This window comes from Catharus ustulatus, chromosome 15, assembly GCF_009819885.2.
Source record: "Catharus ustulatus isolate bCatUst1 chromosome 15, bCatUst1.pri.v2, whole genome shotgun sequence".
Taxonomy (NCBI): domain Eukaryota; kingdom Metazoa; phylum Chordata; class Aves; order Passeriformes; family Turdidae; genus Catharus; species Catharus ustulatus.
Genome location: NC_046235.1, coordinates 11,743,872 through 12,032,229, shown reverse-complemented (window position 1 = coordinate 12,032,229; position 288,358 = coordinate 11,743,872). Strand labels below are relative to the sequence as shown.

At 41.9% G+C, this 288,358-nt stretch overlaps 2 protein-coding genes and 2 long non-coding RNA genes across 7 annotated transcripts; 2 read left to right on the top strand and 2 right to left on the bottom strand.

Moving 5' to 3' along the window:
- The first annotated feature begins 1,677 nt into the window (after nt 1–1,677).
- Nucleotides 1,678–9,279, top strand: LOC117003408. Its single transcript, XR_004419509.1, has 5 exons — nt 1,678–1,783; nt 4,095–4,251; nt 6,446–6,499; nt 7,804–7,890; nt 9,070–9,279. It is a non-coding gene; the product is annotated as an uncharacterized LOC117003408 (long non-coding RNA).
- Nucleotides 9,280–57,715: 48,436 nt separating this feature from the next.
- ADAMTS2 (ADAM metallopeptidase with thrombospondin type 1 motif 2) lies at nt 57,716–230,500 on the top strand. The gene is made up of 22 exons (XM_033073023.2): nt 57,716–57,803; nt 58,756–59,117; nt 120,473–120,632; nt 173,807–174,009; nt 184,844–184,927; nt 195,489–195,645; nt 196,435–196,540; nt 198,566–198,709; nt 200,450–200,582; nt 202,044–202,157; nt 209,057–209,202; nt 210,889–211,064; nt 214,878–215,011; nt 215,812–215,935; nt 216,560–216,640; nt 218,142–218,305; nt 219,468–219,627; nt 220,761–220,893; nt 223,077–223,284; nt 224,154–224,283; nt 225,321–225,410; nt 229,667–230,500. The coding sequence occupies exons 1-22, from the start codon at nt 57,716–57,718 to the stop codon at nt 230,125–230,127; spliced, it is 3,558 nt and encodes a 1,185-aa protein (XP_032928914.1). The 3' UTR covers nt 230,128–230,500.
- Nucleotides 230,501–235,362: 4,862 nt separating this feature from the next.
- Nucleotides 235,363–239,516, bottom strand: LOC117003246. 2 transcript variants are annotated; one of them, XR_004419490.1, is made up of 4 exons: nt 238,721–239,516; nt 237,065–238,567; nt 236,409–236,598; nt 235,363–236,186 (listed from the first exon to the last, which is right to left on the bottom strand). It is a non-coding gene; the product is annotated as an uncharacterized LOC117003246 (long non-coding RNA). The 2 variants fall into 2 exon arrangements; XR_004419491.1 differs by lacking the exon at nt 236,409–236,598.
- A 16,573-nt stretch (nt 239,517–256,089) lies between these two features.
- On the bottom strand, nt 256,090–288,154 carry CNOT6 (CCR4-NOT transcription complex subunit 6). 3 transcript variants are annotated; one of them, XM_033072976.1, is made up of 13 exons: nt 287,974–288,154; nt 285,746–286,122; nt 273,581–273,694; nt 270,983–271,169; nt 267,488–267,573; nt 266,435–266,539; nt 266,275–266,343; nt 264,746–264,903; nt 264,088–264,242; nt 263,519–263,673; nt 262,323–262,553; nt 260,837–261,039; nt 256,090–260,189 (listed from the first exon to the last, which is right to left on the bottom strand). In XM_033072976.1, the coding sequence occupies exons 3-13, from the start codon at nt 273,690–273,692 to the stop codon at nt 259,977–259,979; spliced, it is 1,674 nt and encodes a 557-aa protein (XP_032928867.1). In that variant the 5' UTR covers nt 273,693–273,694; nt 285,746–286,122; nt 287,974–288,154; the 3' UTR covers nt 256,090–259,976. The 3 variants fall into 3 exon arrangements, with proteins under 3 accessions (XP_032928867.1, XP_032928866.1, XP_032928868.1); XM_033072975.1 differs by lacking the exon at nt 285,746–286,122; XM_033072977.1 differs by lacking the exon at nt 285,746–286,122 and having other exon boundaries at nt 266,450–266,539.
- Nucleotides 288,155–288,358: the final 204 nt, after the last annotated feature.

Below are 288,358 nucleotides of genomic sequence, written 5' to 3'. Positions count from 1 at the left end.
ACTTCTAGAGCTGCTCTGAGATGCACTGAGCACAGAGTCCAAAGGGAAATATTTGCTTTGTGCCTGAAGTATCTCTGAAATCTATTAAAACCAGTTATGCAATAGTTTGGAGGTAGTGGCTAGATCTGAACTTTTGGCCTTAATCCTCAATTCTGCTGTTTGTATTTACCTTCCTCCTGTATGGTCCCTAAGTGGGCAGAGGTGATGGTGTCATGATCACATTGCTGTCTTACTGAAATTTGTGTTGCTTTATGAAGAGGAACTTTGCTGGCATTAATTAAAGATATGACCCCTGCTTGTTGAGAAGGAAAAAAAACCCAGTGATTTTAGATCTTGCTAATCAAAATTTCAATCTCTGCAGTGAATAATTGACATGAGATCTAAATCTCTTTAAAGTAACTTTAATTTATATTCATGAATGGCACAGAAGCCACAGGAAGGTAGTAAGAATTTGCTTTTAGAAGTTTCCTCAGGTTAGGGCTTCTTCATGATGATAGTTGTGAGGTTTATTTTACTGAATTTAAAATTCCAGAAAGCCTTTATATATCAGGACAAATCAAATGTAGCATGTCTTGTGCTTAAGGACCATAGGAAGAAGAGATTGAATTGGGGCTTATAACAAATGGTAAGAAACAAAAAAACCTCAGGTGTTTTTCTGCACAGGTTAATAGATGTTCATCTTTGGTGTTAAGTCTTGCATTATGTCTGAGCCAGAGCAGGAGCTCACAACCTCCAAAAGAATATCTTACTTCCTTTTTCTGCTTGTTTGTCATCAGCATGTTCCTTCCTTCATCTTCTTCCCTTGGCTCAGGGACTCATCTGACACTTGCCATGAGCTGATTCAGCTAAATCTGACTAAATGAGCAGAAAACTACAGCCCTCCAAAAAAACCCCAACACAAACAACCCCAACCAACCAACCAACCAACCAACCAACCAACCAACCAACCAACCAACCAACCAACCACAACAAACACTGCCCCTCTCTGCAAACCTTCAGTATTTTTCTGCTTAGCTGGAGAGTTGAATGAACTCACTAAAAATCGAGTGAGTGGCAGAGACAGTGCAAGGATGAAAGCATATAATTGGAAGAGGGACCTATTCTCTCCATGGGAAATTATATTTCACTTCAGTTACAGGGCAGGAAGTTCCGTCATTACATTGAAAATCTAGGAGTAATCGTTTTTATTTTCTAGTAGTCTTTCCCTCTTGCAATTTAAAAACTTTTAAAATGTTACAATATGCATTTTAAAAAATCCATATAAAATATTAATTTGGAATGTTACATTTTTTTCTCTTCTTAAAAGACCATCAATACAAAAATCTAATCTTTGTGAATCATGCAAGCTGACAAGGACATCTTTGGTATCTGCTGCAGTCTTAGAAATCTTTTCTATAGGTGGCACTTAACAATCTACTTTTTTTTAGTATACACCTATTTTTTCTGATTTGAGTGATCTTGCTTAGGAATAAAATAGTCAGACTTTGAGCCCTGCCAACAGAGAAAATTAGGCATCTTAGGAAATGTTCCTGCCATGTTCCCATTTTTTTGGATTAGTTCTCCTTCTACTCGTTTGACCTGTGAATGACCAGTTATAGTCATAGTTAGACCAGTCTGATTTCCAAATCACTGTCTGCACTTACTTACTTTTTCCTTTGACTGTGATAGTTTCCTAGCTGCTGTACTGCAGAGTCTGATGAAAATTCAGCTGCTGTGAGAAACATGTGGCACCAACACTCTGTGATGACTCAAGAGCTGGCAGGGAGCCCCACAGTTTTGCTGAGTAAGTTGTTATTCCTGAGTTTACAATTTAATGGCTTGTATTTTTGCTGTAAAAATTTATACTATGATGGGAGACTTATTATGGTTTGTCTTTAATTTTCACATTCTCCTACCTATGATGTTTTCTGTTGTTTTATGTTATTAGTTTAAAATAAGAGTTTAAAAACAGTAGTCTCCTTTTCAGAATCTGAGAACCTTTCACACACTTCTTTCTCTATTTCTGACTAATACATTGAATTGTAAAGCATAAGAGAAAGAACCTTATGTTATGTGATTTTTATGATGATAATAGAAAATATTATGAAACAAGAGCTATGCCTTGATATAAGTAGCAACTTTTGCTGGACTGAATTTCTGTCTCAAAATTCCCAGACCTTTCAGTCTTAAAAAAGGCCTTTTTTTTTTTTTTTTTTCTTGTAGAAACACTGCCATGTACAATAGGAAATAAAAACCAGATTTCACAAGGTTTTACATTTTTCTTTACAGAGATACACTCAAGTTTTATCTCAATTGTGAAATATTGTAACAGGTCATGGGATTAGCTTAAAAAGACCTCAGTGTACTGCTACCTCCACATTTGCAAACGAATCTTAGGAAACCCAACCTGGGAAACCTTTTTATAAATGTAGTTCTGAGTATAGAGTTCATTACTGTCACTAAAACACTCAGATTTAGCTTGACTTAAATGTCAGAAAATATTATTCAGGTGTAGAAGACACCAAAGATCACATCTTACTGTTATATTGAATCTTAATTAGAAGGGAGACCATATAAACCTCAGAAGCTTCTATGAACTAAGAAAACAACCCTGACATTCTCTGTTCAGTTCTGGATATTTGTTACTGACTTTGATCTCCAGTGATAATCTCCAAAGACCCAGGATTCTGGCTCACTTAAAAATTGGGTTTACTTTCAAACTTTGCTGTTAAGTCATTATTACCAAATAACTGGAAGGACTAGAACCTCACAAAAAGCATTTTATTTCTCATTACAAGAGTTCGAGTTCAGGCAACAACATTACATAAAGCAAAGCTTGTTTCTTCTCTGCAGCTCAGTTTACTTAGTGTTAAATATAGTCTGTGCATTGACACTGTGTCCTGCTTGGGTTTTATAACAATCAGCAGGTTTTGTGCAAGTCCCATTATGTTTAGAAAATATCACAATATTTTCAAAAGATATGATAACCAAATAGTTGTGAAATCTTTGCTTGAGATGAGACCACAGTCCACATCATGGTTAATGGACTCATCTGGCAAATAGGGAAAAAAAAAGTTTTTTCTTGTAGATTTTCTTACTTGATATTTGTTCTTGGCAGGATTATTTCTAATTAGATTGTTCTTTTCCCCAGTCTCAGAAGGGACACATACAGTGAGTGAACAAGCAGATTTTATAGCTCATGCATCTGAACTGCAGCTAATAAAGTGCACTGACACTGCAGCTAAATTTGCATTTTTAAGAAGTCCATTGTCACGACTAATTACATAATTACCCTTTGTTATATGAGAATGTTATGGGAGCAATCTGTGAAAGACTATGCATCAAACTTCAGATTATTTTGACTTTTTTTGTGGTTAAGTTTATGAATTTGCAGTGTGATCTTGAAAAATACTTCAGGTGCTCAAAAGCCTGAGGTGAGTTTTATTTGAGGGTCACATTTAAATGTTCTTCTGGTACTTCTATTAATTGGCATTGTATCACTGGTATTATAAAATTGTATGGGTATCAGAATCTGTTTGTTTCTTCCTGACATTTCCATTGTTATGAAAAGCGAACTTGAAATCTCATGTCAAAGAAGTTGGAAAATAAGGTTGTGTTCATATTTAAACACAAGCAAAGTAACTCTAAGCCTGTTTTCTCATTTCTGCCTTGAATAAGTAAAAACCATTCTTGGTATTTTCTGGGCAAGGTATCTATCAAAATCAATAAACTTATGCACAAGTTTGAATGAAGTCCTGCAAAATTAAGTTCCCCAGGAAACCTTTCAGAATATTTATGCAATGCCCCTGTCGCTTTGCATTCTGTGGGAATGTTATGTGTGAGGACAAATGGGATTGAGACTTGGATGCTGAAAGTGAAGCTTGGAGAGGATGAGACCAATTTACCATTATGTGGTTGGGTTGGAAACCTTTTGGTTGGCTGCAGCACACAAACCCTGGTTGCTCTGTGTTACTGAGGCTTATGTTTATCACAGTGTTGTGAGCAGGTTGCAGTCAGTGCTCAACTGGCATTTTTTATGCAGAATGGAACTGATACAAACTTAGAATTTTCAGTTTGTGGGACATTCTGAATTCCACATTTTGTTTTCATCTCAGGATATAAATCAATGCACTTTCCAAAACAATTCTCAATGCAGCTTTGTTTGAACTGACACATTGCTGACAAAAATGGTCTGTGATAGCCCAACATGATTTTTCCTGTGGCTGCTCTTCTGTGTAAAACTTCATTCTGGTGTATTTGGGGAAACTTCAGGTATGTAACTATGTGTCTTGTGTCCTTTGGGAAACAGAGTGATACCACTGTCACAAAACATACAGGACACTACAAACACTACAAGTTTTACTTCTGAAGCTTGTTGCCAATTTTACCTTTTGCTTTGGATTATTTATGTTTTCCTACATTTTGGATTGCAAACTCCATTTAATGGCCAAATTCCTTTATTTTCGTAGCCATTTTATCAACGTTTTCAGGAAAAACATGTTGAGGTGTAAATTTTAGATCATGACCTCACTCTGATGGGTCTTCTTAAAAAGGGAAAGAAAAGAGATCTTGACCCAGAGCTCACCATCTCTGCGAAGTTGTTCTGTGGCTCTGTTTGACAGAGAATGGTCAGTCACACTGATTATGTTAGATCTTACCTGGTTATCAGTTTATAGGTTATCAGTTGCTGTGTGGACAAACCTTTCTGCAAAACCTGCTGAAAACTGCTGCCCCCAGCACTTCTGTTACAGTGTCAGCTGCAGCTCTTCAGTGACGTGGATGTGTCCTGAAGCCCAAACTTCACAAACTTACTTAGATGAAAATGATTTTATATTTTTTTAAATAAAAGAATGATTTTCTTTAATGCTTTCTGTATAATTGGATAATTTGATTTATTTTAATGTTGGGAAATAGAAATAAGAAAAAAAACCCAAATAAGCTAGGTGTGTTGACTTCTATGAAATTTGTGTTCCTAAGGCAATGATTCAAAGTAACTTATAATATTGTTACTGGTTTTTATCAGTGAACATAATGTAAAAAAATTAATATCTGTTTCTGTGGCACTACACAACATAGACTTTAATTCCTCTGGCAATCACTGTTAATGCAACTGTACAATAATTCAGCCATTTTCCACAAGTGTTGATGAGAGCAGTGTTGTGTGCATGGCGATTTTCCCAACCCTGTTGGCACATCCACTCCCTGATCTGTGCCTCAGCCTCTCACAGGTGCCATAGGAGTAAATGTCCAGGAAATGTTGGGGGATGCTCCTCAGTTGTCACCATGATCATGGAAACAGACAATTATCTGTGTTGTGGGCTTCATTTTTAGTACTCATCACTGATTATCACACTCAGATGTTAGAGCTGAAGAGCCATTATATCTCTGCCACCTGTTTGGGCTAGTTTAAACTTGGAAAATAAGAGCAGTGAGAAACTTTTCAATGACCATTTTTAGTGGCAGGGTGGGTTTTCAATAAATTGTTTTTTTTGAACTATTGATAGTCTTCTGGTTCTCATTGATAAATACTAAGGGAAAGGAAATGGTGTTTGTTCATCTGGTGTACAGGAAGTATGGCTTGACACAACCAAGTGGATTTTAGGTGGTAGATCCTTATAAATAATTACATAGGAGTTACTTTAACTTTATTTTATTTAAGAAACAATGCAAAATGTAGGTACTTAGTCAATTGGCTTCCAAGAAAGAGGAAATGTAGGGCATATAATAATATGTTACATTTAGAAATCCGCAGAAACATGACTTTTCATTGCGTTCACTGTTTTACTGCCATTAGATGAAGTCACTCTCTTGTAGTCTGTGACTGTCAGTTCTTCCCTTCAAGAACAGATTATTGGCCATTTTTTGAGTTTACTGTTGGTGAAGAAGCCATTTATATTTTAAATTTTAGTAGGATTGGCTAAAGTCCAGAAGTCACATGCTATTTGAGCTCTTTTTCTTATTGAATCCAGGAGCTGAAAGTGACATAGTAATGAAAAGTCAGAAGGGGGAGAAGTGGATCAATATATTGCTAAATTCTTATTGAAATTCTCATGCTTAGACTATTCTAGGTGGTTTTATTTCTGCTTAACATTTGCTGAGTAAAAGTCATTGCCCTAGAGATGCAAGATTTATTGACACACTGAGATGAAAATGATTAGCTAAAAGGTTTCTGCACAAAGAGAATCAGAATCAGCTGAAGCACTACAGGGTGGCTCATATACAGAAGGCTGAGCTATTTCAAATAAGTTATTAATGTCCAAAGCTGAAAGCTGAGGTTGTTAATATTATACCAATTGTTTATTCTTTGCTTCCTTTGTAGAGACCATAAAATTCTGAAAAAATTCAGCTATATATATATAGGCTTATATATTCAATACACACACATTTTGCTTTTAGAGTTCATAAAGGCTGTATTATTTTTCCATAGATTTATTTTCTAATTAAGCCCATGGCTGTCTATTTATAGATACCAGCTTTTGAAGAACTGACTTTATGGAATGTTCCTGCAGCCCTGACAAAGGTAAAGCACTATGACAATATATTCTGGTTCATTAGGAATCATGCACACTCATTTTTTATTTGATTTCATATGCCACATACTCAGCATCTTGGTACACCCTGTTTAGCTTTTCAAACATCTGAAAGATGTCAGCATGATTTGGCTTACAGTGCACATGAGCCTGCCAGGAACACAAGGCAGAACCTCTGCTTTTTGGCCTAATGAAGAGCAGGTTTTGTCCTCAGACTTGACTTTCTCTTGACTTTGTACAGGCAGAGTACAGTAAAACCTGGAAAGTTTAATTGTCACAGAGATCAAATTGAATTGCAGTGTGGTTCAGCGCTTTCAGGAGTCAAATATGGAGAAAAATTCATCTTCTAACTAGGTGGCATTCCAAAGAGTTTACTATTCTTACAAAAGCTACTTAAAATCCCAGTGTCACCACATTTCTAGTGGGCCACATTTTGCTTCCTTCATCCAGTTGCTGAATGGACAGTCAGCCACAGGAAATTTGTGGTACTCTGTAAAAACCTGCTGTGTCCTGCTCTGGGTGCCAGCACAGGATGGTGCTGCCAGACACAGGCCCTGGGATAGCAGAGAAGGTGCTGGAAGCTGTGCCCTGGTGCCCTGAGGTGAGTTTGAGGGAGGAGACATCTCACTGTCGAGCCTTGACCAAAGGACAGGGCTTTATCCATCTTGCTGTTTCTCCTTATTAAAGCTGGAACATTCTAAGCAAAAAGTACTAAATAAAAAAGATTAAATACAACTCACAATTCAGAGAAAATGAGATGAGAGATTACTGAACACCAGACAAACCTGGAAGTATTGAATAATTATATATACTGTTGCAGGCAATGTTGTATGAAATTTAATTCTAGGTTTCTCACAGGTTTTAAAGCTCTGAGCAGGTTTTATTTGAAATAAAAATGATTAAATGTAATTTTTCAGTAGTTTTACATGATTAATGTAATACGCTGATTTTGCTTTGAGTACATCATAAATACCATTCACATTGGTGTGCTATATATGGAAAGTTTTATTGCTGCAGCACTTTATGAAATTATTCTTTGGGAAATTATAGATATTCAATGAATAATTCAAGGGAAAGAATAAAACAAAATGTAATAAACTCCTCGTATGACTGAACTTTGACATTATTACAGTAAATGTGTATACACAAACCTCGCTGTTATTGTGGAAAAATGATCCAAGTAGAGACTGTCTTGTAAGAAGAGATTATTCCACTTTAATTGTCAGAGTAGAACAGTGACAATTATTAACTAATTAATAACCTGAACTCCAATAATGCTTTCTTCTCTTTCCAGAGAAGTGAAGAGCAAAAGATACAAAAGATAAACTGTTGAGGAAATACTGGAATTTTGCCTGGGGTTCCAAGCATTATAACATTTTCTGTAAGTCTAAAATACTCTTGTAAATCAGAAAATAAAAACCTTGCAGAAAATCACATCTTAGAGGATTATACCAAGAAGTGCCTGTACTCTTTTCTCCCCTCACCACTTTGGGGAAACTGCAGGGGTGAGGCAGAGGTGCTTACAACAGGTAGGGAATGGAAATGAGAAGACTGGGGCAAGTAATGAGAGAAACTGAACAGGTATCATCTTGGTGCTTTTTTAATGTTTACTGCTGCAACCCAATTTCCTCCTTATACTTAATTACTCAGCTATGGAAAATAGTTCCTAAGGTCTTTAACGTGTGCTTTGGTGTGAAGTGCCCTTGTTTAACTCCTTACAGGAGCCTTGGGTGCTCCTAGAAAGTGCACTGAAGGATACACCCAAAAGGTTCTCATGTTTTTACACTCTCACCATCCTAAAAGACAATGGAGCAGGGCAAGAGAGGGGCATTTTCTTCTCAAAAGGGTTAAAGCTGATTTAGCACCATACTCCTGCTCTTATCTGCCCTGAGGATTTTGTGCTCTCTCCCTCCTCACTGCTCAGGTGTCCTATAGAGCCTGACCTCCTGGCCCAGCATAGAGGGGATACGAATGCCTGAGGTAGCTTCATGTTATGCACTGAATTTAGAGACAGTTTTAGGCAAAAAACCCCCATCACTTCTATGGTCCTTGAGCCTGGGAAAAGCACAGAGTCAAAATCAAGCCCACCCTGTGTTTCAAACAGATGCAGCAGTTTCAGACATTTGTTAAAAAAATACAGTCCTGTAGCTCCTCTTCCAGAAGTTTCCTACAAATATGTCCAATTTTCATATTTTATTTGGTATATAACATGGCAGCACTTCTTTAGTGACTGTAAATCAAAGTAATACCATGGATTTTAAGAGTATTATATGAATTTATTCCCAACCAGTGGGCTCGTGAGTAACTTCAGTGTCCCAGGGAGATTTATGTTAACTGGAGGATTTAATCCACTGATTTCAGTGGAGCTGTCCAACTCACTCCAGGTGGAGAGCTGCCTACATCCTGCCACTATTTCTTTCAAATTTGTTAAACTAAAAAAAGTAATCACAAGACACAGAAAAAATTTACAAGTTTGACATGCTGCTGACTGTCATGGAGTTTCCTTAAGCTGAATGGATTTTTAGGTATGGAACTGAGTTTTGCTTTCTCCCTACCATAGATCCCCAGCTCTTCACTTTGTCCCTAACTTGGATCAAATGAACAATGTGACTGCAGCTGAACCAGACATATGCCATGGGACTGTGATGCCACTGAAGTCCCTGCACTGGAAACAACTGACAAAGTTCTCTAAAACTAATGTAAATGAGAGTAGGATCAAGACTTTTTCTGGAAGTATTTGCTTGCATTAGAAAAGGGAAAAAAAGAGGGAATGGTGGAAAAACAGGTAACAAGTGTTCTTATTTGCCTGAAAAAGACACTGGTGTTTTTTTGGAATTGCCTCCTGATTTGTTATGAAACTCGAAAATTTTTATTTTTAGTTCAGTTTCATGACTAATCACAGTTTGACAAATATGGAAATTTGTAAGTGTGGGGGAATTGATGTGCAGCAGTTTTTGTTCTTTCCCCTGTTCAGTTTGAGGATCTGCATGTTGATGTATTTATTTTGAATTAATGTTTATTTCAGTAAGCTGAGGGATTTGTTATGATTATTATGAAAGGGCCTGGTATATATGTAAATTAAATGCAGAGAAGTAGGAGAAAGGAACTAATTTGCTCTCAGAATTGGAGGATAAGTTAGCTTGGTCAAAGCTTCTAGATAAATATTATTCCACATAGCAAACCTGTTTCCTCCTTGTCTTAATGAATTCTTGTATTGTAAATTTGAGTAAGGGAATTGATTTTGAATACCAACATTAGTTTAGTCAGTCATTTTATATGTTACTGGAATATTTGCAGTTACAAGCAGGGTAACTTATGTCCACCTTATTTTTAAGGAATTTAGGGAAACAATATTCTTGTCAATGTGTGATGACTGGGTAAAGATCTGGGTTTTAAAGTGCAACTAATTTTTATTTCAATTAATTTTGCTTGCAAGGATTTTACTTAGCTAAATTGCATGGAAATGTGATTTTAGGAGACCTGGTTCTTTAGATTTAAGACAGGGAAAATGCTTTTTTTTTTTGTTTGAAGAAAACTTTTTTTCATGTTAATTACTTTGATACTTGCAGGGTAAACAACACACAGTGGGATCAGTTATCAAAAAGGTGACTTTCTAATGCAAGTTAAAGGCTGAAATGATGAATTTCACATCTGTTAAATAGACTTAATTTCTGGTGACATTATAAACTGAAAAGGGCAACAAGCTCCTTCTTCATCACATGCAGATCTCTCCAAACAGATTACAATTTAGAATGTGTTCAGAATTGAAGGTAGAACTGCTGAATGGTTTGAAGAATGTTAGGGGAATATTTGCTGACTTTTAAGGATTTTGGCTCACTTTCTTGACAGATGGATGCAGTTTGACAGTTACAGGGATGGGCTCTTGGAGCAGATACTTGGCATCAGTAAATATCTACAGTAACTTGCATTATGTGACACCTGGCTAGAGTCAGTCTCATGTTCTGTTAATCCACTGAGTGGTTGAAGGATATGAGCATGAGAAACATACATGAATCATAGTTTAGGATTAATATGTCCTATGAAGGACATAGTCACATTTCTTACATCAGGATGGCCTATGGAATTATTTCTGGTGTACACTCTGAAGAAAGCACTGACAAGTTATAGCTGAATCCATTACATTTGTACCTCTGTGACCAAGGTGCAAGAAAAAAATTGCAGAATCCAGTTGGTAATGCAGCTTTTCTGAGGATATTGCACAATGAAATAGCTGCAGGTTTGATGCATTCTGTAACAATTACTTTGCAACAGGACTTCCTATTGCTGTATGATTTCTTTTCATGGTAATCTGTCCCATCTGATTCACAGATACATTTTTAGTCCATTTCCCTCCAAACCCCTTTTTTCTCTTCAAGGCAGTTATCATGTATCTATTGTTTGATAAGTTATAGTACTCATCTAATCATTTCCCTTTTGTTTTAATGCTTGTGAATGAGATATAGTCTAGCTTTACAGCTAAAATTAATTTGGAAGATTTTTTTATAGCTGATTATTTTTATATACAATTCTGAACTATAATTCATGTGCTACTAGTTAAAATACTTTGTCATGGATACATTTCCAAGTCTTTCATTTAGTGATATTTTCAAAGACATTTCAATTGTTCCAAAGCTTTCCAGCAGAAAAATACACTTATGGAATAGGCCTAGGCCGTTTGTTTAATTTGTGGTTTTCATAATCTGTACCAGCTCTGGTCTGCATTTTCAGAGAAGTTTTTTCTCTTCTCTCTTCCTCTTCTCTCTTCTCTTCTCTTCTCTTCTCTTCTCTTCTCTTCTCTTCTCTTCTCTTCTCTTCTCTTCTCTTCTCTTCTCTTCTCTTCTCTTCTCTTCTCTTCTCTTCTCTTCTCTTCTCTTCTCTTCTCTTCTCTTCTCTTCTCTTCTCTTCTCTTCTCTTCTCTTCTCTTCTCTTCTCTTCTCTTCTCTTCTCTTCTCTTCTCTCCTCTCCTCTCCTCTCCTCTCCTCTCCTCTCCTCTCCTCTCCTCTCCTCTCCTCTCCTCTCCTCTCCTCTCCTCTCCTCTCCTCTCCTCTCCTCTCCTCTCCTCTCCTCTCCTCTCCTCTCCTCTCCTCTCCTCTCCTCTCCTCTCCTCTCCTCTCCTCTCCTCTCCTCTCCTCTCCTCTCCTCTCCTCTCCTCTCCTCTCCTCTCCTCTCCTCTCCTCTCCTCTCCTCTCCTCTCCTCTCCTCTCCTCTCCTCTCCTCTCCTCTCCTCTCCTCTCCTCTCCTCTCCTCTCCTCTCCTCTCCTCTCCTCTCCTCTCCTCTCCTCTCCTCTCCTCTCCTCTCCTCTCCTCTCCTCTCCTCTCCTCTCCTCTCCTCTCCTCTCCTCTCCTCTCCTCTCCTCTCCTCTCCTCTCCTCTCCTCTCCTCTCCTCTCCTCTCCTCTCCTCTCCTCTCCTCTCCTCTCCTCTCCTCTCCTCTCCTCTCCTCTCCTCTCCTCTTCTCGCCAGCTCTAGACTCTGAACCATGCAAATTAGCAAGGTGGCATCTGTGGAACAAGCACACATCCTCCTCAGTGCATTTGTCTCAACTGTTACCATTTCTCTGAACCTGAGGAAACAGAGGTCAGGAAAACATGGCTATAAAGGCACCACACCTTGACCCTTCCAGAACTGCATACCTGAGAAGCATAAAAAGAATTTATAGAATGAATGTTCTTTTAAAACATTTCTACTAAATAAAAATACATGTCACAGCTAAGATAAGGAGAGAAAGAAGTGCTCAACTTACGGTGGCTGACTTCTTGTCCAGCATTGCTATTTTGTAGTCCTCCCACTTCATCCCCACAATTTTCTTCTGAGTTATACATAACTCCCCATCTTCACAATCCTTTTTGTAGATACTGTAATTAACTACCATTCAGAAAAATGTGATTTCTTCTTGACTTGTGTACTAAAGGGCTCAATCATGGGCCTTGCTCTGATACAAAACGGGCTTCAAGCTGCTTTGAAGATCTCAGCACAATCCCAACACATCACATCCCAACATTTTGAAAACGAGGATTCAACAATATTCTAGTATCACTTACAGGAATGTGCTGAGATCTTCGTACCTTTTGAGAGAGGGAATGTGTGCAACTGGAAAATCTGAGGGGTCAAATATTTAGCATGATAATACTTTGATAATTTCTTCCTCCCTTTTTTTTTCTTCTCCTGAGGATATTAGTTCTGTCTTTTACCTTACACTTGTGCCCTGTACATTTTAATTAAAATCCTTTTCCCAGAATAGAAGGGAAATGATAAGTACGAAATTTTAATGAAATGCTTATTTTTATGAAATATTTATACTTTTTCATTCTAGTAAACATTTTTCATTGCCATTTTGGGACAGCAGGTGCTTGAAGGGCTTTTGTTTTGTATTTTCAATGAAAGTTTGATGTTTTTTGATGTAAATATCTTCTGACAAGCTAAGAGTATCGCTGGGTCATAGCAAAGGTAGTCACCCAGAGGACAGATGCACTGAGGTGTGCTGTCAGACTCATTTTCCATGCAGCCAGTCATTTAATAGGCAAGATGGTTTCACTCCTGTTTAATATAATGAGTTTTACATTGGAGAACCAACAAAGAACCTTGCAGAGTTTGACATTTACTGTTAGACAGAGAGAAGAGTGATGCAGTTGCTAATGACTGTGTTGTCACCAGGTGTCTAGGAATCAAACATTATAGCAACAGGTTTTTTGCTCAGGTCTAATGATTCTGTTTCAACAGTGAATCGATGAGCAAAACAGAAGCTAATGTCCTGTTCAGGTGTACCTTTAGTCCTACAGAGCTTATTTCTGAGAAAATCTGTTTTCTGAGTACTTTAGAACCTGTTTTAAGTATCCACTTATAAGTCTAGGAGGAGCAAGAGGGTTTTAATGTAGAATGCAATGTGACAAATGAGTACAGATGGCCAGCTGATGGGAAGACTGAGGTCTAGTAGCCAGTCCCACACCTTGAATTCCATCCTCATGGTTTATGAGTAGAAGAACCTTCACACTGTTTGTCCTGTATATTACCATAGAAAAAAAATTAATGTTAAAATTGACCAAGGCAGAGAATTTCTGTCCACACTGGATTGCAAGCAGTATGTTTTATGTTTTGAGTTGGTGCCATCCATGGAGTTGCATTGGAGTCTGCAGCATGTGTTTGTAGTAACAGACCCTCAGAGCTGCTGAGACAGAACCTGTTTTGTACAAGCAGCCCTGCTAGTGAGGTCTAGCATGTGGCTCTCTCTCCTCCAGACAGGTCTGGCTGCTCAGTTCCCTAAGCACTAAGTGTGATTCTATCATTTAGCTGTCTTTGCTGGCTCTTAGACACTGCCATTGCCTTCTACCATCTCAGCAGCCTCAGCCTCCCTTGCAGTTGTTTGCAATAGCACCCAACAGCAATAGAAGGGATGGCTGAATAAAGGCAAACAGAAAATTTATTTTCTGTGGGATTTTTTTATGTTCAGTAAGAAAGAACACTATAGAACATTGAGACAGTGTGGCTTCAAAACAGAAAGTCACAGAGTACTGTGACCAAAAGGTGGGTTGCTACTTTGATCAGGAATAAATAAATGGGGGAGATGTTTCTGTGGGACCAAAGCAGAGGTGAGACCTGTATCATCTAAGACATTCTCTCCTTGAAAGCCTTGGATTTCTTCTGATGCAGGACAATGTGTGAAGTTCTGTGCTCTTACTCAGTCCTCACTTTAGTAAGCACTCATTCAAGCTAGTGCCAGAACTGAAGTTTTCAGCCTTGAGATTGCTCTCAATTTCTCATAAAATGCATTACTTTTTCTTCCTCATCATATCATGTCATATCATATCAAGACAGTGCAAACATCAATGCCATTTAATGAACTGTAATGGCAGCTCATTGGTTCCAGGCAATAACTTTTTATTTAGCTCTATTATGCAAAGATTAATATTAGAATGATAACTTCATCTCATTATTATTTTTAAGCTGTCCCAATTTTATGGACGTTGTATGACTAAATTGTATTTGTTCTTCTTCTTTCCCATGCAAGCACAGTTTCCCTAATATTAAATCTTCCAACATCCTGCATCCTTTCTATCAGGGTGTGCTGTTGCTGAGCAACACCAGATTTGCTCTTTAAAATTATCCAGGTTTCTTTAGCCAGCTTTGTGAGTTGGTGCAGCAGGGAAGCAGTAATATGTCTAAATGCTTTAAAAATATACATACTTTTTATTCAAACTATTTATTAACATTTTTTGTCTTTGGGCCATCATACATGGGTATGTGGCTATACATTTAAAAATAATACAGTCTCACATAGTTTTTAAATTCTGTTATGAGTATTTTTGTAATTATATAACTGTACTTGTATAACATACATTAACTCTTTATACATAGGTGCGAGAAGAGAGAAAAAATAAAACATACATGTACTTGGGAAAGTTCTTATCAGACACACAATTAACTGATTTTTTCCCCTAAGGCATATATATTACAGCTTAACTGTCTATGGTTAGATGGCCATAAAAAATGACAAAATCTTTATTTTGACCATATGATTAAGTGTTGTCATATTCCTGTAGATTAAGTGATATTAAATATTTCAATGCAGACCCGGATATAGGACCATGTATGTTCCAAATGTTTTATTCTTTAGTGTCAGTTTTTAATAACAATAGCAAAAACTTTCATTGCTTACTTTATTGAACTGTGAATGTGAATGTGGTCATTATCAGCAAGGTTATAAAACATGTCTGTTATATTTGGCCAACATCTGATTAGTGGAGTTGCAAAGCAGGAGAGAGACTGAGGTCTTGCTTACCTGGTGGAAGCTCAGACTCCTAAGAACCCTTGTGAAAATTGGAAAGTTCAGCAGAGGATTGTCAGTGCCTTTGTGCTGCTGTGCCATAGCACAGGAATGCTTTGGGAGACAGGAGCCTTGAGCATCTGAGCTGTACACCAGGAGCTGAGTCTGTTTGAAGCAGACTGCCTGCCTTCAGCAGAAACCAATGTTAGCATGAGTTCAGACTGTTAGAACAAGGCACTGAGAGAACAAACCAGTGGCAATAAGTTTGGAAATGAAGCTGCACTTTCAGGCACAGAAAGGAAGAGACTGGGCTGCAGCTTCACACCTGCTTTCAGTTGATTTTCAGCTTGCTGTTACTAAACAGAGCAATATCTTCAGTCCCTGCCCTTCATCCTCAGCAGCATATGTTCACTGCTCTCCAGAGCTGGTGCTTGCAGAGTTTTGCAATGAGTTATATCAGGGAGCTTATTTGACTAAAAATGAAAAATTTCAAGGGGGTCTTGCTGGTTTGATTTGCGTTGCATCAGACTCACTGTGCAACCATGGGAGTGCTAAAGCCAGGGTTAGTGAGGGAATGAGGAGGAGCAGTTTCATAGAGAGGGGAATTTAGAAGTCCCCCATTTCCCTGGCAGACTGGGTTTATGTTGGATTAAAGCAGCTGTGTAACCATGGCCACAGATCTCCTAGGATAGCTAAAGGGTTTTACAGGTGCTCTCTCTGCTTTTCTGTGAAGCTTGTAAATACCTGCTTTGCAGAGGAATAGTGCTGCAAGAACCTTGTGTGTGAACCACGAAGGTTTATGGGACTTCTTTGCTGTTTGTGTGATATAAGAAGAGGGAGTTCTGGGAAGCCACTTTTGCATAAACCAACAGTGTAGCCAACAGCTGAATGTCTAAGTGGAAGAATCTTGCCTATTCTCCATCGTAGCTTCCTTCTTATTGACTCTCTTCTTGTGTGCTCAAGTCAATTTAATGATTAGAGATTGATTTTAAATTAAAAGCAGAGAATATCCAACCCCTGAAAGATGAAAAGAAGTAGGCAGTTGAATACACATGCAGAACACAGACAGCTAGAACAAATCCTTTGGCAGCCATTGCAGAGGAGGCAAGGAAAAAAAAAAGCACAGCAAATAACGATCTGAAAATGTTGATTACCACATTTTTAAAGCTGTGAGAGCTCCTTGAAAATGTTGACCCAAGCAATGATTGCACCTAAGAGAAACAAAAGGTAATTACTTAGGAGATAATAAATCCAAGAAGGAAGGCAAAAATAGTATCAGGGGAAAGTGTTAAAATGTTGTGCAAAGGATGAAAGGATATTTTAAGTCCAGATGTTCCTTTATGAATTTATGGGAAATGAGCCTGCATTTGAATAGTACTTTGAAAGCTCTCCAAGGAGAGAAAAAAAGGGCATTTTAAAATTCTGTAATTCTAATATAGCTGGGAGAAGTCTTTTTATTAATCAGCTCTCAGAAGGATGTTCTCAGATACAACTTTGTATTTCTCTTTAAGAATCTCATTTCTAGCAATATTTGTAGAAAGAATTGGCTGCACTTAGGTTCTTGATGTACTTGCACCACAATTTATGACACTAATGGGCAATATCTGGATGTGTTTGTTCCATTGTGCTCTGCATGTGGCTACTCACCTGTCTCCCACCTCTCTGCATGGATGAGAAGCTCTCTCTGGACAGAGATAATTGTTGATCCTGTGTTGCTACACACGTTGTGTGTCTGGGTTCCAGCCCTTGGCTATGAATCCTGCACTGTGTCAGAACAAGGAAAATGCCATTCAAATACCACTAAACTTTGCCATGTTTCAGTCTTCTGGCCTCTAACCTGTGCTCATAACAGTGAATTTCTGCTGCCATTTCTGAAGTAAGTTTGGCTGCTTTGGACTCCTGACCCTCCCTGACCCAATTTATCAAACCGAGTGACAGTAATTCCATTAAGTTGAACAGCTAGTTGGAGAAGAGAAATAGAATAAGAAGTGAACCACATGGGCTCAAGAAGTATTAAAACAAAGAAAATAGCTCAATGTTTGTCACTAAAAAACACCCCCAAACCCTAAGATTTTTTAGTTAATCTCTTTATAAGGTATTAAACAAGCAGATGCTATGTGCTTTGCTGAATCATAGCAGCATGAAAGGAAAATAGTTTAAAAAAAGACATAAATCCTTGCAGTGGACATGAGAAGTGACATTGGGCATGTTCCTCAGGATGAAAGTTAAGTATACTATCCAAGTTCAAAATTTGCAAGCCACCTTGGATTTAGTTTCCTTCTTATTGTGCACAGAGGGTATTTGCATGTGACCAAAGTCTGGCAGAACCTTTCAAAAGCTGACCATTTCCTTGCTGCCATTGGTTTACATTTTCACATTACCAGCATACTAAGTCCTGAAGAAAGACTATGGCCAGTTAATTAACTGGAAGAGTTAGCTGAAGGTGGAGGAAAAGTGGGTTTGATAAATGAGGCTGTTATTTACTCAGTAGTTGAAGGGATTTGAAGCTACTGGCACCCTGATGCACAGCCCTCTGCAGGTCAGAAGAGCAGCTCACCAGTTTGGTGTTGTGTACTTCAGTTCTTATGAAATCAAATTATATTCACTCAAGTAAGTGAACTTATGCTTAACTTAAATCACATTGCAAAGCATTCAAGAAAACATTTCTTCCAATTACATGAAAATGAAGCTAGCAAAAGTCTTGAGCAATGAAGAATATTTTAATGATATGCTTGATATTTCAAGATCCTTAATTCCAGTTTTTCAAAGTCACAAGTAGCCATGCATGCTGCACATCATTATCTAAAACAAACACTTCATGATTTCCCTAAGCACATCCTGGAAATAATGATCAGTATCCGCCTACAGAAGATAACAAACAACAAATACTGCACTGTAAAAAGAATGAAATTTTGCATTGAAGCGCTTACCCTATGCCTCTTTTTATTTGCACATTATTCAGATGGTATCTAACAGAGTATTTATTTATACACCAGAAGTTAAACTCATTAAAAAGTGCCACCACACAGGCAACTCAAGATGTATATTTATTTTCCAAAATCTCATTAAGCTCAGGTAGTTCTTGTACAGTTCCTTTCATAATAATGAAGCACATACAGCGTTTCTGCTAACACTGAACAAGGAATTTTTAAAAATAAGGTGTACAATTCTTGGAGACAAATCTGTTAGGACAAATGTATTCTGCCTCCCTTTCTACTTTTGATTTAGTGATCTGCCAAGGATTTCTTTCAACACCTTGCCTGGTTCCCTTCTTAGGTACACTTTACTACTACTACTTAACTTCAAACCCTTATCTGTAATAAAACGGCACATTATTAGTAATTGGAAGGGAGCATGAGACAATAACAAAAGCTTCACAGTATGGAGTTTCCTCTTAATATGGAGTGTTTTGGGGGTTTATATAATTAAAACCAGCACTAGATCACAGAAAGGCAGTTTGGAATTTGTCACTCAAGTTATTCCCCCAGCAACATCATCATTTTATTGTCCTGCCAGGAATGTGTGTATTTGTCCACATGTGTCAGTAACTCCTAGGTAGTAAAGCTGTACTCACAGGTATATTTATAGAATAAATATAAAAAAATAGATAACATTTACAATAAATAAATATATAATATGAATATTAAAACCCCAGACAAACACCCCACTATCTATTAGCAATTGAAAAAATGTATGAACTTTACATAACTGACTTATCTAAATGCTTTGGCCTATCCTCAAAAGTTTCACGTTTTTCAAAGTTGTTTTCAACTGTAATGACATTTTGAAATCCTCCTAGTATGAATAATTGGACTAAAGCCTGGCAAGTATTTGTTACAGTGGAAAAAAGATTAAAAAAAGGTGCAACTTCCAGTGATTTCTTCCCCCCCCCGCTTTTCCTGAAAGGTTCTGTAATTTAATCCAAAGAACAACATCAAAAGAAAAAAGTTAAATCTATCCTCTCTCCTTGTTAATGTGACAGTGATATTTATTTTTGGCTTTTTCAATTCTCTGCAGATTCACCTTATGTTCATTTATGAAATAGTCTTTTGAAGAGATGTTCAGAATTGAGATGTTTAATGGAAATGTGTGATTAACACCCAAGCCTACCTGAAATGTCCTGGGGAAAAAGTCTATTGTCTGTAACTGTGATTAAAGTATCTCTGTAAGTTCTCTATAGCCAAGTTTGCCAACTTCTTTATAGCTCAGCCTCCATTGCAGGGGGAAAGCAGGGAATTAAGGAGTGGGAGTTACACTTCTTTGTTTTTATTATTGTAATAAAAGATAAGTATTGTTTAATAAGTATGTGAGGATGAATTCAGCAGTAGGGCTTGAAGACTAATGAAAACATTAACTTCATAATCTTCCTAGAATTACCATTTCCATAATCTAAGAATATTCCACTTAATCAGAACCGTTATAGCAGTTCCTGACTCTCTTTTCCCAGGAGTAGTACCACAACCTGACATCACTTCCTGAAAAGTCATGGAAGAATTTGTCATTGTGGACCATGGATGTCCCTTCTCGTGCCCAGCCCAGCATCTGTGCAGGTGTGATGAAAGTGAATTATACAGAACATCATGAGGCATCATCATAGTAACTGAAGAGGTGCCTGTTGCAGCCAGAGATGTCTCTGCTCCTTGAGATTTTACTCTGTGCGAGAGTAAGGGTGACTTAATTTTACAAAGATCATCAGCCTGTGGTAAGAACTTGGTGTGCAGTGCTGTAATCTTTGTTTAAAACCTGTTATTGAGTTTCTTTCTAGTGATGAAGTATTCACTGCTGAGAAACAATCCTGAGCACGATGATAAAACATTGCAGATGCCTAGCTGGGGATGTTCATCTGTAAAGGTGGTGTTTTTTACAGCTGAAATATGTTATGCTAAAATACTCCCAGTAGGCCTAATTAAAACTGGGAAGCAAGTGAACACCATCTTTATGTTCTGATGCTCTTAACCTATAGCACATACATTTATGCTTCAATAAAATTCATTAAGAGCAACATAACTCAGAGATAAATGGCAGAAATTGTAATAATTGGATTATAAACCCATGACAGTATTTTACAGTAGTTGTAAGGAATTTCAGAAAACTCCTTCCAGTAACTTTGGGTTTAATCTAAAGTGTATCATAAAACACTAAATGGTCCTTTAAACAAGCAAATATTGAATTTTCTTCATGTTGTTGTACATGTGAGCTACTGGCATACAAACCACAGTAACTGGAGCATCCTTTTCTCAAAGCATTAGGGTGAGCTAAAAAGAATTTCCAGAAGAGAACTGTCCTTCTCTCTCTGCCTTCAGTGTGAATGACTGAATGCAGTAACCATTGCTCTCCTGTTTGGTTTGATATTGCCTTTCAGATTTCCAGTTTCACATCAGATCTTGCTGGATAGGGACAAAACTTTAAGTCATCATCTTTGTTTCTGCTGTATTCTCTGTACTCATTCGAGGCATTGCATTCAGATTCAGATCTCTTGCTGAAAGTACATAATAATTAATAATTACTCAAGAATTAAAACTCCATGTTAAAAAAAAGAGCATTTTAAAGACAGTATTTCTTTGATAATTATTAACTAATTATTGTAAGACTGACTACACAATACCTCATTGACCTTTAAGCATATATAATTGTCATGTTCTAATATGCAGTCTTTATTTTTCTTGATTGTTTTTCAGTTTTCTACAGGACTTTTATACCAAAAAGCTCTTTTTAATGTTGATTGACATAGTAGTTTGTGTCTTTAGTGTTTATTAGGCTTTCAAATGCCTCCACGTGTCCACATGACCCAGAGCTAGTGCCTGGGTCCTAGGCAGGACAGTGACCTCTAATGGTAAATGAGCAGCTCACAGAATGAATTGCTGCTGTTTTTCTTATCATACTTGTAATGAGACTGTCTTTTCTCTGCCTTTCTCCAGGGCCACAGGAGGCACAGGCGGAGCAGTGGTGTCCCAAGGCAGCAATGAAATTAGGGGCAGCAACCAAGAGCCCTGAGCCACTGCCAGAGCACTGGCAGGTCCTTGCTGCAGCCTCAGGAGAAGCTGGTGTGTGTAACACAGTCACTGCAGGTGTGACAGCACAAAGCCCTTTGCAGAGCCTGTCACCTCATTTTATATCATCTCATCCCTTTGAACAGTGCCAGAAGTAGCCAAGTTTTGCTTCTTTTCCAGATCTCTGCCTGGTTTCCCCCCCTTTTTACCCCTTCCTGGGAAAGGTGTGCCCTGGTCACTCTCCTAGGAGATCCCAGTGTTTCTTGATTGTACTGAAGTGTTGAGAAACCTTGGGCCAGTTTTGCTGCTTCTAAAAAGGCACTAGAAGCTTTTATAGGTGAAGGTACAATCTAGAACACAGCTGGAAATTGTGGGACAGACAGAGATCCGCTTGAACCCAGAGAGGTGAGCTGGAGGTAATGTGATAATATTTTTTTTCTTCTGTAGCAAAACTTTTACCATTCTGTATGCAAAAATCACGACACACAAATTCGACTCTGTATCTAATATATAGAAATCATAACTTTGTGATTATTTAGAACTTTTTAATAGCATTTCCTTTTTTCTTCATAGTACCAGATCCCATAACAAAATTACCTATCTCTATTGGAACTGGATGATGCTGTGTTGCTAGGTCACACACAGATGTGCTCCACCTGGATCTTTCAGCACTAATCCCACCCTGCTGCCAGTAACCAGCAGTGCCAGCACGGACACAGTGCTTGCTTTGCTTTTGTGGGTGTAGTCATCAGGTCAAGATGAGAAACATTTGTCAAGGTGGAATCTGATAAAAGTAAATGAGCACATTTCTTCCCCATGAAATCCTGAGCTTCCTGGGCTGCAGAGTTTGATTTGTTCACTTTTAGCTGTGTGGGAAACTGGAGAAGGTTTAGCCAGGAAATGTCCCAGAACCTCGAACAGGAACTGCTCTTCAACTGCTTTGGCTGAACTTACCCTGCATCTCAGGAATGTCTTCTTTTAGTTTTTGCTAAAATTCATATCTTGATTTTTCTAACAGTTGGCAGAGATTTTATTTTGCCACTTGGTGTATTACACAGATATAGGCTGCAGATACAGGCTGCAGTTCCCAGGAACTCAAGATTTTTTCACACTTATTTCTAATATTACTGTAATTTTCTGTGTTTCGGGTTCTGGTTTTCTTTTTCTTTCCCCCACAGCATTATGATCTGGGTTGCTTTTAGCAGTTGTAACAAGAATAACAGTGTTGACACCTTCTGGTTTCATCAGTGAGATTGTCAAAAATTATCTGAAATCTCAAATCTGTGCCTAACTGATTGGTTCTGCGCTGATATCAGAAGAGGTTTATTATTCCAATTTTTTTTGCAATACTTGATCTTGTGTATTTCTAGCATTCTGGGTAAAAATTTTGTGGAAAAATCTGTGATTTGAGCCTTAATTTCAAAATGGCTTTCAAAGAACAGACTGTTCCTGTACTCATCACTGGATAGATACACCACTGAGAACATATCAAATGCTTGTACTAACATTTAAGGCTCCTATTTTAAATATAAATAAATAATTGAGATTCATTGGGAACAGGTAATCAGTAGACTGAAGAACTTTACCAAAATAGCCTAACCCTAACCCTAAACCTAATCCTAACCCTTTCTGTAGTAAGAACAGCAGTGTTGCAGAGACTTATTAGAACAGCCAAAGGAGAGGGTAACAGAGTTTGTAACTTCCAAAAATTTATTTCTTGGTGAGGGCAGAAAGTCTAACATTTTAAGACTTGTGTGATGGCAGAGAGTAGATTGAAAGTGTGCAGAGAGATCATGAAAAATTTATTTTATTATTCTTTCCTGGCAGAGTATTCCTTTTTGTCAAAATTGCAAACTTCAGGTTAATGTTATAAACAGAACTTTAAGTTAAGGAAGCACAAGCAGTGCTATATGGACCTTCCTCATCCTCAGTATAACCATATTAACCTAGAGTGATTATCTTGGAGTTCTCTGGTCTACACTAACTGGATCATTTGGGGATAGACTTAAAATTATTTGATATAATAATTAGCTCTCCCAAGTATATTTTTTCTGAGAACTATTGGAAGATTTAATTTAACAAATAAATGCTTTGTGACAATTCCCCAATATATTAAAAAATCCAATTACTGTTTCATAATCCTATTAAAAAATTGCAAGAGGTTAGGTTGTCAGGAAATTTTAGTGCAGTTTCAACTTTAATGTGGGCAATTACATTGAGTGCTCTTGTACAGTCAGTAAAAAAAAAAATAAATATTTACTGTTGCTCAGTTGTTGTAAAGCAGTTCCTTATAATTTACTATTCTTTTTTTGCCTGCATGTTTCCATCTTTTTATATAGCATTTGTGTGTATTAGATACAAATAAAATGTAATAGGATATAGAGGATATAGGTAATACAAGTATTTCTGTGGTGCTGTTTTCAGCAGTTCATAAGTAGTATTTTCTGTTTACTGGTCAATACACTGTGAACTTCAGAAGTACTTGCTGGAATGAACTGTTTATACTTTGCCTTTAAAATCCAATGTGATACATGGTGATATGGAGAATAATAACTCAGTTTAATTAAAAAAAAATTGGTTCATAGTCTTTTGTAGATGTGACAAATAAGATATATATGCACTCCAGATTTGTGTATTCATGTCTCTGCAACTTAGGAGTGATTATGTTTTAACAAGACACAAACAACTAATCGTATAATAACAACACATTTCATTTGTGTTCTGAAATTACAACCAGTAAACAATCTGAAGCTAATAACTGTGTAATGTATTTGGAACTTCCTAATGATTTGGGCTTCTCTGCAGTCTTTCTGGGGACACCTGTGTGTGTGTTCAGCAGTGGCAGAAAGAAAAGATAAAAAATGCTAGGGATCAACCTCTACCAACTAATATACAGGAATAATAAAAATATTGTAAGTGACCTGACCTTTGGGGTGTAATTATACACTAACAGGGATGGATTATTAAAATTTCCTGCATGGTTCTATCCATCCAGCTTAAAAATGGGCACTGGGAAGAGCAAATAGAAAAACATTGCCATGCCTGGATGTAGGTACAGGTGTACCAGTGTTTGAAAGGCACACAGAAATAAACAGCTGCCTGTTTGAATTCTGCCTCTGTGGTGCCACAAGCCTTGTTCTGTGGGAGCTCAGAACGTGAAAAACAAAAATCTCACCCAGTTAACAATAAATACTTTTCCAAAGCCATTTTCAGGAGCTGCCACCCATTACAATGAGGTGGAAACAGAGTCCATGTGACGACTGCAGTGGCCTGTCCAGGAATCCAGGTAAAACCCTGGTGCACTCCAGGACCCAGCTGAATCCCTGTGCCAGGTGTGGAGTGCTGTGCAGAATGCTGGAGCACAGCCTCAGGGTTAAGAATATCTCCTGTATCTGTTCTTTAAATCCTAGAAGAACTTCTACATGTACCCCTGATTTTATGATAGTTTATGATCTCCTGTTAAGATTTTGTAATGTGGAACTTGAATTTTCACAGAACACATCTTCTAAAAGAAAGCTTTAAAAATCACTAAGAAATGTTGTGACTTGAAAAGTGTGTGTGCAGTCATTGAGTTATACAGCACTCAGAGACACAAATCAGTCACACAAGATTATTTAGGCAACATAAGTTCTTAAATTCTTGAATTTGGAAGTCTATATTGCAAGCACGAATATGCACTATTTAAAAGACAGAGAAAATCTGTGATGTAATTTTTTTGTGACTTGTACCTTGAACCACAGATTTTGTGGAGAGAACATACTTTTTGTATGAAAGGAAACAGTTCAAATTTAGGACAATAACCACTTGAAGCCTTAAAGAGTCTAGATACAGTGAAATTCTACAATTAACCTTAAAATCTACCTCTGTTGAAGTGCAGATTAATCTTATATCTCAATCAACCATGAACAACCAGTAGAGTGCATTGAACAAAAGAATAACATATTTCAGCATAGCAATAAGTTGGATTCTTAATGTATCTGTAATAGGAAATTTAATCCTGTAGTTCTTCTGTGTCACTAACTTTAGGTTATGGTAAATGATATCCAAAAATTTCTTAATCTTTTCAAAACCCATATCAGATAAGATGGACATACATGTCTTGTTTGACAAGTGTGTGTTATTTAGAAACACCTTTTACTTAACTGTAAACACCAAAATAGCTGATAATAGAATCATAAATCATTTGTCAAAAGCCCTCTGAGACAGATTTTTAAATTTAATTTGTACCCCCTTCAGAGTTTCAGCTGGAACTGGAAAAGGAGCCTGATTTGCTGTATTGTGAGAACACTTAGTAATCCAAGTAGACTAAAATCTGCAATGACAAAACAGGGAAAGGACTTTTAAAAAAAAGTAATTTCTAGGAAAATATCAAGGATGTGAAGTTTAAAATACATGCAGTCAATAATTACATTTTATAGAACTGTATATAGCTGTGAAATTTTATTGAATTTGGATGAGACACTTTTAAGGGTTAACACTGTTCAGGTGTCCACTGTGGCTCTGAAGTCAGTCAAGTGTGAATCTGTGTCTCATGCTGAAGGAGAAGTGCGATGTGATGTGACGGTTTCTCTGCCTTTCTTCTTGAAACAACCAGATTTATTTGAAATGGGTGAGCTGTTGTACTCAATCTGTTCACAGTAGCTCCTTTCCTATATTCATACTTAGCTGCCATTAACATTAACTGCAGGTATGCACAGAGAAAGGAAATTAAATGTCTTAATTTTCTTGCATCTGCTAGACAGCTGTACTTTAAAAGCACAGCATAGAGGAGAGTGAGGAGAGAATAGCACTTCCTTTTATCTGCTGATCCCTGCTGTAATAAATACAGGGTAGGGAATGAAGTATTACAATATCCAACTACAGCTGAAGATTTTACAACTAAACCCCTGGGCAGCATGTTTGAAAGGAATTAACAAATTACTGTTCAAAACTCACTGTGGACAAATTCAAGTAGTACATGGCAGCTTGGGAACATTCCAACCATACAATTGGACAGAGTTAATGTGGGAAAAGGTGTTCTTTTTCCAGTCAATGCATATTTGTGGTGAATCCAAGACATTCCTTTTTTTTCTCTGAAAGTGAGACAGCAGCATCATTTTCCTCAACCACCTCTGTACCCAAGAATCTAAAATTAGCTCGGTGTTATTAAGCATTGCCTGTGACAGGATCAGGCTCACAGCACCAGAGATCAGGGCTGCTGGCTCGCAGAGAAAACCAGATTAAGGAGGGAGTTGTTGATATTATGAACTGTGACTGAGCTGCCCACAGCTGGCTCAGACACCCTCTGTGTGTGTAGCCACACAAACACATATTCAGTGCCCAAACACTTGATACAGATCACAGTACAAGGAGCTATCAGGGCATTCTAGGACCCACTCAGGTTAGTGTTTACTGCTCTGTTGTGGATGCAATGTTTTACTTTGGATACTTTTTTGTGATCAGACTGAGGTGATCTATGATGAATGGCCACTGATCTCCCATTCTTCAGCCTGCCCAGGGCAGAAGGTGGGACAGCCCATTTTGGTGACAGTGCAGTTTTAGATTGGATTAAACTGATTATGAAACCACATCCTTACACAGCAATGTCAGTGTAGTAGGAATGTAGAAAACAATTGCATTGTCATATGAATGAGCAAATTATTTTCTTCAATAAAAATATTAAATTTTTTATCCTAACACGTCTTTCTATGTCCTGCAATTTGCCATTCACCATAATGCAATATTCCTAGTATCCTAACATCCATTAGACATGGATATATAACAAAACTTGTCTTTTACCCAAAAGACCTCACTATCTGATCAGGAAAAAATAAGCTCCAACCTCAACTAATCCTTTTCTTTCAACTCCTCATTCAGATTAATATGTGCAAATTCCCTCACAGAATCCCTAATTGCTTTTAAAATTTTCCATCTATGGATACAATTTTCTTTTATTTTTGTTTGCAGTGGAGAGCTCATGTTGGTGTATGCATTTTCAGCATGTCTGAATAATCATCTTAGTTTTTCAGTTTCTGTATAGTTTTGAAGAATTGCCAATTTACAAGTGGTCAGTCAGACAGCTCTCAGTGTGTGCTCTCTAGTAGACTGTGATAAATGTTTGCAAATTTTACTATGTGAAGATTATTCTAAAAGGGAAAGTGGGCACTGACAATTCCTCAGAGTGGTATGTGGTTATTTTTTCTTTGGACTCAAATAGGCCGGTCCCTAGCCACAGTGGCAGATATATCATCCGAGTTATGTAATAAATTTGTCACTTTTAATTCTATTTGGGAAGATTTAAAGAATTTAGGGCTTTATGATTTGGGACTCAGTCAGTACATAGTGTTCTTTCTGCACTGAGGGAGGAATAAAAGGTCTTGTTTTATGACTTGGCTGATTGTCCTGCCTGTGATAGTTTTCTCCAGTGTGTGTATTTTTTTGGGGTAGAATTATGGATGACAAAAGAGAACCAGAAGTAGCAAATTGCCAAATGACAACTTGACTTTAAAGACTTGAACTGACCATGAATGAAGTGAAAACTCTTTCAACAAGTGTAAACACCTAATTCTTTTCTCATGTGAGTGTCAATGAGAATAACTCCTGTGACCTGCAGTGATTCAGCTCAAAATAAAAGATGTGCAGCAGCATCATTGTCACTGTTTCCAATATGATGCTGTGTTTGATGGGACATGGTAAGTGATATCAAAATTAAGACATTCAAAGTAACATCAGGGGGTAATCTCAAGAACTAAATTTAAACAGAAGTACAGCCCAGACATGTCTTGTTCCATTTGAAAGATGCGATTCTTCGTGCATTTAAGTTGGTTGTGCAAAATCCAATTACTATTAAATAAATGTTTAAGGTAGCAATTTTGCTGAGGCCAGTTAAAGCATCTTTGAAGCAGATCTCAGCTAACTTCTCTTGCTTTTCCTTGTTTGCATTTAATTGTCCCATCTTGTGCTCTGCATAGCTTGAGAATCACAGTCAGCTGACAAAAATTCCTGCTATAAACAGAAAACCTTTTTTCACTCAGCTTCCAGAGAGTGTAGTGCTTCACTGAAGCAAGGGAGACCTTCCCAAAGAACAGGGCACTGCAGAGATCAGCAGTATAATTGCTTGGCTGCTGAGCACCTGAAAGTTTCTACAGGGCTTTTGAATGCCTTGGTGTAAGGTGGGGTAAAACATGGGTCATGTTTACAGGGTGTTATTATTCCTCTGTAATGATGCCAGTGTGTCTCTGCTTTCCTGTGGGAATGCTCTGTTCCAGAATAATCCTTTAAATCTTTTATTTGAAAATAGAATGCCTGCGGAAAGGAGAAACATGACAATACTTCAGGTCTGCAGTTCTCCTGGGTCAATATAGCCATGCAGGTAAGATTTTATCATAGTGTGGAAAAAACAGAAGGGTTTCTCTATTTTGAGCTGGTATATCTGAATCTTACAAAGATTTCCTCCCCATGTTAGACTATGTGATGCAGTAGGCAATACTCTTTTAAAAGCATTCTCTCACATGCCTAATATTATTTTAAAGAAAAAAATCTCATGTACAAAACAAAGATACACCCTTACAGCTACTATCTTATCCCCTTTATAGCTCTCAGATATTCTTTTCAGCCTTAATGCATCTTCTGGGTATCCAGATCCAGCTGGTGAGCTTTGACTGTCCTATTCATTCTTGGCCTTCTTTTACCTCATATGATCACCTAATTCTCAGTGCCAGCTATTTGTAATCCATCCTTTAAAAGAAACAAAGCCTAACAGAACAAGAAGCATCTTCTAACAAACATATCCAACTTCTCATGCTGTTCACTTGCCTGTTTGCAGGGGAGAGCTCCTCTTTCTGATCACCTTGTACCTGTTTCTCTCTTCACACCTTGCTTGACACTAAAACCTTCTGAGGCAAAACTGGGATTTGCCAGGGGTGGTTTTACCTCGTCCTCCAACTACTGCTAACATATTTATTTTCACAATAGTAATGAAGAAAGGTTCTAATACTCCAGAGAATAAAGAAAGAAGAAAAAATATAGTTAAAAGGAATGGTGGTAGAGATGCAGGATTCAGACAGAATGAAATTTAGAAAGATGGAAGAGTATGTTGGACTTCCCAAAACTCTACAGTTATAAAACTTCATATAGATTTCAGAGGAGTGTGAATTTATGTCCATATCATTATCAGATCATTCTACTTTATTATTCACTTTTAATTAAAAAAAAAAAATCTCCTAAAGAGTGTGCTTATCCCTGCAGAGTTCTTTCAATAAAATAAAAAGAAAGGCAACAGCTAAGTCAATATTCTGCATCTCTCAGGTCTACACCGGTTAGAAAAAGAAAAGGAAAAAAGTGATGTAGTAAACCTGTCTGATTTCATTTTACACTCAGACCTGATTAAGGTTTTACATAAGATGGTCAATCACAGTAACCCTACACAAATATAATAAAGACTTTTAGAAGGCATAATAAATGGAATTCTCAATTTATATTTGTCTAATAGCAACTTTCACTTACTAAAAACACTCCCCTGACTGAGATTTTTGAAGACCAGATTAAAATCTGAGCTAAAGCAAGTGGAAACTAAAATAGAAATACTGAGACAAAACAGTTCTTTGAAACAGATCAAAGCTGCTATAGGTTAGAGATTTGCTCTGGTCAGGAAGAGGTGAGCAATTTTAATTTTCCTTTGGCTTTACAAAACACATTGGGCAGATCATTTAAATCAGATTAATTCATCTGATCCCAGCACTCTTTGCTATCCCACATGAAATCAGTAAAAGACAGGAAAGAATAATGCCCTGAAATGAAACATTTTCAGTATGTTTGCCTTTGTGATTGATGCCCTCTCCAGGAGGGAAGTACCAGAGAAATCAGGAAGCTCTTCTGCTGATCCTATCACACTTTGGAGGCTGGAGGTAAAAGTCACTGACCATGGTCCAGATTCCCAGAAACTTCACTGATTAATCGATAGGGTTTGAGAAGAAAAAAAGAGGATACAACTAATTCCTTAAGAATTCTGTCACCATTCACTAAACTAAGCAAGTAATAGCAGTCTTTCATTTGAGTTCCATTAAATATTGGATGTGGCCTTAATAAAACACAGTGCTTCATGGGACCATCACAAAGCACTTAACTAGATCTGTGTTTGGGAGGATGTTTATATTGCTTAAATACACTACTGATAGAAATACTGACTGAATTATAGCTGGCTTAAATAAAGCATTTTCTGCTTCTTATCTCTCCCCTTAAGGAATCATTTTACAACCCAAAGGGAAAAACGAATCTCTCTATGATTTTGAAGCTTCTTATAAATTTTAGTGAGGAATTATATCCCTATCGAATTCCATTGAGCATTTGAAAGGCCCATCATAAATGTGGAATTCTCTGGCAAAAATCAGTAGTTCTCCAAATGCATTCTACAGAGTCCAATGATATCTCAGTAAAACCTTGTTGTTTCATTCTGCTTGGAAATCTTTGATTACTCAATTAACAAAGCAAAAGTGTCTTTCAACACTCATTATCTCTCTCTGGTAGCTACAACCCATGACAGAAACCACTGAGCTCCAAGGCAGGAATAATAGCATGAAATTCCATTGAATTCCATGAAATTCTCTCATGTTGGTTCTCCAGCCACAGGCCTCAGGTAGCTTTGAAAGCCACAATGGTCTTTAAAGTTCTTTCTTCCATAGGAGCCATGTCCTACACCCGGCAAATCTAATTTAAGTTTTTTACACATTCCTCTGAAATATTTCACTGGCCATTTCAGGTCAGTTCTTCTGGATGCAAGGTTCTGAATCAGCTACTTAAATCCTTATATTTTTCCTATGGAAAATTTATTTCTTTTTATGTAATTTTCCATTGTTATGGCTGTAGATATCAGCAGGGAAGTAGAATTTTGCAACAGTTCTTCACATTTCACAGATGTTGATTTGCCCAGAATTGAGGCAATGAAAAGTGTCTCCAGAACAAGGTGTCCTAGCTGAAAAGGAATATAATAGAACATAAAATATAGAAAACTCAGCTGTGTTATACTGCATCTTGGAAAAGCACGCAGTAAAAACCTATTCTAAGAGACATTTAGAAAATGTGATTAAAAGTTATTTAATTTATTTAATTTTCATCCAAGAGCAAAATACAGTTACACCTGAGTGTGACTGCCTCTGCTGCAATACTTTCTGTAAAAAATAGTAATGGATCAACTTGATCCCTGGTATAATTTTATGGTGTTAAACTGTCAAATATGCTTAGCAGACAGACACAAAGACAGGAGGTCATTTGTGACAGCAAAGCTTGAGAACATGGAGTCTTCTGCAAGTGGTTGTTGTTTTGTAAGTGATAGTTGTCACTTCAATAGCTCTTCTGTTGTCAAGACTTTTGGTTGAAGCATGTGAAGCAATTCCTCGCTGGGCTCAGTGCTGTTATTGACTGGGGGATGGAGTGAACGTGCTGTTGCTGGGAAACTGAGAAGGAGAGGCAGAAGGAAAACATGGCAGGTGGGAGCAGCATGTGGAAATGGTGGTGCTCCCTTTCAGTCTGAACAAGATGTCCTTGGTCTTTTATTAATGTGTACCTGTTGTAGCTGTCTATGCACAGGTTGAGGAAGGAGGTGCTCGGCTGTGTTGGGAAGTTATGGTGTGGTCAAAGCACAATGAGGTGTGATTTCAAGTAAAATGTTACATTACTGGCAGGATGTTAGGGGGGAAAATGTTATACATGTTTCGAGAGCAAGAGAGCTATCTAAACAGTGATTTTGTATTTTCTCTGCTTATTTTGGGTAAAGATGTACCCATTTAGTGGACTGTGGGGTAACGAAGAACCAAAAAACCCCAAACAAGCCAAAAAAGAACAGAATAACTTGGGGTGAAGTATCTCAGTGTTTAATCAGAGAATTGTCAAGAAAATGCCTTGACTACCATTTCAGGCAGAGGTCTGCAGATGCTACTAATGCATAAATTAAAAAAATACTGGAAAGATAAACAAGAGGGACAGAAAGCATATTGGAAACTATTTTTGTTTTGAAGAGCAGGGCATAGTGTTGGTGCATCATGTTCATCCTGATGGAGCAAACATTTTTAAAAAGGACATGGTAGGAGATAAAAATGACAAGAATTTTTACTTAGAATAAATGTGTATATGATGGCTGGCATCTTGGTGTGAACTAGATCACGTTGTCCAGAATGCAAAAATTTAGATAAATTTGCCTAAGAGATGAAAAGACCCCAAATGAGGTTGTAGGATTTAAGCTCTACAAGCTGCACACCAAGGGAAACCTTTAACCCATAATCCTCAATGGCAGAACTCAACAAAATGACAAATAATATTTTTGGATTAGAGCCAGCTGAGTTTTCCTCTCATGCCCCCAACTAATGTAGGATCTACAGGGAGTATGTTAAACCTAGAAGTCAATAAATTTCTTACTTGATTTGGAATAAAACCGGCAGGGAACCGTAGGAAGTATGAACTTTAATTTTAGACATCCATTCCAAAGATAAAAAGCTTTTTGTCTTCCAGGGGACAAACTGACCTAGGATGTTACAGTAATCTGAGGTTTTTTTAGTAATCACATAATGGGAAATGAAAAGTTCCTTTTTTCAGTAGTGGAGATTACAGGAAAAGAGCTAAGGACCTTCTCATGGGAAGGAATATGTTAGAGCAATTTAAATATAGAACGACTTCCTTCATGTGCTGTCAAGGAGGCAGGCTGTTGTTTTTTGTCTTCTGAGAATGAAGAGGTAGTAGGGGGTAATCTGGCTACTGTAACTCACAGGTACAGTCAGATGATCTGAGACAATATTTATGCCAACATGTAAAAGTATAGTAATACATAAGGGCTATACATTGAACTGCACAATTAATACTGGAAATCAAAGACATGACACTGAAACTGCTGTAAAATAGTTTCCCAAATTAATATGTGCTTCAGATAACAAAGAGTATACTTCTAGGTACAGTCTTAGGTAATATTGGAGGTACAATTTGCTACATAATAAAGCAAGGATCATAGCCTAAATAGACTTGGGATTGAAACAAAAATGAAAGTGAGGAGAGTGCTGCCAAGAAGTTAAACATGGAAAAGGAGAAATATGCCCTGGAAACATGCTGTGTTTTATACTGCAGAACTTTTTAAGAAGGAAATATTTCATTAATCAAGTCTGGGGCAGAGAAATAGTGAAATATGCCAAAGATGACTATAATAGGTAATAATACCCAGAGAATAAGGGCAAAACCCTGCCTCATGGAAACCAAGGAACTTTTGCCATTGATTGAGTAGGATCAACATCTTCCAAAGAAGTCACATGTGGGAAATCATTATGAGAAATGTCCAGATTAAATGCACTGAGGACATTTGCATTTGGATACTGAAACTTCTTAAAAAAATTAATTGTTAAATTTGACCCACTGAATATAAATTAAGAAAGGAATCACTGTCCATCCAAAGTTGCTCAGTCCTCATTCTGCCAACCTTACTCTGAAGTAAAATCAATAGGACACTTCAAAGGGCAAAGTACTGCTCACTGTAATGCAGTGACTTGCTAAAATACATTACGAACCATTTCTGGGGACTGTTTAATTTGTGCAAATGTTGATGACAAATAACTTAGTGAATAAAGTGTTATTTTACATACGTTTACTTGAAGTCATTCTAGTTTCCAAGCTTTGCTTTGATGTAGAGTTTCTATGATCCCTTGGCACATCACAGCTCTGACTACAGCTTAGACAGTGTAGGTACTCTCATTCCAACCTTCCATACACTAAGAATAACTGCAAAACCAGTCAATGTCCAAAATTCATGAAATATTTTGAGGTCATATGTATTTGGAGTCATGCCCAGCATATGTATTGCAAGATTTCAGCATGTTGGAAATGCTAATACATTTTAAATATATTCCATCAGATTTAGCCAAGACATGCCTATGAGCACAGAATGATGCAAAAGGAAGGATGTGCCAATTAAAGCTAGTAGCAAGTCACTTCAGTGTAGGCAGAGTGCTACTTTCTTCCAGGTGAAAATCCAGCTGAATGACATATCCACAAGTCATCTGCTTGTTAGAGAGTATGGCAGGAGGAAATTTGGCTTGTGTTACGCTTTATTGGCGAAATGCATGCAGAAAGTGAATCAAAGCAGCATAGGCAAGAATTAATGGAAAACCTCTGAGCTTCCTTTGCTTTGGCTTCTGGAACAGGCCAGCCTTGAGCCATGTCAAGGGAAGCACAGAAATTTTTGTGACACATGAGGGAGTGTAATGCTGGGGTACAACCTTTTGGTGCCATCCAGCACCAAAAGGAGAAAGAAATTTAAAGAAATTTTTCCAGCAGGAGCTGCAGTGCCAGGTTCATGCCTTTGTGGTGCTGGACACAAACGTGGCTGGCAGATAAAGGATACATGGGAGCAGAGAGTGGGAGGGATGGAGGCAGTAGTGCTGGAGCTTGGAGTTTCCCTAGCTGAGGGAGAATCCTGATGTGAGGCTCACACTCAGGTTAGGTTAGCTGCCAGGTCTTGAAGGCTGAATTTTAAATTTAAATTGACAGGTATTAGAATTGCAGATATTGACACTCTGTTTTGGGAATTGAAACAATTAGTATATAACTTTATCTGACTGCTTTAGTGATGGCTGTTGTCCTTTTGTTGTCCTTTTCAGATGGAGACAGGAAACACTTGTGAAGAACATTACAGTATTCAGCTACAGGGAATCAGAAAAATTGTCCCCAGAACCTAAAAAATAAATAAAAAATTTCTAGTCTTTTAGAGTGTTTATGTAAGCAGTGGAATTTTTTACCATGGTGCAGAGTCTCTCACCCTTACATTATTCTTTTAGCAGAGAATTCCACCTGGAAGCTGTTGTAGGTAGAAGGTGAAAGAGGAAATAACACTGTCTACAGTTTGCAAAAGGAAAATTAAAGAATAGTGCTCAATGGCTAGATTTGCAAAGTTAGTTATTTAAAATCCCCTGGAGTCGGATGTCCAGATGCCCATAAAAACCTTGCCCTGAGCGATGTGCCTAAGGTCACAGGGGAAGTCTGTGGCAGAACAGGAATTTAAATCAGCTCTCCTTACTCTCTTAAACAACATCATATTTCCTTTGAATTAAGCCGTACTTTTCCAGCCACAGGTTTCTGAGCTTTTCTGGTTTTATGAAGACCCCAATTCCACAATAAAATCCATGTCTCCCTCAGCTTCCTTTATGGCAAAAGCAAGACACTAAAATTAACCTACTCATACCAGCCAAATGTAGATATTTAATTCAGCTGTCTGCAACAGGACCTCTGAGTCTGCACATAATCAGGAAAGTATACTGAGAATGGAGTTAGGTAATGAGGATGCTCTGAATTGCTCTCTCCAGACTCCATTGACTATATTGGGTGTCCATTCTACTACAGTTTATTGTTAGATAGTTGCTAAAATGAAGAACCATTGGAAATAGGGAAGTTCTTACCTGTATCTAAAGGAAAGTGAGGCAGAAAGGAATAGATACAAACTCCTTAAACAGATTTTTACTCAACATGTTTTGGAGGACCTGCCTTATCTGCCACACTCACTATTCAAACAGAAAAGAGTGAATGATTATTAATAACTAAATGTCACTTTGTGAAGTCAGTGTAAAAATCAATTAAATGTAAGGGCCTTGTTTATTAAATAACTGTTCTTTTATACTGTTCTTAATGCTGATTAGAGAATGATTAATTTTGAAGCAAATGTAATTACCATAGTTAATTGATGAAGAGTAATGATAGGAGGAACCTCAGGGAATGCCCTTTAGTACTACAAAGGTATTTATTCTAATATATAAGTATATACAGTAATTTCACGAATACAAGCCGCACCAATTTGACCAAAATTTTGGTGGAAACCCGGAAGTGCGGCTAATATTCCGGGGCGGCTAATCTATTAACAAAATTCTAAAAGCTACCAACACGGAAGTGAGAGCCCGCGGCAGCCCCAAGCCAAGCTGGAGCCCGGCCGACCCCGGCAGAGGTGGGAAAGCCTGGCAGAGGCGGGGCCAGCAGTGTGGGGGGCGGGCGGCAGAGCCTGAGCCAGCAGGGCGGGGCAGGGAGGGCGGCAGAGCCTGAGCCAGCAGGGCGGGGGAGCCCGGGAGAACTGGGGCTAGCAGTGCAGGGGAGCATGGCAGAAGCAGGAAGGCCGACGGGTGGGGCTGCCTGGCAGCGGGGGAAGCCCAGCAGAATTGGGGCCAGCAGCGTGGGGGAGCCTGGCGGTGCGGGGGCCTGCAGTGCCGGCCAGGGCGAGGAAACGCGGCGGTGGTGCAGACGGGAGGGGGCGGCCGGCGACCCCGCCGGCGGGGCTAGGGAAGGCGGCGCGCCGCGGCCGGCGAGCCCGCCGGCGGGGCTAGGGAACGCGGCGCGCCGCGGCCGGCGAGCCCGCCGGCGGGGCTAGGGAAGGCGGCGGGGCTAGGGAAGGCGGCGCGCCGCGGCCGGCGAGCCCGCCGGCGGGGCTAGGGAACGCGCCGCGGCCGGCGAGCCCGCCGGCGGGGCTAGGGAAGGCGGCGCGCCGCGGCCGGCGAGCCCGCCGGCGGGGCTAGGGAACGCGCCGCGGCCGGCGAACCCGGCGGCGGGGCTAGGGAAGGCGGCGCGCCGCGGCCGGCGAGCCCGCCGGCGGGGCTAGGGAACGCGCCGCGGCCAGCGAACCCGGCGGCGGGGCTAGGGAACGCGGCGCGCCGCGGCCGGCGAGCCCGCCGGCGGGGCTAGGGAAGGCGGCGCGCCGCGGCCGGCGAGCCCGCCGGCGGGGCTAGGGAACGCGGCAGCGGGGCGGTGCTGACGGGAGAGGGGGGCCAGCGAGCCCGGCGGCGGCGGCAGTACCACCCGGCCAGCCCCGCCGAGCCGTGGCGCTGAGCTGGGCCACCCGGCCCCGTCGGCAACCATGAGCGGGCCGAGCCTGCCTGGCCCCGCCCCGAGCCAGTAAAGCCCGCTATGCCGCGATCCTGTTACTAATTGGCCAATTTGTGAAAGCTGCGCACGGATTCTCGCTACGAACGAAAGTGCGGCTAATATTCGGGGTGCGGCTTATCTATTGACAAAGACAGCAACATTGTCGAGGCACCGGGGGTGCGGCTTATAATCCGTGCGGCTTGTATTCGTGAAACTACTGTACATTTATGACAGATGGATCATTTTAGGAATTGAGCTCTATTCATCACCTTTATGTACAGAATAGTATTCTGCACCATGTACTGTACTCTAGTTAGGGTAGGTGATTCAGTTCAGTGATCAGTCAGATAATTTATTTATAAAGCTGTTATCCAAACTGTGAAAAAACTAAGACATGAACAATTAGAGCTTTTTTTTGAGCTATTCCTTAAATGCTCTCTTTTTGAATGAGGACTCTGTCAAGGGAATGGTATAATTTCCTCTATTTTGTTATTGAAAGAGGCATTTTACACATAGTCCTTAGTTTTTAATAGACTGATTCTAAGCTTATTGTTGTCAATACATTGACATCTTTGACAGTTTTCTCAGCCTGACAGTGTGAAGAACAAGGGAGCAGCCCTGAGTGCTCCTTGCAGGGCAGAAGGAGGGCAGGGCACAGGCTTGTCCCTCACAGTCACATTTCCAAAAATATTTTTAAGATTTTTAAAATGTTAAAATGTTTTTAGGAAGAACTCCCAGCAAATTCCTACACTGAAGTTTGCTTTTTATAAATCTGAGGTTTTACTACTGAAGAGATAGCAGAAGGAATTACAATTGATTCAGAAACTGATTCAGTAACTCATATTTCTGTGGGATTAGTAATACACAGAAAAGTAGCAAAACCCCCTGAATGATCTTTCTCAGAATAAAAAGGATAAAAGTAAATTTCAGAGAAAACTAATGTCCCTGTTTTAAACTGTCTGACTTTCCTCAAGGGTAAGAAGCGTCCCTGCCCAGGTGGGCTGTGCTCACAACTGGTTAGATAAAGTACCAGTTAGTCACACCTATCGAAATCCAGTGCTCCCTGGAGGTGGCTGTCAGTGTTATAATCACCCTGGGATCTGCCTTGGGAAATAATAAGACATGAGGAGAATAGTTAATTCTATGGAAAATGTCACAGAAGAACCGAACATCAGGCTCCAGATAAAAATTCACGAAACAAAAGGAATGTCTGTATTCCATGTGAACAAAATCTCCCAAATTTTTAAGCCCTGTGCTTCCATTTCAGAGTTAAATAATACTGAAATTCTTAATATTAGTACCAAACTTACAGACTGTTCCATTTTTTAGTCTTAAATATCCCCAAATACATGTTTTAATGTCTACAGTGCAGGAAAAAAATTGAGTTATGCCTGAATTATGACTTCAAGCAACTGTCTCGTACTTCCTCACAGAGGAATCAGTGGGAGGACGCAGAGGCACAGCTCTGTGATGGGCATATGCCAATGCCTGGAAGATGCATTCCCTGGGTCATGAGAGCCTTTGGATCCTTCTTGCCCAGGTAAAACCACACTCAGCCAGCAGCAGCCACTTCAGATAAAATGATGGTAACAGACTCTGCTGTTCCAAAGCAGCATCGTGTGCCCTGCATCTGCAGGCACATTGTTTTAGGCACCTGTTCCTGATGTTTCCTCTCTGCCTGGGTAAATTTCCAAAAGTTAAGACCCAATATTGCTTGGAGTTTCCCTGGGGCTTTGCTCTGCAGCTGCCCTGCTTTCTAATGGTACAATCATAGTGTAAACTGACAGGTGTTGCAAGTGTAAGGGAGCAAGGAGAAATAATAAAAAGGGATCTAAAGAGCTCAGAAATATGTGCAGGAAGCAAAATGAGATTCAGGCTGGAGAACTGCAAGCTGATATATCTGGAGGAATTGATAAATTCAGTTCTGCCCAGCTCAATAGCAGAAACGTGAAAGGAATTTAGAGACAACCAACAAAAAATATTTTGAGGCAGGACAGTGTAACTTCTGCAGATCAAGAGTAGCACAAACTGGGCAGTCCTTACTCAGCACATGGAAAGTGATCCTGGCCTTCCAGAATCCAGTCCTATTCTCAGCCCCATAAATGACAAAATTCATGTTCAGATGAAAGGTAATGAGGACAATCCAAAGGGAGAGAAGTTTGAGGGATAGGGACTGAACAAACTAAAGTGCAGGAAGCCATGGGAGGCACAATGTTTTCTATGGGTCAAATCTGCATCAACATCACGACAGGCCTGAAAGAAAACCACAATATTTTATCTCTGATTTCTTACTCCATAGGCTTTTGGGTTGCTTGTGTGCTTATTACCTAGGTGTGACTTTGTTTCTAGTGGCTGGAAGAGATAAAGGATGATAAGCACTCAAGTGAAAATGTGAGGGAAATGTTTTGAAACAGAAGCTAGAAGGTTTTCTTGCACGTTCAAAATGGTATATTTTTGTTTGGCTTTGATTCTAAGGTATTACTTGTCTGTAAAATGGTCAAAAGAGATTATAGTTGAACTTGATCTCAGATTAAAATTTACAACAATTAATTTCAATTTCTCATATTATAGTTAGACTATATTTTAAAATTGTTTCATAAAATTGAGCACAATAGACAATTCTGAAATATTGTATATATTATGAAATACTTTAAAATTGTATATGGACAGTAAAAAAGTTCAGCTGCCATAGTCACTGTGTAATTTAAAACAAAACCTTGGTGAATTGAAAGATAATGTTTTCCAGGACACCTGAGCCTCACAAGGTATTGCACTTTGAAAATTCATTTATAGCTGGTACTTTCAGTGTATATTTTTGCATCAAGTGCACTTATTTCAGAATAATTTTTTTTTCACTGTTCCCATAAACTTTATTCTTGACATTTGTTTTTGTTCCTTATCATTAAAAACCTCAGCTATTCAATATACTTTCCAACAATTCCTTTTCCAAGCACAGTAATAACAAAAGAAACAATTGCTGTCTTGTGTGTTGTGAACTATTTGAGTATGTTCATGATTCCACTGCACATAGCCAATGTTTTAGACACAGGCAGCTCGATACAAATCATGTACTCCTGGAGGATGATTTTAGGTGACTAGGAAGCTGAACATCTGTTCTGTAGGTGAACAGAATGGCAGCTAATCTCATATTGTCAGTGTGTTGATTCCCAGCCTTTTTTTGTTTGATGCTTGGCTGTGCCTCAGTGTGGATGATGCAAATGGCATCTTTTGAGAAGTAAGAGCACACAAGTATTGGAAACACGGGCAGGGCTGATTTAAAATCTTTTGCCACAAGTTGATCATGCCAGCTGTTGGGAAGTGCTCACCAGCAACCATATGTTGTGAACGAGATAAGCAATTACTGTGCACCACCCAGGCTTTACACTGACCAGGAAAGCTTGAGCTTTTAAGGTAGAACTCCTCAGGAAAAGTACCTCCCCTCTGTCTGTAACCACCTATTAGAGGGCATTGTTGCTAATAAATACCAGCAGTAATACCTAGTGAGAGATCACTGAGCCAAATAATAAAGTCACTCCATACCCTAGGGTTGCAATTCCATGTCTCTGCAGGAATAATTCACCCCAGCAAGAACTGGATGGGGCTGTGTTTGTGTTGTTGTTATTTCCGCCTCACAATTGTTGTTTTCATTGTGACTGAGCCCTCAACCATTTGTTAACGATTTAGGTTTTTGTCAGAGGTGTGGCAGAGAATGTGAGTTGTTTTGGAAAAAAACCAGTTGGAACGAGTTACTTTGACTGGTCTATAGAATTAATAAAGATGACAAAAAAACCAGGAATGCAGCTCCAGGCTGTTCCCACAAGCGAGAGATAGAACCAGAGGGTCTTGGTGGAAGTTCTCTCCATGTTATTCCAGGAAGATGGTGAGAGCTGTTCCCCCAGCTGCTGTTTCCCCAGCCTGCAGCAACACAGACTTGCTGAACAGCTTTTTCCTGCTGTTTGTGTCCCTGAGTAGACACTTGCAGGTGAAAAAATATGGGGAAATGAATACTCTGTTTGCTTTTGCTAAGGATTTGAGATTATAATGTGGGATGTTCTGTATTAGAGGATATCTAGCAACCAACCCAGTATCATCATTTTTACAATAGATTTCAATGATGTAGAGATTCTAAGGACATTTTTTCTGTTAATATTGCAGTAGGGCCAATACAGAGACTGAAAAATCAGTAGTCAGCTGAATGCCACTGCTAACAGTTGCTGGTGACATTGCCTTTTTCTGTTCTTCACCCATGTTTGTGTCTCCCTTGAGCCACAGGAGAACTTTCTCTAGTTAATATGTAAAAGCAGATGCTCTGCTGAGTTGCCTTTAATTTGTCTCATGCAAGGCCATGCATCCTGAAGAGGATCACTGCAGTCATACCGTGCCTTCAAAGAGCTGACTGAGCATAGGATACAGTTTCAGGTACTAAATTATTCTCAGAAAATGTATAGAAGGTCTTTTTGTTTGTGTGTGTTTCTGAAAGGGATGTGCTAAATTATCTGACGTGGAATAATAGATATTGATGTGGCCTTGCAGTTCATGAAACCTCATGCCTTTTTATTTTCATAAGTGGAGAATTCTCCCTGCTTCAATAACTATTCTTTTCATTTGGTGTAAGTTTGGGACTTGTTTAATAAACAGCTCATAGAGCTGTTGAATTTTGTATTTTGCATTTGTAGCATTTCTGCCTAATTTGGGGGTAATCACCTTGGATATTCAAATGGATTAGTGAGGAAATGGCTTTTCATACAATCAAATCCTTTGAATGGGTATTTTTACTGGAAGGGGCTGTTTTGGGGGCTGTAGTCAGACAGTAAAGCCTGGATTTGTCATGTTTTGATGAGAAGGAATTGGGTTACGAAGCAGCTTGCCATTGCCTTGGAGAGGCTGAGAACATTGCAGTGCTGGACTCTCAGGAAACGTGGCTTTTGTCCTGAGACCCTGAAACAGCAGCTGAGCAAAGCTGGAAATCAACTTCCCCATGTAGGTGCTCTGCACTTCTAGAAACCAGTGCCAAAAAAGTCCCCAGAAAGGGACACATCTAATGACAACACACTGAACCCCAACCATGAGCAAATAACGTCCTTTGGAACTGTTATGTGCCATCCTGTGCTGCTCCATCTCATTACATTTTATTTTGAGGCTTCACATACACAGATGCAGAACAGTTCAGAATAAGAAGCTAAAAAGGCTTGTATTAGGGATAGCTCAAGAATTTTTTATATAGTTACAGAAGAAATTCCTCTCCCACCCTCCTGAAATGTGATCATTGCAATAACATATATTCCAAAAGAAAGCATCTGTATCAACACCTCCTGACATAAATGAATGGAAATACTGACTTTGCCTGTTATTATTATAAAGGTTGTTAGTTCTGCTAATAAAATGTTTCTTAAGCTCCACAGCTAGATGGGTTTCCTGTGGAATTGTCTAAACCCTTCCAATGCTAACTGTTTGCAATATTCAGAAAAGTATTTGCAGAAGTGCTGTACCAGAATAAGGCCACCTTTCCCAGGAAATACAGCTCCAGTTACAGTTGTATTGAAAAGAGGCCAAAGAGGCCAGAGCAGAGCACTTATAGACACATTTCCTTGTCACACATGGAATGCTGAATTATTGCTGCCATGCAGGGCTTCGGTTTAGAACTGAATTTGCAAGGGGAAGCTGACTGCAGCAGGACCAAAGGGCATGGAGACAGAGTCCTGCACACTTTTACCACTCCAAACCTTTCTGTCCCACACATACAGTGCACTTTAACTGCTCATGGTTCTTGTCTCTTTTCCAAAGCCCACAGGCTGCCTCGCCCTTCATCTTCCTGAATTCTTTACCATTTTCTGGCAGCCATCTGCTGTGTCTCAGTCGGAAATGTCTGCTCCTCTGTCTTAATTTAAAAAAAAAACAAACCCACAACATTTTCTTCCAGTTCTTTTGGAGAGCAGTGCACACCCTGGGCTGCTGCTCACAGTGAGCTCTATCTTTGTCTCCATAGCTGTAACTTTGTGCAGAGAGAAAATGGGCAGATGTAAGATCAGCTTGCAGAGTAAAAAGTGGATGAGCCTCCAAACAATCTTGTATTCAAACCCGAATTGATTGCTGAACTTCCAGCTCAATTTTAATTTCCCTTGATGCCTTATTTTTGAAATAAATTTGCAGAGCTTTTTTTCCACTGGTATTATCCAGCCTCCTATGGCAGCTGTTGCCAGGATGTTCCAAGCAGCCACACGGGGTAGATGTGAGAGGTCTCAGTATCTGCAGATTGGTTACAATAACAATCTGCCTTGTCCCTCAGTTCAAACAATTTAAAATGTCATGTCAGGAATGGAAAGATATTAATCACTGCACAGCTAGAGAGAGTTCCTAGGCAGAAGACTGAAACTGTGGATTCAGAAGCCTGTTGAACGAGATGAGGAGAACCTTTGCCCTGGAAACTCAGTTCAGCAGATGTGAGACTCCATGGAGCTCAGCTTCTCTCCTGTTTCAAAGAGAAACACCAGGTTATATGCAGGAGCATTGGCACATGAAGGGTAATATTTAGTTATTTTAAGATAATTGAAATGTAAAACTAGGCAAAATAGTTTCTTTTCATTGTGACATAAGTAGCATTTTGTTTAAGCAGGATTTAATGATTATAACAGCAGGGACCAATGATTTTCTTTCGTAATTAGCCCTATTAGAGTGAAGACATGCACATGGTTGACCTTGAAACAAGAATCAATATGTTTTTTTTTCTTTTGTGTACGTTTTCCCTTTTTCATTTCTTTAATCATTTAACATGCTCTCCGATCAATATCTGATGTGATGTAATATCCAAGAAAGGATTAAATACAGATGTTTAACGTAAGTTACATGTTCTTTCACTGTTCTGATGAATCAAATTACGAAACCTTGTAAGAGTGAACAAATGTTTATCCAAGTGTAATGCAGATTCATTATGGTGATGTTAGATTATGTTCTGAGGTAATGATTACATGGTCCATTGAGATGTGTTTATTTTTGATTTTTTTAGCTGACCTATTGCATGATTTTAGGCAAGTTATACCCTTACTCCCTGCCAGTCATTTTCTTACCATGTTTATCCTGTCTTGTTTATGTAAATAGTAAGATATGCCACAAAAGAGTGAGTCATTGACTGTATTTAATAGGATTTACCACAATATGTTCTGGTCTTGTTTGAATCTGCTTTGCATTAAATAATTGCTTATAATCATGGCTCTTAATCCACTGCAGTCACCAATGGCACATTTTCTTTAGGGAATCTGTACATTAATCCTCTCTTATAGTGATATTGTTGTAATGATATTAAAGTTGTAAGAGGTTAAACTCTAAAATTCAAATCTAATAATTTAATAACCTCAGAGAGCTTTGAGAATTATTTGGTTTAGTAAAAATTGGAGTAATGGGAATATAATTTTGTGTAGGAACACTGGTCACCAGTTGCTCAGGTTGTCCTTCACTTTGAGGGCAGAAGTCTTAAGAATTTGCCAGATATTGCCCATCCTTTTGTTTCCATAAGAATGAATTCTGTTTTGCAGATTATTTCCCTTTTGCTCTCCTGCCTGCAACATTCAGTTAAATATAGGAGAGTACCAACTTCATGAGAAGCTTCAAGTTTTTATGATATCATAGGAATGGCTGAGCTAAAATTGCAATTAAAGACTGAAGCCAGATGGAACACCGTCAGTAAGACGGGGTAACGTTGGAATAGGGAAATTTCTAAAGAAACTCAGAAATGAATAGAACAACTCTTTGTCTTAGAAACTTGGATAACCTTGGAAAAAACTGCATTTTAGAAATACTTAGTCTGGTCATAAAAACATTTTCTTTTCTTTCTTCTCTCATGGAACATGATAGGTTCTAGTTAAAATACAAGGCCAGCTGGAGGAAGAGTACAGCAGATTTCTTGAAGGCATTAAAAAAACCCAACTGTTTTCCCCTTGTCCCTCAAAACCGGAATTGCTCATATTTTGATATGTAAATATTCAGTAGCAAATCATGTTTGAATAATCACTTAGAGTTAAGGGGTGAAGAAGTCATGGAAGTGGTATTTGAAACTCTCTAGGAAGAGATTTCTTTTCCATGTGGACAAGGATTTTTCTAGATTTGTTTACCAATTGTGGTCCAGCTGCATTTCCCCTTTTGCACTTGATGTGACTTATTTCATAATCAGCATAATTTACAGTCAGAACTATGTCTTGAGAGATCCTTTAGTACACTTTAGTACTCTATATGTATATGAGAAACCCCATGATTACCATCACAATAAATTACAGTAGTTTCACGAATACAAGCCGCACGGATTATAAGCCGCACCCCCGGTGCCTCGACAATGTTGCTGTCTTTGTCAATAGATAAGCCGCACCCCGAATATTAGCCGCACTTTCGTTCGTCGCGAGAATCCGTGCGCAGCTTTCACAAATTGGCCAATTAGTAAGAGGATCGCGGCATAGCGGGCTTTACTGGCTCGGGGCGGGGCCAGGCAGGCTCGGCCCGCTCATGGTTGCCGACGGGGCCGGGTGGCCCAGCTCAGCGCCACGGCTCGGCGGGGCTGGCCGGGTGGTGCTGCCACCGCCGCCGGGCTCGCTGGCCCCCCTCTCCCGTCAGCACCGCCCCGCTGCCGCGTTCGCTCGCCCGGCTGGCAGGGCTGCCGCCGCCGGGCTCGCCGTCCGCCCCGCTGCCGCTTTCGCTCGCCCCGCGCCGCGCCTCGCGAGCGCCGCGCCCGCCCCGCGCCGCGCCCGCCCCGCGGCGCTTTCGTGGCTCGCGGTTCGCGGCTCGCGGCGGCGCTTTCGCGGCTCGCGGTTCGCGGCTCGTGGCTCGCGGCTCGCGGCTCGCGGTTCGCGGCTCGCGGCTCGCGGCTCGCGGCTCGCGGTTCGCGGCTCGCGGCAGCGCTTTCGCGGCTCGCGGCTCGCGGCTCGCGGCTCGCGGCTCGCGGCTCGCGGTTCGCGGCTCGCGGCTCGCGGCTCGCGGCTCGCGGTTCGCGGCTCGCGGCAGCGCTTTCGCGAGCGCCGCTTTCGCTCGCCCCGCCGGCAGGGCTGCCGCCGCCGCCACCACGCTCGCCGGCCGCCCCCTCCCGTCTGCACCGCCGCCGCGTTTCCTCGCCCTGGCCGGCACTGCAGGCCCCCGCACCGCCGGGCTCCCCCACGCTGCTGGCCCCGATTATGCTGGGCTTCCCCCGCTGCCAGGCAGCCCCACCCGCCGGCCTTCCTGCTTCTGCCATGCTCCCCTGCACTGCTAGCCCCAGTTCTCCCGGGCTCCCCCGCCCTGCTGGCTCAGGCTCTGCCGCCCGCCCCCGACACTGCTGGCCCCGCCTCTGCCAGGCTTTCCCACCTCTGCCGGGGCCGGCCGGGCTCCAGCTTGGCTTGGGGCTGCCGCGGGCTCTCACTTCCGTGTTGGCAGCTTTTAGAATTTTGTTAATAGATTAGCCGCCCCGGAATATTAGCCGCACTTCCGGGTTTCCACCAAAATTTTGGTCAAATTGGTGCGGCTTGTATTCGTGAAATTACTGTATTAATTTAACTACTGACATGGTAAGTATGACATTTCTATAGAATATTTCAAGCACATTTCTAAGAGACGATACCATTCAGAAGAAAATTTGGCTCTTGTTAAAATATTTAACTGGAGTCACTTTTAGAACCAAAGTAGTTGATGTCTGTTCCTTAGTTTGTGCATCTGTATTTGTGTGTACACAGCCACAGGGAAGGTAGGTTTTACAAAGGGAAGGTACAGAGATTAAAAACTGATTAGTTTTAAGACTCTCCCCCAGAATCATGCATATCGGTACATGCATATTGTACTTCTTGCAAAACCTGCCAGGCACAGAATGAAATCCCTTTTATGAGGACAGCTGGAGAGTTATGCAACTTCAGGAGGATTATGCAGATGTGTATACTCTGTGAAGTTGCCTGATGGATTACGAGTCTGTGTAGGTTTGATTTAAAAAGAAAAACTACTTAATTCTCTTCTGTAGTGAATGGAATGTTTCCAGAGAGGGCCAGAAGCCTGGAATCTTCAGAACTGAGAGAGTCTCATGAATGCACAGGCCTATACTGGTGCCTTCAGTCTGACCAGAAATGAGAATTGACCAAGTTTAGGCAGGACCTGTGTTACTCTGTACCTCCCTATAATGGAAATTATGTTCTCAGTCTCTACAGAACATATCCAAAGCTCACTGTAGACAAACTAATTGTGTATTAGCCCTATTGAAATCCTTTTGTAATATGCCACCTAATGAAGATGGGTATTTTACACAGTTTTATTTAACTGTAAAACATTAAGTAGACCTGTTCTATCAAGAATTGCATCCGTTGTAATTAGGAGGCAAATGTAATTTTACCTACTGTTTCACTGGAAGAGTTTGATCCTGTTTGTACTCAGGCATTGCCCTGGCAGAACTGAGTGCCACAATTTTCAACATTTGCAAACAGGAATGCTGGAAGCAAATATGCAAAGGCAAAGGCACAGCTATTTCTGGTGGCTGAGGGCTCTGTCCACCCAACCACAACACTCCTTCGAGATGGAGAAGCTGCAGGGAGTCCTGCAGGTCCATCATGCTGTTTCCACAAATGCTTTGGAGGAATGAAAGGCCTTGCACTCATGAACATAGATCAGAAACTAGAGTTGTTTCTGCTTTTAAAGAACTCATCTTTGACATAGACAAGGTGCACGGACCACTTTTGAAGTTCAGCAATCCATGCACAGCAGTGCCTAAAGAAGACAGAATCCAGAAGTTATTTCAGGTGGAAAAAGTTGTCAGGGAATGCAAAACACATGCACTTTGATTATTGATGCAGTATCCCTCATGTAGTATCACATAATTATTGTGAGCATAAAACCAGATTGATAAAATACTCCACTGCAGTTGGTTAACTATTCTGAAACTCAAGCAGCCCAAAACCCCCCAAACTGGCCCAGGATGCCTGAGGAAATAAATGGTAGGGCATCACATTTAGTAGATACACTTCATATATTTCTCCTGCTTCTGTGTTTAGGGATTCTTTGCTGTCTGAATATGAAATGCACCTTAAATAATTGCCCAAAACTACAAGTTAGAGGCAGGGATGCTGTAAGCACAGCAGGCTGAAATGATTCAAAACCACGATGTCAGTAGGTGAGTGCTGATTGTATTAACATCCATTTCACATGAGGGTCACAGCTTTTAGTTCAGTGAATTTACTCTTGATTTATATGTCTGTAAAGGACAGGAACAATCATAAGATACTCCCTGTGATACTCTGAAATCAATACAAAGGACCAAAGAACAAGGAAGGCTGCTAACAAGCTTTCAGGTCATGGACTGAGGCCTGCAGTCTACTTGTCAACCATTGGTTGAAAGTGGAGCAAAAGTCAGTTATAAATTTTCTAAACATAAGATGTCCATTTGAAAGTGATTTTATTATATTTGTGAAATGAAGAAGGTCATTAGAAACATCAAGATTTTCCCTTTGTTGCCTTCGGGCACTGGAAGGCCTGATGTGTGATTTGCACTTACTGCAACAAGCAAGCTTTCTGCAGCTTTGAATTTTCAGGTGAAAATTATTTCTTATTATGCTTTCTGAATGTGTTTCCTTAGATTTCCATTTCTGTGAGCTTGCTCTATTATTACTTCCACTAAACTGGACATTCTGAAGCTGCAACAATTCTTTTTGTGTAACAGAGCAGGCTTACCCAAGTTAAAGCTCTTCATACTAGGCTAGACCCTGACATGTCATTTGAAGAATAAGTTGAAGAACAGCCAGAAACATTGTGCTGTTTTACTGCATGTATTTCAATAATAGCCTTGGGCTTACTAGAGATTTTCCATGCTATTTTCCTTTGATGCTAGTGTGACACAATTTATAGTTCACTCTTAGGAGTACCAGTTCACACTCAAGCAAGCACTTTTTGGGGATTAAATAGAAGGCAGGGGTAGGATTCAATTGCTGCATGATAAAAGTGAATAGAAATTATTCTATTCTTAGTCCTCGTCTCAAATTTTTCTTACTGACAAATGATGCAAGTGGCTTGCTTTTAAATGTTCCTAAAGAATTCCTGCCCTCATTTCCTCATGTGAATGAGTGAAGGATTGGGCAGAGCTTCCATGTGCAGTGCCACATCATTTGGCAGGCTTGGAGACTGGAGCTAGAGGAAGTGCAAAATTCATGATCTTAACATAACTCTCTTTTTCTAAGGTAGAAAATGCACATTCCCAAAAGCTTCCTTTTCCCCAACAGCCTGAGAATTGTTTTCCTTTATCCTTCAGGCACTGTGATTGTGACCTTCCCCCTGAGTTGGCAGTTCTCACTGAGTTGAATTCCATGAACCTTCTGAGCTTGTTTGACTTGAGGCTGCAGATATTCCATATTGGATAAGATCCCAGTAATCTGCTGCGCTTTTCCTTCTATATTACTTATATACTGAAACAGCAGCTACAGAAATTCTATCATTTCTGTGACTGATGAAAAACCTCTTAAAATACGGGGTCCTGGGTAGTAGTAAGTTTTGCTCACTCGAATTCGTAAGGCCTTCTCTGATGGAGCGTGGTGGAGCATATGAATTCAGTGTTTCTGCCACTGCTGAAAGCTTAAACTCATCTCTGAAGATGCAATTATTTACAGTTTTCACCCTTTCAGCTTTATGGCTCCCAGCAAGCATGATTAGAGGGGAAAAAAATAAAAAAGGCTAAGTTGGAAACGCGCGGCATCTCTCGAGGAGATGGAGTAGGCGGTGAGAAGGGAATTAGCTTAAGACTTCTGTTGTTAAAGGATAAAATTATTCAGATAAACTGTTTGTAAATGTAAAGAATAAATACTATTTGAAAAGTGTGCCTACGAGTAATAGATAAGGACTGCAGAGATGATTTTTTAAAATATGATCCAACCTGTTGGGATTTTGGGATGGAAATCCTTATTTTTGTACTTGTTTCACTGAACTGGTCTATTGAATTTTATACTTAGGGAGGTCACTTTCTTCACTGTCTTACTAACTCAATAGACCTCAGTCTCAGCTGGGCCTTCTAGGCATTACTTCAATACAAATATACAAATAATGATTCTGAAACTGGAAAATCTCCCAGTCTATTTTAAATGGGTATTTGTTTTTAGTGAAGATATAAATTACTAAGATGTCCTATTATCAGAGCTGCAGCTGTGAAACAGGCAATAGGAAAGCAAAATTTGTTTTAATTGAAGAGAGAATTGAATCTGAACATTTTGATAAGTTTTAATTTTCAAAATTTCTCTGTTTTAGGAATAATCTTGCTTTTTTGTTGTACTCAGATTTATTAATAAATATTTGAGGCATTTGATACTAGTTACTAGGAATACTTTTGCTTCGTTTCTAAATAGATACCCTTTATGTGCATCTTTACTCATTAAAACAATGCTTAAACTGAACAAATGACCGATTAATATCAGCAGTGGGTGAATCAGTGAGAATGAGTGGTGTGGTTTTTCTGGAGAGTGAAGAAATCGGCATGGCTGAAATGCTTCTGAAATGATTTCTTTCTAGCAGAAAAATTTGAAGTATGGTTGGTTGAAACTGCTCCATTGAAATTGTTTCTCAACAATAAGTTAGTATGTTGACTAGAAATATGTTTTTCCTCCAGAAATGTTTCCTCTGGAAGATGTTGATCCTTCTCTTTTTAAAAAGTCATGGTGCACAAAGCCAATATATTTTGGCTAAAGCTGCTAAATATTTTTTCAGGGAAAATTTTATATATATATATATATGGCTATATATATATGTATACATGGCCTGTATATATACGTATATGGAAAAAATCTCAAACCCTTGTTTGGGGCCTAAACTCCCTTTAGAGGTAAAGCTGACAGGGAAAGTGAAAGATGTGAGGGCCATCAAACTTTATTATATTTCCCAGATCTTGCACAAATCTGAACTTGTGACTTGTCCCAATTTGTGGCATAATAAGATATTTAATAAGGCCTGTCTTTCTGTAAGGCTGGAAGCATGTTGATGGGCAGGGGAGGAATGCTTTATTGTCTGTGTACTCAATGTTTTTGAGATTTCTGACCTAGGAGAGTTATGTTGGCATCAGATTGACATGAGTGATATGAAGAAGGGTAGAACAGTATTGAAAAAGTGTTTGGTTCATTTAGTGGCTCTGTTCTCTCCCCTCAAAATAGGTGTCTCTTATACTGGGAAGGAACTGGTTAGTAGCAAATGAGAATTCTTCAAGAGGGAAATCAAATGTCCCAGTACTAATTAGTTGAAATTAGGATCATTCAAATATTTATATAGAGAAGGCAAGTATTCTGGGAACATGCTGGGATAAATCACATGGCTGGAATATTAATAGTGAGGCAGTAAATCTGAACAGAAAGAATCAAGGTGAAAACATAGGAGAGAGATTGTACTATTTATCAAAAGACAATTACACTGGCTGGTAAATACAAATGGTTAGTGGAAGAAGTGGTAAACAATGACATTTTGCTTTTTCTCTGTCAGTGTAATACATAAAGGGGAATTAAGATGGAACATCTACCACAAGCCACAAAATCAGGACAAAGTGACTGAACTAAATACTGAAGGTGCTGAAGGAAACTTGGATCCATCCCTGCAGTTCTGTTACTTCCTTCCCTGGATCTGGGTGCCAGCCTGTGTGTGTGGACAGTGCAGGTGCAAGGCTGTGCTCAGGCAGGGGCTCTGGATGAGCACAGAAGGAATTTGAACCTGAGTTATCAATGAGCACGGACCTGAGGAGGTGCCCCCAGCTGGTCCCTGTGTGAGCAGCACCTTACAGGTGGATCTCTTGGCCTGAGTGAATTGCAGGCAGCGTGACCTTTTTACTGTCCCAGGCTGCTGCAGGCTGCTCTGTTCTGTCTTGGAAGAATGGACACTTGAATCTTCGACAGCTGAAGTGAGAGCTAAGTCCCATGGTCCAACAGTGACAGGCTTCAAAATGTAAAACTGCCCAAGTTTTTCTAAGTAAAGCCCCTGAAATTCTGGGGTATGTCCCATGCTGCTCCTGGCTCAGCAGAATCACCAAGTCTCCTGAGGAGCCTGGGCACAATGAGCATGCCTGGGAAGGGCTTAGGAGCTGGTTCTCAGAAATCCCAGGATAAACAGGCAGAGGGGATGTCCTGTTTTTATACCTTCAGTCAATAGTTTTCTGTTGAAGGCAGGATTTTAATAGTTATGTTAATATCTTTTGTAATATTACCTGATTTCTTGCTCCAATAATCTAAGCCATTGGTCTGGGTATTACTGCTTTAATTTGGTTAATTTTTACTTCTTTTATCTTAGAATATTTTTTGGCACTTTCTTAAATAAGAAGTGGAAGTGGAATTATTAGCAAGTGCTGAATAATTTGATAATTTATTAATAGTTCCATTGGTCTATTTTTTGTGTGATGGATTGTTTTGTTACCCTGCTAAAGTAAAAGGAGGGGAAGGTAGGACTGTTCCAATTTTAATTACTGCTCTTCAGCTTGCAATGCTTCAAAATCAGTATTAAATACAGTAGTTTCACGAATACAAGCCGCACGGATTATAAGCCGCACCCCCGGTGCCTCGACAATGTTGCTGTCTTTGTCAATAGATAAGCCGCACCCCGAATATTAGCCGCACTTTCGTTCGTCGCGAGAATCCGTGCGCAGCTTTCACAAATTGGCCAATTAGTAAGAGGATCGCGGCATAGCGGGCTTTACTGGCTCGGGGCGGGGCCAGGCAGGCTCGGCCCGCTCATGGTTGCCGACGGGGCCGGGTGGCCCAGCTCAGCGCCACGGCTCGGCGGGGCTGGCCGGGTGGTGCTGCCGCCGCCGCCGGGCTCGCTGGCCCCCCTCTCCCGTCAGCACCGCCCCGCTGCCGCGTTCGCTCGCCCGGCTGGCAGGGCTGCCGCCGCCGGGCTCGCCGTCCGCCCCGCTGCCGCTTTCGCTCGCCCCGCGCCGCGCCTCGCGAGCGCCGCGCCCGCCCCGCGCCGCGCCCGCCCCGCGGCGCTTTCGTGGCTCGCGGTTCGCGGCTCGCGGCGGCGCTTTCGCGGCTCGCGGCTCGCGGCTCGCGGCTCGCGGCTCGCGGCTCGCGGCTCGCGGCAGCGCTTTCGCGGCTCGCGGCTCGCGGTTCGCGGCTCGCGGCTCGCGGCTCGCGGCTCGCGGTTCGCGGCTCGCGGCTCGCGGCTCGCGGCTCGCGGTTCGCGGCTCGCGGCAGCGCTTTCGCGGCTCGCGGCTCGCGGCTCGCGGCTCGCGGTTCGCGGCTCGCGGCTCGCGGCTCGCGGTTCGCGGCTCGCGGTTCGCGGCTCGCGGTTCGCGGCTCGCGGCTCGCGGCTCGCGGTTCGCGGCTCGCGGTTCGCGGCTCGCGGTTCGCGGCTCGCGGTTCGCGGCTCGCGGCGGCGCTTTCGCGAGCGCCGCTTTCGCTCGCCCCGCCGGCAGGGCTGCCGCCGCCGCCACCACGCTCGCCGGCCGCCCCCTCCCGTCTGCACCGCCGCCGCGTTTCCTCGCCCTGGCCGGCACTGCAGGCCCCCGCACCGCCGGGCTCCCCCACGCTGCTGGCCCCGATTATGCTGGGCTTCCCCCGCTGCCAGGCAGCCCCACCCGCCGGCCTTCCTGCTTCTGCCATGCTCCCCTGCACTGCTAGCCCCAGTTCTCCCGGGCTCCCCCGCCCTGCTGGCTCAGGCTCTGCCGCCCGCCCCCGACACTGCTGGCCCCGCCTCTGCCAGGCTTTCCCACCTCTGCCGGGGCCGGCCGGGCTCCAGCTTGGCTTGGGGCTGCCGCGGGCTCTCACTTCCGTGTTGGCAGCTTTTAGAATTTTGTTAATAGATTAGCCGCCCCGGAATATTAGCCGCACTTCCGGGTTTCCACCAAAATTTTGGTCAAATTGGTGCGGCTTGTATTCGTGAAATTACTGTACATGCTTTTTTCCTTAGGTAGTACATCATAGTGCTACATAACGGCAAAAGGGTCCAAACAATATGAAGCTTGGAAATGTCAAGTGTGAAGGAAATGAACTGGCACTCTGTTTTAATTTTTCTTCCTTTTTATTAAGCTTTTAACGTTGCATAGCCACAAAGTGAGCATGGCAGTCAAGGGTGGGAGCAAAGACAATCATCTGCATGAGAAACACAGGCAAAACACAGTCCTTGTGCAGAGAGGCACTGTCCTCCCCATCAGGAGGTCAGGAATGAGAATTCCCCTTTTGGGGAACCTCTCACCTGAGAGCTTGGACTGCTCTGAGCCACAGGCAGACTCAAAATTACCTGCTTAGGTGTCAGTGTGCCCTTTGCAGAAGGCACAGTGCTGCAGTCCTCCATCTCCCCTCCCAGCCCCACTAATAAAAGGAAATGAGTGATTTTCCCTTGAAAACAGTAAGAGATCTTAGAAATTCTAGATACAGTAAATTTCTCATTACAATGAGCAATGTTTAAAACACCTTCAGAGCAGTATTGGTTATTAAGCTTAGGATCTCTATTCATTTTCCTAAGCAAAATTAAATGTTGTGAGAACATCTCCAAGGGAAGGTCTGGCTGCAGTTTATGCAGATGTACCCTGGAACAGGAACAGATAGCACAAACTTGGTGTGTATTAGAAAATCTGTAAATCCAATAAATACTCCACAATCTATGCTGAGCCTCGTATCAGTTCAGTTACAGGGCCGTTCATACCTCTGGCTTGTTTAAAACTAATTCAGGTATTTCAGCTGCTTGAACACCTTTCCTTCTGTCTGGGCATTGGCATTCATTCAGGACACACAGAGCATCATTTTCTCCTTTCTGTATGCCTGTATCCAGTGAAGGCAAACATCTGTGTGACTATAGTCATGGCTGGCAGCAGCACAGCCGTACTCTCAGATCGAATTATCCAAGCACAGTTGCAGTATCTAGTCCTTCTCCCTTCATTCCAGTGAAATGAATATGGTGGGACTTCATTCCCACCAATTAATTTAGAGGGCTGTGGACTATAATTCATGTAGCAGTCCATACACTCCACACTGACTTTTTTCTAGTTGATTCTGAAATGTATGGAAGTATCATTCTGGAGACAGCCATTGCAATGCCCCACTAAGGAAACCCAAGGCACACCCTCATCTGTCTGTGACAAGAATCCCAGTTTAAGAAATGGAGAGCTAGTTTTGAGCAGGATATTTCCCTGAATTTCTCTGCTACAGTGGTGTAATGGCAGGGATGTGAGGACTCTTCTTGAATTTCACTCCTCTGGCTCTGTGGTGGTTGGCATGCTTTGGACCACCTTCTTGGGGTCAAACTCGTATCCATTTTTCCTGTGGAAGGATAATGGGCCCATTGCTGTGCCATGTGGCACATCCTCAGTTGGTCTAAATCTCACTGAGAATTTATTGCAGAAAATCTTGGCTCTGCTGAAGTCAATGGCAAAACTCCCACTTCAGTGGGCATCAGGATTTATTCCAGCGAGTGCAGTGGAAGCACAGTTTTCACCAACTGTAGATCTGGCTCCACTGTTTGACACTGGTTCTTAGTTTGGTTTTGTCTAAAATTTTTAGGGAGGTTGTAAAACAGTCCCCCCAAGCCCTGGAGCCCATGGAGCTCTTATCTCCATGTGATAAGGTAACAACATGTGCACATAGAACTTGGTTTTTGCATAGAAATAAACTGCATGAAGGCAGACACTGATTCTTTGTTTATATCATTACTCTGCAGTACAGCTGTTATCCATATTAAAGCACATTTTCTAACCTCCAGTATTTTTAAGAGTAAAAATCCATCTTAATTAGTAGAACTAATGGCTGGGTTGTTTTGTATTTGTATAATCTACTCTGTCTCTTTTTTTGTTGGATGAATCATATACAAATAAAAACTTTGATTTCAAATGTAGAGGGCCAACCCCTCTCCCTTTTAAGTTTATGTGCAGAAGTTATTTCAATTTGAGCAGGATGGGATGGATGAAACATAAAAAAGCCACATCATCAGCTCAAAATACAAGTCCAATAAAAATGAAGTTGGAACTTTACCAGCTGTGTACTGATGAAAGCATATGAGATTTTAAGTAAGAGAAGCTGCTCAATATGGACCCAAATCCAAACCAAAACAAAAAAACCCCAAAAAACCCAAAAAGAGCCAAACCAAAAGAAGAACTGGGAGAAGCCTGGTGCAGACAGCAATTCCAAATAGGGGTCATTTGAAAACATAAGGAAAGGGATGTTTGAATGCAATGTACAAGCTGATCTACCTCATAATTTGGAATAATCTTTCCCTTTATATCCTTAGCCTAAAAAATGGGAAAGCCAAACCAGAACATCAAACCAAGCAAGCAGAAATCGTATACTGCCAAAACTGATCAGGGCTGGGGTCCACAAAACATCTTCTTGGGCAGGGAGCAGGACTGGCTTGCTATTATTTTTTTTCTGTACCTTTCATTTGTATCCATAATAATAGGTGTGGAAGGTAATAGCTGGACCCTTAGTAATAAAGGAGCAAGAATAGTCAAGGATACCCAGGAAAATTCCTTGGCAGAAGACCAGCTTCCTGCAGGAAGCCATTGCCTGCAGCTTTCCAGAGAGGTCTAACACATGCAGTTAGAGTCTAACAGTGAGAATCAGCCTGGGGTAGGAAGGGCTGTGAGCTGGCACGACAAGGGCCAATAGGATTCTGCAAGGTTAAAGAGTAAAGTGGTGAAAACAGCAGATGATCCCAGTAATGTAAAAGCTGAGTAAATATATACATTATTTGAAGGGAATAAGCAGTATGGCATATATCCTGGCCATATGGAAACAAATATAACTTGTTTTTTACCATAAAGGCCACTCTTGATTATTTAATTATTTAAAAATCCTTCTTCTATATTGTATTTATAGTATTCCTGAAGACTTTCAGGGTCTATCTCTTCGATTGCAGACATTTAATAGAAGATTGCAAGAAGCAATTTCAGTCTTTTTAGCAAATAGTCCAAACAACTTTTCCTGTGAAATGGCTGCTTAGAGTAATTTATTGGATCAGATGAAGATCTCTGACCGTGATTTGCCTCCGCCGGTGGCACTTTTTCCATTTGGGTCCCTGCTGTCAACTGGAAACCAAGACTGCAACACACACAACTCATGCCGAGGTGCCTTAAGTTTGTCAGCCTCGCCTGTCTCCGTTTCCTCACGGATGCACGGCCGGGACGGCGCTGCCCGCGGGCCCCGCTCTCGGGACGCTGCCCCAGCGCCGGGGGCTGCCCAGCGGACTCGGGGCGTTTCTTTCCGCCTGCACACGCGTTCTGCCAGCTCCCGTCCCGGCGGCGGGCCCGTCCCGGAGCGGGGCGGGCGCGGGGCGGGCGCTGCCGGCCGGGGCTGCCCGGAGCGCGGCGGGGGCGGCGCGGGGGCTCCCGGCGGGGCGGGCGGTCCCGTCCCCGCTGCCCGCGGCCCGTCCCCGCTCCCCGCGGCCCGGCTGCGCCGTGTGGCAGCGCCTCTGTCAATCAGCCTGACTTCACTCCGCACGCCCTGTGCTTCCAGTACTATACCCCCGCCGCCTCCTGGTGTCTCTGCTTCGCTGCGAGCCGGGAGCGCGGCCGCCACTGCCGCTGCGGCTGCGGCTGGGCGAATGCGCGGGCGGCGGGGCGCGGGGCAGCGCTGAGCGGCGCGGAGCAGCGCGGAGCGGGGCTGCCGCCTGGCCCGCCCCGGCTGCGGGCAGCCCGGGCGCCGGCCCCCGCGTCGGGCCAGGACCGCCGCGATGGACCCTCCCGCGGGCATCGCCTGCGTCCTGCTCTGCTGCGCGCTCGCCCTGCCCGCCGGCGCCCTGCGGCGCCCCGGGGACAGAGGTAAGGTCTCCGCCGGGACGCCTCCGGGGCTGCTCGCCCTGCCCCGACGCCGCCGGCCGGTGTCCGCAGCCCGCCCGTCCCAAGTAGCGGCTCGTCGCCCCGCGGCTTTCGGCTCCCCTTGAACTTCTTCTGCGTCTACTTTTGCCGGGTTTCCAGTTGTTTCCTGCGAGCGGCAGGCGGGGACGGGGACGGGGCAGCCGAGCGGCCGGCGGGGAAGGGACGCGGGAGCGCTCGGCGGTGACAGCGCTGCGCCGCTGCCCGCAGCCCCGCGGAGCGGGCGAGCCCCGGCGGGCAGGGAGCGGTGCCTGGGCTTCCCCGTGCGGGCTGAAACACATGGCACCCCGTCTGCCTCCTCCTCCTTCTCCTGCCCGGGCCATCACCTCCGTCCAAAACTCCCGGGCTCCCCACTGAGACCGCTCCCGATCGCTGCCCGCGGCGTCCCCATCACCGCCCCACTCAGACCCGCCGCACCGGGGGTACTTTGAGGGACGCGCCTTTGCCTTGCGGGCTTACCACCTGCAAACCCAGCCTCTACCCCTGCCCCTGCCAGCAGTCCCGAAGCGAATCAACGCCCTCTCTTCAATGCTGGCCGCCCGGGAAGCCCCCAGAGTCCCCGAGAGCGTGTGACCCGGTCGCTGAGTGGCTGGGCAGGGGTGCGGGGTCCCGGCTGGGTGGGCAGAGGGGAGCGGGACCTCGCTGCAGGGACAGGAGTGCGGGGTTCTGCCAGGGGGGAAGGATCACGCTGCCGTCTGGTATTTTGGGGAAGAAAAGGCAAGTTTGAGTGAACTCTGCACACTTCATGCAGGTGAACCAAGTGCCTGCAAAGAGTGCAGTGTCCATCTGCCTTATATAAGTGTCTGCTGTGCTAATGAATAATGGAATAAAAATCCCGCGGCATCAGGATATGTTTAGTTCTAGTATCTCTGTCCTCTCTTGCTTTCTCCCTGTAAAGATTCAATCCTGAGGAATATAGAGGAGTACAGCCTTGTGATCCCCACAAGCACCGATTCCGAGGGCAGGTTCCTATCCCACCTGGTGTCTGGACCGCCAAAAGCACGCTTCAGGAGAGCTGTGGAGGACTTGCAACATGAAGCAGCAAATGAGCAGATATTTTACAATGTCACTGTTTTTGGAAGAGAGTTTCACTTCAGGTTACGGCCAAACTCGAGGCTCGTGGCCCCTGGAGCAACAGTTGAGTGGCAGGAGGACTCTGAGGAGACTCACATTGAACCTCTCTATGGGAATTGCCTCTATGTTGGGGATATCACTGATCTGCCAAACGCTTCAGTCGCTATCAGCAATTGCGATGGGCTGGTAAGTTACTTTTGTTACTGTATCAAAGATAATGGTATTAATTTCCTACAGTCTTCAAATATAAAATGTGTGGACTGCCAGAAACTCACACCTCATATGGTAACTGTGAATGCAAATTAACTAATGTTCCCTTGTGTGGGAATAGCTGCGCTGCACCAGGAGCTGCTTTACAGACAGCGGCACTAGAAGTTTGAGTACATGCTCTGAGGTAGCTGCTCTGGAACAGCTGAAACCAATGTTTATGTTGATTTGTGGTGAAGTTACTTGAGGGATCTGATGCTCTAAACCAGAAGGTTAAATGGCAGGTTCTCAGCATCTTCTTCCACCTCTCACTTCCAGCCTCCAAGGGTAAATGTTAGAAAGGGTTAATCCCAAATAATGGGCTGGACTACCCTGGAAACAAATTTGATAGGTAAAATATGGTTTTGTCCTGGAAAATTTTAATTTATTCAGAGTCTGTTTTCTTGGATATTTCACTTGATGAGTTTCATTGCCTAATCAAGTGATTGATGAGAAGTTGCAGAAGACTTTGAGCAAAAGGAGACTTTATGAGCAAAACAGCCCCCTGTGATACATTTGTCAAAGCTGTGTGTTTTAAAACTGGCTGCAGCTTTCTGTTCTGGAGTGCATGTTCAGCACTCAGATTATCACTGTTTGTCCCTGACATCCTAAACTGTCACACTGCCATTTGAGCAGTAATTACTGCACAGCAATTTGTTTAGTGAGAAAAGGGCTATATTTTTTATCATAATGACCAGTTTATCCAGCCTGTATTTCCTTGCTATAGCCTTTAGAGTTTGTAACTTTGAGATTGCTTAATTGTAATGCACTCTGCCTCTGCATAAAGAGCCAGTAGGAGTCAGTTGTATTTCTATTTATTTAGTCATAGGAAGTTGTTCATTTGCTGTGCCAGGAAGATGACATGTATGGAGATAGTATGTTGGCTGTCTGAGAATGGAAAGGAATCAAATTCTTTTCCCCTTAGTCTTTCCTTTCCTGTGGTTTCTTCTAGCCATGTGCATTCCTGTTTTGAGAAGCAGGTTTTAATGTTGCAGTTGTTTGATGTGGACAGCTGGCTGAGAGTAAGAGAAGCACCAGGACTGAGCAAGAAGAGCAGAGTGTGAGCCTGCAGTTCTGCCTCGGGGGGGAAGCAAAAGTTCTGTGCTCTCCCTGTGTCTAGCACAGATAATTTTGTGTAAGGCAAATTTACTTGCTTAAGATTTACTTGCTCTTTACTTTTAGAACTGGGGCAGAGCCAATCTCTTCTTTGTTGTTCATCTGTGCTGAAAGGTGGAGGAAGATCCTGTTCATGGCTACTCCTTGCCTTGTGCTCTTCTCAGCACAGGTGTTGACTGTAAGGGCAGGGGGGAGCTTGTTCCTGCTTCCTTCCAGTGTTTGGCTGAGTGTGGGCTCCTAATATTTAGAAAAAAAGAGTTATGATGAAATAGAACAGGAGTTAAATCCAAACTTTGGATGAGACTGTAAAGGTCCAAGGCCTCATGTTGCATGTAAACATGACAAAGAATGAGAATGGTTTATAAAATGAAGTAAAATATGAATGAAAAGGCTTTAGAAATTTCTGCTTTTTTCACATTTATAAATGCACTCATAAATGGCTGGAATCCAGAAAGCCACCAAAGGAATTGCAGTTTTCAACCTGTGTGTCCAACCCATGTGCCTGCCTTTTCCAGTGTTCTTGTTTTCATTAGAAGAAGTTGGAGACTTGGTCTGGGCTGGGAGGTGCCACATTCTAATCTGGGTGATTTTCGCATGGAGTTACAATTTCTGTGGTTCTGCTAATACATTTGGAAATGGCTTACTGCTTCCTCCAGGGTGTATCTACATGGTAGATGTTGCAGGGCAGAGATGTATTTTTTTGCCCAGGTCACTGAAGCCTTCCTGCAGGAAGCATTGTCTCAATGCCTTTAGGCTGTAAAGATTTCCCTGAGATTGTGCAGTAAATCTGTTTTGGAACAACAAATTGAACTCCAGTCCCTTGGGTACCATGTTCCATCTCTACCCTTTCCCTCCATCTCAGTTTCTTTCTTCTTGTGGGGTGAATGTATAAAACAGATTATCAATAGAATTACACAAACTCAAAGGAATTATACCAATTTTTCTTCAAAAGCCAATGCTCTGTGGACAGAAATAAGCAAGTATAACAGAAGTTAATACTACTTGTAATTGTCTCTCCCTTTACCTTTTATTTCTTGTTTTTTGCAAGGAGTATTGAAGAGTCCTTGGAGCAATGTGTTGCCAGCAAGACAGAGATCAGTGGGATGTTTACTTTTCTTGGGTTTACTGACATTTGGATGTGAATAAAGACATGGACAAGGCTATTCTCAACTGTTTTTCTATGTCTGTTTTTTACTTCACACCTAGTTTTCTTCAGTGGACCCAAGTATTTCCACCTTTTCTAGGTTATTCTGGAGACAGGGATAATGGACCTCTCTTACAGAAGTGTTAGAACTTTACATTATAAACTTGATTAATTTAACTCCTAGTGTTTACTTTTGAAGTGCTTGCTTTTGAAGGTGGTTTGACATCTGTCTATCCTTCTCATGGTCTCCTGTCTTTTGCATCAACCATCAGGGCTGAAACAATACTGGGCTTGAATTGTCCTACTTTGATTTTTACATTGCAAACTTTTGTTGATTGAATCTGGTTTAAGTCAGCAAATGCATCTGCCACCTTGCCAGCTTCTGGTGTTATTTCCTTTGAACATCCCTTTTGGTTTGCACTACACTTCCAACTATTTCTTATTTTCCAGTTTTTGTCTTAGATGAGTCTGGCTGGTGGATTTGGTATTGCCAAATGAGAAGTTGTTGGAAGGAATTTACATGAATATAGTAGACTTGTGAAGGGACTTTTGAGCTATAAATGATGAAGATCTGCTGCCCTGACTGGGGAGTTAGGATACTCATGGTTTTCTGTATCAGAAGTCAACAAAATATTTATTGACCTAAAAATGAAATCTGAGGCAAATGAAGAGAACCTGTGAATTATGCAATCCAGGTGTGTTGTCACCTGATTGCATGGAGTGGGTAATTAAAAATTGTGGGTGAAGAATCAAAGTTAAAGCTAATCAATACATTTTTAACAGCTTTCTGAATTATGTATGTGATTTTTACCATATTGAAAAAAAAGTACTGTGAAAGCTTTCCCACTTAAGATAAAACCACTTTGGACAACTTGTTATCATCTTGGTCGGCCTGATACATTCAAACTAATCCTCCAGTGAGTGGGCAGAACAAGCATGGTCAGTTCTCCATGGCCTGCAGGCTGAGGTGGAAGGTGTGCTTTGGGTATGTTCTTGGTCCTTGGCCAGATTCTTACTTGTGGATGCAGCTGGAGGATGAGGGAGCTGGCTGTCCTCTCCAAGGGTTGTGAAGGAGAAGTGGTTGGAGGCTGTAAAAAATGCTATAAAAAATAACAAAAAATTAGGATTATAGTAATCCTTCCAGATTATTGCCTAACTATGGGAACTGTCCTTCTTCACCTCAGCAGATAAACTTGCCATTGTAGAAGAACTCTTTACACATCTAGATTTTTGATAAATAGTTCTGCAGTGCTTGAGGTACATATGCCAAAAATGTCTTCTTCAGGTTGACAGGATGGCACTATTTTGTTGTGGAGATTCAGAGGCATAAACCCCCTCCTCATGACATTTGTAGTTTGTGTACTCAGACAGGAAAAACACAATATGAACGCCACATCTGAAGTGGATAATGAACAAATGATTGACTTAGGCTGAAGTGCAGAGTCAGATTTACTGACAGGACTGAGGAGACTGAGGATCACTATTCCATGATGAACAATCAATGGGATCTGATTGCACCCACTGAAGCAAAGGAAGGAGCATCAGTTTCACTAACACACCACAATGTCCTAGTTTGGCTCCATTAGTATAATCCTCTTCCTTTTTTAAAGCTAGAAGATCAGCTGTCCAAAAATTTCACAGTATTGTCATTAAAATGGAAAGTTATTAGAAGACATGTAGAAACTGAGCTTTTCACGCCATCTCTGGCTGGTTGTTTACTAAATGAGCTGTAAGCATTATGTGGCTGGGGGCACCAAGACAGACACCTTACAAGTGCAGTGGTCCTGTTTCTTCTTGTGATGAACCAGGCAGGGTTTGCTCTACAAGACTTCATTCTTCCCTGTGCTCTGTGCTACCCTCCCAAACTGTTAGAGCAGCCTGCTGGCTGGCTGGCTGCTTGCCCAGACTCTGTTTCTTCTAGAAATGCTTGGAACACCAGCAGTGCTTTTTTGACTCATGCCCAATGTGACATTATCTGTAGCCCTGGGCTCACCTGGGTGGGTTTGTGGTGATCCATTTCCTAGCCAGTACTGGATCCTCTGAAGCTGGCTGGTGCTTTGGCTGCTGTCAATACAAGTGCATATCTGTCAGCTGTCCCAAGATGTTGTTAGGTATTTATGAATATTTTCTTTCCTGTTTTAAATGAGAGAACAAAACTTTTTTTCCTCAGTTTTTATTTTCCAGGGTTGTATTAATATAATCTAATTTCTAAAGTGTAAATGTAGACTCTCATGTTCAGATCCATTCAATGGTGTTTCCTAAGAGCAATTCTAGCTACCCATGTGAAATGCCCACCTTTCTCCTCTTCCTCCTGCTACCTTCCCTGCATTCCTAAAGACATTTAGACTCCTAGTGAAGTCTTGCCTTGTTTAGTATAGTTCTTTTTCACTTTGAGCATGACTTTGATCTCTGTGAGATCAGTGAATTTTAAGGTTATATTGTGATATACCATCCTGACAGAGGTGCTTTCTTGGACCCTCCCACAGAGTTGAAGGTGAATCTAACTCACCTTAGGTGGAACATGTAATTTACCTGGAAATGAGGGTGAAGGAGCTGCTCACAATGAATATACCAGGAGAAGACAGACATGCTTATGTAACCATGTTATTTTTCCTTTTAGACATCCACCTTCTGCTTTCATATGGATTTACAATTTAGTCGTGTTTCTTTTTGATCTGGTTTTTGGATTACGCTGGTTTGTGATGTAGCAAAAAAGCAGAGTTCAAGGTAGCACAATATTATCTTCAAAGTCTGGTCAGGTCTAGTGCCTGACAGTTAAAACAGATGCCTGCTACAAATAATTCCAGTAATTCCTTTTCTGTATGCTAAATTCTTAGCATTTACATTATGGTGGGGTTGCTTCCATTTTAAGGAGATAAAAATGTGGCATATATAATCTTTTAATTTGGGAGCATTTTTCTCATTAAATTAAACCAAAATCATACCAAAGTTGCCATGTGTTTTTTTTTTTCCTTTCCTTTCTCTGTTTTTTAGTGTAATGGCAAAAGTCACTGTGGGCTTTTTTGGTAAGTAGAACTGTAATACAGTGGCAGAAGAAGTGCAAATTTCTGTGACACAGTATAGAACAAAATGTAAAAGCCATTCTCATTAAGGAAACAGCAGCCTTCCTTTGCAGCTGATCAATGGGATCACCATTAACCCTTTATCAAGGGCATTTTGAATTCAGCTGGGGTTTCCACATGGGTAAGCCAAGCATGTATGTGAATTCTAGCACAGTCAGAGCCTGACTGCACATCCCCATCTACACACATCATTTAAAAGACCTGTATTGCCTGGCAAAGCAATGGTGCTGTTTTGATGCCTAGCACTGCAGCATGTCCATGTTTTCACAGGACTTTGCTTTGTAGCCCATTCTCTGGGTTTCTGCTGTTCATTTCCTTGGCCAACACAAGCCTAGTTGGACTGTCCCTTCTGCTGTGTGAATTGCACAGGCTTTCCCTTTTAAAAGTTATGGTGTGAAAGACAGAGTGTAAACACTATGATTCAGCCTCCAACTGGAGTAAATTATCCTCTGCTGTCCTTAAAAGATATTCTGTCATCAGTAAATACTATTTTTTTTTCTTTGCATCTTCTGTGCATGGATCATGTCACCTACATTTTATCTGAGAGCAGAGCAAGTAATTTCCGACATCGTACAGGTGGACACCATCTGGACAGAGTATCCTCAGGCAGTCACAACTGGTATCTTTGTGGTATGTTGTAGGCCTTTGGATAAAATATAAGTATTTCTTTATGTCCTATTTGACCTTGTATTGCATTGTCCTCATTGTAGTAGTGTCTCAGTTGTACTGTACCCTTTGATCACACAAAAACTAATTTTCCAACCAGAATATTAAACTCCATACATCCAAGGAAAGGTGCCTGGTGTCTCTTGCTTCACATCTTGAAAGACCCATATAAAGGAACTAATTTTAAAAAGGTCATAATTAATTTCTGGGCTAAGCAGAACATCTATTTTGAGAAGTCTGTCCCTCCTTAGCTTCCAAAGGTGTGTCCCTCAGAAAGTGCTCTTAGCTCACCTGCTGGCTCACTGCTCCTTCATGGTGTGGCGAATTCAAGACTCCTGCAAATGGCAATTGCCACATTTGAGGTTAGTTGCATGCTTACTTTTTGCTACAGAAGATTAAAAAAGATTTTTTTTGATCAACCAGAATTCCAGCTCTGGAATGGAGCAGGACCTTTTCTCCAGAGATCACACCAGTGTTTTATTCGACCTAGTTCTGAGTGCTTTTTATTTATGGTGGCTGTTGCTTTGTAAGCAGGTCATGCCATGTCTTAATGGCACACTAGGACATTTCTCATACCAGGTCTGATTAAAACAGAACCAGGGAGCAGGTCTTGACTGTCTTGCAGGGGGTTGCACAACCTTGCTCTGATGTGCACACCCTCCTTTTTGGATCACCTTGTCCCTTTATCGCTTTCTTTCTTGCAAAGAAAGTTTCAGTAAGTTCTCTAACACATCACATCTGGTTCCTTTAGCCCCTTTATCTGAGTGTGTTTTAAATTCATCTTTGTTTGCAGAGTCTTGACACAGCGGGTTCCCAGTTTTAATAGTCTGCAAATGAAAGGCCCACATTTCACACGCTATTTTCAGCACTGTTCTATTAAACTGTAACATTGAAAAGAAGAGTGTCCTCTTCAAGTGCACAAGAGCACATTGCTTCCTCGTATCTAAATCCCAGCTTCTGTTATAGATCTTCTCAGTTATTCCCAGGTCTCAAAATGTCTGGTACTTTCTTCAGATGTGGAGTTCTTGGAGTTGTAAGTGTGAATCTCAGCATTAATGTTTCTGCTTTTTCTTCTAAGTAACTGTTTTTTGTTTCAAGAAGGAGTTTTAAAGTAAATGTTTCCCTCAAGGAAAAGAGAGAGATGCCATTTCTCCTTCTTGAAGTCTCAAAAACCACCAGGCCAGTGAAAATCATCCCAAGTATGTTGTTTTGAAGGTGTCATTTTACAGTACAGATGAGTTTCTCTTTACACCTTGTTTTGTCCTGTGTGTGCTTCTGAGAGGCTTTGTGCACTGGTGTGGGTTCTGTGGGCTGGCTGCCCCCCAGGTCAGGGAGGTTCATTTACTGAATGTGGTCACCTCAGAATCATTTTATCTTCTCTAATGCCACAGAGGACCTGCCCTCACCACTAGTTCATATACTTGCTTTTTCCCCCTGTTTCATGCCCCTTGTAGGACTGCATCTACTGATCTATTTGTTTTCCAAATCTTTGCCTTGCTGAAATGGAAGTCCCATTTGTACAACTTGCTGTTACTTTTTGGTCTTGGCATCTCAAGTGCGTTGAAGTTTTTCAGTGTTAACCATCAAGTTTATATTTTTAAAATTCTTTTTAAATTGGTTTATGTAAAATTTAATATTTTGCCCCTTTATTGCTGCATTTGTGGCCCTTATTTTCAAAATAAAGACGCTACTAGTTTTTCACTTATGCAGCTCTGTGGAGAATTCAGACCTTGGATTTGCCCAGTGTCCCTGGTACTTTCTGACTCTTCCACCTGCATGCACAATTTTATCATTTTGCTTTTGATGTGGTGAGCTAAAAATACAGCAACTTTAACTTCTTTCCTACTGTCATTCCCTTTAACTTTTCCTGTAGTTGCCACCTCTGTGTTTGAATTTCATTATATGGTCAGACTTCTTTTTCCCAGCATTTAACCTCTAACCCTGTGGACCTCAGGGGACAAATTACAATCTATTTTCCTCTGGAATTAAGTGTGAAGCCTACTAATGCTGTAATGAGAAAGTCAGTGGACATTACTGGTATCTGTGGATAGGAAGAGCTTCTTCTACCTGTAACTGGATACAGCTAATTTGTGCATTTAAGTTATTTCTCTTCACTAAGTGTGTGGACTATAGGTTGCTGTTACTGTCCTGTAATGAAGGTGAAAGATTTTTGGAGTTTTTTGAGGCAAGAAAACTGGAAAGGAATATGGTGAACATTTAAGCTGTTCATTGAAAAACATGAAATCAAAATATCTACCTGAGTTTAGGGTAGCACAGAGCCACACCTTGATGTAGGCTCTGAGTCTTTAAGCCTTTATTGTGTTTTCTGCTTTACTGTCACTGAAAGAATAATGAAGTGGATGTGTGGAGAAGAACCTGCCTGGCTAATGAGCAGGCTGGCTAATGAGCAGGCTGGCCAGCAGCTCTTTTCTTTTACCCCATCACTTACAATCCTGACAAGAAGCAGTCCATGAAATGGCAGGGGGCATGGAATTTTGTGAATGATACAGCAAATTTCTCCAGGAGCCCTGAGTGCAGCTCTCTCATCCTGCTGCTGTGCCTGCTTCCCAAGGTTGTGGGCAGCCCCTCTTCACCCCTCTGTGCCCTGGGGAGCCCTGGACATGCACCAGCCCCCTCAGGCAAACCCATCCAAAGGCACCTTCACACCACACTCCCAGGATGGGCACTGCAGACTCGGGGCTACTCTTGCACAGTTTGGTCCGTGGGAGGGATTTCTCTTTCAAGTTTTGTTTCTGAACATGTGCTTTTTTGGCATGGTTTAATGAGTATTGTAGAGTGTAGAATGGAGAAAGTCAAAATAATACATTGAGTCCAACAGGAAAGAAAGGCTTACTTTCTTGGGAGTAAAGCTATTTCGAGAGCTAAGCATAGTAATGCACCATTTACATTTTAATTCAAATACAATAAAATAATACAATTTAGAAAGGAAGAGCAGAAAGCACAGATTTTACTCCAAGCACTTGCTGAATTTTTTTATTAGATGTTAGGAAGAACTTCTTCACCAAAAGGGCTGTCAAACCTTGAACAGGCTGCTCAGGGAAGTTCAGATCTGGCACCTGGGGCCATGGTTTAGCGTGGACTTGACAGTCCTGTGTTAACAGCTGGGCTTAAAGATCTTTCAAGTCTCTTCCAACCTAAATGATTCCTTGGTTCTGTGATTCTCATTTCTCTGCTCTTTCCCCCACATGCAAAAGGCAGAACTAACATCCAGTATCTGCCTTAAGCAGCTGTATCTTGCATTTCTCCCATGGTAAAGTGTGACTCCCAAGGCTGATACAAGCACTGGTGCCCATGGCCATCAATCACCTGCAGGGCATTCCCATTCCCAGGACAGAGCCCATGCTTTGGAAAAAGAGCCTACAGAAAACAGAGAGATTAACCAAGGGTAGGTGGCAGCACAGGCTGTGGTTACTGTTTTAATAGTGGGTTTATTTGTTTTAAATCATGGTTTTTTTTGGTAAATCATGTTCATCCAACTCATATGCAGAAGAATATACTTCTTCATTTTTCAGAGGGCTAAAATAACAAGGCTTTTCTCTTTCTCCAAGCAGAGGAACTGTGGAAGGAATGTGAGAGATGTTGCTCAGAAAGCATTCTGCAAACCAGAATGTATTTAAGAAACAGTCTTTGAGAAATAAATCACTACCTGCTGATGAAGACAGCTGAGCTGGGCCAAGAGTCTTTCACATGCCAGCACTCTCACGTGACAGGAGTTATATTGGAGGATGACAGGCTCTGAAGCTTGCAAGGCTAAAAATGTCTACAAATTTTTATATACCTAAAGTGATAGCTGGATAAAATGGTGTCTTTCAGACTTCAAAACACTCTCTGTAGAGCACTGTGAACATACATAAGGTCACAATCTTTTACCTATTGAACAACAAAGAAAACCCAACCCTAAAACCCAGAAGCAGAAATTTTATGCCACTTCTGTTCAATACCACTAAGGACCTCAGGGATAAAGAAGTTTTAGAGGCAAATTTGGATTGATTTCAGAGTTATAACCAAGCTTGAAATCAGAGGTTTCTAATAGTTTTAGGTTTCATTGTAAAAATGGTAAATCCACCATTCATCAGTAAACCAAAATATTTAATTCCCAAATAAGTGCTAAGAGGTGTCTGTCAATATTAAATTTGTTTGCAAAGTTACAGCACATTAAGGCTGACATAAGCAGCAAGTGTAAAAATGGGATTAATCAAAGGATGATTTAGTACTCTGAAAGAAGAATATGAAACTGGATAAGTAATAGACAAGCAAAGAAAGACAAGACCATTTACAAGATGTTTTGAATTAATCTAAGCTCCTCAGTAGGAGAGTGTAATGAATTTCTGTGAAAATAAAATGCTTAGTTCCCCGCAGTCAAATTAAACCCAACAATAATCATACACATCTTATAAAATAGAATGAAGATGCTGGACCTATGAAAATACAGTCTAATCTTGCATTTATCTAAACAGAAAATCACACATGAAAAAGCCCAGATCTCTGTCAGTGTTTGTGTCATGATCCATCATCATTTTACATAGGGGCCAGGGAGGTCCCATGGTGAGTAGCTGATTCTTGGGTCTGTTCCAAAGCTGCTGAAGTGAATGTGTTCAGTTTCACTGGCTCGGTTTGGCTTTGTGTGGACAGGTTGATTAGCAGAGTATTTGGGACAAAAAGCAGGCCATGGAGTATTCCACATCATAACCTTGTTTTTCACCTTGTTCTCCGTTCCCTGGTGCACTGGTGGTGGGGAGGGAGGCGAGAATGAGAAGCTCAAGTGCAGCTTTTCCCATGGCTGTTTATATCCCGTGTGCTGGATGGAACAGGACAGAACTGTGTGCCTCTAAACCTGAAATAGCTCTGCTAAACCTTCTTCCCCTTCTGCCTCACACCACATCCCTACCACAGAAGAGGTGATGCATTAAGTGAGGGGGAGGGACCAGGAGAAACCCTCCAGTCCATGCCAGGAGGATGAGGCAATTCCAGCTGCCTTGAATTTGCAGGCTCATTCTGTCATCTTTTCTGTCTCCATCTTCCTATGAAGATGAGGCCAGAAAGGAGAAAGATTTTCCTGCTGAGATTGCCTTTCTTTGCTTCTGCACTGCTGAAGGCGTGGTGGTGGGAAGAGCTTTCTCTGCCCATCTATGATGTTAGCTTTGACCTCAATAAAACTAGCATCACTTGCAAAGAACCCCACCCAAACGCCAAATACAATCCCCCAACAAAAAACCCCAAGTCACAAGAGAGAACAACATGAGCAAAACTCTAATTGCACATCTGTTCAACAGACTTTTGTGATAACTCAGCAACAGCTAATTGAAACTAGTGGATCATAAATAAGCTTTCAGCCAAACTGGAGTTTACTTTCCCTGATGCTGTCTCCTTTCAACTCCCCATTGCACTCTGAGGTTCTGGTGGTCAGGATTCCAACAATCTGTCACTAGATGGGAAAATTAGAAGTTGGGTCCATTGAATTATAATGAGCCAAACCTCTGTTAATCTATATCATCATGTCTCCATGGATTTCTGGGAGCTCTGTCACTTTGCATTAGCTGAGGACCTGGCCTTATGTAATTAGATGTTTTCACACTTGTATGGAGATATGCTCTCATCCAACAGTCTGGATTACAGGCTCCCATGGCTTGGAAAGAGATACACTCCTTCTTGGGAGGCAGCAGGACACACCAGATCTGTGTATATGTTTTAAAGAGATTTCACTAAGTAACATATTTAGGGTTTGCAGTTTGGAAATGGCAAAGCGCATTGGAAAGGGAGACCAGAAATCCCAGGATCTTTGAATGGTTCTTGGTCTCGAATGGGCAGATGGGTTAAAGACAGAGCTCCAGGCACTGCTTCTTGTCACACAAAGCTCACTGAGGGCCTTGTGGCTCCCTGCCTCTGGATTGCCATTCTGATGTGATTTTTGTGACATTTTCATGTTATTATGCAAGCCTGTAGAAATCATGACAAGACTAGGGAAACTGTTTAATAAACGTGATGCTAGTAATGTGAAATTCATCTTTGATGGATATACTTGGGTCTTTGAAGGATTTAGTTTTGTGTTCCTTTTGGAAGGAACAGTTTTGTGTTCCTTTTGGGTGATTTGAAGAGGTGTTTGCTTTCACTTGTGTGTTTCAGAAATATTTGTGCTTTTATAGTGCACTTCCAGAATGAACTCCATGCAGTCTTTAACCCAAGGATATAATTTTTGGAGTAATGAATCACTGCTTGCAAGTCCTACAGTACATTTTAGCTACCCCACTGTGGGAAAGCATTTTTTTTCTCTTTTCATTTAATATTTGTTTATATTAATACCACTTTTCACTGACGTCAGAGACCTATTGGGTCAAATCTAATCCTGTATCTCACGGTGTGCTGGCTAGATTAGCCCTAATACTTGTGTTATCTAGTCTGTGTGGAGGCAGCTTTCATGATGTCCTCCCTGGAGCTGGTTCTAGGGGATGGCTGAGCCTGGAGATTCTCACTCCTCACCTCCACAGAGCCAGGGACCTTGCCAGCATCCCTCCTTTGCTGAGGAGTGTGGAGCAAATGTCCATCTTTGAAATTGCTGCCAAGAGCTGGTGAATTTGCTCCACCACGCTGAACAGGTTTGGATTCCAAAGCTGCACAGGTTGTGTGGAAGTCTACCTCCCTCCCCTCTGGCTGCTGCTGGGCAGTCCTGCTCTCCTTTTCACAAGCTGTAAAGACTTCATTCACTGGGGAAAAATGCACTGTGGTACCTGTGGAGAAGCGTGCTCAGAGCAGTGATATGACTCTCTCTATGGGATTTGGAGGAGAGGAAGGCAGGTGTGAGAAAGAAGCCAAAAGTTGGAGACATCTGATCAGTGTTAGCAGGGCAAGATGCTGAGCACTGGCCCTGGAGTGCTGAGGTGGTGAGAACAGCTTGCAAGTGGCCCATGCAGCAGGAAGGAACAGAAAACACTGTGTTTCCTGGCAATCCACAAGAGAATCCTTGCTCAGTGAATACTCTCTTTAATGAGTAGCTCTAGAAGGGAGAATGAAGCAAGAAGTGATGTCTCACTAATCCTCAGGACAAGTTTGCAGGGCAGAGCTGGAGTCTCTCCATGGGAGAGTGAACAGAGGCTCCTGCACCTCCCAACCCTGCACCTGACAGGGTGGGTCAGGGCTGCCCAGAGGCACTGGGCAGATGGAGCAGGGAGCTGGAGACACATCCCCACATCACCAGTGTGTCCTGGTGTGCTGTAGATGGAGAAGGGAGCTGGAGACACATCCCCACATCACCAGTGTGTCCTGGTGTGCTGCAGGTGCTCCAGAGCTTCTGTGATTGATTCCATGGGAAGGGTCACAGCTCCAGCCCAGAAGGGACTGAAGAACCTCCCATCCTCGCCCTGAATTTTCTTCTTTCTCTGTTAACATTTTGCCAAAGTTGTTTTCAAGGAAATTTATCCTCCAGCTTACAGTGCTGCCAGGATTGAGTAGTGTGAAATGAAAAAAAACCACATTGAAACCAACAGCACAAGTTTGGATTTTTTGTTTGGGCTTTTGAGAATTTAAAAAATGGATCCTGTGGCTGTGCTGCTGAGTCAGCACGGGTTGGATGTGATTTCTGAACGTGATTTCTGTGGTCAAACTTTACACAGATCTTTGATGTTTAATGTGCCAGTCAATTAAAGCATGCTGCTATGCTAGAAATGATGTGATGGCTTTGTGTGGCTTGCTTGGTATTGCCAAAATGGGTCAAAAGTATCAGGAGAAGGTTTAATCTCCCTGTTTACATAGTGTCATTTTGCTTGCTTTGTGGTTCATTGCTTTCTGCAGCGACTGGGGCATAGTCTAAGAGCAGGAAGCCTCCTCTCTCTGTGTGACAAAAATAGCTGGTGCTCTCTCCTGCTGGTTTGATTAAAGTGGTTATGGATGTTCAGCTGTGCTGCACTGGAACTGACTGCTCTGCAGAGCAGAGCTGGGCACTGCCTGTCCTGTGCCACCTGCTCAGGTGTGGATGTCTCAGCCCAAGCAGCCTCAGTGGGTGAATCCCACTGAAGTTTTCTGCAGAGCAGCCCAGCAGACCCAGTGCTGGCACAGCTGTGGTGGTGCCAGAGGGAGAACAAATGTTTGGGGCAGGACCTGTTCAACAGTTGTGTTGCCAGCTCTGTCCTCCCAGGGTGAACCCTCCTGTCCTTGCACAGCACAGGAGCCCCAGGAAAAGCTTCAGGAAGGCGTCACCTTCTGCTCTGGGAAGGTTTTTCACAGCAAAGCTCTGCACACATTTAGATGCCTTCTCACACTTTAACCAGACTGGCAAAAAAAGAGCTGTCCAGCTGTTTTTGTAAGGTGTTCAATAATGAGATTTACTTTAAAGCTTAGGAAGGTTTTAAGATTGTACTTTAAAGTGTAAGCTTGGTATATCTGTTCTTTTCCTAGGAGTGTTTTATTTGATTCTGGTTTTAAACCAGGAGTTGGTCCAAAGACCGTTAATATAAATGAAAAGAGTTTTATTGACTTTGATGGGATTTGGATCATGCTGCACTAATTAAATAGTAAAGTATCCATTAGTAGTGAAGAAAACAGAAGAGAGGAGAGCCAAATACTGTTGTGATGAGCCCTGTGAAGTTGAGTGAACTGCAGCCAAAGTCTCAGCATCTTTACAGATGAGCTTTTCCATATTTCTCTGCCTCCGTCCTTCTGACACAGATACATGGTGGATTTTTAAGAGAACTGGATTTATAAAGATCCTTACATTTATCCTGCCTGTTTGAAACTTTTCATAGACACATTTAGTCAATAAACATTACCTTTTTCAAGAAAAAAATGGGAAGTGAGGTGTGGCAGGAGAAAAGGTTATGCTTTAAACAGCATTGAAATTGGCTACTAGTAATTTGCACTTTGCTTGAGTATTCTTGTAAGATTCTTAGGAACACAGATTTACTAGATTCCAAATAAAAGAGAAACAGATTTTCACTGTTATTGATGTTGTAAGTAGAAGATAAAGTAAAATTTAATATCTTATGTGTCTGGAAGATCTGCATAAAAAGTGGGTTTTATTTAAAAAATAAAATTAAAAAAGGCTGTTCTGGAACTGGCCAAAACCCAACCATGTACAGACAGCTTAAAAATACAGTAAAAAATGAATTTATGTGGGCTGCTGGATGGATGTTAAAAGGATCTGGCATTTAAATCTCAGAAATTCAGTTCCTCATTCCTCTTGCTGTGACCCAGCCTGGGTGGCAGCAGTGGCCCTTGAATTCAGTAGCCTCCAGCCCTGCTGAGACAGGAGGTCTGCACTCACAAAAAGCATTTATGGGAGTTTCCCTGTGACAGTGGGATGCTTGGAAAGCACCCTCGTTTGAAACGAGTTGGGATTCAGCTGTAACCACGGGAGCTGAGGTTCTGAGGACATGAGGAGCCCGTCTGTGTTTGGCTGTCAGTTCTCCTTAGGCATCTTTGACAGCACAACCCTAAATGAGATGTTTTCTAAAAACAACTTGCTGGCATTGTTTGCCTGCTGCTGCTGCATTTACTGAAGGACAGCTCTCATGCCAGTTCACAAAGGTTTTTTCCATTTCAGATGTTGTCATCAGGTTTCCTAGCACCCTCTCTCTTAAACTTAGCAAAAAAGAGGTTTTCCCACCTTCACTGCTCAGGTATTTATGAGGAAATGAAATCTACAATTTGGTTTAGATTTTTACTGAAGTTATCAGGCAAAAACGTTGATCATGCCATACCCATACCATGACCCCATCTTCTGTGTTTATAAGTGTACCTTGGCCTTCTACTGGCAAAAATCATGAGGTCTTGTCAGCAGCAGCTGCAGAATGGAGAGTAATTTAAGTTGAATTGTAGATTAGTACATTTTTCAATTCTGTGATGGCACAAACTCCCAAACAAATAAATGTTCTAGTAGACTGAAAATTTCTAGAATACTCAAAATAGGAAAAGATTAAAGGAAAGAGTCAGTCTGAGGCCCAGCAGCTCAAATGCTCTTTTGTGCTTCCAAAAATAAAGTCAGAAGTAGAACCCTGTGTCCCCTTTTTATAAATCTTCGCTTTCAAATCCAGTGATAACTAATAGAAAGTTTTCAGAAGAAAAAACAAGAGGCTTTATGCTTTATGTAAGAAAGATTAAGTGGAGAGAGTTTTTTCCCCCCCCCGCCTTGAGTATATGGGTGTGTAGAAATTGTGTTTTAGAATCAGGCTTTTCATGAGACCTGCAGAGTAAAACTGTTATTTGGGGAATTCAGAATTGTTCTTGTGCTTGTTGGGAGGGCAGGGAATGAAGCAGAGGAGATTGGCATTGAAAGATGCCACTGCACAGCAATATCCAAGAAGGGCAGGTGTCACCTCACAGTGGTGACAGGTTGCAAACAGGGTTATAAAACAGGGCTTAGGAAGCAACTGAGAGCTGCCAGACTGCCCAAGAGTGTAATTCTGCTCTTTTCTGATCAGTTCTACTCCTGTATTTGTTCTATTGGCCACTGTGGGTACACAGGCAAGTAAGGTTATAGAAAAGTTAAAGGTTTAACCCTTCAAAAATAGAACCACTCATTAAAGTAGTTTCATTAATAAATTATAAAAATAAAATTAGATAGAGACTCCAGCACATGGGAATATAGAGATGGATTTGCTTCAAAAGAAACTCTTTCAATATAAAACTACTTTTTGCTCTGAGACAAGGAAAATAATCCAAAATATGAGGGAGATGCTTTTGTTACATTTAGCTTTATTGTTTCTAAACAAAAATATTTCTGTCTGAGAACAAATGACAAACTAATTTTTCCCCATCCTAAACCTAATTTGGCAACCAACTAATTTGTTGGTCCAAGGTTGGTTTTTTAAAAAATTCCTCCTGTAAAATGTTGCCTTATGTTCCAGGCAATACTGCATGTGTTTCCATAGCAACCTCTTCTCATGTCTTGAACTTGTCAGCATCAACATACGACATTTTAAACTATAAAGCATTTGCATGTACTGCTGCCTCTTTGGACATGAGTGAGATTTGCCAAAAACTGGGCTCTTGCAGACAGTTGAAGTTAGGGAAAGGTGATGGACTCAGATATTCTTTGTCCCTCCTGCTTGTTTACAAAGAGTGAGGAAGTTCTTTGGGTTTCTCACTGAGCTCAGGTAGTGGGACACAGATTCCTGCTCCCAGCTCCAAGGTCAACAACGAACTCAAAGTCTGGTTTTTCCCCCAGGACTGTTTGTCAGTGAGTTCTGTGTCTGATTCTCTGCACTGTGTGTTTTTGGGCTGTCTGACTTTTCTCAGGTGCACCTGCTTCTCTGTTCTGTGTTCAGCAGAGTTGCTCTTGACCCTGGACACGCACAGGCTTTGGACAGTGATGTACACCAGATCTCTCTCTGTTGCTCTGATGCTTTTCATTTTAAACCCAGGGAATAGTGAACCCTTTTCAGGTTAAGTACAGCCTAATCCAAGTGACAGTGTATTTGCTAAACATTTGTGAAATAAAAGAACTGAAGAAAGGGAAGAGAACAGCCCTAGTCAGCTTGGAGGAAAGAGAAGAGATGGTTCCAGGGAGCAGTAAAGAGAAATTAGTTTGACTAGCCAGACATAATTGTAAAACATTCTCTAGGAGGGAGCACTAATATAATTATATGATATATGCTTTTACTGTCTTCCTTTCTCTGTCTTTAGCATGGGTTGGCTGCTGATTTGATCTTCTAAAATATGTATCTGCAGATATGGACAAGCTGCCAAAAATGTGACTAATACAAAAATGCCCATTGATCTCATTTTAAAGCCTGTATTAACACTGCTCTCTGGAAGATAAGAATCACATCTCAGTCTTTGTAGTACTTACACAGACACCTTCCTAAAGGATAGCTCTACTTTTCCAAACAGAGAGGAACATTTGTATCAGGTTTGTGAGGCAGGTTTTGATATTGTGTGCGGGGGGACTAGAGGGGTGGCTTCTGTGAGCAGCTGCTAAAATCTCCCCCCGTGTCCTCCAGTGCCACTGGCTCCCAAAGGGACTTGCTGCTGGCCAAGGCTGAGCCCATCAGTGATGGTGATGGTGCCTCTGGGATAACATTTTAGAAGAAGGGGAAGATGGTCAGAAGAGTGAGAATATGTGAGAGCAGCTCTCAGCTGGCCCCAAGGTCAGGGCAGATGAAAGGGAGGAGGTGCTGCAGGTGCTGGAGCAGAGATTGCCAATGGTGAGGCTGTGTCCCCAGGCTGTCCAAGGAGGAGCAGAGATCCACCTGCAGCCCCAGGAGGAGCAGAGATCCACCTGCAGCCCCAGGAGGAGCATGGAGGAGCAGAGATCCACTGCAGCCCAAGGAGGAGCAGAGATCCACCTGCAGCCCAGGGAGGGACATGGAGGAGCAGAGATCCACCTGCAGCCCAAGGAGGAGCATGGATGGAGGAACAGAGATCCACCTGCAGCCCAAGGAGGAGCAGAGATCCACCTGCAGCCCCAGGAGGAGCAGAGATCCACCTGCAGCCCAAGGAGGGACATGGAGGAGCAGAGATCCACCTGCAGCCCAAGGAGGAGCAGAGATCCACCTGCAGCCCAGGAGGGCCCCACACTGGAGATGAGCAGAGTAAGGATCCTCCCCTGAGGAGGAAGGAGCAGCACAGACAGTGTGTGATGAGCTGACCACAGCCCCCAGTCCCCATCCCACTGCACCATCGTGGGGAAGGGGGAGTGAATCCAGGAGTGAAATTGAACTTGGGAAGAACAGAGGGATGAGGTGAAAGGTGTTTTTAAGATTTGGTTTATTTCTCATTACTGTACTGTGATTTGGTTGGTAATAAATTAAATTAATTTCCCCCAAGCTGAGTTTTGCAGGTGGCAGTAATTGGTGAGTGATCTCTCCCTGTCCTTATCTCAAACTAGAGTATTTTGTTATATTTTATCTCCTCTGTCCATCTGAGGAGGAGAGTGATGGGCTGGCTCTGGTGGGCATCTGGCATCCAGCCAGTGGCCCCCCACCACAATACCAGTCTCCTGCTTTGGCTGTCAGTGTGTATTTGGATTTATCCTTCCCACCATTACATAGGAGAGAGCTGATTTATGCAGCAGGACTTGTCATGGCCTTAAACCCTCACTGCATCTCCACATAAGAATGCAAACAGGTCAACAACTTGTTTTCCCTTGATTTATGACTTTATAGCTTGGAGCAGGAGACTCCTTTTATTGATGACTCTGTGCATTCAAAAGATGTGGGTGTAGATTTTTCCTCTGTCTTCACTGAAAATAGATGCCACAGTGATGTTTAACTCCTAGGAACCGTGCTAGCATCCCCCCATGCACTGCTCCTCACAGGGTGTCCCTGGGCCATTCACTGGCACTCACAATTCCTGGGGGAGCTGTGGCCCTCTGGTATTCATCAGAAGGGATGGTTTTTCCAGGTAAGGAATAAATCTTTCTCTGTGAGACCTGGCAAGAGAAGTGATGGTGGAATAAACTTTAGTGATTTGTCTAGGACTGGGCATGAACTCTGCTCCCAAAGCAGAGCACATACTGTTTGTGCTGAAGTGATAAATGCAACAAAAACCAGTTAGAAAACCCTCTGGGCATGTATCTGTCAGTACAGGGCATGAAGAACCCATGTTTGTATTCTGGGTGATAACTTTATCAGGAGAGATGAGAAGTAGATGCTTGAATTTCTTGTGGACTTTCTTCATAACTAATCTGGTACAGTATGTTCTTGGGTCAGTGCTTTGATCTATCTGGGATTTAGCCAGAGGGAAAACAATTTCATACTTTCAGTTTGCTAATCAGGAAATGAGATAATTAATATTTAAAAAATCTCTTTTTTGAAAAAAAAATTGAAGTTTTCTGGTCACTTTGCAGGCATTAATTTTCAGATAAAGAATTTGCTTCTGAACCCACCAAATCTTTAATACACATAACATAAAGCTCAGTGTTTTCTGTGTTCCTTAAATCCAGTTTCAGAGAAGAAGGTGACCTTTATTTCCTTTCAAAATGCAGCTGCTCCTCTTGAAAATCTAGCTGTGTAAATACACTTGTTGCTCTCTTCTGTTAGTTTTCCGCATCTTTTGCTCACTGAAGTATAAAACAATAAATGCCATCTTCAAATCCTCTTTGGAAGACTGGGAAAGTTCTGTTCTGTTGCTGCTGAAGGAATTACTGAGTTTCAGTATTGCCTTTTTTTGCCCCTGGTTTGTAGGGAATGGACCATTGTCCAGAATTGTTCTTACTTGAACAGCTCTAACGAGTTTGTCCCTTCCTTGATACATCCTCTGATTTCATTCTCTTCTGCATGTTGAGGCCCAGATTGAATACAGCATCAGCCACTGGTGATGGAAATCCAGGACTGCAGTGTCCCAACATTTGTGCTGTTGCCCTTCTCCCTTGCTGGGACTGTCACCCTCGAGCTGCTGCTGAGCTGCAGTTCCCTGGGTTCCTCCTGCCTGGCAGCTCCTTGAAGGGTGCTGGTTCAGCCTCCCCAAATTAGAGAGGGTAAAGTTGGGAGTGGCTGGAGAACACAATTTTTGAATCATAGAGAGAACCAAACGTGGCAGATGCAGCCTCCTGCCTCAGTGGCTGTTTGATTTCCCTCTTTTAATCTTCCCCAGGCCATAGACATGAGCCCTGTGAGGAAGAGGTAGTAAAGCATCCTCCCTTTCCCATTTGTAGGAAATCAATGGAAGTGGCAATGCTGGGATGGTTTGAGAGAGGTCAGCTTGGTTGAGTCCAGCAAAAAGTAACTGTAGTATTACTTCACTTTCACACTGAAGTGATTGCACCAATTTTGAAATTATTCAGTTATTTGGGCCAGTAAAGTTAAAAGACAACAGTGAAAGTTTAATGAGGCATGGGATCATGTTTTGATTTTTATATAACCTTTATTTTAATCTTTTGCATAGACCTTCCCACATACATATTGCTCTTTCCTTTAGAAAAAAAAAAAATCTCAGTTTCTGGGTTAAGATTTATGGAAAATACTGGAAAAAGTAGGTTTCTTGGAGTAGTCTGTGTATATCATTATATTTCAGTGTGCTTGAAGCATTGTACTGTATATTGGTCCAACTACCACCTTTTGCAAAAGAGAATTGACTCTTTTTGTGGAACTTGCAGAAAATGAACATAAAACACTGATGAAATGAAATTTGGGCTGAATAGTTTAGACTATTGTACATTCAAAATCCCTTAAATACTTATAAAATGGAATAAATTGGCAAATGATGCTAGTGCTCCTCTAGAACATATGGGAAAAATGGGTAAAAGAAGTAAATCTCTGTTACTTTCAGTACTTACAGGGAGCATAATGTCATTAAGAAAGGAAAATGCAAAACATGTGATAGCAGATGCCAGACAAACCACAGTGCTCCAGCTCTCACAAGAAGCCCCCTTTTCAAGCTGTTCGTGGCCCTGGCCAAAGCATTCTTTTTGGACTGACTTTTCCATTCCTGGTTTTAGGCCAAAGGTAAATTCTCCTCTGTGTGGAAACTTTGAATAAAACCAATTCAATAATTTTTCAGATTCTGCCTCTCATCGGGGTTCCTGCCCCTTTCCCATTGCTGTGCCAATGCTGCAGCAGCTGTGAGGGCTCTGCCTTAGCTTCTTTTGGAGTGTTTTTGCACATGTTCACAAAAATATTGCTATGGTCCTTTGCCTTTTATTTCTAATATCACCAAGAATGTTTATGATGCTGCTGATTGATCTCTTGAACAATAAACCACAAAATTGCCTGAAGTTGTGCTGCAGCCAGCCTAAGAAAGTAGCTGACGCCCAAATCAACCCTCTCAGAAAAGCATGAGCTTGAAATTTCCACTGATACCATAGGTTAGGGTGGATTTTGAGTTTTTGTAGTTATGTAGGGAACTAAAACAGATACGTGGTACCTAGGGACACTTCCACATTCACCTGAGCTGTGCTCTTAATTCTCTTCACCTCAAGGGGTGTAAGCATCTAACTCACTGAGGCTGGGGCTTTGCAGATCCCACCTGCCTCTTTGGAGGCTGAATACCTTTGGCTATGTAACCCCACCCAGCTGAGTTTCTGAACTGCTGGCTTTTGCTGGATCTCCTTCTTGGGCTCCAGAGGAAGTGAAGTCATGAGCTGGGCTTCACTGTCCTCTTCTGAATATGGCCCCAACTCCTTTCAAAATGGTTTGTTTAGGGCTTGTTTTTAGTGCTTTAAAATATGGATATATATATATTTTAAAATTATCTCAATCTGTCCTTTGCAATAACAGTGGTGAACATCATTTTACTTAGCAAAGAAGGAAAAGAGGAACCAAGGACTTTGAAGCTGCTAAAGCGCTTGGATGAGGCAATGTGAACAGGTCAAGCAAGAGAAAGAGGAGCTAAAGCACATTTCTGCTGTTACTTGAAGTTAATTTTCAGTTCCATTTGGTCTAGCTGGTGTAAAGACATCCACTCATGAGGTTGCTTGATTTTAGAGATTTCATTTATTTCCATTTGGATGACTTCATACCTTGGTGTCATCATTCTGTTACATGGACCTGCCCCTGCCCACCTCTGGCTTCATGCACTTGGATTTTTCTAGTCAGGCAAGAATGGTGGATGCAGAATGGGTCAGTTTGGGATCCGTGATAGGCTTAAGTGTGTATGAAGCTGAATCTAAATAGCCAATTACTTACTGTGGCTTATTTAATTTCACTCAGTTTTTTTTCTTGATGATTTATAAAGTATTCATACCACGTTTTCCCTAATTGACTTAAGTTAGCTCTTCCTTTTCCAAAAGGAAATATGCCAAACTAAAAGGTTTCAAATGAAGACTGTGGTCACATTGTCATTTTTTCGTCATCTTGACTACAATATTTAGTAGTGGAAAAAACTGCTGATAAAATTATATGGTAAAGTGCTATCAGGCATTTAAGGAAGGCAAAAGCCAGGAGACAGATCTGGCCACTACAGCAGTTGTATCTCAAGCAAGTCTCAGCTGTCATCTGAGTTTCCATTCATTGAATAGCAGATAAGGAATAATCTCTTCTTAATGTAATAATGCAGATATTTGTATTTTTTTGAGAATTAAGACTCATGTTCTGAAGAAACAAATGCTTTATTTCAATTTGGCTGGATATTTTGAGGCTTTTAATTAAGAAAAAAGGAGAGCCTTTTAATCTAAAGAAATAACTGTTGAGTTTCTACTTGAATGCAGAGAGAGAAATTTACTGTTGCTTTTACTTTGTTTAGTTTAAGTTTGGGGTTTTTTTAAGTGCTTGTGCGTTGAGGGCTGTAATTGGCTCTGAAGAAGGCCTTTTACTTGTGTTTCCCAGTCATGGATGTCTGCACTTATCTCATTCTTGGCATCCTCCCATTTCAAAGTAAGACGTGGCAGTAAAGAATTCTGAGGCAGTGCCAAAGAGCAGATTGTTGTAGGGAAAAAAATTGTTCCTTATATGTTATGCTGAACTCTTAAGCTTTTAAGGAATTGAACTTACCCATTTTCCCTATAGCATTACAGGAGAGGTTAGTTGCCACCCAAATAACAAGTTTCTCATGGTGCTTTAGTGTACAGCTCATACATTTGGGTGAGGAATGACTTTGGGCTGTGTCCCTTTACCTGTTCCACTCCTGGGACGTGGCTGGGCTGAGCTGGCAGCAGTGGCTGCAGGAAGCAGGAGGTGTCTGGCATCGCCCTCCTGGGGTCTGCTCTGCTCAGGCTCCCAGCAGCTGCTGGGCTGAGGAAGGTGGTCATGGTGTAATAAACCCCGTGCAAGTCATATTTGCTTTGTTTTTATTAATCTGGTATTTTGGGGGGTTTTTGCAAGTGATTTTTATGAGGTGGAAGTGAAAATGAATGAGGGTTAACAAAGGAGGAAAAGCTGCTGATTTTAAACATGTGGTAAGTGTAGATCAGCCTTCCTTATTGCAGGGTTTTGCAGAAAATAAATCCTCTGCTAGTTTCCTGTGGGATGGATTAAGGCATTAATTAATGATTTTGGATATAACTCTATTGCAGTGTAGGTCATGTACCTGAGAATATGGAGTGTGGTTACAGAAAGGGAGGAACTTCTCACATGAAACCTCCCATGTGCTGATTCATAAATCCATGTGTACTAATCTGTGGGAATTTACTTTGGAAATGGAAGGGACCACACCATATTTTGGGGAAGTGTTGAACTGGGGTTGGGACAGGAGAAAGTGGTGGAAAGTCTGTGGCTGGGAAGAGGAGATTGCTTCAGTGTCAGGGGAAATGGTGCAAGAGAGCAAACTGGGACTGTCTACAAAGAATTAAAACAGGAGATGAAGAACAGTATTTTTAATTATGTTTCATCTGAGGCACATGTTCATTGTCTCAAGGCAGATTTTGAGATTTTGTCCATATTTGAACTGGAACAAGAGAACAGTTTTTTTCCAGTTTTGCATCTGACTTGCATCCAAAGTAGATTTGGATGGGTGCCCCACCTGAATTGTTAAGGACTTGGAAGAAATCTTTTAGTCTTGGCCTATTTCTGGTTAAAATACATTCTTCTGCAATGGAACAAAAGTATTTTTTAAAATAAATGAAACAGACAGGAGGCGGATATAATCTCAAGAGATGAGGTTAAGCTTTCAGACATCTTTTAAACTGATCTATTTTTGATAGGCAGATTACTAAGACTTGACTGTTGGGCAGGTTTATTTAAACTCTCAGTAGTGTGTGGTTTTGAGAAAACTGCACCATCAAAGCAGGGAAATGTGAGTTTGGGCACAGCATTTGCCTTATTTACTTGAAAAATCTCACAGTGCACCCACTACACAAAATCGTTCTCCTGCTGATTATGTGTTTCCTGTTCTGTTAATTAGGATGTCACTGCTCTTCCATATCTCATTTCTTACAGTAATTTCTTAATGAGTCATTTGAAGTTTTTTGAGCATGGGAAATCTGGTGAACTGGCTAACGTTTTCCCCTGATATCTGTTTTGATATCAATTATGCTTCAGCTTCCAATTAAGCAGGTCAGGGTGCATTAGCAAGTCTCCAGTTCATGGCAAAATACTGCATAGAGAGATGGCATAAGACTAAATTCAAGATTATCCAAAGTAATTGGGACAGAAAATTACTTAGTTTGCCTTGCTGGAATTAGTCTGACTTATTGTTGAAATGCTGCCTGCCTTAGTTCGGTTCTCTCTGTAGTTCCAGGCAGAAGAAAACCATTTGCAGCAGACTGTAATCTTTAATAAGGTTGTATTATGCAACTAAGTAAAGCAGGGTGAGGAAAGACTGGAGCTGAACTCCCTGAAAAAGTATGGACTGAAAATGCAAAAGAGATGCACTTGCAATTAAAAGGCAAAATTTACACATGATCTGTTGGACAATAGGCTCTGATATGAAAGAATGGTGACTGAGAACATAATTTGGTAGAAGAAAAATAGACAAGTCCTATACCACTGAGGTATTCATGTCCATGTTTTGTACCTTCTTTTCTAAATATTTCTAATAGCATCATAGGCAATGTTCATCCTTGTCATATTGACTTACAGGACAAGTGAAAATAATATCTGCTAAGCTTTATTAGAATATTTCAATTTGGCCAGGCTGTGTAGGATGTGCTTGGAATGCAGCAATTTGTACACTAAGGAAAACGAGAATTTTTTCAAATTAAAGGATAAAATTTGGCAGCATTTCTTAACACAAAATATATGTTGAATTGTATCTAGAATGAAAACATGACTTTTAATTTGAAAAAAAAATGCTTTGCACTTATCAGAGATTCTTCATACATCTGGTCATGATCAGAAATGATAAAGGAAAAAAGTCTGAAAAACAGTATATACCTTATACAGCAAAGTTCCAGCACTGTTTGTTTTTTTTCGTTTTTTACTTATTTCTTGTGATGACTAGAATTCTGCAGGATCAATCAAGTGCATTAGTATAACTCTTAATAATAGTATATATCTTTGGCTCATGTTCTTCCAAAGTGAGAGAGCTCTTCTCCCTCCTCCCATATGAGAAATGAGATTTAAATCTATGTATATGCAAGATTGTTCTACACAGAGTTCCTGTTCATCTCTCTCTACAGTGCAGCTCTTCAGACCTCGGTCACTGATGTTGAGTGAGGCATTCCACAGTTGTCTCCAGGCCATGGACTGGATCCAAGAACAAGACAGTGAATTTTTTAACTGCTTATTAAGAAGTTTCATATGTATTGATATCTTTTTTTGTGCGTTTTTGAAACCTGCCTTTTAAAACCTTATTATGCCCTAGGAAATTACTGGATGCTGTTCTACCAGATGTGCATGCACCAATTTCTCCTCTTTAGGATTCTGCCTTCCTGCACATCTGACAAAAAAATCTCTGGACCACAGCTGTCATTTAGCACTTTGAAATCGAGCTGTCTTTCATCACAATTTGTATTTCTGACCTTCAAGACTGAAATTCTGAATGTGCCCCCTTGCTGGCATTGGGTTTTATGCTGTGCTCTAGGCAGTAATTTGCTGAACCACTCCTGTGCCTTCCAAAAGCCATTTTGTAATTAAAAAACTCTTCAACAGAGATAGCTGCAAGGAAAGTAGAGTATACAGAAGACTCCTAAGGCTTCTGGCTTTTTTTCTGTATCAGGGAAAGTTTTTGGAAAAACTTTGATTCCTAAAGGCTTAAACAACAGCAATAAAAAGTGATGAAATTTGATGAAAAACTGATGTAACTCCTGAGAGGCAAGGAGTTAACTTCCATAAAGGGAGGACTTCCTATGGATAGCACAACTTAATGCTGTGTGTAAAGTCCTGTTTTCATTACATATGTGTCACAGCTCTGCTTAATTTTCTTAAATGATGTTCCTGCTTAGCAGATAGACTCATGCATGGCATTCTGATAACTGGTTTTGCTTGGTGTATCCTTTCTGTGTGAGACAGGGTGGTGTTATTTTACTAAAGGATAAAATACCTAAGGTGTTCTTAACCCCTTCTTTAATGGTCTTCAAATTAGAAGTGCTGCCTCAGATGTAATATCAGGGCTGTAGTTTCCTTGGGTTGATGATACAGGCAGCTGCAGTCAATATGATGGCCAGTCCAGCAATTTAAATGGAATGAAAGGAAGTTGAGTGTTTGAAATTAGGTCATTTTTAAGTGTTTAGTTAAGGATTTGAAGAGCTAAACTTACACAGCTCAGAGTTTCAGTTTTAGTTTAACTAGTGGTAGTGGTGTTTGTTTTGTTTTCCTCACAAGATGCAAGAGGATTTTAAACTATTTTTACTTTTGTGAAGAGAGGAAAAAGTTGTCATCAGCATGCACGCAAAAAAAGAGAGCAGGGATGTGTACAAGACTAAAAGATGTTCTTTTCTTTAAGGATGAGCCCTTCTGAACTTAAAAAGCTTCTTTTCATTTCTTAAGGCAGACCTGTGCTCAGATGGCCATGTTAAATTTCTTGTGCTGATCTAAATCTTCTATGTGGTTTCTTTTCCCTGGACTTTTTATGGCCTATTAACTAAAAGGAGAAATTAAAAAGCATCTACTTGTTTACTCTGGTCCTGTCAGCTGAAATAAATGTCCCAATTTATCCCAAGCCCTGCTTACACTAAGGAAGTTCAGTTAGCTGATGGTAAATGGACCTGGGTCATTGTTCATTAGTCTCTGTAGCTGGACAGAGTGTTCTGTGTTCTGCTCTGCCTTTTTCTCCCCTCATACTTTTATATTTAAATGCGCTTGTTCAGGATGGGTGTTTTTACTCTGTCCCCTGAGGCCCCTTATGAAAATGAGATGATGCATCTTAGCTTATTCTGTTAAGCAAAACTGCCTGAATAAAATACAGATCCATGTCTTAAGACAATAGCTGAGTGCCATGGTGGGGAACACAGGTCCCTCAGGACTCACACGCTCCTTTGCATTCTCCTTTGATCTTGATGAAACAGATGAAAACTCCCTTTTATTTTTAATTACCCTCGCTCTGCCGTAGTTTGGAAGGAGAGTTCAGAAAGGCTTTAAGTGATATTATAAAGACCACCATGAGGCACTGGCAAATCCCTGTGTCCCTCACCTTGCCAGGGGCCACGTGGAGCATCTGTGGCAGCAGCAGAAGGAGCTGGAGAGTCCCAGCTCGGAGACCTGCGGAGGCTCCAGCAGCAGAGCATCGCTGGAGAGCAGTGCTGGAATCTCTTCTCCTCTCTCCTCTTGGCATATTTTGCTGTTTAGCTCCCAGAGGCAAGGTCTACCTCTTCTGTGATGATGATGCTTCCCATTATGTTAAGACTAATTTATGGCCAAGGCAGGGAGTTGTGGTAGCAGGCTTAGGCAGTGGGCTTGCTAATGCATTTATGCCTACAGCTGTTTTAATATATTCCCTTGCTTCCATTGTGATTACAAATGTCCCATCTCTTTTTTTCCACTGTTCCTAGCCTACAATTTAAGAGAAATTCTGCCTGAAACTTCAGAGAAGATGATGAAAGAGGGAGGGATTCTTTTCTCTCCAGTTATCCATTTGTTTCTTGGCTTTGTGTGAAGTTTTTCTTCTTTCTTTCTTCCCTGTTGTACTGAGATTTGCAGGCAGTTTCTCATCCTGGTCCTCCTCCTTTGATCCTCCCCCAAAATGAAAAAATAATAACCCCCCTTCCCCTCAAAGACATGCCTTTAAAAATGATTGTTTGTAATCCAGTTGTAAGAACTTAATCTATTAGTAAGATTCACGAACTGAGGTTTTGCAATCTATTTTATTTATCTATTTTATTGTACCTGTCAAGATTTTAATCTCAAGATATTTTCCTTTGCTCCTGAATTTTGAACTAACTGCTGTCATGGCCAAATCACATATCCCAATGCAGACATCCACTTTGTCCTGATTACTTGCCCTGCACAGAATGTACTCTCATGTTTGGTGTCATCCTCCAGCGTGACATTGCTCTGTGCAATGGAAGTTTCCTTGTAAACTGCAACAGCTTCTGGAACTGGATTGACCAAAGCTGGAGATGAGCCTGGCTTTTATAAGTGAGCAGCTGAAGGATAATATTTACCACTTTCCTTAAATTGTAACTTCTCTGTGTAGCTCAGCTTACTGTGATGGAATTTCAGTGGAAGCTGCTGATGTTGGGAAAGGCTTGTGAAAGTTTGGAAGTGGTATCTGGATTAATGGTAAACTGCAGATATGGATAGATCCATCTTGGATTTGGAGTTTGATTTGTTTTTAGAAGCTAAGTTACAGTTTCTTTTATATGCCTACGCTTTACCACTACAGTAGAATACATCTTCTATTGGTCTGCTTTGAACAAGGTAAATCTGGATAAGGTTAAAACAGTAAGAATGTTGGTTAAATTATATTCCTAGCATTTCCAAAAATTATTTCCTTCCCTTTTATGCCTCATAGGGAATTGATGCAAAGTGCCCTATGAAAAGAGCCTCAATTATTTAAGGATCTCAAAGAACTTTATGTAAATTAAAGATTTTTAAGAGCATGGAGTGGAAGAAACCTCCTGAGCTGCTGTGTGCCTTCTGCCGCTGGTGCGGGTGCCGCGCACGTGCGAGGTTGTCCCTTTCTCATCTCCATTTCACAAACCAGCAATCTGTGGCAATTACACAGATGGGTCAGTGGCAGGGCTAGGACAAAGCCAGGGTTTTGTCTTGCAGTTACACTACGCTGCCCTCTAAACAGAATACTCACCAAGTGTAGAAGTCCCCACAGCAGTTCTGCCAGTTTCTACGATCACTCTGTGTTACGACTGTGAAGATTACAAATAGCATGGGACAATGCCAGTAACTTTTTTTACTGTAGATTTCTGAAGCAAATGGAATAATTCAACTGAAATTCATTCTGTGATACATATATTAAACAATTTTATTCTGAAAATGGTCTTTGGTGTTTTATGATGGAGGTATTGGAAGGTACCACTCCCTGCCATGAACTGATGGGGACAGGCACCAACTCTGTTGTGATCAGTGAAATTGTTACATGAACACAAGGAGCCCAAGGGCCCATTTTATAATCTGGTGTCTGTTTAGGAAGCTGGTTGAGCTAGAGTTCTGTCTCACAGATGTGTAGCCACAAGTCATTATGAGCTTCCTGCTAATTCAGAAACTGCAGAAACTCAATTGTGCTGCTCCCAGTGCTGTGTTGGTTTTGCAGCCACTGTGCATTGCAGGAGTCTAAGAGAAAGAGAAGCTTCCCTACATGTAGCTCATTGTTGGGAAAATAGCAAAGAACAAATATCCAAAGGCAAAGGAATCACTGATGAACATCATGGAAAGTTGCAGATAATGAAAGTGAACATGCAGTAGTAGTTACTGGCCTTTCCAGCCAAGAGGATATTTCTTAGTTAGAGGCTGCTTCATGGGCTGAGAGTAATTAGTAAGTTTAAGTGCAAAAGAAGGAGGAGATGAGAATCTTTTGTTCATTACTAATGCTTTTGGAAAACAGCTGAAAATGGTAATAAATTTTTGCAAAGCATTTAGTAAGTAATTTTTCTGATCAACTTTTTTTGCAGCCAGTTTATCAGCAAATGCTCTTTTAATACCAATTCAAACTATTTTTAGAGTTCCTGAAGGGTTCTCACCCTAATTTGTGGCTTCAAGTGGATTGCTAACCTCTCAGCACAACACTGGAGTAGCATGGATCAGGCCACAGAAATTTCCTTAGTCTCCAAAGGTATGAATGTTGACATTGGACATGATTTTAGGAAGTGTGAAGCACTCCAAAATCCCAAAGACGTTAATAGAAAAAATATGGAAAAAAATTCTCTTTCTGCTAGATGTGTGTGGAACTGATTGGCAATGGGACTGGGAAGCAGAGGGCAGGATTTTCAGCTCAGATCTTAGAACACCTTTGAATAAGATGGAAGTGGTACTGAGGAATGAAAAGACCTGGTGTAGTCAGCAGGTAGAAAGATATGAGGAGAATTTAAAACTCCGTGGGTTGTCTGCTCTTTTCTTTGTGGAAGGGTTATGAAGCTAATTTTACAGAGTGGTTTGAAAATGTTTTGATTTCATTCATCTGTATGAGAGATGAATGGGGAAAAGGAGTCAAAATTGTTGGCCCTTAAAAAGACAGGAAAAAATGTTTTCTCAATATAAAGATGTTTATTGATATAGAAGTGTTTGTGAAGTGCATGTATCAGCATCATGATGTGTAGTGTAGCTGCTAATGCATGTATATAAATACTGTAGTGAGAAGTGGCATTATAAATTCTAGGGCACATAACAATGAATTATCCCAGTGACCTAAATAATTTTCTGTCAGAATGTTTTTTCCCTTTTACATTTTCAAATTGTCTGTAGTAAATCTTCCATGTGTTTCACTGAGATTTATTCTTAAATCCTCACACTATTTACCCCTTAAGGTTGAAAGCTTGAATTTCAGATAAGCAGCTGTAGAAAAATGCATGTTTCTCTTCCAGACAAGCAAACCACTTCTAACACTCACCTGACTTACAGGGAAGGATGTGGGAGAGGTGAGACTTTGCCATTTAGGCTCCATTACACACATACACTTAGTGCTAAAACCAGGATGTTTGATACTGTTCTCTCTGCTTGCAGTTGTTGTGGCTTGGCAGGTGTATTTGATGGAGTCCTTGGAGCTGCAGCCTTGTCAGCGAGCATGTGTGAAAAATAACTGATTGCAACTGAAATACAAATGGGGATTGTGAAATAAACTCATTGTGGTATGCTGGAATTACTGGCCTATAATTAAATATTCTATTAAAATATGCACTTTATGTGCAGTAGCAGGGGTCACAGACAGGGACAAATTTCATGTGCATAAAATATTCCATTACTCAAGCAAAGCATAAAGGAATAAGAACTATTCTTAAGCAGTCATTATTTGGTTGCAAAACAAAGAGGAATATTAAGATTTATCTGCTTTTCTGGCAAGTGTGAAATTCACTAATCCCTTTGAAGAACTCAAAACCTGCCATATCACTGCCTTGTGAGCACAGTTTGTGGATATCATTACTGCTAGCAGTTATTTTGCAGAGAATTTGGGCAGAATCTGCTCTAGGAGAGGTCCTACATGTCAAAGTACAAATGCTTATGTGGTTTTATGATTTCTTCTGTAACCTTTGATCCAGACAGCTCCTGGGCTGAACACCAAGGCTTCTGCTCTAATTTTCTGGTTTCCATCCTCCTGGGGATGTGTTGCAGTAAAGCCAATTTAAAGCATTTCCGCTCAATCCTGCTGTTCTACCTCCAAGTACAGAATAATGTAAAAAAATAATAAAAGAGATTTTTTTTTTTTTTTTTTTTTTAGTTATTCACATTCTCTTTTTGCCTCTTGATGCCGAACATACCTTTTTGGTTGTACTAAGTTGTTCACAAGTTGTGATTGCTTATTTATTTATTTGTTTTTAAAAGCCCACTGTATGAATACAAGCATGTAAGTTTAAAGACAGGGACTAAAACTTGATCCTGTGGGGCTTTGGATGAAACCAGGAGAGTGAATTTACAGTTGCTTACAATTAAAAAGGCAACAGATTAAAAAAACTTCAGTAATTGATTTTAGGTCTGGGAGTCTATTAGATTCCTTCTGTACCATATCCTGCTCCCACTGGGAACTGGAGGAGCAAGCACTGGTTGATTCTCAGTGCCTCAAAGTGCTGCTGTAATTTGAATAATCAGTAAGGGCTGTAGAAGCCCTTCAGTGTGATCTGCAGGGTCTGCTCCCACCATGGCTCTGTGCTCCACCCTGCAGAGTCCTTCCTCTGGGAGTTTCTCCTTGACACAGTGATCGGCCAAATGTCCCAGAGCTCTGCTTTTTCAAGAGCCCATCAAGGGACAGTGGCACTTCTCAGCCTGCCAGCAAATATTTAGGAAGTGTCAGGATTTTCCCCTGAGTTCTCATTTGTTTGCTGTGGATGGACAAGGCACACAATATCCCACCATAATATGTGGTTTAAATATTTAATGAGGTAGAGAAAACCATCTGCTTTTGAGTAAGTGTTTCAGTTCCCATTGTGAACTTGAGGTGAGAATCCAGTCTGTCAGGGTTTTGGTTGCTTTCAGGATCTGGAGTTTGGGGATTTGTGATTCTGGTCTGTCCTGTTTTAAGCCTAAGATTTCTCTGTAAAATTTTGAGAAATAGTGGTGTGCTAACCAGCAAAACCTGACTTAAGAGTGAGAGAGTGGAATGGCTTCATGCTTGGATATATCTCATAAAAGACCACTAAGTTAGGCTCAGTGTCTAAGCTTGTGTGGTTTTGTGAATGCACTGGAAGTGTCTTTTTCTTTCTGCAGTCCATCATCCATTGGGATCTGCAATATATTTTGAAGAGGGTAACAATAGCACTAAACCCACCAAAGCTGTAAGTGGAAAGGTAATTTCTGCCTCATCTGATGCCCTGTTTTCATGGAAATTGTTAGATATATGTACTGGAAAATATATTGATAACAATGGCAAAACAAAAATTAATAACCACCCCAGCTTTCATCAAATACTAAAATAAGTATTCTGTGCTTTCCAGAGTCTTTGCTTGTTGGAATTGATTTTCTGCTGGAGTGTGCCTGTTGTGCAGCACTGGAATGAATTCCTGTAGTTTTACAAATTGACTAGATTAGAAGGTCCAGCTTTACATGTCAGGAGTGGTTGTCAGATTCTCCAGATAAATGGGGTACTGCTTGTCTCAGGATTTTGGCTGATTCTTAAGGCATGAGTGTATGGGGTTTGGGGGCTTTTTTCTTCCTTTCTTTTACTTTCAGACTTTCAGGGATCACAAGTGGTAGCTGGACACTCAGAGGCCTGGCCTGCTTTGGCTGCAGTTTGTGCAGCTACCAAGACCAAAGGAACTCACAGGAGTGTCAGTGCTGACTTTTCTGGAAGATGGATGGGAGAACTCTTCCTCTTGTACCATCAGAAGCATACAAGGTCTAATGAAACAGCATTCCTGTCCTTATCCTCTCCTACCCAGTAACCCCATGAAAATGACAGTCACCTTCAGAAGGACCAGACAAGCTTAAAAATGGTAAAATTGTAGAGTAGACTTTGCTTTCCAAATACCAATTTCCCCTTGCCATCGCATGGAAACACTTCCATGTGAAGTCTGGGCTCTGGGAATGGATGGAGATGGTTTGTAGCCTGTGGTTCCCTTCAGTTCTGGAGCTTGAGCTGCCTGGTCATTGAGAGGGCACTGATGTGTGTTCAAACACACAATGTTTAAAGTGAGGGGGGAAAAACACCTTTGTTTTTAGAGGAATATCTGGAATACAAAAGCCTGATGTGAGAATAGGAGCTGAATAGGAGTTATCCTCTTCCAGTTCAGTGTAGCTACAAAAGGGAGACTACTAAAATAAGCAATGTGGGAGCAACTTTATGTGGTCTGTATTAAAAAAAGAAAGGGCAAAATAGAAAATAAATGATTTGCTATCTCACAGCTGGAATATTTCCTCAGAGAGCTACCTGGAAACTTGTGAGGGGATTTCCCAGTGGTGCTTGGGGGTATGTTCAAACAAGGTTGGAAACAAGAGACTTGAATGTAGCGCTGAGGGAAGCGCATCAGTGCTCAGAGTTGACCAAAGCCACAAAAAATTAAAGGGGATGGGTAGGATCAGTTCCCAGAGCTGGGCACAAAATGTAGCTGGTAAGCCTCTACTGATCGTGCCTGGAACAATTGTAGAGCAGTTTTATAATGTTCAGTGTTTGAAGCTCTCTATCTTCAAACTCCCCATTTTTCTCATTTACTGTAAATAAGTTTTGTACATGCCAAGATTGTCAAATAAATGCCTGCTTGTTTCAGCCAAACATGTATTTAGCTGACTTCTAAGCCATTTTGTTCAAATCAGGACACATTCATGGAATGAATCATAGAATGGTTTGGGTTGGAAGGGATCTCAGAGATCATCTAGTTCCAACCCCCTGCCATGGCAAGGACAATTGCCATTTATATTTATACTTATAAACATTGCCATTTATATTTGCAAATTGAGAAGACAATTGTGACTCCAGTTTAACTCAGTTCATGATTATGTTTTCAGGACAGAGAACATTCTTCCTATTATGTATAAAATGATATGTATGTTTTCAGTGTTGTATAAAAGCTGCTAATAATAATTCAGAGAAAAGAAATTCTGAATCAAGTGTAAACAAACTGTAAGTGAATACCAATTTCCTGGAGCAGCTCTTGCCATTTTTAGGTTCCCATCTTATGTAAAGACTTAAAATATGCAATGATTACATATAAACAGACGTAAATACATGGAAGTTGGATACAAACTACAACATGAATTTGCAGTATGTGAGTATTATTTTGTAACTTAGTGTGTAGTGCAGAATGAAAAAGATGTTTCACTTGTACTCTGAGCTGTGGAAAGCAGCAGAGTGAAGCTCTGAGCTGTTAAATCCAACCTGGAGTCCTTCTGAACTCAGTTTAGGTCTGTGGCCCTCAGGTCAAGGGTGACTGCAGCTTGTGTAGACCACATGCAGTTCCTGAGACACCCAGGCTTGAAGGAGAGGCTACAGCCCCTCCAAAACACCTGTAACTGCACCTCCCTCATGCCAAAAGGACTGATGAGCCTGAGCTGAACTTCGTGGTGAAATGAATACCCAAGGAACCTGTTTTAAACTTGAGGAGCTGCAGGCATGGCGCTAGGAAACAGATAATCCGTGGAGTGCAGAGGGAGGTTCATGCGCTAAATCCAATTGCTCAGAAAATGAGATTTGGTGAAAAATCCTCAGATTTGTTGTTTAATTTCTCATCATGTTTGGGTTTATATCTGCTGCCTCCCCTGAGCTTTTAAGATTGTGTTAAAGTTCAAACGTTTCTTTGCAAGCACAACAGCCTGGGCTGTTTTGTTTTAAATGCAGGGAGAGAATCGCAGGGAGGTATGCTCCTGCCAGAGCAGGCTTTAAAAGAAACCCCTGCTGGTATCATAACAACAGTGATAAAATTGTGAAATGAGTTCTTTCCTCTAAGCATGAATTACTTGAACTTTACAGTGGTAGAAAACAGACTTCACTGGGATAGCAGAAGCTGTGGTCGTGTAAGGATAAACCACTAATTTTGCTGTCTGTCACTTTTCATCAACAGCAGTGTTCTGTCACCTTGAATTATAACTTGCAAATCTTATATTCAGATTGGAGCTTAACCTTGAATTGAGACTAAACCTTTAGATAGGAGCTCTGTGACCAGTTTGCAGGAAGTATGATGTGATACCAAAATATAAAGTATAAAACAGAACTATGGAATATGGTATTATTATAGAACTGAGGATGTAGAGAAGAGCAGCCAGTGAATTGCAGTGGTAATATGCGGCATTTCCACAAAACTCTGCCTCATCTCTCTGGAAGACCAGAGTGTTTGTATGGCAGAGTGGGAACCAAACAAAACTGTTCTTGGACCTTGAGAGTGGAATGGGGACTGTGATGGACCTGTCTCCAAGGGCAGTTTAAAGAGTGTTGCAAACGACAGAACAGTTCCAGGGGAGGGGAGATGGAAAGTGATACTGAGATCAAGATCTATGAAATCATGAGTGATCAGGAGAAGGTCCCATGTCTCTTCCTATATAACAACTAAGAGACATCAAGTAAAACTTAGAGAAAGCAGTTTCAGACAACTACAAGGAAGCCAGCCCAGCACAATAAAGCCATGGAACTATTAGCTAAGTGATACTGTGGATGGTGAAGTGCTGCAAGAGTTCAAAAAATCATCACAGATTCGCAGAAGGAAAATTGGTTAAAGGCTGGGGAGTATCCATTCACCAGCACTGCTGCAGGAAATCCCAGACTAGCATTTTGTTGGAGGTAGGAGAATATTCTGGAGAACATCACTGCTTGCTTGCAAGTTTGCAGGAGGTATGATGTTTAATACCACTTAGTCTTACATAAGTTCTTAGGAAGGAGTTACAGGACATCTTTGGAAACAGGATATTGAACTTTTATTTGGGAGTCTCAAAGTACTGAGAATATTTGTTCTTATTGCAACTGGGGACCCTTGGGGCTTCACAGGCAATCAGTAGGCTCACAAATGCTGCTGTCATATCTTTCTCTATCATCCTCTATTTACACAGAAAAAGCTCTGTGTCTGTCTTGGCCCAGTGATGACAGACATTTGCTATTATGAATTATATATTATGAAAAAAACCCTCGTATTTCTCCACAATCCCATCAGCACATCTCATTATTGCAGTTAGGAGTGGCTTGGAGCTTTGCTGTTAATGCAGTTCTCACAGCTTTCCTATATAATATTGTCCAAATATCCCATCACTCTCCATGTAATAAAATCTCCATTCCTTATTATGATACTTCTCCCATCTTCTGTTAGTTGGCATCAAAACTTTTCAGACACTGGAGAAAATGTTTTCTTTTTCTAACTCACCATTTACTTTAGCAGTATGGGGTTTGTGTTCGCTGTGATATTTTTAAGATATTTTCTTGGCATAATGACTGATTTGCAAGAAGTTGAGAAGATTCAAAAAAGCCCAAGATGGGAAATTAAATTTGATTTAATTTCTTGGCAATGTGAAAATTCATTTCCCCAGGCTTTCCACTTAACAGGGCAAAATTTCAGCCTATTTCCAAGCTATCAACATTCTTGGGTCTTCCAGTGGCTGCAAATCTATTTCTCACGATCCATGTTATTGGGACAGGGCGAGCAGTGACCACGTAGGCTGCTCCATCCTGTGCTTTTATTGCTGCTCTGACTAATGGGTGTTCAGAGACCCCTTGCTAATGGGATGTTTTGCTTATTCATAAAATCTCATCAATGCCAGTTTCTGAAGGAATGTCTGTGCAGCATTGAACCCAGAGGCAAGAATTTGGCAGGCCTCATAATAAGTCTGAGTGTTGAGAATTGTTATGTCTTCCTCACCAATGTGTCTAAATAATGGTTCATAATTAACTCTGGCAATCTCTCTTGTCCAAGCAAAATTCATCATTTTGTAATTCTCTGGGGCTTCTGCCAGCTTTCCCGCGAGGAGTGTTTGGACTGTGTGTGAAGAGGTTGCAAGGGCAGCTGAAACAGGCAGCAGATGATTCTTCCAATTAGTGTGGAGCGAGTGTGATGCCCATCCTTGCTGGGAGTGTGCCTTTCCCACCCTGGCAGTGGGGCAATCATCAGTCCCTCTTTGTGCTGGATAGCACTTGGCCTCAGTGGAAAACGAAGCCATCAGGCTTTTCAGAATTTACTTGTTTATTGTGGCACACATGGGGCTTGAAAATGCACTGGAGGGGGATTTGAATGTTTCCCTTGAGGAAGACAGATGCAATTTGAATTTGCTTTCCATCTTTCTTACCATCTTGTGGTCACACTGTAGACTATTTGAGATTTGTAGAGGACTTTTGTTCTAACCCTTATGCTGGGAATGAAATGGGTAAGATCACTCATGATTCTTCAGGAGAAATACCAGGAATTGGCCTCAGACTGAGAACATAGTGTGTGTTTCTTTGGATGGCTCACAACAGCCATGTATGTCCATCTGGTCTGCATTTTTACCAGGCTTGCTCTGGCAAAACAAAGTTACCACATGTCTTTAGAAGGATCAACAGAGAAAAAGATCTTAGAGTTTCTATCTCCATTCCCAGATATCACCATCACAGGAAAATGCTGGACCATTACAGGAAAATGGGATGGAAAATCCCATGTGCACTTGGGCCATATGCAAAGGATTTGTGAGTCACATGGAATTTACACGTCACTTGCTGAACTCAAAGCTTGGAAAAGACTAATCTTCTATTAATTTATGTAAACAGGAAGCTGTGTTTGGCCATTTAGATGTTCTTAAGCTGCATGCTTTACCCTTTTAAAATGTTAGATTTCCCAAGAGAATTGCTATGTCCTGTCAGCATGCCAGTCCTGCTTTGTATTTCATACCTGCACATTGACTCTGCCTGCATGCCTAATTCCCCTGCCTAGGTTTGCATTATTTTATCTTTCAATTGGAAAACTATGTACATCTGTAAAAACAGAGTATAATATATGGCAGTGGTCTGCTATTGTATCCATTTGAATTAATGTCCCTTAAAGTGCAAAGGCTGCAGAATTCATGCATTGTGGGACGGCAGAGCTCTGTGCATTTAAAGACAACAAATCCCATTTTTATAAAGGCAAATTTATGACTTGTTCCAGCTTCATTTAATTTTGGTGGTGCAAAGAGGAAAAGTGGTGGCAAAAACTTAGATTATCAGTCTGAATTCACAGACTGTACAATCTTGTTTTTGTTGCCTCTCTACAAACAGGAATTCTCCATGTTCACATTCTTGATTCTTCTCTTCTTCTTTGAGGAAACACAGCTGTGGAGCAAGACCCATGATTGTATTGCCCTTCTGAGGAGGGCAGGGGGAATTGGGTTGCACTGGATATAAATGGGATTGCATTGTTTCTGCCTGGCAGCAATAAGTGTTTTATCATATCACTTACCATCTGTTTTCCCATTAATGAGGTTTTTCTGCCTTGAAAATGGTGAAAGACAAAGGTCCCAGCCACGTGAAGATTAACAGCAGGTGTAAAGTCATCACACTCTGAATCTGTGAGTGGTTGCTTTTTTCCCCCCGAAATATGATGACTTATTTATTTGGTGTAATAGCCTTAAGATTTCTTTAACAATGCTTGAGGATGGTTTATTTGAAGAACACAAAATTTGGTTGAAATTGTGGAATTATACTGGAACTTTGCTAGAGCATCTCAAGCTCTGCCAGAATGGTCTTGTCTGGCAGTGAAGCGAGTGCAGTTGCTGAATGTTCATCTGGGTAGGATTATGTTATGACAAACAAATTCCTCTTTGAGGTGAGCATAATCCCCAGCACTTAGTGAGCTTTAATTTATGTGCATCAACTTTGTGGAATTAGTTGATTCATTTGCTTCTGCTTTCTCTGCTCATCTTTCTGGCTTTGGAGTGTGATGCCTCTTTATCTAGTAGGAAGCCTGCAAAGCTAGGATTTCTTTCCAAACTGCTTCAAGCATCTTAAAACATGTCTCAAATGCAGATCTCATCATCCACATTTTCCCCTTTCATATATTTTGAGATCTGCTTTCCTGCTTGGTGCCCACAATCCTGTATTTGAATCAGTTGCAGCAACATCTACACAGTGGAGTGTCCTCTTTCTAAATTATCTGGTCCACAAAAAACGCTGGCACAGATGTGGCTGATGGCTGAGAATGGGGTCCCCTCAGCCCCTCACCTCTCTCCTCCTTGATCACAAGTGAGAGAATCCTCTGGGTTCAAACCTTCCCCACCTGCTCCTTCAGGTAGTGCAAAACTCATTGCCAGAGAGGAGATCAGAACTTTGATCTGTGAAGGTCCCCACAGAAACTCATTTTCTAATAATGATGTAAGTTGACTGTTACTTAGAGATGGTCTTTCCCTTTATCTCTACACAAACAAAAATAAGGCACAGAGTGTGTTAATGGCCAGAGTAGGTGTGTGTTAGAGAGAGAACAGTGACAGTGGAGAATGTTGACCTGAAATTGTGAGTTACAGGGCTGACACAGGCCATGAGCAGAAGTATGTGATACAATATGGGACCCAGGATGTGGTTTCCATTTACATGGTAATTTTCTTCTTTCTGGATTTGTTTTTCTCCCCTCCTTTTGCTTTCTATCACTAACTTTAAAAGTTCTTGGAAGAAAGGACAAACCATTTTCTTTGGAGCCAACAGCAACACTATGGGGTTTTTCTTTTGGTTTTGGCAGTCTGCTAGCACTTTGGATTTTGATTTCCTTTACCTACTAGATATGTTTAAATATGTAGATATTAAAATAGCACAAAATGTATTTTGTCTGTTTCTGTTCATCTTTAAAACAATGTGCAGCTGTTGAACTGCACATGAGTGTTCTCTTGATGTGGGTAATGCTTGATGGATATATAGCTGTGCCAGGCAGTGATCTCTGAGAACAGTGAGATGGGCTTGGTTCTCTCTCCTTTAAAGATGTAAGATTAATAAGAAATAATTCCAGGTATGTATATGGTGAGAAGGAAACTTTGAGTTATGTTCTTGGCATAATCAATTTTCATCACCTTACATTTCCTGTGATATAAATTTCTCATTTCTAAAAATTCACTGGTGGCAGCTGTGTAAAAAATCACTTGTGACATTTCAGTTGAAATGCTGTTCTCCTCACCACTCCATCCTTTTCTGTTGGACCTTTATGCCATTTACTGCAGGTTCTGCTTTTTCTTCCATTCTGCCTTTGCCATCTTTCTCTTTTCTTTCTTCCCTTTGGAGTTTTAAGCTGTGGGTCATCCCATTCCATCTTCATTGCTGCTCACAGCAAATAGAGGATTTATCTTAAGTGTTTTTCATCTGCAGGTCATCCGTCATTCCAAGGAAAATGTTTTCTGGGGTTTTAGGCTGGACAGAGTAGACATGAGAGGTCACTGTCCAGCATTTTGAGTTATCAGGCTACTCCTCCAGCATGTTAGTCATGTTTCTTGGATGCAAAGAGGAGGCTGTGGCTGCATAGGGTCAGGGTGGTGATGTAGCAGAGGGAACACAGCTGTAGATCCATTGGGGTTAGTTGGAAGTTTTTAGTCTGTTTTCCCTCTGAAAAGAACACTTCCCTCACCTTCCCAAGCCCTAAAATTGGTCAGAAATATCTATGTAAGATTTAGATGTTTCCCTCAAAAAATGAGAAGCAGCAACTTCATTGGGACTTGCAGAGAACTCAAACACTGCAAATGAGAGCAGAGGATTTGAGAACAGAGTTAGTTGACGTATTTCTCAGAAAGGGAATGGAGACAACCTTTATAGCTTTTCAAAGAGCCACCCTGCCTCTGCTGTCCTCTGTTTCTCCATCCCCTGAGCACCAAGCACAGCAATGCCACAAAACCTTCCTCAGTGAGCACAGGCTTCCCCCTCTGTCACAGTAACCTGGAGGGACAGAAGTTGCTCTGAGGTGCATCACTACCTGCTCTTGTTTATTGTCCTGTAATGCAGAATTGTGTTTCTTTTCCTGCTTTTGCATAATTCCAGGCTTACTTGAGCTGCCAACAAACCAGTGACAATCTGGGTGAGACTCTGGGAAAGAATGTAAATATTGGATTTGCATTGTGAATCTCCTTCTTTCAGTGCTGCCTGGCATTTGGAATCCCTGTGTGCCCAGAGCAGCATGTGCTCGGCTTTCCAGCAGAGCAGGGCTCTCTGCTGACACGTCCTGTCCTCTGCTGTGGGGCTGCAGTTTGTTCTCAGGGCTGGGACTGCAGCAGTGCTCTGTAATGGGCTGGTTTGCCATTCCTTGACATATGCTGGTTACAGTGATACATCAGGTTTCGGGAAAACAGCCCTGTTAATAAACATGAGAGATAACACAGCAGATGACTGTAATGAGAGAGATCTGAGACATCTTATTTCACGTAATAGCAAACCAAATGGAGAAACCTTGCAGCGATGACTGCCAGATTATCCTCTGTGGATATAGCCTGGCTATTTGGCTGATGATAAAACTGCATATTTTTGTATTTACTAATATGGGAGAAGTGAACTCTCCATGGTTAGTAATGCAGACAGCGGCAGCTCCAGTTCTCTTCATTCATCACTGCACTGTGTTGCCCAACAAAGGTCAATGAGTGGGTTTTGTTTGCGTGCCTCTGTTGCAGGATTTAAGGTCATGAGTCACTTGAGGGTCTGTGATTGCATCCTGGCAGTGTGGACCAAGACAGCTGCTGTGTCAGGAGCCTGTACCCCTCTCCTGCTCTTGGACAGACCCAAGTGATGATTTAGTGCAAGGGGAAGTTTAGGATGTGGAAAGTTTACTCTTAGCCAGTGACTCACCTGACCTTAAGCATGTTCTTTCACATGGCAAGGGAACAGTCTGTTTGGGGCTTCATCCTGACTTTTATGACATCCAACCACTCTTAGAGAGGAAATATCTTCTAAGTCTGCCCGTGATTGTCTAGGAAGTAGGTCAGTAGGTCATTCCCAGATATCTTTAGTTTCTTTTTAAGGATAGCACTTGTATTCCAGGTGTTGAAGTGTCCTTTAAACTGCAGGTAAGAGAAGACATTCTGCATTTGTGTGAAACAGGAATTTCAGATGCAGAACAGTTGGTTGTAATGACCAATCTGTGTGTGCTTTCCTTCAGGGTTTAGTTAAGTTTATTTTAATGAATATGGTATTGAGCTTTTCACAGTAGGGTTTAGTGAGCAGATTTTAAAGTCTGAAAAAGATATTAGAACTGGGTGAATAATTCATAAAGAGTAATAAATTTTATGAATGTCACCTCTTTCTATTTTGAATTGCCTGGGAATAAAGCATGGCTTACTTGAATTTAGTTGTTAATTAAAATTACACACCAAATAATTTGTCAGTAATCCTTACTTTGTAACTCATTTAAAAGAGTTTTGTTGTGAGCACTTGATGTTTAGAAGCTCATGTGTTACACTGGACACAGAAATTCCAGGATTTAATTTTCTATTTTTTAATTAGATTATCATAACCTGCTAAGTTTTGCTTTGTTGAAAGAACTGACTAAAATTCCAGAGTATTTTGATTCATAAGTTTATGGGAATATTTGCCAGAATGTCATGTTTCAGCTAGCTATTCTGCCAAAAATTATTTAATTATAAGACAGATGAAGCAATTGCATATTAAAAATAGACTGTCACATTTGTTTCTGTCTTCTACTTACTTTGAAACTGAACTTCTGATTTTGGGAGTAACCAATGCAGAGGCTATCTCCAGCTTGGCAATGCTATCAGATTCTAGTGTTGACTTTTTTAGGGATAACCTTGAAGAATAAAGAGGAACTCTGACTTTCTGTGTGTTATTCTGCTCCTAATAATGGGTCAGAACAAGTCCATGTCAGGCTCAGAGAGTTAGAGAGTATAAAATTGTCTGTAAGTAGATTGGTTTGTGGGATTTTTGTGGGATTTTTTTTGTTTGTTTGTGGCTTTTTTTGTGTTCCTGGTTTTGTTTTTCTTCATTCATATTCTTATTTTTTATTTTTGTTTGTTTTAAAAACATGGACTTAGTTGCACAGTAGCAAGAAATAGTTCCCTTCAACTATCTTCCCCATAATTTTTACAAATCTTGTCAGCTAATGAAAGCTATGTATCTACACTTTTTCTAAACTGAGATCTAATGTAACACTGATGTGCAGAAACTGCTCCAAACTTTGTTGTGCCCATTATGACAGGCATTATAAATGCACCAGATTCTTATATACAAAATTAAAGGCATTAGACATGTACACTGCTGCTTATTTGACAAGGTGCTGTGCATTCCCTGTGCCAGGTTTGCACTTCCTTGCACTGTGCTGGGCTGGGAAGTGAAGCTGACCTTCTCAAACACCCCGTTTTTCTGCTTCTCTTTCTAGACTGTCTTGGTGATTGAGTTGTAACTATAAATGCAATTTAAAATCCTGTAAGAACTTGAAGAAATGTGTGTAATTTTTCCCAACTGTCTGTTGCTGGAGGAGTCCTGAAAGTGCAACTTGAGGAAGGCACAGGCTGGCAGCCCACGCTGCTGGAGTCAGCTGCTCCCCTGGTAGTGCCAGGTAGACACTTCTTGAAATAGTATTGCCCACAGGGATCGTTTGTCGCATTTGAATTGATAACTCTGGCAATCTGTTGTAACCTGTGTTGCTTTTTCATCATTTCTTGCATGGTTTCATGCCCTCAGCCTGACATGTGCCTCCCATATGGAGTCAGCCCCTGGGGCTGTGTGCTTTGGATCCTGTGTTTTACGGCTGGATTCGATGATCTTAAAGGTATTTTCCAACCTAGATGATTCTGTGATTTCATGTGCAAACAGCAGCACTGCACTTGGCTTGGGCACACCCAAACTCTCCAGCTGCTGTGTATTGGCAGATCGTAATTCTTTCTGATTACCTTGTGTTTACCCCACTCCTGGTTTGTTTTATGTATCTAATCCTTGAGTGCAGGGCTGTAGTTTGATCATCAGCAATTTGTGGGTTGTATATTTACACAATGCCTCTTTACTCCTGAGTGACTTCAGCTGAAATAAATGGTAATACTGCATGTTCAGTGTTTGTTCTCCCTTTTCCACAGAGTCAGAGCAATACAATAGGATCTATTAAGCTTTCATTCATTTGCTTTGCAGAATTCTTCCTTCTTTTTCTCTGGTTCTGTAGGTGTCTACTGTTTCTCTTAGCTGTAGATTGTACTGTGTAGGTTTTCACAGAGTAAACATATACTGAAATCTGTACAGAAGATTCTTGCTTAATAATAGATGAGATGAACATAATCTGTTTAGATTTGACATTATACATCCCTAAAAGGGGTGTAGGGGAGGCACAATGTGCTGTTTGAAATGCACACAAAGATGAATGCCCAAATATTTATATATTTTTTTCAGCGTGAAGTTCCTTATACTTGGGTCAAAGCAAAGAGGAAAAAACCAAATTCCAATAAACCTGTGTGCATTATTAATGAGCATTAACTCACTCAATATGATGTAGTAGCTTAACTAAAAAGATGCAGAACAAACCAGTGGAGAACAAATGGAACAAAAATCAGCCCATTAACTCACCCATTGCCTTCTACAGAACAACAGAATGAGACCAGATCCACCTAGGTATGCACTGCTTGTTAGGCACAGTGTCTAAGTCTTTGCTATAGCCATGGATACTGATATTTAGAGTGGCAACTATTCCAGGTTAGGCATTTCCAGTGAGAATTTAGAGTATGGTTAGTCCCTTCCTTGCTGGGAAGAGCTGCAGGCTTAGCCTGACTATTCAGTGAGGCAGCACTTTAGGGAGGGAAAGGTGACAGATGGAGGAGCTTCTTCCAAGGCTTCTCCATCCACATGTTTTCCATATGAATCCAACGCTTTTGAAAAACGTTGTGGTCACATTAGATAATGCAATCACATGGTCTGTGCTGTGCTTACATTCTAATGTAATGATCTTTTTTTCCCTGTAAAATTCCCAGGGGCCTCCCAGTATCAGGCCCTGGCTATTGTTCTAGACATACATGCCAGGTACCTGGCTGGTCTTTGCCTGTGTTCTTCACTGAAGAAAGATTAGGTTCAGGTTTGCAAAGCAAGTCACTTTTTTATGCATACAAATATTTGATTATTTCAGGTCTTTTTAAAGTAGTATTAGTAAGTAGTTAAGAATACCTTCATGTTGATTTTAGCCCTCTATAAAAGTTGTACAAATACTGATCTATTAAGAAATCTATAAATGCCCAAGTTTGCATTTGCAGAAAGAAAAAAGGAATTTGAAAGTAAGTGAGTCTTTCAGTAATTTCTCCCCTCTGAATTACCTGTAAAATAGGAAACCCCTCTGTTTGCCCACATCTTTCATGTGTCCCAAGTGCCTTGGTTGTTGCAGAATGTTGGAGGACAGAGTTCTAAAACCCAGTTTCTGCTACCTGAATTCTGTAGTTTTTTGAGGGTTTGCTTTTATAGCCCCAGGAGTTGAGCAGAGAGCTCTGGTCATAGTGAGTGACATTGCTTTTGGAAAGGAGATGTTAGGAAGAATTTTTAAGGTGTGATTTAGCTTACCCCATGAGATAGAAGCAATAAAAAAAATGGTGCAGAAGTTGTATTGATGTTTGATTTTTAATTTATTCCTTTCCAAGGAAGTTTAAAAGGAAGGAAATTTGAATAGCTGCTGAAAGGAGAGCTCTGTTATCTACTTCTGTAACTCGAACTTTCCAAGGTTTGGCCAGTATTTATATGTCTCTCTGCTGAGTTGTATTTTTGGCACCAAAATATTGGTTGTGGTTTGCATAATCACGTGTTACACTAGCTGCCTGCAAGAAAGCTGAAGTTATTCTTCTTTTAAAAATGCAATTAATTTTAAAGCATTATGCTAATTTTTGAAAAATCTCTAGAAGATGTGGAAAAAAAGCAAACTTTTGTTCGTTCTTGAGGGATACATAAAGAGGTTTGAAAAGAGTCAAATAAAAAATAAGTAGTTTTCAGTTCCTCTGAGACTGAAATAAAATGACTTTTTTTCTTTTCTTCCAATAAACTATAAAAAATCAGCATAAACTCTATAAGAGAAACCTTAAAATCTTATAGAAAAATGTTGGCCTTTACTTCTCTGCTCTCATTTCTACCTCCTCTTTGCTCAAGGTAGGAAGTAGATCCCAAAGACTGTTTCTGTCAGAGCTATTGTGTCACTACCTTTAGTGACCACTTGTGAATGAATGTAGGAGTTGGTGGGTGGGTGAAAAAGTTGGTTCATGCTAAAATCATTTGGTTCCCATGAACATGGTGATGTGTTTATAATCAAGGATGTGTTAATGCATTTGAAGTTTTGTCTGTATTAATATTGGCTGATAAAACAAAGACATCCCAAATATAATGCTTTGAGGATCACAAGTCCAATGTAAATCAGGAGGAGTCTGAGCTCTGGGAACACACAGGTGTTTTATTAATCCCTTTCTTCTACACAGGTGTTTTTCCCAAAGCAGGACTTCAGAGCTCATTACTTCCTTCTGCTTCCTCTCTTCCTCCTCTAGGATTATCTCCATGGGTTGAAAAATGACATCTCCCTCTCCATGGTAATTTATCATGTTTCTAATGGGTGTTATCCTAAATGGGAGCCAAAAATGTGTATCTGAAAATTCCTTACTGAATTGAAGTGGCCTGAAATATTTCCCTGTGGTCTCTTTGAAATGGGATGGTGAGTTTGTGGAAAAGGAGGAAAAACTCCTTCAAACACACCTCTGGTTGCTGATGTGATCAGTTGGGAGTGTGAACTCATCATCTTCTTTCTTTTGAGGCAGTTGTGTCCAGAACAAATCTGGACCACTAACCTGGAGCTGCCACTGTGGGAGGAAGGAGTGGGCTCTGTCTGTAAGCACAACATGACCTGGCCACAGCAGGGTATTTAAAGATTTCACACATCACCAGGCACAGCTTTCAGAGATGGTTTGCTCCATGTGTCTGCCCACAGAGCAGAGTGCTTGGCAGGCCAGGGGTTAATTGTCACTGCTTGGCTCTGTTCAGAAGCTGTGATCCCACTCTGCTATCACGAGGCTACATGGCCTCTGGCTTTCCAAGATGGAACAAGTTCCTTCCACAAACTGTAATTCTGAGTGATGGAAGGCTGCTTAAGAAGTTGAAATATGGTTAAAAATGACAGTACTTATCCTCAGGCTCTTCTGGGAGAGCCAGCATATCTTGTTCCTTTGTTCTTCTGGTCCTCCCTACCTCCCCTTGCACTTCAGTGCTTTCCCAAGGTTTGTTATTCGTGAGGACGTGCAGGAAGGTGCCAATTGGTGTGTGATCCTTGTGCTGCCAGCTGGGAGAAGCCATATCTGTGCTCATCCATGCTGCCCACAGGCCAGCTGGGGTCCAGGGGATCTGGAGAGTGCCTGGTCCTGCCCACTGCCAGCTGATGGCCACAGCATCCCTGTCCTTGGCTTGCAGAGGTTCAGCTCACCCAGCAGCTGTGAGCAGAGCAGAACAAAGCAATTGCATTTGTCCAGTTACTAAAGCAAAGCTGAGTGTTGTGCCATCTGTTCTGCACAGACAAAGCCCAGCAAGCTCTTAGGAAAAGGCAGAGGATATTTTCAGGACCTGTGGAAAAGATGGATGTGAAAATAAGATGCTGAGAATTGGTAGGAGCCTGGATAACACCAAAACAGACCAAGTACAACAAAACAAACACTTGCAGGAGCAAACACAAGAGAGAAAACTGCCTTCAAGTGCAAGAAAACACAACATTGATTGGATTTTTCGTCTTGTATCTTCCCCACTGCCTTTCATACATGTGGTAATTTTGTCCCAGTGATTCTACTCAGGAGAGCAGATGCAGAGGGTATTTCACAGCTCAGAAATGCTGTGACAGTGCAGGAACCCAAAACACCTCACCCTGCCATGCCAGTGAGGGGAACTGGTCCCTCCTGGCTGATGAGAACCCCAGATAGCTCAGGGTGACACTGGCTACCCCAGCCTAGCTTTGGGCCTCCTCTGCCTGCTGCCAGAAGTCACAGCTGTGATCCAAAGCACAGCTGTGGGTCGTTTTTCAAAAGCCAGGAAGGAGAACTGCAGGCTGTGTGAAAAATGATAAAATCTGGAAAACTTTTTTAAAACAACCTTAATAGTTTTGTGAAATTCCTGCTTCCCCAGAGTTCAGATGAATCCCATGGAGGTGTGTTTGTGTGAAGCTCTTTGTGCCATGGCCAGGCAGAGCTGGTGGCTGTGCTGGTGGTCAGCAGCTGGCAGAGGGGGTCATCCCTTGACCAACTCCTTGCAGCAGAGAACAGGAGCAGCAGGTAATGAGATATCCTACACTTCTCCTGCTTGTTGGTTGGGTTGGGTTGGAAGTGACTGATGCTGAGAGCCACTGGAGAGATTTTGCTGGTAGGAGTGAAAAGGGCACATTGTGGATCATGCTCTGGACTTGGTCTTCAGGACATTTGTTTTCCCATCTCTGCCACAGAGTTCCTACATGTCCTTGGGCAAGGCATGCAGTTTACCCTGCTCTCATTTCCCCAGTGAGGAATGGGGGATGGCTTTCCTCCAGCACGGTGCTGTGAGGCTCCGTGGAGTTGGCAGTTACCATAGAGATGAGGGACCTAAATAGAATTTGAAACCTGTTGAAGGAGAGCTGGAAACCTGACAGTGTTACCAAAAGAGCAGCCTGGCTTTGGCTGTGTTGTGGGGGGCAGCTACAACAGGTTGTAAAGCTGTCACAGTAGGTGTAAGTCCTGTGAAACCTGGGTCATCTGGAACACTGACTTGTAAAAACAAAAAGCTACTAGCACAAACTCAGCCCAAAAATGTGAAGCAATATCACTGGTTAAACAAATAAACTAAAAGAGATTTTCTCTTTAGGATCCTCTGGACATTTTCATTTAATAAAGTCTCTTGGTTTGGCAGGAGCCCAAAACTAAGATGTCCAGACCTGCTTTGGTTCTTTCTGGGGCACCCGGGAGCTTCTGAGGCTCCTCGCTATTTGTATTGAAGGTCTTTAATTTGCTGTAAAATGTCAGCTGGAGAATCAAAACTGTAGAGTTACTCTGTGATTTGTTTTAGGTAGAAGGAGGCAGGGGAAAGAATATTTAATCTAATTGATACTCTCTTTATTGTGAAATGAAGAGATGACTTTCAGGTAGTGCTTATCACACCATTAATTGTGTTTCTCTGTCCTGCTCATTCATGTTAAAACAAATATTTAATGTTTTCAGTCTCCCTGCTGAAAGTAGGATGGGTTTGAGATCGTGGTCATTCCCATTCAACTTCTTTGGAAACATTTCAGTTTGGTTGTATTTGCAGGCATCCTGCATCCCGTGTTTTCAGTGCAGCTGTAGGACTGACTTGTGTAACAACAAAACAATGCCATCTGTCCTGTCTTTTTTTATCCTGTATTTAAACATACTTTTTTTTTCTGTTTTGGTGCTGATTGAGTTTGTAGAGTGAAATGGAAAGAAATATTTATTGAACTTGTTGCAATAGTTGTCCTTCCCTCACCTGAGCTGGAAGTAGCTAATTTAGAACTTGGTGAGATGCATTGGTTGGTTAAATGTTTCTAACAAAGCATTTTAGTTTTTTGTCAGTGTTATCTCCCATTTGACAGGCTCCTGTGCATTCATTCCTTGATCTTCCTGAGTTCTGTCTCTTGGGCTCCTGATACTGCTGTCTCTAATCTAAATTGTGTAGCTGGCAGCAAATTCAAAGTGGAAGTGCAAAGATTATGTTGACTTCCTTTGTAATTTTACAAAAGCTTTTGGAAATTTATTGTGGAGCTCAGTGGCTCACTGGTCACAACTCACCTCTAGTGTGTAAGTTCCCCTGTCTGGTCTGGGATAAGCAGGAGTTGGTTGGAACCTCTGTTTTCTGTTTGAGGGATGTTTCTGTCAGGCTCTGGGTGCCCCCATGTCCCTGCTGGGTACCCTCAGTAGCAGCCTTGGTGCTCTCTGCTGTTTTGTCCTGTGCTGATATTTGGTCCTCCTCTAGAAAGGGCTTAGAGACACAATTGCAATAATTGACTTTACAGTTGGGGGTGGGGGGGATAGATACAGATTATCTGATAATTTCTCTTGAAGACTAATGATTTCTGTATTTATGGAGATAGATAACTGGCACCTTTACTAGAGTATTTCCTCTGACCCATATTCCCAGCTTGCAGTTCTTGTAACTGTACTTGGAACAACTGACTTTGAGAAGTCTTTAAGCATTATTGTTGGCTTAAGAACTACAAGTGTTTGGTTTTTTTCTCTCTGCCTAGTAATCTAAATTAATAATGACTGTTTTGTTATAAAACAATCCCATAAGATTTTAAGTGAGAAAGCCATGTCATTTTATAGACATGTAAATAATGGAAACCACCCCACCTCTAGAAGAGCTGGCTTAATATCTTCTGTAGTAGTAGTAGTATTGTCCAAATAAGCACACACCAGTTGTAAACTTACCAGAATGTGTGGTGGTGCAAACCCAGCTCTTCTGGTGTTAATACATTAGCCCACTGACATATGGTGTGTAATTTGATTTCTAGTAGTTCTGAAAGATTTACAGGCTGACTTATGCTTCTTGCTTTGCCTTTATTTTCCATACTCTCTTATGTTCCTTTACAGGCTCCATTTGACTCAATCTATGTTGTGTCCAACTTCCAACTACCTGAGTGCTGCTGGATATTAATTTCTATTTATTTTGGGAAAACTGTTCTTTTCTTTTAACTTTTGCCCAAGTGTATAGGTGCTTTTCCAAAATAAAACATTACTACCAGTCTACCTTCTACTGCAACACTTCCTATTTTTTCAGCTTTCTACAGTTATTATCTAACTGTGGTTTTGTCCTTTGGAGTTTTGTGTGTGATATTTAAATCCTTTTGTGCTTCCTGGAGTATGGGGAAAAGTTTATGGTTACTGGAGCCAAAGTCAAAGCAAGAGAGGGAACATTCTTATTCTTCAATTCTCACACTATTGAATTGTTTTATTAGTAGCTGCAGCCTTGGGGGGAGGAAAAATATCTGGAAAAACACAAACAGTGAAAACCATAAAAAAATGGGGGTGATCAAAAAGAGGGAAAGAAAATGGCATGAGCCACATTTGACCAGATGTCCATGTGAGGCATTACCTTGGTCTTCAAAACCAGCAGGTAGCAGGTGATTGTCTTTGGTGGCTGAACCTAGCTCATGTCTGATTTTGCTTTTTGAAGGATGTAGATCACCAGCCACTGCTGAGCTCCCTGAGCCTGTTTGGAACTCAGCTGATGTTCTTTCTTTTTTCCTCTGCAGAAGTCTGCTAAAATGTCTTTGTTACTTTGTGATGCCTAAACCTTTGTCCTTGAACTGAAGGTACTACAGCAGTGTAAACTATAAGGTTTTTAAAGATTTTTAAGGACAAGTTTTGAGCTGGTTTTGCATAAGACTGCCTATAATATCATAGGCTAAAATTTTTGTCAGAGTTTTTTTTTGTTTATTTGTTTCCTGGTATGTCCAAGCTTTTCTCATCAGCAATTCTTATTTTTTCTATGCTTTCAGATCTTGGAGAGTTATCATATGCCTCCCTTCGTCTTTGTCACACAGACAAATAGTGCACATTAATTCTTTGATTTAATCCTTCTTAATAAGCCTGTTCCTCCAGGGATTAATTATTTTAGTTTTTGTACTGTATCTTGCACTTTGTTGACATCTTGTACTGGGAGCCTACAGCTGAGTGCAGTATAAAATTGAAAGCTCATCTCTCATTAGGTTTTCATGCTCTCATTTGAAAAACTGCTTTCCAGGTTCATTTCTCCCTTACAGGGTAAGAGAAAGAAGGTTAAAGTAAGCCTGGATATAGGATGTGAAAAGAAAAACAAGCCCCAGCTGCAGCAACCCTTTGTTACTTTTGTTTTCCTGCACCATTGTGGGCATCCTGTTAGAGTAAAGCTGGCATTTAGCAGAGAAGGATCCTGTCTGATTTCCAAGCCATGAATCCAGACCTGTGGCTGCCTTTGGGTTATGAGCTGTTGCATGGAACAGTGTGAAGTGTGTGTGAGATAAGATGCTCTCTCCCAGGTGGGAATTTTGACCTGCTGGGGGTCTTGCTTTCCTTGTGGTGCAAATGTCAGAGGCTGCAGAGCAGGGGCACTGGGCTCTAGGGTGGGGCTTTTGGGGTGAGCCCCCTGAACCTGCCCATGGAGGGGCTGTTGGGGCCCTGGGGCTGCTGCCACAGCAGGTGGGGTGGCACTGGGAGGAGCAGGAGATGGGAATGGCCAGGGCTGGCTCCTGCTGCCCTGCAGCTTGTGCTCTGCAGCTCACACATCCCCTGAAACAAACTGCTGCTGCAGAACATCTTCCTAAGGCAAGAGTCAGGACTTTTATAAGATACTTTCAATTACTTTAAATGCTGAGTTTCCACTCAGATGAATTTAATTTATTAAGCTTTTTTTTTTTTTTTTTTTTTTTTTTTTTAATATAGTAAACAATTTTCTGCAGTTTTCTGTAGTCTGGATCTTTTTATCTTGTTTACCATAGCAAAGATCTGGACTCTGTTTCCTACCCATTAATTGATCTGTTCCAGCCCTGCTGCAGACAGTTTTTGGAAGGCTGCAGTGGTGCTTTGCTTAAATGTCTCTGACCTGTCTTACATAGAATATCAGACTAAACTGCTTTAGTATTTATGAATCCATTTATAAGTTCTGGCCTTGAGACTTATGAATGTGACGCCCGTTGACTTAAGTGGGTGGTGATTTGTGCCTTAAGCAAACATATTTTTGAAAAGAAACTTGTGTAGCAACTGTCCCATTTTGTGAGGGTTTGAGCTGAAGAGCCTTCCAGTTGGACTTGTTTTGTTTTCTTGCAGAATGTCAATTAAGTTTTATTGCTGAGGGTAGGACTCAACTATGTGTTTTGTCAAAGTGTCCTCAGAAATGCTTTATTTCAAATGGTTCTATGTGTCAAAATTGGGAAAGTTAATCTTTTTGGATCTTGCTGTTAGCAAATTCATGGACTTGATATTCATGCTTTTCCTCTCTGAAAGATTAAAGTTGAGAAACTCTGTTTCAGGGCACTGCAATTACTATTCCCTGCTTGCAACAACAGCAATCAAGTTTACAATCCCCTGAGTCTGCAAGATCTGCCACATTTATCATTTTCATTCTTAACAGCTATTTAATAACTCACCTCTTTCCCACTTGGAATTCTACATACCTGTGGGCATCAAGCCTAGAGAATTTCCAAAAAGTTCTTGCTTATGCATTATTTTAGCTAAAGGAACTGCTTGTCTCTGAAACGTGACACAACTGCAACACTTTCACAGCTGGGCTCAGGGGAGATGAGGATCCTGCTCCTGGTGCTGGAGGTGTCTGAAAGGTGGAAGATGGCAAAGGTGCCAGGCTATTCCCTCTGCTCTGATTCCCAGGTCTGCTCTGAATTTGCCTGCTTCAGAGCCTCTTGGTGCTTTTGCAGGCTGTGCTCTGCAAAAGGAGTATCTGTGGCAAATACAGAAATTTCTGGGTTTGTATATTACCTAACCTTGCTGAAAATGAGATTTGTGTCTTGGGATGTCTGAGGGTTCATAGGTGCATGGCTGCTAGGACAGGGCAGGTGTGGGGACAGAGGCAGGAGATTTTCTGGAGGAAGTTCTTGGGGCTGTGCCCTGCTCTGCTGCTGCTGGCCTTGGGCAGGTGCTGAGTGACAGAGGTGAGAATTTGGTAATTTTCTTGTAAAGGCAGAGAAGTTGAAAGCAATGTTTTTAGCATTGCTCACTGGTGAAAGCCTGGCCCTTTGGCCAGGACCCTGCTGCTGGCATTGCTTTGTGAAATCACTTTAATTGTGTCTGTTTTCTCGATGGTTCCCTGAGAATGAGACACAGTCTGTCTCACTATTGTGTCTCTTAAAAACCACAGAAAACCCTTTTGAGTTTCTAAAATGAATTATACCATAAAACTGCAAGATTTGGGTCCAGATTCCCATCTGCTATAAACTAATGCAGCTCTCTTAACTTCAGGTTATATTGGCTCAGATTTGTCCCCCTGCTGTTATCAATCACACCTGCAATTGTGTAGTGACTAAGCTGGGCTCTGGGGACAAAATTTTATTTTTGGTAGCAGTGGAAGTCTGTAGATGCATGAATGGATGGATACCCCATCCTCCCCTGAGCAACAAGGACTGTAGAAAGCAACCTGTCATGAAAGAACTCTTAGTAGCAATAATTCCTGTATGGTGCTATTCATTAGTAGATCTCAAAGTGTGGTAAAAATGTGACCTTACCCCCACGCAGAGCATAAATGGGGGCCCTAAGGGACACACAGCTTCCATAGGGTGACCCACAAGGCTCTGCCTCTCTGTCAGTCTGGCTGTGTAATTCTTATGTGTATCCATAATTATTTTCCCCCTTAATTTTTTTGAGGCTATGTGAAAATAATATGACTTAACTGCAAACTTGAAAAGAAAAGCTGAAAAATACTACCAGTAACAGAAATATATATGATCAGTTGGAAACTTTCTTCCCCATCCAGTCTGGGCCTGAATAGATCAGTGTAGATTGAGGGCAGCAGCATGCAGCACAGTAAGTGCCAGTATGTTCCAAATATTTGCCACAATTCCTTCAGTACCTCCATTCTCCTCCTGTAAAGGAAGATGAATTTGCAGCACTGCACAATTCTTCCTCTGCAGTGCTTCAGTAGTTGGAGGCATGATCTCAAAGAATCAAATGCAAATATAACATAAGAAGGTTTTGGGGTTTTTTCTACATGAGGCTAAGCTGAGTGGAAGTAAAATTCCAAACTCATCTGTTCCTGAATCAATGTACTATGTGATTGGGAATGAACACATTGCATGAGGGAAAACACTGAGAGATCCTACATGGGCAGGGATGACTTTGGAAGGTCTGTGCCAAGTCCATAGCTCTGCCACAGACTTGCTGGGTGAACTTGCACCAGTCACTGGAGCTCCTGGTGCATCAGGTTCATTCTACTGTAATTGAGCAAAGAGTATTTCTGTACTTGACTTTTTTAGAGGGAGGACACAGCCGTTGTTGCCTGGAGAAAGCATGTTCCTGTGGCTCTAAGACCTAGAGAAGGATCATGGAAGTTACATATGGGATTTGCTGGCAAATTCTCTGTTCTGCTAGTGCCACTTTGGTCAAATGTAGGGCAGTTGTGTATTTAGGTAAAAGCACGTTGATATAAACATGGAATAAGACTTTGTTCAACATCTTGTCCTGAAAATAGAAATGTTTTCCCTTTCAAGTCATCTACAGAGTATTTTTGGCAACTCTACATTTAAATGCAAGTCTTTCTCAGATTCATTCTCTGTGAATTGATTGTTGGGGGAATCCCATATTGCCAGTTCCCATCTGGAGTGTTCACTGGCATTGCAGGGAGTGCAAGCTCACAACCCAGGCACTGAGGGTAAATATCAGATAGTTTATACATTGCTTTGTGTCAAGAAAATAGCCTGGTTTTCAAGACTATATTTAGGATTTGTTCATGCACACGTATGTAATTTTGCTAGTTGCCTCTTTCAGAATCAAATACTCAAAAAAATTAGATCTTTCTCTGTTTAGAGAAATGCTATTTCTAAGAGTTTCTGAAACAGTGTTTTTCTAGATTACTGATTTAATTAATTAACCAGTTACATGGATTTAAAAAAAACCCCTAATTTCAGGTTTGTTCGCATTTAATTTTATCTTCCTATCTGTATTGTGCTCAGAGATTGGGATGCAAATCCGCCTTTATATGGCAATGAGAAACTTTGAAAATCTGTACTAATGAGGAAGAAAATGAGCATTAATTAAAGTTGTGGTTGCAGGATGGGCTGAGGCTCTGGAGTCCTGCAGCAGCCCCTGGATGGGTTACTTCATTACAGCCAGAACAAGAGCTGTGATGTGAATGCAATGAGGAGACAATTAAGTCGCTCACCAAGTGCAGAGCCAGAGAGACATTTAATTATCCACAGGAGCCAACGCTCCAATACCTGGAGTTTTCTGTAGATCTAAATATGCCAGGCAGTTTTTCTGTCAAATTAGGCTTCTGAAGAATGTCTCTGGAAATGCAGGAGGGGCTGGGGATGTTGAGACAGGAGAAGAAACCTGCTGTTCAGCTGAGCTCTGTGGTGTGGTGGCAAAGCTCTGGCAGGTCTCCTGGGCTGGAGAGGAGATCTCCATCGTGTGGGATGGGATTAGTGTCACTAACCTGGGCTGAAAGCCCACGTGGCTGTGGCCATTACCAGTACATTTAGATCCTGTGGTCCTTGAAAGCATTGGGAGGAAGTCTCCAGGGATGCACAGGATCTGTTACCCTCAAAAGGGATTAGTGGAACTCTAGACCCCAACTCCATGTGATCCACAAAGGGACTGATCTGTGGCTTATCAGTGTAATTCATGTCATAATTAGGACAGTCACTCTCAGTCTTCCTTGTGATTTTTTTACTGTGTGGCTTTCACTTCTAAATAACCGCCTTGCTAACCTTAGCAGAGGTTTTGATTCTCTGAACTGCCGTTTCCTTTTGATTAAGTGTTTTCTGCTCTAGTCTTTAATGCATATTAATGAGTGCCAAGCAGTGCTTGACTTGAGTAATTTGCAGCTGGGATCTAAAAGCCCTTGGAAGGAAGGCCTGGGGATGTCCTGCTTTGGGAAATAGTGGGATACTGTAGGCTCTTTGCTACAATTTGGTGCATTTCAAAGGCAAACACTTTTTCTATTAATTTATATTTTCATTAGTCACAGGACACAGTCACAGCTGCCATCATCAATATTCCCATATTCAGCTTAGTTTCAGGTTAAAAGTCCCAGAAGAAGAGAGGAAGAGGTAAAAGCTTAGCATTTTTTTCCAGAATTAGACTTCTTTCCATGGAGATGCACAGTCCCCTGCCTGGTTATGGATTTTAGGGATTGCACAGTGTGTATGTGGCTGCAGGGTGGTAGTGCAGGGTGATCACTGCTAATCCACAATGCCTGGAAGTACAACATTCCTGGGATGGGTGGTGAGCAGTACAGGATAGAAAAACCCTATAGATAGCAGGTACTTTTAAGTTCTTAGTGAAAGCACCTGCTGTGATTCTGTTCAGAACTTTTGGGGGAATGGGTAATTGAAAGGCTTAAATCTGTTTTCATATCTTGTGGAGTAAATGTCCAGTGATGACAGTCCAAGGATTTTCTGAAGCCCTTCCAGTTGAAGGGAAGGCTGTGCTCAAACAATGCAGCATTTCTATTTTAGTCATCCAGAGGCACTCTCCAGGAAATTGCAGGTACTTTAGTGCTCTCTGTTGCCATCACAAACTTGGTGGTTGTCTGACAGTGGTCTTGGCATGGGGGGCTGGCACAGGGCTGGTGACAGCCCTGGGTAAGAACAGGACTGATGGAAGCTGAAGGTGAAGGATGTGGGCAAACCCCTGCTGCCTTGTTTGCTACCCAATTGCTTGCTTGGCTGTGCACAACACCAGTGTTGAGTTGATGACTAAAAGCAATCTCCCTTTCATGGTGGCTTTTTGAGGGTGTTCTGAGTAGTATCAGAAAAAAAATGCATTAGGCGATTCATCTTGAGTTTTTCATGTTCAAAGCATTTGACAAAAAAAAACCCCAAGTCAAGCCTTGCAATTATCCTGCAAGACTGTTGTTATTCTGGTTCAGAGGTGGAGAAATGGAAGTAAAGAGGTTAAATGTCTTGCTCAAAGCAGTAAGGAAATGTGTGGTGGAGACTTTCAGGAGCCCCACATATTTCTTAATGAATCATTTATAGCTGTGGTTATATTATTAAGCAGATGACTTGAACTGTGGATTGCTGTAGGAACTCTGCCTTGCCATCTAAATGAATTTTCTTCTTAAAGTCTGAAACAGCCATTCTTTCTTATTTTATTTTATTTCATGACAATGTGTTGGCTAAATCAAAGACTGTGTAGGACATGCAATATACAAAAATATAAAATTCTTTTACAGTTCAAACAAACATTCGTTCCTAATAATTCTGATCAAAAATAATTGATGTGTTTCTCAGCACTAAAAGAAAAGAGAAATTCCAGTGTAGTCCAAGATTAAAATGAGAAAAAGAATATTCAACCATGCAGGGTCAGGAGTTAGGCTTTGATGGTCCTTGGAGGCCCTTCCAACTCAGGAGATTCTATGATTCTGTGTTTGAAGGTAAAATTCCTTCCTTTCTACATCCCTACAGAAGTAGTGGGGATGTACAGAATGGTGTTATGTCCATCCAAGAAGCAGAGTGTGGAATCAGAACACCTGATGTTTTCCTGCTCTTTGGCAGCTTCCAGTGGCACATGAATTGCCCTGCACAAAAAAGGGGCAATTGCAGGCACAATGATCTGCAGTAAATGTCAGTGTTTAAGCACTGTTTTATGTCTTGGATCCAGCCTTCAAATATCTGTTTAGTCTTACAGCGTGTCCCAGGTTGTCACTGTCATCTTCTCAGAGAGGAGAATTCACTCTGACCAACAGTTTTCATTTCCAAAAGGCCAACATACCCTGAAAGCTAAGTTCACCTATAATAGTTGTTTCTCTGTCCAATCAGTTAAACCACTGATTGCAGAAGTTGCTTCCCTCTTAATTTTATCAGAAGGTCTAAATTCCTCCAGTCCCCCATCAGTAGTCCCTGCTGCACACACTGTACAGCAGCATTCCCCTGTATCCTGAATTATGGTCTGCATTCCAAACTAAGGTCTGGCATTAGCTGCTTAGTTAATATTAGGCTGAATGTATCCAAAAATACATAGGAACATGTGCATAACTATGATGCTTTTTTCATTTGCTAAAACCAACATCATATATTTTTCACATGACAGTCAAGCTCTCACTGTATTTCTCCTGGGTGTATGTATGGCATCGTACCCTGTGCTGTTGAACTTGCAAATGCTTGTTCCTTCTTGATGTTTAGTTGTGCATTTATCATAAAAAGATTTCCAAATTTCTTGATATAATATTTAATATCCAGAAGAAAGCTGTGTGTAATGCAATTAGAATAACATTAAAAGGAGAGTAACATAAAGTCTGAATTTTTCATGTATTCCACTTTACAGTAAAAGATCAGTTGCTGTCTCTTTGGGTTCAGCACTTATTTTCTTGGTTGTCTTGACTTCCTTGAGCTGCTGAACTGGTCTCACCTTTTCTCTGTCTGATGCAGAATCTAAATTAGTTAAGAGGAAACAGGACATGATTTCAAATTCAGTTTCCTCTATACAGGCAGGATGGCATCAGCTTAAATTGCTTTGATATAATATTGCTTCTTTAATTCTTCCTCTCCAATCTGTTTTTGTATACATTATATATATGAATTCTGGGACTGGAAATTTTGCCTAATGTAAGTTAAGACATGACAAATGAACCTGACATTTTTCCAAGGAGGGAACCAGTGAACATACTGTATTTATAGCAGTAGGAATGTAGTTTGCTGCTTGTAGAAGAAAAATATGTGCTATATGAGAACTTAAGTGCTGGAATAGGGTAAGTGTGTTTAGATGCACTTGTTTCAAGTGAGGATACTGGGTTCAAAGGAGCCAAACTGGTTGCCCTGGAAGCTTGAGGTAAGGCTTCTCTGAGCAGGGGATTTAGGCTCCCAGAAGCTCAGATAGCAGGATGGAGAGAGTCACAGTGCAAGTTTGAAACTGCAGTCTCCAGGATCATCTCTAGGCAGTGTGGGAAAGAATGTGATGAAAGAGCTTCTGAAGGTTGGATCTGGAACGATTTAATTTGTGTTAATAATAAGACTTTGTCTTCAGGCTGAGAGTTCACTAGCTGAAGTTCTCAAACACAGATGTGCAAACATGCAGAAAAAATTGATTCAAGCCAACCATCTCTGAGAGCAGCTCTTGGCTGCTGTGACCTCCTGCAGTTGGGCAGGACTTCAAGAGGAGACCAGCCCAGGTGATCCAGGTGCCCAAGTTGTTTCACCTGCATAAAGATGATGTAAAGTCCTTTTATTTTTTAAAGTTTTCAGTCTCTATAAGGGTTTCTCCTGAACACAATGAGAATTGTTTGGTGATGTTCCATTGAGGTGCTTTATAGAAATGCAAATTTATATTTTCATACCAGGGTATCTGGTCCAGTCTGAATAAGATGATTTTTTTTTTTTTTTAGCAATGTACTACTGACACTCAAACTAGTTGTGGCAAATTCTTGAAAGATTATTTTGTTGGCTGAGCTCTTTGTGTCACGGGGGAAATAATCACAAAGCTTAGCTGCCTGAATGTAAGATGCAGTATTTTTCTATCTTGCTTCTGAACAGAAAGGCTGACTCTACAACTTTTGACTGTTGAACTGCACATCAGAACCAGCTTATGGCACTGATCTGATCCTTTATTTAGCAGAAATAGTAAACACTGGAGTGGCCTGGGCCTGATGGATAGCTAAGGTCATAGTAACTTTCACTGTAGATGTTTTTTAATGGAGAGGGTGATTTCCTAGACAGATTCTTAGACCTATACTTGGCTTGTGTGGCTCAAGGAGAAGTCCTTTTGGTTCAGAGTTGTCCCTTTTGCCCTTACTTGTCAAGTTGGGAAACGATGCTTTGTTTTGCTCTAATAAAGAATTCACCTGGTTTCCTCTCTGCATCCTAATTGCTCTCTAGAGAGCACTAAAGTGTGCTTAAGCATATTGTAGCTGTTTACTTGCAGCTCCTGCTGTATGTGCAGTAATGCAAAGTGTTCAATCTCTGCCCTGTGCTGCAGGCTGGCATGATCCGCACGGACGAGGACGAGTTCTTCATCGAACCCCTGGAGAAGGGGGCCCAGGAGGAGGAGGAGGGAGGAGGCAGAACACACGTGGTGTATCGCAGAGCAGCTGCCAGGAAGCAGCTTCCTACTGAGAACGTGGATACTGTGTACACAGGTAAGGCAGGCTGTGGGATGGAGTGCAGCTGAAAGCACCTAGCTGATGTGATCTGCTCTCCTGGGCTTTTCTGTCCTTCAGAGTGGGAATGTGCTCTCCCTCCAAGGAGGGAAAAGCAAGGAATGAGCTGAACACTTCATATGGGCTAAGCAAACATTGCAGCAGACAAAACCATCTCCAGGATGGTGGCACTGTTTCCACCTTGAAGAGTTTCCTTGGCTCCAGAGATGGCCAAGATAAAGTCGTGTGTCCCCCCCAAGCCCTGGGTCAGAGCAGAGGAGGGGATGGTGGTGACACTGCAGTGCAGAGGTGGCTCTGGCTGCGGGCACAGGTGGCAGTGCTGGCTCTGCAAAGGCTGTGTGGGAAAGCTGCAACTAGAACACTGAGGCTGACATGGTACATGGGCTTCATTGGGCTGTGTTAGTCCCAAAAGGAAAATAATGGTATCTCCAGTATGGACACAAACTGTCTTGATTTATTTATGTGTTGCCAAGTGTGAAATGTAATGTACTAAGTGTGTGATAGACAGTGATGGAATAACAAGAATTAAACATAGACACCCATTCTGTGTAGTGTTTTCTGTTTCTCTGATAACTGCTTGGTTATTGCACCTTTTTTTTCTGAATAAATAAGGGATGCAAATCTGCTAAGTGGATGTTTTGACAGCTGATGTTAACACTGAAATTAACTGGGTCATTTGAGTGGAAACAACAAAATAGCTACATTTTTGTTCCAAATGTGTGTACCAAACTGCAGAATTATTTGTCTAGTATTATCTTATTTCAGTATAATGGGGTTTTAAGTATAGGAAGGAAGGAACAGAGAGCCACAGGGATGAGGCACTGAAATTAGGGCCACATGAACAATATAAATTTCTTGCTGTTCAGGTTGGAACAAGGATTAAAAAGAGAGCAAACAATAGCATTCAACCATTGTTTTTTTTCTCCACTTTGGAAATGACCTGTGAACTTTGTGACTGACACAGTGCTTTGCTGAGTTCTTCTGGTTGCCTTTGTACTCCCTGTGGAGGAGATCTGGGTAATGCAGGAGTCTGAGTGCTACAATCCCAGAAGTATTGCATGCTAGGCATGGTGGAAATTGCTCTATTAGTGAATGTTTATAAAATTATTGCATGTTGGAAAACACCAGCCACTGACTATGTTTCCTCTTAAACAAAAGAGACTTGATGTTGTTCACACCTTATGGCAGTATTTTTGATTTTGGACGGTAAATTTTCCTCAGGAGTAGGAGTGTGGTACACAGAAAAGCACAAACTGTAAATCAGCTCCAGTTACTGGCACCTGGTACCTGCTTGAGGAGGCTCTGACAGCAGTGGCTGAGATGCAGCCTGTACCTGGCAGCAAAGCCACACGCCGTGGCTGATGCCACCAGACTTGGTGTCTGTCACCTCACCTGTGCCAGGGCTGGAGTTTGTAAACTGTGGTGAAAAGGCACAAAGTAATCACAGCCACCAGCCAGCACTGTGGGATTGAAAAGCAGAAGGGAGGCTGAACTCGTGCAGGCTGGGCTGGGAAATCACAGAGACCTTGGCTGGTGAAGCAGTGTTGGGGACAGTGTTGGGAAGGAATAGTTGTGATATTTTGAATTTTTAAACTAAGGAAAAATTGCTAAGGGTAGTAATCTTCTACTCTATCACATTTAGTGAACTTGATTAAAGATTACTTTTTATTTTGGAAAAAAATCAAACCCACTGTTACCAAAAATCAGTAAAAATAAAAACTGTACCATAAAGGGGATTTTTTCCATGAAATTGTCTTTGCCTTTAACAAAAAAAGTGAACAACCACTCGAAAATGGTTTGTTCTCTACTTTTTATTAAACCTGGCTTCCCACCTCTGATTGCTCTAGGCAAAAGGCATGGACAGGATGTGCTTTCAGAAATTGTAATTTTATTTTCAACTTGGTGTTTTTCCAGAATGCATTGAGTTTTGGTTAACAAACTCCAAAATATTTAGTGATTGGGCATTGATAAGCACACTTTGCTATGTGTTTTCATAATGCTCTAAACTGATTGATGGGCTGTTAGGAAATACTTAGTAGGGCACTTTCAGCATGCTGTATCTATTAAAAAAAAAATAAAAAAAGGTTAACCAAGAGCACTCGCCCTCTTTCCAACATCCCTGGAGACAACTGTGTTGTTGCCAAATCCCATAAATTTACATGTGATGAATTGTTACAGTTGGACTATTTTTAAAGGTCCAGCCTCCAGGAATCTTATGAATATGTGATGATTTTTTTTCCCTAGGTGAGCTTCTGGTTCTTTCAACTGTTGATAAAAATTTGTTGTTTCTGGCTGTGTAAATACGTTAAGGTGATGCATGACAAACAAAATTTATGTATTCCATAATTTTTAAAACAGCACTTTTGAAAATCCCATGATATGTTAATTTAATCCCATGATTTGGGAGGGGATTGTGAGTCATGATTTTTGAATGTTTTGGTTTGGATAGATAGATAAAAATTCCTTATAAATATTCCTATCTTTGGCACTCTTTTCAGGAGAAATAGGACAAGCTGTTCTCTCCTCAGTGAAGCACGAGGTGAAGGAATTGAAAACTCGGTGAACTTGGAGTTGAGAGGCTCAGCCACCATTGCAGGGTCTGGGGTCTGCAGAGGGCAGTGGCCACGCTGGACCTCACAAAGCACAAGTGTTTGGGATTCCCTACTAAAGGCAATCATTTTGGGGGGTGGTTTGTTGAAGAACTCAATGCCCCAAGTCAGTGTGCATCCCCCACAGGGAGAGAGCTCCAACATGGGGCAAGGCAGAGGGACAAAGGTCTGGGGGCAGCTGGACTCCCCAAAAGACAGCCAGGACTAATGGAAGATCCATTGACTGCTTGGGAGTGCAGATTAAAAAAAAAACAAAACCCTAAAAAAAATAAATTGCATTTTCCACACCATGGAAATAAATTCTACGTCAGCAGGTGTGGTGAGGTGGACCTGACAGTGGGGTTCTTCCAACATTTACCATGCACTGTTATCTATCTTTTATATTATAATAAGAAAAATTGAGATTCCATCTGTCTAAAAACTGTAAACAAACAAACCCCACAACCTCCTAAGCCCTGCAGAGATCAAGGTGTGCGTCTTGTGTTCTGAAGGCTCTGCTGACGTGCTGGGTTTTGAACAGTGGAATGTACTGGGAGAGATCTGCCCTGCCCTGGTTCCAGACTGTGCCAGATTTGCTTCTGCATTTACGTAAAACGTTATCAGAAGATTGGGAAATGTAACTACTTGTTTTGGCAACCTGAATCATTTGTTTTGACTGGTGTGGGATTATCTGGGGTTTGGGAGAATTGCAGAGTATGGGGTGTAGTATTTCTGACTGGTCTTTCCCCCTCAAACAATGCTATTTCTTAATGTACTGGAAAAAACTTAAACATCATATTTTAGGCAAGTAATAATCTTCAGCAGAGTAGTAGTGTGAAATTCTGTGTGGGCTCACTACAAATTAAGCTAATTGTTTCAGAAAGAGAAATATTTTCATGTAGTGGCTGAAATATTGCAGGTGTGATGAGAATAAATCCTTTTTTCTCTGGCAACTGCTTTTAGTGCTTGCATACATATAATAATTTATCTTCCTCTAGATAAAAATAATCAGCATGTTGAACGTATTTTAATATTTTCAGTTGAATTCCTTCTTATAAACATGGGAAATGCTCCTTGATAGCAGTAAAACTACTTACATAATTGAACTGGAATTAAGTAGATAAGGTGAGTGGGTTGTTTTTTCTTGAAACTGCTGGGTTTTTGCTTAAATGTTCTTTGGATGTTAACTGCAGAGATGGTAAGTATTTAATTAATGGTTATGATGAGGCCTGGAAAGCTAGCTTGATTTTTGCCTCCAAGGGCAATCTGATTATCCGGCTTGTATGCTTTACTATCACATTTCTCCAGCTAAATTACTGTGTCTGTTATGTTGATCAGCTGAGAGGAAATGATTATACAAAAACTTCCTTAAGGTTTGCCTTTTCTCTAAAAATTTTTGTTTAAGTACTGTGCTCTGAGTTTTATTGTATTACTTGATTGATGAGAAACAGAAACTCAGAACAGAAACTCAGCTTTAGTGACAGTTTTATTTACTGTGTAGATGAAAGATGACCTTAGCCAAGAACAGTTTATTACTGACGAAGACAGTAAGGTAACTCCCCAAATGTGCTGAAACCAGAAAGTTGTTTCTGTAAGTGCCAGTTAAATCCCTTGGAATGGCCAAATGCAGTCTGACACAAGTCCCATCATGAGCAGCTCTGGGCTGGCAGGGCAAACAAACCCACAGCCTCTGCTGGAGACTTGTGACCCCTTCCCATGGCAATGCTTGGGATTGCTGGAGGTCAGACCTGCAGAGGGGTTGTGCCTTGGTGCTGAATGATGTGATCATTTCATGTGACCTTGTGATGTACTACCTGGGGCAAACCTGTAATTTTTTTATTCCTTTTTTTTTGTTTTTTTGGTAAATTTTTCAGCTGCTCTGCTCAATAGTGGTAGCCAGCTTCTTTCTGACAGACCCAAACCTCATCAGAGCAGAGCTGGTCCTCACTCCTCTCACTGGCAGATCCTGGCCCTGCACAATGCAAAAGGACAACACTCTTTGACATTCAGGAATCCTGGAAAGTTAGGGGCCAATTCAGCAGGACAGAAATCCACATAAATTTAAGCTGAAACAATCCCACTTTAGAAACTTTTTGAAAATATGAAAGTTAAAAATATGATAAAGTTGTAACAACTCAGTTGCCAGAGCTTTGCAGGTTTTGGAGATGATATTTCAGAGGAAGACTCCTCCATCATAGTCCATCAAGCTGTCAATGCCATTGATTTACTAATGTATTTAAATTACTCTTTAGAAACCAACATGCATCTGGTGTGTGTGTTTCTGGCTTGCCTGAAATGGCTCAGATTGGCTGCTGGCTGGCCGGTTGCCATTTTAATTTACACAAACTTTCCTGGTTACCTTTGCAGGGGAACAGTTTCTTCAGGAAACTGAAGTTTCCCCAAATCCAATCAATATTTCCTCTCAGCCTGCACTCTTGCTGATTAATTACTGTTCCCTTATTTTGCAGTCAGTAAGACTCTGATGACAATATTTTTTGTCTCCTTCCTACATCATCTGTGCATGATAAATACATCTGTCTTTCTCTCCTGTCTTGGGTTTTCTCTGAACTCCACATTGCAGATTCGTGGGGATTTCTGGGAAGAGGAAGATTGAGAATTCAGTTGCAAATCAGCTTTTTTATTCAGAAGCAAGGTTTTGCACTCATGGGAAAAACAAGAGAAAGTGGTCTTGGGCCATGGGATGTCACCCTTCCCAGCCATCTGCATTACAGCTGAGGAGGCAGTTCTTTGCTAGCACAGGCAAATGAGATCCTTGCAGTAATTTTGGGGAAAAAATCTAAAGGTTTCTACTTTTACAATAGTGCAGTAAATCATGTGAATGACCAGGTGAAGGCTAATGAACAATGCTCTTAAATGTACTTGATGGGAAATGCAAGGAATGGCCTCTTTTTCTCCAGAGCTGATGGAGTTTTCTGCTGTGGACTTCCTCAGTGGGTGGCCTTAGCTGGGCCACAGAATGGTGTCAGGTAAAAAACTCAACCCTCCCAGTGCTTCTGGGGTAGTCAGATTCATTTTGCCTGGAAAGAAAATTATTATGGAATGAATTGAATTTCTTTTTTCTCAATATCAGTAATTTTGCTCAGTTTTTCGATGGGGATGTGCTCATGTAACTAATGATGCGTGGTGAGGCATATGCTTATCAGGAGCACAGCAAAGCTGTGTGGGCTACCTTTGCAGTGTGCTTTTTTGAATTTTCCTGTGCTTTGGGAACTACATTGCATCTTCAAAGGATTTTTCTTTTAATTAAACATCTCCTTTTTCCAGGTGCTATAAATTGCTTCCAGAATTATTGAACGCGCCTTAAATAGTTTCTCATTATTATTTCTTCATGATGTCAAATCTGTGGTTGCTGCAGCACCACTTTGTTTCACCAGGAACAGAAATCCTCTTGGACAGAGGTAAAAATTGGTGGGGTGTCCTGGAGCTGGAGCAGAGCTGCCACCTGGGCCAGCTCCACTACAGGTTCCTGGCACTGAGCTGTCATCTCCCTCTCCCACACACCCCACCAAACTGTAATAAACTGTTGCAAAACTATTATTATCTTCCTGGAGTACAAGAACATAATAATAGTATGTGAAGAGCTCAGTTTCTGTATTTGTCCCTGCCTTTCTCATTAGGCAGCTTGAGATCCATGTAGACTTTGAGGAAACACTTCAGTGCAGGCTCAGCTTTGAGCAGGTACTTAAATTGATTTCAGTGGGATTCAGGTACATACCTTAGGCTAAATGGTTTTTTTATTCTGAATGGGTTTCTGTTGTGGTTATGAGGCAAGTTACTGGAACAAGTTACTTCCATTCAGATATGCATCGATTAAGGGTGAAGGACTTAATTATTTGAACTTGATTAAATATCACTGATTTGCCTGCATTGACAGCTAATATAAAAATAAAATTAATTCTCAACTGATGAGTTAATTTTAGCTACTGTGTTAAATTCAAGCTTTATAAGACTCTCCAAAATGATTGCTGTGAACAGCTTACATCTGGAGTTGAATATTACCAAATATTGCTAAATATAACAAAAATATAATAAAGCTGATATTGGTCTATAAAACAAGTTTCCAGCTCTCATATGAATACTCCTGCAAAATTTTTGTAATTAGCTCTGATGAAAGTATTGAGAAAGCACTCATTTTACTGTTCACATCCTTCTATGAATTCATTCAGCTTTGGGGCTGAGTGAAACTGAGGTTGATTAATCACTTGTTTGTGTTTACATTTAGTCAACACTTGCTTACAAAGACAAAACATTTTCAGCAGATTTCATTAAAGTTCATTTTTTTCTTCCTTCTAATATTCATTGATCTCACAATCCTTAATGGATTTAGCCTCTCAGTCTCCTGGGAGGAAATAGAAAACAAAATATTTGCTTTTAGGACAAGGGCAACATAAACCTTGTTTTCCCTGCAAGCTGATCCCGTGCCTTGGTGTAGGAGCCCTGTGGAAGGGCTCAGTTCACTGGAGCAGCAGTTGGGAGTCAGACTTTGCCTCCAGAGCCCCAGCCAGAGCTCGCACGTGTGAGGGTGTGCAGCCGCCCACAGGCGTGTGGGGAGGTTTGCCTTATGAAAATGCATGTGCACACCCACAAGGTTTTTGCAGTTTCACATTTGCTGGTGTGTTTTTCTGTGAAGTGTCATCCTGTTGGGGTTTGTTTATTTACAAGCTGTACTCGTGTTGTCCAACCTGCTGAGAAAAACAGAGGATGGCGAGGATCCAGCGGGTCCTGCCAGGCTCAAAGAGGGAGAAACTTGTTTGCAGAAAGACCTTAATATTCTGTCCTGACACACTGAAAGTGTTCTGCAACCCGTATCTCTGTTTAGGAAATGGATTCTGAAAGTGAGAATTCAAAAATATGGGTAGCATGTAGTGTTTGCTGTTTTGTACCATGGGATTCAAACTCTGTGTTTAATAACAATACACCAAATAGCATCTGGTAGGCACCACTAAAATAAGCTCTAGTAGAAAAAGCCAATAAGTGTTTTCAGTTGAAAATGTTTTCTGACAAAAAGTGACATACCTTTTTTCTGCTGTCCATGATGATGGTGAAGCAGTGGTTTGATGAGGATAGAAGACATCATCAAGTAAAAGTGATGGATAAGCCCAGAGCGGTCAGAGAGATGCACATCCTTCAAACATCTTCATTTCTATAATTTCTTGCAACATGTGAAGTGATCTGAGGATTAAAAATGTATTCATTTTGGTTCTGACTGTTCTCAGCTGTGGGAGATGCTCCTCACGGGCTGGCCAGAGCAGCAGTGCTGTGTGCTGCTGATTTCTTGGTGCTTGCAGAAGGGGCACTGGAAGGGTCTCTGCCTTTATGGTGGTGTGAGTCCAGCTGGAAAATGAGAAACAAATGGCTTGGTCTTTCTCTGCACTGATTTTCATGGTTGCCACCAAACACTTTCCTACACCCCTGTGTTGCTCATGAGCTCAATGCTGGTTTACAGGAGAACCTTTCAGTGCCCCAGAGCTGGTGCTGCAGTCATCACTGGGCACCTTCAAAGCAGAAGCCACTGCTGTTTGTTTAGCTGACTCTGTATGTGGTCAGTTCTGCATTGTATAATGTATTTCATCACTGCATTATGCACTGTTCCCTTCAAAAGCTGTTCTTCCCCCTGCCCTAGAGCCAGAGCCAGGGCTCCTGCTTGTCCTGCTCCCCCTTGCAGCCACAGGTCAGAGAGACACAGCAGTGCTGGGGGGCTGAGCAGGGCAGGACTGTGAGCTGGCAGGGTGGAGGACACAGCACTTCTGCCTTTTGCAGACAGGGTGAGAGGAGGATGAAGCTTTCTGGACCAGATTCTGCCCCTGGAGTGTGCCAGTGCGGGGATGAGCAGGGAAGCTCGTGCTTGTTGGATGTTTATGCTTTAGCCAAGCATGTGTTACAGTCTGCAGGAGGTGGGCAGTGCACCTGTGGTAAGCTGTGGTTGGTATGAATGAGGTGCCTGGTCTGACCAGCCTTGGTTTATAGCTAAAGCCTGTGGTGGGTAATAACTTTCCATAAATATTTTGCGACTTTTTTTTTTTTTTTTTTGTGTGTGTGTGTATGTGTGCTTTTTTTTTTTTGTTTGTTTGTTTTGTTTTGAGTTCCCTAAGCAGTCCTTGGGGCTGCTTGGGCTTTTTAAGTAAAAATTTGAAGAACAGGCAACAGCAGTGTTAACTTTCCTTTCAGCTACTGCAAGGCTCTTTTCCCCTGTGCTTTCCTGAAATTCTAAAAAGCAAGAATGTCTCAGCCAAGGAGGAAAAAAGTAAAGTTTTTTATTATAGTTGCTTTGAATCTTCATTTTGGTAACAGTAGTGAATGAATTTCTTCTTGGAAATTTGTGTTTTTCCACAGAGCAGAAACACTGTTTTGAAACAGTGGATAAGTGGGGTAAAACAGTAACAGAAACTGTTACTGCAAACTACGAGTGCAAACTCTGCTTTTTCTAAATGATCATGTTGCAAATGATTTATAATTATTTTTCTAAATGTTTTGTCCCAAACTGTGTAGATCATAACGCCCCACATACATACTTGCTGCTAATAGCTTGAATTTAAATATCATTTTTCATTTGAATATAAACCTCAGGAGTTGTTTTACAGTTGTAAACAGTTGTTTACATTTGTGTATCAGATTACAAATGGTCTGTCAGCAGGACTGGTTTGGACCATGATGTACTTTCAGCCAAACAATGGTTATTTGTTAATACAGAGGTGTTTTCTTGATCCCTCCAACACTGCCTGCACACACCTGCATCCTGATACTCCATTATTGAAACTTTACTATTGTAGTAAGAGCAGAGGCATGGTCTGATGATTGGTTTTAAAGCAGCGTAACACCATGCTAATGAGAGACCAGTCCCCTCTCTTCCTGGCCACAGTCTCTTGCCAGCTGTTGCTGTCTGAGCCTCATTGCTGGAAGGGATGCAGCCAGCAGCTGGAAGCTGTTGGATGTTCCAAGAGAGCCAAGGCAGGCAATTGAATCACTGCAGTGCTGTCCTCAATGCCCATGGAGACCTGTGCTCCACTGGCTGCATTTCCTGAAAGAGACCCACAGAGTGGCACCTGTTCTGCTGTCCATTTGTGCCATCCCCACGCAAAAGGTGAGGTCTCTTGCAGACCAACAGGTTCCTAATTTTCTGTATGATATTGTTGCTCAGCTCATGGAACCCCAATGCTTGTTAATGGGTTAAATACCATGTATTTCATTTGTCAGCAAGTTCTTTGATTAAAAGCCTGAGATGCATCTTTGCTCTTCCTTTTATCTCTGAGTTTTTGTGCAGTCGCTTCCTTGTTCCAGCTCTCTGTGTGTGCTTGGACCATCTGGCACAGCTCGGTGCCCGTCAACGTGTGCTGCTTTCAAGGGGAAAAATTATTAATCACAATCTGGATGGTGAGGGGGTTAGGGATGGGTTTTATTTCCACTTCAGAGCTGACAGTTCCACAGGTAGGAAGTTCTTCAGGGAAGGTTTCTCAGCAGCCTTTGGCAGTGTTGCCTGATGGGTGTGTGAGGAAGGGTGGCCAGAAATCCCACAGGACCAGGTGCGAGGGAGGAGCTGGGAGCAGCAGTCCTTGGCAGCTCAGCTCTGCAGTCCCTCACTGCTGTCCTGCTGCAGGAGCCTCAGTGCTGAGGATCACCTTCTTCAGCACTGCTGGGCTAAATCCAAGTTGTCCTTGGATCAAAATTAATTTCCCTGGGCTCTGCTCCACTTTGCAGGGTTTGGTCATTACAGACTGTCAATTTTAAGAGACATGGGTTGTTTTTTTTTCCTGGTAACACTAATATTTTAGCATTGCTTCAACAATCACAGCTTTGTAAACATTGGAGTGATTATTTACAGAGCATTTGAGGAAGGATTCTTTTACCCAAAGAGTGAGTTGCACATAAGATGTGCTCAGTCTAAAAGTGACCCGAAAAGAAAAGCCTAATGGTGGTTTCTGTGAACTGCCAATTGTGGGAAATTTTTAAACTTGCAATCTCATCAGGTATCTGTGCACTTTGTGACCATGTCTGTTTGCCTGTCAAGGAGATCTTTTTTCCTGTGGTACATGTGGAGGCATATTGCAGTTGTTGAAGGTGTTTGCAGATTTTGAATGGTGAGAGACACTAAAAAATGTTTTGTGCCTGAAGCAGCTGCCTCCAAAACACCATCCCTGCACCTCCTTCAAAAAACACCTTGCATGCTTAGCAGGGAAAGTTTACCTTTGCTGCTGCAGGGCTTTTTAAAAAAACTTTTAAATAAATATGAACCATATTTTTTCTTCTTTCTTTTCTTTCTTTTCTTTCTTTTCTTTCTCTTCTTTCTCTTCTTTCTCTTCTTTCTCTTCTCTTCTTTCTCTTCTTTCTTTCTCTTATTTATCTTCTTTATTTTCTTTCGTGTAGTACTTTAGGAATAAATGGGTGGTGTGGTTTTAATTGATGCAGGTTTTTGAATGGGTCTTTGGATTTAGGGAACTGTGACATTGTTTGTTCTTCCACAGACCAGCAAACCCAGGTCACTTAATAGGAAAGCATCTGGTGTGACTTGTAGCAACAGTAACTAAATAGTGAAGGGAGAAGCTGCCCTTGCCTGACTATTAAAATATATGAAATTAGTAAGCACTGGCAATTGCCTCTTGTGAACTGTGTTTTGTTGTTGTTGAGTGGGCAGCAATCCTGTTTGTCTAATTGAGCTTTGCTAGATCATAGTGTTCAGAGTTCATTCATCGTACTGGGTTTCTTTCTTTCTAGGGTTTTCCATTTTTAGAGAGGCCCTGTTATATATAGTAATGAACACATTGCAGTTGTGCATGCCTTTTTCCCTGTGGAGCAGGGCAGAAGTTTGGATCTCATTTTACAGAGCTCTCGTTTGCATTTTATTCACAAAGAAACTGGGATTGCCAAACCCTAGATATTTGGGGATTGTATCTATTTGTTATGTGGCTTTTGAAGCAGATTTTTTTCTCCAATACATCAAAAAATTTATTTCTTGAGGTTGGGGAAATCAGAACTTTCAGGGGCCTGAGCTTAAAATGATATATTTTCTAAAGTCATAGATTAAATCTCTGCTTGAGTCCTTGTTCACAGACTTGCTGGCTGTTCTTTTTGCCAGTTCAATGTAGCCTTTTCCCAGTCCCTTTTAAAAAAGTGTTGACTAAAGAGCAGGCTGAAAAATCATACATGTTAACTTTATATTCTACTTGCAAGATGAAATATTTTTTGCTTTGTTTTTCTTTAAGCACAGCCTCTGGAGACTTGTTAAACTATGAAATGGTTACAACAAAGCAGCCCAAAGGCTCCAGCTAAGGGTATTAAATGTCTTAGGAAGCCCAAAAAAGCTGGTCCAACTTCAATGGAGTAAAATATAAAAAAGGGGAAAATCTGATTTTGAGTCACTGTAAGATGACTTGAATATAATTACTAAATTTCCAGGTATTTTTCTAAGGATATCCCAATTAAATGTGTGCACAGAAATGAATGGTATTGACATTTCCATGGCAACCCATTGTAGCATTTCAGATATTAACCTGCAGGTCATATATTACTGAAGCAGAATATTTTTGGAAGACTGGCAAAATCTATCAGTCTACTGCAAAATGTGCAGGCAACAGCATAGCAACAAAATGCAGATGAGAAAACACAGCCTTTGGAATAAAATCTTGGCTTGAAAGTTAAGTGAAAGTTTTGTTGAAGACTCCACTGGTGCTGAGTACATCACATTCCAGCCCCAAGGGGTTAATTGCAGCCATTTTTTGGCTGTGGGTCTGTATTCGTGGCTGGGTGTGAAATAGAGGCAGGATGATTGCAAAAATGTTGTAGTGACTCTTATTATCCTTTAATTCCAGGTGCTAACAGACTTTGGGGAGCCTGAGGTGCCCTTTGTGCTCCTGTTCCACGGGTCACTGGTGGTGGTGGTGGGATATGGGTGGGAAGGGCACATGGCCAGAACTAGTTAAGCCCTAGATCTCTGTGGAGGTGTTTACTGGTCCATGATGATGGATTGCCTGCTGTTCCACATGGGAGCCTCTTACCAGACGTCCTGAGGAGAATTAGATGTTCTTTTGTGCTGCTGAAACCCTGGAGAAACGCGCTGGCAAAGGGCAGAGCGTTCCTTGCAAGGAAACTGGTGTGTCTCTGGTATCTGGAGATTTGCAGCAGATCAGATTGATTGCACTGCTAGGATTTACAGACCTAGAGGGTCTCAGGTCAGACAGCTGGGAAGCCTGATTGCCTCTGAGGTGACGGCAGAGGCATTTCCGAGAATCTTTGCAAGAAAGAATCCCCTTTGCTAGGAGGCCACATTGCTTCCTTAAGATTATTTCAGGTTTTTTAAGTTTTTAAAAGGAGAACTTGGAGTATTTGCAACATGAGATGGAACTGTACTCCCATCAAATAAATTACAGTGTCTCTTTCAAAATCCCCATAGGCAAGGCGTGCTATGTGATAGCTAATTCTCACAGACCTTATATGAATGCATTTTCTGGGAACTGCCTTTGTAATAATAAATTACTGGTTGGCAAGTGGATAGGGTTCAGCCAAGCCATGCACTTGATCCTGTTCACACTGATTTTAATGGAAAAATTCCAGTGAGTTTAGTGGGGGCAGACCCCAGTGCAAGGCTGTGGGAAACTGGATGTCTGAATTTGCCTGAACTGCAAAGTGTCTTTGCTGCTGTTTAGATTAATTTCATACCTTCTGGTTTCATGATTTACTTTGAGATTTTGTAACTTGAAGTTATGTTAAGAACTGAGCATTGAAAACATGACCTGTGTATTGCTAATGATTGAGTGTATGTATGGACATTATGGGATGGACCCAGGCATTCCTAATGAAGCTACACTGCACAGGTGCTTGCTCTCTGACATTCCTTTTGTATCTGTTGAGAGACAGCAGCATCTTTCATTGTTCATGAAAAATTATCAAAGCCCCTTTGAAAATATGTTTATTTTCCCCTGGTTTCCCACTGTACAGCTTGCAGGGGCTTTGTGCTTTGTGCTGCTTTCCAGTTGCAGCAGATGTGTTTTCACCATTTAGGACACAAAGACTTGTGACAATGTCATACACGTTCATCTCATTTGCTCAGAATTCAGGCAGTCTTTTTCTGCCTTTAATATCTTGACCACCAGGAGGTGATGGGTTTTTTCCTCCCCCCTTATGCTTTGTCAATACCCTCCCTTTTATCAAGAAACACATCATTAGTTTCAACCAATTCAGCCAATTTGTCATTAATGAACCAGATAAGAAGCTCCCAGATCCTATGTGACCAGGTTATTTATCCTGGGATTTCAGTGCTGCTCCTTCTTGTTTAATGAGCTCTGTCTTCTCTCACCTGGTCAGGTGAACCTTCCTGCAGCCTTTGTTAGATGCATTCAGAGGTGGGGTCTAATTTTGTTAGACTCTGTCAGTAACAATTGCACCTCCATTACTCCTTGTGCTTTCTGATTAAATAATTTTCTGAATTTTCTTTGTGCAGCTCTCTCCTTGCATATGCACTTCACTGTGCTCAATCTCATTATTCCATTCATACTCTGTTTTTAATCCAATTTTCAGGAAATACAGTGCCTTCTTTTCCTATAGTACTTTCCAGAATCACTGCTTTTTGTGCATGTAGAAGTATCTTTTCATCCCTCCACTGCAATTTTCTGAAAACTTCTCAACTGATTTCAATAATTGATTGAATTCATGTTGGGCTGTGCTTCTGTATGTTTCTTCAACTCATCAAAATTATTTCAGCTCTACAGTGTATCTGCAAGAAGGCTAAAATTTTGACTCATCAATTCTGTTGTTATTGGCAGTCCTTCTACTTCCTTTCTGTCTTGTCCAGGTGAGAAACATTTTTTCTTTATTTTCTTTTAACAACAATTGGTCTAATTTAGGGTTCCAGGTGATGTCTTGGTGATTTCCATGTTTCCCAGATATCTTAGTATCTTTCAGGATGCTCATTCACATTTTCCAAGGAACCCATCATGCCCTCTCAGTATTTTGACCACTTTATGCCAAGATGTCATGGTGCACGAGGCCTTTTGCTGCACTCATTTTTTGTTCTCCTCATTTATAGTGAAATTGTTGGAAGAATTTGATATTGTGTTAGCAATTAGAATAATTTCTCATTCATGGGCAAATTCGGCTTGAAACACAAAACCTTGCTCCTCAAATCCCAAAATATCCATTAAATCCAACCAAAGCACCTCTTAATTCTGATATAGCTAAAAAGGATAGAAACACACTTCCTGGGCACTGACACTAAAAACATCCTGCAGTATTGGTCTCTCCACGTTCTTCCAGAAGTCATGGTCATGTGCAAATACCTTTCTCACTTCCTTCATAATAAAGGTAAATACTTCTAGTTTTTAAAAACAAGCTTCAAGTTCTTCAGATACCCAGGAGAAATCATTGTCTTCAGCCTTTACAGAAAGGATCTCAAGAAGATAATTTTATTGTTTTATTGTTTTCAGGATCTGAAGGGAGAATCAATAAGGCATCTACAGATTTTGAAGTTCCTGATTTGACCTCTGTATTCCCATTAGCTGCTCTCCTCTTGTTTCTCCCTCTCACAGCCACCTTAATGACAGTGCAATCCCTTGGACTTCATTTAATTTCACGTTTTGCTCTTAAAAAACACCCACAAAGTGCTTAACAGGATGTTTCAGAAACAGTGCCAAGAGCTCGGGATGAGCTTCCTTCCCTTGGAAGTGCTGACCTCAGGCTGTGAGAGGAGGCTGCTGTGGAAATCCAGCTGGGATCTGCTCACCCTTTGCAGAGGGGTCTAAAGACACTCCACAGCTGCAGGTGCTTCCTTTGCTCCTGGCTCTTGCCCTTTGCAAGGGGAAACTCTTGTGCTTAGAGGGTGGCCATGTGGTGCCCTGTCCTGCCAGCCCAGCTGGGTGGGTGAGGAGAGCAGCACAGCTCCCTGATCCCTGGGGAAGAGCAGCTCTGGTGCATGCCCTGTGCAGTGCCTCCCTGCCAGCATGGGCAGGCAAGGTGGAATGGCACGGAGAGGAGTGAGGAAGCAAGGCAGGAGTGCCATTTAGTGTCTGCTTGTACAGAGAGCTGTATGCTTGCAATATGTTTTTCCTTCTGCTGGCAGTTCTGGTGTGAAAAGCAGCATAGCTTAATTAGGCAGTGTCAGATACTCAAATCTTCCAATCTGCCTTCCAATCTGAAGTGTTGTTCTTTGCTGATTTAGCTGTATCTTGCAAGAAGGCTGTATACTTATGGCTAAATGATTGAGTTGCATGAAAAATTTCAGTGTCACCTGATTTTTGATGGATTTTTTAATAGGACTTGGACAAATCTGTCAGGCTCTGTAGATCATCATTCTGTCAGGATTTTCCAAAAAGGGATCTATGTGTGCTTTGACCAGAGTGAATCTGCAGTATCCAAGATGTGTGGGATTTAATATGCAAGACTGGGACTCGGTGTGCTGCATGTCCTGCAGCACAGGTCCACCTATGTGTTGTAATCCCAGTACTCACCAGTTACATCCTGCTTGCTGCATGTGCTCAGGAGATTTCAAAACATGCTCTTAGCATGTGAGACAATGCTGAAAGATGTCCCAAATTTACTGGCTATTTGTGTGGCTCACTTGTTTCAGTACCTTGCAGCTGTACCACATTTACTGCGCTTCTAGAGCTGGTTATCTTGTGGCCAGTGCTTTTCCTTGAAGGAGAGGTTCAAAACACCAGCAGCTTGGTCAGGCATCTGGACATTTAGAAATGTGAGGCAGACTGCCAGTGTTCTTTAGTTCCACCTGGGTGAAATTTCTGGGAAGATAAAGAGCAGAAGCAGGAGAAAAACAGGATGAACAAAATAATGGCAAAACCTTGGTCTCAAGGATGTACTGCTCACAAGGGCTTTGTTAGCATTGTGCTTGATAAAAATCAAGTTTCAGTGGGTTTTGGATTGTGTTGTTGAACGAGATGAAGCTTTCTTTGCTAAACTTAGAATGAAGAAGACAAAAGGAAGTTGTTATTGAGTAAAGAATTTTTTTCTTACTAGAACCATCTTCCCCTGAAATATGAAAGATCCTTTCCAAATGCAAAAGTTATGCAAACATGTCTGAATATAGAAGTGTAACTGGAAAGCAGTGGGTTTCTTCTGCCAGCTTTGCAGGAGGCCACCCACAAAGGTATATCTTGTTTTTTTCTCTTTCTGGTTTTGTTTTTTTCCCTTCTGGAAAAATACAGGAAAATTTTGGCCAAAATCAGAGTCTAGTTTGATTTTATAGCCTTTCTTATCAAAGCAGGATTGAAATGTATCTTGAATTTTCCAAGTAGTTTATAATTAGTTGAAAATAATTTAAAAAATAAAATTATGGATTTGGTGCAAAGGGTTTATCACCAAGGCTCTAAGTTCTTGCTTAGATAAATACATATTAGCCTTTGTCTACATGAAATGGAGAAGCATTTAGTCAGACAGTTTGGTGTAAGCCATTTGCCTTGCTATTAGTTGGTGCTGTCTGTATTTTTGTCCTTGCTTTGAGTGTTTGATAATTGTTTGCTGTGTTACAACCAAAGTCCTGTTTTGATTTGATATTTCCAATCTGTTTCTTGACTGCGTTATTCTCAAATTATACTCATCTTTTAGAGGCTGTTACTTTTTATTCTGCATATCCACTCCCTCTGGCCAAATGGGCAGGAAATGTGCTTAATTTCTGTGTAACCCACAGAAATGCAGGATTCCCTGGGGAGGGACACTGCAGTGCTCACAGAAGTGCAGGATGGATTCCCTGTGCAGGGTCACTGCAGTGCTCACAGAAGTGCAGGATTCCCTGTGCAGGGTCACTGCAGTGCTCACAGAAATGCAGGATGGATTCCCTGTGCAGGGTCACTGCAGTGCTCACAGAAGTGCAGGATGGATTCCCTGGGGGGGGACGCTGCAGTGCTCACAGAAGTGCAGGATTCCCTGGGGAGGGACACTGCAGTGCTCACAGAAGGGCAGGATGGATTCCCTGTGCAGGGTCACTGCAGTGCTCACAGAAGTGCAGGATTCCCTGTGCAGGGTCACTGCAGTGCTCACAGAAGGGCAGGATGGATTCCCTGTGCAGGGTCACTGCAGTGCTCACAGAAGTGCAGGATTCCCTGTGCAGGGTCACTGCAGTGCTCACAGAAGGGCAGGATGGATTCCCTGTGCAGGGTCACTGCAGTGCTCACAGAAGTGCAGGATGGATTCCCTGTGCAGGGTCACTGCAGTGCTCACAGAAGTGCAGGATTCCCTGTGCAGGGTCACTGCAGTGCTCACAGAAGTGCAGGATTCCCTGTGCAGGGTCACTGCAGTGCTCACAGAAGTGCAGGATGGATTCCCTGTGCAGGGTCACTGCAGTGCTCACAGAAGTGCAGGATGGATTCCCTGTGCAGGGTCACTGCAGTGCTCACAGCCCACCCTGCTCTCCTCTCAGCTGTCTCTCCCCACACTGCTCTGCTTTCCATTGATGGATGATTTCCCAGCCAAGCAAAACTCTAGAAATGCAGTTAGAATGTGACTTGTTTATCATTCACTTAGGTTCAGAAGTCAGATATTCCAGGTCTCTGCATCACTTGTATAGCAGGGTCAGCATCCTCTGTCTGCTACGGAAATGATCTCCTTGGTCCTTTGGTGCGCCCTGAGCCCCTGTCCCACCACTCCCTCCTGTGCATTGTTCAAACTCATTTAGCAGAATTCCAGAAGAAGAAATGCAACAATTTGCACTTGGAGCCTACATTGTAGTCTAAATGATCTCACTGCTTAAAAATGTTTTCTTGGGTCTAAGTTTAATAATTTTTCACAATCTAGCCTTTGTAGCTAACCCTCCCCCACTTTCTTCTTTAAAAAATTCCTTCCCTTCCATGTGCCAGTGTTTTGTAGACATATAAGCTGTTATCAGGTTGTCTCAGCCATCTTTCAATCAAGATGTACTTTTTAGTTCCTGTAGATCATTATTTTTTTTCTTCATCTTTATGTAAATACAGAAATTGTACTAATGTAACCTCCTGTAGTTAAAATGATGCAACCTTGCTGGTGTCGTTGTGTAACGTAGTTCTGTGGGAAGACAAACTCTGCTTGGGATAAGGCACCTTTATCTCAGTACCCACACTGGTGCTTGTAGTGTAATTATCACTCAGAAGGTAAGTGATCTAGGACAATAAACCAGAAGGATGCCTTTAAATGAACAAAGATTTCCACACCCTTAAAACAAGAAAAATATAGCAATGGGTAGGCAGCTTGGCAGCAGAGTCCTCAGCTGAGTAAAAGTGTGTCCTTGAGCAGAGTTCATGTTCTGCTGTGGTTTGGTGGTGTTGGATGGAGGAATGACTCTTATTCATACATTTGTATTCCCAAATAAGTCTCAGTGATTAAAACATCCTGACTGAGCAGAGTTGTTTTTTATGGATTCAAAACAGGGACAAAGTAATGTTCACATGTGAAGGCCGCTGTTAATCCTGCCGTGCTGTTTTGACACTGGGTGTAGTTATTTTCTGTAGGGGATGCTTTTCCAGAAGTGTTGTGACTGTGTGTTGTTGGAATGGCATCACACCCTGACTTTGAATTAGAAAAAGGTTTCAGAGTTAATCAAATGCAATGACAACCAAAACCTCTAATGATGTGAGTGTTGGATTCCTGGGTCTGTGTCATATGGAGGCTTTTTAAGAGCTGGAGTCATTATGTTCTTTCAAGTATGCTGGTGATGGTCCAGAACTCTTCAAGGACATTGAGTTTATTGAGATTGCACTAAATATCTACCAGCACAACTGCAAGTTGACTCTAGTCCCACCATTTTCTTTTCCATAGATTATCTCAAAAAGATTATTATAAAAGAATGCTAGATTATCTTAAAAAATGGGGAGAACGTGGTTCTCTGCAAAGAGAAAAGTAGCTCATTGAATGTCTGTGCTGTGGTGTATACTAACTAAAACAGGAGCTGGTGCCAGAAAATTCCTAGCTAATATAGCCAACCTATTTCTTTAAATGGTTTGCTCATCAGTGCACTGCAATTTCTGATTTACTAAATAATGATTTATTAAATCATAAATGTCAATAAGCTTTAAAGAATAGGTATTATCTAGAAATGTTTTATCCAAAATAATAAATCCTTTTTGGTTTCTAGTAATGGCACAGTAAAAATGCTAATTATGCTTTAAATTTTAGGTGTCTAGATACGAGATTCTTCTGGCTGGCTGTGATTGCCCTGTAAGTGGCTCTGTTGCAGTGACACTGAGAACCAGACATCTCTGCATAGAGTATGGCCTCAGTTCCTCTGAGGGTACTTCCCACTATGAATATGTTTTGTTTTTATCAATAATAAAAAAGATGCATATGCAGTAGTTCTGTTAGTGCTACATCTGCATTTCCTCCCCTTTAAACATTTGCACCAAGCAGTTTTTGCCCAGGGGCAGGGCAGGCTGGCCAGGACAGGCCCGGTGGCACTGACTTGGGCAGCTGCCATCCGTGTAATCCTGGAGAAATCTACCTAAATCCTCCAAATCAGAATTTCATGCTCCCTGTATGAGGCTGGGTGTGAAATTTTAATTTGCACTTGTCAGTCTGAAGCAAGGGGAAAAGGGAAAGCAAAAAATAAAAGGCATATGATAAATTTCACACTTTCCCCTGAACAAAGCAGCGCGGTTCTTCCTGCGGGCGCCTCAATGAATCTCGGTGTGGGCAGCTGGGAGTTTGTGTGCAGAGATGGCAGAGTTGTAAGCAGAGTGGGTAGTGTCAGCTAGTGCTGAGTTTACATGATGCTTCCTATTATTGAACTCGGATTGAATTTTGCTTAAAATTTGCAGAGCCTTCCTGGTTTGGGTTGAAGGTTTTTGTGTCAGGTGTCTGCCAGGGCTGAGTTGCACTGGAGGCTTGGGCCAGACTGGCTTTTGGCAGTACTCGATGAGGGGAGTGAAAAAGGCTCTCCAGGGAGAAGCTACTTTGGGTTTTGTTTTCTGTTTGCTCTCCAGGGTTTCCCTTTATCCCTACTCTGATGACTGAACTTTCTCCAGGGTTTTTCTCTGATGCTCTAAGTGGATCTTTCACAGCCAGTAGTGTGTCTGTTTTTGTAGCCCTCCACAAGAAGAGAGTGTTTTTTCCACATCTTGCAAAGGAGAGAACCAAGAAACCAGTGGTTGGAGCTGGAACTTCCCTTGTGTTCAGACTGGCCCATTTGAGGCACATTTTTTTGTGTGCTTTAAACAGTCAGAATACACTGAGCAACTGTAATTGTGGAGACTGTGGAACTTGAGGCTTTTGAAAATCCAAGGCTGATGGCTGATGACCACCATACTTAGTGGTACCTGCACAGGAAAATCTTGGTGGTGGATGTGATAGAGCGGAGTTTGCTTCTCCAGCACATCACTTTGTATCCTTTCCTTAGACACTTCTCAACATGCTTCTCATCTTTTGCAACGTGTGATAAAGGATATTCCATGAAAGATTATTCACTGTCCTCTCCTGAATCATGTCTATGCATGTTTATTGCTTGCACAGTCTAGGGTTCAATGGAAAAAAAGAGTATGTGAAGATCTAGAAATCTGCATCATAATACATAGGGGCTGGGTTCAGGATTAAGGTCACACAAGCATTATTAAACATTTTCAGTAAGCAACCTTTGTAGCTGAGAAAACCTTTGACACTGCAGCTTTACTGCTTACTATTTAAACATGGGATTTATATTTTTTGGTATTAGGAAGCTGAAAGGATCATCTGTAATTTTTGTTTCCCATTGCTATGATTCAAAGTGTTTTCTGATGGGTTGCTGGGCAGTGATTGATTCTTGAAGTACTTCCAGTGGGAGTTCATCCACAGCTCAGTGAAATCATTGGTCTTCTCTAGCACCAGACTGCTGGAGAAGGCCCAAATAATCTATAGTTATGCTATGGAAAAGTGGTATTGCAAATGTCATATTATAAATGTCTGGGCTTCTTTGACTGATTTTCCTCATTTCAAAAAATGTTGCTCTTCAAAATGCAGTATCAAAGGATGTGCATTAAAATATTTAGTCACAGAATTCTTCCTTTGCCCTCATAATTTTCTAGAAATTTGGGTGACAACCACTGCTTTCCTCTAGAGAAGGACTCAGAGCATTTTGTTGGTGTCTTTTTCTGAATCACTGTCAGGAGATGCCTTTTTATCTTTGTTGACTGTTTAGAGGATCTCAGGTGAGCAGATTCCTGAACAGCCAGCTGCATCAGATGCTCCAGCTGGTCAGGATGACTCAGCCCATGGATAGTGACCTAGTTTGAGTTGTCTGCAGGGGAAGGTGTGTGAGAGACTCAGGGGTGTTGTAAGGATAACAACAGCCATGGAGCTGGGTGTGGCAGGGAAATTCCACTACATCTGTGCAGTGTTTTTGTAGGACAGACCTCTGGTACAGCAGATTCCAGGATGGAAAGGAGCTCATGGGAAGCTAAGCTTTCCTAAACTGCACACAACTGACTCGACCTTCCTACTGGATATACTGAGTGGATGATTCTTAAGGATGTACAATAAATACTCAAACATGGAAATGTATAAAAGGTTTCTCACTGGGGTGGATGCATGAAGTTTGTGCAGGATTTCAACTCAAAGGCCAATTTCCTGCAGCTACTGAGCAAAGGCTGTGGATATAGCAAAAAGAGAGAGAAGTCAAGCAGAAATGATTACTCCCCTGAAAGGAATAAGGGCAAACCACCACATCTCATTTGCTTAGTTAAAAAGTTTCAGCTTCTTTCTTAATTCACAGAGCTAATGTTGAGGAATTCTTAGAGCTTATATGGGCTAGAAGGTACCTTTCCAAATGTTCCTTGTATTTACCTGTAAAGATGTCAGTGGTAGAAGGATGTTTGGCAGGATGGGAGGGCAGTACAGCTATGTGGATATGGGAAAACAAAATTTAATAAATAACTTTTTTTTTTTGTTCATTGCTAGAAATTCTATTTTATTTTAAAATCTTGTCTATATTCCATCATACGAATTTACCAACCTGCTCTCATGGCCGGTTTTCTAAAGTTAATCTAGATTTTTCGGTTCAGAAATATTTTCAAGTAAAGCAACATATGTCTAAGAAATGAAAAGACAGTTAAATTGCCTCTATATTCCACGGTTTAATTAGTGAAAATAGTGTGTGTTTTATGCAGAGCAAAGAGATATGTTGGCTTTTGTGACTCTTCGTGGGATGCAAGATTTGACAGCTTGAATGTAGGTTACAGAGATTCAGTTCATTAGTGATACTAAGAAAGCAATTACAGTTTCTGGGAGACAGGTAAAGTCTACAGTGACAGATTTTTAGGTTGTTGGCATTTGTTGCTCTGGATGTGTGAAAGACTCTTTCCTGTTTATCTATCTATCTATCTATCTATCTATCTATCTATCTATCTATCTATCTATCTATCTATCTACCTATCTATCTATCTATCTTCAAGGAGAGCTAAATGCACAAATTGATGACCAGGAGAAGTAGTACATAACTGCTTTGGTTGTCTTCATTATGTTCACTCGTGACTCTAAATTCTGTTGCTGTTTCAGGACTAAATCTGAATCCTGATTCTCCCCCAATACAGAGGACAACTAAGATTCGTTTTTCCTGTTCTACATAACTTTGAGATGTGTTTGATGAGAATCAAAACTTTCTTATGCCTTGATAGAAATAGAGGTTTCCTAGCTGAGCTTTTAGGCCCTGATGAGAGGCAGGACTTCTTTTTCACAAACATGTTTTCCCTCTTTTTCTCCCTTCAGCCCCTGAAATCATACTGAAAGCCCCTTCACAGCACTTCTAATGAAGGGCTCTGCCCTGGGTGTATTTGTGGTTGAGTTGCCTTCAGGTGTTCTTAGCACATCATCTTTCCACATAGAAGCAACATCAAAACTGGGCATCTCTTACAGTTGACTTTGGCAATCTACAGAAGGGAAATCAAATTTCATACCAGCTTGAAGAGAATGAGCATCCTGATTATTTTTCCACTGACAGGTGGAAACAGGTGACCTACATTTTTGAAGGTACCTTCTAAGTTACAATTTTAATACTTTTGCAAAGGCCTTGTTTTCAAAAATTGCTGATCCATGCTTGCTTGAGAAGTCAGGCTTACTGAAGACATTTTAGGCACCAGAAAGCATTTGTAGCCTGAGAACATCCCAATTACTGAGATTGTGTTTAGATTTTGATAGATAAAACTACTTCACCAGACAGTGTAAAACACTAACAATGGTTAAAAATATAATTGGTTTAAGACTAAATTCTAGCATAATGATGAAGTCAACTATCCTTTATTGCAAGAAAATGAATTTTCATTTCTGTTGCTAATCATACTGAAATCAATCTTGGGTCACTGCAAGGTCATTAGGTTTCCATTTAGATGTTTTCTTAATGAGTTCTAAAGTAGTGCAACTTTATGCTATTCTTAACTCTCTAAATTAAAAGAAGGCATAAATCAAGCCTGAATGGGCCCTAAATACACACTAAAAATAGTCTGGGATGCATCTGACCTTTTCACAGTGGGTGGAAATCTGCCTGCTGCCAGCTGTTTATTTAAGCCAGTGATACATACTGGTTTTCTAGCAAAAGCTACCGGTGGTGGTAAGAAGGGAGAGCTGGCAGGAGCTCAGCCCTAAGGTATTAAACTGTCACATGGCAGGACACAGGAAAATAAATAGCAGCACCTTTCAGTGATGAAAATTCTGATCCCTGAAGAAATTACAATGTTTTCACTTGCTTTCAGTTCAGGTGCAGGTACCAAATCTGGGTTGTGGTCCAGAAGCCTCTGGGTGAGCCCTTCCCTAGCACTGAACTGAGTTATCCAGAGCCAAAGGGGACAAAGCTCCAGTCCCTCCACCCAGTGTTTGTAGGACAGCTGGGATGGGATGACTTTAGGCCTTTCAGTGGTGTTACCTCTTCTTCATTTGCAGGAAACCTTATTGTTTTGGCCTGTATTTGAAGGCCTGACCCATTTCCCAGTGGAATCAATGGAATTTTCTGCTGGCTTTACTAAGAGCCAGATTGATTTTTAAAATGTAATAAATGAATATGCTGCTTTATTAACTGAGTGTTCCATTTTAAAAACAGAGGTGATATTTTTCCCCCTGTATAGCAAACAATAACATTAAATAATGTTGATGAAATGATGAGGGTAAAAACTTATATGAAAATGAGATGAACTGCCTTTGACATTTTCCATAGTGCCTTGCAGTTCTGAAATTTTATTTGCTCATGAAAAATGACATCTGAGCCTCTGACCCTATAAACTTTTAAATATAAAAGCATCATAGCAAGTTTTCTGGAACTCCATATGTGCCTGCAGATAAGGGTGTTAGTGAGCACTGTGTGGTTTGAAACCATAATATGGGAAGAAATCCATTTTAGGATTAAACTTCTGTGGAGCAAGTTCTGTGCTCCACAGACCCTCACTTTAGCCTTTTGAGGTCTTTGACAGGGCTCAGTGTGGATAGTTCCCATCACAAATACATCTTGCACATATTGTGTGTTGGGTATTGTATCCTGTGCATTAGAGAAAACATCATGCAGACACATAAAATATCAGCCCTGTTGTAACCAGGAGAATCTGTACAACTATCCATGGAAAAAACTTTGCAACTTCAAAAAATGTGCTAATTTAGTGTAATGAGCATTAATATGATATGGTTTATCATCACCCAGGTTTATATTGGCAATCTGAAATTGCTGAAATGAAGAATTAGGAATAAAGCTGACTTCAGTTTGCTGGAAATGGGGCTGATCCATGGCTGTGTTTGCTGAAGTTGGGTAAATACTTTGTGTCTTAGAATTGACTTCAGGGTAAACAAAATGTTTGTTCCTTCTGGAAAACTTTGTTGGCCTAAGGTATGCTTCACCTTATTTCAACTCCAGCTCAAAATAATCTTGCGTGCCTGTTGTTGTTCTTGGAAGCTAATAGGGAGGAACATATGCTAAGCATTGGTAATGTCAGTTAAGCCCTTAATTAGTGATGAACAAACCTCAGTTTTTCCCTGTGGTTCAATTCGGATGCTGCTCAAAAGCTGAGCAGTTCTCCAGGTTTTAGCCAAGTTTTTTAAGCATCTCAAGTTGTGCAAAGCTGGTTTTGTTACTCTGGTAAAGTTGAGACTTCTCTGGTGTTTTTAGATTGGGAACAAGCTGTAATATCCTCAACCCTTTCCTGGCAGTGTTTTGGCACTTTGGGATGAGGCTGAGGAAGGTATAAACAGCTGTTCAAAAGACAAAAACATGTTTGGATCAGGGATGACATTATATCTGCTCCACACAATGCAGGAAATCTCAATGCAGGAAAATCTTAAGATTAGAGAGTGCTCCAGCAAAGCTCTGGGGGCAATAGATAAGGGTTTAGCTGAGCTTGTGTGTCCTCCAAGAAGGGGACGTGGGCTGTAGGACTGCACTGGAAGCACTGGGCAGGTTGTACCTGCTCTGGAGCAAGGCAGTAATGATGAGGTTTCCAATGAGGAGACATCTGCTCACTACTTTTCTTCTCAGTAAGCCCAGAGTAGTCGTTCAGAGCAGGGTACAGTGGATATCCAAATGTCTCCAGAAAAGGAACAGAGTTCTGGGAGCCAAGGCCCATTTGCCATTTTTGTCTCTGCTCTGTCACCTAATTAATCATGGTGCCACAAATGGCACTTATGGGCAGTGGAATTGCTCATCTCAGTGTCTGGAAGAGGAGGACTGAATAAAGCTGCAGGTATAGCCTTGGTTTACTAAAAACCCCCAAAATATTTCAGCTTTGTTTCAGAGCTTCTCTGTGCTATGTTTTTAGCAGGATCCTTTTAAAGTGGGACAGAAGCCATAGGTTTGGACTGGGATGAGCAGAGCTCCCAGCACATGACCAGGCCCCTTTCCATGTTACCTTGGCTGGCCTTTGCTGCAATGTTTTCTTGACATCCTCTTATAGGCACAGAATTAAAGGTTATTTCCATTCCTGCTTCTTATCACTTTGATCTTTTGCCAGCTCTTAACATCTCCAGCAGATTTGCTCTGGATCTGTAATTCCCATACCTACCCTCTGCCTGCGACATTCTCTGACATTTCCATTTCTGTACCACCCCTTAGTTTCTTTCTCTCCCCATTTATTCTTCAAAACTTTTTAAAATTTTCCTCCTCAGTGGAATTGCTATATGAAATTACTGATATTTGCATGCAGTTGCTACCAAATTCTTAAGTCTCACCCCATGAATCCCAAAGCCGTCAGACTACTCAAAATATCTGGCTGCTTAGCCCAAAAAAAAAATAAATTGCTGTTCAATTCTTTCTGCAGTGCATCTTCCAGGTGGCTTTCCATTGTGGTTTAATTGTTTATTAGCTCCGGGATTTTTTCTGAAATTAGAGAGAGTCAGACCAAGGACTGGCAAAGATTAAGGCACAGTTATGATGGTATGACTTCTTTCTGTCTCTATCTGCAGGAAATAAAACCCAAAAACAACAAAAAAAGGATGTTTGGGATGGGAGAGGAGGAAGAGTAAGCAAAGAAATGAATGAAAGAGAGAGAAATTAAAAAAAAAAAGACAGAAAAAAAGAAGTTTCTCTGTTATTTTTTAATTACTGCATAATATCTGTTTCTCAGCTAAATCTATTTTCCATGGATTAAACAAAAGAATGGAATGTGTCTGAACCTATTGTAGCATAAAACAATATCTTTGTCTAATGATCTGCAGCCATGACCAGGAGGTAGAAGTCCCCCACTATTCATTATCCTGCATGTTCTCAGGCCAGTCATTAATGGCATTTGTCACTCTTCCTCCCCTGCATAATATTCCTTACAGTCTGATAAATTATATTTGAAGAAGACAGCATCCAAAGTGAATCAATTTACATCTTTTACCCTCTGGTGTACAAAATACAACCCAATGTTGTAGCTGAGTCTTTGAAGGAGATCCAGACAGACAGTGGAATCAGGAATTAGTGAAAGGAGTTTTATATTCTTTTCTGTGGGGAAAAAGAGACACTAAACTTCTGATGATGTTGAGTTTTCTTATGCCTGCAGTCAGAGTATACCTGAAAGAATAGGAGTTGGAAGATTTGCTGTTATTAAAGGTGCAGAATAGCTGGTGGGCACCTCCAGAGAGCAAAGGGGTGCAGGTAGGATATTGTGGTGGCACTGGGCTAGGATGTTTGCTCTCAGTCACCTCTCTTCCCAGAGCTGTATTTTCCCTCTCTGTACTGTGGTGTAACAATAAAAGTCTCTTTTGTAAGTGTTTTGAGAGCTGTAGATTAAAAATTTGGCTCCCGCTCCCGGTGCTGCTGCTGCAGATGTGGTTGTAAAATCCACCTGGAAGCTCAGGCAGAACATTTCTGACTCCTTAAACCCCACCCTGATCTGGAACTGCTCACACAGAGCACCTCTGTGCAGGGTGGGATGGGGTGTCCCCTGCTCTCAGGACATCCCAGGCCCCCAGAGCTCTCCTCTCTGCTTTTGGGGACTGCTCCTCACCAAGGCTTTTGTCACCCAGCATGACAACATGGCAGGGACAGCTGAGCTGCAGCTCAGTTGATTTAGGAGTGAGATTCAAGACTCGCTGTCTAGACGTTCTCTGCAGTGGATTTTCAGCTTCAGACTTAATGTGTTCCTTTTTTCCCAAAGTCATTCAAATCGACTGACCTTTGGGGTCTGCTGAAAGAAAAGTAATCTATCATTTTGAGATGTTGTAGTGATATTTCTTTTGTGTATTTGTAATAAGTGGCTTTAGCCTTTCCTTCTGTCTTGTTTATGCTTCATCTCAATTTATTCTCTTAAATTTATGCTGTCTCCTACTATAAAGGCAGTGTTAAAGGTGTTATTGAATATTATTATGAATATAAAATCCAGTTGCTTTTGGAATGCTCTAACTGCTACATGACTATTCAGGTTTTAGAATAATTTATCCCCTGCTTGTATAGCAAAGTAAAGTTTGTGGGCACATAGGTTTGGATTCAGGTAACTGGCTTGGGAAATGGTGCAGAACATGAATTGCTGTTGGTTTTTGGGTAAAGGCAAGTTTTGTTGAAATGCTCATTAAACAGAGACTGAGGTCTTCCATGGCTCTGCTTGCTGACGGCTCAGTCTCACTGCCTGGGTTTGGCAGAACGAACCTGTGGCTTTATGAAACGTGTTTTAATGGAAATGTCCCATAGCAGAGATTAACAAAATTTCTTGCAGACAGTTTTGCTTTATGGTGCTGGCTCTGTGTGTGCCTCTCCCAGGACTCGTTACCCTCCCTGCAGAATACAATCTCTGTTACTGCACTTAACTGGGGGCCATTCCTACACTAAATAAAACAAAATGCTTACTATTACTGGGCCAATTTTAGTTAATATATGGGTGTGGGATAGCCCAGGATATATTCCTGGTTTTAAATAGTGTCTGATTAGCCATGCAAACATCATCTTTCTGCATTATAAGTTTGATAAGTTTAACCTTTGTTTTCCCTAGTACAAATTTATCTGCCTTCAGTTACTCCCAACCTTGATAGAAAAAAATCAGAGTAATTTTTTATCAGTAATAGCATACTACCAAAAATGGCTATGTATATTGAAATCACAATTGGGAGTAATCTAAAAAGATGATGCATTTTAGATGATGAAATTATCTCTAAATTCGGAGTCACAAAGATGAGGTATATCCAACACCGAGTTTATAGCCAGAGAAATCCTAGCAAGTACAGACACAAAAATATAAAGGAAAAATGGGTTTTTAAAAAAACCTTCAAATTTCAAGTTAAAAAAATAGATTTGCATTTCTATTCTCAGGACAGGATGCTATTCTTAGTGATTAAGTTGTGTAACTTCAGGCAGGACATACTGTATCCTTCACAAGAAGATGGCTGGAGCCGTCTGAAACATTCTGCAGACTGTGCAGGTACTCACTGAACACACAGAGCAAACCCCAATAAAACTAACTTCATTCTCCCTTTGACAAGCATGGGAAGGTTTCTTACCATTTGCTTGTGCTGGGCATAAAGCATCCATACTGTCTAGATTTCAGAATTTTGCTGAAAATTCCTTGGAATGGGTTAAAGAAGAAAGAAACTTCACTTGTTCAATTTACTGACTTGCATTCCAGGATTCTGAATGTTCCTCCAGCGATTAAAGAGCAGTGTTGATGTCTGGACAGGCCCAAGGGACCTGGCTGTGCTTTTATGGGCACAGGCTTCTCTCCTACAATGTGCTCTGATAAATGATAAATAACCATTGTGTTGCCTGCTCTTTTCCCATTACCAGGAGTTCCACAAGAGCATCACTCTGTGGTGAGCTGGGATCAAGCTTTGAAATAATCTGCTCAGAGAGATTTGAAATGGTATTTAAAAAATAGTGGTGCGATGATTGTGAGCTCTCTGCTTCTTCCTAGCAAGTCAGAAGCAAAAATTGTGGTTGGGGTTTTGGACAGACTTCTCTTTTGATTTTGAGACCAATGCATGTTGGTTGAGCTAATGATATCTCCAATGATATCTTTTGTGCTAACAAAACACTGCTCTGGTGGTCTTGGAAAGCAAAAATACAGGATAAATACCTCACAGTCCTCTCAGCAACAGGATTATCTCTGGCATAGATGATGTCTGCTTAGTAATGCTTATGTTCTTAGTTACATTTTGGTTATCTTGCAAAGATTAGGATGAAACTGTGGTGCTCTTAGGGGGAAAATCTCTCATTATTGTCTGGAGTTGAAAATGTGCTTTCACATTTTGGAATGGAGGTTTGAACTGCCACTAAACTGTCTGCTGCAAGAGAGGACCTTGATAAGGGGAAGGAAGAGAAATATAAAATGCCTTATGGGAAAGGCTGAGCAGCCCAATAGCATCTGTGGTGTTGCTCCTAAGTGCTTTTCTACTGCAGAAAATGTATTTAATATGTGGCAGCACAAACATAATCTGTTGTACCTTTCTTTTTCTCCACTGTGGCATTTTATCCTGCACATTAAGTATCTCACCAGAATCTCAATCTGTTTAATGCTCAGGATTCTAGAAGATGACTTAGACCTCTACATAAAGAATACCCAGCTGTTCCTGTCTGCAAACATTTTGAGTTAGATCTTTATTAGCTAGTAAAATAAAAGGCAGGGTAGCAGAATTGTGGAGATTTTCCACCAATGTACAGTTCAGTGTCCCTGCAGCTCACACTGCATGATGTTTGAAACAGCTCTAGCATGTTTTTCTGTCTCTCCTGCTCAGCTGAGCACATACCCGCTTCTCAGAACTATTGACAAGGTTACTTCAATTCACCCACATATTTGGATTAGGTTTTCACTGGTCTCCATGGTAAATAACAGAACTAAGGGCCTTGGCTGAATGGAAGCTGGAAGAGCAATGCAAGAACATCTGTGCTGCTTGCACACGTTATTTGAAAATCTCTTCTGTCTACGTATCAAAAATTTGTGACAGCTGTGAAGGTCCTACAATTCCTTCAGTGCAACTAAAAGACAAAAAACCTAAAATAGTCTGGAATTGTATTTAAAGCAGTCACATCCAAGAGACTTTCTAAAGGCAGCTGCTGGGGAATGAATTTAAAAGCTTTTTTGTGATATCTGATGGAACAGAAGGAGAAAAAAAATTAGGCTGGGGTTTTGAGAAATTAAATCCTGCTCTTGCTTTTCATGGGTTGTCATCCCAACACTGGCCTGTCCCTGGAAAGATGCTTGGAACACTGCTGGGAAGAGCAGCCAGCTGGACAGAGGAGGGCTGACATCCACGAGGGTGTGTGGAAGTCAGTGTGGGATATTGCTGTCACCTGTGCAGTTTGGAGAATCACGTCTCTATCCTGCAGAGTCAGAAATACCACGGAGAGCTGCTGCTGAGCCCTGTGCCTGCTGCCAGCTGGACAGGTCCCCTCTCATGGGGTGAGGCACATGGGATCCCTACAGGGATGCACCAAGATCTGTTTGCTGTGTGCTGTCTTTACTGTGGAGAGCCTCAGGAAGGTCACTGGGCTGGATTTAGGATCTGTGGGGTCCAACGGACACACAATGCCTTGTGCATTTTCCTTGTTTCTAGTATGGAAACCAGGTGAGAAAAACACTTGTGGAAAGTGAGTGCTTTGGTGTGCCACTGCACCTTACCTGGTCCAATGGTGTGTGAATGTGCCATAGACAAAAATATGCAATAAAACCTGTGTGGGTTCTTTGGGATTCTTTGTTTGGTGGGTTTTTTGTTTGTTTGATTTTGTTGGTTTTTTAAAAATATGGGTAATAAACTCACTGGAGTTTAGATTACCAGTAATACCCATTAATGGAGGGAGCAGAATGAGAAGGATGATCCTCAAGCTTGTCTGAAGGTTGAATGAGGCAGTGGTGATTCCTGGGATGTGCTTGGAAGGATGCTCAGTGTCCTGCTTAATTTATTGCTGCCCTAAATCTTGTCAAGGACAAGGCTGAGGACACATCCACAGGGCCCGTGGGAGGTCTGGAAGGGCTGGTTCTTCTCTTTTGGGTGCCTCATGTTGCTCTCTCAGGGTAGAAGACTCTTCTGACCCAGCCTTGGAGGGACAAAAGCTCTTGGGTAGGATCATCTCGTCCTGCTGCCATCTCCCTGTTCAGCTGAAAGGCCAGCTGATTATCGTGAAATTTGCTGTTATTTGATATACAGCATTTTCTAACAAAATCCAAAGAAAGATGTGATGAAAGGTTTATATGTAAGTAATTATAATGCTGCAGTATTCAGTGCAGGCAGAAATTAATATATGAGGTGAAAATGTCAAAATAAAAGGTCAGGAAAGTGAATTACAGAGAAAGTTGAGCATTAGCTAAGAGGCACTGTTTGTTGGCAGAAGCTCCCTCCAGTATAAAAAAGGTTAGTAAGGAGGCTTATGAAGACTGAATATTTCACACACAATTAAAATTCTGTATCGGTTATCTTGAAGAGTCATGTAGCATAGTTAAACTAGGACAATTAATATAATGAAAAATTCATGTTTATAGCTTCTGGCTTTTGCCTGGGGATACTTCATAAACCAAAAGTGACCCTTTGCCTTAGAGGTGATTCCAAGAGCTTGACACGACATAGGTGGGGCAAAGGAAATATGGTCAAAGAAACAGATTTCTTAAAATAATAGCCACTAATGATAAACACTGAGAAACATTTAATAACAATTTTTTTTCATAATAAACTGAGCTATCCCTTTATATAAGTAGGGCAGCCATGCAGCAATAAACTATGATTTACTAGGGCTGCAAGTGGTGGAATCACCGTTTCTATTTTAGCAGTAAGCAATAATAATAAATTTTTTAGGAGGATGCTACAAAAAAAAGTGTTGGAGGAAATGCACAATGATCGATTTCTCAGAATTAAACTGCACAGACATATTGAATCAATGAGCTCTTTGTTCTTAAAGCTTCACCTACTCTGGCTGCTGAAATTGGAGATTTATGTTGTCAAAAAAATTGTAATAACTATAAATTGATATGCTGGGGTCTGTTAAAGTTAATCTACTTGCTTCCAATATGTTTCTTTTGGTTTTCCTAAATTGCCTTGTAGATTTAGTCATCTGAATAGCTGGTTTTCCTTCCAGCAGAGATTTGCTATTAAAGCTGTTGTCCTACTGAATGTAGATTTCAAGGATTATTCATTCATTTACTTAATGTATTGTCCCAAATTACTTATGCAAAGTAATGCAATTTAATGGTGGAGTTATCGATTAATTTTGCTTTTTAAATGTACTTTAAGAGGACAGATTAAGTGAATCTTAACAAAATCTCCAGTTAAGTACTAAAAGGATCTCTACTTTGTCAAGTTTCTGTAGGCAGGGTGCTCTAGACCTTGCATAACCTGGCAGGGATCGATGGCATCTGGTGACGTGCTGGCTCGTGGGGATGCTGCTCTAGCAAAGTACCCGTGTGTGGTGTTCTGCTGTGAGCCTGAAAGTGACTCTTCTCCTCAGCTGCTCAGGGACCTCCTGCACATAGTATTCCCTTCTGTCCATCTTTATTGATAGCTGTACCCGAGTCTTCATTAATTTTTAACACAGATGCACTGTATGCAATGCAAGGGAACGATGTCTCCCAGGCAGACGATCCCAGCAGCTCTGCTGGCTGCAGTGAGTCTGCATCCTGCCCCTGTACTGGGAGCACAGCCCACAAACCACGGTGTCAATAGCAAGTCTTGTCTGTGGTTTCACACCAGTTGCACATACAAGGTCCAAATCCGAAATGGATGTACCTGTGTATTTCCTGTGGTATAAGTCATTTATCTCACACAGAGTTTCCTGTTTTCTAGAGCACTGTGAATGACTGTAACTGTCCTCTTCTTAGATCCTTTGCTCCATATCCCCTGGTTTTTTAATCTATTTTAAGGAGGCAAAGTTTGCTGATGTGTGTAACTCTCCTCCTCCCATTTTTCCATCATTTTCTTTATCTCCTTTCCCAACATCCTAACCCTTGACCTCATATCAGTGTCCTTAGCCAATTGACCATCAGCAGCAGGTATAGGATCAGGTAGTTTCTTGAGTTATTAAAACGTTGGTTTTAATTTAAAAGTTATTGGGAGGGTTTTTTTGTTTGGAATTTTTTTTAATATTCAGCTCTTACTGTAAAATCCCAGCTGTGTTTTATGTGCCCAACATAACCTGGTCTAGGTTGCAGTGGAGGATTTTTTGATGGCATGGTGCAGCTCTGGGTATACTTCTCTCCTAAAAGATGACTTTGCAGAGATGACATTGTGGACTTCCATATGCATTGCTGTGAAATGCTGCCAGATTTCACTGTACTGTTGAAAATAGAGCATTTCTATGAGTGCTGACCTATGTGAAGTCAAGCTTGGGTCACAAAATCAAGGTGATTTCTCTCCTCCTCCCCCCATCAGCAACAACAAAATGTATGCAGAATTTAAATAACCTTGTTACGTCAGTCCAGATGCAGCCCAGGTCATTTTTCCCTATGTATTTTGATCCTGGAGTAAAATAAAACCCCAATTAATTATGAAGAGAAATGGGTCAGCTACAAAATACATCTAGAAACAAATGCATGATACCTTAAAATATCTTTTTAAATCAGGCATGGGATAAGTGTAAATCCTAAATCTCCTTAAACTGATTTTTTTCCTCGACAGGATTAGTAAACCTGTGCCTTACATTACCTTACTCACCTTCTCTGGGTGTCATACACTCTGTCACAGGCTCCTGGGGACCAGGATGCTGCTCCTGTTGTGTTACAGCCCCACTGATGACTCAGCTGGAGGTTTGGAGAGTGCAGTTCATCCTCTGTCCTTTGGCTGTTCCCAGTGTTAGGAAATCTCCATTTCCAGAGCAGTTCACCTCGAAGAGAAGGTGTTTGCTTGGAGTGCCAAGGCTGGCTGTGCTGAGCCCTGCCTGCCCTTTGCTCTATTGCAGAGCTGTTTGCAGTCAGTGGCCTTAGGATGTTCCTGCAGATCTAACATTGATTTAAGAGGAGGGACCAGGTTTGGGAGAGCAGTGGGCTCACTGAGGGTTGGGGTTTTTAAAGCTTTTAATGGAATCTGTAACATCTGCATCTAGAACTGCAGCATAAAAAATTAATTATCAAATGATAATGCCTTTGATATTAATGTCTTGGTTAAGAAAGCTGAAGATGATTCCATGTAAATTCTTCCCTATCTGAATTACAAGAAACATCAGTATTTCTGGTCCTTCTTTTCTTTTAGCAACTTAGATTATCCTTCTGAACCTGTACACAGATTTTACTCCATGTTCATTGCCATGAGGTTTGAAAACTTTATTCTTCAGTAGCTGTAGGGAAGTGTTCAGCATTCAGGATCTGTGTTTGGGAGAGGCATGGTGACCTGTCTAATAACTGATTTCTAGTTAGTTATTTTTTGTGCATTATCTTTCCGCAGATACAAAACTATTCTTGTCTTTTTCATTTTGCTTATCATTATTGCTGTTTAATGATAGATGATTCAAGGGAATACACAAAATGAGGAAATGTTGGAAACCTCCCTTAGGGTGTTGTGGAGAGTGTATGTGGGAATGCACAGTTTAATTAAGAGTACCTGGCAGACATTCAGGCAAGGGAAGTCATGTTTAAGTAATTTGCTGGAGTTGTTTGAGGATATAACTGCCACAAGAGATAAGGGGAAGTCAGTGCTGGTGGTATATTTAAATTTTGAAGGTGGTTTCTGCATCCAGAAGGAGTGTCCATGCTGTTGCCAGGACAGGCTCATGACTGGTAGGACACTGAATCCAGGACTAGGTCCATTAGGAAGAGGTATAGGAATAGCAATGTTCCTGCTAATCCTCTGTGCTGAATGCCACCTGTGTTGCTGTGTGCACTGGAGAAGATGGAGTAGGACAGCTGAGGACATGGAGAGTGTCCATGGATATCTGTGGGAGCAGAAGGTGCCAGTGGAAGGCACGTTCAGTGGAGGCTGGGGACAAGGGGACCAAGGGACTGTGGCACTCTGCCTGCTGCACTCCTGGTGTGTGCTGCCTGTCCCTGCCAGGAGCTGGCTGTTTGTGTCTCCTCCTGGCCCTCCCTGGGGAAGGGACCTGGCAATCCCATCCCACCTGGAATGTGTGTCCTGGGATAACAGAGCCTTTCTAATCCTTTGCCTACAGCCAAATGCAGAAGGAGGGATGTGTGTGGGAATTAGCTGTGCTGTAGGGGGAGGTCCTGGTTGTGCATTGATGGTCTGCTCTGACCTGCAGTGTATAGGTGGCTGTGTAGGCACACCCCTGGATTCCTGAGGTGAGGCCAGTGGTAATTCCCAGTGACCAATTTCCATTTGTGTAATGCAGCCAGCCAGGAAAATCCCCTGTCCCCTGCAAAACAAGGAATGATGCAAATGAGCAGTGCAGACACACTGTGGTATATGTAAACTTTTATCCAGGTGTTTGTGTTATAAATATATGGAGTAGGTTTAATCACACATAGCAGGGAATTGTGTAAGAACTGTGCAGGAAGATTAACCTTGATTTAATGGGAGCAATTTTTTTATTGCTTTTAAACAAATTGACAGGTAAGCGCTGGCTCCTTAGACATGACAGCTCTCATGCTAAGTCTGAATGACAGAAGATTTGAGAGGTTTCAGCATTAGAACATCCAGAGAGGCTTTTCACAGCCCTGCACCCAATTGATGTGATGCTAAGAAGCCCCCACCTTCCCAAATCTCAGAAGGGCTGCAAAGTTAAGCACGGTGTTCCTCCGCTTAGAGTTTAAACTTTTAAATCCCAACCTGCCAGGCAGTCAGAACAGGCCTCTTGTGCAACTGAATTACATTTAGCATATGGTTTTATTAGATGAGACTTTTCTCAGCCATGTCAGGCATGAAAGACTGAGTATAAATAATGTGTTTAAAAGCTGTATAGAACTGCTGCCTGTAAAACAATGTGTTGCTCTGAAATTGCCAATTAGGTCTCCTGTTTGTTTTGTTGTGGTGGAAAGACATGCTCTGACAGTTCATACTTTTTTTCTTTTCTTGAGACAAGGGAATAGAAAATCCTGATCTTTTCTCACATTTCCAATTGACATTCTAAAGAGGCATATTCAGTACAGAGATGTGCATGAGTTACTGAGTTTTATTGGGTTTTAGTTATGGCTAATAAAACCCATTTTCTGCACAGTTATTTAATTTGCATCTATAATTGCAGCAGTTGTACATAAATTAGACATGCAATTGGAAGCCTAATTCAGCTTGTCTACTCCTTCTGCTACATCCATAATTATGGAGCTGTGGTAGCTTCATGTTAAGAGATTTACAGAAGTTTTGGAAAGCATTTGGCTCCAGGGAGAAAATGGCCTGTTGCTATCAGCTGCTTTTCATGATGGTTATGCAGAATGCCCAGCCTGGGCTGGAAATACCAGCACTGATGAGGGGCACTCCCTGCCCTGCAGGATTTCCAGTGGGAGCAGATCTGGCAGGAGCTGTAGCGGCAGCCACTGCGCTGTGGTGCCAGTGCAGCAGCTCAGAGCCTGGTGCCAGCACTGGCCCTGTGTGACCTGCCCTGCTACAAGTTCTGTCCCTGGATGTGTCTTCCCAACCTCTTTCCCTTTCCTCACAAGGTGCCAAGGCGAAGAACTGGGAAGCTCCTGGAGCGTCTGCTCTTGTCTTGGCCTCTTGCTTTCCCATGCATGCGTAAATCTGAGGAAACTTCAAAAGCTGAGAGCTGGTATTGCAGTAATTTCACGACTATAAGGAGCACCCTTTTGACTAAAATTTTGATGGCAACCCAGAAGTGCGCCTTATAATCCGGTGCGCCTTATATATGGACAAAGTTCAGAAATTTGCCAACCCAGAAGTGCGAGCTGGGAGCCGCGCCAGCCGGTGCCAGGGGCAGGTGGGAGTGCAGGGGCCTGTGACACAGGGAGGGGGCCTGGGGCTGTGTTTAAAGGCTACGCCAATCTGTGAAAAATGTTTGCAAATTGAGCACCTGCCAGTAAACCCCGCGATTGCACGATTCCGTTACTAATTCATTACTTTGTGGCGACCGGATCCTTGCTGGGAAAAAAAAGTGCGCCTTATAGTCCGGTGCGCCTTATAGTCATGAAATTACTGTACTTACATGGGCATTATTCCAAGCTGATGTGTGTCAGGAAGGCAGGGGTAGGAAGAAGGCAGTGCTGCTGCCAGCTGAGCTGGAGGTCCCACGTACATGAAATGGCTCAGTTCAATGTCAACCTCACTTCATGCAGTTCTTCACCAGTGTTTCCATCACTGGTCCAGCACTTGAAAGCACATTAAAAAGCCTCTTCCCAAGACCCTCTGGTTCCATGGTCATACTCTACAAGTATCTGCCAAACAAAGCAATCTTCTCTCCAAACCTAAACAACCCTTCCTCCCTCTCACACATGCTTTTTGGCATGAGCCTCTCCTTGCTCAGATAGTTATCTACAGAACCTGCTGGGGTTTTGCCATGACTTGTCTTTGGGGAAGTGGGTTGGTTTTTTGGAGGTTACTCTGAGTTGCAAGGAGAGAGAAGGTGGAAACTTGCCCCTGTTGAAATTAAGGTACTGATACACCTTAAGTGAAGCAGGATGTTGCTCACAGGCCCCTGGGCATGTTTTGGCCATGCTGAGGTTGATAGCTGTAAGTGATGTCTGGATTGAGCTAGGTCCAGGCATGAAAGGCTGGGACACAAAGAGACAGGAGCTACTTTTGCAGCTGAATGAGAAAGTACTTTTTTTACCCTCTGTTTTCCCTGACTAATGGCAGCTGAGGGGTTTTGCAAGAGGAGTTGGTTTCCCTGGGTGAATTCGGGACATATAGGCAAGACCACATGCTGTACTCTATAGGTTTTGGGTTTTTAAAAATCTTTGCACAAGGAAGTTCAATCGGTTGCTTTAGTTTCTCTGTTGTGAGACTTCAAATGAATCTGAAATTTGTGACGTTAAGATATAATCCTGGCAAGTTAATGCTTCAGACAATTTGTTCTTTGCTGACTGACTTTCCTTGTACTTTAGGTGATCCAAATGTTGGTGTTCTCTTTCGTCTCCCACGGCATTGCTTGGCTTTTCAGATGAATTTTTAAACCATAATTTTAGTGGAATTGTCCGAGAATATTTATCTCCCCAAATATAAAAACCTCACTGCGGAGCTGACCGATGCAGTGGGCGTGGTTGCTGCACTAATTTCATACAGTTTGACACTCTAGCTTTGTGAGGAAAAAAGAAATAAAAAAACTTCTAAAGTTTTTTCCCTTCACAAGCTGCTTTGTTTCCCTTCTTTTCATATTGTAATTGTTTTCATTGCAGTTGGGTTTGTTTGGTGTGGATTCCCTCCCTCTTCCTTCACAGGCTGGTTGCTCAGAATTGGTATTTTCTGATTTTTAGCCAGGCTAAGATCCACTGCTAAACTTGGAGAAAAACTCCCATTCAAATAGTCAAGAAGTCAAGGTCCAGGCTAAAAGCTCAAAGGTCAAAGTGAGGCAGTCTCTGTAAAAAAAAAAATAAAAATCAAGCTCTCACTGGGAGGGTTGAGGATTTCCCTCATATTCCTGGTTGAATTCCCAAAGACTCCAGCTCTTTGGCAAGGTGCAGCCCTTTGCCCCTTTCTGTGCACCGACTCCTTTAGGTCACATTATGCCTTCAAGACCTAAGGCATGGACCAACTTTGCCATGCTTGGAGCCTCACAGGGCAGAGCTGGCTCCTGTCCCTGGAAGATGAACACCCCTGGGCTGGCAAGGTGTGTCCCAGAGAAGTGGCAGATGCCCCATCCAGGGAAACAATTCAAGGTCAGTCTGAATGAGGTTTTGAGCAGCTTGATCCTAATGGATCTGCCCATCAGGGGGGTTGGACTATATGACATTTAGAAGTTCTTTGCATCCAAAACTATTCTGTGCCTCTGTGTCCTCCTCTCTGCTGTAGTCTGAGATGGTTGGGTGCTTTCATATTGTGGAACAGATGTTCACCAAAATGAAATGTGAGTCCTTACTCCATTATTTAATTTTTATTTTTTAAATCTCTAAAACTCCCTGTGATTTGATTTGAAAATAATTTCAAAACAATCACAACTTTGTTTTTGGTGGACCAGTTATTCGGCAAAATGTAGGAGTTGCCCAGCTGCACTGCAGTATTTGAAACCAAGGCACCTTGGACCAAAACCAGAATGTAAGAAACCTTTCCGAATGCTCCCGAAATTTTAGAGAAGATTAGCCAGAAATGGATTCAAAAGAGCAAAAAAGTAATACATTAAAATTCTCTGATCCTAAGAGAAATACAGGAAAGGTCGAATGGAAAGCTTTGCACTGAAAGGCAGCCTGGAGCTCACTGGAAGAGAGCCTGGAGAACCAGGCAATGGGAGCAGCTGGATGCCATCAACTCTCAGCTTTCTTCTGATGCTCACTGGGGCAGTAGCAGCTGTTGATATCATTTTTCTAATAAAGTTGAAACCAGTGAGAAAGTGATGGGTATTGATTAGTGTCAGCTTCAATAAATACATGTCTAGCTCCCACACAGCACAGGATCATTCAGTGTCCTGCAAGTCCAAAGTAATTGTTGAGGACTCATGGGGCCTTCCAGGGCACCACAGCAAAGAGGAGTCTTTATTGACTGTGGTGCTTTCATGTCTTATTTCATAACTGAGTAGCACTGTTGTTGGAAAAGTAAATGCTGTTTTGTATGACTTTCAAAAACATTCTTTTTCAGCACTGATTTATGGTCTCAGATCTGGTTGAGCAGGTACAATAGGTGAACTGAAGGAGACTCTCTTTGTGGGATTTGTGTTGCTGAGGAGACAGGTAGGAAGTTGCACTTGGGGAACAATAATCTGTTGAAGAGACAGACCCTGACTCCCAACATGTGCCTTCTTCAGTTGCCGAAAAATATTACTTTTCCCTCGAGTCTTGCTTCCCCTTTGCTACAAATGTCACTTTATTCCTTTAAAGTAAGTTCAGTTAGTGTTAACTCTGCTGTTTATCTTTGTAGATTTTTCTTTTTGGAGTAATGGGAAAACATAAAGAATTTCTATGTTGAAACACTGAAGAAACAATATTCTCTTGCTCAGCAAGACTAGAAAGTAGAGAAACTAGGATGGAGCCTATTCTGACTTCAAATGAGGGAACCACGTTATTACTTCTGTTAGCACAATACGCATTTACAATTAATATTATCAGAGTTTATATAATCTACTACCTAAACATTTAGGTTTTTGGAAGAATAAATAAGATGAATGTACTCATGGGTGCATTTTTACCTCTTGCTTCTCAAAATGGAACATTAACTATGGTGTTGCTGCTGATGATTTGTGGAAGGTGTTTGTATTTCTGTTTTTTTCCTGTGATTGTTGTTCAGCTGATCACAGGTATCTTTATAATCAGGTAAACTAGGAGTGGCTTGGTTAGCCAGAAACAGGTTAGGTGAAAACAGGTGATAGAGTTCAACTAATCCTGTCCAGGATTTGCATAAAACTCATAATTCATTGCAGGAACTCAGATCTGGAGTGACTGTTTTTACCAGTTTTAGAGAGAATGTGTTAATTACTGGAAGCCTTTACCATGTATGTCAGCATTGCTCTCAGTTAACTTCTTGGTTACTTTAGCAACTGCTTTTTAAGGCAATTTAAAAGGGATTTTTTTTTTTGGGTGTTGGCTTTAACATTTCCATTTGTTATTATGCAAAAGTAATAGACCAGAGGCTAAATGGTCTTTAAATACTGTTCCAGAGGCAGAAACTACTTGGAGCTTTGGAACAGCTTAACAGCATCCACTGTTTCTCCAACATCATTGACTTGTCTAGTCCTCTTAGCTTCCAACTGGGTTAAAACCATTTAAAGAGAATTAGAGTTTTTTAAAAAACCTCAATATCTCAATTTTCTGTTGTTTCTAATAGTTTTCTAATGTTTGACTTAATTTAAAAACATTTATAATAGAAAGTTATCCAGCAATAGAGTTGTTCATCCATCAACCCTCCAGCCACCTTTGTACCTTGTTAAAATACACAGTTCTCTTATTTTAGCATTATTACATGTAAGTATATCTATACATGTGTGTGTGTGTCTATCTATATATAGATATATAGATAGATATATAGATATATGCCCTTCTTATTGGGCATTGTGCATTTGCTTTTTAAAGTCTGATTTCATTCTCTGTAGTAAGAGCAGAGCAGTCATTACTATTAAAAGAATTTTATAGCACTCTGCAAAGGGAATACAAATGCAGTTTCTGACCACTTTAAGCCTTATTTGCACAAAGATCATATCTTTAATTCAGGAGATAAATTCCTTGCTACCTAATTCTTGAAAGGCTTTTATTTTGAGGTATGTCTGATTTGTCCCTATAGGAGAGTTGTCTGCTGCCTGCCAAGAAGCACTACATCCTACCAACTACATCTCCTTTAGTAGAAAAATGACCTGAGTTTGATTAGGCTATGAGCCAATTTGAAGGACAAGCCAGTCAATGCTGAGTACAGCTTGTTTATCAACAATATGTGAATAACTCAACAAAAATGCAGAGGTCCTGAAATGATGATCATTCCTTTGGAGGAAGGGGGGTACATGTTGGAAAGAGGAAATGGAAACTCCTTTTAGTCTTGGCACTTACAGTTGAGTAGGGTTAAATTTTTTATTGGTGATAAAAATCCTGAATTTTTCACTGAACTTCACATTGATAAAGAAGGAAAAATCCTGAAAATATAGACGGGTTTCATGGCAGTGCACTCCAAACAAACCATCTCCCTTCTTTCCCTTGAGATATCTTAATTTTAAATTATTCTCTTCATTGAGACTTGAAACGCTTGATTTCATATCAAATGAGTAAAACCTGATTTCAGACAAACTGATACGTTTGTTTGTTCACTTTTAAAAAAGTTCAGTATTCAAGTCTATTTGACCTGAAAGGAATTAAAAATATTTTGGACCTGCCAGAAAACTAAATAAATGCATGCTGACCTGTTCTAATCCCTCTAAAGCTCCCAGATATTAATGCTAAATTTATCTTGAGAAAGGAACATTAAAGCCCTGCATGCAGGTGCTGGGGAGATGCTTTGCCTGGAAAACCTTGATGCTTGTCCCTGTGTTCCCTGAGCTCAGGGGCTGTTCCCAGGTCACAGCTTTCAGGGATGGGGAGTGGGATGTGGGAGGAAGCCTTGGCTTTGCTTTCCTAGGGCTAGCAGGAAAACCAACAGTGATTTCTTTTCTCTTTCCTCTTTTGCATTTGTGTCCTCACAACTTCTGCCTCTAAATTTGCCTTTTCCTCAGAGGGTTTTGTCATCCTCACACCCATTCATCCTCTCTCCTTCCTCCCTACCTTCCTTTCCCCTCTCCCCAGCCCCAGTCCATGCTAGTGAAGAGGACTGCCCTTTAAAGCATCTCTTCTCTGCTGTCATTACCAGGACCCATCTCCCACCCACCCACCAAAATAGAAGGGCAGCATTTCACAGTTTGCCTCTTGTAGGGCCTGACAGATTCAGAGCTCTTGTACAAATAACAAAAGATGCCTTTGCCCTTGATTTTGAAATGCCTTGGGACCAAACTTCATGTGCTTTCACTGGAGCAGAGGCTGATTCTCTCTTTCAGGGATTTTTACTGTCATTTTGAAGTTTAAGAAACTTCTGCATCCTCCAAGTGAGTTTTGTCTTTCCTGCAGTCTCTAATCAATTGCAGCTGAGTTTGTTAGTTCAGAAGGTCCAAGCAGATTTAGCAACAAGGGTATTTTCAAAACATAGGTAAAATTATAACTCCTTCTCGCTCAGTTTTAAAGCCTGCCAGCATACATAGCCAAGGGATCGTGTATTGCCTGCCTTTGCTCAGCCTGCCTGGATGAGATTTTCTTCTTGTAATACTCAATTTAACCTTTTTTTTTTTTCTTTTTTTTTTTGTCTGACTGCTAATTCGTGGCAAAATTTTTTGAGATGCACAAGAAGTCTGTTGAATTCACTGATACTCCAAAATGCAGACATTTTTTACCTTAGCATTTGGGAAGATTTCTTCCTATGCTTTTCTTCACAAGGTGAAATGAGCTGACTGTTTACTTTGTCTAATTAAAAGATCATTATGATTATGTAGGAAACAGGAGATGTTTGCATTGTCATTTTTGCTGTATGTTGTTTACACTGATGAGTTTTATATTCTACTTGACATTGAGAACATTAAATTGTATAATTTACAACTTTCTGAGACTTTGTAACTGAGAAAAGTGCTACCCCTTTACAAGGATGGAATAATTCTATTTCGAAATGTTACCAAAAGACAAGACTTGAGGTTATGGCTAAAAAGCATAGGAAAGATACATACACATATTTGCTTCAGTCGTTATCTTTCAGTAATATTTCCAATGATGTATGGTTATTCTATGTACTTCTTTGCCTTTTCTCCCTCATCTCACCCTGACTAGGAGTTTGACTTTAGTTGCCTGTGTGGTTTTTAATGTTATTTTCTCAAACTGTAATTAAACTTCATTTCCCTTTCTTGCAGAATCCTTGCCTTATGGAAAGACAACTGCCATCCCATGTAACCTGTTGTTATTCAGGTCCTGTACCATGGCTTGGCATTTCATTCTGTTAAAAATGCAAGTGGGATTGTTAGACATGTCACCTACAAAGCCAGGGGGTCAGCTTGGCAGCTTACTTAATGTGCTAATTTGCTGTAATTTAATCATGCTTGGAATACGGATTGGACGTCCGAGTATCTTGGTGGCAGACTTGGACTCAGCCCATAAACACTTCCTTAAAGCCTGGTTGGGAAAAGTGAGTTGTGGTCAGGCCCTGGTCCTTTGCCTGTGGGACTTCAGGTGGGGTCTTTGGGGCTGGTAGAACTCTGTGGAGCTGTGGCTCCGTGCCCAGAGCCTGTGTGGAGATGTGGCTGCACTCTGCAGTTTAATTAATTATGCATTAGCTGCAAATGAGATTGAGCACATCGAGCTCCCTTTGTGGCTCTCCCTGAGCGATGCAGAGCAGAGCCTGCCCTGCCCAGGCACAGTGAGACTCCAGGGCTTGGGAGGGAGGGATGGAGCCCTTGTCCCAGGCCAGATGTGGGCTCTCCTTGTGGGTGGGGTGTGGTAAATCAGGCACCTTGTTTTGCAAGTCACAGGCTCTGCAATACAGGCCAGCTCACAATGACTTGCCAAAATATTTGCCAGATAGCACTTCTCAGATGCAATCAATTAAGTCAGGGAAACTTAGAAGTTGGCCTCTAAATTAATTTTCTAGAGTAGCTTTCTTTGTCCCTCTTTGAGCTTACTTTTAAGTATTGAGTTTGGACATCTTGCTCATGCATTATTTGGTGCTAAATTGTGAAACCTGTGTTTGCATTAGAAAGGCTGATAGTTGAAAATTTTCCAAAGGATAAGTTTCACTGTTGGAAAAAATTTTGTATTCAGTTCTCAGAGATCTCCATTTCAACCAGGTCACACAGTCTGGTTTCCTGGCTGGTTTGCCATTTCTTTCATTTCCCGTTTTTGATTATTATGTTGTAAGACGAAAGTTAAAATTTTAACACACTGTGTTTCACCATTTTAAAAAAAAGTTTTAGCCTGGGGTATTCTATTACCTTGCTCTCACTTAATCTTCCAACAGTGCAATTATCTCTCATCTTTATGTTACTCTTGTGTGACTGGCCCTGATGAGATCAATTTAGTTTTCAACTTCTCTTTTTAGTATTGTGATATCTTTTCTCTTTGTTGTGATATGGTAGAAAAGATCTCCCTGGCAACACCTAGCTGTGGTTATTCTTAGTGCCTCTGGCCTGACCACTTGCTACTGTGTCCACCTGGCCATTTTCATTGCACTAATTGGTTTGTCCTTTGTAAAAGACTTCTCCTTTTTTTAAAATTTTTTTATTTTTTTAAGGTTCTCTATTTTTCAGCTTTGGTAGGTTCATCTTTGTTTTTCTTTATAACTCTGATTCTCTGATCTAAATTTAGATTGCATATTGAGAAAAAAATCTTCCCTGTGAGGGTGGTGAGAACCTAGCACAGGTTGCCCAGAGCAGCTGTGGCTGCCCCATCCCTGGAAGTGTCCAAGACCAGGCTGGACAGGGCTTGGACAATCCTGGGATAGTGGAAGGTGTCCCATGGCAGGGATGTGGAATGGGATGAGCTTTAGGGTCCCTTTCAGTCCAAACCATTTTGTGATTTTATGATTCAGGCAGGCACTTGGGCACGTCCCAAGTTTCAAAGTCACTGTGCTGTTGCAAAGGTGACAAGAAAAAGGAACATTGCTTGTGCCTGTGTGTTTTCAAGAATGTGCATTCACTCTGCAAATGGGGGACAATAGTTCTGCCCCAAGAAGTTTACAACAATTGCTCTCTATATGAAATTTCACGATTATAAGCTGCACCATTTTGACTAAAATTTTGGTCCGAACACGGAGTGCAGCTTATAATCAGGTGCGGCTTATATATGGACAAAGAACAAAAAGTTGCTGTTTTAGTTTGGAGGACAGATGTCTGCTGAGAAAAGCAGGAACTTCTCTTTGAAATGGAGAATGTAAACCCCCTCCCTCCAAATTATCATAATTTTGAAATCAAGGGGCTTTCAGGCAAAAATATGGGAATTAGGAATAACAGTTCTTTACTAGGGAAATTAAAACAGAAATACAGTACTACAAAGAAACAAACCCCAAACCCTGACACAGTCAGAGTACAACCTGACACCCGTCAGGCAGGGTGTTGGCAGCAGTCCCATTCCATGGTGGCTGCATCCTCCTGCAGTGACAGATGTGGCTCAGTTGGAGCAGTGCTCCTGTACAAGGTGCAGTTTCCCTCCGGAGCTCCAGTGGTGATGTGGAGAAATCCGGTTTTCCTCTGGAGTCCAGCGGAGAAAGGGGCTCCCTTAGTGTCCCAAAACCTCTGTTTTTATCTTGGTAAGAAATGTTGGGCTCTTCCCCCTGGCTGGAGCAACTCCCAATGGGATGCAGTAATTTTATCAGTCCCACAGTGGCACTCAATGGCCATGAGCAGAAAATGACTGGCTGGAGGAAGGATGGGTTGTGAAAAGATAAAGAACACTGCCCTGCCTGGTTTCAATGGATGGCCCATTAGCAGAATATCTGCCATGGAGATCAGGATCACTGCCCTCACCCTCAGCAGATGGTGATAGAACAGATACCTTTTATCACACTCTGTATTGTAACCCAAGACAGTTGCCGACACCCTGATGTGCGGTTTATAATCAGGTGAGGCTTATAATCATGACATTACTGTACTTTGAACTCCTGATTTCAAATGCCAGGAGCAGATCATTCCAGCAGAAATTCAACTGCTCTGTCTGCAGGCCTTCATGCAGCTGGAGTCTGAAACCTGTTTTTGGAGAGCCCAGCCCAAGTTAGCCCAACTTACCCCAACAGCCACAGCAAAGTGCCCCTGGCCAAGATGAATGGTGGAGCAGGCTCTGTGTTAAAATGTGATTTGATCAGAAACAGCATTACCATAACTCAGAGGCAGGGAGCTTGTAATGAGATCATGGTCAGCAGGGCACACAGCCTTAAAGCTTCCCTTTAAATGGCTGCTTCTTTGCACATCGGGGCAGGACAAGGATTTGTTAAACTGGAGAGGTGGCCTGGTGCATACCCAGTCTTTAGTTTACTTGTGTGGTCTTACTTATGGTTTATGTAAAAATGTGTGAGAGGAGGAATTTGATCCCACTCCTCAAGAGAGTTCTGCTGCAGTGATTGCTCTTGGTTAAGGATTTACCAAGTAGCAGCCATTGTTAACCTGTGATTCAAGAAATCACAAGAATCCCATGAAAATTGAGCTCCAAGTTAAAATTGTGTTGAGGAAGTGTCTTCCAGGAGAAGCCTTTTAAACAGGGCTGACTTGGTATCATGTACCCAATGCACTCTGTGGATTTCCTCTTGTTTAGGCTGTTTTCAATTTGCTTTCACCTCACAGAAGCTCTCTCCCATTTTAATTCCCTGCTGGCTTTACCCAGTTTTCTTATGAGTGATCTATAGCAGAAGGGTCCAAATTCAGACTGTAGTATGGGAAAGGGATTTATGAATTATGAAACACCAATGTAGCTGAGCAGGATGGTTAAGGGGGAGAAGAAAGGCAAGTAGAGGACATTTGGAAAATAAAGCAGAGAGCAGGGGAAGATGAGCATGGCTGTAAAACCAGCCAAAATAAGTTTTTAAAGAAATTAAAAATCAGAGAAGCTATTGATTGAGGAATGAACATAGAACAACATGGTTGTGTGCTACTGTAATGAAAAATAAAACCCCAGATGGAGAAACTTAAAAATGGGAGAATAAATCACTAGGGGATAAAATCCAAGGTTTGGTAACTGTTCATTGTTGACTCGAACCTCCATGGGTTGGACTTCAATTTACCATGGAAGAGAAATGAGGGTTTTGGTAAAATGTATGAACAGGTTAATTGGAGGCTAATTAGGGAGTCAGTTGATCACAAAGGACTAACACAAGACAAGCCCACAGGATCCAAGTGGAAGGGAGTACTGCAGAAAGGTGGCTCATGATTTAAGGTGCAATTCCCAAAAGAGCAGTTCTCTGTCAGGCTGTCAGCAGGGTTTGGTGCTTTTCCAGAGGTGGAGATGTGCTTGAGCACTGGGAAGCTGAGAGCTAAAGCAAGTCCACCCTACCTGCTTCTGCTTCCCTATCACACAGCCTGTTCCCCCTGCATTTGCAGCACTGAGGGGTGGATGGGCTCATGCCTGTGCTGGGCTTGCATTCCCAGGCTCGGGGTGGCACTGCCACCAGCTGTGGTGCAGCTGGGCAGGGCTGGGTGCCCTGGGCTCCTGTGCTGTCACAGATGGATTTGGCACCACAGCAGAGCAGGCTCCAACTGTGCTTCACCCGTCCTCAGTCTGAGTCACCAGGGTGAAAAACATAAAAACAGCACAAAAGCACAAAAGCTGGTGGTTTGCAGTAAGGAATGGGAGGCTGGGAGTTCCTTCAGCAGTGTGTCCCAGGAATGGAGATGAGTGGCAAAGCAGCAGATCAGAAGTGTGATCCTCGTGTGGCTGCAGAGAAGGTGCTCAGCAGTCGGCTCAGGCGTTCGTCTGCTCCCACACTGACAGATGAAGTGTCCACAGAAGCAAACCAGCTGCATTTCGATGGTGGCTGCCTGGTCTGAATGCTGCACACTCAGGTTTGAAATGAAATTCCAGCTCGTTGCTGTGCTGACAAGCCACAGATGATGGCTGTGAACATGACATGCAGTTCAGTCTCCCAGCTGCTCATCCTGGCCTCTGCTCTGGGCTTGCCAGAAAGTTCCCTGCTCCCTATCAGAAAGAGGAGATAAAATATTAGAAACTGCTTTATAGGACAATATTGCTGCTGTGAGATTGGGGAACCCTAAGGCTTGTACTGTTAAAGTCCAGTTGTTTCATAAGGTCTGTAGGTGCAGCCATGTTTTCCTGACCCTTTTTGAAAGGGGTCGTGAAAAAAACAAAACAAGATCATGAGCCAGCATCTGTGGATTTGGTGGATATCCTAAAGGGAGTGACTGAAAACACAGGGAGAGGAAGTTTTTATGGCAGGCAGTGTGTTCATGCTTCAGTAACTCAGAGCATCTGTTTGAGCTTTGCCTGCCATGATGGGTGAGGCAGAATCAGGAGATGTCATGTAATTGGGTTTCCATAAAGAACATGATATCAAACATTCATGAGCAATGCAAAAATTCCCAGAAAATAAGGTGGTGCTATCCCAAACTTTTGCAGATGGAGAATTCTTCTGAAAGATGGGCTGCAGTGATAGGAGAAAATTACTGAAATAGTACTGAGTTTTTAGTTGGCTTTAGAAAAAAAGAGGGGGTTTGAGGGGTGTTTGGTTGAATAGCTAGAGTGCTGCTGTCATTTGATTTATTATGAATGTGCAGCAAAAGAGAGAAATAGAAGCTTGTCTGTGAGTGGTAAATTTTCACAAATGTGAATTTTTCCTAGCTGGACCAAGAGGTTTCAACACAGGCTGTTGTGAGGCTCTGCAAATGCCAAGTGTCTGCTCTTGGGAGATGGAGAACAAAGTTGGCACCAATAATTAGTGGCTGATTTGGCAAAAGTTGCTGACAATTGACATCTGAGGGAGAGGTCTTGGGATAATTCAGTAAAACAGTGCAGTTTGAGATTACTTTTGTGATGTTACTGTGGAAAGTGCAGGGGTGATCAGAAGGAATGTAATGTGGAAAATGTGAAGGAAGAATTCTGTAGCTTATGTAGTTCTTTGTGCTTTCTCTTGAGGTTTTCTAGTGCACTGTTAGCAGTACAATGAGACAGCAAAGTTACTGACATTAACTAAGGAAATTTGAGATGCCAAAACATCACAAATTTCTCATTTATTACATATGGAACTTTGTTTCTCTTCCTCTTTGCTAAGATATGGGTATTAATTTCCCTTGAATTTAACTGTCATTTAGGAGCAAATCCAACATGGGAATAACATTACATGGTCCAGCAAATCCAACAATTCATCATCCAAGAGCCTGAGAGGCAGAGCAGCACTGGAGGAGCACTCTGTGGGGTTTGTGGTCAGGCGTGTGTGGAGGCATCCCTGCCTGTCCAGGGACAGCCTCTGGCGAAGAGCACTGGGTGGGAAGTTGGGATATGAACCAGAAATCTTGCAGCTACTGTTGTAAATGTTTTGGGCTGTGTTTCTGGTCTTGGGATGGTTCCAGCACCAGCTGGAGCCAGTGTGGCTTTCCCTCTGCTGGGAAGCACATGGGGTTGGTGCCTCAGAGGTACCAGTGCCCAACACTGGGCGTGTTGTCCTGAGGGGAATAGTTGAGGCCCACAGGCAGTTGTGTATGTGTGGAATTTTTATGCTCCCAAGAAAATTTAAAGTGCTTGGTTGGTGCCTACTGGCAGTGAGATGACTTCCAGGGAACCTCCTGATAACTTTTCTCAGGAGTTGGCAGGACTGTGGGGACTAGAGAGTGACAGTGATGAAGTGAGCAGCAAAGAGGGAGGACAGGCAGGTTTTCTGCAGGATGGCAGGATCACATTTTGCCTCTGGCTGATTTACTCACAGCAGGAATAAAGGTACCGTGCCAGGAGTTAGTTTGACACATAAGGGAGAGAAATGAAAGCACAAAAGCTCAAGATACCTTGACACCCAATCACCCACCCAAACAGCAGCCCCTCAGCCAGCAGGGCATCCTGTCCACAACCTCAGTGCACTGCTCAGGCTCTCCCCCTGCTCAGCACTGCTGTTCTGCAGTAGCAGCTCTGAGAGCTTTGCCTTGCTGCTGATTGCTTTAGCTTTTCATGCACAGCAGAGAGAAGACACGACCTGCAGCCCCTGCCAGCCTAGGCTTACTTTTCTACAGAGTTTTAAGATTTATGGCCATGTTTTACAGTAACTATGATTTGTCTTGTAGGTCATGAATATATGATTGCCCCATGTTCCCATAGCAAGTCTCCACTGTGATGGCTTGGTCACTACTTCTGAGCACTAGCCAGGAAGTTTTAACTCTGACGTTTTCAAGGTGGAGTAAACCATGAGGCAGGGCTGGAGCTGCTTGGCAGGTCTGGAGTCAGATAAAGAGCTGCCTCCAGTGCTGCCAGGCCAGGCTCGTCCACCCTCTATGGTGCACCTGGGAGTGACAGCTGGGCTCTGCGTGAAGAATGAATTCTCATGCTGAATCATGGATTCTGACCAGACTAATTTTAAAAGCTTATGGCCCCAGGAGCAGAAGCTGCTGGGAGCCCTGAGGAGGGCAATGAGAACGTGGTGGTTGTGCTTGTTAGCTACATTTGATGCTGCTGTTTGGGGAGAAGGACACTAGGTTCCATGGGGGTGCTGGACCATGACATGGGTGGGACCTTCTGTCCCTCCACTGAGCAAGGGGAGCCCTGCCAGGGCAGTGCAGAGGAGATCCCTGCAGCTGTGGATCTCAGGACAAGCCTGCCTTTGAAGCTTGCTGGAAGCTGGCAGAAAGCTGTGTCTTTCAGGGGCTGTCCTGTGCCTGGAGGTCTCTCTCATACCAGCCTGCACAGCCTGGGGCCCAGGGCAGTAAGGACTGCTCCATGGGGACTGGGGATGCCTGGTGTGTGTCCCTCCTGGCAGCCAGAGGCTGTGCAGGTTGCTGTGTTGTTGTCACCTCAGTGGGGAGCTGAAGGGACTCTGCTCAGGCTGCACATCACCCAGGACTGCTGACACAGCAGCCCGAGGCAGCAAAGTTCAGGCAAGAGCACAGATGTTCTTGTAATGAGCCCAGTGATCTGGTGACTCATTCTCTTCTCAAGCAGCCACTTTTGATGTAAAAACTTCAATAAATGAAAATGGAGAATCCACTTTTGTAACATTTCCAAGAGCTGTTTCTCATTTCTGGTTTGAAGGTGATGGTTTGAAGCTTGGGCTTCGTCCCTTTGCTTCCCATTATATTTCTGTGAATGAATCATTGGGACCTTTATTCAACCCACAACCCTCTCTGTACTTTTGCTGACCTCTCTTAGTGAGTCCTGACGTTTGCTAAAATCGAGAGGTTCTTGGTGGTGGTTCCAGTATCTTATAATGTAAATGGTAATAATGTCATGAATGCTAATCACTGCTGTTCTGTAGGATGAAATGTCAAAATTCCATATTTTCATGTTAATTTTTAGTAGGTAAGTGCCACATTAAGCATGTCCATCCTGTCAGGGAACATGCTTTTCATATCACAGGAACTGTTAGAAATCATTAGTAATGAAGGAGACAACTGTTGTGCCTGGTGGGTTGGTCTTTGACATGCAATAATGCAAAGTGACATGGAAAATTTGGAATTAAGGATGAAAAGCTGTTAAAAAAATTGTGGCTGTAGCAATAAATGAATTGATCTCGCATCTAAAATGTGGTGCTGAACTGGAATGAAAACAGGATCCGTGTCACTACTGTTGGATTGCATGTGTGTAACTAGGAAAGGAGCTAAAGGGCTGAGGCTGGCAGGAATGGTTTGGTGGTAGATAACAAAAGGCTGTACTGGTAACTGCACTTACCTTGAAATAGGAGCCTGTGGGCAGTAGGATCAGATTTTGAAGAACACGTCTATCTTTAGCTGTTCTGAATAGAGGCTACCTTGGGTAGCACAGGATCCCTGGACAGTGCATTTCTGTTAGAAGTACTTTTAAGGAACAAGTATTTTACTGCAAACAGCTCCATTCTTCTCATCAAGACATTGGTATGACTTGCTGCTCTTTTGGGCCTGTATTTATGATGCTGTATTACTTTGTGGTTTCTCTCTCATTTAGGCAGTTTTTAATTGACATTTCGTGAAACTAATGCTGTTATATAACACTCAGAACATAACAAACGCTGCTACTTCAGATTTATCTGAGCTGAAACCTGAAGCTCTCGTGGCTGGTAACTCTGTTTGATTGTTTGATCCGTGTGTCTGTTTGATTCCAGGCTCCAACCTGACTGGTTTGGGCAGTGTGGGCAGCGCGCTGGGCGTCGTTGAGGAGCAGGTGCAGCGATCGCGGCAGCGCCGGCGAAGGCACGCGACAGAGGACGATTACAACATCGAGGTGCTCCTGGGGGTTGATGACTCAGTTGTTCAGTTCCACGGGAAAGAACATGTTCAGAAGTACCTGCTGACCTTGATGAATATTGTGAGTACAGCCCTGCTAGCTGCCCTGTGGGAAGGCTCTGAAAGGGCTGGGAATGTAGGCTGGGTAAGCCATTTGAATAAGACGTAACAGATTTCTCTTGTGGCAGGAGATAAAATAACTCTAGGAGGGAAATCCAGGCCACTTTCAGAAAATCCAATAGGGGAGAAGCAAAATAAAAAGGAACCAAGACAGAAACTGAGTGTGGAACTCTTTCTTAAAATGCTCAAAGTCCTACTTTTGTGCTTTGGTGTGTGGGGACACAAGGTCAGGGCTCAGGTTTTTGGAAGTCATTATGTTTTAGCTGTATATTCCCTTAACCTAGGCTTCCTGCTGAGGGACATGGTTTGGAGAACTGTCTTCAAATAAGGTTCTAACAGAAATTACAATTGGCTTTTACATTTTTAAAGCTGCTCTGCTGAATTCTTTGATTTCTCAACAGCCACTTTAGGTCCCGGGCCACCTCCCTGCTCCTTGTTCACTCTGCAGTAAAATGTTATGCAGTGTAACACTGAGCTTTCTTAAACTGAGTTAGTATTTACTCCATGACTGACAACTTCAGGTTTCCTTAGTTAAATATTTAATCTTCAGAACTGTAATCTGTGCAACAGACTATATAGTGTAGGAGTGATGAAAGGAGACACTAGGGAATATTGTTTGAAAGAATAATTTTTTATTTCTAAATATCAATGCAGCAGCCCTCTAGTACCCCAGACAGTAAGGAAGGACACTATTTTTTGGAAAAAACTGATGACTTGAAAAATCATCCCTAGTACCTAAAAATCAAAATATATTTTATTCTTTTGCCAAAGAAATAGAAGTAAGTGGTAGCCCCCCTCACAGGGAACTCATTTGGGGATGACTGTCCTTCTCATCTGCAACAGGAGTCTTTTCTCAAAACACACTTCTGAAAAAGCTTTGGCCTCAGTGAATGTGTATTCTTAGTAAAACAGTGTTGAGTAAAAAATTGTAGGTCTGCTCTGTTTTTGACAAATGGAGTCTGACTGCTGAAGTTTACAGCTGTGTCAAGAGGATGAGCCTGGAGATGACTCCTTTCACTTTGCAAACCACAGAGGCAAAAATCCAGGCTGTTAGGTAGATTTGTCTGGGATATAGTTTTTCCAAGATATATTTTTTTAATTATGAACCTTGGTTTTTTCCTTTCTTTATTATGTTCTTTTAGCAATGTGCAGAATATCACTGTTTTTCATTTTAAATGAGAGGTGGAATACAATTTAAGAAAATCCCTTGTGTGATATAAATTCAGTTATGACTTTTTATAACAGCATTGTAAATAGTTAAAAACCTGCCCTGACATTAGAGTTATGGGGTACTTGGTGTCTGCTCTGATGGCTGTAAATGCATATATTCTAACAGAAATGACATAGTGAATTTCATTTATTTGTGTGGTTTGTTTCCTCTGAGGCTTAAAACAAAGTCTACAGTGAAGCAGATGGTTTTATGCATCTCTAAATTAAAAAGTCAAACAGGCCAAACCAGGAATGTGGCAAACAGGCCAAAATAGATTAAACAGGACTCTTTACTTATCATGTCACTTACATCTATTTTTAAGAATTAAAATATACAGTAATGGTAAAGAAGCCATAAATGTTCCAGCTCTGGAATATACTTTTTCCTAATTATAGTAAACCATCCAAGACATAAATTGCAAGAAATAACAACTCTTCAGCAGCCTGTCTCTGCAAGTGGTTTAGAAAGTGCAGCCTGTGTAACCATCCCCACAGGGCATGGCAGCTCTTGGCATAGGCAGCAATTGTTCTGTTGAGAGCTCTGAGGTACAGACATGTCTTTTGGGGACTGAGGATGTGTCCCATGCCTTGTGCCCAGATTCGAGGAGCTGTTTGAAATCCCCAAGGCCTCTTGAAAGGCTCTGGATAGTCGCTGGCAGTCATCAGTGTTGTCCTGTTCTTTCCTTCAAAACCCAGCTGGTTTCTAGAGCCTGTATTTTAGCAGAGGTGATGGGAGCCAGTCCTGTTTCCAGCTCCAGCACAGACAGGCAGGAGGGGTTTGTTACTGCAGATGATGGTGCTGGGGACCTGTATTGTGCCAAGGACAACACAATACAGAACCTCTCCTTCCCCTCAGCAGAGCAACTCCAGCTCTTGCCCTCAGTGTTTGATGAGTGCAAGGTGTAAATTCTGTGTAAATCACGGCTTTGGTCTCCTTTCCTGAGATTCACAGTGACTCCCCCATTGCCCTCTCTTCTACCTCTGAATAGTTGGGGTTTTCTGTTTAGAAAATGAGCCCACTATAAAAAGCCTTGGGGTCCCTGGCTGTTAGGGGTCACTTGTATGCAGGGTGTTTTGATGAGAGGTGTAGGTCCAAGGTCACTGAAAAAGAAGACACAGCTACAAACAATTCCAGCTGTATTTTTAAATCTAATCAGAGATCCTCTCATAACCATCAGATTGTGTGTACCCTGCAGGGTTTAGGATGTAATCAATTAGCTTCCTGTAGCAACAAGGCATAGAATCAATTAGTTCTGTATGGTAACGAGGTAGTAAGCATAAAATCAAGAATGCATGGTAACAAAATAAAGTAACTGTGAAGGCATTTACTGGCGATAAAGCAGGTGATCAAATAGTTGAATTTCTGAGGTTACAAAAAATGAAATAAATCTTAGGTGAATTGTTCCTCCTGGGACAAGACATTACTTTCCCAGAAGCAATCCCAGCATGGCTGCTTCTCCCACTGTGCTTGATCTCCTTGTGTGTGATGGCGTGACCAGTTGTCCTTAACTAACTTTTCCCAGGGATCTTGGGTGGAACCCTACCACCAACCCAATCAAAACAATTTTTTTTTTCAAGCCCAGTGCAATGACTGTAAATTCAGTAAAATCTGTTTTGTGCAGCTTAAGTGATGTGTTACAGTCCACACCTAAAAGCCATGAAGTGAGAAAAAACAGGGGCTGGGTGTCCTGGCTATCTTGAATAGCTAATATTTATCCCAAAGTTTGGAAATGAAGTCACTCCCAAACAAATGGTGATAGATGCCAGAGGATTTTTAACACATTGGGCTGCAGCCACGTATCGTCTGACTGTGCGCCAGCCGTTCCACTGCAGTGAGCTCGGCCTCATGCCTCCCCTTTTTCCTCCTCCAGTCATTTCCTCTGACAAAACTCTGGTTTCTCTTGACCTCCTCTCTATTCTCTGCTCAGCACCATCGGGACATTCAATCACCTTTGGAAAATGTGCCATTGTTTCCGCTTTAGAGACCCTCGCTGCCTCTCACTTGCACCATTTTCATTTGTACGTCATGCTGTGTTTTTTCCTGGGAAGGATATTGGCCTGCACAGTCCTCTGCATTTCCAAGCATGAGCCCACACATTGCACAAATTAACTTTGTATTTATAGCATGCAGGAGCATTTCCACAGAGGAGAGATATTTGGGTGGAATCTTGTAGTTCTGTGGTTACTCAAGAGCATAGAAGGTAATTCAGTTTCAACAAGAAAGCATCTCAAAGCCCCAGTAATTGCATCTGCTTGTACAGTTGTTTGGGAAATACTAGAAAAGTGCAAGGCTAGAAGTGGCATTGGAGAATTACCTTGTTTCTTGGGAAAGAAAAAGTTTCCACTGCAGGATGCTCTTTGAGGAGAAGGGCACTGAACGGATGTTATTGAGATGAATGGCTTGGATGTGTGCACGGATCACAGGATAAAAAACTGGCTGGGTGGTCAAGTCCAAGGGGTGGTGGTGAATGGAACCAAATCCAGCTGGTGGCCAGTCCAAAGTGGTACTCCCCAGGTCCAGCAGTGTTCAATATCAGTGATCTGGATGAAGGAGTTGAGTGAATCCTCAATCCATGTGCAGGTGACACCAAGGGAGATGGGAGGGTTTATCTGCTGGAGGGCTGGAAGGCTCTCCAGTGGGATCTGGACATGGCCTCAAGTTGCTCCAGGAGATGTTTAGAATGTATATTTGGAAAAATCTCTTCATGGTTGCTAAGCATTGAAACAGACTGCCCAGGGAAGTGATGGAGTCACCATCCCTGGAGATGTTTAGAAGATGTTTGGATGTGGCACTTGGGGATGTGGTTTAGCGGTGTCCTTGGCAGGTGATGGTTGTACTTAATGATCTTAAAGAGCTTTTCTAACCTAAAGAGTTCATTGATTCTGAAATGGGTGTTGTTGGTACCCAGTTCTGGTGCTGAAATTCGCTGTTTCATAACCCTCTTTAAAGTAGTTTCCAGGGTTAAGCAATTTTCAGAGGTAAAAATCTTTATTTTCCATTCCTTACTGTGTAAGGGCTGATATTAAAATATTTATATATATTAATGTAATGGATATATGACCAAAATATTTGTGATACTAAAGCCCATCTCCTCAAATTAGCTAAGTGCCTAATTGCTGTTATTTCAAAGGGAGATAGACCCTAAATAAGAATTATGCCTCCCTCTGGGCTAGATTTATCTGAGTATTTAGTCATTTACCTGCCTTTGAAATCAGTGAGAATTGGTATTAAAAATTAGCTCAGGGGATTATGTATCCCCCAGCCTTCAAGTGAAACTTCAACTCCAGAACAAATACATTAAACAACTTTTCATTTGAATAACTGGAATCAATGAGAGTTGTGCAGCTGGGGGTTTTGGAAAGTCCCTGGAGTCTTTCACCTGCATCTTTCAGCTCTACACATGTCTTTGAAATTGTGGCCCTGAGGCGCTGCTGAATGTGTTATCTGTCCTCTTTAATAGGATGTACATGATACTACTATTATAGATGAGATTTCTGCTCTCGTATCTCTGGCTGATGAGGGATGAAGATTTGCAGGTACAGAACAGCAAGTCCCTAATGAGAGGAAAGGGCAGAAATGCCATTGGTTTCTAACTGACAGTTGGATAAAAACCTGAAAGCATGTCTAATTCAAGCTGCTAAAAAGAAAGTGATGATTGAATACATTGAAATAATGGTGCTCCCTGTCTTCAGAATCATGCTTTTTAAACTAAAAAGCATTTCTTTTAGACAGCAAGGATAGTTCAATAATGTAGAATTTGAGTGGATTTTTGAAAATTAAATAATTCATAAGCTCCAATGCTCATTATTTAAAATCAGTTTATTTTAATATGGGCACTTTAAATTTGAAGTAACTCTAAGAACTTCCACAAATAACAAATGTAAGTCCAACTCTATTCATCTGAGGGACTTCAACTGTCCATAGCTGAATTTCAGCTTGTTTGAAAGTTTAAATGAATGTATGTGAGTTAACTCCACGTTTTGACTGTTCATTATAAACCAGTAGCTGTGACTGGTGTGAACAGTGTCTGAAGAGGCCTCCATGAGTTTATTTTTGTTCATTATCTTGATTGCCACCCTACAGTGGAAGCTGTAGTTGTGCTTGGGCATTCAGGGGCTCCTGCAGGAAAGACCCTCTCAGAACTCTTCCAGGTTGTGCTCATTTTCACAGGGATATTATTCCCAGTGTCAATGAGGTGAGCATTGCTCATTACTGCTGCCTGGAATGTGCCTTCTGCCCTATCACACAGGTTTTGGTACTGTCCTCAAGGTAGAGGGTAGGTACTGTTAAAAGATGTTTTTTTTCCTTTCCTTCAAATACCAACATGAGCTTTAGCCACAAAGGTTTCAGCCAGGGACTTCTGAGTTGTGACAGTGTGGTTTGTGTGATGGAGTGTGGATAATTAGGATCAGCTTTCAAATTCTGGATGCTTTTCTTAACCAAACCACTTAGATTTGAAGAGGTCACTGTATTTATTACTTTGACACCACACCCCTATCCCTTGTAGTAAAGTGATAAATCAATCTGCTTAATTATTTTATGAAGCTACAGTTGATTTTATTAACATGATCTTGAGACAGTAATTCAGAAAAATACTGAGTCTGTTGGTGCAAAGGTAATTTACAGTGTTTAGAGAAACTTCTCACTGCAGTGGTTTATCAGCAGGAATGAAAAGTTCCAAGAGCCTGCGGGAGGAACTAAGAAAAATAAATTAGTCATGAAGTCAGAAAACAAAGTCTATGACCTTTCTAAAGCCAATGTTACAGTCGGAGATGAGATAGAGACCTGTAACATGAAGCTACCTAGTGCCTTGCCAGCACATCTGCTGGGGAATGTTTTTCATTTTGATCAGAAGCAGCTAACTTGGACTGGTAACACCTACTGCCTCTGACACCAGGGAAGGTAAACCAGGCCTCGAACTCATGTTTGCATAGAAAACATGAGATTCTTATCTCTGTTTTGCAATGTGCATTGCCAAGCTCTTCTAAAACTGCCTGGTGTATGTGGTTTTTAGCAGAATGTTAGTTGTTTTCCAAATGTGAGATCACAGTTTGACCTTTAACGTTCATGTGTGTTGTGTGCTTTCATTCTTTTTTCCTTGTGATGCTCAACAAAGATTTCAGGACAAAAGGAGTTCCTCTCTGAGGAAATAAGGAAATGCCTTGTTAGGACTATAAAGGGACACTAAGAGCCCTTGATTTTGCCTTATGATTTTCTGTGTGACCATAGTACATCCACCACAGGAGCTGATGTAAATGTTATTCCTGTGGGATTAAGATAAAGCTTGGAAATGTCAGAAATGCTCATTTGGGATCTTCAAAAGCATAAAGAAGGTGATGAAAACTGAAGAGCACAGTGGTGTTTGAAGTGGGACCACAGAAAAATAAAGTGAGAGGAGAACACTTTTGTGAGGGTCAGATTACAGAAGTTTGTGCTCAGTATCCACCATGACATTTCTGGTTCCTATCCTGCAATTCAAACCAGATGTTTCTTGCAGAAATAGACAATCACTGGATGCCCACCAGGCACCGAGGCTTTGCTGCAGATAATTATGATCTGATGAATGAGCTGCATCTCGGGCTGGGCTCTAACAATGGCTTGCCAGGAGCTCTGCCATCCCACAGGGAAGGCACTGATGCTCTCCAGCCTCTGCAGTATGGCTCTGGCAGAGATCCACACATGGTCCCAGCTCTGCCCAGGGGCCATCAGTAGTTTCTGCAGCAGTACTTGTGTAAGGACGCTGGGTGATCAAAGAGGGGGCTAATCAGCTTGGATGGATCAGCAATGTGTGGTGGCTGCAAACCACATGACTCTTGGTTTGTGCCCTCTCCAAATGGTCAGATGTGCCCTCTGATGGCTGCTGGTGCTGGTCAGAGCTGTTTGACACTGATGTAGCCCGAGGTTGAGGCTGTGAAATGTCCAGCAGGCATGGAACAGCGCTCACCCAGGCGTGAGGAGCAATCCATGGAGCTGCCCCAGGACCAACCCGATGGTTTATGGTTCAGGAGCTGCATTGTGATGAAATGATCTGCCTTTTGCATAGCAGATACCAACAAACTCTGCAAGGCTGGGAACTCCTTCAAACTGCATGAATGAGTTTGCTGATGATTTGCCAAAATATGCCTATTATTCTCCTATGTTACATTGGTTTAATTAGGGATCCAGGGAACCACCTGACTTTTCCTAAAAGTCCTGCCAGCTCTATCAGCAGGTAACCTGCTCTGCACCAAGACTAGCAGAACTGCAGGCTGTTGATTACTATTTGTGTTACAGGAGCTTTCAAAATTCCCTTTTAGGATCAGGCCGTGCTTTGCTCAGTAATCAAAACTTTCCAGTGCTTCTTTTACAAAGCATGAGGCACCTCACAGGCACTTGGCTTGCCTTTAGCTTTTTGATGTATTCTATGTGCTTACTGTGCTGACTTGAAACTTGCTCAAGGCAGAAGAATTATAAAATTAGGGGAGAGGGACAGATGAAAAAAGTAAATAAAGTCTTTGTTTTTCTTATGCAGCACCAATCTGTGCCAGCCTGATTTCTACACGGAAACTTTAAATAGAAATGCATGTTTTCCTTTGAAATATCCCAGAAAAAGAAACCAAAGATATCCCAAAATAGTTAGCGAACTACAATAGCATGATGAAAGTCTCTTTACAGTGTTCCACTGTGCTTTGAATTCTTTGAGATTTACCCAGCCCTCTTCATCACCCTCTACAAATGCTGAATCACTGTAGGACATCTATCAAGACTGAATTCATTCACTGCCTTCAGTTCAGGAGCTGTGATTATGGGATGGTCTCTGTGTACTTTTTTCCTCCTATGCAGCAACTTAATTTTAGACTTACTGATCTAAGAACAACAGGAGATTGACTCTGGCTTTTCTTCTGTTGATATGAACCAGGATGTCCTAGTGAAGTAGATGGAGATGCAGTGCTGGAAAAGTACTTGCAGTCTTTTCCACAGCTGTGTGTATTTATTGCACAGACATCTGAACATGTATCTCCATTGTCTGGCTATCTCAGTAAGTCTCAAAGTTGTGAGTTGCTCTCAAGCCTGGAGCTTTCTGATTGCACAGGCTGGTTGGTCTTTTCTGCCATATACATTGAGCTGCATTAGCTTGACTCTGCTTTCCTGTTGAAATAAGAGGTGGAAATGTGGAGAATCTGAGCTTGGGATTGAGGTGACCCTTTCAGTGTGTGCATTTTCATGAACCCCTGAGAGCACAACATTGGCTTGGATCTTGTATCTCTAACAGGTTCCTGAAACAAATAGGTGTGATTTAGACTGTGTGGAAAAAAAGGAAAAGCATCTATTTCAGCATATTATTCATGTGCAGTGAGACAATCCTAGCAAACCACAGTTTAGCTCAGAGGAAGATGCTGAGTGAAAAGGGCTTGGAATCATCCTTATTAATGAAACTAAGACCCAGAGCTTTGAACCGGCCTGCTGTCTTCCAGAAAATCCAGGATCCCAAGAGAACCAAGCTGCTTTTTACTGTGCTTGTGCTTTTCTGTTCATTCACAGTTTGTTTGTTAGATGTCATTTGCATGAATAGTCAAACAGTGTTTTAATTCTGTTCCATCAATGTTTTCAAGCCAAGTTTCCCTTTGGCACACAACAGCGATACAGTTGTTCAGTTACTCAATGATTGTTAAAAGAGGCTTAGGTTAAATTCTGGAAGTTAATGAGAGAGTGGTGTGCACCAATTTGGATTATGCTTTATGAACTAATTAAATACTTATTTGCATGCTGTGTTTACTGTCCTCTATACACAGTAGTTTTTATTTAATACTCATTTCATGTACAGGTAATTTACAGCTTATTTCAACCTCATATCCTTGATGTAAATGTTCTCTTCCCACCACACAAAGAGGGAGAAAAATTAATATCCCTGCCTCCCTTGACAGTGTTTAAGGATCTTTTTTCTGGGTGAAAGAATTTTTGTAAAGCAAAATGTGTTTATGTCTTACCTCTTTATAATCTGTGTTGAGGAATGGTCCTCAAAGCAAAAATAAGAGAATTTTTTAAAATTTCAGAATGCAAAGTTAGTCTTCTAAAGTCTTATTTAAACATGCAAAGAGATGATCTGATTTCTAGAGGGGCTGTTTACAAAGCAGACTTGAACATAATCAGCTCCTGCTACCCCACAATGAAAACAGAAGCCCCTGGAGCCACTCATAGCCATGGGCTCCTCATCCACCCTCTTAATCTGAGGATCTGCTTGCTCATCAAGCAGTAAGGAGCCTGGACCCCAGGCATCCCCCAGAATGTGCCCCAGGTGCCCTGCAGGGTGTGAGCCTCCCCCTGGAGCTGCGGTTCAGCAGGACATCGGGACTGTTGAAAACTTGGATGCCTACCAGGCATAAAATAAGGCTCTTCTGTCAAAAAATACCGATGAAATTAATTAAAATTCACTTTAAAATGTCAGTGGGGATTGCTTAGCAAAACCTACACTGATGTATCTAATTTTAATGGTTTTTGAAGAGATAAAATATGGGCCATTAAAACTGGGGCTGATTGAAGTAGCAGGACATTATTTACCATGTTTCAAATGAAAGGTTCCCTGAAAGTTATTTATTAGCTTGAAGTAATGAATCTAGTTTGCAGGAATAAATGAAATCTAGGTCCAGGCAGCAAAACAGTTCAGTTTGGTGTAACCTTTACCAAGGGAAGGAGGTTTTAGGGAAGGAACTTGCCTTGCAGGGATCTCATCTGCCTCTTCTAATTTGTGAAGCTAAACCCCTGCCATTTGGCCAAGTCTCATGCAGTCTTCATCACTGAATACTTAAATCAGCCTTGTTAACAGTTAATATTTGCCCAGCTTGCTTGTAGCAGTGTTTCTTAAGTAATAATAATTCATCCACATCTCATTCTCTTTATTTATTTGCTTTTCAGTGTTCCTGGGGTGATTTCCTCGTGTGCATGTTCAGTTATGTAGCTCTGGTATTAAAAAAAGATGACAATTTTAATTTGTTGGCATTTTTTAGCTTTTGTTCTACATGCAAAGTTTAACACTGATGAGTTTTGACACACTAAAGCCAGCCCATGTGCCTGACCAGCTTTCTGGGGAGGCACATCCTCCTGGCAGAGTGTGATCTGATGGGTCCCAGATGGAAGAGTTACAGGGTGCAGCTGAGCTGATCTGGTGAATGGCTCTCAGGAGAGAGGTCCTGTCTCTGCTCACTCATCCCCTTCCCTATGCATGGTCCTGCTCAGCAGAGAGACATTTGGGATTTTGGCTGGATTGCCACGCTCCAGACTCCAGTGGGCACACATGGAGCTCAGCTGCACTGTGTGGGTGCACCATGGTGCCTCCAAGTGCAATTAGGCTGGCACTTGTATACCTGTTAATCTGAAGTCTCTATATTTATTTAAATGATTCCTTAAATGATGGGCTGTTGGGAGTCTACAGCAGAGTTTGGAAAAAAAAACCCCAACATTTTCTCTCTCATTAGTGGAATTTTACATGCTTTAAATATGATCACAAAGTGGTGTCTGGCCTAATGACAAAGCATAAAAAGCATAAAAGGTACCGACTGTATCACTGCCTTCATAGTTTCCAATGTTAAAGCACTGAACTCTTTTCCAGGTTAATGAAATTTATCATGATGAGTCCCTGGGTGCTCACATTAACGTTGTGTTGGTGAGGATAATCCTGCTGAGCTACGGCAAGGTAAGGAAAGGTTAATTTAAATGGAGGATATCAATATCTATAGACTTCATTCTTTTTTGAACAGTGCAGTTACTGGGGACATTTATTTGTTTTGTATTTTAATCTATGTATATTATCTTTACTGGTCTGTGGATCTAAAAAACTTCCACGATTATATATATCTGTTTATCATTTAAACTTTATATTTTAAATAATTTCAATTTCTTTTGGGTTTTCCCTATGTCATATGAAGTTACTGCTTAGCTCTGGCAGCCTGTCTTTTCAGATTTGTTTGGAATAGTCCATAAAACATAGAGAACATTTTAGTTCCTAAAGAAAACACAACATGTTCTGGTTCAACTGAATGTAAGTAACAGTAAACACAAGGTCAGCTCTGCAAGATGCTGTGGGCTACAAAGTCTTTCTAAGAACTCCTTTATACTTGTGCATATTATCATTGAAGCGACACATCTGCTGAAAGTTAAATGGGTGTTCTGTGGAATAGGGGCCAGAAGGAAAGAGCTCTGCAGATCAAATCTGTAATTAAAAATATCAAGTGGTCTTTCTCTCAGTTTCTGTGGAAGGGGTTGCTCCACAGACAGAACATGGGTAAAGAGGAGCAAAATATTAAATGGGTTTCAAAAGTATTGATCTGTTCAGTACCTGTGTCCTGTTATTGCCAAGTCAACATCAGATTCCATGGAAACAGGAACGGGGCATTTCAAGTATGCTGATAACTGCTTTGGTTAAGGATGTGTGATTTTAGTGTTCTCCAGTGCAGCATCAGACCCAGCTACTCAGAGCAGAGAGTTGACATCTAATGCACCTTCCTGTGACTGGAGCTGCTGGGATTTCCATGTTCATGTAGTAAACCTGGATTCTGGATGACTCCAAGTCTGTTCATGGGGTTGCTGGAATGCTGTCAGCAAAGAGCCGGTGCAGATGGTGAAGCTCCACTGGTGTTCACCAGATTGCCCTGCTCAATACCAGCTGAGAATTTTCCTCCCTGGTGCAAACGAGGAAGCTCAGGTTTAGTCTGAACTTTGCAGGAGACTGATTACCTGGATACAGGTTAAATTTTTCTGTTGGAGCTTCCCCATCTGAGAACCAAACACATCAATCCATCTCTGCTTTTCCTGCAGTGATGATGATGATGATGATGATGATGATGATGTAGTTATGTGCTTTGGATAAGCTTAATCAGATTTATGTCCTGAAGTAAAAGGTAAAAAAGGTAATATTTGCCATTTTGTGATTGAAAATTCATGGAGTGTGTAGGTAACATTGAATTACAAAGTGGTTGCTGTAACAGCAGAAATTTGATTGCAAATTGACTTACGAATCTCATACAAATCTGATGTCACAATAGTGGTGGAAGCCAGCAGAATTAGTACCTGGACTAGTCACTTCTTTGCAGTCTTTAGTTCATGGGTATTTCATAATTGTTACATGTTGATTATTACTCATCCTTAGCCCTATAGATCTACCTGTGTGAGCTCTGGTAATTTCTCCCAATTTCCAGATGGCAGACGGTGGCTAGAGCAGTCATCATTCCATCTTAACAATCTTTGTTTTCTTGAGAAGAGCAAAGCCTTGTCCATGTGTAATCTGAAAGTTATCCATTTCATATTCTTTAGAGAGGAGAGTTGGTGTGCAGGACAGAAGCCATCATTTCTTGGTGGGTCTTTGGCCACATCACAGAAGTAGCATTTGCAGATCTGCGTAATCTGCTTGTGGATATTCTGCATCTGGATTCTATATCCACAGTCTCCAGGGGACAATGCTTTAGTTTCTGAGTTGTTCTGCTGGTTTCAGTGGAATAATTCTGCTATCACAAGCTTGCCCCAAAGATAATTTTTCTTGCATTTCCATATCTGATTCTTGTTTACATGAAAGACAATCTATCGCTTTCTAAAAATAGTAAAAAGTAGATCTAAAAGATGTAGCTCCAGAGCTCCTCTACTTTATGGTGTGGGAACCTGCATGCCATGGCTGTATAAGAATACATTCTTTTCTCTTCATGTTTTTAAAGATTCTGATCAGAGAACTAGTACCAGGAAGTAGAAGGTGAGGAGATTTTTCTTTAAAGTTTTGGGAAAATTTAATAGTGGAGAAGCAAAGAGAAGTGTATAGTTCTTATTTTCTGAACCTGTCCTGAAGAATTAGAACAAAGCCTTGGATATTTTACACACCAGCACTAACAATTTTTAGGAAAACATATATTCAAAGTACATAATATTAAGTAGGGTGTGTGTACAAGTTAAGGCAGTGCATGAATGAAGCAGTGTGATTGGCTTCACAACATGAAAATGTTATCCCAGTCTTGTTTGATTCAGTAAGCATTTCTTTTGAAAGCATGGAGCTAATATCTTCAGATTCATTTGCTTCACTGCAGGCAATTTATGTATATTATCAAGGGTGCCATTTAAATAATCATAATAATTACATTATGGTTCTGTAATTGATGAAGTATGTACCATCAACGTCAGGTTTATGACAGCACTCTCAGCTATTGCCAATTCTCCACCCCTGAGCAGCCTTCTACTGTATTATGGGGTTTTTTTGACGATTATATTATTTTATACAATATGTCATCTGTTGATAAGAATAATATGGACAATACTTGAGTTGCATAGCAACCAACCTTTACTGGTTCTTGCTTGAAGGTACTCTACTCTTTCAAATGTAGTTATTCTCAAACACAGGCAACTGTACATGCAGAAGTTCCAGTATTTCAGGAATAGTGTTAGTTGCCCTGGTAAGATAGAAAAATGGAAGATATTCCTTAGTGATCACATGCAGAAATTATTTCAGGGATGAATTCAAAAGATGTGACATGGTTTTACTGATTTAGCACTTTGTGTGAGTGGACTTCGAGAGGGTGGCAGGTTGGGCCCTGCCAAGAGCAGGCTTGGGCTCTGGCTGGGTGGTGTGTTTGGGGAGCAGGCAGAGTGTGGCTGGGGCTGGGGTAGCTTTGCAGGGCTTTGCAGGAGCTGCCAACCCTTCCCTGACTCCCCACTTTTAGTGCTTCCAACAAATGGTGTACCACAGGCTGATGTGAAGGCTTCAGCTGTGCCTTGCTGCTCCCCACTCATTTATCAGTTCCATCATTAGGATAGAAAAATGTGTTCTGCAAAGGCTGCCCCATATCTGTGTTGGCCTCAGAAGCCACCATGCATTTCTGTGCATTTTCTTGACATTGACTTCCCAAGCCACTGGCTTTCTTGATGTGATGGGACACTGCAAGTAAGTAAACAAGGTACATGCAGTGCATTTTGCTTCAAATGGCAAAAAGATGAGCTGGCTCACTTCTGCCTTTTTGACTCCAGTAGTAGGAAGATTGGTTCCAAATTTTGGCAACTGTGGATACATTTGAGATTAATATAATTCAATGTTTGTGCAAATTATTCCACTTAGACCTGTTTTGGTTGTAACGGCTCTGTAATCCAGCTAGCTCTAGAATACTCAGGGAAATAAGAAAAGTAACAACGAGCACCAAGTGCAGAGGAGGTTGCAAGAGATGAGCTGAGCCTGCATTTAAAAACCCTGATTAGTTATTCTAAAATTTGTTTGGAAACATTTAAATACTGAGCACTGCATAAAATCCTCTCATCGCCTCTTTGAGGTGGATGAATAAAGATTATTATTCCCATTTTACAGCTAAAAAAACAAAGATGTTAAGTGTTATTTTCCAAGGCCACACGGAAGGCCACTGGCAGGCTGGGGATAGGACCTCATAAATTCCTGGCTCCATCCCCGTGCTCTGTCCATTGACAATGGTGACTCTGTGCAGATGAGCTGCCCTTGCACAGTGCAGAGGAAAGCACATGTTACCTGGGATGGATGCAATTAATACAGTGATTAATGAGAAAAAAATTGGAAAGATTTCTGTGGGGACTGCAGGGGTTTCAATGAATGCAGCCACCTGAGGATTTGTGAGGGTTATTTCTTGGGAAATGTGAATGTGGCAGTGCAGGACACGCCTGAGCTCTCCTTTGGCACCATGCACAGTGAATGGCCTGTGTTCAGCCTGGAGCAGGGTGGGATGGGCTGAGGGATGCTGGCTCTGCTCCATGGCATCTGGAAGTGCAACCAGCAGGGAGAGAAAACCTACATAAGCTGTGAACCAGTGCTGGCACCCTAACAAGTGGTTGTAGTTTGACCATGTGTTAACTTGGTTGTGTTACCACTGCAGAGAGCCTCTCAAATAGCTTAGAGGAGGGAAGAAAACCTAAACGACTTTGAGACGGCAGTTCAGGAAGAAGGTACTGTGGGGTGAATACCTCATAGGCCAGGACTGTTCAACTGAGAAGGACTTTTCAATTTTGTATGTCTGTGATATTAGCAGAACCCTTGCTGCCTTCATGTGGGACAAGACTTTACCTTTGATCTTCTAATAAAATGATGCTCTCTTTGTCTCTGCCATCTGACCTTTTCATGTCTAAGCTTGAGGGAATCAGGGGAGATGTTCTTGGTTCAACCAGGATGGAAGTGCTGGTTCAGTCTGAGCTAGGTTCTTCATTCTCTCTGTTTCCCAGAGGGCAGCCTTGGAAGTAGAAATTAGGTTTATTCCTTATATCTGGTGTTTGTTCTTACTATTTTGCTGTTGATCCTGCTGTTTACCTGGAGGGAAAGGGATGAGCACCTCTGCTTACCTCTGCCTCTTCCAGGAAGGTGTAAAGATCTGGCTGAGAGCCCCTGTGCCTGGCAATGCAAGGAGGTTGTTGGCTGCACATCAGGTCATGGAACAGCTGTGCTTGGTATGGTCCTCTGGACACCATCCAGTCCACTGCCCTACTCAGAGCAAGGTCACCTGGAGCAGGTTGTTCAGAACTTCATCCAGCTTGGTTTTTAATGTTTCCAGAGACTCAATAACTTCTCTGGACAACCCTTCCTAATGTTTGGCCACTCTTATGGTAAGACTACAGTAACGCTCCTAAAGGCATTTTTTCTTGCCCATTGCCTCTTCTCCTTTCTCTGGATACCTCTGGGAAGACTGTCTCAGTCATCTTTATTCCCTGCCCAGTAGGTATTTATATATACTGAGATCTTCCTGAGCCTCCTCCAACCTCTCCCTGTTCTAGGTCACAAATGTGAGTTGAGTATCCTATTTTTTCACTGATCCTGGTAGATGCAGAAGACCTGAAAGAATCAGCAGGAATCAAGCCCCGACTTTGCAAATGTTTCTGGAATTGTTGACCCCAGCATTTGGCCAAATACAGTAATCAGTTCTGCACAGGCTGAGTTGCAAGGCCAGGACCTACATATGATGTAGCATTTTGGCAGCTGTTCATATTTTTGCACTTTGTTTCCATATGTCTCATGGGGGGATAAAGAGAAGAGATGTTGCCCCTCCTGTTTTTTATCTGGGTGAATTGTTGAATTCCCTTATTTATATATTAAACTTAGAGCTTATAATTTCCCAGTGTGTTTTGTTGGGACACTGAAGAATGTGGAGCTGGCTGATAGCATAAACAGTGCTTTGTATTCCTGATCTGCTTACATTTATATGGAATTAGAGACTGAAAAATGTTTACAATCTGGTGCCATAAGAAAGCTTTACAAATCCTTTGAATGCAAAATGACAGTTTGCTGAATGAGCTATTTTTGTTAGTTTGGTTACCATGGACATTCAATAATTGTATTTATTTATCTTTTGCTTGTCTTGTTCAGGATGAGAGAATATAGAAGTTCTAATCCAATATCCAATGAACAATAGAAGTGCCAAGTAGAAGCAATGTAAACAGTGTGTCTTGCAGAGACTTTACACATTCAGGAAGGGAAAGTCATATGTTAAATTGTTTCCTGAATGTGTGCACTGCTGTGGTTCAACTTCTCCTACTATAGTTTGAAGCCTGTCATGTTAAGAATATTTCTGCTCCTCCTGGAGCTACTGAAGAGCTGCAAAGCCTTCTCCGTTGGTTCTCTTGGAGCACCACCTAATGGATGAGTTAAGAAAGGTCCCAAGCTTCTGACCAGCCTAAATTTCTGAAGTTATTATCATCGAGTACCTGCTCATCATCACTTTTGCAAACTTGCACCCAGGGATGCCAAATATCAGATAAATAAAACAGTTATTTAAGGCGAGCTGCCATTCCATGTGTGACACCAGTGTGTCTTTCACACGGGCCGGCACCTTGAACATTCTTGAAAAGTTTGGGTAGAATATAGACTAAATTTAGAGTTTTCTTCTAAGATAACTTTGTTAAAGAAAAAAAAAATTACATGTTTCTTCCTTGCCCCACAATCTCCACAAGTATTTGAAGGACTTTCCAGTCAGCTTCGTGAACGACTTGTTCTTCAGCGTGTTCATATGAGAGAACTGATAACTTCTCAAAGGATAAGACAGATAGCAAAGAAGGTTCAGAGACCTCTCTGGCTTTCAATCATTTCTTACTGCCCTGCTTTGCCTCTTTGTATGAATGGTAGTCACAACTCAGTTGTCTTCTATTTTTTTTTGTTCGTTCATTTGTTTATTTTGTTTTTGTTTTTCTGCTTCCATCTAAGAAGGAAGATAGTGGAGAAGAAATGAAGACAGAATCAAAAAAAGAAAGGAAAATGTGCAGCATTGGTAGATGTTGAGTTTCCCAGAGAAAAGGCCTCGGCCAGTTCTGTAGGGCACACTGTCCTCGTCACCCTCTGTGGTGTCTCCTCGCCTGGGGGATGTTTTCCCAGCTGAGCCCTTTCCACTTCTTGGCCAACATCTCCATCTGTTTCCATCAGCAGTTCACAGATTTTTTGCTTTTCTTGCTGTGAGAAGCAAAGTTTCTCTTTCCACTGGCAGTGTTCCTGCTGATCAGCTGAGTAATGCTCTCCACAGGCCTGCTGTCCTGCTTGGAAAGAGGTTCTTCCCAGCCAGGTTGGAGCCCCCAGCCAGCTGCAGGACCTGTGAGTTCCTGGCAGTGTGGGCCCTGTGCTGGCCAAGAGTAACACCTACACCTCTTCTCCATGTGCAGCCTGCTGGCCCCCAAACTCCCCCTGTTTGCAGTGTGACAAAGAGGGATTTTCCCTTTCAGCCCTTATTACTGCACCCAGCTCATCTCTTTTGCTCTTTCTCATTTGCTTTGTCCATTTAATAAGGGATTGGGCTCTGATGAAACCCACATTGACTTCCAAAAGAAAATGTTATTAAGTGTTATCTGATATCTCTACTAGAGTAATTTTTGGACAACATCCTTCTAAAACATATGACATCTGCCCTGCCTGCTAACAAACTCTGCCTGGTCCCATGATCCCCTAAGCCACTTTCTTCAAGACTAGCTAGCAACATTTATCTGTAAAGGCAAGGCAGCTGGAAAAGTGGATAAAATTCTATGTAATGGCATGCCTGGCTCAGGAAGTCTTTGATCCAAAGACCACTGGAGCCTTAGAGGTTCTTTGGAGGGAAACACTAACTCTAATTCCTTCCCTGGCCGTACCATTGCCCACTGTCAGGAGAGTTCTGGTGCTCGTGGTTCTTTGCTCTCAGCCAGCGCAGTTGCACAGCACAGAGAGCTCGACTCACTGTCATGCTGATGGTTCCCCAGCCATGCAGTGTTTCCTGTTACCCTTTCTGATTTGCAAGCCTTTGGCAAATAGGGGAAAGTGAAAATTTTTTTTTGTTCAGGTGAAAATTTGCTAGGAGTCAAGTGGGTTTCTCTTTTCAGGCTGCTGCATTACAGTGAGGAAAGAAAGATAAAGGATTAGTGACCAGATGATTTGAGTGCTCAGTGGACTTGGCAGACTGTTTCCTCCCACTCTTTGAAGTCCTCCTCACTTCCAGGCCCTCGACTTGCTGCTTACATTTGTAGCACATGGACACTCAAAATAACTCACTTCCTACTGGATGTCTTGTTTCCCAGCTTAAAGAACAGTAAGACTCAGTTATATAATGTTAAAATTGTGTAATTGGCAAAATAGTTGGGTCAGCTGAAACACGTTTTATAGGAATTGTGTGTTCTCCATTTTGCCTTTTATGTGAAAGGGTTTTTTTTATTTCTCCCTATCGTGTTGGATGCAAAACCCCACAATGCTCCACGTTAACCAGCTGGTCCAACTTCATTCGCTTGAAGACAAACTCTAAAATCTGTGTTTTGATAAGTAAGCATTGAGGTTCTCTTGGACTGAGCCTGTGGTTTTGCTCTTGGAATGGACCTCCGTATACAGTGTTGAGTTGTTGACTCACAGCAGATGCCAGTGCAGTGCCTGAACCACAGGAGCTGCTGGTTTGCTGTGCCAGACTGGTCTGGCCTCTGGCAGACTCGTTAATCAGAGGAGTGCTGTAACCTGCTCCCTTAGTTCATGCAGAGACAAATATTTTGCTTTTGTGATGGACTCCACCGACAAGCGTTTGGTTTAGCAGGCAGGGAAGAAATGACAGAGGAAAGCTATAAAGCAGTGGTTATTAGGAAATAATTGACATTTTATTTTCTATGCTTTTTTGCTGATCATGCAAATTCAAGGCTTTTTTTGCAAATAATTGGATACCCTTGAACAAAGCCTATGTTGATAGGATGTGTGTTTTCATTGTTTTCCGAACAATGTGTCTTAAATGATGTGATTTTTCATTTGATAGAATGTACACAAGGAGGTCATTATGAAATTAGGAAGTATTAGCAAACATCAGAAAAGATTCGAAAACTAGAGGTTTCTCAACTTCATGTTACAGCATTCTTTGCTTTTGAGTCTTGCAGTCAGATTTTTTTAATTGAGTTCCTTAAAGGAATTGATCATTTTTGTGCCGTTCTGGAAAAATAAGAGTGGAGGTGATGTAGATAATTTTATGTTTGCTTGTTTCTTTCTGTTTCACCACTGATGGATGTTAATAAAGATCTCTGCAATAGTCAAACCCTGTTTAACTGACTAGGATTTTTGCTTGAAGAGTCAGGATTTTGCCCTGTATTAGTGACTCAAAGTTTGTTTAAGTACATTCTTATAAATATACAAAGATTCAATTAAGGCACCACAACTGTCCCACCATTTAAAATACAGTTATTAGTTCGATTTCCAAGGGAATTATGGCTGGAAGCAGTATGATCCAGCACAGGATTATATTACAACTTTTTCATTCTACAGTGGTATCAGAATCCAAACTGTGCCTCTCTTTGGTTTATAAATTTGTTTTTCTGAACATTTGCAGAATTGTAATATCTTAGTTTTGCCAAAATCAGACCTCAGTTTGGCAGACACTTCTTTTATCAATTCCAGTTGTTCTTCTACAACCCTTTGAGGATTTTTTTTCATGTAGTCAATACTCCATGTACTCCATCATGCAGTCAATTAGAGGACACGTCAAATACATCTGTATTTAAACATGAATTGTATTACTTTTCTCTTATTTTTGGCCTAAGCTAAGTTTTGCTCTACATTAAGTATTTTGGAATGCCAAAAGCTTGCAGTACAATATAGCATCTAAACTGTAGTGGTTTTTGTTATGATTACAGTGTTGTCATGGTAATGTAATTTTTGCAAATGAAAAGCCAGGTTCACATCTGTAGTTCTTACAAATCCTGGAAGGCCTGGGACAGGTCAGTTAGTCATACATTTTAGAGTATCCCACATATAATAAGCTCTAAAGTCTTAGTGCATAGTATCAAGCAGAATTAACTGGGAACTCATTAAGTACTACTGCAAAAATAAAAAACACTAAACAAACAAAACAAAACAAAAAAAACAAAAAAAAAAGAAAAAAAAAGAGAGGCAAATGTAATAGTTGGATTTTAAAATACCTTTCTCTTCCTTGCTCAAGAGAACTGTCCTTTGCACCTCACCTGACACATCAGCTCACTGGAGTCAGCCAAGCTGTGTCAGCTCACCACCCATGTAACATGGTTTACATGGAGAATCCCACAGTGGGAAGTTGTGTTCTACCTTCTGAATGATCTTCAGATGAGTAATGGGATAAAGAAAATGCAATTTAAATGACAGGCACTGAGAAAGTCCATTTCTGGAAGTAATGATTCAAGTACAGCTGAAAAAGTGCACTTAGGTTTACACTGACAGAGCATCCAGGAGTGTGCCAAGGTCTGGCAGAACAGCCTAACCAACTCCATTTCATGACAGAAGCAGCTGATGAGCAGGACAGGGTGCTGGCTCTCTGCAGTTGTTGTGATAGGCTTTGCTTAGCCATCAGGCTTTGATCTTTCCTACATTGGGTCAGTCTCTCCTGGTTGAGACCTGTTGTGGTCCCAAAAGGGACATGGGCCCCATCAGGAGCTGTATATCCAGACTGGAAGTGTCGGTAAAGAGATGATAAAATGATGAAAACTGATGCCAGGGTGACATAGAAATAATAAGAGTGCACAACCCGGTATCAGTTTTGTCATTAAAATACACACCTTTCTATTTCTTGTCTATTTTCTACTTTTGTTGTATCTTTGATCTCATTAAATGCAGAAATCACAATCTAACCACGAACTTTAGCTATTTTCTTGCTGTCTTGGTCCAGTAGAATTTGCTTCTGAAATGTAAGTATCTCTTAATTAAGAACAAACTTGTAATGAAATGGGGTGTTTAGCCAAGTGCCTGAAAAACTTGGGAAAAAATTGGCCACACTTTTAATAAATAACTCCTGGTGTGTTTTTTTCCCCCTGTGTGACTGCAGTCCATGAGTCTGATAGAGATTGGGAACCCCTCCCAAAGCCTGGAGAACGTGTGTCGCTGGGCTTACCTGCAACAGAAACCCGACACTGGGCACGCGGAGTATCACGACCATGCCATCTTCCTCACCAGGCAGGATTTTGGTCCATCAGGCATGCAAGGTGTGTGTCTTGGCTTGTTCTGCATTTGCATTTATCACCAAGCCAGGCTGGTCATGTAAAGTTTAATTGTATATCTTTTGCTGAGCTGTGCTCAGTGTTTTCTTTCCCCGAGAGCTCTGCGTTGGGCCATTTTCAGTCGTTACTGCTTCACTTACAATTTTATCCTTTCTTACTGATTACCTGTTGGATCACTTCTGTGTTCTTACTGAAGCCAAGAAAATGGGATCCATATGTAAACAGTCCTGAAAATGTCCAAAGATTAAAGAAGAGATTTCATGTTTAAAAAGTTCCAAAGCTGAATTACAAGAAATGTTCTTATGGAGAGATCTGGAACAGCAGGGCCAAGCACTTCCCGCTTTTTCCTTTTTTCAGACCTCTGCGTCCTGTGAGATCAGGTTTTTCACCAGAGGGGAGAAATCTCAGAGCTTTCCCATTAATTTTGAGTTGGCCAGAACTGCTGTCAACAGAGAGCTGGCTGGGGCTTTGCCCCCTGAGGGTTTGTATTGGGCTCCTCCACACAGCAGCATGTGGTTGTCTTATGCACTTAGAAAAGGCAACTGTAGGGCCGTCCAAGAGGTGTCAAGAATTTTCTTGGTGAGCCAGGAAGTTTTAATTTGTTCAACAGGCTGGTTTCATAGATTTAGGAGCACTTTGTTGAATGTTTGGGGACAGAGGTCTTGAGAGGACTACTTGTGTCACAACAAAGGACAGATGCTCGCCCCAGAGCTTCCCACCATGTTGATTTTTCTGGTTTTGTTTGTTTTCTAAAACACTTGGTGTTTCTTACAGGCTATGCTCCTGTCACTGGGATGTGCCATCCTGTCCGAAGCTGCACTCTCAATCATGAAGATGGCTTTTCATCTGCATTTGTGGTGGCTCATGAAACTGGCCATGTGTGAGTACAACTGGACATCTGTGTTGTACCTTAAATGGTTTTTTGGTACATACAAATGCTGATGACATTGGACAGATGCAATTGATGTTAAGAAACAATAGTTAGGGCTAGCTCTGGTCTCAGGTCTCACAAACCTTTCTTTATGATCTTAAGTAAGCTTTACATTTTGAGATTTCCAAATGGGAAAAAAGAACTAATACCAAAATATCTTCCAGGGCTGCTGTGGGAGTAGATTAAATGATGTATTGTAGTCTCCTGGTGGGAATGTAAAGTACCTGTAATAAAGAAATATTATTTCAGTGAGTCAGTGGAACACAGTATCCTTGCAAGCAATCCATACTAAACAAGCACATAATCTGTATATGTTTCTGCTGATAAAGGAAACAGTACTGTATAGAAGTGAGGTGCCAAGCACTGCAGTTATAGCTGTTCTATATATCTCATATAAAAAATGTAATCATTTTACCTATTGACGTGATTTGAACCAATGCCTGGGCAGCTCTTGTCAGAGCTTTGGTTTCTCCCAGATCTTTTTAGTTTTCTTGTTTTCCCTGCAGAAAACTCCCACTGTTTTCCCATTTTCTCTTTGGTAGAATAACAGTTACCAGAAGGCTTTTTCTGAACAGTTTCCATCTATTCTGTTTTCCCTAAGAAAGCCTGCAGGCCCTTTCTCTTTTTTTTTAACAATAAAGTGCCAAAATTTATTGAAATCACCATAAACATATCTTAGACAGGGACATCTATTTGAGACTCAGATAGTATTTGATTCCAGAATTTTTGAATTAGGAATACAAAGAACACAGCATGTGCTTTAAAAGAGCCACCACTGCAGAAAATTTGTGAACCCTCAAGTCATATTCAGCCCCAATCTGTTAATTTGGTTTAACTATGGACAGATATTGCTCAGATTAGTTCAATAGTGCTAATTAAAAATGCAATAAAAGATCAAACAAAGGAAAGGAACAAATATATTCATAATAAAGCCAAAAAGAAATTTTATAGTATCTGTAATTTGGGGTCATTTTCTAGAAAGCATCCACCACTTTCCCGGCTGTTTCGCATTTAAACAAATGTGGGATTGCTCCTGGGCAACAGCAGCAGCTTGTCTGAACTAGCTTTCTGTGTGATGCCTTTCTTTTTTTGCATGCAAAGGACTTGTCTGCAGTTGCAAAACACTTTGAATTAAGCTAAGGTGTGATTTTTTTTGGAAGTTATATAAAGTCCTGAATAGCTCCAGATTAGAGTCTGGCTACATTTCTGTTAGTGTTCTTGGAGGGTGGGCATGCTCAGTAATTCAGAAATGGATTCACATTTAGCTGTAGTACAGTAATTTCACGATTATAAACCGCACCATTTTGACTAAAATTTTGGTCCGAACCCGGAAGTGTGGCTTATAATCAAGTGTGGCCAATACATGGATGAAGTTCAGAAATTTGCAAACCCAGAGATGCGAGCCCGCAGCAGCCCCGAGCTGAGCCGGAGCCTGCCTGGCCCCGGCAGCAGGGCAGCACTGAGCCGAGCCTGCACAGCCCCAAGCCGAGCCAGTAAACCCCGCGATCCCACGATTCTGTTACTAATTGGTAACTTCGTGAAAGTTGCACGCGGATCCTCGCTGTGAATGAAAGTGCGGCTAATAATCTGGTACGCCTTATATATGGACAAAGAACAAAAAAGTTGCCGACACCTGGAAGTGCAGCTTATAATCAAGTGCAGCTTGTAATTTTGAAATTACTGTAATTCACAAATGTGCAGGTGCACAGAAGTCCAAAAATGGCATTTTTAATTTTTGTGGATTGGGCTACTGACATGAAAGTACCCTTGAGGGTCAATCCTTCCACGTGGGAGTTACTCCAGACCAACTCTTTAGCTTCAGCCTCACCCTGCCTTACTCCTCATGACTTTGTGGACAAGGGCCATGGGACATGAGAGCCTTGCTGGCACCAAACCTGGTGCTGCTGGGGAGGGGCAGCCCTGGGCACCCAGAGCCCACCCGCGTCACCGCTGTGTCTGTGTCTCTGCGGGCAGGTTGGGCATGGAGCACGACGGCCAAGGGAACCGCTGCGGGGACGAGGTGCGGCTGGGCAGCATCATGGCCCCGCTGGTGCAGGCTGCCTTCCACCGCTTCCACTGGTCCCGCTGCAGCCAGCAGGAGCTGAACCGCTACCTCCAGTGAGTACTGCCCTGCAGCACCTCCCCTTCCAGGGAGCACGTGGGAACAGCTCTGCAGCAATTCTGCATCTTGTGTTCAGTTTGGTGTTAATCCATTCTAAATTATTCTCGTTCCATTTATGTCTGTTCATTTTCTGGACACCGAGGGTGTATTTGCTCTCTTAGGGATGATGGAAGGCACTGTTATGAATCTCATTGCTAGCTTTTCTCCCTCCCTACTCTAACCTCTAGCTGAGAGCTGCCTTGGCTACCCATTAGTGTCGTGTCTGTCTTGCCATTTGATGCTTATGATACATGTCAGTGACAACATGGTGCTGCCTAGAGAGGAAAATCTGCCCTTTAAGTGTCAGGGCTTTTCTTGACATTAGGAGATATCTAAAGAGCACACATGTTCTAGAATTAGTTCTTCAGTTGATTTTTCTTTCAGTACCTTAAATGCAAAAGCTGTTTAAACAGCTTCATCCATGCCCCCTGCCTTCCTTTTTGGACCTGACACTTCAGATATTAGATTGCAGGAGTTCCCTGACAAATTCTATTGTTTATGACCTTTTTTTCTCCTTACAGAAAAAAACCGCCCCTTGTTATGTGAAAGTTGTACAGAAAGTATGGGGAAGCTACTAGCATAACCAGCAAAAGCTGAAAATGAGTAGGAAAAAAAGTGCAGCAAAATACATGAAGTAAACATGAGTCAGTCTTTTTGTCAGTATTTTTATTATCATAGATATCTTAGGTGTGGCAATAAAGAATAAAAACATTGTGAGGGAAGTGTGATTGTTTCAATTAGCAAGATCCTCCAGAACTTTAGTCATTAAATAAAATCATCTGGCCTAGAGGGCTGCTTTACATTCTTTTAAATACAACTGTTTTTAAAATGTCTTATAACAAAGCAGAACAATGGTTTGCTTTGAAGTAAATCTAACCTCAAAATTCTGCTTTTAGCTATTGGTAACTTCAAGGCAATCTTGATGATTGCCAGGATAGGCTTGTGTATGGTGTCCTCATGTCTGTTAAATAACTGGGAGACATTTCAGAGATCCTGTGGACTGTAATTGTTGTGAATCAACCAATGCTTACACTGTGTTAACCATTTGGTGGCACTAGCTTCAGTCCTTTGTGCTGGCATGACTTGGTCAGATGTAATTCCACAGGCTCTCCTCACTCCTTAGGAGCAGAGGAGGAACTTGATGACACAGAAAGGAAACTTAGTTTAAGCTGTGGATGGAGTTGGGAGCGATCAGCAGAAGCAGAGAGAGAGAAGAAACAGGGGTGAAGTCTGTAAATGAGTCACTTCTCAGGGAGGACAAAGGGAAGCTGTAAGTTCAGTGGTCTGGGCTGGTTACCTTGGCCTCTGCTTTTGAAACCTCACTTGAAAGACAGCTGCAGGCCGCAAGAAATTCCACAAATGGAAAATTAATTAAACTTTCTTTTTTTCTTGGTCTCATGTGGATTCTTCCTTTGATTCCTTTCACATAAGGAGCCTGGAGACTGATAGGAATTTACCTGCAAGCTAAATGGAAATTACAATGGAAGGGCTTCAAAAAAACGATGTGTGGAATCCATTGAAGGTGGATACAACATGCTAAAGTGAATGTGAGCGTAAATGCAATATTAGCTGCTCTTCAGGACGAGCATCTGAGAAACTGTAGGCTCTATTTTGTTTGGAATAAAAAGGCAATGAAACCACAAACACTGTGCAAGCCTCACAGCCCCATCTGTTCCTGTAATTTTTGCCTGTTGCAGTTCCTACGATTGTCTGCGGGACGATCCCTTCGAGCACGACTGGCCTTCCCTCCCACAGCTGCCAGGCATTCACTACTCCATGAATGAGCAGTGCCGATTTGACTTTGGTCTGGGATACATGATGTGCACAGCTGTGAGTACTTAACTTTAGCTTCTGCTGTTTCTCATCCAGGAGTGGTCTAAATGTCTCTGAAACATCCTTAATAAGGACAGTGTAGTGAAACCCCCAAGGAAAGATGTTGTGCCCTTTTAGCTGTAAGCAAGGATTAACAAATGATTGTTGGCATACATGTTATTCTAAATATCTCTTGGTTTGCTTTTGTTTGGTTTTGTTTTTAACTGGAGTTACAGAAGTAATTATTGTGTAGTTCCATAAAGACTGTAGTTGTCAAGCAAACAAACTTGCTGTGTTATTGAGCCTCCTCTTGCTGGCAGCTGGTTATTTTGCTGCAGAGCTCCCACCTGGATGTGGAGGAGATGGATTTGCTCCACATCTCGTGGTGTTAGCACAGGGCAGCATGCTTTTATGATCCAATTTTATGGAAAGTGTGATGCATTTTGATACTTTGCAAGAGAAAATATGTGTAACAGTGAGTGAAGCAACTTGTAAGGACTCTTGATGACATGGCTCTCGTGTATGAGGAGAACAACAGGCAAAGTCTCTTGAAAGCAAGGCAAGATTAGTGCAATTCTCAGTGGACTGCCTCAGAAAATAGAGTCGTCTTCAGCAGGGCTGTGCCTCCCACCCCCAGCTCTTCAAGTAGAACAAAATATTAAATGGAAAGAGATGTTTTCAGCAGCTGGCAGCTGTTGACATGTAACATTTCTGCTTTCATTCCCATCTGCAGGAATATATGTGCTGAGCAGTGTCCCTAGATAATGGATGAGAACCTTTAGAGCATGAGTTGTAGTATTGTGTCCTGACACAATTCCCTCTGATGCTGCCTTGGAAGAATGTCCCAGCCAAAGAGAATATTTTCCTTCAGCCATCCTCCTGAGCCTAAGAGATGGAGGCTTTCTGCTCTTCTTTGTTCAGAATAGCCAAACACATGTCCAGACATCATGATTTAGTATGTTTTGTGGTGGGTGGTTCTCATCCTCTCCTATAGAAACCTTTGTATTGTAGGTAAAATGCTGATTTATTCATTGGACTGGAGACCTGATCTCAAATTTCCATCCCCCTGAGGAGGGGATTACAACAGCTGAGCTAAAGTCTGAGCAGCTCATTTCCATCTCCCATGGGTGCACAAGGATTTTTTGCTTTGTTTGCCAAATGAAGCAGCCCCATTTGGAGAAGCTGTCAGAAGAGGCAGTGTGTGTCTCACTGCCTGAGGAACCTGGTTGGTCACTTGTGTAAAACTATTTTTGCCTGACTTTATTCCATCGCATGCAGATGGGATCTCACCTCAGAGTCATGATTCTGTATGCTCAAATATTCAATCCACAGACATCACGGTGTTCCTCAGGGATCAGCACTAACAGCTGGCATTTTATACCTAGGAACAGAACCACCCTCATCTGCAGCTTCTGTTGTGGTTTCCAGTGGGAGCTCTCTCAAAGCATCATCCACTCTGATTTTTTTCCTGTGTTCCAGTTCCGTACATTTGATCCCTGCAAGCAGCTGTGGTGCAGCCACCCTGAGAACCCCTATTTCTGCAAAACAAAGAAAGGGCCTCCGCTGGACGGGACCATGTGTGCACCAGGGAAGGTGAGAGCTGCTGCCCTGGGCACTCATGTGTCCATGTGTGTTCATGTGTGTTTGTATGCAGCTGGGGATGTTCCCCTCAAAATCAAGAGGAACAAGAGAAGAACCTGGCTGGAGGAGCTGAGGTTGGCTGGGATGTGGGGCAAACTCCTGAGTGCAAGTGAAGTGCTGAGCTCAGCTGGTGAGAGCATGGTGTAATGGCACATGGGTTTGATCCCTGTAGGGGCCATTCACTCAGCAGTTGGACTTGATGATTCTTGTGGGTCCCATCCAACTCAGAATGTTCTGTGATTCTGAGCAGTGTGAAGGGAGGACCTGGGGTGAGGGCTGGCATGTTCTGCATGGCCACTCTGGGACCATAAACTCTGGGACCTCAGACAGGTCATGGCAATACCTGCCCCACGCAAGTCTCTGTGGCAAAGCCAAAAATGGGGAAATTTCTGCTCTCCTACAACTCTTTGAGGTCAGGGTGTTGTGCTTGGATCAGCAATGCTGCTGTGGTGCTGCCTGGCCTCCCCCATGCGGGGGTGCAGAGAGCAGTGAGGGTTGGAGATGCAGCCAAGCCACGGCCCTGGAGCTTCCCAGAGGGAAAGGATGGATGTGGGAGCTGAGTGCCAGCTGGAGAGAGCCCACCCTCAGCACAGAGGGGCTGAGCAGAGAAGGGCAGCTCTGTGGGTTTGCTGGTGTGGTGAGAGCCCAGGGAGGCACGAGGAGCGGTGGAGGGATGGGTGAGGTGGCAAAGGCTCAGCTGGAGCTGCTCCCAGCCCCAGTGATCCTCCAGGGACATCACACTCTGCTCAGTGGCTCTGAACTCCAAGCCCTTTGAAGTCTTGTGAAAAAAATTCTGGCTTCCCTGGGCTTTGGATGCAGTGACTGAGGGGGAGAGGAAGATGTCGCTACTTGGAAAGGTTTTTTTACAACCCAGTGTGTGACATCATTTATGTGATAGATGAACCATATTAGCAGCTGCTGTTATGGTTTGAAAAGTCTTTTTTATGAAAACATTATGTTAAATTAATTCCCCAGCAAGTCATGCTCTATGCAAACCATTCCCTTCTGGTTTTCTCTTCTTTAAATTATTCCTGTTATAAAAGCTTTGTTTATTTTAAAAAACAAAATGAAAAAAAATGGATTAGGTTACAATCCAAAATGATAGACAATTTATATGGATACCTTTTCTTTATCTTGATTTTCATATTAAAAATATTCATGACCCCCAACTGAAAAATACAGTTATATTCCATTTTGTTGCATCACTCTCTTCCCTGAGCTATTCATTCATATTAGTATTTGAACAGAAATGAGGAGAAAAAAGGAATTTGTAACCCTAAAGTTAAGGATCTGTCAGTGCTTCCATTATAAACAGTTTGTCAGGATATTATGCAACTCAGCTGTAAAAATTTTCTTTGGACTGGAACTTGGGATCCAAGGCTTCAGCAAGCTGTGCAGACAGCCAGGCTTTTGAGCTCAGCAGAGATGCAAGAGAGTATGTGTACATTCTGAAGTTTCAGTAGATGATAGGACTCTGACTGTTTTATTCTCAAGGGAGCTGTCCCAGTTTTTTGATAAATAAACTTACTGCCACCTTCCAGAAGAACCTGAGAAAATATTGTAAAATGAAAACCATTTTATTAGATAAAGCTCAGCAGTCTGAACAAAATGTTTTGGGTTTTTTAAAATTGTGTGAGTTCTGAAGGTTATATAGCTGACTTTATGTATTTGAGAGCAGTGTTTGACCAGTGCATTTATTAGATGTTAGTGTTTTTAATACAGGTGCATCAGATCAATGCTTTTACATCTGTTCCTTTCATTTTAATCCCTGCCCTTGATTTTGCCTTCCCCTGTTCACTCTCTTCACCAACTGGGACAACACCAGAGGCTCTTTCCTGAATGCACAGGGCTGTAAAATGCATTTATTGCCCAAAACTGGGACTCAGTTGCTGTGGGGCAGCTTCCTTTCAGATACATCTCCCAGAGATCTCATCAGCACTTGAGGAAAAGGAAAATCATTTCAAACACAATCTCCTGTTTTCTTTGGAATCATGCCAGAAAAGTACAGAAACATAAGCAATTAAAGATGTTGATTGAGAAAGATTCGTTTGTTTCCCACTTTAGAGACTTGCAGTTTTCATGATTTCATGCCACTAATTCCCAGAGCTATTTTAAGCTCAAACCAATCACAACACTGCTGATGTGTCACAGAAACATCCTGGCTTTGCTGCAGCTGAGGGGACGGGATGCCAGAAATGGAAGTGGTGCTGGGGAGGCGAACACGGCGTGTGGGGCGTGGATGTTCTCACCTAGGGCTGGTCTTCACATAACTGAGAACTGATCCCAAATTCAGCAAGATGCCATTGAGGAGAATCCAGTCCACCTGCCTCCTTCCTAACTGGTGGCCAAGGGGCAAGAACAGCCATGGGGGAGACATTTTCAGCAGGCAGGGTGGTAAGGGGCATGTGTCTGCACACCCAGTTTGTGTCCTGGAGCCAGGCACTGACCCTTTGAAAGGGAAGATGAGGCTTTCTGATGCTGTCTATGTGTGCATGTATGTGTATGTTTATGTAAATGTTTGTGAGCTCTTCTGTGCCTGTAGTTATTTGAACTAAATTGCCAAAAGAGTGAGGTTCTGCCATTTTGAAAACTTCTTAGTAGGTCTTCTTGTGCAAATGGAGATACTGAGCAACCATTATGTTAATTGGCAGCAAACTAATAATTTGCTGGGTTTAAAGATAAAAAAATAACATATTCTCCTGGAGCTTCCCAGTCAGATTCTTCCCATTCTATTTTGATAGAATCCTAAAGGAACTAGAATAATTTATATTGCTCCCAGCTTGATTTTTTAAAACCAGATTGTGTTTTCAATAGCGAGAGGGAAGTTTCTCTCAGTTTTGTGAAACTTTGATCATACAGCCACTTGCCATGGTCACATTACCTCCCACATAATAACTCTGGTGTGTGAAGTTAAGCACATGGAGGTTCAGAGTCTTACAGTGGGGTCAAAGACACTCCATAAATTGCTATAGTAAACCATGCAGACAAGACATAACTGTGCAAGGCTTAACTGTGCCCAGCATTCTGTAGATTGAAAGAAAACATATGCTGTCAGCTGGTAATTTATTTACTTGTATACAATTCTGTCAACTCTACCATTAGCCTCAGGCTTCTGAATCCAGGCAAACTTCAGAAATCTATCATCAGTTTTTGTTATTCCATTTTTTAAATATAAAACTCTTCTGGGGAGACATTTATGTCGGCTGAAGTAGCTAACTGCTCTCCACAGGGTAGAAATAAAACCCAGAGTCAGGCATGCAGGGAGATCACATGCTTGAGTCCATCTGCTTGCTGCAGTGACTAACATCAAGGTTTGCACTACCTGAGCCTCTTTTTTAAAATTTTTTTAAAATTTTTTCTTGGAGACAGGTAAGAGCACAGTAGCTGGCCCTGCCAACCAAGCTGATGTTGCTCTTGGATTTGGCTTCTGTGCCAAGGGTCCAGCACAAACCTAGCAGGTCTTCTCTTTGCTTTCACTGTGCTAATAAGATGATCTGAGTAAAGCTTGGAATGATTTTTTACTCTGTCAGGGAAGGAAGGGAATGATTAAATATTGAAATAAATAGATATTTTTTGAGAGGAAAAATGGACCAAGAAAAAAGGTTTCTGAAAACACTAATGTGTACTCAAAGCAATCCAGTAAATTTCCCACTGAGAAAGCTGACCTCAGCTTCTCTCAGAGACAGGAGACAGATGGGTGAGTGTGTGCTGTGTTAGTCACCACAGAAACAGGGAGAACACTTGATTCTCCACTGAAGAAACTTTTACTGCCTCAGAGTAGTCCTCAGTGCTGGAACTTTCAGTTCATCCCTTGCAACTAATTATTCTCAAGCAGATGGAGCAGAGCGAGCCAGCCTGCGTGTGATGGGGAATACAAATAAATAAGTGACACACTCCTGATGGGACCCCAGGGTAGTGAGGAGACCTGAGCACCCCCAGCCATGCTGCAGTATGAGGAGCATCAAGTGAGGAGGTGGGAGAGGTGCCCATTGCTGCCCCATATAAAATAGTTACAGATACCCACAGAAGATCTTCAAATCTTTTCTTGGAAAATTGACTTGGAGATGTGTTAAGCCCACAGGAACACACTGGCTCTTTATTTGGCATCCACAGCAGTTGTTTCAAAGAACTGCTGAAAACAGCAGTGGAATGTTTTACTGCAAGAAATTTAAGCTCCCTGTCCTGGAAATTGCACTTGTTTTGGACTGCCCTGTTTGCCAGAAAAATAGGCGAGACTGCAAGAAATCATCTTGTCTTCAACTAAGAAAACAATTTGCATTTACCCATTTTTTTCTCATTAAAAAAAAATTACTTTAATATGCTTCATTCTTTAAGTGAAACCCCCTCTTTATGAAGGGAATAGCACTTGAAATTGGCTCTTTTCCACTTCATTATGTAGTTAATGTAGTAGCAATGGGAAGGGTTGGCTTTAACTTCCTTTATTACACTGGAGATTGCTCTGTCTCTGGTTTTACCTTCTCATGCATTTTCTTGCATGGATCTGCCCAGAGTAAGATTCATTAGTGAATCATTTTGTTTTCTGTAGGCTCTTTTCTTTTAATCCACAAAAAAAGGCAGAGCTGGGGCTGACTCATTTTACACAAATGCTTCTCTCCTACTAGCTCTGCCTCAGCTTCCCAACAATCATTATCTGACCAGCTTCTCCATTAAAAATCAGTGCTGCACTTCCCTTTACACAGCAAAGTCAACAACACTTTTCCATGTTTGCCTTCCAGTTCAGGGACCAGTCTCAGTGTCAGAGAGGGGGTTTATTAGAGGTTGTTGCAATCCTGCTATTCCTGACTAAAACAGGGAGAAGAGGTTGGGAAACACAGCATCATCACATCTCTCCCTCTCCTTCATGAGTCCAAGCACTGGATTCAGGATCATCACATAATGAACAGAGGCTCCTGAGATGGATTTGGTGACTGCTGTGGAACTCACACCTGAGAGATGCAGCAACCTGATAAAAGGATGTGTGAGCAAGCACAGATCAGGATCTGTCACTTCACATCTGCTTCCAAGGCCAGCTGAAATGTGTATTGACAGTCTGAACCACTGCCAGCGTCTCCTGCATCACAGAATGGTCCCCAGGCTGCACAGGGCCCCACGACTCAAACTGTTTGTTCAAACAAACCTCTCTAAAGCCATAAGTAAATAGTCCCTGAAGGGTGCAGCCCTGAGCTTCTAAACCAAAAAAAAGCAAAGAACATATTAGGATTTTGCATTACTTTCACACTTTGCTGAATTATCTCTTTTTCTGTCAAACATCTAAGAAAAATCTGCCCATTACAGCTCTGGAGCAGGATTGGTATAATTGGCTTTATGGTAACTCATCTACTTCATAGGTTTTGACTTCGTATATCTGAAGTCATGGGAAAGAAAAAAATGGTTGAAACCTAATTTTTACTCTTTCTTCTACTGCTTGTCCAACCAAATCAGCCCCAAAATAAATTGCATGAATAAGGAGCCAGTCGCTGAGCAGATTAGTGAATCAGTAAGCTGTGCCTTGTCACCATTCTACTAATGATTCTCTCTTTAAATTCAGCATTGTTAATGATTATCCTTCACTTTTAGATTTGCCTTCCAGATCACTAATCACTCTGTGCTCAAGAACGCTCTCCTGTTATATATCTTCTGATTTTGTTTTTGCTGGCAGCATGCATTTAGCCATATGCTTGTCTTGTGCAGCCTGCCAAATTCCTGTGTTCCAGGGCTTGTTAAGCTGTGTAAAATGTTGTTGTTGACTTGAATGTTAAGGAAAGTAAGTGACTGATTTCACTTGTTGTTGCAGCCATCTGTGCTCCTGAGCCAGAGCTCTCATCCCAGCAGTAACCGTTAACGCAGACAAACTGTGACAGGCTCATGCAAAGTCGTTTGTTTGCTGGAATATATTTTCCAGCACCCACACTTCATCAGTAGACTTTTATGAAAGCAGAAATAGTACTGAAAGGGGCCAGAATCTTGTGATCCTTGAGAAGAATTTTTTGTGACTTCAGCTAAGAAAAAATTCCTTGATTAGGGACTGGAGAAACTGGTGGAAAGGCATTGACAGATTTCTTTAACAGGACATGACAGTAAAGATGATCAGTACTGGAGCTATGAAGGCTCTTAAAGAAATAAAATAAATCCCTTAATGGTTTGGGGAATGTAGCAAATTCTGTGTTTCAGCTACTGTAGAATGACTGTATTAAAAATCAGTTAAAAGAAAGGAGAAAGTGTGGTAGGGTGTGATGAACTGTGCAGCTGTAGGACTGTCCAGGGCTGTCCCTAAGGAATGCCTCCTGGCTTTTTGGTCAGGTTTACCGTGAGATCTCCAGGGAGACACTGCTAAACTTTTTATTTAATAGCATTAATGTCTACAATGTGAGTTTGCTTTAATTCCATGACACTTTGCTGATGGCATTTATTATAGGAATATGTGTGTGGATTTGGGAGCAGCTGGGCAGGATGGTGCTGGGCCAGAGCTCCTGACAGTGCTGCCTGCAGCCTCTGCATGCAATGGTGGAGGCAGGATGTTACTGTTAGCCTCCAGATTTGGGATTCTGCCATTTCCCTTAAACAATATCCCTGCTGCAGACAGGTGATGAGGAAATATAACACTGAGAGCAGTTTAATAAACTTGGTAGGCTTGAAACCTGCATGCACATGTGTGCATGCTGAACATGTATGTTTATAAAATCTGAGTTTGGGATCATGGGCACAATCTGACAGCAAGTCCCTCTACTTTTTACTGGAGAGGTTAAAAAAATCCAGAACTTGTGCCGAAAATTATAATGTGTTGTACAACAGCTTCTCATCTGATGTAAGTTAATAATCTAATCCTTCTGACATCTGATTCTCTCTTTCAGCATTGCTTTAAAGGTCACTGCATCTGGCTCACACCAGACATCCTGAAGCAGGATGGACACTGGGGGGCATGGAGCAAGTTTGGCTCTTGTTCCCGCACGTGTGGCACCGGGGTGAAGTACAGGACCCGGCAGTGTGACAACCCACAGTAAGTGACAATGCACAGCAAGTGGCAATGCACAGTGACACCCCACAGGGACACCCCACAGTAGGTGACAATGCACAGTAAGTGATAATGCACTGTAAGTGACACCCCACAGTGACACCCCACAGCAAGTGACACCTCACAGTAAGTGACAACCCACAGTGGCACCCCACAGTGACACCCCACAGTAAATGACACCCCACAGTAAGTGACACCCCACATTGACACCCCACAGTGACACCCCACAGCAAGTGACAACCCAGAGTGACACCCCACAGTGACACCCCACAGTAAGTGACACCCCACAGTGACACCCCACAGTAAGTGACACTCCAGGGCTCCACTGGTGTGCAGAGGCTCACGGGGAGGATCCTCAGTGCATGACCAGTGCAGCAGCGCAGCAAAGGATGCTGAGTGGTGCTTGTTAAATCTGACCTATAGCACAAGTTGTCAGAAATTCTACTTTTGGCCTTTAGCAAGTCATGAATCATCTTTATTTATCAGTTTATCCATCCATTAAATTGGTTATTCAGTTACAAAGATTTTGAAAGTGCTAATACAGTGCTGTGTAAAGCATAAGTAACAGTTTAGGGTCCTATATATCTAATTTTAAAATGTGAGTATGAAATAATTTACTGGATTTTTTAACAAACCTTTTAAAAAGTTTTCTTCAATCTGCCTTTTAGGATATTTCAACAAGAAGGTCTTAAAATATTTTCAAACTGTTTTCATTCTGAGTTGTAACAAAGCACCTGAGATCAGAACCTTCCTCAAAGTTAATTTTAAGAATTTTGAATTGTCTTGCTTTAATAACTTACATATGGGTCATCTAGATAATGTAGAATGATTCCATTTCAGTAACAATGGAAGTAAAGTATAGTTGATGCAAATGATATGAAATGTGTAATTATTGCTATCTTAGTGTGGTATCATAAAGTGGCAAGATCCTAACAGCAAGAACTAAAGCAATTGTCAAAATTTAATTATTTTAACAGAATATTTTTAACATTGAATTTCTTGGTTTGTTGATAAAGCAATTGAACTTGACTAGTATTAAAAATCATCATTGATTTGGTTTTTTTTTTAATTTTATGAAGCAGCATTTTCTGATGGAAATTGTTCTATTAAGAAAAGATTTGCCAGTTCTCTTTTCAGCCTTTATTATTTTGGCAGCAGAGAAGTGAACTTTATAATTGTGTGCACAGTTGTAGTTGTAAAACCTATTTGCATGTCAGAAAAGCCCAATGTGCTATTGAAAATGTTTTCTGTGTTTCCTGGGAGAGGATGCAAACTCAGCTTCAGGTCCTGAGCTCTGCATTGCCAGGTCTGCTGGGGATCTGGTGCACATCACAGCGCTGAGCTGGGCTGCTCTGCCTTTGCTGCTGAATTAGGGGTGGATGTGAAGGAGTTCTGCTGTGCTTTCCTTTCCTGGCTACACCAAGAAAATGGCTTTTCTTGCCTCTGTCATGTAGTTTGAGCCTCTACTTGCAGAAGCTGCTTTTTAACAACTAAATAGTGGCAGCAGGTTTTGAAAGGAAATTTGTCTTGTACACATCAGAAATATACCCCTGCCTTCATCAAGTGCCTACTGACATGACTGGGAGACAAGCTGCTCCTCAAAAGATTTGATAGACACCTGATTACTGAAATAATGGCAAAACCAACCGTGGGTTTCTCTCCCTGTCGCAGTCCTGCCAACGGGGGCCGCACGTGCGTGGGGCCGAGCTACGAGTTCCAGCTGTGCAACACCCAGGACTGCCCCAAGGACCTGGAGGATTTCAGGGAGGAGCAGTGCCGCCAGTGGGACCCTTACTTTGAGTACCAGAACACCAAACACCACTGGCTCCCCTATGAACATGTTGATGGTGAGCAACCCCTCTCCTGTGAAAACCAACATCAGTTGCAAGGATGAGTAGAAAATTATATGGGGGGGTAAAACATCTTCCCAGGAAATCATGCCTCCTAAATCTGTTAGGAGTTGTTTGGAGGGATCAGTGAGTATCAGTGTATGGGTGATTCAATTTATGCAATATACTTGGATTTTCAAAAAACTTTGGACACTGTTCCCCAATGGCAGCTGTTAAATGGATTTACCATGAGACAAAAGGGACTGGTTTTGCATGGGAGGATGGCCCACTCTGAAAGCTGCAGAGGGACCTTGTGACACAGTGACAGGAGAAGGCAAAGGAAGTTTGATGTTAATGAATGCCAGTAATGGATATGGGAGTAAAAACTTCCAAAAACTTCCGTGTGTGTGTGAGTGTGTGTGTGTGTATGGGTCTGTACACTGTGGGCTCTGAGGAGAAAGGCTGGAAATAGCTTTAGGAAAAGATCAGTTCAGTGACTGTGAAGGGAGAGATGATCTGTCCCCACGTACCTGCATTGTGTCTGCACTTTAAATACCCAGCCAGTGCAGCTCAGGTTGTCCCAACCTCATTGCTGCCCACGCTGCTAAAAAACCCACAGCTGAACTCAGGCCAGAATAAAGCAAACATAAATCACGACTTCTGGATGAGGAGAGTTTGGATAAACCAGGACTTTTCACCCTGGAAAAGCAAGGATTTAGATTAAAAAGATAGAGTTACAGAGTTGTGAGTGGCCCAAAGAGACTGAACGTGGAATAATTATTGAGTTTCTCATAACACGAGCCTGGGAACATCAAATAAAATTATCGAGTGGCAGATTTAAAACAAATAAGAGGAAAGACTTAGTTCAAAGCATCTAATTATCTTGAAATTCACAGAAAGTTGCAGATGCCAGAAAGTTCTAGAAATTATTCTGAAGAATTTTTGACAGTTCTACAGTCTATTAAGAGCCATTAAACACCAAGATCCACCCACGATTTTGGAAACCCCCAAACTGCAGTGTAGGAGGAACTGGGAGACTATTCTGAGAAAAGTTTCCATTTTGTTCCTGTGTCCTCCTGCAAATGCTGTTGGTTTGGATGGATGCTGGCACTCAACCAGCAGGGTCAGGCTGATGTGGCCTCTTGACAGAGATCACCTCCTAGAACAAAAATGTTCCTGTTCTGTTAATGCCTTGGCTTAACTGCCAATGCAAGTGCAGCTGGTTGATTTGGGCCGTGTCTGCTCCTGCCAGAAACACACTGTGATGTTCTAGCAAAAAAAAGGCACAGGGCAATGAGTCTCAACTTGTTGAATGAGCAGTGCTCGCTGCTTGCTGGTTTTGAGCCCTGTCACTTCACTTGACAAATTCTTGAGGGCAGGGTTGGCCTAGCAAGGGGCAGCTTCTGGGCACCCACCCCACCCTCAGCCCAGCCCCCATCCCTGGGAGGGGAAGGGTCACTTTGGATGAATCATTTTGAATTCCAGTGGGAGGATACTCTGCCAGAAATTAATAGCAAATTCCTTGTAATTAATTTGCCTGACTTTCTTTCCAAACAGTTCTCAGAGTTCCCTCATTCTTTTCATGCCATCTTGGTCAGTCTGGGGTTTTCAAAGGCACAGACACAGCCTCACAGCTTAATTTCATGAAATAGCTTTGGTGGCACAGGATGAAGGGATGAAGGCTGTGGCCTGCAGGACCTTTGCTTATGCTTTAGCCTTTGGAGCAATCTGCTGCAAAGACCAGTGAAACAAATCAGATTTTTTTCAATTAAATTCAATGGCTTCTGGGTCAGAAACCAGCCTATTGATGTCTGAGCACTGATCCCTGGGCACTGCTGGTTTCCAATATAATATGGTATAACTGCAGACACCTTGAGAGTTAGGTTTACCTGTGCAGGGTTATAGAAGGAGCAGCTTTTGTGTGAAAACAAGACCAGAGACAAGATTATGCTTGAGCTCAAATCTATTCAAAACTCCCTTTTGTACGGGTAAGGCATATCAGTGACATGCTTGTGAGGATAATGCAGTTGTGGCTCAGAAGTGACAGAAATCCATACACTTCACAGGCAGCTCAGCTGGACATGTCTGACACATTGTGCAGGGCATAAGAACAGAGAGGAGTGCCCCATGCTGTGGGCAGAGAAAAGCCACTGAGCTGGGTACACCCCAGTGTGTCCTTGAGCATCCCCTGCCCCACTGTGCCATGGCCTGTCTCCTGTTCCAGGAGCCCCCAGCTCCTCACCCCCACCGTGCTCAGACCCCTGCATTGTGCATCTGCCAGGGCAGCAGGGAGTGACCCTGGCTGTGAGCTCCAACCTCACTTAAATGAGGACTCAGAGAGCAGGGAGTGGACAGGCACACTGTCACATCCATGCTCCTGCCCCTCTACTGTGTCCAGCACCAGTCAATAGGAAGAAAAGAATTCTTTGCAATTTAACAGCACTTGCACATTTAGTGTTCCAATGGAGCAGTGGGAGCAGAACCATCTTTAAAATAAAACCCTTGTACAGAGTTGTTGGCCCCCAGTCAGACCTGGTGATATTTTCATTCAATGACATGCAGTGAATGTGTGGTATGTGTGGGGTGGGGGTGGGTGCATACCCAGGGTTGGTGTGTACACATCTATCTTGTGCACAGCTTAATGTTTCTAATATATACAGCAGGTCTGTTGTTATTATGAGCTCAATAGTCTCCTATTAAGAATTTGCACCAAAAAAGTACCTGTTTTAATAGACTAGACCCTGGATTTTTCTCTGCATGTTTTGGGAGCAGTAGCAAAGGTCTCTGATGTACCAATACCCAGTGGCCTTGAGGACATCCACAGCAATAACAAGGATTTTATAAAAAGAGGGCAGAGGCCATGGAACTGTACAGGGGAAGAATGCAAAGAGCCTGTGAAGATTTATTTCAGCTGAACTGCTATAATGGGAAGGTTGTTATTGTTTTAAATGGTGGGAAAAGCATTCCACCTTTTAATCATGTTAAAATAGCAGAATCTCTGTTTGTTTCATCTAGCAGAAAGGCCATCTGCTCTTCAGTGCCAAGGAAAGCATAGTGAATCCTATTATGGGACTGAGGACAGCAAGAGACATGGATAAAATGAAATACACTAGTGGAATACAACTTTATTCAGCATCTGACTAGTCATTTTCAGCTTTAGTTTTTGTTCTCAGCTCGTTGGAACAGATTAGAGAAAATACCACTTTTCTGGCTGTTTGTGCATGTGTTAGCAGTAAAAAAATGCTTTTGTCTGAATCTTTTTGACATCTCATCTTGTTTAATGGTTTAAATTATCATAAATGCAAGTAAAACCACGAGGGAAAATTAACTTTGTGGTTAGGATGAAATGCTATGGCCCAGCTGTCTCTGAAGAAATTTTGGATGCCAGGTTCACTCAGTGTCAAACAGCTGCTTTTAATGGGAAAATTACTTTGACTTTTTTTCATTTAAGTGCAGTGCAGGAGAAACCAGCAACCAGCATCTCTCACAGGTAGTTGTACAACTGAGGAGAGCTCTGCCAGATTGCATCATCTGCAAAGGATTAAATAGATCTTCCCCTCAAAGTCAATGATCTGTTATTTTTAAGCCTGTCTCCTAATGGTGACACATGGATGCTTTATGATTCAGCATTTTCCAAGAGATCACAGAATTTTTCAAAGGGGATATGCATCAATGATTTATGGGTACCATGCTGGGCTCTGTGATGTGTGCAATGAAGAAGGGAGAGCCAACACTCTCTGAAAGTGCTGCTCACAACATCAGCAGCTAAACTGAGAGCTGAACAGGCACGATTTGGGTTGTTTTATTTTTTTTTATTGTTTTATTTTTCAGCTAAGGAGAGGTGCCACCTGTACTGTGAATCCAAGGAGACGGGGGATGTGGTGTACATGAAAAGGATGGTGCACGACGGGACGCGCTGCTCCTACAAGGATGCTTACAGCATCTGTGTCAGGGGGGACTGCCTTGTAAGTGTCTGGGGCTTCTTCAGAGCTCAGTGCTGTGAAAACAATTCAAATTGTACCTTGAGTACCTCTCCGAGAGTGACTAAGTATGATAACACTTTGGGCAATAAGGAGATTTCATTAGGATTACTGTCACAATATTATGTGTGATATTCACAGTTGCCATGCATGTGACTCGATTCCAAAAGCATCTACCTACACAAGTAATATCTCATGCAGTATTTGAGGATGAGCTATTACAATTAGCTTTCAAGGAAAGCTCTCTCTGCTGAGGTTTGGTGGGGGTGGAATGTACAATGAATTAGGAACACACAGCAGCTTTCAAGGAAAGTGGTGTTAGGAAATGGCTGATGTGCATTCTCTCGGTATTTGATCATCCTATTTTTAAAAAAAATCAATGGCAGTTCCTCTAAATTGGGATTTGCTCAGGTCATCTTTCAAAGGAATTAGTCTCTGACCAGCAAAACACTGGTGGAAGTGCTTATCCCCATATAGATGCATAGATTCTCCTGGAATTTAAGTATCTGTCTTAAAATAAGCTGAGGCTTAAGAGCTTTTCCTTGACCATCCTGCTTTCCTTCAGTAAGAGAACCACTGTGAAGCATAATACAAAAATATAATCACCCAGTTGACAGCTCTCATAGGAACTGGAAGTATTAAAATCTGTTTAGGTGTTGATCTTCCAGGAGAATACTACAAGGTGTGCTGCTTTGCTGAAGCAGAATCTGGGGGTTAATATGTAAAGTGAAGGCTCATTTGAAGAGTGGATAAATCAAATTACTGTTTCTCTCTTTTGTGCACAGAAAGTTGGATGTGACAAGGTCATAGGTTCCACGAAGCAGGAAGATAAGTGTGGTGTCTGTGGAGGAGACAATTCCCACTGCAAGGTGGTGAAAAGAACATTTTCAAAAGTACCAAAAAAGCAAGGTCAGTACATCCAGTGTAGTTTGTCCTGAGGAATTCAGGGTACTTTTTCTTGATCTCTTATGTTTCATGGAAAGTGCCAGGACAATTAAAAATCATTTGCAGCATCATTAATTCCAATAAACAATCTGGACTTGCTTCCAGATGTGTTTATAATTTGAAAATTAGACTTCTGTCCAGTGAGCAGCTAAAGCTGCTGGTACCAAGGCCTGTGCATGCATAGGAGAGGGCTCCCCTGCTCCTTGTTGGAGAGCTGTGGACTCGTGCTGCTGGTGTCACCCAGCTGCCCTGTCACTCCAGTGCTGCCATGACCTGTCACCATCAGCTCTGCCAGGCTGGAGCTTGTGTGGTCTCTGTGGGAGCCTACAGCACTCAAAACCCGTCCTAGTCTGAAGCAAAGTCTGTTGATGATACTTCAGGCATCTTTCTTCTCAGCCATAGCCCTTTGTCCCTGTTATGTTCCATCACCTGGCACAGAAATGGGAATGGGAATAATGCTGGATTCGCTTCTTCTTGTTTAATACACCCTGCTTTCAGAAAATAAGATTTGTTTAAAAACATTTAGACAAACCTTCCCTGCTTATGGCATATTAATCCATAACTGTCTTCTCAAATACCTCAATATAGGGTACATTAAGATGCTTGAAATTCCTGCTGGTGCAAGACATTTACTTATACAGGAAACAGATGCCACCGCTCATCATCTTGGTAAGTAACAAGTAGGAAAATTTTCAGTCAAAATAATTTTTTCTGGTGTTTATTTTCGTCTCTGGAGGTTGACAATGTGTTTATACACTTGTTTACCCATTACCCACCCACACCATGCACTTTCTCTAAGTGTGTTAAATTAGGAAACTTGTTTGGCAATTTGATTTCTCTGTGCAGTATTCCAGGGTGTCCCAGCCAGATCTCTGTGTTGCTATGTGCATGTGTGAAAGCTGCTGGAAGAGGCACTGAGTTACTTTATGGAGCACAGGGCATTATCTTTGGGGTTGGAAGTAGAAGATCTTCAAAGTCCCTTTCAACCCAAACAATTCTATGGTCTTTGTGTGCATCTTTGTGCTTCCCACCCTCAGTAATTTGCCAGCCATATCCAGATCTATTCCAGATTCTGCCCCGCTGCTAACAGTACTGACTTGGGGCTGCCAAATCAATCCAGCAGTTTAGGAGATAATGGAAGTCCACTCCTCCCCAGGGCCTGTAATCAATGGGAAGCAGTGTCTACTAGGCTGCTATCAATTGGAGGTAGATTAACAGCCAATGGTCTGCTAATTCTAGTGGGGGTCATCCCAGCTTTTCCCCAGTGAATGCTTGCCTTGCTGCTCAGGGCAGCCTGGCCCTGTGGGTCAGGGAGCAATCCTCGTTCAGACAGAGCTCTGCTGGGGTGAGGTGAGTGCACATGGACATGTGGCTGTGCACAGGGACAGCTGGCTCGCTGTGAGGCCACTGCTGAGGGAGCAGGATGCTCAGGTAGCTGCCAGAGAGAGAATGGAGTTAACATCTGGTGTTACATAACAAACAGTCCTTGCTTCTTCTAACGAGCAGGGCAAATTTTCCATCTCAGGTGAAAACCTGTCCTCACACAAAGGTGGCTGAAGTCTCTCCAGGTGAAGGATGGAGCACTGGTGAGAGCTGAAGAGAGGAACCAGGCTTTGTGTGCAGTGGCAGGTGCCTGCAGAGCAGCAGGAGCTTAACAGGGCTGTGTTGGTGTCAGGACTGGATCTGAGCAGGAGAATTAATGCTGTTTCGAGTGTCTCTCTCTCACTGTGGGACCTGCTGGGGATTAGCTCAGTAGCCTTTCTCTGATGGAGCAGTAACAGGCCCCTGAGCTGCCTTACAGCATATGAAAGAGCTGAATAGCTCTGGGACCCCCACTGGCTCTCAAATTGGCTCGGATTTGGCCAGTGGATTCAGAAGTTGTTATATGGGAGCAGGCAGCTGGACCCCTGTGGTGCAGCTGCATTGGCCTCATTTCTCTGGCAAGGCAGGCTATGAAAAACGGAAAAAAAGGGCAAGTGATGTTCCTGGAGCTGAGCAGAAAAGCATTGACAGTTCAGTGAAACACCTGAAAAAGTCTTTCCAAACCTGTGAGGGAACAGAGAGAAAATGCAGACCGGCCTTTTCAGCTTCGTCCACTGGGACATGAGCAGAACAAAACTGGAGATGAGAAATGAACTTCTTACATTCACTTCTCTTGTGCTGTTCCCAGCTATTAAAAATCGTGAAACGGGGAAATTCATTCTAAGTGAAGACAACTATGTGCCAGACTCCAAAGTATTTATTGACATGGGTGTGGAGTGGGAATATCGGAATGACGACGACAGGGAAACGGTGCAGACCATGGGGCCGCTGCGTCATGGAATAGTTATTCTGGTGAGTCAAATGAAAACCACCTTCCACAGAGCCATAATGGGCTAGCAGATCGTTCACATCCCTCTTGTGAGTTACAAGAAGACATCTGCTTCAATTACAAGACAATAGAAGATGTATTTTAATTCCTTTCTCCCAGTTCATTGCTCTGTATGAGAGCTGTTATAATTCAGGGTTATGTGTTGAGCAACCAGCTGTCCTGATTATTTTCTGTGGATGGTATAGCAATCAGCCACTGAGTAAAGACTGCAGCTTACTTATCCTGTCTGACATGTGAGCACCAATCAAAAAAAAGTCACAGTGGTTCATTATCAGCTAGATCTAATGGTTCCTTCTCCCATCCATGTTTTGAAAATGTATCCTGCAAAGGCAGATGCAGGATTCCTGTGCTTCCTGGCTCTCTTTTTCAGGGCAAAACCAGTTCCACAGTTCCCCAAACCACCCAAATATATCCTATTTTACTGCAAGCTAGCAAACAATAGACTTCAATTAGCAGGGGTTAAGTTGATTTAAAATCCTCTGAAAACAACTGTAGTGTGTTGATCTACACCAGCTGAACTTCAAAGAATAAATACTATGTTTTGAAAGGACCAATATTTTGCACTTTGTTCACATTGAATTCCATTTTCTTGCATTTGTCTTAGTGCAGTACAATAACAAAACCTCTTTCAAATAGTTTATATTTCTGTCAAGATTAAGTAAAAAGCTTTGTAGAATTCCAAGATTATCATAAGAATATTTTGTTTTATTAGAAATATAAGCAATTTTCTTTGTCACTTCTACCTATTTCTGCAGTTGAATTTGCTTTGTCTTTTAGTGGAACTATCTTTTATCATTTCAGTACAAAATTTCCTTCATTTGTGATGGGATATGGAAAAAATTTAGTATCATTATGTCAGTCCAATGCTGGCAAGGAAAATAAGTCTAAATCAACAACAGTCTTTCTTAATATGCAGTTTAGAAACTCTGTGTCATAAGGATGGAGATACTTTTTCATCAGGGAAAAAATGTGTTGAGTGCAGCTAAAAGGTTGAAATCCCTCCGAGGATGTTTTTATATGTGACCCATGATCACCATTTCACATCATCTCACAGATGATATGAGATGATTTCTCCTCATATCAGTCTTCCACATCTTTTATCCTTATATCTGCTTTGCTTATTAGGTGATTCCTCATGGTGGTGCCAAGATAACTTTGACTTACAAGTACATGATCCATGAAGATTCCTTGAATGTAGACAACAATAATGTTTTAGAAGAGGACTCAGAGTCTTATGAATGGGCTTTGAAGAAATGGTCCCAGTGTTCAAAACCTTGTGGAGGAGGTAAAACTGCAGATCATTCAAAATCCGTTCATAGCCACAAGACATTAGGGAGATCAGAGTATGGGAGGAGTTTTATTTAAGTCATAGATAGTGAATGGGGTTAAAGTTTGACTTGAACGATTTGGGGACAAGTATGGGCTGATTAATTTCTCATTTATGGTTATGAAACTGAAAAATTGGACAAATGTGGTGAGGGTCTCCAGGCTGTGAAGGTGCTGAACCTCAAGGTGCCATGGGGCAGCCCTTTGTAAATCCATGTCCGGTGACGTGACCTTTGCAATGTCAGACTCCTTTTTGGGAGCAGATGTGAATTCTGATGCTCAGGTTGCAGCACTGGATTGTGGCTGGGCAGGTTTGCAGAATGTTTTTGAGATGCTGGATCTGGCTGTTATTTTTATTAGATATTATTTAAATGTTATTTTTATTTTTATGATGAGGCCATATCTTGAGTGCTGTGTCCAGTTCTGGGCCCCTCAGTTTAGGAAGGGCCTTGAGACACTTGAGCATGTCCAGAGGAGGGAACAAGGCTGGTGGGGGGTTTGGAACACAAACCCTGTGAGGAACAGCTGAGGGAGCTGGGGTTGTTCAGCCTGGAGAAAAGGAGACTCAGAGGTGACCCCATCACTCTCTGCAATTCCTGAAAGCTGGTTGTAGTCAGGTGGGCTTGGTCTCTTTCCCCAGGCAGCACTGACAGAACCAGAGGACACAGCCTTAAGCTGAACCAAGGGAAATACAGGTTGGATATTAGGAAAAAGTTTTTACAGAAAGAGTGATCAAGTACTGGAATTGTCTGCCTGGGGGAGGTGGTGGAGTCACCATCCCTGGATGTGTTTAAAAAAAGATTGGATGTGGCACTTGGTGCCATGGTTTGTTTGAGGTGTCAGGGCATGGGTTGGACTCTATGATCTTAAAGGTCTCTCCAAGCTTGTAATTCTGTGATTAAAGGAGTGAAAATACAGGGGGTGAGCAATAATAGGAGTTAAATTTGCGTTGCAAGTATTTATTCAGTTACTCCTCCTTTGGTAGCATGTTCATCTGCAGTTCCTACTGCAACCCTTGACCGAATTTGTGCAGTTCATCTGAAACTCCAGCCCTCTGTGAGATCTGAGAGTAAGAGCAGTGTCTTTCCCCAGGCTACCAGTTCACCAAGTACGGCTGCCGCAGGAAGACCGACCACAAGATGGTTCATCGCAGCTACTGCGAGCTGATCCAGAAACCCAAACCCATCCGCAGGGTGTGCAACCTCCAGGAGTGCTCCCAGCCCATGTAAGCATCCCTGTCCCCAGCACTGCTCCCTGCACCAGCCAGCATTGTCATCTTAACTTCACCCTCATGGCCATTACAGAGAGCCAGGACTGTGAGGATCTCGTGCTCTGTTCTGCTCATAGAAATATTCTCTCTGTGGTTGCTGGTTCCTTTGACTTATGAAATAAGTTGGATTAGAAAAGAAGTGCTGTCCTGATCCAGATTTTTGTGTTGAGGCCATCTTGAGGTGATACAAAATAGACATAAATTCAATTTATACCAGCAGATTTTACACAGTGTGAGTTAACCATGTCAGAACAAATGGACAGAGTGCTACAGAAGACAACCAGTGTCATCCAGTCTTTCAAATCCAAATCCTCTTAAAGTTCACAGCATATTTTTGGACATTTAAACACAGGGAAATTATTTGGCCTGTTAGATTTCTCTGGCTGCCCTTGTACACTCATTTCTGCTCTACATAGTCAAGTGATATAAATATTTTAATTCACATTTTACAGGTGATTTTTTTGACTGGCAGAAGATTATTCCTGCCACATGTAGGGCTAATATTCTTTCTGCTACTACTGCAGCAAGAAAGGAGTGTGTTGATCCCAGCTTTTATCTCTGGGGACTGAGTATAGGTTCCAGGAATCACAGCAAATAAATAGAACATACAACACAATATTTCCTAACTTCCTTTCAAAAAAAAAAATTCTTGAAAGAGAGAAAAGACTCCATAAACTCTGCATGGTGAGGGTTGAACGTTTATTTATTGGAAAACTGAAGTAATGACCTAACTGTATCTCAGGCTCTCTGGAAAGGACTATATCCTCTTTTCAGCTGCAAATATAATTGGGCCCAGGTACCACAAAGACTCAATAGGATCCTAAATTGTAGCTGGATCCCTGAAGTTTCAGTTAGCTCTGTTTCCACAGAATGTCATCCAAGCGTTTTGCTTTTGTGCACAGGAGAGGCAATTATTAAGGGATTTTACAAAGCTCTGGGACACCCGCTACACTAATATGCTTCTTCTTCACTTCTGGGAAAAACTCATCCTTGTTTCAGAAGTCGCCTCAGGATTCATGGCTCCACAGCTCTTGCCTTTCTTCCCAGCTGTGTAATTTCTGTAGGTTACAAAGAGAAAGTTGGGAGAAATCGTTACTTTCTGTTTAACTGGAATGTGTAGTGCAGTGCCTGGTATTATTTTCTGACCATTTCCAAACCTGGGATTTTATGAGTGCTTTAGGACAATTCCTTCAAGCTCAGGGTGTTTCTCCAGACTATGTATATTTTTTGGTTAACTTTATCCCATGAATACTGTTTACATGGAGCAATCTTGCAGATCTCTGCACTCTGTAAATATTGATAGACTGCTGTAGGTCTTCACTTAATTATAACTAAACTTTCAGTAGTCTAGGTAAATTTCCTTTGATGCTGTCTGTCCCTGTTGTTCCTCTCCAAGCTCTTTGCAATTTTTAGCTATAATTCATGAGTTGGTTTGGGTGATCACTGAGGGTTTCAACTACACCACGTTACAAAATGTAGATTTAATTTCTCAGTGGCCAAACTGATTTAGAAATTATGAACTCAAGCTTTCCAGTTTTCAGTGGAGTGTTGCCTTCCCCCAAACCAAACATTTATGATGATGAGGACCCTGATCTGCCCAAGTTCAGCACTAACAGCACTGGGTTTGTCAGTGCTTCAGCAGATTGAGTCTGACATGGCCAGGATGTGCCATGGAGTGCCCAGATGTGGTCCAGGCAGGAGCTGCGTTTCTAGCCTGGATGTTTTGGCTTCACTTGTATGGGAACCAGCTGGTTCATGCTGCTTTATGAGACAAGGCACATCTCATGCACCCAGACATGGCAAGCTCGGCAGCACCCTTGGGTGGCTGCTTATAACATAAAAGTGACCATATTTTTATGTGCAGTCTTGGAAAGGGCAACTTAAAATCAGAGCAAATACAGCAAAGCAAGAATAATGGTTATCTTGGAGGTAATGAGAAAGAGTAATATATCTGGGTCTTATTAATGATATTTCATGGGCAGTCAAATAACCATCACCCTAACTGCTTATGTTTTTTTCATATCTTCGCTTTTTTTTCCATATTAGAACTAGTATTAACATCACATTAAACCTGTGTTCAAGAGTTACAGATCAACAGTCTGAATTTTACTCTGCTCACTCTCTTTTCACCGACCCAGATGGGTTACAGGAGAATGGGAACCTTGCAGCAAATCTTGTGGGAAGACCGGGTATCAGGTGCGGTCTGTGCGCTGCATCCAGCCCCTGCACGACAACACAAATCGCTCTGTCCACACCAAGTACTGCAACAACGACCGCCCCGAGGGCAGGAGGCCCTGCAACAGGGAGCTGTGCCCAGCACAGTGGAGAATAGGACCCTGGTCACAGGTCAGTCTCTTTCTGGAGGTCTCAAACAACTACAGTAATTTCATGACTATAAGGCGCACTGGATTGTAAGGCGCACTTCCGGGTGTCGGCAAATTTCTGAACTTTGTCCACGTATAAGGCGCACCGGACTATAAGGCACACTTTTTTTTGCAGCGAGGATCCGCACGCAACAAAGTAATGAATTAGTAACAGAATCGCACGATCTCGGGGTTTACTGGCAGGTGCTCAATTTGCAAACATTTTTCACAGATTGATGTAGCCTTTAAACGCAGCCCCAGGCGCCCTCCCCGTGCTACAGGCCCTGACACTCCCGCCCGTCCCCGGTGCTGGCTGGTGCGGCTCCTGCGATACTGCCGCCCCTCACGGCTCGGTGCTCTCACGGAGCCACTCCCCCCTCGCAGCTCAGCTCTCAGCTCGCACTTCCGAGTTGGCAAATTTCCGAACTTTGTCCATATATAAGGCGCACCAGATTATAAAGCGCACTTCCGGGTTTCAATCAAAATTTTAGTCAAAAGGGTGCGCCTTATAGTTGTGAAATTACTGTAATTTCTGACTGGGTGGAATGAGCCTGACCAGTAATGCCACCCCTGTGTGTGTGAATAGATGGCTCTGTGAATAGATGGCTCGCATGTACAGTTGTTTGTTTATTGCTCAGACCATAGCTGATTCTTGGAGTATTTCACAATGACTGGTGTACCACAGGAAGCAGTGAGTGGCTCTCCCTCTTCCTTTGTTACTGTAGGTGCCACAGTGGCTCAAATACTGTACCACATCAGCTCAAATCAAGGGCAGTTTAGAATGGAAAAGCTGATTTCTAATCTGTTGTTTCCAGAGGGTGGCTGGGGTGTAACTGCTGCCTGTCCTTTCAGTGCTCTGTCAGCTGTGGCAACGGCACCCAGGATCGCCCGGTCCTGTGCCGCACCAGGGACAACGTCATCGGGCTGTGCAAGGAGAAGAAGCCAGAGAGCACCAGGATTTGCAGACTACCTCCGTGTCCCAGTAAGGGCTGGTCTTCAATAGCTTCTGTTACTTATTGAGAAAAAGAATTATTCTTTATTTGCAAAAAAGAGTTATTCTTTATTTGCAATGCCTTTATTGGATTGATACTTGTGTGCTGTGTCTGCCAGGGGGGCACTTCTCCATAGTCCCTGTTTGGAGTAGAATTTCAAATGTGGAGCTGCTGTGTGGCCCATGGGCTTCTTGGGCATTCTTCTCGTGCTGGGGAGCACTGCTTGACCCAGGACAGCCTGAGAGTGTGGGGCAGACCCCAGCACAGCGCTGATGGCTGGATGTGGGCAGCAACCAACAGCTGCCCTGGGAGAGGAGCAGTGCCTGAGTCCAACCCTGCACCCTTGAGACCTGTGGGGCTTGGCACAAGGCTGCTGGGCTGTGGCTAAGCAAGGATGGCTCTTTGCTTTCCCCACCTCCACCAACAGCTCCTGGCTTCTTTTTCATTCTGTCAAACACAAGTTATCTGCAGGGGTTATCTAACTCAGTTTTTAGAAGCTATAATTAATTTGTTCCTGCTTAATCCAGGGCAATAAGACCTTTATCCTTGTTAGCTTTTCAGCTGTTTGCAAATTATACTTGTGAGATCATTTGACATATTCCTATTATTAAGTCATTCATATTTTTCTTTTTTTCCTGATATATTTCTCAGGGTAGTTTTTGATTTCTAATTAATTAGAAGCAAGCTGTCAATTATAGTCTCCAACACAAAGATTTTAATGAGGCACTGTAACTAAACTAGACTGCATGTCTCTGGGGATGTGTGACACTGCCATGAGAAGTGCTGCTGGAGAACTGGCCCTTGGGCTGTCTTCAGTGTTGGCTGTGAAGTGCTGGGCACAAGTTGTAGCAACCTCCCCAAACAGCAGCTTTGCCCAAAATCACATGTCTTGGTTGTAATCCTCCCCTGGGCTCCTTCACAACTGGAACCCACTCATTCTCTGAACTTGTCCCCTTCTGACGGGGCAACAATTTAATGCTGCCTAACATATGTTATGTTCCATCTTTTTTTTTTTCCTCTATTCAAGGAAACGTTTCTGATCCTTCAAAGAAAACCTACATGATACAATGGCTGTCAAGACCTGATCCAGACTACCCCATCCAGAAAATATCTTCAAGTAAAAGACCCATTTATAACTCTGCCTTTGCCCTTAAATGCATGCCACATCGAATGTGGACTTTGCCTTTTGCTCTCTTCTTCTCTCTATGCGGAAAGTTCCCTTGACTTTGCCAAGTTTAAATCTTGGGCTGAATCTGTTTTTTCACACCAGGCACTCTGTGCTCGGTGTCTTTCTTCTCTGGAGCTTGCGTAGCACTGGTGGTGGAGGTCTTGAAGTGTTGGATGTGTGAAGTTGGATCTCCACAGTATGTTGCAGTCCTCTGAAAGGGAGCTGGGATCGGTTTGCTTGTTGCTTGGTGGTGGTGAAAAAAGGCTCTTAATGGCTCCTGATGTTCAGTTTGATAGCAAAACTGAGAACTTATTGTGAATGTGATCACATCACAATAATGACACCTTGTAGTGCTAAAGTTCTCCTTTATCTAAAAGCCCGAAATCTCGTAACTCTCTGGTTTCAGTTCGCTGACAGGGTAGTCTGATGAGTGGAAGAATTTTTTCATTCCATTTTCCTTTGTGGTGCTGTTGCTTTCCTCACCCTTGCTGCTCATTTTTTTATTCCTGACCCTCACCTTTACGTTTGTGGCCCGGGGAGGGCTCACTGGGAAGCAGAAGTGAGTTTCTGTCAGTACTTTCCTGCTGCTCTGATGCAGTTGCTCTCGCCAGACTCCCAGTGGTCGTTTGGTGGGTTTTTTCTTGAGAAAAGCTGCGTTCATTTTTTCCATCGCACAATTTTTGCCAGTTTTGCGCATTTTCACTTTAGAAACAAACCCAAAGCAGAGCAGGCATGGTCCATGGTGAAGGTGGTGTGGTGGTGTTTTTCTTCACGTGGCGGAGGCAATACGATGTTTTCATTGACTATGATGTCTCCAGCTGCTCAGCATGGAGCTGTTTATACTCATTACATCTCTGGTCTTTTTTCACCATGTGCATGTCTGACTTGACTGGTACGGTTGTGTGTGCGTGTGTGTGTGTGTGTGCTCTTAGATGTGTCAACTGGCAAACATAACAGTGTGAACTACTACAGAATTACCTCAATTTTTATTGCTTTTTTTTGCTTAGGAGATGAATTTTAGAAAAATGCCTTAATGTTGAAATGTAAATGGCATTAATTTACCAGATCCAGCTTTAAATATGAACAGTACACTGGTACCTTGAGTTAATCTTCATATGGAATGTTTTTACTTGAACGATAACTACTGGAAGGCAGTAAATTAAATTGGAGGTTGATTTGCACAGTGCATATCCATATCTTCATCGGGACAGGATTGTGGCCTGACTTAATGAAATTTAACTGGCATTCGTGCTTCACCTTCCGTGTTTGTTTGGAAGATTTGGAATTCACAGGTCATGAACTTCTTTGTGACAGTCAGTACCAATAGTAGAAATTGCAGTAAAATTGCAGTCTTGGAGCAAATTACTACCTTATTGCTTTGATCATATTTTTTGGAAAAGTGGCATTTTTGAATCTTTGGGTCGTCAACAGTGTAGCACTTCAAACTTGTCATTATCATGTGATCACATATTTAAATTTTGCTGTTAATATTTCCTGAAACATGTTAACAATTTACATGACAAGGTGAAAAAGCAAAGACACGTATCTGGCACTGAATACTGTTATGTAAAATAATCGGTGTTTAACTGTATAAATATATTCATGACTGTTACCTTTAAATAGACAATGTTTAGTGATGTTTCAAGAGATGGGTGGCTATAGAGAATGGTGCAATAAGGTATCTGGGCATTGTGCACTATGTCTATATGCACTTTGGTTTATCAGGGATATTTTATTAGTGTTTTGTATGTATTTAACATAATATTAAAGATGTGCCAATTCAGTTTGCTTTTCAATATTTTTTTATGAGACTAATGTGTACCAAAGTGACTGTGAAACTGATTTATTTTTTTCTTACTGATGTTTTGAATATATACTTCCAGTCTGTCATGCATACTGCAAGTAAAAATAAATAAAAGTTCAGCAAATCTGGATATTTTGGTTTGGATAGAGAATCAAAATTTCATTCTGGCATTGAGAAGTTGCAGAGTTTATTTATATAATTTATCAGATGACACTAAACTTATTACGTAACGCAGTTTTATTTCCATGTATTGTTAAGCTTGACATTGCATATTTTTGTTAGGAAAAAAGGCATTTTTCTAAAGGTGCTGTTACTGATTCTTACAAAGCCAAGAACAGATCTGCCTTGTTAAAACCACATTTAAATATTGTATCTGTTGGCTTTTATTATGGAAGCCGTTTGGAGAAGCGTGCATAAGGGTCATGCATCTCAAGGCAAAATGCTTAAGGGGACTCTTATGGGGTATGTAAAAGTACATATAAATTGTATAGGCACATGCAGGGCTTTGTATGGAGCTGTGCATGCAGGTATGAACAGTCCCAGCTCTTTTCAGCTGGTTTGAAAAGCGCTCCACAACCAAGGTACTATTCTTGGGTTCCTGAGGAAGGAGTCATTCCTAGTCTCCAAAAGTATTTCAGTTTAGCATTTGAAAAATATGAGAATTACCTGACACATTCTAAAGTAGGAACTAAAATTTTGCTTTTCTGCAACAAAAGCAACAATCAGGGCATAAATACACTGTGCAGGAGGTGTTTTCACCTGCCTCAGCCAGCACTAGCATTTTGAAGCAGCAGCACCAGCTATTAGTTTATTTTAGACTGATATGTTTGCCAATGAAACACCCACGACGCCCTGTTTTGTTAACTGAGGATGAGTGAAGAGGTGGCACCTACGCTTTCCAAATCCCCTTGGTATCGCTGAACCTGCTCTGCTTCTCTCCTTTGCTGTGAGGGTGCTGCACAGGCCAGTGCTCGTAGCAGGAGGGTGAAATGTGAGCTCCAGATGAGGCTGAGAGCACTGTCTGCCATCGGGTGCGCTCTAAATAAAGGCGAGTAATTGGAGCTACTCACCCTTTACTGTAAGAGTAGGTGGAAATGTAGTAAGAGCAGGGGGAGAGAGACAAGTGATTTCATCTCTGGCTCAGCATTCTGGTCACAGAGAAGATGTTTGGTTATTGATGATGGCAGGTGTTGGTCAGTCTGGGGCTGCTTGTTGGGATTTTTCCTTCACTGCAGTGCCTGGCTCCATTGCTTCGTCCTGGAGGCACAGGAGCTGAGGGGTGTCTGTGTAGGACAGAGGACAGGCAGATTTCTCTCCAAGGAGCCTGCTAGACACTCACCACCCATTTGCCAAAAATTCATGAAGTCCTCTGCCTCCCCTGAGCAGAAATCACAAGGGCTTGGGGAATCTCTGAGTAGGCTTCTGTTTATGTTTTTCAGGCAGGAACACTTTGACCACTTCACATTTAATGCCTCAGCCTACAATTTGCCCCCTGCATTTCAGAAAGATCAGGATCTGCCAGTAACATCTTTTTATTGTGGTGCAGATTGTTGTAACAGCTATTGACAGCTTAAAGTTTATTGATTATCATTCTTTTTCTTTTATTACAGTCATTGACACAAAAATCAGGACTTTTACTGAGTCTCCCAGCCATTAATGGACTGGCTTGGCTCCATTGCACTGGGGTTTGTTGCTCCAAAAATAGCAGCTCCCTTTTTGGAGGAGTAGAAAAGCCTCATGGTAAATGTACCACTTTTCTCTCAAGCAAGAGACATGCTGAGAAAACACTGCTGTTTTCAGAGTAGGGGTACCTGGCAGCAATATCACTCCAATTAGTGGAGATGGGTTCATTCTGAGAGTTACATGGTACACATCAAAATAGGACTTTACTTTCCTGAGACAGTACAGATAAATATATGTTACCCTGACCATGGTTTATCACTGTTTGGTTGCAGAAAAGCATTAAAAGGAGCAAGAGGGAAAAAATAGATTTCTTAATATAAAACTGGATGACTTTGTGGGAGTTCAATGTAGTTTTAGCAACAACACAGCACAATCAGTGTGTTTTGAAGTTTAAACCAAGACAGTAACACAATTCATTGTGGCATCATGGTCTTCAGGGTAGTGCTTCCAGGATGTGAAGGCAAAAATTCGAGTGTGGGGATCTAGAGCTTGGGTGGGACTGGTACAAACAGTTCAGATCAGCTTTTGCAGCTCTGGAAGTGAGTTGACTTTTAGGTTGAATATAAGCCTGCTTCTGCTTATAGAAGGCTCATTTGCCAGTTTCCCATCCCACTTTAAATATCAAACCCTCTGCCCACTGCCAAAGCTTCAGCTGTGTTTCTTTTTCTGATTAATGTGAAGATGCTCTTTATTTATCTGTTCCCTTTTTCTCTTTCAGAAGATCATTGTCAAGGAGACAAGTCAATGTTTTGTCGCATGGAAGTTCTCTCCCGTTACTGCTCCATTCCTGGGTACAATAAGCTGTGTTGCAAGTCCTGCAACACGTACAGCAACGTAACAGAGGACAGCAATGTAACCAGTGCCAATGTAAATAAGAATAATGTCATTGAGGAGGAGCTCCTGACCACCCTCAGCCCTCCCATGGGAGTGCCCACCACACAGTCTGCCACCAGCCCTCCTCTGCTTTCCAAAACGCGTGCACCCCCTTCCAATGCCACTGAGGAGCACCCAGAAATCAATGCAGTGGATGTTCCCTATAAAGTTGACGGGTTGGATAATGAAATACCACAGCACAATATCATTACACGGAGGAGGCCTTATGAAAGGACAAGGAATCCAAGAATCCAGGAGCTGATCGCTGAGAAAATGAAAAGAGAGACTCTTAGGAAAATAAACTAAAATGGAAATATGGCACAAACAACATTTTTCTCTTACAGAGATGTTACCAACATGATAGTATTGACCATCGTAGAGACTAAAAATGGGAAAAATCAAAGTGGTGCTATGGCAGAGATACCAAATTCTCAAGCCTACTATAAATGTAAATGACAGATTGTTTCATAAGTGCTAATCTGAACACTTTGATGGCTAGGTTAGGTGTACAGGGTACGGCAGAGTATTAGTGCAATATCCCTACAGTGTCCCACTGAACCCAAACAAACCACATTCCTTAGGTCAGGGTAGCAGGTTTCTCAGTCAGGCTCTTTAAAGTGAAGATTTTGTGATGGCTGCATAAAACTGCTTGGGAATAGTAATGGGAGTCATACTTACTATGGAAGACATAATAAATCCCTTTAACTCTGACAAGCAGGGGTCAGCACTCCTGTGATGCTTCTGTGCCTTGCACAAAGCCTGGCACCAGCACAGCCTGCTTCGGGAAGGTTCTTAGGACGTGCCAGGCTCGGTTTGGCTGACCTTGGCAGAGCTGCCTCTGTGGTCACAGCTCAACATGTGCTCACGTAGCTTCCTGAACCAGGACTGTGTAAGAAAATACAGAGAAAATTCTGTAGCCATATATTTATGTGTAAATTAAAAACTGACAAACAGTAGTTTACATACTTCCATAAACAATTTCAGAGGATTCTCCTAAACTTTTGGATACATGCAAGACATTTAGTAGGGTAGATCTGGCCAACTTGGACTGACAACATCCTAGTTTTTCTGTTTACAATTATCCATATTTTTTATAGTCTTTAAGTTCCTGTAATGCAATAGCCTCAGTGATCTTTATTGGTTGGTGCTTTTTTTATTGGTCTGGTTTTTTTTCTACCCACATTATGTTTAACTTAAAGATGACTGGTTTCTTGTTGTCTTTTCTTTGGTGCTTTGTTAAGACAAACTTTTTTTTACCCCACATAGGATGCAGTTATTTTTGAGGAATTAATTTTGTATTATCTTCCTTTCCTTAGGACAGCTTTATTGGTGCAGAAGTGAACAACTGTTTGCTGTGCCCTTACATGAACACACACACACACACATACATTCACAGCACCAGGTCTGCTAGAAAACTTTAAGATGTGTAACCTGACAACCCTTTGAGTACTTTTTTCCCCTGCAGGGTCATCATGGTTTTCATAGGTCATTTTGAATTCCTGGTTGGAGAGCAGATGAACTCAGCTTGGCTCTAACACTGCTGAGACAGGGAGCATGGACTGGTTCCTGCTGTGGGTAGCATCTGAGCAGTTTTTTTCCTGGCTTGGATTCTTCCATTTGTTTCTTCTTTGCTGGTAAATCTCCTGCAGAGCCCGGGGCTTCCCTGAAATCTCCTCTTTACTACTAGGTAGGTCTGGTGTCTCCAAGTTCAGATTTTCCAGTCTGAGAGGAAGATCTCACTCTCCAGCCTGAGCTGGTCCTGGTTTGAAGCAGCACCAGCAATAATATGGAGTCACAAAATTATTGGTAATGTGCTGCATTCCCAGCAATGTGTGAGCTCTTCTCTGGCCCAGCTGCTGGCAAAGAGCTCCACAGGCACTGCAGGGTGAAGCACATCTGACTGCCTGTGACCCTGCCTTCTGCCCTTGACCACCATGGCTGAATGAACGGCACAGTCTCCTCTTCCAAGCCAGTCATTCCTGCTGGAAAACAGGCAAGAGCCTGCAGGAGCCTCAGGCTTCACAGCACCTACATGTGGGACTGGTTTGCCCTGAACTGTGGCCAGAAGTTTTTGAAGCACAAGACCTGATCTAAGAAAAATTCCTCATGGAGGTACAAGCCCAAGCAGAGAAGGAATGTTTTCAGCTGTCATAGCAGCAAGTGCTCCTTCTTACACAGGACCAAGGTGGTACACTTGGAGCAGCTCAGACAGAGCAGGCATGAGAGATACACTGAAGACCATGAAAACTGGGAAGCCCAACAAGCCTGCTAAGAGTCCAGAGCATTAGGAAACATCTCCAGGGCCAAGCAGGTGTGGCTGCAGATGTAGAAGCAGCAGCCAGCACAAAACAAAAAGTCTGTTCTGGTTTGGAGAAGTGAAACTCAGACTCTGCAGTTTGGCAGCACAGCTGGAAGAGTTCCACCACAGGCTTTCATCCTGGGACATGGAGTGTTCTCCTGCAGTCAGAGGGTGCTTGTCCTTAGTGCACTGCATCATTACTGCTTGTCTTTAGTGCCTTGTGTCCTCAGTTCTCGTCCTTAGTGCCCTGTCCCAGCCCTGCTCCATGGCCTGCCGACCATCACACAGCCCCAGAGCCTCGTGCCAAGGGATTTGTGGTTGCCTACAGATGGGACAAGTTTTAATAACAGTGTAGGGTCAGGTCATGTCTGTGCACAACAGCAACAGTAGTAATGAGCACTGAAGGGAAAACAACCCCACCATTCTATTTATAAGCAAGGAAGACGTGTCTAAATCAACATCATTCCAGCTGCTGTGCCATGGGAGACACAAGCTGTAGCTGGGCTCCCAGCCTGTAGTCAGAGTATTTTTTGCCTTCCACATTTCCTTTAAACAGATGTGGTTAGTATAAAACTCATCTTTTCCCCTTCAAGTTAATATTCTTTTAGCTCTGTGGACAATAAAAATAAACCACAAGCCCCAGCTTTTTCATAGACTAGAAGCTCATCCAAGCATATGAAATTCAGGAAAAACCCTTAAAAATCCTAAGATAGAAAGAGCTGGAGCTGAATTTACACAGATGGGGACGTAAAAGTTTGCTGCCTGGAAGGTACCAGTCTTATCCTCTGGGACTTTTTTGAGACCCTAAGGTAACTCATCTAATAGATTCTGTTCTGCCCTAACTTCTGGAATAGGCTTAGTCAACCAGGCAGTATGAAGAAATATCACAGGAAGCAGTGCCCTCAGCTCAAAAAAGCAATTTTCCAGACAAAGTGGAAAGTTCTGCTGCCTCAGGGAGCAGGAACTGCCTCCTGGAAGGCTGTTCTGGTGCTATGTTAGGTCCAGTGTTCATTAGAGCCCCATGCAGTGCCTGGTGGCATCTGCATTTTGGAAGGACTTGTTCCCTTCTCAGTCTCACCTTTTGGGAGATTTAATTTAATTTGTTTCTCAATGGTTTAAATTCTGATGAATATTTCTCTGGCTGTTTTCTGGGGGGAACACTAAGCTACTTAAAGCAGCAGCTTCAGTCTACATTGATGTCTCAAGACATCAAGAGGCTGATGGACCATTGCTTTAAGGAGCAGGAGCCACCAGCTGCCTTCAGTTCACACTCTTCCTGTATGACAAGGAGGGAATAAAGTCTCTTCAGACCAGGAAAGATGCCTTCTTTTCCAGCTGTCATGGGTTCCTCAGAGGGTGGGCTTTTTTAGCAGTTCCCCAAGAACACATACATCACTTCTACTGGAAAACACAACACAGGCCTCTATTGATACAGAAAACACAGCCCCAGACAAAAGGTGTGGTTTGCTCTCCTGAGCTGCTCTCATTTCTATGTCATCAGTTGAAAATTTGATCATTTTTTTTGTTTGGTTGAACTTTGACAACTGTTTCATCTTCTCTACAATGCTGTAATTGGGCAAGAGCATCATCAGTCAATCTTCTGTAACCAGTTTGCTGTTGCCTAGGTGCTGCATTTTCAGACATAACAAGCCAAAAGTGATATTTTAATGTAACCTAATCCCCAGAAACTAAAGCAGGTTTATAAACACAGTCCTGCAGAGACCATCTCAGACAGCTGAGAGATAAAGTAATGTGCTCCACAAAGCAATATATACAGTTTTCTCAATTGTCATTTTTCTGGCTGTCTAAACTTAAAATCCAAGTGACAGCTTTTAATGAAAAAAAAAAAAAAACCCAAATTCTGGTTTCTTTGGCTTCAGTCATCTGCCATTTTTTTCCACCATAATTTCTTTAAAAATTTCTGTTATCTATTATGAATGCATCACTTTTTATATTCATATATCCATTCAATATTTAGAGTCTCACAACACCTCCATAGAATGCTTTCAGATATCTTGAGAATTCTAGAAATGGTGCTTTACCAGTACTCAAAGGGTTTTATGTTTTATTTTATTACATAATGCATTTAATGTCTTATTTACTCACCTACAATGCACAGTATTAGCTATGTTCATCTGAATATCTATATGCAACTTCCATTCACTTACATATGCCTTAACAGAAATTGCAATAAGTAGCCACTTCTTGTATATTAAAAATGTATATACAAATTAGAATCTTTAATTTTATAATTTATTAAATTCAAATGTCTGTGTTCTTTTGCAAAAAAAAAGTGTTTGGCTTTTCCCTGTGCTTTTTTCATTGAGATGATCTTATGCAGAGATGCTGGACGAAGAATCAGCATCTTCAGATTCAAAACCATTTCAATTTCTGCAACTTAATGAAGTGAGATTGGGATAGACTTGCTGCCACAGTCCTACATCCTTGTTACAACAGCCTTTATCCAAGGCTAAATATCACAAAGTCACTGGACCAGAAGTTGATAACTGCACTGATATTAATCAAACTCACTTAAACCTGCTTAAACCTGCCCAAATCCATGCTGGTCCATGTGTCATCTCTTTAAAGGGATCATTTATTTGGGCTTCTGTTCAGGATGAATGAATTCTGCTTTGCATGTCCTATTGATAAAGTAATTGCTCCTTTCCATGAAACTCTTGCACACATTCTCCTGCCATATTCTGCACACTCGTAGCCAGGTTCCCTTTAAAGCATAACTGAATCTTTCCCATCTGATTGAAGTTTGTTGCTTGAGGATTTGAAAAATCCCTGCTTACTGTGATTATTCAGTGAGCACCATGCAGTGCATTCAAGTCTAGCATTCTTAAATCAGGTAACAAGCCACCTCAACATTTTCCATCTGGAAAAGTAATTTACATACTTAAAACAGTGGACAAGCCCAAACCTGGGGTTCATTTACTGTGATAATTCAGGCAGCATTTACAGCTGTGACAAGGGTCATCTTTAATTGCCTTTTGCTTTCATAGATTTTGAGATTTTTAGAATGGCCATGGCAAATGGTCTCACGTGCACACCCCAGACACAAGGGCCACTCAAGGTGGGGTCAGTCATGTCCAACACCTCTCCCTCCCCCTGGTCTTGCTCTCTCTCTCTCATTCTTTCTTAAATGCCAAAAGATGACACCCACGGGAGACTTTCTCTTCCTTTCCTGCCCTGCATCAGACTTTTAGTCCTTTTCACCATCATCTGCCTCTGAGAAAAGTTGTTTTTTTTTTAAAGCAGCTCAAGGAGCTGCAATTCCAGGCCAGGAAAGCAGTTTTCTGGTTATTCTTAATTACACCAGGCAAAAGGCAGCTCCTCCAGAGTGCCGTGCAAGTTTGGCTCCCCTTTCCCACAGGAGAGGGACACAGGATGATTTCCAGCCTCCCCCAGGATGTTCTGGCTCAACGCTTGGCTTTGCTCACAGGGGTCCAAAAATGCTGCTGAGCCTTCCTGGGAGATAAATGCCTGGAAACTCCCCTAGGACAGTGTATGCATGTGGATATGTGTGTGTGCATTGCTCACCTTTGCTTTCCCCCTGCCCCTCCCATCACCTTTCCCAGTCCCTCCTCCTTTAGCAGCAGAACCGCATCCAGCACTTGTAGAATCGCACTACAGGAAGGAGCAGAGCAGAGCAGGGAGAAGCCTTGTCCTCGTTATCCTGCTGGGTTTATGGTCCATCAGCAGAGTGCTGGCCCAGCACCCCCAGATGGAGCTGAACCGAGCTGAACCGAGCTGAACCGAGCCGAACCGAGCCGAACCGAGCAGCGCCGGGCTCCCGGCAGCCGGGGATGCTCCGGCTCGGTGGAGTCACCGCTAGATGGTGGCACGGCACAAGGAGAGCGACTGGGAAACTGGGACTGGGATCCCAGCCTGGAAAATCCCCTGATCTGCTGAGATGCGCTCAGGAAGGGCCAGATGGATTAAAACCCAGTCCCCATCACAGTGTGGATGTAATGGAAGGTGCTGCTGTGCTGCTGTCTGTGCCCTGACTGTGGCTGGGGGCTGGAGGAGGAATCCTGCAGGAGAGAAACACACACAGCACCTGCAGTGGAGAGATAGAGCCGTGATCAATCCCACCACCCAAATCGCTGAAAATAACTCAAGTTTTCTGGGGTTGTTATTTCTTAGGGCATCTAAACACACCCCAGTTCCTCCAGAAAAAAGTTTAGAGGTCAGTAACATTACAGGAGGTTCCACTGATGATTGTAATTTAATTATAAAAAATCTTTAATAAAAGAAACACAATAGCTGTGGAAAGATAAACCTGTTTAGGGCTGCTGGCAGGACAGGGGGTTTCATGTGACCCCAGGCAGGAGAAGGTTTTCAAGTGATGGCAGTGCTGCCCTCCCTGAGACCTGCAACAATTCACGGGGCTCAGCGCTCCAGCCTCTGTGTGGTGTGTCCAGGAGGGGCCAATCCACACCAGTGTTCAGGCACTTTGGGACATGTATGATCTGAAATGATGACGAGAAATGCATCCATGCAAAGATGCTATTTTATCAGAGGCAGATCAGTAATAGCAGAAATAAAAATGTTTATATTATTTTAAATAAATAGCCTGGGGGAGATTCCCAGGGGAGATTGCCAGCAAGTTGTCACCATGGTTTGGGCTTCTGAGACTGTGAAGTATTTTAAGAAAAGTCTGCACTGGCACAGAACTCCCCCTCTCTGCTGGCCATGAGCAACCACTGCCAGTGCAGCCACGACCATGCCATGGCCTGGAAACTCCCAGTGAAGGCTCATGAGTCATTTCCAGCTTAATTTATTCCAATGAAACAAAGTACCTCAATGCCTCTGAGCTACCGACAGGACTCCACCCATGTTCCCAGCTGGATGGGGAGCTCAGATCCTACAAATAAGCTTTGTGCCCTGGGACAATGTGCTATAGCCACCCAGCCCTCGCAGCAGCTGCCTCCTCACCTGCAGAGAGCAAGAAATAGCCAGGAACTCCCAGAAAATCTGTGTGCATCAGTGACAGTGTTGGCACACGTGGCCACCACCACTTGCTGTGTGAGCTGCAGTCAAGGTAACAGCTGTGGGGGGCAGCAATTCCAACCCAACTCTGTCTAGATGGAAAAACAGCTCATTAATATTTTATGGCAATATCTTCACTGGTACCGCAGTGGCTGCTTGCTGTAATGCACAGGAGATTAATGGACTGGGGGATGTAATTAGAGAACACAAAGCATCTGGAATCTGGCACAAATCAGGTCAAAACATTTTCCTTTCCTAAACTTTTAATGACAAACATGGAAACACAGAATCACAGAATGGTTTGGAATGGAAGGGACCTTAGAGCTGATCTGGTTCCACCCTTCTGCCATGGGAAGGGACACCTTCCACTAAATCAGGTTGCTCCAAAGCCCTGTTCAACCTGACCTTGAACATTTCCAGGAATTCACAACCTCTTGAGGCACAGCCTGTGCCTCAACACACTCACAATAAAGAATTTTTTCATAATCTAAATCTCTCTTCTTAATTTAAAGCAGTTCCCCGTTGTCCCATTCTGCTCTGTAAAAAGTCATTCTCCCACATGCAAGAGAGGAGTTGCTCTTCCAGGTTGTTGATGCACCTTCAAGGACCTGCACTGGGGTGTGGAGATGCTCAGTGTCAGGTTAAGCCTCTCCCCCAGTCCTGGCAAGAGGCAACAAGCATCAGAAATGCCCAGAGGAGAGTCCTCTGTTACACTTACCCAACTCTGCTGAACTGCGTGGATTTCCCCAAAACTGGAAGCATTCCAAAAAAAACCCCAAAAACTAACAAACATGAAACCAAACAAAAAAATGACTGTCAGCATTTATATCTCAGACACTCAACCAAGCCCTGCAGAACTAACAACTGCTGTTTTCCTCTGCAGCTCAGGCACTGCTGCTGTTCCTGTTTTCTTTTGCCATTAATTCCATTTGGTGACAGTTTTCACACACCCAGGAATGCTGATTCACTGCACTCTTGGAGAATATAAATACAGGAAACTGGGCTGATTTATCCAGAACCATCCTCACAAGTTGTTGGGAGAAACCTATGGTATTCTTACAAGAAGCATTCAAACTTGCACCACCTTGTTTCTTTTAAATTAAGATTTTTTGAGGGTGCAGATGATGAGAGAAGAACCCAAATGGTTGTGGTTGAGGGGGAAAAAAAAGAAAAAAAGGTATATTATATTTGTCCCTTCCATCTGGCATGTTCTGTTCACTCCATCAGACCTCTGAGAAGGAGGCAACTCCAGCAGAGGGGAGGGACTTACCAGGGAGCATCTTGAACACTTTTTTAAGAGAGAATTTTTCCATGCACATCTGCACATGTGGAGTTTGTTTCCAGATCAGTGATCTTCTTCACAAAATGTTTTTCCCAAGGTCCATACTGCAGCTGCTTAGCATGGCTGGTGTCTGAAGAGTTTTTTACTTTTGATGGTAATCATGCTTCCTGCAAGTAAGAAGGAAAAATTGTAATTCTGAATTACTGCAGCATGATCCCAGCTGTTAGTGAATTTAATGAATGAAGGTTGTGGGTCACTTCAGCCAAATTCAGCTGCTTGGCACCAGAAGTCCAGAAAAAAAACAGCTTAAGATTACATACCTGTTATATTGAAATGCTGAGCAATGGCTGTTTCCAGAAAAAAATAATCTGCTTGGAACCATATCCTGAAGGGATGCACAAGTCTGTTGAGCTGCTTATTTCTTTTTACTGGAGATAAAAAAACCCTGAATGATGAATGTGCGATTGGGTGACTAAGTCAGCTGTTACAGCCAATTCCAGCCTGGATGCTCTAACACAGAATATTTGCATTAAAACTAAAGCAGTGATTTTTAATGTAGGATTTCTGTTTTTCTCTTCATCACTCGAGCAGGTCAGGACAGGCATTGTGGGGAGCAGCAAGGCTCAGAAATGCAGTTGCACTCCCTGGCCTGGGCACACAGGGATGTTGTGTGGGATGGTTATTCCCCAGGAAAAAGCAGCAGCTGTTGGGGCTGCCTCTGAGGACAATGTTGGGAAATAAGTACAGAAGGAAGATTCTGCTGCAACATAACAATTCATCTCCCCACGCAAAATGATGCTGCAAGAGAGGCTATGAGAGGGACACCGGGGTCACTCCAGAATTGCAATCAGTTTACAGCATGTTAATAAGCCAGGAAACAAAGGCAAATTGCTGCTGCCCAGGGAACCACAAGGTCAGATGCTGCCAGTCCTCCTGGCAAAGCAATTTTCTGTAATGCACTTGTGTGTTCTCAGAGAAACATGAACAGGGATGATACTGGGAGCAGTGGGAGAGAGGGGTTGGAGGAGCAGAGCCCTGGGAGGTGCTGTGGCAGGGCCAGCTGCTGCTGTGCCTCCACAGCAAAATGGATGTACAGCTCAGTCCAGGGATGTACATCTCTGCCCAGGGATATACAGCTCTGCCCAGGGATATACAGCTCTGCCCAGGGATGTACAGCTCTGCCCAGGGATGTACATCTCTGCCCAGGGATGTACAGCTCAATCCAGGGATGTACATCTCTGCCCAGGGATGTACAGCCCAGCCTAGGGATGTGTGGCTCAATCCAGGGATGTACAGCTCTGCCCAGGGATGTACAACTCAGCTCAGGGATGTGTGGCTCAGTCCAGGGATGTACAGCTCTGCCCAGCAACGCTCGGCTCAGAGCAGAATGGGAGCAGGGACAGAGGAGAGCAGAGAGCAGCACTAATGAAGCTGCAAACACCCACTGCCTCTTGGGCAAATCAGCACAAATTTGTTCACAAAATAAGGCAGAGAAGGAAGAAAAACAGCCCCAAACCCTAAAGATTCCCCTTCCATCAATAAAGCATGAAGGAACTACGGCTCCTCTGTTCCCACCACAACTCGGAGCACAGGCAGCCCTTCCCCTCCCCCAGCACGGCCCCGCAGTCCCTCAGCCCCTGGCACAGGGAATTGTCGCCGGGCGGTGCCCGCAGGGATGCTCGGTGCCCGCAGGGATGTGCGGGGCCTGTCCTGGCGGTGCCCGCAGGGATGTGCGGTGCCCGTCCTGGCGGTGCCCGCAGGGATGCTCAGTGCCCGTCCTGGCGGTGCCCGCAGGGATGCTCTGTGCCCGCAGGGATGCTCGGTGCCCGCAGGGATGCTCGGTGCCCGCAGGGATGCTCGGTGCCTGTCCTGGCGGTGCCCGCAGGGATGTGCGGTGCCCGCAGGGATACTCGGTGCCCGCAGGGATGTGCGGTACCCGCAGGGATGCTCTGTGCCCGCAGGGATGCTCGGTGCCCGCAGGGATGCTCGGTGCCCGCAGGGACACTCGGTGCCCGCAGGGATGCTCGGTGCCCGCAGGGATGCTCGGTGCCCGTCCTGGCGGTGCCCGCAGGGATGTGCGGTGCCCGCAGGGATGCTCGGTACCCGCAGGGATGCTTGGTACCCGCAGGGATGCTCGGTGCCCGCAGGGATGCTCTCTGCCCGTCCTGGCGGGGCCGCGGGCTGCCCCGGCGCCGGCGGCTGCGGCTCGGGCAGGGCAGGCAGCCAGCCGGATATATTTAGCAACAGCAACAAAACAGGCAGCGGGATCAGCTGACTGAGGCAGGGAGCTGGCGCATGGGTTAGTGTTAGACAGCACATCTCCCGTGCTGGAACAGGGAGCGGGGCAGAGCTGCAGCCAGGGGAGACGAGAGCCGCCCGTGCCCGCAGCCCGCAGGTAAGGGAGGGGGGCTGGCCAAGGGCTGTGCCTGGGGGTCGCTGGGAACAGCGGGATGCTGCAGCCGGGGATGCTCCAGGCAGGGTGCAAGGGAAGCTGCAGGGCAGCGGGGATGTGATGGGGAGGTGACCTCGGCCGTGCCAGCGCCTTGCCCAGGGAGAAGGGGATCGCGTCCGGGCGGGACCTGGTCCATCCCATCATCGCAAGAGTTTTACTGCAAATAGGTAATTTGATTTCCTTCCGGAGGAAGGGCGTGTTAGCAGGACTTAGTTACTGATTAGCGCTATGGTGATTTTACACCTCATCGCTTGTCCCTTACCAGCGGTATCCGGGCCCAGACTCTGACACTGCCGAGCCCAGGCAAGGGCTGGGAGGGAAGGAAGGAACAAACCTTTTCCTCAAGGCTTGAGGACGTGGGAGAAACAGAGCAGGCAGGAAGAGGGATAATAAAAAGGCCCTAAGGTTTAAAACAAGCATCTCCTACTGTCAGGTCAGCGAATCCCAGCTTGGCTAGCTTTACCAGTAGCACCTGAGAAAAACCAGTGAGAGCCAGCAGCAGCCTGAGGAGGGATGGGCACCCAGCGAGCCCTGCCCTGGGCTCGGCACGAGCTGCTCATTTGTGCTCCCTGTGTGATCTGCAGCTTTGCAGGGAGGTTCAACAAAGCCAGATTTATTTCCAGCAATGGCAAGCAAGGCATTAAAATAGCTGGTAAAGCACTTTTGCGTTTAATCACACAACAAAGCTATGTTGTGTCTGCAGATTAGTCACATACAAATTTCATTGGGGGAAGCAGGAAAAAAAAAAAATCCAGGCTATGTAGTCATATCTGCCAGAAGGGGAGATAAGCAAAGCACAGGGGGGAGTGTTTGGAGAAAAAAAATCAGTACAGTTAGAAAACACTGCAGCACAAAATATACTGAAATATTTGTAATTCAATATATTTAACTGAGCAGTTTGATGGAAATCCATCCTAAAAGGAGTTGAGAATATATTTACATTGGAATATAAAGGACATGAATTAAATCCTTTTGACTCTATGTAAACACTCAGGGAAGGACCTACCTCTCCATAACTACATTTATGAACTACGGACATAAATAACTCTGTACATTCTCACCTACAGCTTCTAGAAGAGACCGCTGTAATGTTGCTTTACTTAGGTGGTGCTCCCCACAGGGGCAGGGCAGCTCCTCTCCTGCTGGGTTCAGCCCCTGCCTGCTTGGACTCAGGGTGAAGTCAGAGCCCTGTCACAGGGAGCAGACATGGAGCATTGAACGAGGAGAGTGGTTTGTGCCTTGTTACTCCAACAAGGGCAGTGAGACAAGCTCATGCCCCTGCCCACACCTCTCCAGCTGTGCTCCCTTGCATTGCTTCAGGGGTGAGCACCATTGCTGATCTCCTTAATGAACCTTCTATTTAGTGCCACATTTAATGACTTGGCTTCTTTGGTACATTTATGAAACTCTTTATGAAGCCATGGATACAAAAATACTGCCAGCAAACTTTTAAAATGCAGTTTTTTTAACAGCCGTGTTTACCACAAGAAAGCATCAGGTGGCTCAGGTAGAAACAAGCCCAGGATTACTTTAGCACAGCAGGTTTTCACATGCTGATCTTGTCTGCTCTGTTCTTTGCAGCTATGGCACCCCGGATCAGGCTGAGCCTTTCAAAGCCTCTCCCAACCATCCGGGAAACCCACGAGGAAGCGATGGAGGATCCAAGCTGCAACCCAAAGTATGGAAGTGCTGCAGCCAGCCCAGACTCGTACTCCAGTGATGACTACATCCAATCCATCTGCCACCTCGCCAGACCCACCTTCCCAGCCCTTCTGGAAAGCAGACGTAAGGGTAAGGACAGAAAGACCCTCAAGGGCCTTGAAGATGTGTCAGGTTCTCCACTGCTTGTGGGAACACAGCAGGAAAGGTCAAAATGTAAACTGACCAATTTCATCTCAAATGTGGTGCCACTGGGAAAAGTCCCACCTGGAGAAACAGACTTTTGGTCCAGAGAGGACCCCCTGGAACAAATTTACACCAACACAGGAAATATTTGCTCCTCTAAGGCTTCTTCCTATGGTGAAAGTGCCAGCACTGGTTACTCACAGTGCAACTCTTCTGTCCCAAATCGTGACCTCCATCCCACAATCCTGGAAGAAAAATCCACAGGGAAAACCAGTTTTCCACGAGTGTTCAGTTTTCCCAGGCTTCCCTCCCCAAGACCAGTTCAGAAGGAAGCAGTATGCTCAGAGCTGAGGTATCTCAGAAGGGATGAGGGAACAGTTTTAGGGAATAACCACAGTGAGAAAGAAAATGGCCCCATGTTCAATAACACTGAAGAGTCATTGGCACCCTCAGCCAGAGGAAAGGTGGTAGGAAACTCAGCCCTGCCCTGCTCTGGCAGGCTGAATTTGTTCAATATACCAGGCATAGATAAAAAAGAAAGAAGAGAAAATTCTCATTGTGATAAAAATGTCATGGGTGGTGTTCCCACTAAGCAGAGATATTTTGAGTCTTTCCAGGTACCTAAAAAAGCCACTATCCATAATTGGATTTCAGAGCACAGATGCATCTGGAAAGAAGCAAAGATAAAAGCTTGTTTGCTCCCAGCCATTGCTGAAGTGTGAAGAAGTAGCTGCTTAGAATAATTTTATTCACAAGATGTAACCACCCTGTGCTCTAGTGGCTCTCCCTGGAGTCCTCACACAGAAAACATGGCTTGAACATGCATGCGAGTCAGGCAGACTCTTGTGATCCATCATCTCCCTCATCTGTGAGCAAAGGGACAATTCAGAGTCTCATCTGCTAAGGAAACAGCAATCAGTTTTCATTTTGGAAAGGCAACAGTTCATAAAGCATCTCCTCCCACCTACTGCCTAGAACTGCCCTGAGCACAAAGAAAAGCTGGAGAGAGCTGGAGAGAACACAAATCCCATCTGTGCTGGAGAAGAAGTGGGAACAGTGAAATACCAGTGCTTTCCAGCCAATGCCAAGCAGCCAGATGTTGCTGACACTTGGGGTACAGTTATTCAAAAAGGAACCCTTTGCCCATGGCTTGGACAGTAGAAATGCACTCTCTCTGACACACACATTTACTGGGACACCCATCATAGATCCCTGCCTCAGCACCAGGATCCCACTGCAGAGATCATCCATTAGAGCAGTAGCATAAAGAAATATTTCTTTAAAACCATAGAAAGTCTGTTATGAGGTCTGTTGCTGGAGGGCAACATGGAGAATATTACAACACCTTGGGTGGGGCTTTTCCTGGTGTTTACCCTGGCACAACTCTGTTCCCTTTACTCCTGAACTTATTGCTGGCAGGAGGAGAGCTGGGAGCCCTGGAGGCATTGCCATGCCAGTGCTGTGGCTGTTGTGGAGCCAGCTGTAAAGAAACAGGCATCATGATGGACTCTGCACTGTCCCAGCCAGGCTGCACACCACGGGCACCCACAGGATTTGCTGCTCAGGTGTGGGAGCCCCATGAGCCCACACAGAGCCCTGCAGGCTCAGAAGAGCAGCCTTGGCAGAGGGGCAGCCCAGGGATGCTGGGCTGGTGCTCAATAGAACCTGAATGTAAAATAATAACTTGTGTTTCCCTTCATACCTGTGCTTCTGTATTCTCGCCTACCTGACCATGCTGATGATGTTGACTGAGCTTTGCTTCGTGCTGTGAGACTGAAACGTGGAAAAAACACATGTGCATGTTCCAACCATCCAGCACACAGCATATACAAACAATTAATGTTGATGCTATTGCTACATGGGATGAGAAGCATTCCCACAAGGCTGGGAGGTTCTGGCATGGGGTAATGGGCACATGCCCAGGCCATCCCTCACTGCCACACAGAGATTTCATCAGAGAAGCTGCCACTGACACTTTCTCCTGCAGTCAGAGAAAACTCACCCACCTGTCTGGTGCCTGGCCTGTCTGTCTCCATAGCCAGTCAGGAGATGTAGCTGAGAAAACTGCAAAGCAATACCAGCCTAATTATTACTGCTACCAGGAATAAACGTTTTGGCACAGCAGAGAGCATAGGGACCAGGCTGTTTGCTCAACAGCAGCTAAGATGAGAAACAGCATTGGAAAGCTGCAATTATAAAAATGCTCACAAGTGATTTCCAAACCACCCTCAAGCAGATTAAATGAAAAAGCAACTTCTACTCAGTACCAACATGAGTGTAAATATGCTCAAGGATCAAAAGGTGAGAGTGTTTGAGCTTCTCATCCTCACATCTCTTACCTCAAATATTTTTTTCTCCCGTTGAAACTCATTAGTGCTATGGAGCTGAGCTGCTTCTCAGCTCTGCTTTTGAACTAACCACACAGCAAGAATAGAAGTGAAGGTGGCTCCAGCATTCATTAAAGCTGATGGAGAAAGTTGAACCCAGGAGGTCCCAGCTTGTTCTGCCTCTGCCACACCTGTCCCTCCCTTCTCAGGTAAATGTGGGGTTTAAGCGATGCTTGTCCTCATTGCTCTGCTGTCACTTAAATTTCTCTCCATGTGAATATTTATGACTCTAAAGCCTAAGAAGTCTTGTGCCAACTGCATGTATCACTGCTTTTGACAGAGGAAACAAATAAAATCCTTCCATCCAGTTGTTGTTGTTGTTGTTGTTGCCATTCTGCGTTCCACAGGGGATTATTTTTAGCGGTGGGCTGATCCAAGCACATGGGCTCTGACTTGCCATGCAAACACCTTCTCACTCCACCACATCTCCAAAGGCCTTCACACCTCACTCCTTCAGCAGCTGCTGCCCAGGACTGTGATTCCTTCTCAGCTGCCACTGAGAATCCTGTAAGTCTCTGCACTTACAGTATTCTGAGCTGTAATCCTGCAAAGTCTCTACACCTCTGAACCCATCACCTTTTCTCTTCAGAGTGAAGAGGTGCAGCAGCAGATGAGACACACCGGGAAAAGCCTCCAACTCCTCTGATGTAGGACTGGGAGCAGTGCTCAGAGCTGGGGACATTTAAAACACAGTGTTAGTTCCAGGTTTGTTCAGCAGTGGCTGTTACGTACCCATGGAGAACCAGGAGTCTGGAATTAGGTGCAGCCAGGTTTGGAGAAATGAAGCTTTGGAGTGAACTGGCTCTTTCTGGAGAATACTTTTTCTTTAGTCAAGAGATTCTACTCAAGTAACTGGGTTTTGCAAGAGGAGCCAAAGCTGCTGGGATGCAGCAAAGATGGGGGCAAAGAGACATGGGCAAATTAGAGTCATAGAAGTGGCAAGGCAGGAAAGGGAGGAGGGAAATGTGGGGCTGGTGGTGCCAGTGGGTGAGCAGGGCAGCTCCCAGCAGGAAAGGGATGCTGGGTGGCAGGGCCAGGAGCCCCAGGCTGAGGAATTCCAGCTGTGCAGTAGAAGCTGTGACAGATAAGAAAAGAAAAGCTGGTTTAACACAGGGCAGAGGCAGCAGATAGAGAGGGTTGTTACTATTCATATTGGCTTAAATCCTGTTTTGAAAAGTCCTCACCTTCTTCACCATCAGCTCTGTTGGAGATGACCATGTTGGTCCTTGTGAAATCACTGCACAATGAAATATCCACCAGTTCCCTGGATAAGGCAGATCTGCAGCTGTACCTCACCCACCTGCTGCAGATGTACTTTGGGCTGGATCAAGGAGGGGATGGGGACTGAGGCAGCCTTGTCACTCCCCTGTCCCAGCTCTCTGCCCCCCAGCTGCTGAGGGAGCCTGCAGTCCTACCAAAGCAAAAGAAATTGGATGCTTTGGGTGGGATAATGTGGCATGTAGTTACACAGCACTTTTCTCCCTGTTCACCCTATGGATGCACACCTAGGCCATCAGAAAATGCTCCCTCTCCTTCCCTCTCTGCAGAACAGCCCCTGAGGAATCACTGGTCAGGATAAGCCTGCAGAACTTGCTGCCTGTTCAGAAGTGCTTCCAGACAAGAAAGAAAACCTTATCTAGGAATTTAGGTCACAGAGAGAGATAAAAGCTGTGCTGCTTCCATGGCCAATCTCATGGCAGGCTCTGCATTTGAAGTCACCGGCAGAAAAATCTCATTTATTGAGATCATCAGAACTGCCAAAGGGATTTGGATTAATTTGAATGGGGAATTGGTATCCAAATCCCACTGGCAGCTTTCAGTCTCAGACTTCACATCCAGCTCACAAGCACACTGTGAGCTAACATGGCAATTTTGCTTGCATGATCATGCAGCCTCTTCCTGCTGGAAACAGTAAATGCATTTGGACACAGAAAATCACCACCAGAATTTACAAACCAGAGACAGCGAGGCAGAAAGAAAACTGTCCCAGTCTTTCCTCAGATTCGTGTCTTTTAAACAACAAAGACACCCATCAGCTGAAAGCACAGGCGAGGAAGAAGCAGCCCCAGGAGCTCTCTGGTGATCAGACCTGTGCAGGGCAGGAGCTGCTCCTGCAGCACTGAGAGCTCACCCAGCCAGGAGGGGCCTTTCTGTGCCCACACAGACAGCAAGAGAGATAAACAAACTGAAATATGATCCAGTGCAGCGTGATTACAGACAGGGACACATCATGGAGGGGGCTCTCAGCCGGGGATTGTAATGCAAGGGACAAGCAGGAGCAGATCCAAGGGCTGCACACAAACTGGGAGATGCTGGAGGGGTATGAGCAAGGTTAGCAAAATCATTTTCTGAAAAGGTCTTTAACTCTGAAGTTAGGATTAAAGCAGCTATTTTTGATTTCAGGAAAAAAATCAACTCTTAAAGCTTCAAGGAGAACTTAAAGCTCCCACCTTTTAAGGAGATCAGACCTGAGCCTGGGGCAAAACCCAGGATGCCTCAGCTGAAAGCTGGGGTTCTGTGGGTGGTGCTTCAGGCTTTCCCCCTGCCCTGAAGTGCCTGCATTTGGGCCTAATTGCTCATTGAGGACATTTCTTAATTAACTTTGAGCCTTCCTAAGTGGCGACTAACTTCATTTATCATGGTGAAAATGAAGTTAAACTGCATTTAGTGACTAAGCAGGAATCCCTTAGCTTTGAATGAAACCTTGACTGAACCATCAGCAACGTGATTAATGGCAAAGTGTTTTTGTATTTTCCATTTGCAGCCGTAACTGTGGGAGAAGAGAGCTCTGAAATGATGGCTGAAAGCTTTATTGCTTGTGTTTGAAGAGCCAGAAGTTCCAGGCACAGCTCTCTGCCTTGCTCACCAGGGCCCACGTGTGTTTTTGTGGCTGGAATCACTTATGTGGGCCACAGTTGACAGCAGGGATGACCCCTGCAGTGTCACATCATGGGCTTGTGGCCTTTCCCCATGCTCAGGGATTCTCAAGTATAATCTAATTTGCTTGACAAGAGCTAGAGCTGATGCAGAATACATGTTGTGTAAATAGAGAGATATTGTTCCTGGTAATTGCAGCCTTCCTGGAATTAATGGTCCTGGAGGCAATGCTTCCTAGGACTGTTGCAAAGAGCTGTAGAAAGACTGGGCATTTTTAGAATACCAGCTTGTTGCTACATAAAGTTTGACCAAATGCCATTTAAATCAAAGGGAGCCTTTAAGTGCTTTGGAATGGGCTTGTAATGGGAATGATTTTCCGCTGCATTTAAAGCACAGATTTCTAATAGCAGCTGATGAGGAAAATCAAATTATGAGTTTATTTATCTGTGTGTATTAGCATTGTATCAACTGTTTCTTGTCTTTGCTTTTAAATTAACCTAGCTGAAAGCCCAGCAGCCTGCTGTGGGCTTAGCAAAGGCTGTGTGTAAACCACAAGGCTTTATCTGCCTGTGCCTCACACACCTGCAGTGGCTTTGTCCCTGAGGATCAGCAAATCCCTGCTCTGCAGAGCGGGTGGTCACGCACAGTGAGAGCAGAGGAGCCAGCAGGGACACTGCCACATCTCATCTGGCAGCACAATGTGACATTTGCAAGTCAGCTGTGCTTAGCTGAATGTTTTGTTATTTTTTCCTGGATGGTGAGTATGTGGGAGAGAAAATGTTTTATACCAGTGTTGCTGGGCTGCTCTCAAACTCTCTGCAAGGAGGATATAGCCAGGGGGGTGTTGGTCTCTCCTCCCACGTAACAAATGGCAGGACCAGAGGAAATGGCCTCAAGTTGTGCCAGGAGAGGTTTAGATTAGGTATGGGGGAAAATTTCTGGATGGTTTGTCAAGCCCTGGAACAGGCTGCCAAGGGGAATGGTGGAATCACTGTCCCTGGAAGTATTCAAACAACATGCAGATGTGGCACTTGGGAACAAGGTTTAGCAGTGGGTTTGGCAGTGCTGAACAGGTCACTGATCTTAGGGGGCTTTTCCAACATTAATTATCTTATTTTATGTTTTATATCTTTCCAACTCACTCAATGAGCACTGGCTGAGCTCCACTAGCTCAGCTTCAGAACGGGGGGATGGCACATCTCAACTGTCCAGGCTCCAAAGCAATTATACAAGAAAAACCAAATTTGCTCCAGATGTTCTTCACATTCCCCCTCAGGTCATGCTACAGAAGCATCAAAAACTGCACAGAATAAATTGTGACTTTGTCTCACAAATGCCCTTCATGGTTGTTTCGCAGTGCCAGCCTCCCACCAGGCCCTGTTGAGCTGGGGGCTATGTAAATGCACAGTGGCCATCCCTGACTTGCTGAGCCTACAAGCCATTCCAGCCTCATTAGTGGGATGAGCTGGGAGCTTCAGATTGAGGTTGATTTGCAGAAAGAGCAAAGGAACCTGCACATGGTCCTCGCTCTCAGAGCCAGCTGTGGAAAACAGTAAAAATAAAACTGCTTTTCAGGGGAAGCAAATACAAGCATAGGCCTGATCATGCCCAGGTTTGAATCCAGAAGCATCCAGGTCCTACTTCAGACCCCAGTTTGGACAGATGGGTGTGTAATAACTGTCACTGTCTGCAGGTAAGAAGAGTTGGGGGTACAAACATTGCAGGTGAGTTCCTGCTCCTGCCCAGAAGAGCTGACAGGGATGGGCCAGAGCGGCTGCAGCTGGGACTCTGCTGCTGCTCCCAGCCTGTTTCAGTCCCAGCTCTCCAAAACATCCCTACTCCTGTTCCTTCAGGCACTACAAGGCTACATAAAGCACAGCTGGGCTGTGGTGACATTTGAGCTGCTCAGTCAATGCTCAGCTTTCCTTCAGGTGTGCTGGGGTGTGAGGCATCCCCAGCTCTCAAAGGATGGTGACATCCCTTCTGTGTTGCCCCTCCATGCTGCCTCTGCTCAAGCCTGGTTTGCTGGAACAAGGGCACACAGGCAGAAAACAACACAGCCTCCTTGCTGTGCAGGGTCAGCTCCTGGAATTGATTGCTGCAGGATGTCAACAAGATAAAATTCAGCGGGATTCAAGAGAGGATTAGACAGTCCTGTGATCAGGAACATTTGTGCAATGCTAACTGGGTCAAAGAAATACAAGAGAAATTAAGCATTGTGCTTCCCTGAAGGGCTGAGCTGGTACCAGCTGGGTTTAGATTCCTCCCCACCTCCCTTTCCCTGTCTTTTTATAGCAACAAGCAAATAGCAGGATCTATAGCAAAGTGTCTTCTCTTCCCATGGAATAATAAAGCATTGCCTGCTCTAGGAAGTCCTTGAGACCAAAGTGACAACTGATCCATGCTCCAGCTCTCAGCAAAACCCTCCCCTTGACATTTTAACTGCAGAAAATGAAAGATTCCTTTCTTTGCTGTCTCTAAGATTCAGATCAACAATTTCTCAAGAAGGGAATGAACCACACAATAAACAGGCTGCAGATGAGCTGCTTGTGTCTCCACCCTGACACTCTTTCCTAAGCATAATGAACCAAATTAATTACATAACTGTACAATATTGTCAACCAGAAAAACATATGGGGTAAATAGCTGGATCCAGAAGCTAACAGTGGTATTAAGGGGAAGTGTTGGGGGGATAATGGGAGTGATGGTTTCCACCACCAAAGAGACCAGAAGAGATTTGGTCTTGCAACAAGGAAAAAGAAGAGCAAAATCCTCAGGATTCTGGAATAGAGCTCACTCTCCAGGTCAGCAGATACAGCACCAGGTGCTCCAAGGTGGGACTTGCCATGGAGGTAGAAAGTGGAGGCTGGGGCACCCAGCATAACCTTTTCCTAGATTTTATTTTTCAGTAGAAATATGCTGACAAACATCCATAATCTCTGCACATTTTTCTGACATGTAAAAGTGCTCCTGGCACAATTGGCCAGCAGGCACAAGGCACTGCATGTGACAGCAAGGGCAGTGCAGCTGCTCTGAGCACATCAGTTCACTTCATTAAATCTCACTGGCTTCAACAACAGGATTCTGAGAGAAGTCTTGCTGAGGCTAATGCTGGCAACAGAAAATTACCTGGTGATCTCAGACAGGCAGCAGAAATCTTTGGATTCTGTGCCCAAAGATGAAGCCTCCTTCCTACAGTCCATTGCAAAGGATACAGGCTAGAAAGGAAAACATGTCAGCATTTAAACATCACCCCATTAGGCTTGGCAAAATTTGTGACACCCATTGTATTCAAAATTTTCATAGTATGGGAGAATGGTTTGGACCTTAAAGATCATCTTATTCCAACTCCCTGCCATGGGCAGGGACACCTTCCACTAGATCAGGTTTCTCCAAGTCCCATCCAGCCTCACCTTGAATATTTACAGGGATGGAGCAGCCACAGCTTCTCTGGGAATCTTTGCCAGGGCCTCACAGGGAAGAACTTCCTAATACCCAATATAACTCTGCCCTCTGTCAGCTTGAAGCCACTTTCATATTTGCTGCCAAAATTGGCAAAGAAACAAACCCTCCCCAAACTGCCCCACCACATTTCATTGCATCTAATACTAATTCTAGCAATTTAAATTCAAAAGGAAATTCAAAATGTTTTAATTGTTTCCCTTTTCCCTGTTCTTCCAGAAATAGCAATGGCTAATATGGCTGTCCCACTTTGTCAGACTCTGACACCTGTAAGGGCTGTGAGGTCCCAGCTATCAAACCAGACACTGTAATTAGCCTTTATTAGACTTTCTTTCCCTTCTCATCAACAGTATGAAGCACCACATTTAACAGTAGTTTGTCACACATTTGTTGTTTTTGTTTTTTAAAGAAGTGTTTTTTGTTTGGACCACAATAAACCCGTTAAGACTCATAGATTTTACTGCTCCTGGTACAAGCACTCACATGCTGACCCACATGAGCTCCCAAGGTCTCTCAGCTCTGTACTTCAACAACACAGATTTATGTATCTTTATGGATCACAACCTTTGCAGATGTATTTAAGAAGTCGCTGCTTGTATAGAACCTTGTACAGCGTGTTCCAGGCCATCAGTACAGTCCTTTTTAAATCACTATGAAAACAAAGCACTGCACCATAGGCATTCCTTTTCCTGGGGACAGGAGGGAACCAACCCACCTGACAGACTGAAGGCACATTGTTCATCCTGCTGTGGAGAGGAGCTCCAGGCAGGACAAGGCCATGCTCTGTACCCTCCTCAGAGCATCTGATCTGCCTGAATGCAGAGCAGCTTTACCCTTGCTCAAGTGCCTCAGCTCATGGGATGAGATTCTCACCTGCAGGACAAGAGGGAGGGGAACCAACCCCAGAATCCCAGCTGGGGGCTGCAGGTATGACCTGCTCCGCCATCCAGACACCCAGGACCTTCAGCTAGTTGCTGGCTTTTGGAATTATTTCTGCTTTCTGTAGAATGGGAATCATTCCTGCTTAGGGGGAGCAGATTCATAGGATTAGCCAAACACATAAGAAAAAATTAATAGAAACAGGTTTCTCAGAGCAAGCAGAGTCACAGAGGTAAAAGAGGAACATGTGTTGCAGTGCCAGGTGGTTCTTTCTCTTTATTCATTTCCTACAGGACATGAGTAATACACGGACAAATGTGAGGGAAAGGCTGGCTGACTCCTGAGGATGATGTAACAAGTTGAAACTGCAGTTTTCACATCATCACATTGAAAGCTTAATTAAATTGTACAGCCACACCAGACACTTGGCACTGGACTCAGCAAAAATGCAAACTCAGTTCAGTGGAATGTGAATCTTTGTTGGGTGCCACAGGTCAGACACTGCCCTCGTGCCTGCAGGGCTCCAGGGGGTTAGGACAGAACTCAGGGAAGACAGGCACATGTGGTAACTTCATTTTTCTGTACTCCTGATTATGTTTTCCCAGTGAAAGCCAGTGGAGTCAATGGAAAATTTCCTGTTGGCTGTTTTGGGCCAAGACCCAAATTTCTACCTTTTGTTCACCCCCGCCCTCCTCCCTCACTGGTCCGTGGATAAATAATTCCACCTGAGGAAGAAAATGTTACACAGGGTAATCCCAATCCTTCCTGTAGTCTATTACCTAAATTTACACCAGAAATACTCCTAATTTACTACTTGCAAGCATTAGCAGGCACATCCCCCACTTACACAGGGGTACAGCCTCAGAGAGCAGCTAAGGCTCTAAAAACCTTCAGCTGCCCCACACACCAACTTAAAACACTGCAAAGGATGTGAAAATACATATATTTGTTAAGTCAGAAACTGAAAATCAAAGAGCAGTTGAAGGGAAAGCATGTTTGATTCGATCTTGTCTCACTGGGCAATGCAGGTAGAGCTTTATTGGGTGTAGTTGTTATTATTCACTGGAAAACTGGCCAGCCCTTAATCCAGCACTGCAAGCCCACTATGTCCCCATCTTTTAAATCCCTCCAGGGGTGGCCACTCCACCACTTCTCTGGGAAGCCTGTTCCAATGCTTAATAACCATTTCCATGAAGAAATTTTCTAGGGAAATCTAATATCCAATCTAAACTTTTTCCTGACAGACCATTTCCTCTTGTGCTGTTGCTGGTTACCTGGGAGAAGAGACCAACCCCCACCTGGCTACAGCCTCCTTCCAGAGAGCTGTAGAGTGGGATGAGGTTTCCCCTGAAGCTCAGTTTTCAGAGGTATTAACCAAGGTAAACATTCACTATCTCCATTGGTTTCCCTTGCACAGTAACCTGTAATTCATCTTCTGAGCCTGCAGCAGCTGTTCCATGGCTGGCAGCACATGCACCCCATGATGCATGTGAGTGCACAAGTGTGGCAAGGACTTGGTTCCCATCACTGCTCTGGCCATGAAGCACTCTCACAAACCATTGGAGCCTGGCATGTTCACAGAGACCAGAAAACTGCACAGAAAACTTAAACTAAAAAAAACAACAAACCAAACACATAAAAACCCCTCATAGCCTCATCAAATGACTGATGTGCTACTTTTAGTGCTCACTAAAACCCAGCAGGGTATATATGTTTTTATTTTCTGTAGTGTGACTTTTTAATGATAAACACCTAGCATTTTTTTAATAAATCAGTACTGTCCACTGATACACTAGGAAGATCTGGCCAAAATGTACTGTCTTACCTTTTAAAAACTGGTAATCTGTGAGAACACTAGGCTTATTTGGAATAAGAAAACATTCAAGTGTACCAAAGATGCCTATAAATAGCTTAACTAGATTTACTGCTTTCCATACAGAGTGAGGGAACATTTAGAGCAAACCATTAGTGCCACTGCCTTTGGGTTAGGAAGGGAGGATGAAAAGCAAGAGAAGTGTTACCTTTAGTGAAATGTGGCTTCTCCCAAGAGTCACTTCATGTACCTGGTGTAGTCTTGTCCTTGCCACTTACCTTTTTTATTTTGGCCTCAATTCCACAGGTTTTAAGGCTCCTCTGCTTAACCAGTGCCAGTAAATAAGGCAAGTCACACTGTCAACTGCTTTGATTTGGGAGATTCTCACTCTAGAAGGCCCAAATTCAACGTTTTTTTCTCTCAGTTCTTCAGTGAGACAGGGGGTATGAAGGACCAATAACCAGAGTCTGTCCAGAGAGATTGTGTCGTCAAATCTATTAAAATAGCTCCAGTTATTTTATTGCAAGTTAAGCAAAAACAAGATTTCTTTGACCTGGCTGAGGATGACAGGACACAGGCTCAGCTCAATCCTTTGCCTCTGAGGGAGAGATGCTGTTTTCTCTCTACATTCTCTGACAAGGACACAGGCCTGTTAATTTTAGCAGTTTCCCTCCAAACAGCTCTTCCCTTACTTACATGTCAGGCTCACAGATACTATCTAGGAGCTTGTAAACTCCAATCTGGAACCATGTAACAACTGTACTCACCTGAAAATATAACATTAAGTAGATTAATGCAACAAAGGAAGGCACTACTGAATGATTTTGTCACTGAGGACCAAGTAGGACCTTTTCATTCCCATCCTGATAGCTGGATTTATAAAACTGGTATCAATTGACATGGATGTTACCAAACAACTGCTGCCATTAGGAAAGGTTAATCCCAGGGCCTGAATTCCTACAAATATTCTTCAGAATAATTCTACAAGCCACTCTTTGTGCAAGGCACTGAAATAGGTTCAGGCTGTGTGCAGCTGAAATCTGTGTTTCCCGCACCATCTAGTGGCAATCCTGCAAATGTGATGGGAATTAACATCTCACCCAAGAGACAAAACCAAAAAGAAATCACAGCTAGGCCTGCAACAGACCCATCACACTGCTGGGAACTTACAGGTGCTTCAAGAGAGCACACTTTAAACCTACAAACAAGAACATTCTGGGGCCTGTGGTATTTGTGGGAACACTAGATAATTTCATAGCAAAGCAGATAATTTCATAGCAAAGCAGAATGTGGGCTCTGAGGAGGGCAGTGGTGCCAGGGTGCTTCAGTGCTCCACACACACTTGTGCTCAGGTGTCTGATGTTTCCTGCTGCCAGTGGTGGGAACATCACACCAAACATGGTGAGGTTGAACCGTGACACTGAGACAGAGGCAGCTGCAGAGAAAGAACGGGGTATGAAAATACACCAATGCCAGCAGTTTGCTGAATCTCTTTCCTGAAAAAGAAGTTGAAAAAGTCTTCACTTTGTTTCCCTCCCATAGTAAACTGAGTATTCAAATCCCTTCCTGCTGTCAGACCCCAAGTCTACTTTGTGCTTCAGGAGCAGTAAGGGGAAGGAAGGAGCAGGGTCTACAGGAGCGAGACAAAACCTCCACAGCACGACTGACCTGGAAGGTCAGAGGATGGCCAGCTATGAAAACAAGGGGTTGAGCTCAGAGTAGGTTTGGACAGGGTTCCCCACAAGCTCTGGAAGCATTTCTGATCATGTCTTCACTTTGCAATCCAAACCCAACTGACTGGAGCAGATTTCTGGTGTGCAGCTCTCAAAAGCAGCAGGAACCACAGCAAGGTCTTTCTGGGATTATTAAGTTCCTTATGCTTCCATTATACCCTTCACACACTTCACTCACTTTGGCTGTGACTCTTGAGGAAGAGCTTTATGAATCAAGTTAAAATATGAATTAGACTTCAAGAAGGTTTGAAACAGATACTGGATTTATTGGTCAGCTATGAGTAGGAAAATACATTGGTAAAGAAAAAGAAGACCCTGTATATAAATATAATACTAACTAGTTAAAATTTGACCAAGAAGAAAGTTCCACTGAAGAGAACAGTAAAAGCCCTTGTTTACCATCAGACCATATTCAGTTTCCCATTTATCTTATTGAAGAGCTGCCTATAGACAAATGCAACATTCTTTGAGCTTAGTGCAGATAATGTGCTGGTTTTTGTTACATGAATGGTAAACAAGAGTTAGTCCAGTGCATTACACATTATACAGAAGTACTGTGAATAAAGACTAAGATATTCTATTTTTAGACACTACTTAAACATACCAAGACACTTACGTGTTACAAATTTATGCAACCAAAAGAAAAGAATAGCAGTTAACATACTAAAAAATACTGTGTCCGGCTGGATGAGAAAGGCTTTGCTACTGAAGCGGTTAACTGAGCTTTTCAAAGTTTTACAGTGTAATTAGTTTTCTTTTTCACCCTCCCCCACAATGGTGTTGCAATTATTTTGTCTTTCATACAGGTTTTGCGTGGTTGAAAAAGCAAAGTGTAAGCTATTTTCTAAGCCTGCTATAAAAAAAAAAACAAAACCAAACAATCTTGAGAGATTTGCTGAAGTTACATCAAAAATGCATACAACTTTCTTCAAATCAGTTCAGTCAAATGCTAGCCAAATTTACCTTTAATTTAAAGCTGCTAAAAGGACAAAATAATTACAGCACACACCAATTTATATGCTCTTTCCCCCCCTACTTGTGTTATGTTAAAAGCAGTAACTTGTGGTATTAGTCTTGTACTCTAAACAATTGTTTTAGTTAAGGGCGTAGTTCAATTTACACTTTGACACCCAGAACTCTTGGTAAATGTAAATAAAACTAGACAAGATATGGCAGAGTGTACTTTAAGTGGAAAAAAGCCTGGTCTTACCTAAATAAATGCTTTCAACCCCAAGGATGTTCTGTGACTTTTGCTGTATGTGCTTTTACAACAAGAACACTGAAGGTACATTATGGCAACACCCAAAACCACCTCGAATAAAAATATTGCAAATAACCATTTCATGTTAAAAACTATGAAGCAAACATTTTGATTTTGTGAAGACACGGTTTATTGCCTTATTCTATGTTATAGCTGGAAATTGAGACTTTTGAGTTAGATTTGTTTGACACAAGAATGTCTTTTCTTTGAAAGATTGTTTGACAAAGTTTATCTCAGCTCTGTTTTGGTGCCATCTGGTCTCTCCCTAATTTCAAAACATTTCTCCTTCCTTCCTTCAGCCCCAAGTCACAGCTGCAGTCCAGTTAAAACCCAGTGAAGTCAAAGGAGTGTCTTCAATGGATTCAAAGGGTTTTCAATCAGGACCTGATGGACTACTATAAAAGCTGGAGGAAATGGTTATTCAAATGGACCCTTAGACCATAAGGTGACTAAGCAGGAACAGTTGTGTCTCCAAAAGCACAAGGGGCCATATTTTCACATGCTGTCATAAATTCAAATATCTTTTAAGACTAAGCAATAGAGGAGAACACATACTGGATAAAGCTCAAACCTTTAGAATCTAACAAGTGCACTCAAGCTCCAGCATCTATTAAAGTAAATTATCCCCCTCTAAAAAAATACAAAATGAGTAAGTGCTTCCCTTCCCCTTCTGTAAAGCTTTCTGGACCCCTTACACAATCCAGATATCAGAAAAGAAAAATAGTTTGCTTAGTCTGACAAGCTAAATTGGCTCATCATTACTGGAAATTGTCATGATGTACATTACCAAGACATCATTAAGGAAACATGAGTAAAACACCTTTTATTCACACTTTACAAAAAAACCCCAAAAAACAAACAGAAAAAAAATAACACTACGCATTAAATCTACTACAGCAATACTACCAGCATTTCAATGTACTGATTATAAACTGGACATGTTTGGTGTTTTTACAACTAAAACCAAAACAAGATAACCCCAAGAGATCAGGTCCCAGACAAGGATTCAAGATCAAAATTTCTCGTATTGAAATTTTAAAATCTACATTTTACAAATCCGAACTGCTTGCAATTTTCACTTTGAGCTTAAAACAGAACGGTTTGAGCACACTTGTGTGCTGACTACTTTGCAATAAAATTTTGAATCATTATTACCAATTCACTCTCTTATATATATAAAAAAAATCCATAATATTTAGAAAGTTTTCTTTTAATGCTCAGTGTCCTTTTGCTTCCCTGCCCGCAGCTGAAACAAAAGCTGTTTAAGACCAAGCTCTATCTCCATTATTAATTTTTTTTTTTTTTTTACATTTATTATTCAAGTTGTATTAGTTTAAGGAGATGATGAATTCTCCCTTTTAGGATACAAATAGACAAGTTAAATTTGTAAGCTGTTACATACTTGGCTTCATGACACAAATGGCACTGAGGGTACACCATAACTTCGGTCTTGCTTGACACTTTAAAATAAGACTTGGTCACTTTAAAATATGATCTGAAGAATTGTCTTTGGGACCTGTATTGAAGATGCATTTATTTTACACTGCTTCGTTAATAGAAAATGTAGGGCTAGGTTTTTATCTTCAAGGAATTATACTTTCAGAAACTGAGGAACACACAAACAAAAGAGAATCCACATGATAGTAACTCTTAGTGGGAAAACGGCACTGTGCAATGACACTGAAGAAGCAGTGCATGGGCATTAGAAGCTAGAAACTGTGTACCCATAACCTGAACATGTTCCAAAGTGTGATATTCAATGCTTCACAAAGGAAAAAAAGATGCCACAGCTTATACAAAAGTATCTTCATAAAATTTTCACAAGTGTTAACATTATTTAAAAAAATAAAAGAGGATGCACAGGATCTCTCTGCATGCACAGGCAGTGCTAGTTGAGAACAAATTTAAGCAGGCACAGTGGAGATAGGACAAATATTTAAAACAGAAATGAAGAAGCTGTACACAAGTATCCCTAGATTTTACTTCAAAAGTTAGAGATGAGAACAATGTCTGAGTGTGTACACATCAGCAATAACTTTCAATCCATACAGGTCTACTTATATTCACTGCTCAGCTTATCTGCTCTGCGAGAACTCTATGCCTCTTTTTTTTTATCAGAAATAGAATGTATTTTGTTATCTCTGTAAGATATTAAGATTTTATAGGTTCGGATTTTGAAAGCAACGTTCTCAATGGAACATAAAAAGTAGTATAAAAGGGCTAACAAAACCCTAACAGTGCAAATCATTAGCAGAGAAAACCTGTGACAACCTCTTTTACACGCTGGCCTTTATAACACATGAAAACAGATAAAAATTTAGCCTTAGTTTACAATACAATCATTTTCCAAATCTGATTTTTCTTTTTTTTTTTAAGTACAAAATCTCATAAATCAGGTTTTCTGTTGTTCATATACAATCAATAAAGGCTAAATTCAAATTCTATATTTTACAAACAAGTCTGAAAAAGGAGGGAGTGAAGTACGGAGAATGTTCTGTGGATGTTCCTACTGGCCTCAAAAAAGTAGTGCTACAGATAACTGTGCAAAGAGAATACACTGCATAACAATTCCCTATTTCAAGGCATGAAAATGTCACGTTGGAGAAAAGAAACAGGAAGGTTAATTATAATGTATTAAAGAAAGGTGCAAAAGCACCAATCACTGTGGAACAGTATACAAAGTATATTGGGCTCAGAATTGTGTCTGTTGATAGCACCTGGCTTTTACTATGTCTTTAGCAAATAATTAAGATTTAAGATTAAGATTATTAAGAAAAAAAATCCCTGTTGGCCATACCTCACTCCTCTATATTCAGATTTTACAATTGTACAAGTTAGATTGAGGTTGCCCTCTAAAATGTATTTGACTACCTCCTGCCAGGGAGATGGATTCCATTTACAGGAGGCAGGAAAGGCAGCAAAAGCTCCAGTTGTGCAAAAAGTGAGAAGTGGTCAGAAGGGATGAGTGGATGTGGACAACCACTTATATTGTTCTCTATTAACCAATGATGATCCAAAGGTCCAAGAATGCCAAGTATGTTTAGCTGAGGTTTAGAGTAGAAGATGTAATCAATAATACCCTAAAACAAGGGGAAGAAAAAAGAGTATTGTTAGTATTTATTCTTGTCTCAAGTTATTATTCCAAACAAGAGGTGAGCTCAGTGTTACAAGTAATGAAATACCCCATTCCTTCTCTATAGCATATCACAATTTAGGAGATTTCTTCTTCCTCTCTCCAGTGGGATGCTCAATATAGATCAGGAAAACAAAAGAAAAGGCCACCCTTTATCACTTCTGCTATACTTTTGTGAGTTTCAATTTCCAATCTCCAACAGAGCATCAAATCACATTTTGCTGACTTTGAAGAGAAAAAAAATAATCTGTATTTTCCCTGGGCAACAGAGAACTAAGACTTTTCCAGAAGTAACATGGATTATTTCACTATTATTGCACTTGACAGCTTAAGTGCCCCTGTCATTTAGCCTGGAGTATCAAAACACAAATTCTTACTGTTTACAGGTAAAGTTAAGAGCACCCCAACACTTGTAAAGCTTTTGCAAGTTATTAAAAAGAATAAGATGGTTTCTAGGAGACTGAAGTGTTGGGCATTCTAGTTTGTTATGTTTTCAGTATAAACTTGGTGAACAGATTAACTTACATAACTGCTTCATAAAGCAAATCACACTAGTTAATGGAAAACTTTTCCAAAATATAAGCAAGTCCTTACCTTGAAGTCAAATGTGTAATTTGTATAAGGCATTAGACCATTCTCATAGGCACTCTTCAACTTGAAACCATGTGTAATTCTTCCATTTGTTGTCCCATTTTTTCCATTACAGCTGAAGTTAGTAAGACTTTCATTGTATCTCAGTTCCTTAAAATCTTTGTGGTTCGTTTCCACTCCACCAGTGCTCAAGTACTCAACAACACCTGAGGAGACACATTACAAACAAGAAGGTATTAACAAACATTCAGCAAATAAGTGTGTGTAGGTACTTGAAGCCAGACATGCAACTTTAGGCTTTATATAACCAAAACCTTAACAATACACAGTACAATCAACAGTAGTTCTTTTAAAACACTGCAGGGCAATGTGTATCAAGAGCAAATGTCACCTGGAACAAAGAGACATAGTTTGATTAGAAAAAATGAGAAGGTTAATAAGGCATAGATTGGGAAGGGGAAGATGAAAAAAAATCAGAAGTAAAATTCTATCAGTGCTAGCTATTGCCTGCCTCTTCTTGCTTTTATGCTCAGGTCCTGCCATTCAATGTTCTTCAGCTAAAGGGCTACAAAAAAGCCAACTTCTGGAACACTACTTCAGAAGAAGTTAACTTTAAAGAGGTTGCAAAGCCAAATTGATTAGATTTGTGTCACAGAAACTATGATTGTACCTCAATTTCAGAATAGTTGTATTAAAGTTCTGAAGGTAAAAGAAGTGGTTAAGTTATTCGAAAAACACAACCAGACATGTGAACTGGTCATTGCAATCAACACTAGTGATACTGGCCTTCCTGGGATCAAAAAAATCCTATTTTCATTACTGCTGAGCAGTAACTGCTCCTTAAAACCCTAACAGATGTTAAGAATTGCCAAGTTGAAGCCAGAAGGAAGGGGACCAGGAATGGAGATGATTATATTGAACAACCCACAGTAAGAAGGAAGGATGCTCTTGAGTACAGCACTTCAGCTGGGTGGGTACCTGAGCAAGCAAGGTGGCAGTCACTGAATGTGTTCTTTTCTTGCATTTAGAAAACTGCTACCAAGTCAAGAAACAAAGTCCCATGTTAGTAAAGAGTTCTGGAAAGTTCCCTTCTGAAGGGGATGCACTGAATTTTAGAAATTCTAAAACATGACGGAACATGATTGTATAGTGGCAAATTTAAAGGAAAAAAATTATCTTTTCACATTTAAAATTAAGAAAATCAAATTATCAGCAAAATACTCATGCTTCCAGTTATTCTTGGAAGACATTTTAAAATACAGGAACAAAGAGGGAACAAAATCACAGTGGAAATGCTTCTGAAAGACCAGACACAGTTCTACTACAGCACAGGCAATAAGGTCACTCATGAATGAGAGTTCTCTCTCCTCCTGCTCTTCCCTTAGCACTTCTAGAGCTTATATTATCAAACAATGCATTCTTGAAATTGAAAAACTTTAAATTGTTACACACTTAAAACAGTCTAAAGAATAAGAAATAGAACTCTTACCAGAGTCTGGTAGAGAATTGAGATCTGCACACAGTACAAGTGGAATGGTTCCAAGTTCTCCCGAAACACCAGGTTTGAGACTACGAGAAGCTTTATCAATAATGTTCTTTACCTCGGACAGGAACATCATAGTCTGAACCAGCTTCACATCAGAATAATCTGGGTCCCAATGCATATGTGCATTAGCTACAAGAACTAGCTGCTTTTCCATCCCAAGATGTGGCTTTCCAGCTAAAATTTAAAATCAGTTATTTATTTAAAATCAGTCAGCGACAGAAAACGCTATTACAGAAATTTAAACAAAATGAAGGGGACAAAAAAATAAAGTACCAGTATGACTTCAAGAGGGTTAATACCAAGTGAATGGAGAGAGTCAGATAACTCCTCTTACATTTAACAAGTGTTTTAGTTGACTTAAAGCATTAGGAATGATATTTCACATTCAAGACCACTAACAGACTATCTTGTTACATGCAATGTTTTTGTATTCACTGAAAATTAACATAAGTAATGGATAATCCTAATTACAGGCAAATAATGTTTTTCTGAAACATAGCTTTCCTCAGGCTATGATAGCAAACAGGCTCTCTTCATATCTTATTAGGCAGCAAGCTCTGAATTCTAAGTTATCCACATTCTAAGTTACCTCTCTTGCTAGAAGTGTTTCTTAAAAGGCTTGTTTGCTACAATCTGAATTTATAAAATATCACTTGGACAAATATAACACAGGTTGAGTAGGTTCCCACTGTGATACTTACATAGCCAATTTACATTTCCTAAATTAAGAATGACAGGGCAGAACAAACAGGTCGTATAAGCATCACAGTAAAGAAAATAAGTTAAAGTGATGGAGATACACAATCCAGAAACACACAACTAACACCAGCTGATTCTTTGATACTTGTACATAATTTTAATAAAAAAAAAACCAAAACCAAACAACAAAATCATTCAAACTCAAGTTTTTATATCTTTTTTTCCTTAAAAAGACAAGTGGGGGAAAAAAAAAATCCTCATCATTTAAGCAATACAACTTTTCCCCAAAATCCTCTTTGGAAATAAATTTGTTTGAACATACAATCTGCAAAGCCAAATTCACCTGCAGAATCTAGTTTCTCTTGTTTATTATAACAAGAGTAATTTTTTTCCATTTACAAAATATCATCTATTTAAAAAATAAGTGAAATGGGACTTACATGACATTTCTATCAATTCCTTTCGCAGTTCTAACAGAACAGCAACTCCAATGTTATCTTTTGTCATAACTCTGTTCAGCATAGCCTCTGAACCTTCTGAGTTTGCCATTGCTAGTTGATTGAACTCAACAGTATGCTTTTGAACCAAAGTAAATCTGAAAGAAAAACATTGTAGGTGATTTTTTTCAGCAGCTAGATACAGTTGGAAATGTTATCAGTAATTCTCCTTATAATTAAAGCTTCATTTTCTATTATTACCACCAAATAGTTGGGACACCCACACTCAACAAGTGAAGGATAATTTAGCAAACTCCCAACCAGCACTGCTCAAACAGAATGAAATCTCATTCAACTCCAGATTTCAAGGTTAAATTTTTTATTGCTAGTTCCATACAGAATGATCTCTCATATAAACCAGTCTTTCCAAGGGTAGGAATGTTCTGTATGAAACCCTGCCTGGCTACAAAAGGGCAGTTTGAAGCCCAGCTGTTTGAACTATAGACCAACCTGAGAAATTAAGTAAAAGACAGCAAGAGACCAAAGAAGGCTTAGCAAACCACATCACTTACTTTTCTGTTTTGAAAAATATTGCACAACCATCAACATGTTTTCTTTCCTGTTCTGACATTGTCCTAGCTCTAGATTTTGGACTGAAGAATCCATTATAGCCACGTTCTTTCAATTCTACCAGGAAAAAACTGTAGTACTGCTCCGTTTCAACCTCCTGTAAAGTTAAGGCAGCACAGCATGAACATACTATTAGCAAAATATAGAAGACATTATTTAGACTCTTCAGAAGTGTAAATCACTTTCAAATGAGATTTAAGGGGAAAAAAAATTCTAAGAATTAAGAACATCAGAGAATGCAAATTCAAGAGCAATATCCCTATTTTAAGAAAATATAAATGAATTTCTGTAATCCCTGGAGTTATGATTATCTCAAGCCTCTTACTTGAAAATGTGTCAATTACAGCCCCACATACACACAGGCACAAAGACACCCCCATGAACATTGCTTTGATCAGGGGCTGCTGGTTCCCACTCTAACTGCGGGGGCAGAGAGCTTTCTTTTGATGTAAGCAACAAATAATGTTCTAAACATCACTTTTTTTTCTTTTGTTTGCAGAAGGTTTTGAAAACAGACCATTTACTATAAATACACTTAATGTGAAGAAACCAGCACATGGGAATAGAAAAGGAAAAGAAATAATGGTGTGGGTGTTTTACCTGCAGACTTATGATGTCAGCATTGCAGCTCAGTATTTCCTGCATAATGGCTTTTTTTCTGTATTCCCAGTTCAAGGCCCAGGATGGACAATAGCCATACAGCTGCCGGGTGGCATATTTGTCACAGAGGACGTTGTAACACATGACAGAGAACAAGGCTGCAGAACAATAATTTTACTTACACACTGATAGATTAAAAAAAAAAAATACAATTATGGTCTTGACTTTTGTCTTCTGGGAATTTATCAATTCACACTTCATTTGTTTCAACCAAAACACAGCATGTGTATCTGTGCTAAAAAAATTGTTAGTTCTTCCAGGAAGACAAATTACATGTTTGGACTTACAGCAGCTGTCTTCTAGCATTTAATTAGGAAACAAACACCCCCCTTTTATATGGTTAACACTGTGAAGAGCAGAAAAATGATAAGTGTCGCTGTACTGTGAAAAAACCCAAAATAAAGTAAGTGTATTTGAACACTTGAATTTGCCAGCTACACAAAGGTCTGCAGGTATATGATGAGATTCTTTAAAATCAACCTTAATTATTGCTACCACAAACTGTAACTGATCCACAGGCAGGATCGTTTCACACAAAGAAAACGTGTAGACAAATTAACCCCTCAAATATTTCCACTTCAAAAAGCCATTCAGGCATAGGACAAGAAATATCTACTCTGTATTAATTTGAAACAGGAGTAATAATGAGAAAAGCTGGGGCAACTTGACAGGTAATTCAGCAGCATGGATTTGGGGGGCTGTTTTGTTGGGTTTTTAGGTTTGTTTGTTTTTAAAAAGCACTGAAAGAATTTGTCATACAACAATGAGATACTTGGACACGCCTCTCAAATGTAGAAAAAAAGAAACAAGACCATTGTTTGAAGATACAGAGAGTTGAAGAAAAGAATCTTGGGCTGACTGGCATCAAAGTCTAGCATTTTGAAAACAAACAGGTGACAGCAAAACAGAAGCTGCATTAACATCATGATCTTTGAAGCAATCTCCTTAATAATGGGAGAAGGCACTGCAATCATTGGGAAATACACTAAGATTTTTGGTGTGCAGGTAAATAGAAAAGACTATTTTAAACAATTTTTATGCATGAAAAAAAAAAAGCAAATAATTAAACATGTCCTGAATCCTCAGCAGCAAGAAAAATGCTGCATCAAGGATGATACCCTGGTTACATAAAACAATTCTACATTTTTTGGAAATCATGCTCAAATGTTTCCATTTTTTCATTCTTCAGCCAATGTTAAATTAAGCCTATTGTAATTCTGCCATTTAACTAATTATGGACAACAGTTTCAAATCCTGTGAGGGGGACACTAATTAAAAATAAATTACTTTAGAGTAAAAGATGGGTAAATCTGGAACAGGTGTTCCAATTGGGATAGACTTCAGCTGGCTGGTCAGCACTGCGGAGATGATTGGTTAATTTGAGCATTAACTTCTTTTCCAGTAAAGATCAACAGCTTTTATTAAAAGGAAAACAGAAGAAATGAGAAATCCTTGAAGCGTTACATTACCTGTTGGTCTTGTACGGTCTGGTTCTTGCAACATAATCCAGGATCTTGGAGGTGGCTGTTCTGTCGAAACTATGGGAACATTTTAAAATAGAGATACAACAAGTGATAATCACATTTATTTTACACAGCAGAAATAAATGTTTTAAGAATGATCACTTACTTCTTTTTGCAGTACCTGCCAAATTATCAAGCAAATAGTTCAGTAGCCGTCGTGTCCCATCTGGTTCCTGATACAGGTTCAGAATATCCTGTGTAAGTGGGTTTCCTACAAACCAATTCACAGGAATATTGAATAAAATATACAGAACTACTGCAGACTTGTATATCAGTGTTGAAAGCTGACATCTTGGAGACAAGATCTACTATGAACTTCTCTGGGGTTTCAGATCTCAGGTCTCCAATCCCACAAAACATGTGTGGACAGCCCTGTTGAAGTTTAGCAACACTCCCTGCTTATTCTGCTGTGGGACTGAGCATCCAGAGGTGATCCTTGGACTAAGAGCAGGGAAGAACTTGTGTGATACAACAGGCAGAGCTGATGAGCACAAACACAGGAGGCACCTCTGCTCAGTGTGAAACATCCACCAGCAGCTGATCTGACAGTCAGATCTCAGCAGAGACTCTGCCATCTGCCAAACGTAAGCAGATTGCCGAAGTTGTCATGGACAACACACACTGCAAGTGCCCAGTTTTAAGGGGGAGATAAACAGACATTTGAGACTTAACAATGCTTAGAGGTATTCTATCTCTCAGTGCTTCTGATTTTGTGATTCAAAATTCCTCAAGGTCAGCAATTTTATAGCTAGAATCCATAAAGTTCAGAGGGGAAAAATGGGAAAAGACTTAAATTGCTGCTTGCATAAGAACCCTGCAGCTGTACAAAGGATGTTCCCTTTCTGGCTGGAGATGTACCACAGTTAACCACAGACTATTTCTTAGTTAAAGCAGCACTGCATTCCACCCCCATGCAAGCAACAGAAAGCTTCTGCGCACTCTGCAAAAAGAAAAGCAAACCTCTTTCTATGGGCACTGCTCTCCCAAACCTGTTATTTTTCTAAATAATCCCTAAGCAACAGTTTTATAAATGTGGAGTGAGCAGCTACATCTGGGATTGCTAATCAGTAGCATTTTATGAACCAGCAGACTACAGCCATTACAGCTCAGCAGCAGTATCACTATACAAGCACAGAGACCAAGAAAAAAACAGCAATACCTTTCAGACCCAAAGTCTGTAACTGGAACAGTTTTCCCAGCTCAAAAGGTAAAACTCGTAACAGGTTGTTATTTAAATGTAGTTCCCTGTAGACAGAGCAAGAATCATATGGGTCTGAAAACAGAGCAACATTTATCTGCAGCAGTACAAGAATCGAACTAAAAGAGAACTGATATAGTAGCAAACCACAATATTGAAAAATTTAGAGACTAAACAGCAATGGTTAGGGAAATCCTGCTGTACACACCCAGACAAAACACATTATGTTGAAGTACAGAGGAAAGGAGCTGTTTGGAGTGTTTATCTTAAACAGTCAGACATTTTGTGAACATTAGCAATAATTAAACACTTTAGTATCTACAAGGGATGATGCAGTAACAGCTCAGACAAAACAGACCATGAAACAGGTCAGCTGTGATTAAGAAATAAAGGGAAATTATATCCCTGAAACCAAATTTAAAAAATCCAGGATCATGGCAATATGATTACAGCTGTGGCAATACTATGCAGTAGTCATTTACAGCAGTAATTTTCTATTGGTCTGGGTGGTTTTCTTTTCATAATTTCAGTGGTAAGACAAAATACGTGCTCCGTAATTCGCAAAACCAATATACAGACAGGAACAGAATTCATGTCCTGAATTCTGATATCCCAACAAACCAGGACAGAAAATAGACTTTTCACTTCCCCAAATGAATTCCCACTAAGCAGTGAAGACTTTCATAGAATCAATCAGTATAAAGTTACCAAATTGTTTAGAACTTCGTGCCTAGAGACTTGATAAGTATTTCTGGGAAAAAAAAAAAAAAAAAAAAGGAAACCTGGAGGGCAAGAGTTAATTTAACTGTTGTTGATTTCTTGAGAACAGCATTTGAGGGTTTCAATGTCTTCCTTGTCATAAGCAAATCCTGACTCCAGGAATTTAGGTGTGGCATCAGCAATGCCCAGCACAGTGGGACTGTCACTGCCCTGGTGCTGCTGCCTCACTATTGCTGATCCAGGCCAGGTGCCATCAGCTTTCTCAGCCATCTGGGCACACTTGGCTCATGTTCAGCTGCTGTTCACCACTCCCACCAAGTCCTTTTCCACCAGGCAGCTCAGGCAGCTTCCCAGATTGTTTCCCCAAATTTGAGCACTGCTGGGTTGTGACCCAAGTGCAGAGCCCAGCACATCACCAGACTGAACCTCACACCACTGGCCCCAGCCCATAGATGCAGCCAGTCCAGATCCCTCTGCAGAGCCTTCCTGCCCTCCAGCAGATCAACCCTTCCACCCAGCTCTGTGTCATCTGCAAATGTACTGGGGGTGCACTCAAGTTTTTTCAAGCATATCATGAGAATCTGTTTTACAGCTGAGCTTTCCAAGATAACATGTTACACTGTTTATTTTTTTCTCCTGTTTCTGCAAAGATCAGAAATCCTACTGCTCTGACATGTCTTTTTTTCAACTACTTGCAGTAAAAAGGAGATGAAAGGAGACCTGGGTGAGCTCTACAGTACAGACTGAACCCAGAGCTCCAGATGTGGGAGCTGGAAAGAGCTGTTATCAGTTCTCAGTGCTGAGAGCACAAATGATTTCTGTGGCTCAGGATATCAGCAATGCCCAGGGTTGAATTACTGTTAGTTTGAACAACTTCCCAGAATCCAGGGGAAGTGTCTGCAGCAAGAGCCAGCCTGGAACACAAAACCCTGGCCCAGCTGGGACCTGCAATGTGCTCCCACATAGGGTGTGCTTATGGGTTTTTCTTCACTTTCATTACAATGAAAAAAAAAAAAAAAATGGAGCAGCTGCAATTACTGAAGAGCACAGTGGGTTCATGCACAGCTTTTCACATTTAGAGATCTGGGCTCAAGTGCTGTGTTTTGGCCATTAAATAGAAAGCTTATGTGATCCTAGACCTTAGCCACACATTTCACATTTACAAGATCTACCCTTCTCTGCTCAGAAGAAACTTAGGATTTGCAAGGGCTGAAGATTCACAGAATCAGCCAGAATAAATCAGGAGAAGTGTTGGGAAGAAGGCATAATGACTTGACATTACTGATGACTCTGCACTGCTGAGCTATCTCCATGTCACAAGTGTTACATTTACAAAAATGTTTTAAAAAGACTGAAAGGAGGCTAATGATGTACAAAGATGAATTTGAGACTATTCCAGTAAATTTAGGGTTGCTAACTCACAATATCCAAGGAGTTGGACAAAGAAGGGAAGAAACCTCTTACTAATAACTGCTTTTAATTGAAATAGTAATGCAAAGAAGTAGAGCTTAGAACACACTCCTCTCCAGCTGAAAGCAACTATACAACGTGCTACAAAACAGAGCTGCCAATTATGCTTCAAAAAGCAAGGTCCCTTTGCTCAGCCTCCAAGGTTGAGACTTGAACTGCTCTGGAATTTGAGCTTTTAGAACCAATTTAATCAGCTAGTTTAATCCTCTCCAATAGAGCAGACTTTTCTAAAGGGAAGGAAAATGCAATGACAGGTATTTCTATGTGCAAACTTGTTTTGCTTCCAGCTTCATGAAAGCTGTGCTGGCAGTCCACTCCTCTATCATTGTCTTTACTCCTAATAACATTCTCGCTACTTTCAGACTGTACTTTCTGGATTTGAGAAAGCTGTTCAGAAATATCTTCTAAATTAACAGCAACAAAGGCAATTACTGGCAACTGTCTAATAAACCTAAGATAAGGTTCTTCCTTTGGGTCAAGGGCAAAAGGTTGTTGCCTGCAAATATTTACTCTTATATAAATAATTTATATATTTATGTAACAGTTTTTTTTTACAAAGTAAAATGCCGCAGTCTTAAGTACAATCTAACTTGGCATCATTATTCACATTTCACTTCCAAAAGGAGTTTTCATTCCATGCTAACTTTGTACATCTTGGCATAACAAAACTGAAGAAAAAAAACCCCTTGAAAACTGTGATTAGAACATTTTTTTTCTCCTCCCCAGTTTGCACAGGAATGCAGTTACATCACAGCAAAGGTGGGGAGGAGATGATACTAGACATGTTGCAATTGTTATACAATAAACAGAACAAGAACTATTGTTAAGTATAATTGCTAAATATGAATAAAGAGGAAAACATTGTAGTTAACATAATCATAAATATTTAATCTGACCTTTATCCTACCTTACTGTGAGATAAAAGCAATTTTTTTTGGTGCTTCACTTATTCTTTGAGACAAAACATCACATAAAAGATCTGTGAAAGAATCTGGAAAGAGATGCCTGAGAGAAAACCTGACTTGGAAAAATATAAAATGGGTGATTGCCATCAAACCAAGCACTTCTGAGGCTCATTCTGTGCTGTCATACATCAGAACAGGAGATCACAGAAAAGCCAGTACTGCTATAGCTGCACAGCCCACAGCAAGTACTCAGGGAGGTAGATAAGAAGGGAGAAAAGGGGAATTTACTTATGCTGAAATTTGAACTGCTGCTACAAAGATAATAAAAGAACAATTCCAACTCCTGTTAGGATTTACATACCTGAGTGACACCATGTTTCCGAGCTCTGCTGGTAAACTGCGAATTTTATTAGAGGACAAGTCCAGATATACCAGATTGTGAAGCTTGGCAATGTCTGAAGGAATACGGGATAAGGAATTGTCACTGAGATGCAAAGCTGTCAAATGGGTCAGTGTCCACAATGATGAACTTAAGCTTCTCACTTTCCCTGTGGAAGAAAGGTACAAGAGAAAACAGAACATTTAAAATACATATATTTGGTAATAATAGCACATTTTTCAAGTATGTATGGGGCAGGGGAATTTGAGGGTGAGTTTTGCTCGTGGGTTTTATTGTTATTATTTTATTCATTGTAAATTCCATTAACCACTGATTCTATAGACAAAAAAATTGTCATTGTGTGAGAAAATGCAAGATATCGCCAAGGATGCTTGAGGATGTTTTTCCCAATCCATACTTAAGGCTTAAACATCTGTCTTTATCTAGTTCCACACAAGACAAAACATATTAACTAGCTGACCATGAATTTATCAATAACAGAGGTGTAAGAAACAGATTTTTTTCAATTATAGTTTACGTCTGAGATAAAAGACGGTGCTTCGGTTCATCCCTTATTTCTGCACATCTTTCAAACCAAAAATCTTTACTCTATGGCATTAATCCAGCCAAGAACAGATAGAAACACTATATTTAGGGTGACTAAGATGCTTAGTTGAGAACATGGATTTCCATCTGGCATTCAACTAAAAGCTGTATCAACTATTGCCAGATATTTTTTAAAAGGTATGATTTTTTGTATAAACTGAAGGGTGGAAACATGGATTTGTGTGACAGAATCAAGATTTTTACACTACTGCATGCAAGTAATGTGAGATATCATCAAAATGTCTCAAAATATTTCTTCTCTCAAAGATTTTTTTCCTCCAGGGGTAAATCTTTTTTCATTTACATAAATCATCTCACTGTACCAAAAGCATCAGGAGTACCATCACCAGTTTCTCCAAGGCAAAAAGTTAGCTGGAATAACTTTAAAATCCCCACTGTGACTCATCAAGGTTAACAACAGTCTGGTTAATATTATACCAACACACACACTTTGTAATTCCTTTCCTTAAATTATTTTCTCCAAAATAAAAATTCATATGTAGTGCCCAGGAAAAGTTACACTGAGACATGTGCATCTGGGACTCAGTCCCTGGCAGCAAAATGTTTAATACTGGTATAATTTCCAGTGAGCCATAACAAAACAAGGAGCATAAAAAAGCCTGTAGTGAAAAAAAACCCTGATTTAAATGTTAAACATTTGTGGCTTTCTGTATTATGTGACCAAGTATTTTGCAAGGAAAGGACATAATTGAAACAAAAACACTGCACATTTTATTTTGCAAGGCAAATGCATACAGTTCTTAAGGGATTGATGCTTCTCTAATGCTCGTTAAGAAATCTTTTGAAAGGTTTTAAGCACAAATCAATAGTTCTTTGCATTTTAAAACTGAATTAGCACCTCTTCCCCACCCCCAATGCAAACAGGTGACTGTGATCATAGAAAGCCTTGTAGCTGAAAGGATTTCCAATCAACATCCCTGATCCAGGCTCTCCACTCCAGCACCTCCCTTGGCGGGAATCAGTCTATAGTGAGATTACCAGGCATGAAAGGAAAGAGCCATCACTTAATGCACTTCCTATGCAGAGCAGCAGATGTCCAAGAGGATTCCAAGCCTAATGCTGATATGTAATGCTGATTCCTGAAGCAGCATTTAACTGTGTTTCTGCATCTGTAACCTTCAGTAAAGAATGCTATTCACATGGTGATGCACGTGGTACTGGAAGCAAGGCACAGATAGACTCAGTGAACTGGATGGAAAGATTCTTCACAATTTGAAGAACTGTTTGTTTAGTCTTTCTTCCATAAATTTTTCAACTGAACAGTCATTTATAAATCCACATGGCAATTTTCACAGTTGCTTAAAGAACCTCCATGTTTACACAAAATTACAGCCTAAGTTTAAAGTGTCACAAAACAGTTTTTTAATTCTTAAAATATTTGCTTGAACTTCCTTGTAAACACACTTTTTGTAGCAAGCTCAGGATTCACTCTACAAATCAAGAGACTGGTTGACCAGTTGAAATACATGCTTATGAATTCTGAGCATTATCTTTTCAGAAAAAGATTCAACACTATCTCAAAGCTTGCACAGAATGTGGAAGTTTTGGTGTTTGTATTTAATCTTAAGAATAAAGAAAAGTTTACAGCTGCTTTTAAACAGAACAGTTCTGCTTTATGGACCAATACCTCATTGTTACATTACCTACAGTAAGAACATAACACTATAAATGTTTTCCCTTACTTCATCTTCTTAAAACATAAAGAGCTTCCTATCCTTACCTTGACAATTTTTCTGTACATGGGGATTTCCTACTTGCCCCACTTACCTGTCCTACAGCTCCCTGTGTTATCCCAGCCCAAGCTCTTCCCTCCACACACCCCCCAGCTGGCAGCTGCAATCCCATTGTTCTGCTGGCTCACTTCAAGGCAGGTAACAACTCCACCCCAGGCTTGTCTAAGCCCAAACTACTTGTAGTGAGTTCATAACTCAGGACCATGCCTCAGTTTCTTACCACTTATTTCCAACTCTGCCCAGTGTGATTTCTTTCCATTGGCTGCTTCCTCTGAGGACATAATTGTGTACATCCTCCGTGGATCAGGTGGATCGTACTTTTCCTTGGGCATTCCTGTTGAAACCAAAAGGCAAGTGATTAACTGAGATATTGTACACTGAGAATTCTGTAGAAGGTAATTCCCATTTAGGTTAAATTTCATATTAGACTTTGGTACCAAATACTTTTCAAAGCTACAGATAACGTGCCTGTTTACAAACGTTGCTGAATGGGAAACACTGATATAAAATAGAAAAACAGATTCCTAATGCTCCTTGAATGACAGACAACAGCCCAGCCCCCAGGTATTTACCAGAATCTGCAAAGCAATTAAAAATTGTGTCCCACCACCTCCCATGTTGTGTGTCCCTCAGAACTGACACATCCCACTGCAGGCTCTTGTCTCTTCAACAATGAAACTTCACAAAGAGATGATCACCATCAATGGGATCTCTCTCAAATTTCTAGAGAACACATTTGCTAATAACTCTGATTACCTATCAGTTCCAGGTTTACTGCAAATCTCAACTTTTCACACAAATCAGCATCAAGAAAATAATTAAGGTTTGAAAAAGACCCTCAAGTCTTTAAATCTGTAGTGATAGGTTTTAATTCAATCTCCACCCTACTCTGCAATCTGAAAATATTGCACCCAAGGTAGATATTTCTATCACTTTCTTCAGCCAGGTATTTAATACTGAAATTTAACTTCATTTTTCTCTTTCTTTTTCACATCACACCTGGTAACTTTGTAAGAATAATATTTCTAGGCTCTTTTTGCCATACTCAATCATGCACCATGACAGAGAAGCAAGCATTCCTCTCCAACAAACAATAAGCTACTAATCTATTTATATGAAATAGAGAAATTAAACAATGCTGGCTCAAATCACCCTTTAAAACACATTACAAGCAATATTATGCAATTATTCAGCAAAATACATGACAGCAATATTATAATACTATCCAAACCCACTCAGTAAGCAAGCAGCTATACTGGTATAATTTCTAAGGATATTTCCTACCAAGACTTTTAAGGCTTTCTCATTTTTTTAATTTTCTGGGATGAACTGAAAAATATTGTCACGATATAAAATAATCAAAGAATAATTCCTAGTAAATAAGACTACCAACCTAACTTATAATCTGTTTACTGATTTTACTAAAAAATGTTTACTCTGCATGTTAAACAAAACAATGGAAATCCACTAAAACCTTTCTGATAACTATACATCTTAACTAAAATAAAGCTTTTAGGTATCACATGCTTACTTTTAATACAACAGCTCTTTCACTAAGCCACACTCCTCCTTCCCCTTCCCACTCCCACTACTGGTGCAAACCAGATTTCTGCAGTGAAAAGAAATTCCCCTTTAAGAAGTGAATTGTGGGTAAAAGGATCAGATTATAAATAGCAGCTGGGTGAGGCTCCTTCCAGAGTGAAGGCATTTGAGTACCCAGGGTGTAGGAATTGCCAAATGTAACACTTTTTTCATCAGACTTTGCTAATTAAATGAGAGTGGACTATAATCTCCAGAAAGGTAAAAGCCTAACTTTTCCCTGCAGTAACTATGCAACTGGTACAAAAATATATATTAGACTAATGTACAGAGCATCTCTTCTGAAATTTCTATGTATAATTATATATAATTCACAAAGACCACGTAGGAATGCTCCAGCTTGTCAGGAAACATTTACCTTCCCTAGACATTTACTGCTTTCTCTTCCTGCTTCTCCCTGAATTAATAAATATGTTCCAATTTTTCAAGAAGCAGGTATAGCAAAGACAGAAATCTCATTCAGTACAGAAACATGAACACTCCCCAGAGCACACTCAATCACATGCACTAATTAACAGCTTTGCTGGTACCAGCACTGTATCACTGCTCACTGCTAAAAGAGGATGACATACTTTTCCAGTGGGTTTTGTTAAAGTGCACTAAAACAATTAGATTTAAGAATTTGGGGGTTTAACACTGGATCCTGGTGATCCTGGACTCCCTCTCAATAAAGTTCTTGCTCTTGATGGTTTTCCCTCTCTCACTGCTGCATTTCTCAGAGGATGAATCCCTGCTGTTCAGGATTACCAGGTGCCAAAAAAGCAGCAAATGCTTGAGAGCCTCCTGGCTGAAGAAGCTGCTGCTGCCCAAAAGCATCACTGCCACCAGCCACATCTAGAATAGTGTCACACCAGGCATTAGCACATCTTCATCTATCACCCAGAACTCAAAATTCCTCAGGAACTGACAGGAAGGCTAAATTTGGGTTGTATCTCATAGTACAGCATAAAATACAAGCACAGCACCTTGAATTGCATTTCAAAACTTCACAGCATGGAGTAGTTCAAGAAAATCAGTCTCTTTTACTGTTTCCTTTCTCCATCTCCCTAAATCCAAATTTAGTACCCACTGGGCTGCTACAGTAAAATATAAAAGCTGAAGTAAACATCACATTAAGTGAGAGTTTTGTCAAGCTAAAGCAATTTATAGTTAAGATCCATAAAATAGTGCTGAACATCCTTAGAACCACTGATAACTGCAGCTTTTAACAATCATCATGGTAATTTTCGAAAGAGCTTATACCACCTGTAATTTTCACTTGCACCAACACAGATGGTGTAGCACCATTAATATTAGGTTCTTATTGCACACAGTAAATCAGTTTGTAAAGGAGAAAATCTTTATAACAAAGATATGACATGGATTCCTGGAATGTGCTCCAGACTACTTAAATTTAATGAAAAGGACATTTAAGTATGTTTGAATGCAAATGAAATTGTTTACTATCTTGTACCTGGTTATTAAAATTGTCATTTTAACAGCTGTAAAAACAGAAGAGCTTGAGAGTTGTACTGAGTATGGCTGCTCACTTCCACCATGGGTCACTCAGTCCCCACACAGAATTAACACCCCTTACCCCAAAGGAACTGAGCCAAGCAAGGCCAATGAGGTTAACAATGCACAGGGTCTGACACAGGAATTAGATCCCAAGCCTCCAGTGCAGACACTGCTCTAAGCCCTTGTTTGTACAGAGGGTGCTGAGACACAGGCATTGGGACAGGGTGACAGCAGCAGGGACCCACAGCTCCTTCAGGAAGGGTGACAGGGATCAGAAAGAGAAGGGAAAACCTGAAGGCTGCTGTGTCAAGGGAGAACAACCTTCTGGAAGAGAGCTGACAAAGCTGGCTACTACAGCAGGTGGGTGATGGAGCACTGGCTTTGGCTTTCCTCAGAACAGACCACTGCAGACAAAGCCAAACGCTCCCAGGTTGAGCTGCTGCCTTCTCTCCAGCCAGGCCATGCACAGCCAGGCTGGGCACGGGGCTGGGATCACCCTGGACAATGACAATGGCAGTGCCATCACCAGCACCACGAGCTCCTGGGCTGCACCCCCAGCCACAGTACCATGTCAGGAGGCTGCTGGCATAGGAAAGGACTTCCTGGAGGCCAGGCTGGTTTAGATACACTGCTCCTGTAGGAGAACCAGGGGATTCAGCTCACTGCCTGACAAGACATTTGGAATGATGTGTCCTTGGCTAGGGACATGTGCAAAATGGAAGCTGGACTATGAGGCAGTTAATGCTCCAGGTGACTATGGAAATTACCAATAAATAATGTCTTCAAAATGGAGAAATGAGTCTCCTCTGAGTGACAAGGCACTACCTTTCTGCCATTTTTATGAAATTGGAAGATGGTGAGGAGGAAGATTTAAATTGGATGAGGAGATACTTTGAGATTAAGGGGTTTTGGGGTTGTTTTAAGCACTCCAATACTTCATTTTGTGAAATGCTTCCTACAATACCATGATAAATTAACTCAGACTGGAAATGAAATGTATTGAACAAATCCTGTAGGCCAAGTACAGTCTTTCATACTGTTACTATGGATGTAGACATCAAGTTTGCCGCTAAAACATCATCTTTAAATTAGGAAAAGAAAACTTGAATTCTAAAACTGCTGAAAATGATAAACAAGTAAGAGCAACACAGTGTTCAGACATAACTTCGACTGATCCAATCAACTATTCCAAAATAACTATTTTCATACTTACTCTGAACTATCCATAAAACCCATTAACAAACCTGGGAATACCTTTAGAAACACTTCAACATCACAATGCTGAAGCATCACAGCTCTGCTTCTGAAACCTCCTAACACACATTGGTGACTTCTTCAGATTCCCCTCCTTCCCCTTTACTTGCTATTACTAGTCACTAACACACTAATGCAGATCAGGAGATAGCCAGGAGGGGAAGGTAAACAAAGCAGCACCACACCTGATTAAGTGCAGAATTACTCAAACTTTTTGCTACTTTAATTAAAAACAGTGAATAAATGATGCAAATCTAGATCTAATAAAGTAAGAAGCAACAAGACAATTGGAGAATATTTTCCATTTGTTGATGCAGTGCAGTATTACTTGCCAAATAAATTACTTCTCAACTGCTGAAAAGTAGCAGGATAGAAAGCAATCTATTAAGATGCTCAAAATTTCATAAGAAAACAATAGCACATATGAGAGACATTTTTTTCCCTTTCTCTCTCCAAACCCTCAACTGGAAGCTCACCCCAGACCATTCTTTTGTAACCTTGTGCCTTTAACCCTGAAGCTCTTTTCCATGCAATCTGAAGTTTCACTTCAAAATGGGTTCCAGTGACCTCCCCCACAAATATAAATGTTTCTTAAATTGACTGGTCTGTTTTGAATCCAAAGTTAATTTAGGATCCTCCACACCCTCTACCACTTGCACTGTGGTTTTACAATGCATGAAGCAGAACTAAGCTGGCCCTGCTGCAGTTCCTCCTCCCCAGGACCCTGTATTTCCACTTCACTCTTGCATCAGCACCGACTTTTGTCTGATAACAAAGGAGCTGGTGAAGAGAATTAAACTGGCTAAAGGGGGAAGAGGGAAAAAATATATATTTGAGGGAGACTAGCTTCCTGTGTTATTACTTCTGTATAGCAGGAATGTATGTGTGGATTTGCAGCTGTTGAAATGAGGACACCACTGTAATGGCACTTCTGGCCACACTGGCACAAAATCTCTTCTCTTATAGCAGGAAGCAAAGCTTGCTTCCAGCTACCCTCGCCCAGTTAAACAGTAACACTGAACAAAGTCTGAAATCCTAACTGAAGGCAAAGTACATTGCCTTTTAGATAACTTAAGGCTCTAGTAGGTCTAACAATGTATAGGCTAATGAGATGTGTTAATCTGCATTGAAAGGGTTAATTTCTACTGCTGAGCTTTATTAGAATTAACAGGAATTTCTGCTTTCCAAACAGTGACCCTCTTCAAAGGGAACAGAAGTACCTCTAAAAGCAAACCACTGTACTTTGGAAAAAAATCTTTGAGATAATTTCATAGTGCCGTATTTCAGTTTTACTATAAAACTGCAGATTTGCCCTTTCCTACTCAAAGACTCATTACCCCTTCTTTAAAAAGTGCTTTTCCAACATGAATCAAGCCTGCTGCTTTCCCTGTCCTGTCACTGGTAGCGCTTTACTCAGCAAGTCATGAATTTCTATGGGAACTTAATTACATTTCAGCTTGAAGTAAAGGCAAATAAGCAACAACACTGTCCCTGGGCAGGATGACAAGGTGCAACATCTGGCACCTTCTCACAGAAAAGCCACAGTGGATTGAACAGGGTTTATGATAAAGGTCAGTCCCTGCTGAATTTGATGAGTTGAGTCAATGACTGAATTTATCCTCAGCCTGTTCCATGCCTGGGCAACAAACTCGAGAGTGATGTCAATACTGAAAACTGATGGAAAAATATTCATGGGCAAGATACCATGATGAGGAAAGGAAACAAATACCCAAAGCATCCCAGCTAAACCTCAAGTGCCCTGTGAAGTACATTTAATGTATTTCAGCTAAATTCTTATTTAAAATTATTTGGCATCACCCAACCCACCTAAGACATAAAACTAGAGAACTGGATACTTTTTCTGTATCCTGATACTGTTCCTACAAAGCCTTCTAAATTTCATGTTATCTTATTTCTATAAATGTCTTATTCAAAACATACCAAATTGAAACTTTGGTTTTTTAAAAATATAAATCTTAACATATGCCTGTCATTTCATATTTCCCAACTACTAGTAGGTATATACCATAATACAGAAGAATACTTGCATTCTCCTATGAAACTTGCTACATAATGCCTATTTTGTTGCAATACTATATATTATGTTACACATATTTTATACATGCGTTTTATACAAAGTGTATTTTGCTACAATGTATTGTAACACACAACACACCTACAAAGCACATTTTGCTACAATACACAAGCCGATAAACCAAAGTTCAGGAAAGCAGGTTGAGCCATCGCCCAAAAGAAAAAAATAAAATTGAATTTTGAATTGAGAAATCCATACATTAGAACTAAAATCACAACTATTCTGAGACTGAATAAACAGAAACTTAAGGACTTGCTTATCTATTGAAATACAACCTTACATTTAACTTCGTAGGCATGAACCAGATCCCTCTATTGAAACATATACAAAGAAAACACCAGTGTTGCAAGAAACCACATATTTATTTTTTTTCCTACTAGTATGCTACTTCAAGGCAAATATCAAGTCTGTTGTGTAAACACCTATTATTTCTGGACTAGTACAAACACTCTTGGCATTTTATTTGAAAAGAGCTCTTCAAGTATATTTTTTTTTTACAGTACGTATTTGGTATTGAAAAAACAAGGCTAGGGAAAATCCGATTGGGAAATCAGCTAAAGGCCAACACCTGAAATTTTCAGAACACACGCTGTAAGTTAAAAATTTCCTTTTGCCCAGTGTGGGGAGGGATGGCATGTACCAGCTGTGGGCACAGGCAGAACTGCAGCAGCACAAGATCAACTCCTGAAACACTCCCCCCTCCCAAGAGACCCAACTATAACATGTGGGAAAGTGTCAAGACCCCTTTAACCCAATTTACAGCCTAATGTTGGAATAACCTAAATGAAAATTGTAAAAAAGCTGTTGCATCAACACAAAGTCAACTGATTAATTCCAAGTACTTTTTCACTTGCTAAGATCACATTTTAGTGCCTCTGAGTGTATTAAGATTTTTTAGTGGCTGTTAGCTTCATCAGGGATGTGATGCTTCTCCATCCTATTTTGAGGACTTCTAAAACTGTAATTTTATATGACTGCCAATACAAACCCACGAGTTACCCTTCCTCTTTTTCAGACTGAAGATAATGCTGTGGGATGTGAACATGTGTAATAATAAATACACTATACTGATTAAGTCAACACCCATTAATTCATGTAAGTGTATCTGGAATATTACTAATCAGATGAGTTATTTGAATTTGCATATATAAGTTCTACTACAGAAAACTCAGAAGCTGACAAATGCTTTATTATTCTTTTAAAAATCTATAAAGCTGTTGAAATTCAGCAAACCCCTTCATCTTGCCAAAGCTGACTAAAATGAAACATAACCCTCCTGAAACTCAAGCAAAGTATCCTGGTTCAGATAAACTGGGCCATAAATGTCACAGGATTTACTTGCTGTCTTCAAATCAGGAAGGCTCCATTAGACCAGAGAGCACTGACTAGAACAGGTTTTAAATTTTGTTAAGTCCAAAACTCAGTCATTTAATATTTTTAAGAAGAGCATATTACATTTTGACCTGCAGGTATTTCAAATTTAATTAAGGTGTCTTTGTCCTTCATAACTACTTGTTTATGGAAAGGCAAACTGGCTGGTTCCAGCTGGCAGTGGCAGGCATAGGGAGGATGCAATTTTCCCAACTTCTACTTTTTCTACCCAACCCCTATCTATTACAATTTCCCACAGATAAGCTACGTGCAGTCCCATATTTTAATGATGTATGTGTAATCCTCTGAACCTTGCACAGTGTGAAAAACTCGTTTACCATCATCTCACTAATGCAAAAAAGCAATTGCCACTTCCACGTTCAGTTGCTACAAAATCTAGTTTAGGTCTAGAAGAGAACTCTAAAATGGTCAGAGTACAAAATGCAGAGTTTAGGACAGAGCTCCTCGACTGCTCCATCTTCCATACAGATCTCCAAACCAGACTTGTTTTACCAGACTCGCGATAAAAAACCCCTCGAATTCCCACCCCTTACCCTGCACAACATATAATCATTAGAAATACGATGTCCAAATGTTCTCAGTGTTGCAAACATGGTCCAGATGATTAGAATAGTTCTTAATTATCAGAAATTGCATCTAATTATGACTATAGTAAAAGGCTGCTGTATACAAAACAAACACTAACACAAAACCAAATTGCAAAGCAAAGACTGACCTTAACTGGAACCACATTGGCTAGTTAATGAGTACTACACAGCATTCAGCTTTTTGCACATTCTGTTAGTGTATTCTGAAACGCTAATATATTAAAGAGATGTCAGGTTCACTAATTACTTTAAGAATTTAAATAAATTACATTGCATTACAGAATTGTATACTGTACGAGACAGATGGAACTTAAAAGACCAGCTTTAAAAAACAGGAGTTGTGTTGTAAAACATTTAGCTTCAGGTTTTATAAACGTAGGCAGAAAGACCAAGGCTTAAAAGCTTCACCTATAAATGTCTCTAGAAAGCTGAGAACAGTCTTACACTCGAAAACATTAATATAATACCAACTCCCACTCCACTGGTTATATCCAATCATATTTGACAATTTAGTTATGATTCTTCACAATACATAGAACACTGATTCTTGTTTAGGGAATCTAGTGCAAAATTTCTTATCTTGCTCCAACTCAGTAGTCTGTTCTAAATATTGGCACATGCACCAACATGCTCCTCACCACATTTTCCTTTATGTGTCTGCAGAATGCTTACCACATCTGTTGTTTCATGGGGGAAAAACCAAAAGCCACCACACAAAACACTATTTCTTAGTCTTACAACAGAACTAAGGATTAAGAGAGAACTCAGCTACTTTAAATGAGCTCATTTTCAGCATTCCTGCTATAGAACTGAACCAGAGCTTGACAAGAGACGTCAGTACCTAAATTCGAAAATCTCTGCCTTCCTAGAACACAATTTCTAGGTATCTAAATGCTTGTTAGTGTTAGTGTTGTTAAACTAACTGAAGGTCAGGATGTTACAGAACTCATCACACAGCTGATGCTTTACCCATCTAGCCACATCCTGACAGCAAACAAATTATTCAGAGATTGGTTTTACTTCAAATTTAACCAACAAGCCTGAAAATGTTTTTCTGCAACCACATCTTGCGCAGCAAAGCCAACTCAAGACTTCTTTCCTGTCACCATGTTCCACTGCATCATCTCCCTCAGTTGTGCTGATGCAGCTGCTTGTGAGACAATACTGAAAACCAGCAATGATACTCAGCTAAAAAAGTGGGGTTTAGAGGTTGTGGGGGTTGGTTTTTTTAATAATGAAGTATCACCACTCAGCCATGTCACTGCTTGGTTTTGAGCATTACTCTGACAACAGTTGCATTAACATAGATGATTTAATGGGAAATAAATGGATCTAATGAGAAACCAAAGTAGCACCTTTCTAAATTCTGCCACTAGACAGAAATCCTGACCTTCTAAATCAGAAGAAATCATAAGGTGATCTAGTCCACTGCTCCCTATACAGAAAGCACCAATGCCATGACTGGCCATTCAAATCTCCAGAGGTGGATCTTTCATCATGCTCCTCATCAAAACAGGATTCCTTACTAGTTTTAATTATTCTTCACACTTACTACTTGCTCCTAAAAGCTCTCATTCCTGAAAATACTCTGCAGCTGAATTGTGATTCATGCTGCACCGAAATTCCTCTTAATCCACAGGACCTTTGTTTTGTCAGAAAAAGCTCCTCTGCTGGGTGAAAGCCATTACAACTTCTTTAAAATATTTTTAAAGTATTAATGGTCAGAATGTGGCATAAAATGTCTCAGTACTTTTTACATTCAGCTATTATGATGCCATTTCCTTGCTCTGACAGGTGATACACATCAGATGGTATATGGCCAACCATGGTAGTGTTTTAGTTTAGTTTCAAGCCTTCTGTCTTTGTAGGTGTTGACTAAACATGGCCTTTGTTGCAAAAATCACTTCAGAGACAGATCTTTCATGTAAGTTTTTTTTACTGATCCCTGACTCTGTAAACAGATCCATGCAGAGAGACACTTTTGTGGAGCAGCACGAAGTCAGATCAATGTGCAGGATCCACATCTCACCCATCAATACACTCCAAAATAGCTCAAGCAATAAAGTTGTGTATTATTTGTAACATGCAGGATATGACATTACTGTATATTCCTGGTCTCCACTGCAAGATGCTGCACCTTCATGACAGGATCCATCACTCAAATTGCTTCAGCATGTTCTGGGAAACCCCACATCTCCAACTGAAACTGCTGCCTTGCTAAGGAAAGGGGGAAGCTCAAAGGTTGCTTTGGAGATACTGGTATTATAAATGGAACAAAACTTCAAGAAGGTCTTCAGGTAGGGAGCCCCCTCACTTGCAGAATAAAGGCTGTATACCAGGAACATGAACTCAGATAGACAAGAGAGCCATCCGAATATCCAGGCTGTGATCACAATGTTGAGCTGGCAGCCTCCAGAGAACAACGAACAGCATTCCCAGTCTAAAAAAATCTAAAGTCAAATCAATCTCTTCCTGCAGATCTCCATTGTACCATAAACTGGAATACTAACAGCAAGTATTTTAGTTCTAAAATAAGCAACTGTACATGTTTACTGCTCCTAGTCCCTCCTTGATTCATACCCCAGAAATAAGGGCTCCAAGGCATTAATGAAAGGATTCACGTTGCGGTCTTACAAAGGGAAAAAACTGAGTTGTCGCCAATCATTTTTTTAAGCAAGCACCATCTTGGAAGTGCAATTAGCAGCTAAAAGCACATGTTAAACATTTAAACAGCTTTTTCTTTGGGACCTGCCTAAGCATTTGTAAACTCTTCAAGATGTCAGCTGCAGAAATTGCTCTATGTAGAAACTAAGAGTGCAGGTCCCCAAGCTTATGACAAGACTCTCTTTTTGAGTGGACTTATACAACCCAATTTCAGTGTAAGAACATAAATAATGTCATTTAATGCAATGCTAATAATCTTGCAGGGTATTGTACAATAATCACACTTCCAAGTGTGAAGCACCAACACTTTAGAAGGAACAAAACAGATGAAACCCTGCAGTGACTCAGTCTGAGCAATTTATGCAGAAAGCTTTCAAAATTATACCATGGAGAAGGCTAAATTTAGACTGGAATCAGTAATGTCAGTATTTTGACATGGGAAATAGTGCAAGACCTCAATATATGGATTGAAAACCCCAGATACTGTGTATGCAATTGGGCATGGGTCAACCCCTGCCTCATGCAATTAGAGCTAAAATCTGGTGGTTCAGTCTGTTGAGAATATTTTTGTGGTGTTTTAAGGTCACTGGTAGCTTTTTAAAGCCCACAACATACACATATACAGTGTGTATATATATATATACTACATATATTTCCTGAAAATTAATACCCCTATAGAAATAAGTGTCAATTCTTGTACATCACTTCAATTCTGAATACTGAAAGGCATTCTCATTCCTAAAGGTTCTGTGCAGAATCTTTGCCTAATGTGGTCCCATTTGAGACTGGGATATAATGGTCAGACTGCACATACACAAGTGTACAGCCAAAAGGACATGATAAAAACAGATAATAATAATTTAAAACTCAAACAGTCTGTTAGCAAACAGAACCAGGGCCTCTGCAACAAGGACTGCACGAGTGGATGGAAGAATTCTGGTTCACCACATGGACTCCTGGCACGGTGGTGAGCCAAACAGCATGGCACAGTGCACTACAAACACTAATATTTAAGTTTTTTGGTAACAGATTAACAGAACCATTTTTGTTTATACAGCCATGTTTTCAGCTATAGATTCTTTTGTTCATATGTTGGGAAAGAATTTTTAGTTTGCTCAGACTTGGAACCATTTCAAAGACAGTTGAGGTTTCCATCACAAACATTGCACTTGGTTAAAAGAATGTCTTCCTAATATCTAGTACAGCCCTATCTTGAAAAGGTACCATGCTCATTCAATCTGTGACCCTTCATACAATGTTTTCAAGTCTTCATGTAGAAAATGTCAAATGTATTTACCTGCCCATGCAGTATTACAGTTTCATCTATCTTTATATTTCAGTTCTTCCTCTAAAATTCAAGCACAGTAAACAGCCTGAATATGAGACTGTATTCAGAGTTCAACTTCAGAATGCAAACAGAAAAGAGATGCATGGTAAGATCCTTTTAAAACATGGGCTGATCCAAGCGATTCAGGTGAAAAGTGAACAAAGAGTTAATCCAAATGCGAAGGGCTCCATTTCAGTAATAGCATGAATAAACCCCCACAGAAGGCTCCATTGCTAGCAGCAAACTCCACAGAGTCCAGATGAACCAGCAGGAAGAACAGAGGGCGGATAATCCTGTAAAATTACCCCAGTGGAAATGTTGATAAATTCCCAATTACGAGACCTGCTCTAGAATGAAAAAAAATGCGAGATACAATACAATTACCAGTCAACACTTGCACATCTTTGTATTTAAGCCAGACAAATACCACAGGTATTTCTTAATCCCTTGGATTTTGAATTAGTTACCCACTGTGGCAAAATCTAGATTATGAAAATAAACCCCAGAAATCAAATGAAAAAACAGGCAATCTGCAACTCCAGTTACAAAGTAAATACCCATCCATGAAGTTCTATTTTCAGTGATACAATTTTCTATGCGTTTGTGGAAATACAGATGGCTGTATTAAAAACAAACAAACAAAAACCAAAACAAAAACAAAACAAAAAACCCAACAAAACCCTCAGCTTACTGTATTTGTTTTGAATATACTTCTTAAATTACACAAAGCAAAGCAGCACAGAATCAGGTTGGAGAAGACCTCTAAGACCATCGAGTCCAACCTAGGACTACAACCTAGCAGGCTTCATATGAATTTTAGTGTTTGTGGTAAAACTGCTGATAAAATACGTGTTCACCATAGATACCAAGACAGAGACAGGTGTAGAAGATATCTCCTTTTCTAAAGCCTTGTCTGATCCCAGGCTTATCGCTCTCCATAAATTTCTGGAGCAGGAAAGGCTGCTCTGTGACCACCAAGCCGGACCGTGGGGGGGTGCGGGAGCTGCGCACCGCCCGGACCAGCGCAGATGCGGTTCCGCAGGCGGCCCAGACGCTCATTCCCCGTGCCCCAGCCGAGGCAGTGACCCCGCTCGGGCCCCGCTCGGTTACAGACCGGTGCGGAGGCCGCTGCGACCGCAGCCCCGCCGCCCCCCGCCCCAATTCGCTCTGTTTATCCCTGCATGCGCCTGTCCCGCGGCCTCGTGCGCCCGCCCCCCGCGCCTCCCCATTGGCCGCCGCCGCTGCCACTCAGGGCCCGCGCGGCCTCGCATTGGCGGCCGCCGCTGCCACTCAGGGCCCGCGCCCGCCCCGCCGCTCCCTCCGCCGGAACGAGCGAGCGGCGCTCCGGCCCCGGCGCCAGCGCGGCCGCGGCTCCCGCTGCCGGCGGGGCGGGGAGGGACGGCGGGGCGGGCGGGCAGATAGCTAGGCAGCTGCCGCGGCTCCTTCCGGAGCAGGCGAAGCGCTCCGCTGACAGGCAGCGCTGCCGCCCCTCGGTGCGCGCCCAGCCAGGCGGATCGGCCTCCGGGGAGGCAGCGGCGCGGGGCGCCGTGCGTGGAGGGTGGACGGGCAGTTCCCCCGATTGATGTCATTTCCCTCGGCCTTTTGTTTAATTATTTTAAACTCAATTGCACGGTGAGGAAAATAAAACCAAACCGACAAAAACAACAAAACCTACCAGCACCAATAATAACAACAACAACAACAAAAAAACAACTTCAGCCTTCCAGATGCCATTATACTAATTTCTCTTAATTGCCCCTCCGATGCAAACCGAGCCGGGCTCCTGCGCGGCGCCGCCCGGCCCGGCTCCCTCCCAGCCTCCCTCCCTGCCTCCGCTCGCCGGTGGGCGCTCGCGGGGCTCGGCCCGGGGGTGCGGAGCCCCCTCCCCGCCGCCCCCGCTTCAAGAGCCACCGTTCCCCGCCGCCTCCCCGGGCGCGGAGCCTCCCCCGGGCGTCCCCGCAGCAGCGGCTGCCCAGGCCCAGCACACCCCCTCGGAGCTCCCCCCCACGCCCAGAGGGGCCTCGGCCCCCCCTGACACCCCCAAACGCCGCGGCGCGGGGGCTTCTCCCCGCCGAGCCCGGGGTTCCCCTCCCCTCGCCGTGCTGCCGCCGGTCCCCCCCTCAGCGCACTCCCCCCGCAGCGCTGCCCCCCCCGGGCAGAGCCCCCCGCTCCGGGCCGGCCGCCGGGGCCGCCCCTACCTGTGGCTGCAGCATCCCCGTCCCCCCGCCGCCCTCGCTCCGCCGCCTGCCTGGCTCTTTGTTTCCTGCCGCGGGCCGGACGGGAGAGCGGCTCCCCCCCGCCTCCTCCTCACACTCATTGAAAGCAAACAAGCATCATGGCGGCCTGGCGGCGGCGGCGGCTGCGGGCAGGCCGGCCCCCCTCCTCCGCCTCCTCCTCCTCCTTCCTCTCCTCCTCCTTCCTCTCCTCCTCTCCGCTCCGCTCCCCGCCCCACCTGCCCAGGCCGCCCGCACTGCGCGCACGCTCCGCGGCCGCGGAGGGAGGCCGGGCAGGGGGCGGCAGGGCCCGGGGGGCGCGGGGCGATGCGGAGGGAGGAGTTTGGAGCGCGTTCGGGGTACGGCCGCA

Excerpts from the sequence above, each read along its gene's own strand:
- ADAMTS2 (XM_033073023.2), top strand. The coding sequence starts at position 57,716 with ATGGACCCTCCCGCGGGCATCGCCTGCGTCCTGCTCTGCTGCGCGCTC. Across the intron at positions 215,936-216,559 it reads AAAAGTACCAAAAAAGCAAG|GGTACATTAAGATGCTTGAA; the intron begins GTCAGTACATCC and ends ACCTCAATATAG. Across the intron at positions 224,284-225,320 it reads CAGACTACCTCCGTGTCCCA|GAAACGTTTCTGATCCTTCA; the intron begins GTAAGGGCTGGT and ends CCTCTATTCAAG.
- CNOT6 (XM_033072976.1), bottom strand. The coding sequence starts at position 273,692 with ATGCCCAAGGAAAAGTACGATCCACCTGATCCACGGAGGATGTACACA. Across the intron at positions 267,574-270,982 it reads GGAAACATGGTGTCACTCAG|GGAACTACATTTAAATAACA; the intron begins GTATGTAAATCC and ends CTCTGTCTACAG. Across the intron at positions 264,904-266,274 it reads AGACCGTACAAGACCAACAG|CCTTGTTCTCTGTCATGTGT; the intron begins GTAATGTAACGC and ends ATTGTTCTGCAG.